At 43.4% G+C, this 221,860-nt stretch overlaps 7 protein-coding genes across 13 annotated transcripts; 1 reads left to right on the forward strand and 6 right to left on the reverse strand.

Annotated features, from left to right (window-relative positions):
• Positions 1-591: 591 nt before the first annotated feature.
• On the reverse strand, positions 592-19,067 carry LOC309396463 (C-type lectin domain family 2 member D-like). The gene is made up of 7 exons (XM_081961617.1): positions 18,922-19,067; positions 14,353-14,419; positions 12,343-12,453; positions 10,444-10,536; positions 8,251-8,441; positions 4,049-4,152; positions 592-959 (listed from the first exon to the last, which is right to left on the reverse strand). Exons 2-7 carry the CDS (start codon positions 14,360-14,362, stop codon positions 839-841), a joined length of 630 nt encoding a protein of 209 aa, XP_081817743.1. The 5' UTR covers positions 14,363-14,419; positions 18,922-19,067; the 3' UTR covers positions 592-838.
• A 5,680-nt stretch (positions 19,068-24,747) lies between these two features.
• On the reverse strand, positions 24,748-38,800 carry LOC309396334 (killer cell lectin-like receptor subfamily B member 1B allele A). The gene is made up of 6 exons (XM_081961392.1): positions 38,704-38,800; positions 32,848-32,946; positions 29,190-29,357; positions 26,525-26,679; positions 26,035-26,141; positions 24,748-25,137 (listed from the first exon to the last, which is right to left on the reverse strand). The coding sequence occupies exons 1-6, from the start codon at positions 38,795-38,797 to the stop codon at positions 25,026-25,028; spliced, it is 735 nt and encodes a 244-aa protein (XP_081817518.1). The 5' UTR covers positions 38,798-38,800; the 3' UTR covers positions 24,748-25,025.
• Positions 38,801-56,187: 17,387 nt separating this feature from the next.
• LOC309396408 (C-type lectin domain family 2 member B-like) lies at positions 56,188-128,143 on the reverse strand. Of its 4 annotated transcripts, XM_081961513.1 has the most exons (6): positions 128,064-128,143; positions 126,919-127,032; positions 125,086-125,184; positions 122,083-122,279; positions 117,786-117,889; positions 115,590-116,234 (listed from the first exon to the last, which is right to left on the reverse strand). In XM_081961513.1, the coding sequence occupies exons 1-6, from the start codon at positions 128,080-128,082 to the stop codon at positions 116,111-116,113; spliced, it is 657 nt and encodes a 218-aa protein (XP_081817639.1). In that variant the 5' UTR covers positions 128,083-128,143; the 3' UTR covers positions 115,590-116,110. The 4 variants fall into 4 exon arrangements, 2 of the variants coding, with proteins under 2 accessions (XP_081817639.1, XP_081817640.1); XR_014176107.1 differs by lacking the exons at positions 115,590-116,234; positions 117,786-117,889; positions 122,083-122,279; ... (1 more) ...; positions 126,919-127,032; positions 128,064-128,143 and adding exons at positions 56,188-56,569; positions 58,077-58,180; positions 66,612-66,796; positions 75,363-75,393; positions 79,831-80,006; XR_014176108.1 differs by lacking the exons at positions 115,590-116,234; positions 117,786-117,889; positions 122,083-122,279; ... (1 more) ...; positions 126,919-127,032; positions 128,064-128,143 and adding exons at positions 56,188-56,569; positions 58,077-58,180; positions 66,612-66,796; positions 75,363-75,393; positions 79,045-79,065.
• On the reverse strand, positions 96,311-107,356 carry LOC309396471 (C-type lectin domain family 2 member D-like). 2 transcript variants are annotated; one of them, XM_081961631.1, is made up of 5 exons: positions 107,171-107,356; positions 105,107-105,199; positions 101,329-101,519; positions 97,467-97,570; positions 96,311-96,688 (listed from the first exon to the last, which is right to left on the reverse strand). In XM_081961631.1, the coding sequence occupies exons 1-5, from the start codon at positions 107,208-107,210 to the stop codon at positions 96,535-96,537; spliced, it is 582 nt and encodes a 193-aa protein (XP_081817757.1). In that variant the 5' UTR covers positions 107,211-107,356; the 3' UTR covers positions 96,311-96,534. The 2 variants fall into 2 exon arrangements, with proteins under 2 accessions (XP_081817757.1, XP_081817756.1); XM_081961630.1 differs by having other exon boundaries at positions 101,329-101,525.
• Positions 128,144-160,471: 32,328 nt separating the features above from the next.
• On the forward strand, positions 160,472-170,248 carry LOC309384084 (uncharacterized protein). Its single transcript, XM_081937270.1, has 5 exons — positions 160,472-160,546; positions 163,400-163,522; positions 166,371-166,673; positions 168,194-168,256; positions 169,959-170,248. The coding sequence occupies exons 1-5, from the start codon at positions 160,528-160,530 to the stop codon at positions 170,021-170,023; spliced, it is 573 nt and encodes a 190-aa protein (XP_081793396.1). The 5' UTR covers positions 160,472-160,527; the 3' UTR covers positions 170,024-170,248.
• A 1,535-nt stretch (positions 170,249-171,783) lies between these two features.
• On the reverse strand, positions 171,784-186,174 carry LOC309385118 (uncharacterized protein). Of its 3 annotated transcripts, none has more exons than XM_081939218.1 (5): positions 186,064-186,174; positions 183,734-184,123; positions 180,651-180,734; positions 176,745-176,857; positions 171,784-172,778 (listed from the first exon to the last, which is right to left on the reverse strand). In XM_081939218.1, exons 1-5 carry the CDS (start codon positions 186,167-186,169, stop codon positions 172,662-172,664), a joined length of 810 nt encoding a protein of 269 aa, XP_081795344.1. In that variant the 5' UTR covers positions 186,170-186,174; the 3' UTR covers positions 171,784-172,661. The 3 variants fall into 3 exon arrangements, with proteins under 3 accessions (XP_081795344.1, XP_081795345.1, XP_081795346.1); XM_081939219.1 differs by having other exon boundaries at positions 186,060-186,144; XM_081939220.1 differs by lacking the exon at positions 180,651-180,734.
• A 23,462-nt stretch (positions 186,175-209,636) lies between these two features.
• LOC309383733 (zinc-binding protein A33-like) lies at positions 209,637-220,249 on the reverse strand. The gene is made up of 6 exons (XM_081936568.1): positions 219,676-220,249; positions 218,360-218,455; positions 216,490-216,723; positions 215,430-215,452; positions 214,657-215,000; positions 209,637-211,256 (listed from the first exon to the last, which is right to left on the reverse strand). The coding sequence occupies exons 1-6, from the start codon at positions 220,099-220,101 to the stop codon at positions 210,733-210,735; spliced, it is 1,647 nt and encodes a 548-aa protein (XP_081792694.1). The 5' UTR covers positions 220,102-220,249; the 3' UTR covers positions 209,637-210,732.
• Between the last annotated feature and the right edge of the window lie 1,611 nt (positions 220,250-221,860).

The raw sequence follows: 221,860 nt of genomic DNA on the forward strand, positions 1-221,860 counted from the left end.
ATAACCCAAAGAGCACAAACAGGAACGAACTAATGAATACATAATCAAGGACCAAAGCTAGAGGAAAACACGCACACGTAAACAGGAAAAGGTTACACTTAGTCACAAAGGAGATAAGATAATAGGATTAGGAAAAGGATAATGGAGTTGGGAAAACCCCGAATCTAGCAATGATTACAAGATAACACGAACATCATGACCATCTGCATAAAACAGATCTCTTTGATAAGCGCCCCGAATAACAGGAAAACATCCTCTTCAGGTTTTATGATAAGATTAACATAAGGGCAAGATACCAGACAAACGAAACCCAAAAGACAAGAGAATCAATATCAGAACGATCATCCAGAATAAAGGAACTTTTATTCTCAGTAAAATTTACACTGTAGCCAGGGGCAAGAAAAACTGTATATAAGGAGAAACCAAATTGTATATGGTGCTGCAGACCCGGGAACGACAGAGCTGCGTCTCATCCTTCCCGTTCCTTTTTTCCCTTCAATAAAGCTCATAACTTTCAGGTGGCTGTCTTCACGAAACTTTCTTCTAGGCGTCGGTGGTGACTCCCGGCTGGGAACGAACCAGGAAACCTTTGATCTTCCAACAATATAATTCTGACAATAACAAAATATAACAAAACCATCTGGTGGCCTTGGGCCAAGGCAAGGGCAAGGCAATTTAATGAATTTAATAGCATTAGTATGATAGAAGACAAATAACCGAATAACAGAGTTGAAAGGGAGCTTGGAGGTCTTCTAGATCACCCGCTTGCTCAGGCAGTGTGTGTGTGTGTGAGAGAGAGAGAGAGAGAAGCCAGGAGCTCTCTTTTCACGTGGTTGTGTCATCCAGCCCTGCAACTTTCTGGCCGGCTGCAGACAAAATGCTTCTCCATGGAGCATATGGTACTATCAGCCCCTCTTCCATTTATATATGCACAGAAGCCTTCTCCTCGCACTGGAAACCTGCAAAAAGAACATGTAATTACTATGGCAGTGGTTACTTAGTGCAGAAATTAACATTGCAGGAATGATCCTTCCAGGAAGATTCCCAGCTTGAGAGCACAAGGAACATCAGCCAACACTGTGCCTCTAGGATGCACTCAATCAACTTGATTGCAAGAGAGTAATAGCATTTATAGGAGTTTTGTCCAACAAACATGTCTGGAAGATACAGTATATCACAGAAGTGAGCACGACCCCTCACATTTTGTAAATATTTAAGTGTATCTTTTCATGTGACAACTACAATGTTAAGTAGTGAGTATACACCTTGTATAACAGTGTAAATGTGCTGTCCCCTCAAAATAACACAGCACACAGCCATTAAGAGAAGGAGCAGGAGAGAGAGGGAGGAAGGGAAAGAGAGAGAGAGAGAAGAAGAAGAAGAAGAAGAAGAAGAAGAAGAAGAAGAAGAAGAAGAAGAAGAAGAAGAAGAAGAAGAAGAAGAAGAAGAAGAAGAAGAAGAAGAAGAAAACATTCATTTGTTCTCATGCTTGGAACAAATGCTCAGCTCTGCAGAGGTGCAAAGGTCTTGCTCGGCAAGCATAAAGACATGGTAGCTGAAACATGACAGCTGTCTCTAATTTCTGTTATTAAAAGAAGTTTCAGCATATTTTGAAACCACTTTACAATTTATAATCTGTGAGCATTTTCTAAACAATAGAAATTTGGATATGTTATTTGGTTTCTATAGATTTGCCTTCAATAGTTATAATTTAATAATCGGTTATTAAATATTAAGGAGGCACATATGGATCTTGTTACTAGACATCTGCCAAACACTTCAGGAAATCTACAGTATTTGGACTTTGAAGTACAGTATAAAGTGTAAACATAACATTTTGGTTCAAAATTTCAGTGATCAACTAGAACAAGGGTGTCAAACTCGTGGCTTGCAGCCCATATGCGTCACATGCTGACCACGCCCACCCCTGGTTTAGCGAAGGGGGGAAAGTCACATTATGTCATGTTATGATGACATGATGTTGCGAGTTTTACACCCCTGAACTAGCTTTTTAAGTACATCCTTAGCACAGTTGAAATACTGCCCTGAATCATTGAAGTTTTGAATTGAAATTTCAGATTCACACTTTTTAATTCAAATTTCAAATGGTGTAGATTTGCATAACGTGTTAGACATATATACCTAATTTCAGATTTATTAGATATTTAAGCATCTGACATTCCTGATAAATAGTCTGAAAACATGACAAATAACTTCAACAGAAATGTTGAAGTTGTGCCACTGGTTCTTTTATAGATTGGAGAATATGAAGTCTAGAAGTGATAATGTTCGCCCATAGTATTTGAATAGACCTGGACATCTAATTGGGGGAGGGGGGGATGTCAAGACTTGCGTGTGAATTGGATTAAAGTAAGGGAGACCTGTGCAGAGTCAGCCTCACTCTCTCTTCCCAGATTCCATCTTGCTCCAATAGCAGGACAAAAGTCAAGACAGTTGAAGATGGGCTGGGCGCAGTGGTTGACCAGAGCGTCTTTTGTGTCTTGCCGTGCTCTTAGTGTACCACATTGCTTACAGAGACCGCCTTCATGACCACTGTCCTATTCTAATAGGTTTCATCCACTCAATCTGCCAGAATCTGTCTTCACATGCTCAGGATAGACATATCTCACCAAAGGACAATGACCCAATGGCTACTCTCAACCTGGTTTGGCCATCCTGTCGAAGCTGTTGCCTGGGAGGTGGCCGCTGCGCATGCTACAACTACTAGGAGCCACAGGTGAGAGCTGAGTGACAGGTGGGGGCCAAGGGTGGATGAGCTGCCCCAAAGGCTGCCCTAAAATGAGCTGCCCTAAAAAGAAGTCTAGAAATGGAATGGTGGATAATGTCCTCAGAGATTGGATTTTAATTACTCTCCTTTTCTATCCTACTGATTTCTCTCTCTTATGTGCATACTCTGGCTATTTAATTAAGATCCTTGATTTGAATTGCCAAATCAGATCCCTTCTCCCAATCCAATTGTCAATTAGCTTAATTTGATGATTTGGTTACTTTTCCAATAAACATCCTTTCCAAAGAAGGTTGAATCAACATTCTGAATTATGGATATGAAACAGATCAGGGATAGTTGATACATCACTAATATGCAGAGTTGATCTTTAACATGTACACATTTGCCATTTCCCTATTATCTTGTTCATAGAACAGTGTTTCTCAAACTTGGCAATTTTATAATTTATAATTTGCCAAATTATAATGTGGACTTCGATTCTCAAAATTCACCAGGCAGCCAGGAATATTCTGGAAGTCCACTCATTTGAAAGATGTCAGGTTTGAGGAATCTTACTTTATAGAAAGTGCCTTTTGGGAGGATGTGGGGGGGAAGCAAACTGCAATTTAATGACAGATTGGGCTGCCCCGCTCCCACTTACAAAAATACTAAAATTGGTGGGCTTCAAAAATTTCAACAACGGGTTCTCTGCCCAATTGCTGGGGCTTGGCCATGGTGAGGGTGGGCATGCACCATGGTGGGAGGGGGGCATTTTCACCTTCTCCAGGCTCCGGAGGCTTTCCTTGAGCCTCTGGTAGGGCAAAAACTGCTTCCCTCAGACTCCGGGGATCAGAAATGGGCTCATTTCCGCCTTTTAGAACTTCCGGGGGACCCATTTTTCCCTGCTCCCCAAGCCTTTACACTTACCTCGCATCAAAAGGGGCCGTGTGGAGACTCCTGGGAGGGGCATGGCAGGGTGGGTGGGGCCAGCCAGGGGTGGGATTTAGAGGTTCTTCGAACCGGCCATGATGTTAGCTATGGGTTCTCCTGAACCCGGGCAAACCGGTAGCAGCCCATCCCTTGGTATATCATCTCAGCCATTTTGAACTTCTCAGTCTATCACAGCTGGCCAGCAGTGCAGGGACCACCAGATGTTGCATACTATTGCCTCAGCAGTTTTTTTCTCCCCTTTCTGTGTCTTATTTTTAGGGAGAGAAGCTTAGTCAAAAATGAGCTCAATTTCTGTGGGTATAAATTTCTCAAATGGGTAAATAGCTCTATAGGTTTTACAAACTAACAAATAAATAAAACCATACTTACTGATTTTTAAACTTTGTGCCATTGGCCCATTTCCAGTCCTGGTTAACTTCTCTTGAGATACCAAACCAGTGATGAAAGGGTTTTAATATACCTACCCAAAATTCCTAGGAAAAAGGAAATAATGTATAGTATAATCCTCATTTAATACGCTAATTTAGGAAGGAAAGTGTTATTTTTTTACTGTTTATTAAATGTCAAAATACATCAATTGTATCAAATCATAATCAAATAAGGTAAAGTTAAGGTATGTGTTAATGCCTTGTCAGCACTATTTCAGACAGAATGGGCTTCTCCATTATTTGAGGGAGATAGTGACATAGAAATCAGGTCTCTGGTATCCAAAATCTATTAAAAGGAGGTTATTAAGTCAAGCCTTTTGCCTGATATAAAGTACACATATCTATTTTTAAATTTAAGATGCATTGAACAGAATGCAACAGGAATATATTTGTTTTTGTTACTCATAATGATAAGCCCCCCTGAAATATTTCTTAATAATTCATCAGGATAACTAAAATATGTATGGCAGCTTTTATGCAAATAATATATTTAATTGGTTATTTGCTATCAAGTTATTTGATGATTACATAGATTTTACTGATTTTACTCTTACTGATTGCATAGATTTTACTCTTACTGATTACATAGATAGAATCAAGATCACGTGAAGTGTTAATACCATTTTATAACGCCTTGGTTAGGCCACACCTAGAATACTGCATTCAGTTTTGGTCGCCACGATGTAGAAAAGATGTGGAGACTCTAGAAAGAGTGCAGAGAAGAGCAACAAAGATGTTTAGGGGACTGGAGGCTAAAACATATGAAGAACAGTTGCAGGAACTGGGTATGTTTAGCTTAAGAGAAAGAAGGACTAGGGGAGACATGATAGCAGTGTTCCAATATCTCAGGGGTTGCCACAAAGAAGAGGGAGTCAAACTATTCTCCAAGGCACCTGAGTGTAGTACAAGAAGCAATAGGTGGAAACTAATCAAGGAGAGAAGCAACTTAGAACTGAGGAGAAATTTCCTGACAGTTAGAACAATTAATCAGTGGAACAGCTTGCCTCCAGCAGTTGTGAATGCCCCAACACTGGAAGTCTTTAAGACGATGTTGGATAACCATTTGTCTGAAGTGGTGTAGGGTTTCCTAGGTGTAATGAAGTGTATGTTTTATGTTATATTTTAAGTGCAATTGCTGTGCTTAGCTCTTTAAGAAGGCTAGGAAACAGTTAACCTTTTTAAAGATGTCATCTAGGGCAGAAGTTGGTTTTAAGATGGCTGCCGCTGAATAAAGACAAGCTCTAGTTCAAGCTCCTTGCTGTCTGCCTTTATTTTATGCCAAAGTCATCACACTTCCATTGGACTGGAAGACCTCAAAGGTCCCTTCCAACTGTTATTCTATTCTATTTTACTCTTAGTGATTACACAGATTTCACCTTCTCTTGGAGGACAGGTCCCCAACCTGGTCTTTCATTTCTTCCAATTGACCACATGCCTTATTGTTGGTCAACTTCTTTTTGTCTTTCCTTTGACCTTTCCCATTGTTATAGACTTAAGAGAGCAGAGTCTTTTAAGATACTCCTTGATATTCAACAGGAACAGAGCCTGCCCACTGTATGTCATAACAGTTATAAAACAATTTTATGACCTTTTTTGCAGTGGTCATTAAGCAAAGCACAGTAGTCATTAAGCAAAGCACTGAAGTCATTAAGCTAATGCCACAGTTGTTAAGCAAATCCATGATTCACTATGAGTGTGGTTTTGCCAAAAGTATCATAAAACATGGTCATGTCACTGCAATACATTGCAAGATTGTGTTGCCAAGCACCCAAAGGTTAGATACATTATTGTGGAGGGTGCACAACAATTGGAACTTTGCATCTGGGTCATAAGTCCCCTTTTTTGGGTCATTGGTAACTTCAAATTCTCGTAAGTGAAGGACTACCTTATCTAAAGTGTTCAAAATATAATCCTGATCACAAGGAAAGCTGAATTGGAAGAAGATGATTCTGGTTTAATAACAGGAGAAGGCTGCAGCAATAACTTCTGCTATGCTGATGAAGGATGGAAGGCTGAGTCAACTTTGAGCCTGTGAGATTTGAACTGCCAAATTGCAGGCAGCCGGCAATACTGCACCCTAACCATTGCGCCACCCCAGCAAGCAGCCTGTTCACAGCAGAAAACCAACAGTTTTTTAACAAAGAAATCTCAAGAAGACAATACGTCATGCCTTCTATGTCTTAAGGACCTTATTTTGACTTTTTATCTTTATTAAGACAGGGGTGTCAGACTCAAGGCCCCGGGGCCAGATCCGGCCCACAGGGTACTTAGATCTGGCCTGCAGGGCTGCCCTGGAAACAGCAAAGGTCCGGCCTGTGGTGCCTTTGCCAGTAAAAACAAAGCTTGGGAAGGCCACATGTGGCCCTCCAGAACTCTGTTTTCGCTGGCAGAGGGTTGTAGGAGGCCGTGGCAGCCGAGAACGGAGGCTGTTTTTGCTGGCAGAGCGCTTGGACCAACACAAGTGATGTCGAGTTTGCCACGCCCACCCTGGCCGCGCCCACCCTAGCCCTGTAGGTCAAACACAATCCTGATGCAGCCCTCAATAAAATCGAGTTTGACACCCCTGGATTAAGAGATCCTTTTTGGTCATAGTATGTTACTCCTTTTTGAAGAGTCCACCATTTCAAAGACATTATTAGTGTTAAATGATCAGAGAGGGAGTGCCAGTGATGAGCTAAAATACAGAAGTCTGGAATATGTTCTTTCTTTAAACTATTTTTTTAAAATACAAATACAATGGCATAAAATTTGGCCTTGTTCTACAAATCAGCCATGTTCGTTTGATAATGCGATAACTCTGAGCTGCTTGTTGTAGGAGAATGAAAGCTTCCAATTGTCTCTAAGATACAACTTCAGACTTGCAAGTGATCTGCTCTTTGACCACAAGAGGAAGTCAAAGATTATAAAACTGTGCTTGACTTTATTGAATTTCAGAATAAACAAGATGAACATCTGTTCACAGCCACAACAAAGGTGGCAGCCACACTAGCTCTACTTTATGAGAAGCATTTTAGAGGAATGCTCAAATAAAATAATTCAAGCAATCCAAGTGACAGAAATAAAGATAGTTACTCTAGTGAGGCAAGCAAATACAGAAACTTATCAAACCATTGAGGAGGTTCTACAAGTTGATTTTCTGAAGTACAGAATGAACATTACAAGTGTTCAGTATGAGGGGGACTCAATTTTTTTTTGCCCTAATAGAGGTAAGAACTGCAGGTAAGCCCTCTAGCCATAAGAGAAAATGTTCTGGATCTCCATTTCAAATTTGAATTAAAGAGCGAAAGTTAGTGCAGTCTGAGGTGATCAAAATAAATGTTAGGCTGATCGCATTTTTTTTCCTTACCCAATGCTAGATGGTCCCATCACAATCTAAGAATAGTACATATCCTAAATAAAAAAATATTGGTAGTGGTAAATGGACTTCAATAATAAGCTAATATTTACTTAGCTACGATTAATCAGAATGACTAAATAATCAGATTAATCAGAATGGCAAAAAGGAAGTGGGAGTGACTTCCAACTTCCTGCTGGCTTCCCCACTGACTCTGTTTATGGGAATCTGAAAGAGAGCATCAGAAATTGTGACCATGTGACCATAGGATCATAGCAAAGGACACAGCTTTGTGAATAAAACTGCTCTGGGGATCATAGAAATTTCAATTCCACTGGAGTAATGGCTGCCAGATTTTTTACCCAGTCTTTTAAATTAGTGGATTTTAGGTACCATGATTCAAAAATGTTTTGTTACCATTAGTTTGTAGAATTGCTGCTTGGAGCAGCTAAGCACAAGTAGAAAGAGGTACTGTTATGCAACAGTAGGACTCATAAGAAGGAGTATTGGAAGAGCAGTAGAAGGAGATCTAGTGGAAGTGGGAAATCGTGTAGTAGTGAGCAGTGTGAGTAGTAGCATTTGAGTGCTTGTGTTTGTTGCATTGGCTGTCTTGGGTTTTGAAGCCCACTGATTTGGGGATACATGAAAGAATAATAGATAATTGGTTCAAAAATTGTTACAGTATAATACACCATTTAGACTAACTTGACAAATAGACAAACACAATGAAAGTTTTAGTAGTATATGGATAACAAATATAATAGGACTGCTTTTTGTATTTGTGAATGCCAGGACAACTTATTCCTTACCAATTCTTTCTGACTATCAATCACAGCCAAGGATGCATTAAGTGAATAACAGGTATTTAAACTGAGAGACCAATTCCTTTCTTCTTTTGATACATAGAAACATTTTCTTTTATATCCAATCCAGAAATCTGGGCAGGCAACACCTTGGCTTGCAGGAGCAGGAAAAAGTGGACATGTTTCTGGATTTTTAACTGGAAGTAAAACAAAAAACACAAATCATACAGCTCACAATTAACTACAGTTCTGACAACAAAGTTTGAATAGTTAATACCCAGAAGTGGTATTCAGTCGGTTCGGACCAGTTCACCCAAATCAGTAGCAGAAATTGCAGGTGAGTGGGCCCATCCGCGGCTCTATGCCACCCTATTTAGGCACATTTTTGAAGCCGGGCACATGCGCAGAAGGTGCACGCACGAACAAAGCACATGCACAGAAAACCAGGTGCATGCGCAGAAGGGGAGCCCATGCAAAGTGAGCGGGCGCACACAGGGCAAACTGGTGGTAACAAAATGTGAAACCCACTGCTGTTAATACCATATTAAAGTATCTTACATAAATTGGAATTTGTGCACACAAAAATGTTTATAACATAATTACATCATAAGATATTTACCAGAGGTGGGTTCCTATGGGTTTTGACTGGTTCGGCTGAGTAGATAGTAACTTGGCTGCCCACGCCTCTGAACCAGTTATATCTGCGCATGCGCAGAAGCATTTTTTTCACTAGTGCGCATGCACATGCACAAAGCCTGCAAACGCACAAAGCACATCCCTGAGTGAACTGGCAGTAAAAAAAAATCCGGAACCCATCCCTGGTATTTACAATGTAGTTATAAGGGCCCTGGTAGGGCAGTGGTTAAAGTGCAATGTTACAGGCTAACTCTGCCCACAGCCTGGAGTTTGATTGTGGTGGGGCTCAAGTCCCAAGGATGCTTTTTCAAAAGGCAACTTTTTCTTTGTCTTACTTTTTTCCTCTTGAAAATATTTTGCTTCTCATCCAAGAAGCCACTTCAGTTTTGACTGAATGGTAGGGAATGGAAAGATTTGCAGTCCTTGGAGTCATTTGCTTGTTAGCCCTTTGAAGATCCGTCATTAGCTCTCAGAGATGCTCATCAGATGTTTACCTTTGGCTGACATATTAGCTTCCTAGCTTTATACAGTTCTCATTGTATGCTTTGGGATCGTTAATGTCAACTCTGAAGCTGGCCTAACGGAGGCCATTTTGAGGCTCCAGTGTTGCCACAATAGAGATGAGGGATAGGGAGGGGGAAATAGGGATAGCTGGGGTTTTGTAGCCAAAACAAAATAGTTTCCCCTGTGAACCAAGGACATTCCCTCAGGTGGCTGAAGAAAGGAGGAGTGATGTTACCAAGCAACCGGATTACACCCTGATTGGACCATGTGACTGATTGTATGGGGAAAGGGGAAAACTTTTTAATTAGGTGAAAACTGGGTTACATTTAGAGTCACTTCCGGTTTGCTCGGAGGATCATTTTGAGCCCTCCGAAAGCTTCAGGGACCATCCGGAGGCTTCCCTGATGCCTTCGGAACACTTAAAACGACCCTCACTTCCGGTTTGCTCGGAGGATCGTTTTGAGTGCTCCGAAGGCTTCAGGGACTGTCTGGAGGCTTCCCTGATGCCTCCGGAGGGTGTCCGGGTGGGCGGGGGAGGCTGTTTTTGCTCTCCCCAGGCTCCTATAAAGCCTCTGGAGCCTGGGGAGGGCGAAAAAAGCATGTAAAAATGGGGGGGAGCGCCTGTAGTGCGTGCACACTGGGGGTCGCACATTGCATTATGGGTGCGGCACGCCCGCACACAATCCCCCTGCGCTCCCCCCACTTATGGCACGCGAGCCAAAAAAGGTTCTCCATTGCTGGTGTATATCATTACCCAAAGCCATTTTTAATCAATTTGGGGGAATTTATCCAGGTTTGGGAAGCACTAAAATTAAATAACCAAATTTACTTATTTATTTGTTTGTTTGATTGATTTCTACAGCCACCCATCTCAGCAAATGACTCTGGGCGGCTCACAATTCAAAACATATATTGCAATTAAAATCTTAACAACATTTTTAAACAATAAAAAGCATTAAAACAGTCTTTTAAAATGTAATCATTCATGTTTGTGGTGATCTTGATTTAAACAACAACAAAACTATGGACAATGTTAAATAGAAAGTTCTCATTACTTACCAGCCAGTAAAATTATGACAACGATCAAAACTGTGACCACAATAATAGCTGCTATAATAATTAGTTTCACTGAAATGCAGTTAGATTTGGTAGCTGAAAAACAGAGGAAAATATTAAGAGATGAATGTGATGCTTTTATTGTGATTGCTCAGAATTTTTGGGTTTTTTGTTGTCTTGCCCAGGTTGTAGTCACACTGCAGCATACTGACAGACAAACAGTTTTAATTCCCTTTATGATAGAAGACTGCACATTTACCCCAAATGACTGGCTGTAAAGTGTGTGAACAGTTTTTGTATCCTCTATCTTAGAACTATTTTCTTCCAGCTTTGTAAGGAAGTAAAATGTCCAAAATATCTGGAAAACCTTTGGTTAGAGAAGGTGTGCGCTTGTATTTGTTGACAGATAAAGTTTGACTTGCAAACTCCTGATCCCACCACAGATAAATCCTGAACATCCCTCAACTCCCTCCCCCACCCCCAACAAGAAAAGACAGAAGAAGGGAATTAAGAGCATCTCTGAGGAGCTCAGAAACCCAGCCTTGGCATCTGTTGTGTGTGGCCTTCAGATTTCTTTCCCCACAGAACAGTTTAAGTGGGTCTGGAATGGCTAAGATCCTCCATCTTTCTCATAGTCGTGGGAGACTCAAAGTCAATCTCATCACTCTTAAATGCCCAACAGCCTACAAAAGGAAAAAGCTGGCAACACTTGTGAAAGTGTCCTGTCCACATTTAATTTAATATCACAATATACAGTTCAAATCAGAGGTGGGTTGCTCCCGGTTCGGCCGAACCGGTAGTGGTGGCTGTGGGAGGCTTCTCCCACCTGCCCGGATGCTTCTGCGCATGTGCAAAAGCGTTGCGCATGCGAGCATGAGAGAACCAGTAGTGAACTGGTTAGCAACCCACCACTGGTTCAAATGCTGCCTGCAGAACAGCACACTGGAAAATAGAGCATGCCACACCAACTTCCTCATTTTCTCCAACAGCATTACAGCAATTAATCAGATCCTAGGGGGAAGAAATGGATATTTGTTCTTTGTCACAAAGAACAAATACTTATTTCTTCCCCCTCAGATGGCCGACCTGGACTTTTCTCTCCAACCCTAATGGCCAAAAATCAGTGGCAGGATTTTGGTCCTGGAAATGGGAAATGCCTATCAAGGTGACGTGGGAAACTCACCCAAGGTACAGTATTGGTCTACAGTTGGCTTTGTGGGAAATTGTCCTTTTCAAAAAGAGGAACACTCCCAAGTGTCAACGTTTTGAGTAATGCACCCACTGAAAGCAGAACTCCGAGGCAGGTAGTTTCCTCAAAGAACATGTTTATTGGACACATCATATCAGCACAACTGGTGAAAGCCAACTCTGAAAGTTCCTGCGGTTTTCACCTAATTAAAAGAGTAAAATCCCCCCTCCCAAGGTGTCACCGGTCACATTGTCCAATTAGGATGGATGGCAGGCTTGCCTCCTCCTTCAACAGCCACCCGTTACGATGACCTTGGTTCCCACGGGAAAAGTTTTTCTTTTGGTGGTTAGACGGGCTATCAACTTTCCCCCCTCCCTTCCCCCTCTCAGGCTTCATGGCGACTATGAGGCAGCACAAGATGTTTGCTTCAGCCATGTTTGCTTCAGATTGACACCAAGTTCCCCTCAAAATAAGGGAATAGAGCAAGGGTGTCCAAACTTGAGAACTTTAAGACTTGTGGACTTCAATTCTCAGAATTCCCCAGCCAGCCTGGCTGGGGAATTCTGAGAATTGAAGTCCACAAGTCTTAAAGTTCTCAAGTTTGGACACCCCTGGAATAGAGTAATCCTGTGTCTTACTTAAATGTGGCCCAGCTCCACCCACTTTTGCTCCATTACATTCTCCCCCTCAGAGATTACAAAGCATGTGTCTACCTTTGTTTTCACCAGCATTTTCTTCAGGCTTTGCATTAGAGTTTCCAAGATAAGGTTCAGTTGTCAACCCAGGAATCAATTGCACAGAACATTCAGGATCTCCTTCTGCCCCTAAAAGAAAGCAGAGGGCCCCAAGTAAGACAATACACAGAGATGTGGTCTACGTTTGCCAATAGGAAGATGCTGCTCCCAATTCCCAATCAGGGCTTCCTCTTTCTTAGTAAAAAAGAAAGAAAGAAAGAAATATTTTGAATAGCTGACTAGGCCCTCAAATCTTGCAAGGCTGATCGTTCCAAAATGACTTCCAAAAATCTTAGGAGAGTTGATCAACTTGCAAAATTTCAGGTGATAATAAGGACTGGGGGGGGAGGGGAGTGCCCATGCCATAGGATAATACAGAAGTCTAGATCTGGGGTATTTCCATTGCTCTTGTGGTGCATATTAGAAAACCTGATTTTTACATAAACAGATAACATATAGAAAAATGCTGTGGGTCCCATCCCTGAGGGAGATACACCTGGTAGGACCTCTCTCTGGAACATCATCCTCTCAGAGATTAAAACGGCCCCCACTCTAATTCTCTTCCAGAAGGCGCTGAAGACCTGGTTCTACCAGCGGGCTTGGGGAACCCAGAGTGGGATGGAGTCCATTAAATGGTTCGTGTGATCTGCTATTGCTGGGGTGGGGTGGGGGCGATTATATTATATTAATTTATTTGATTCTTTTTATTAGTTTTATTGTTTTAAATGAGGTTTTATATTCTGTAAGTCGCCTTGAGTCACCATGGATGAATAGGCAGCAACATAAATTCAATAAATATATAAAAATAAAATAAATATTGCTGAATTCTATCTGAAACCAATACTCCACACAGAATCCCAGGTGATAGTTAATGAGCCTCTCTCCAGCTTAGAAGATCATCTGAAACAGTCCTTTCAGATGCTCTTCCGGGTTCGTCAGCTTTTGAGTATTTCCTCCCAATACAGCTCTTGCCATAAGAACGAAGGATGACTGAAGAAAACAATCCTACTAATAACTTGTTCTCATACCAGTTTCTCCCTAATTCTAGCTTGAGTCCAGTCCAGAGGTGGTTTCCTACCGGTTTGGCTGAGTAGGTAGTAACTTGGCTGGCCACATCCCCGAACTGGTTCTATCGGTGGTGCCATAAGTGCCGCCATCTTGTTTTTTTGTGCAGAAGCAATTTTTAAACGTCTGTGCATGTACATGTAACACGCTTCAAGAGCGTGCATGCCTGAACCGCATCCCTGAGCAAACCGACAGTAAGAGAAGCCGGAACCCACCCCTGGTCCAGTCATCTCCAAATATTGCAAGTCAAAACATTTGCCCATTGCTTTTTCAACTCCTGCCTGACTTACATCTTCTGATTCCTCTGCTTAGAATAGACAGAAATGTTTTTAACCATAGAATCAGTTCTATGGAGATTCTCAAGACATCCAGGTCATGGTTGTTCCAAAGGTGCTTTTTCAGGAGGCAACTGGACTTTCTGGATTTTCCTTGAAGATGTTTCGCTTCTCATCCAAGAAGCTTCCCCACCATCCAGTCAGAGCTGAATAGCAATAGCACGTAGACTTATATACCACTTTATAGTGCTTTACAGCCCTCTCTAAGCGGTTTTACAAAGTCAGCCTATTGCCCCGAACAATCTGGGTCCACATTTTACCAGCCTCAGAAGGATGGAAGGCTGAGTCAACCTTGAGCCTGGTGGGACTTGAACTGCCAAATTGCAGGGAGCCGACAGTCAGCAGAAGTGTCCTGCAGTACAGCACTCTAACCACTGCACCACCGAGGTTTCTTGGAAGAAGCTTCTTGGATTGAGAAGTAAAATGTCTCCAAAGAAATATAACCCAAGAAAGTCCAATTGCCTCCTGAAAAAGCCCCTTTGGGACGTAGCATCAGCCAAGACTTTTCCTTTGACTTCATCAGTACTGCCCCTTGCGCTTTTCTCCTGCTTTCTTTAGCTAGGTAAAAAGAAAGACCTGAATGCCTCACCTTCTGGCATCTTCCAAGCCGTCTGGGTTACCAAAATAAATAAATAAGTACGTAATCAGGATTCAGACTGCATGGAAAGAAGAGGAATTAGTGTTACTCATTCCTGCATACAATATTGTTGACAGATTACTGTAGAGAAGATGCTCCCTTAAATTACCCTTTTTCAAAGTGCTGCCCTCCACGTGAATCTTATTCACTGGAATGGCCAGAGGATGTGAGAGCTGTTATCCAATATATCTCTTAAGTAGCAGATTGAGGAAGGCAGCTTTAGACAAGAAGAAGTCACATCTGGTTGTATGAAACGTATCGATCCATCCTAGCATTCGTTTAGTCCAGCTGCAAACATCTAAAGTCTTTCCCACATCAACTACAGGTAGTCCTCAACTTACAGCAGTTTATTTAGTGACCGTTCAAAGTTACAATAGCACTGTGAAAAGTGACCTATGACCATTTTTCACACCAATAGCCATTCCAGCACCCCCATGGTCACATGAGCAAAATTCAGACATTTGGCAACTGACTCATATTTATGACAGTTCCAGTGTCCCAGGCTCATGTGATAACAATAGCGCTTAGACTTATATACCGCTTTACAGTGCTTTATAGCCCTCTCTAAGTGGTTTTACAGAGTCAGTCTATTGCCCCCCAACAACCTGGGTCCTCATTTTAATGACTTCAGAAAGACGGAAGGCTGAGTCACCCTTGAGCCTGGTGAGATTCGAACTGTCAAATTGCAGGCAGTCAGCAGTCAGTAGAAGTAGCCTGCACTCTAAGTACTGTGCCACCACAGCTCATATAATCCTCCTTTATCACATTCTGGCAAGCAAAGTTAATGGGGAAGCCGGATTCCCTTAACAACCGTGTTACTAACTTAACAACTGCAGTGCTTCACTTAACAACTGTGCCAAGAAAGGTTGTAAAACGTGGCAAAAATCACTTAACAAATGTCACCCTTAGCAACAGAAATTTTGGCTCAATTATGGTTGTAAGTCAAGGACTACCTGTATCTCACATGGTTTAACTAGATTTGCAATGCACTGAACCTGGAATATTATACAGGTAAAAATTATGAACGGATAGACTCTGTGTATTTTAAGCGAGGCAGTCATATAGAAATTAATTACTATGACAGTTATATCATTTATCTGGAACTCTTTTGTAAAATTGAGAGAAAAAAATGGTGCTCAAAATCAAGGGTCATTCATAAATCAAATGTATCAGTGGTGGGTTCCGGATCCCGTTGCAACCGGTACCGTGCAACGGGGCTGGGTGTCCACCACATGAATGCGCGCAGTGTGTGTGCACATGCTCATAGCGCCGCATGCGTACTTACTGCCCACAATGCTCCAGCTGCTCGGCAGAGCGTCGTGCAGGCACCGTACGTGTGCACGGAAGCTCCAAAAACTTCAAGTACCGGTATGGAGCACGGGTGGGTGGGCCCTCTGGAGCACCGTACTGGGATGTACCTGGTGCTCCTGGCAGGCACCGTTACCCCCGTACCGGGGCGTACTGGTTGTAACCCACCACTAAAATGTATATACAACCTAATCCTAAGAGCTGTATATTTATCACATCGGGTGTTTTTTACAAAGTATGAAGATCAATGCTCAATGGAATAATGAAGGGAAAGAGGATATGGATCAGGAAAATGCATACAAGAGAACGATGCAATAAATTGAGAGACTGATATTGCATGTGTATATAAAAATGAACGACAGCTGCAGAAACATGGTATTATAAAGCAAAGGATAGGCAAGACTGTCATGCACGCATGGGCGCACACACACACACACACAGGCACACACAGCATTCCTAGCTTGGGAACTTTTGCCCAGACCTGAACTGATAAGCTACCAATCATGCCCAGATTTTGGCAGAAGGATCTCTCTTTTGGTGTGCTGGGTGCACACCCACACTACCATTGTGGACTTTTATCCACAGATCTGGGAAGTTGCCAGATCTGATAAACATGGAATAATAAAGCAAACGATCGCAAGACTATAAAAAGCAGATGAACACCATAGATTATGATGGAAATAAATTGTTTTAGAAGATAAGAAGAGATTAAAAAAAGAAAACCACCAATATGCCTCATATTGTGCTAGCCGCTGCTGTGTGAATGCTTGGGTCTGTGACTTTAAGAGTATTGCGAACACATCATGCGGGAGCCTTAGAGTGAGTTCTGTGATGGCCCAGAACAATATCCTTTGATCTTTTCAGTATGTATACTGTTGATGCCACTGCTCGCAAGCGAGGAACAGCCCCCTCTCCCTATCCACTGGGTCCAGCTGGACAGAATAATAAGCTATTGGCCGGAGTGTGTGGCCAAGCCCCTGGGCTAAACCTTCAGATGTCAAATTTTCGTTTGATTTTAAAATTTCCTTAGGAAAATTCTATATGTCACCACAACTTATTCTTTTCTGTTTAGTAATAATTTCTCTTCTATAATATTCTTCTTGTAATGACAGACACAAATGCATTTTTGGACACAACATGTATTGATCCGTATTATCAATATGGCACATCTAACAAAATTATTTTTAAAATCTATGTTGACTTTAACTTTAGGTAAAGGTTCCCCTCACACATATGTGCTAGTCATTCCCGACTCTAGGGGGCAGTGCTCAGCACCATTTCAAAGCTGAAGAGCCAGGGCTGTCCAAAGACATCTACGTGGTCATGTACCCAGCATGACTAAACGCCAAAGGTGCATGGAACGCTGTTACCTTCCCACCAAAGGTAGCCCTTATTTTTCTACTTGCATTTTTACATGCTTTCGAACTGCTAGATTGGCAGATACAGTTGACTTTAACTTTATCACACCATAAATAAGCCTGCCACCCAAACTTTAATTCGTGTCCTTCTAACTCCAATAGCCTTCTATTTCTCAGCATTAAAACTCCTGGCCTTTCATAAGGCTTAACAGTGTGATTTCCCCCAGCAATTAGGCAGGAATAAGCTGCAACAATCCTTAATTTTCAAAGAGCATGATGAAAAAAATGAGATTGATATTTAATGTAAAAAAGACTAAACTAAGGACAACAGATATCCTAACCAGCTTAGCATTGACAATGAAGACATCAAAGTGATAGATAGTTTCTGCCCTTTAGGATCAAGATCCAACCATGAACAATAAAGGGACAAGTAGTCAAGAAATGATCCACTGACCAGCCCTTGGTAAAGCAGCCACGAAGACCTTAGAATAGATATTCGGATGCTGGGATGTATCTATAGAGTGGAGATTGAATAATATGCATCATGCTGAATGTGGCTGAAGCATATGTAAGTTCAAGGATGTTATTTGAAGAGATGAATCATTAAGATTGTTAAACTTTTGCATTAAGTCTCTGAGTGAGCCAGTTTAGTATAGTGGTTAAGACACCGGGATAGAAATGGAGAGATTGTGAGATCTGATCCCATCTTAGCCATGAAGTTGGCTGGGTGACCTTGACCAGATCTTCTCCCTGAGTCTGGAGGAGGAGGAGGAGAAGGAGAAGATGAAGTGGTGGTTGTAGTAGCAGCAGCAGCAGCAGCAGCAGCAGCAGCAGCAGCAGCAGCAGTAGTAGTAGTCAAGGGCAAGCAATTTCCTAATATCTTGCAAGAAAACTGCAGGGACTTACATAGACAGTCTCCAGAAATCAATATGGACTTGAAAGCATGCACGCGTGTACACACTATTTTAGGAAGAAGAAAACCCCCATCACCTTGGCCAGCTAGTATTCCAACAAGGACTTTGGAATTTCTTCCCCTAACATTTAATCAGAATATGCCTACTGGTAGCTATAGCCACCATTTTGTGTTCTGTCCTCTATTTGTAGATTTTTGCATTTCTTCCAAAGTCAGCTGCTGAGGCTTGGTGATAATTGTAGACTGTCAGACACACACAAAAATCAGGACTATACGTTATGTTGCAATCCAGAAGATGTTTTCCTCAAGCCTATACAAAAGAATCTAACCAACTAACGTTCAATATAAAATTGGTGCCAGATAAACATCTGCAGAATTCAAAAGATGTTGGACTTAGACCTTAGAATGAGTCCTTTCTGCTCTTCTACACACACAGCCCTATTGTATCTGCCTTCCACCATCTGCTGCTCGCGGGAACGGTGACTTCCCCACTTCCTATTTTCAGACTTTTCACAGAAAGTTTACCCAAATATTCCCAGGTGCTCCTCTCTTTCCGTGGGATGGTTTGGGGGCTTAACTTTTACTATGGAGGATCTCAACAATGCTAGATCATTCCTTCCAATCTTCCTTTGTCTATTGTTTCTTTTATTCTTCACGACACTGTTTTTATGCACCGATTCCTCTGTCAACAATACTGAACAAGTCAGGCTATGAGTATCAGGGCATTAAAGATATTTGCTAGGCTATCCCACCTCTTTTACATTGCAGCCATCTATTATCCACAAACTTTTCCACAATAGTGGTGGGACCTCTTGTGCCATGCATTTCATTTAATTCAAGAATTTTGCAGCCTGTTTTCCTGACTTTTCCATTTTATTTCTGTCTGGTATTTACTATCCCCCCCCCTTCATATTTGTTCACTGCAAATCTAGTAAGAGTTACCTGCAAGTCTTGAAACTCATTAGCACGAAGATCAAAGAGGGCCATTCCTGAAAAGGTTGAAGTCTTCCAAGGGTGTCTGAAATCTGTAGTGACAGAAAGACTATGCCAGGGCAGAACAGGACAGCACAAGGCAGCCAGGTCGGTGGGGATGGGTGGGTGGGGCAAGTAGAAGCAGAGGGAGTGGTGCAAAGGAGTGGGAGTGGCTAGCTTGCTACAAGTACTGTGTTCTCGCATAGACAGACACACACACACCATTCTGAGCTTGGAGACTTCTATAAACTGTTTTCCTTCCCCAATTTGTTTAGCAAGCTGGAGGCTCCCCTTTGGAGCCCAGATTTTCAATTCTGCAAATGCAGACACAAAGGGACGTCATTGTTCCTTTTCCCCTTTAGTATTGCTTTTGTGGTAGCCCCCTTTGCAAACTTCCTCCAGACCAAACTTTAACATCCCCAAACCCCCTTAACTTTAAGCTAATACTCTCTACTGTGAACCTCACCCTATTCCTAAGAGATCAGTAGGGGCGTGCATAAGCGCACCAGCATGCCTAACGTCCCTGTCCCAACAACCCAATTTCTTTGTCCCCATTTCCTGTGTTCTTATTCATGTTTATTCTTATTCCTGTTATCTTGTACATGAGTGACAAACTGAATAAATGAATAAAATAAATAAATAAGTGTCCTGTGATGGCTCTCAGCCTCTCCCTGCTGGTCCATGGTCTGCATCTTATTGCCTCCTTGTGATGCCAGAATGAGGCAAATCTCCAAGCTCAGAATTGTGTGTGTGTGTGTGTGTGTGTGTGTGTATGTCAGTGGTGGGTTTCAATTTTTTTTAGAACCTCTTCTGTAGGTGTGGCGTGCTTTGTGGGAGTGGCTTGCTGGCCATGTGACTGGGGTGGGAGTGGCTTGCCGGCCATGTGACTAGGGGGAGTGGCTTGCCAGCCATATGACCAGATGGGAGTGGCATACCAGCCATGTGGCTGGGTGGGCGTGGCCAACTTGTAAAATGTGGTGAAACTTACTTAACAACGCTCTTGCTTAGCAACCAAAATGTTGGCTCAGGAACTCTGGCATTGAAGTGTGCAAGTCTTAAAGCTTTCAAGTTGCAAGACCCTTGCACCCCTAACCCTTTAGGAAAAAAAAAACCCAGGGGTGTTCAAACTTGACAGCTTTAAGACTTGTGGACTTCAACTCCCAGAATTCCTCCTCTCGCTCTTCATCTTGATGATGTGCGGACGGGCAGGGGGAGGGAGCTGGAACCGGTTCTAAACGGCACTGCAGATTTGTGGAACCTCTTCTATAGAAGAGGTTAGAACTGGCAGGAACCCACCCCTGGTGTACGTATACGTACGCGCGTGCAGCATGCCGAAGGAGCGGTCCTTTTCCCCAAGTCAGGGTGAGATTGGCAGCTTCCCTGCTTGAAAGTGGAAAAAAACTCCCCAAATGTGGAGCAGGGTATGGGTGTCCCTGTGTGTGTGTGTTCATAGCATGCCGAAGGAGAGGTCCTTCTCTCCAAATCTGGGCACAATTGGCAGCTTTCCAGCTCAGATGTGGATAAGCATCTCCATGCCTGGGAACAGTGTTCATGTGTGTGGATGCACACGCTTGGCTGCTGGCAATTTGGGGAGGTGAAGACTTGGTGGAGTGCCGAGTTGGTCCCATGTCCATTTAGCTGGCTTGACTTGTTCCACATTGACCCAGCCACAGCCACACAGTTGCACCCAGTTAGCCCTGCATACCCAGCCATGCCCAGCCAGTCCTGCCCACCTGGCTGCACTGAGTCAACGCCAGGCTGGTCGTGCCCCATTTCTTCACGCCCACCCAGTCACACCTACCTGGCCACTGTGAGACGTCCTAGATCCATGCCAGGGAGATTTGCCACTGTCTCCCCCCCTTTTTTTACCTTTCCCCACAGGTACTCCTCAAGTCTTGTTCAGGGCAATTTCAGGATGGATGCATACGCAGTGCCACTGGCCTAGCTTTGCAAGGCATTCTGAGAGAATGAAAATGGCATTTCATTCTTCATTAAAGAAATGCAAAGAAAAGATTAACTGCCATTTTCCGCCTTGGCTTGGAGACAGAAGCAGTTGAGAGATAAAAGGCATTGGCAGTTGGTTTTATTTGCACAAAACAAACAAAAGCTCTGATAAGAAGCAAATGCATGCCAGGTGTCCAAAGATGAAAAAAGCCATTAATATTGGAAGCCAGTGTTTCCAGGAAAGAAAAAGTGAAAGTGATTTTTTTTTTTTAAAAAAAAAGCTCCACAGGTTTGGAAATGATGTTTAATGGTGTGTGTGTGTGTGTGTGTGTGTGTGTGTGTGTGTGTGTGTGTTTTGATCATTTCCAAGACCTGGGGAGAGGATGAGACCCTCTAATAACAATAACAAAAAGGCCTTTTTCAAACAAAACAAAACAGAAGATTCGGAAAATGGAGCTCATTGGCTTTTGGAAAGCTTCCTGAAATAATACAACCAGGTTTGGCTAATACTCCTTACTCTTCCCATCCCCAAACATGCAAATAATACACACACACACACACACACACACACACACACACACACCAGCAGCAGCAGCAGATCCAATCTGTGCAATTTGGGCGTCCTCCTAGATGCCCGGCTGTCCATGGATGACCATGTAACAGCCGTGGCAAGGGGGGCGTTCCATCAGGTCCGCCTGATGCGCCAATTGCGCCCCTTATTGGACCGGGATGCCCTACGCACAGTCACCCATGCGCTAGTGACGTCTCGCCTGGACTACTGCAATGCTCTCTACATGGGGCTTCCCTTGAGATGCACTCGGAGACTACAGTTGGTCCAGAACGCGGCCGCGCGGGTGATTATGGGGAGGACTAGATACTCCCCTGTAACACCTCTCCTGCGCGAGCTGCACTGGCTTCCTGTGGTCTACCGAGTGCGTTTCAAGGTTTTGATTATGATCTTTAAAGCGCTTCATGGCTCAGGACCTAGTTACATGCAGGATCCCATCCTGCCCCACACATCCCTACGACCAATTCGCTCACACAGAGAGGGACTTCTCCGGGTGCCGTCCACCAAACAGTGTCGGGGGGCGACACCCAGGAGCAGAGCCTTCTCTGTGATGGGCCCAGCCCTGTGGAATGACCTCCCCCGTGACATCAGGATTATTTCCGATCTCCGCTCCTTCCGTGTACAGTTGAAGACCCACCTCTTTTAATTATCTGGCCTGGCTCAACCGTAATTTTTTCGTATTCCCCGACTGTCTTTTAAATTTTAAATTTTTATTGTATATTGGGTTTTATTATTGGGGTATGTTAATGGTTTTAATTGTCTAAATGTTGTAATTTATTACCTCCTCCGTGCATGTATGTCTTTGTATATATGTATGTTTATGTGTTTGTACACACGTGTTATGTTTTATATGTTCTAGTGTACGCCGCCCCGAGTCCTGCCTGGAAAGGGAGCGGCTAATAAATTCAATATTATTATTATTATTATTATTAATCTGGTAGAGCCAACCCTCCAACCAATGCTTACCTAGCAAAAAGGGTGACAAGCATCCCATTCAGTTGATATCTGAGCCCCCCCCCCCGCCCCAACTCTCATACCTGACATCATCCCTGTGAAAATAAGATCATCGCCCACTTTGACGGGCCCTGAAGACATGGTTTTGCCAGCGAGCCTGGGGACCCCAGGGTGATACAGAGCCCATCAAGTGGTTGCTTGGTTTGATTGCTGTCTCCAGGGCGATTTGTTGGGCTTTTATTTCCATAAAGCCTCCCAGTGTCTGAACTGAGTGGTGAAATAAATTTTCCTAATAAATAAAATACTAGATATTCTTATAGGGGCTTTTTTAGGCACAAAACTAAGTTCCTACTGTTCAGAAAATGACAGGCTTTATAGACTTCTCAGGATACAGGAAGAGTTTATTTGGCAGCCAGGTTCAGAAAGCTAGCCCATGGCTAACATTGCAAATTCTGAACAACCTTCATTATCGAAGCACGCATTCTTATACATTCTCAAAAGCAGCGCAACACGGAAATACTTAACTCATTTCTTATTGATTATTTTGGGGGGAAAGCCTTATTAAGGAGATGGGGGTCTTACTTCTCCTTTTGTTACAGGTATGGACTACGTGTCATTAACGAAGTTTATTTGAACCTTGTGGTTTGGACTTTTGACATAGGGACGTTGGCTAGAACATCTTGTGGTTGAAGGCTGATGACATTTTCCTGTCCCTTTAAGCAAGCTTCTAATTGTCCCTTTTATGCCACGTCTTCATTCTTATATTTTAATCCATATTTTATTCTACTTTACTACAATGTCATCCTCTTACATGTGTGACATGCATGACAAACAGTTTGCAAGTGGTATATCCATGCCTCTTCAAATAGACCATGTGCTGACTTATTACAACCATGATTGCAACCAGAATTTCAGTCACTAAGCCATGCAGTTATTAAATAAGTTCACTTGACTTTTAATACCTGCTTTGCTATAGTTGTTAATCAAATCACCATGACTGTTAAGTGATTCTGGCTTCCCCCATTGACTTTGCTTGCTGAAAGCCCCCAGGGAGAGTTGCCAGGGACCCAAATGTTGATAATAGGACTATGGGATACAGTAATGATCGCAAGTATGAGGACCAGTCACTTTTTTCAGTAATGTTGTAACTTCAAACAGTTGTTAAACGGTTGTAAGTCAAGGACTTGCCCTTTTTTTATAATGGAGGAGGACAATAATTAATTGGAAGACAGTAATTAAGAATCCTGGTTTTCATGGCTAGCCAGTGGAGAGGGCTGATGGGGAATTAAGTGTTTCCAACCTGATTTTATAGGCCTGTCCACAAAAAGGCTTTCTCAGTCACTGAAATTAACAGGGGAAGAGTAAGAAAGAGGGAAGTTGGGAGGCATAAAATAGATGCAGTAAAAACTATTGCAACATCTCTAAAGGTAACCACAGCTTTTTCTTTCTTTCTTTTTTGACATGCTATATTTAAAAATGCAAGCATAACTTGTTCTTTTTCATTGAATGCACTAGGTTTTTAAAGTAATGGAGTAGGGACATGCACATCTTATTTATGGGCTCATGTATTTGCTAGGGATCCCACAAAAGAGAAGGACCAGGGGAGACATGATAGCAGGGTTCCAATATTTGAGGGGATCTGGCAGGTCAGGATGGGGGGTGGGGTTCATCAATAGCAGTCTCCCAATATCTGAGGGGCTGCCCCAGAGAGGAAGAGGTCAACCTATTTTTCCAAAACGCCTGAAAGGCCAGACAAGGAACAATGGATGGAAACTGACCAAGGAGAGATTCAACCTAGAAATAAGGAGAAACTTTCTGACAGTGAGAACAGTCAACCAATGGAACAGCTTTGCCTTCAGAAGTGGTGGGAGCTTCATCACTGGAAGCTTTCAAGAAGAGACTGGACTGCCATCTGTCAGAAATGGTGTAGGGCCGTGTTGGTGAACCTATGGAACGTGTGCCAGAAGCGGCATGCAGAGCCATCCCGCATGGGATGCGTGGTCTCACTGGCTCCTCTTCTGTGTTTCTGTGCCCAAACATGTGCCAGTAAGCTGGTCTTCATGCGTGCAGGAGCACCAAAACCTGGAAGAGCAGGGTTCTGTTGCACCTACATGCGCCAGCGCCCAACCTTCTGGGTTTCCGGTGAGTGCATGCATAATGGCCCGCTGTTCATTGGGCACATGCCGGAAACTGGAAGTTTGGCTTCCGGCGCACGCATACACGACAGAATGCTGCTTTTCCAGGTTTTGGTGCTCCCACACATTCCAGGTGGATGGTTTTGTGTGCCATTTCCAGCACACAATGACGTAAAAGGATAGCCTTCACTAGTGTAGGTTCTCCTGTGTTTATTTGGGGGGGGGGGGGTTGGAATAGATGACCTACAAGGTCCCTTCCAACTCTGTTAATCTGTATCTGTAAAATCTTCTTCATTTTGAAGTCGCTTCCTTTTATGCGCCTTTTCTCATCTGCAACAGGCTGGCATAAGGATTTAGCAGTTGTTTGCTCAGATAGCACCCCTTTGCTCTGGGGTGGAAGAGCCATTGCTGAAAAAGGCAGCCAACATTTACAGGACGGGGAGGGGGGCGTTTTAAATTCTGCATGCAAATCCTCAAATTAATACAGATGGTTTCTGACAAATCCAGGCAAGCTCTGTACTGCACAAATCAGAGGCAATTCCCTTCTTTCTTATAATACCGCAGGCAGCTGTTAAGGGTCGGGACCTATGAAGGGAAAGAGAAAATACTTTCAGTTTAGGAAAAAGAGTAAACAAGAGTCACCTGTTTCATCAATAGAGACACCTGCCTTCTACAATCCTGTCCCTCCCTCTCCCTCCAAACCCCCCCCTCTCTCACACACACAGAAACTTATGAGGTGTAGGGTGGTGGGGTATGGTGGGCTGGGAAGCAGGCCCAAGATCTGCATGAACCCCAAGGGGCAGGACGTGGAGTATGGGTTGCCTCAGATGGCAGAGAAGGCTTTGGGGGCTCAGAACAGACCTTCTACTATGTCTCCCATGGCCTCCCCCAAGACCCCCAAGGCACCCCATGCTCCACTTAATGGATTATGCATTTGTTTAATGACAGCATAGGAAAGAACAGGAATGTGGGGTTGTAAGTTTACTAGTTTAATAGAAAGAAGGACTAGGGGAGACATGATAGCAGTGTTCCAATATCTCAGGGGTTGCCACAAAGAAGAGGGAGTCAAGCTATTTTCCAAGGCACCTGAGGGTAGAACAAGAAGCAATGGGTGGAAACTAATCAAGGAGAGAAGCAACCTAGAACTGAGGAGAAATTTCCTGACAGTTAGAACAATTAATCAGTGGAACAGCTTGCCTCCAAAAGTTATGAATGCCCCAACACTGGAAGTCTTTAAGAAGATGTTGGATAGCCATTTGTCTGAAGGTATAGGGTTTCCTGCCTAGGCAGGGGGTTGGACTAGAAGACCTCCAAGGTCCCTTCCAACTCTGCTATTGTATTGTATTGTACTGTAAGTAATACGATCATGTGGATGTTTTAGTCAATACTTGGACATTATCCATACATCTCTCTCTCTTTTACTTTGTTCTGCAAAGAATATTACATCCAAAAGATTCCTTCCATTGATATTTGAATACTCACATTGTTTGGTTCAATGGTGAGCCATTGATCCACATCCACTTCTCCTCTGGCAATTGGAATCTGAGCCCAATCCATGAATCCAAGTTTGTTTTGCTCTGGATGAATTCCTATAAAATATCATTTAATTTTCATTATAAGCATGGCTGTTGGAATCCCTAACCATGCCCTTTTATTGAAGTTGCGTTAAATTCCTCCGAATGAATTGTGCCTCTGATACAGTGAGGTACTTTAATGTGTGGATTCCCCCTTCCCTCTTGTTATCCTTCAGGTAGAAAAGAATGGAATAGATGACAATTAAACATTGAAGATCAATAGACACAATCATGAGAGAAAGTCCCTACTATGTATTAATTCGAGTGATGCCACTTTCTCTGAAGTATCAACTGAAGCCTGCTGGTAAACGTTAGCCCAGCCACTGCAATTTTTCTAATTAAAATTAAAATTAAAAATAGGTAAAGTAAGAAACTTCACCTGCAACAAATTCTTTTACCTGCTGTCCTGTATTAGAAATCACTAACAGCTGAGATCCTTTTGCTGCACAGTCCCTGTAGCTTTGTATCCAGGGCAAGATTGAAGTGGAAATCCAATAGCATTTGTCCTCGTATGGATGCCACATCCTAGGGCACACATTGCAGGATCTATTCTCTAAGAAGGTAAACAAATCTTTTTAAAAATCAGGTTCAGATGGTTGATGCCTGAAGGAATGTTAATATTCTGGGAGGATACAAGAGTTAGAATCAACACAACCGTGGAGGCTCAGGCCTTTATGGAAAAACACAAAGTACTCCTAGATAAATCCGATGATCCTATACCAGACATACAGGACACGGGAGGGGCCGGAGCCCTGCTGGTGGGGGGAGAAGGGGCAATACCAAGAAAACTCAGATCACAAAAATGAGCAAGAAAATCTGCTTGTTATAAATTGATTGAAATTATTATTTGAATTTATATGCTGACAAAATATTATTATTTAGTATTAAACTAATCTATGTATAAATGAAAATTATGAGTACGGGGAAGGACACCTCCTACATATGGTGACTGCCATAATTTGTAACCTATTCCACCACCCCTTTCCTTTTCATTTTTTAAAAAACCAATAAAACTTTGTTTAAAAAAAATCTTTTTAAAAATCCCATTATTGAGTCTGCCTTTGTACCTCAATAACTGTCTGGCTTGTCACAGCAACCAAACAGGACAGGTACAGACTTCAACAGATAGTTAGGACTGCAGAAAAATAAATAAATAACTGCAACCAGCTTGCCTTCCTGTCAAGGCTGATTTGCTCCGCACTTTTTCACTTTTGCTCTGCACTTTTCCTAGCAGCCAGACAGCAGGGAGAGGGGAGGAATAATTGGAAGGTATAAGTGGCTGGGAAGGAATTGAGCAATTCATGTGCACCCCCTGTAGCCTGGGAGAATCTCTACACCTCAAGCCCAAACAATGAGAGTCTTCTGAGTAGAACAGACAATGTCACACACACAAAAGAGATTGCATGGATTGGTGGATAATGAACAGTGGGTGGCTTGGGAGGGGGGAAAGGTATTTTAAAGATGCAGTTTTTTTGCACGAAAAGTCACAACCGCCTTTGCTTTCTACTGTTCCTATATGGGTCTATTAGTAAAGTTATGCTCTTGGTAAAATAATGCGCCAGGAGTTTCTTGTTGTTGCTTATGCCAATGGGACATGGTTGACACTTCCATTGAGAACCTGTATATATTGCACAAACCAGAAAGAGGAAATATCTACAGACACCTCACATCCTGGACATAAACAGTTTCAACTTTTCCCCTCAGGATGCTGCTATAGGGCATTGTGTGCCAAAATGACTAGATACAAAGATAGTTTTTCCCCATGCCATCCCTTTGCCGAACACCTAATTCCCATAGCACTGTCTTAGGCCTAAAAATATTCATCCATGTGGTATCCATTGGCTGTATGACTATAATCCTTTTCATCTTGTCATCTTTCTCATCTTCCCATCCTTCCTACTACCTTCTCCTATTGGTATATTATGATTTATTATGTTGTTTGTATCTGATGATTAATGATTGTAACTATGATTTATGACCTGTCACCTGGTTGTTTATATGTACCCTGAAAGCTTATAGCCCCGAGACAAATTCCTTGTGTGTCCAATCACACTTGGGCAATAAAGAATAAAGAAGAATAAAGAAAGAGTTTGTAATTAAGTGTACTGGTGTTTTTCAAGCCCTTTACAGCAATGTTATTTTGAAAGGTGAGAAAGGATACCATTTAAATTTGTATTGCTTAGGGTCATTTATTCATTCAATTTTAGTATGCCTTTGAATAGGTTTTCATTTTAAATGAGAAATCATTGGACCTATTTATAACTGTGAGGTAAATGGTTCTCCAAGTTGTAATGGAGAACCAGTTTCGCTAGGTCCAAGGAAAGGGTCTCGAATCCATGGCTTAATGTGCCTGTAGGCATGGAGATCCCTCACCACTGGAGATGTTCTGTGGGGCTAGGTAAACAGGTAAAGGTTCCCCTCGCACATATGTGCTAGTCGTTCCTGACTCTAGGGGGTGGTACTCATCTCCATTACAAAGCTGAGGAGCCAGCACTGTCAAAAGACGTCTCCATGGTCATGTGGCCAGAATGACTAAAAGCCAAAGGCGCAACGAACGCTGTTACCTTCCCACCAAAGTGGTCCCAATTTTTCTACCTGCTTTTTTACATGCTTTCGAACTGCTAGGTTGGTAGAAGCTGGGACAAGTAACAGGAGCTCACTCCGTTATGTGGCGCTAGGGATTTGAACCGCTGAACTGCTGACCTTCTGGTCGACAAACTCAGTGTCTTAGCCACTGAGCCCCCACGTCCTCCATTTTATCTTCACCTGAACTCTGAACTACATCAAAAGAGCCATGAGGTTTCTTTCTCTTTCTGAGTTTGGTGACTCCCTCAAGGCTAAACAGTTCATCGCTGCCTAAGGGTCAGTAGACCCTACTCTACTTGAAGTAGATAGTTTTGAGAAAGAGACAGGAGAAGCACAAAGAGCTATTAGACTTCAGAGGAAAAGCAGAAAATATGGTCATGATGGAAAAATAAAGATGACAGACCTACTGTGGGATAATAATTTCTGAGAAAGTGGAGCATGGGTCACAGGAAGGTTTGAACTCAAAATAGACATTACCTTTAAGTGTATCTGTAGCGTTACACAAATGTTGCCTTACACAAGACCTGAAGGCTTGTAATTGGCCATTTGTTTCTGTTTCAAGGTGATTGCACTGATGTGTATTTGGAATTCCAGTCATTTCCTCTGGTTTTTGTGGGCTTCTGTTTCTCGCACTGCAACCCGGGTCTATAAAAGAATTCACCAGAGTGTACAGTACAGTTACATAATTAGAACTATGCAATATCTCTGATGTTCTATTCTGCTCCAATATGAGAATTGGTTGTGCAGTTACTTTTTCATCACTGTCCTAACTGAGGACAATCACCTGATTAGAAAGAGTGCCCCATTCTTCAGGATTGCAAAAGATCAATTTTCCTTCTCATACAAACCTACAATCCTGTTCATTCCTGTTGAGGTATAAAAAGGAACTCAGTTTTATTTCAACACATAGATTTTGGTTTTAATATTTTTCCCTTTCCTCTTTTAAACAGAATAAGGGAGTTGAAAGAGACCTTGGAGGTCTTCTACTCCAACCTCCTGCTCGCTCAAGAGACCCTGTACCAGGGGTGGGTTGCTGCCGGTTTGGCCCAGTTCGGCTAAACTGGTAGTGGTGGCAGGGGGAGGCTCCTCCCACTCGCCTGGACGCTTCTGTGCATGTGCAGAAGCGTTGAGCATGCACGCGGGAGCACAAACAAACCAGTAGTAAACAGGTGAGCAACCCACCACTGCCCCATACCATTTGTGACTATTCTACCTCTTCTTAAAAGCCTCCAGTGATGGGACACCCACAACTTTTGAAGTCAAGCTGTTCCATTTTTTTTTTTCTTAGTTCTAGGTTGAAACTCTCCTTGATCCATTGTTTCCTGTCTTGCTTTCAGGTGCGTTGGAAAATAGATTGATCCCCTCTTCTTTGTGGCAGTCCCTCAAATATTGGAACGCTGCAGAGCATGTCCTTCTATTTTGCCCTATGTATAGCGCGGACAGATCTAGGTTACTGTCTCTTCCTGAAATCGTCCCTTCTGATCCTGATGGCTGTGATTTGTTTGTGCATTGCCTTGGGGATGTCTCCTCGTACATCACCTCTCAGGTTTCCAGGTTTTTCTTGAGAGCTGTGACCACTAGAGGAGAGAGCTGTAACCTCCCTTAGTTGGGCTTTTGGTGACTGGCTGCTGTGTCTCTTTTGTACTGTTCGTGTTTTGGTCTGTGACTGTAAATAAAGTATTATTATATCACCCGTGGTCTTCCTTTTCACTACACTGCCATATCCAATTCCTGCAACTTCATATATTTTAGCCTCCAGCCCCCTAATCAGTTTGTCAACCAGTTACAAATCCATCTGGTAGTGATCCTGTGTATCCCACATTTTTCTAGCTTACCAAGGAGTAGGCTGTGGTCTATTTTGATTTGTGGATAATTGTCCATTGAATTGAAAGGATATGGTTAGGCTTATAAGATCAGAATAACACAGTAACAAAGTTGGAAGGGACCTTTGTGGTTTTCTAGTCCAATCACCTGGTCAAGCAGGAGACCCTATTCCATTTCGAACAAATGGTTGTCCAATCTTAGATTAGGGGACTGGAGACTAAAACATATGAAGAACGGTTGCAGGAACTGGGTATGTTTAGCTTAAGAGAAAGAAGGACTAGGGGAGACATGATAGCAGTGTTCCAATATCTCAGAGGCTGCCACAAAGAAGAGGGAGTCAAACTATTCTCCAAAGCACCTGAGGGTAGAACAAGAAGCAATGAGTGGAAACTAATCAAGGAGAGAAGCAACTTAGAACTGAGGAGAAATTTCCTGATAGTTAGAACAATTAATCAGTGGAACAGCTTGCCTCCAGAAATTGTGAATGCCCCAACACTGGAAGTCTTTAAGAAGATGTTGGATAGCTATTTGTCTGAAACGGGATAGGGTTTCCTGCCTAGGCAGGGGGTTGGACTAGAAGACCTCAAAGGTCCCTTCCAACTCTACTATTGTATTGTATTGTAATCTCTTCTAAATGCCTCCAGTGACAACTTCTGAAGATAAGCTGTTCCACCAATTAATTGTTCTAACTATCAGCAAATTTCTCCTTATTTGTAGGTTGGTTCTATCCACTTCTTGTGCTGACTTCAAATTGAGAATAGGTTGACACACACACACACACCCTTCTTTGTAGCAGGTCCTTAGATATTTGAACATTGTTAACATGTCATCCCTAGTCCTTCTTTAGATTAAAGTAGACATACCCCATTTCTACAACTGTTCTTCGTATGTTTTTTAACCTTCAGTCTCCTAGTCATCTTTGATGCTCTTTTCTGTACTCTGTCTAGGGTCTCAACATCCTTTTCATATCATAGTGAACAAAACTGATGCAGTATTCCAAGTGTGGTCTTACTAAGGCATTATAAAGTGGTACTAAGACTTCATGTGTTCTTGATTCTATCCCTGTGTTCTATCTCTCCTAGGACAGCATTGGTTTTTTGGGGCAGCTGAAGCACACTGCTGGCTCACATTTAAGTGATTGGTCACCAGGTCTCCATGATCCCTCTCACAGTTATTACTATTGAGCAGGTTCCACCTATTCGATACCTGTGCATTTGTATTTTCTTAACATTGAATTTCAATTTGTTACATAGGGTGCCATGTTCCAATCTGTTGTGAATCTTCTGTATTTTGAGCCTATCTTCTGGAGTGTTGGCTATTCCTGCCAACTTGGTGTCATCTACAATTTTGATGAATTCTCCTTCTATCCGCTTGTCTACATTGTTTATGAAGATATTAAAAGCACTGGGCCTTGCACACAGACACTCCCACTTACTTCCCTCTATGTAGATGCAGTTCCATTAAAGACTACACATTGCATGTGATTTGTCAGCTACTTACTAATGCGTCAAGTGGTGATGCTGTCTAATCCACTTTTTATTTTATTTTATCAAGTAATGGGTTATGGTCAGGAGTGGGTTCCTGCCTGTTCTAACCTCTTCTATAGAAGAGGTTCCACAAATCTACAGTACCGTTTAGAACCGGTTCCAGCTCCCTCCCCCCGCCCATCTGCACATCCTCAAGATGAAGAGAGAGAGGAGGAATTTTGGGAGTTGAAGTCCACAAGGCTTAAAGCTGTCAAGTTTGAACACCCCTGGGTTTTTTTTCCCTAAAGGGTTAGGGGTGCAAGGGTCTTGTAACTTGACAGCTTTAAGACTTGCGTGCTTCAAATGCCAGAGTTTCTGAGCCAACATTTTGGTTGCTAAGCAAGAGCGTTGTTAAGTGAGTTTCACCACATTTTACAAGTTGGCCACGCCCACTCAGTCACATGGCTGGCAAGCCACTCCCACCCAGTAACATGGCCGGCAAGCCACTCCCACCCAGTAACATGGCTGGCAAGCCACTCCCAAAGCAGGCCACACCTACAGAAGAGTTTCTAAATTAATTTGAAACCCACCACTGGTTATGGTCTACTTTATCAATTGCCTTACCCATGATCTGGGTAATGAAACTTCTGCAAGAAAACAACCAAACTCAGAGAGCACCAAAGATCCCTCATTTCAACCCTGAGCTACAATGATTCCTTGTGATCAAAGCTGCTTCAGCTACACTTCTATGAGAAGCAATGCTTTTAATTGTTGATTCAAAAGCTCAGTACATTTGATTCTTATTCATGGAGGGTCATCATGCTCTCTGCTCCTACAATACTCACCATAAACTCCTATCAGTATCATGGCCACTATCAAGAGAACATTCCCAGCACAGGAAACCCACAGAACAATCCAATGCCAATGGGGGCTTAATCGATGATCTGCAACATCAAGCAAAAATGGTTTCCTTGGCTTTCCAGTGTTTGACACATGTGATATTCCAAGCCTTCATTAAGTACATTCTCACTTCCTTGTATTTCATTCAAAGGGATCTGAACTACATCCACTCTTACTAGAGAGGAGAAACTCTGGGAGATAAGTGGCTCCCAAATAACCTGGTCTTATCAACATACATAACACACATAGCTGTACAGCACACATCATATAATTATAACAAAAGTAGTAGAGAACTGGCAGAGATTAAAGAAGAACAAAAAGGGGCTCAGAAGAAGATAGAGAGGAAAATCCCTATTTAGTGCCTTTTGATTAAAGATCCTGCAAGAGATAGGAATGGATGAACAACAGACATTTAAAACAATGTGTCACTCCAGCCATATAAACCTTTAATTTAATTTAATTTAATTTAATTTAATTTAATTTATTAAACTTCTAGACCGCCCCCTCTCCCCGAAGGGACTCGGGGCGGTGTACAGGTACAAATTTAAAAACCATACACTCGAGCAGTAGTGGGTTCTGGCCAGCTTTACTGCCGGTTTGCTCGTATGTGTGTGCTGGATGTGTGCTGTGGGTACATGCACAGTTCAATTAAAATTGCTGTGCGCATGCGCAGAATCCAAAAACAAGATGGTGGCGGTGACGGTGGTGACCAGGGAACTGGTTCAGGGGCATGGCAGGCCTGGGTCGCTGCCGGTTCCATCGACCCATGCCGCCATACCACTACCAGTTCGGCCAAACCAGGCCAAACCGGTTGGAACCCATCTCTGCTTTAGAGGGAATAACTGGCAGCTCTTAGGATTTTATCTGTAAAACCGCAGGAGAATAAAATGTGCATATCTCTTACCACAAAGCAGATAAATACAGAACAATTCTATTCAAATAGCCCTTGATAAGAGGGAGGAGCCAACATCACGATGATACGGACGTGCGGTCTCGATGCTCCAAGACCGCAGCCGATACTTTTGCTGCTGGGTGGTCCAATCGGACCTAAACCGTCCCACAGAGACAGTGAACAGGAAGAATACGTCTTGCTGATCTCAGGGACATCACAAAGTCCCTGATGGATCCAAGAGAAGTTCTTCAAGCCGGCGACAAAAAATCCAGTCATTAGGCTGATGAAGTCGGGGCGGCTCCAAAACGGAAGGATACGGAGAGAGAAAGTGTTTCCAGCTGGTGAGGAATTTTTGCTGTTTTAAAAGAGACTGTCTATAAAAAACCTAAAGTTAATTTAAATTTGAGAACAAAAGAAATAAGCGGCGGAATTAAGCTTTGAATGGTTTTGGACAGTGGGTTATCTTACTTTTTAAATGCTATATTCATGGACAGAATTTATGCAAGCCTTTTAAAATGAATGGATTAAGTTTTCTTCTAATTTTTTTCTTTTATTATTATTCTTTGAAACCTGTTGACTAAAATTGTCCTTCTTCTCTACTGCAGGTGTGTTTCTCCCTTTCTTCTTTAACTCATTCAAGAATTTGACTTTTTTTAAACTTGGAATATAAAAAAAGATACAAAAGGAAACAAAGAAAATTGTAACAACAGAGGGAAAGAAAAACACTGCTGCTCGGAGGCTGGAGGTTTGTGTATTGGAAACAAATACTCTTACTTTCCTCACTGATTATTCTGACTTGGCACTTCAAGGTCTCACTGTTTGTTTATAGAGAGTGATAAGAAGAAAAACATACAGATGTTCCTTTGAAGTATATCTTTAACCAGAGAAAAGTGAAAATGAGACCTTATTGTGCATTTATGCTTAATTTTGTAAAAACCTTCCAAGCCAGAGCAGCAGTGTTTGTCAGCTGGAGATAATGGCACAACTTCTATAGCAGATAGAAATTTTAAGCCTGCAAAAGATATTGTTAGAAATTCAGAAATTATCAAATACATTTGAGAGAATGGAGAAGAAGTTGGAAAACCTAGAGCATCTAACAGTAAAATATGATGAAGAAGTTGGAGATGTTTATCAAGTGGAAAAAGTGGAGATTAGAGTCCTAAAAACTGAAGAGGAAAATGATCATAAAGAAATTAAATCCGCTGATATTTATAGTGATTGGTTTGTGTCTGGAAATGGAAAGAGTGGAACATTGAAAGAGGAATTAAATGGAAGGGAACTCTACCCCAGATGGCAAGATACAGAAGAAGAAAAAACAAAAGAATTTATGGATTTAAAGAGAGAAATTTTATTAGCAACATCATTGATAACACTACTGACAATTTAAGATAAGATGATTAAGGAAACAGAAGAAGGGCATCGAAATTACACGAGAGACTTAATAAGCAATGAGTTGCTAAGAGGAGTCCATACAGATTTGATTAAGGAGATTATTAGAGGACTGATACCACAAATGGCAGAAGACATGAGACTAATAATAATAATAATAAATATTTATTTCTTAGCCGCACCCTCTCCCGAAGGACTCGGGGCGGCGTACAACAAAACATAGGAAATAAATATATCGACATACATATAACAAAACATATACCATGACATATATACGACATATACAAGGAGGAGGTGAACTGATAGATAAAAACAAGTAAAAACACAATGTTTAAAAACCCCTAAATAAATTGAATATAATTAAAATACCCCAAATAAAAACCCGTCAGGAGCGATATAGTTGGATCAAAGTTGAGCCAGGCCAGCAACTTGAAAAAGGTGGGTCTTGAGCTTTACACGAAAGGAGCGGAGGTCAGAGGTATTCCTAATATCCGGGGGGAGGTCATTCCACAGGGCTGGGCCCGCCACAGAGAAGGCTCTACTCCTAGGCGCCGCCCCTCGACACTGTCTGGTGGACGGCACCTGGAGGAGGCCCTCTCTGTGCGAGCGGATTGGTCGCAGGGATGTATGGGGCAGAATACGATCCCGCAAGTAACTAGGTCCTAAGCCATGGAGCGCTTTAAAGATTGTTATCAAAACCTTGAAACGCACCCGATAGACCACAGGAAGCCAGTGCAGCTCGCGCAGGAATGGTGTCACATGGGAGTACCTAGTACTCCCCATAATTACCCGCGCGGCTGCGTTCTGGACCAACTGTAGCCTCCGGGTGCATTTCAAGGGAAGCCCCATGTAGAGAGCGTTACAGTAGTCCAAGCGAGACGTCACCAGCGCATGAGTGACTGTGCGTAAGGCATCCCGGTCCAGTAGGGGGCGCAATTGGCGCACCAGGCGAACCTGGTGGAACGCCCCCCTTGCCACGGCTGTCACATGGTCATCCATGGACAGCCGGGCATCCAGGAGGACGCCCAAATTGCGCGCCCGCTCCACGGGGTCAAGTTGAATGCCCCCGATGGCCAATGATGGAATTAATTGGCTGAACCGGGGAGCCGGTACCCACAGCCACTCCATCTTGGAGGGGTTGAGTTTGAGTCGGTTGTCATCCATCCAGATCCGTACGGCTTCCACACACCGGGACATCACTTCGATGGCCTCGTTGGGGTGGTTCGGGGTGGAAAAGTACAGCTGAGTATCATCAGCGTACAGATGGTATCCCACCCCGAAACCACGGATGATCTCACCCAGCGGCTTCATATATGTGTTGAACAGGAGTGGCGAGAGGACCGACCCCTGTGGCACCCCACAAGTAAGGGGGCGTAGGGTCGACCTCTCCTCCCCTGCCAACACACGCTGCGTCCGGCCAGAAAGGTAGGAGCCGAACCACCGCAAAACGGTGCCCCGGACCTCCAACCCCTCCAGCCGGCTCAGCAGGATACCATGGTCGATGGTATCAAAAGCCGCCGAGAGGTCTAATAGGACCAGGATAGAGGAACAACCTCTGTCTCTGGCCCTCCAGAGATCATCCACCAACGCGACCAAGGCCGTCTCCGTGCTGTGACCGGGGCGGAAGCCGGACTGGCGCGGGTCTAGATAATCATTTTCCTCCAGATGCCGTGGAAACTGGTAGGCCACCACACTCTCTACAACCTTCGCCAAAAAGGGAAGGTTGGAGACAGGACGATAATTGGCCAGCTCCAAAGGATCCAGGGAAGGTTTCTTGAGCAAGGGTCTCACCACCGCCTCTTTCAAGGCGGCCGGGAGAGACCCCTCGCTCAGCGAGGCATTCACTAGGTCCAAGAGCCAGTCTCGTGTAACCTCCCAGGATGCCAGTACAAGCCAGGAGGGGCACGGGTCCAATAAACATGTGGTGGCTCGCAGTCGTCCACGCATTCTGTCCAAATCCTCGATGGCAACCAAGTCAAACTCCTCCCAGGTCGATTCCTCAAGACTCGCCACGGACGTCTCCATTGGACCACTAACAGGGACCCAATCCTTCTGAATTTGAGCGATTTTATCCTGCAGACTGTTTTTCTACTGGAAAGATACAGATTGATAGATAGAAGTGTATAATTTAAAACTAGTTAAACTTAGTGAAATTTAGTGACAATAGATATAGTCAAATAAATAATTGACAATGATAATTATATACATATGTATTGTTATGATAAGTAATAATTGGATATGAATATTGAATGGTACCCATGAAAGGAAAATTAGAAATCTTTTTGGTTATATATAAAGGCTAATAAAAAAGAACTAAGTTAAATTTAGTTAAGTTTTGATTATTAGGGGGGGAAATGTTATGATACAGGATACAGTCAAATAAAGGAGGGATAATAATAACACACACGCACACACACACACACACACACACACATATGTATGGGTACAACATAAGGAAACTGGATGTAAATTGTAAACAGTGATTTGGAAAGGAGGATTAGAAATTTTTGTTACTAAATATTATGGATATTTAGCTAGAATACGCCATAAGGATTCAGTGTTATTGGAGGATTTTAGAAATAGCAAATGAAATGCCAGTATGTGGTTATATATTAAATCTTGGCATATTTTATGATGAAGGACGTTTAAACAATTATAGTCAAATGAAAATGGAGCTATGATGATGGTAACATGTATAAATATCTGAGTTAAAATACTTGAGTTAATATGAATTATGGTTGATGACTGTGGAAGAGATGCATGAAAGTCTTTTGTAACCAACTGATACACTTTCTACAGTATGTAAAGAAGGAGGATTCTTTGTGTTGCGTTTGTTTTGAAAATTAAAAATAAATTTAAAAATTATTTAAAAAGATAGCCCTTGATAACTAGCTCCATTGGATTCCTACAAGTTTGTTTTTTTAAAAAATGCACCTTGCCAGTGAACCTTCACATTTCATGCATGGTAGAGAAATGCATCCAGTTTTTTTGAAAACACTAAGGACTGAAGTGCTCTATGTCACCGAGACCATCAAGGACCTCCAAGCTGAGACTAACTTTGGTACGGTTACTTGGGAAGAAAGGCAACTGCAAGACATCCAGTCCAAAGACTTCCTTCTGTTTTCTATATGAGAAGATGCAATAAATCAGATCCAGTCCTATGCGTGATATTTTGGATAGTGTAATTGCTTCTGTTACTGTGATCATTATTACATGATATCTTATAGTTTCTCTACAAGCTAAACGTAGCATATGTAGTGAACCTCCCTCTGTTACCTGCACAGTAATAAATCCCCAGAGAGAAATTAAGCTGGGACATATTGTGACTGGATCAAAGTCACCGAGGAAGCTGTGCAACCAAGTGGCAACTTAAATTTGGATCCTCATCTGCACCCCTACCTCCTATGTGGGCTTCTATTTTCACTTACTGTACATGCCCATTACAACAACTGGAATGGAGTGTTATTCAGAAAATGTGTCGCTTTTCTCAGAAAGGCTGTCCTGAAATAAATGAACTTACCTGCCTGTTGAACAACATCCAATTTTGTGCTTCTTCTTTTGGGTGTGGCATATACAGAAGATATGATGTTTTCATAGACTAGACCGGCTTCCATGGTCAACTGCAACCTCAAATAAATGGGCTTGTATATAACTGAGACGTTTTTAATATGCCTGCATATGACTAACGGAAGTGTTGTTGATCTGTATTACGTAAGTGTACAGTTGTGGTTATATCCTCCTACAATGAAAGGAGAAAAATATCTGGTTCTATAGTTCTTCTGTAGTTTATTTCCAGACAACAGGGCAAATGAAGCTAAGAAGCACTGTTGCAATTTAAAAAGGAAGCTAAGATAAAAAGTTTGCAGTTTCTTTTGCTATATTTGTGCTGTCAAACCATCAAAGACCTTGAAGGTCTTTTAGTTCAATACCCTGCTCAAGCAGGAGACACTATACCTGTGATGGCAACCTATGGCACGCGTGCCACAAGTGGCACGCGGAGCCATTTGTCAGGGCATGCGAGGCGCTGCCCTGTCAGCTGGTCAGCGCACATGCGTGCGCTGGCCAGCTAAGTTCACCTTTTTAAAAGCTATTTTTCGCCTTCCCCAGGCTCCAGAGGCTTTATAGGAGCCTGGGGAGGGCGAAAAAAGCCTCCCCTGCCCCCCGGAGGCTTCAGGGTCCGTCCCTGAAGCCTTCGGAACGCTTAAAACCACCCTCCGAGCAAACGGGAAGTGACTTCCGGTTTGCTCGGAGGGTGGTTTTAAGCGCTCCGAAGGCTTCAGGGACCATCCGAGGCTTCCCTGGTGCCTTCAGAACGCTTAAAACGACCTTCCGAGCAACCCGGAAGTCACTTCCGGTTTGCTCAGAGGGTGGTTTTAAGCGTTCCGAAGGCTTCAGGGAAGCCTCTGGACAGTCCCTGAAGCCTCCGGAGGGCCTCCAGGGCGTCGGGGGAGGCTCTTTTCACCCTCCCCAGGCTCCTATAAAGCCCCTGGAGCATGGGGAGGGCAAAAAAACATGTAAAAATGGGGGGGCACACGTTTTGCGCGCATGCGCACTGGGGGGGGTCACGCGTTGTATTATGGGTGAGGCACGCCCGTACTCGACTCCCCTGCGCTCCCCCCTCTTGTGGCACGCAAGCCAAAAAAGGTTCGCCATCACTGCCCTATACCATTTCAGACAAGTCTGGGAATCGTAAAAACCCTTAAATGCCTTCAATGCCTTCTTTTTCTTTTTACTTGCGAAAAGGTGTACAATGTCTCCTATTCCTCCATTCCTTTATTTTTACCTAAAGTGTTATTTTTTTCTTATGTGGGAAGGAGGCTCATTTCCCAGCCTGCAGGTCAGGACTGGGTGGGCCTGTGTCATTGGGCACTTGTCCTTTCTATATTCCCTGTCTTCTACACAAATGAGTCCATCAACACAACTTAAATGGGAACTATTTTCTGGTTGTGAGAGCGACGTGACACTCTTATCCAAAACAGAAATCCTTAATAGGCCAGGGGAATCAACAGATGGGGCTTCTCCCCATCAAGCCAAAAGAAACTACATTTGCTAAGGACGCTTGCGCAAAACCTCTGTTAGTTGGATATTCTGAGAATTGCAGTCCTCACGTAACTGGAGATCACCAATGAAGAGATGTACGATGGCTGCTTAACCATGTAATTTTACCTCTGACACAATCTATATTGGATTTATCAGACCAGCCCTGCGTTGGTCAGATTATGGCAGCCATTGTATAGAAGCTGTTTTTCAGATCTTTCTGTCAGTAATGAAGTGACACTGTTAGATATTTGCTACAGATATAATGGTTTCCACCAAGGTCCTCTGTTCCGGCGGGAACAGAGGTTTAATCTCATTGGTCGAAGGATCTGACAGCTCCCTATAAAAGGGCTGCTGTCAGACTCAACCTTCACTTGATTGCACATACTTGTTCTGTTACAATAAAGAGCTGTTGTTGCCTTTAGCCTTGTCTGCCTTTCCATTACCCGATCTAACACTGGCAACAAGGATGGGATTGGAAGGCAACTAGGTGAACCAAAAAGAGCGTAGCAATCCAGCAAGTAAATCCAGCCCGGAGCTCAGCGCGGCTTTGAGTAGCCCTTTTTTAGCAGCAAACTCAAAACGCCCTCAGACCACAAGATGGTCATGCACACCCCACCGATTCCATATGACCCAGTCACCGAACACTGGGAATCGTATATGCTGAGGCTTGAAGAACATATTCTTCTTCCCCAGATACCAGATGAAACCAGAACAATGTTGGAAGGTAAATAACAATGATGGAGCTAACAGAAGCACTTAAGAAACAAAATAATGGAAAGGCTCCGGGACCGGATGGATTACCAGTGGAATTCTCCAAAACTTTTGAAGAATCTTCGTCTCTCCCACTCTTAGAAGTTATGAATGAAGTGATGTCTGAAAGTAGAATACCTAAATCATGGTCAAAAGCATATATTACATTGCTACCCAAAGAGGAGACTGATTTAACACAAACCAAGAATTATAGACCAATCTCTTTATTAAATTCAGACTATAAGTTATTTGCATCTATATTAGCAGAGAGACTTAAAAAGTACTTAAATAGTTTTATCCACTCTGATCTAAATGGCTTTTTACCAAAGAGACAAATTAAAGATAATATGAGAATGATTTTGAATACTTTGGAATACTATGAGGCTCCCAAGCCATCTAACCACGTCCGCTGGCACGAATGTAACATTTGCAACCAGAAGGAGGGCGAATCAATCAACGAGTACGTTGTAGTGCTACGAAAGGCCGCAGCATACTGCGAGTTCCGAGACCTGAACGAACTTATTCTTGATTGCATCATATGCGGTGTGCGGGACATAAATTTACAGAGGAGGTTACTTGTCAAATCTAACCTCACTCTACAAATTTCCTTGGATGAAGCCAGGGCATCAGAATCAGTCATCAAGTTGACAGAAACCCTGCAGCACCAAAGCACTCCACAAGACGCGTGAAATAGCACACTCATACATCGTGAGGCTGCAGAGGCCGAGAGCTCAGAAGGTGAAGAAGATGACAGCTGCCACATGTGCAGTAGCTGCACCAAGCCGGCGTGCAAATTCAAACAGCATTTCCTGCCTTGCGCTAGCTGTGGAGGAGACTATGCCAGATCGGTTTGCCGTTTCCACTACGCTACCTGCCAGCGCTGCGAGCGAAAGGGGCATATCACCAAGGTTTGCCTAAGCGAGCTCCCCATGACGACCTGGTAGCCAAGAAGCTGACCTAACTGCCAGCAGAGGCCCAACCAAGGGGCATGGCAGAAGCCACCACAGCGCTCAGAGTGTGACACCAGAGTCACCTACCACATCTCAATCGCCAAGTCCGCATTAAGCGGCCAAAAAAGCTGAAGGTCACAGTCCTCATTGAGAGCTCTCCATGTGAGATGGAGAGTGACACGGGGTCATCACTGACCATCATGCCGTGGTCTACACTCAAGCGGGCTATCCCTAGCCTGCAGAAGAAGCATCTTCGCGCCCCTGACATCTGCCTTCGCGATTATCAGGGGAACCGGGTCCCTTCCGGATGCAATTCAAATACTACAGCGGCCAGTTCCCAGTGATGGTGGTCAGCGGGGACCTGCAGAGCCTCCTGGGGCTTGACTACTTTGAAGCCCTGGGCCTAGAAATGACCGGTATCAACACCTTGAAAGACGAAAGCGCTGAGGCCATTTTTAAGGAGTTCAAGGATATCTTTGGCACCAGTCTGGGTAAGTATGTGGGGACTCCAATCTCTTATAATTTGAACCCCAACATAGCCCCCATAAGGCTAAAGCCCAAGAGAGTACCATTCGCTCTCTTCCCCAAAATTGATCTGGAAATTGACAAGCTTGTAGGGCAGGGAATCCTAGAGCCAGTTGATCACGCATGCTGGGAGACCCCTATAGTGACACCTGTCAAATCTGACATGTCTGTCTGCATCTGCGTGGACTACAAATGCAAAATCAATAAAGTGTTACAACAAAGCGCTTACCCTGTACCCATTGTACAGTGTTTATTACATTCTTTAGTCCCCGGCAAAGTATTCACTAAATTGGACATGGCGCAGGCATACCAACAATTGCTTGTAGATGGCGCTACAATGGAGGCCCAAACCATTGTGTCGCACAGGGGTGCATTCAAATGTAACCGCCTGCAATTTGGAGTTAGTATCGCCCCTGGACTGTTCCAAAGCATCATGGAACGGATTTTGCAGAGGATTACAGGAGTCGTCCCCTATTTTGATGACATTTTGGTATCGGCTGCAAATGAGGTGCAACTTTTCAAACATTTATGAACCGTTTTGACCAGAATTAGAGACAAGGGCCTCTGTCTCAAAAAAGAAAAATGCCAAATTAATGTGCCAAGGGTTGAATTCTTAGGGTACCTAATCGACAGATCTGGGATTCACCCGACCATGAAAAAAATTAAAGCAATCCAGGATGCCCCTACACCTCGCAATCAAACCGAGCTGCAGGTGTTCCTCGGGCTCCTTAATTTCAACAGTGTCTTTCTTAAACAGAAAGCCACCATTGCTGAGCCCTTACACTGTCTCCTGGCAAAGAATGTGAAGTGCCCCTGGGGCAGAGCCGAAGCAGCCGCATTTGCCGTGGTCAAAATACTTCTCTCAGCAGACACGTTCCTGGTGCAGTACAACCAGACTCTACCAAGCTGAGCGGAACTACAGCCAGCTGGACCGTGAGGCTTTGGCTGCAGTGGCCGGAATAAAAAGGCTCCATGAATACCTCTATAGCTGTGATTTTGAACTTATTACGGACCACAAATCTCTACTGGGCTTGCTGATTGAGGACCGACCTACTCCTGAGTCACTATCACCGCAGATGACCAGATGGACTATCTTCCTAGCGGCTTACACCTATCGTCTTGTACACCGACCAGGCTCCACTTTGGGGCATGCCGATGCTTTGAGTCGCTACCCGCTGCCAAAACTTCTTGCAGACCCTACCCCCGAGATGCCAGTCCTTCTTATTGACTGCTTAGAGACTGGTCGTATCTTGTTAGTGACATTGCCCGCCACTCTGCAAAAGACTCCACCATCAAACAAATTTTGAACTGGGGGTGGAAGGGGTGGCCCAAGGGGCCTGTTGGGTCTGAATTCAAAATGTACTATTGTAAGAGAGATGAATTGTCTGTTATTAATGGCTGTTTGCTGTGGGGGGACCGGGTCGTTGTTCCACCCAAATTGCGCATTGCAGTATTAGAGGCTTTACATATAGGGCATCCTGGAATTGTCAGGATGAAGTCTTTGGCCAGGAGTTACGTGTGGTGGCCTAACATGGACAGGGAGATCGAAGAATGGGTGGCTACCTGCACACCGTGCCAGGAGTCCGGACCAGCTCCCCCAGAGGAGCCCGCTAAGGAGTGAGAACGACCTCAAGTACCGTGATCTAGGGTGCACATTGACTTTGCTGGCCCAGTTCATGGCCAGACATTCCTAGTAGTTGTGGACACCTACTCAAAATGGCTAGAGGTAGTCCTGATGACCTTCACTACGGCAGAAGCGGTCGTTAAGGTACTACAGAGACCTTTCTCCACACACGGCCTGCCCGATGTGCTGGACTCTGACAATGGGCCCCAATTCACAACCATGCAATTCGAGACCTTCTTAGTAGCTCAGGAAATCAGGCATGCCCTGGTCATACCATTCCATCCGGCCTCCAATGGTCAGGCTGAGAGAATGATGAGATCTGCAAAAGAGGCCCTATCCAGGATGGGCCCAGGAGATTGGCAAACATGGATTGACCATTATCTCTTAATTCAACATATCAGGCCAAGTGCCACTACAGTGAGAAGCCCCTCCGGCTAATGTCCCACTTTGACCGGCTACACCCAAACTATTCTGCCGCATCACCCCCAGACTCCACAAGCAAAATTTGGAACTTTAGAATGGGGGATTCAGTTTATGCCCACAACTACGCTGGGGGAACTCTGTGGGATTTACTTCTCCTCTCTATCCAGCAGAAGGACACCCAATTATTTTGGCAAATTGCTGCCAGCTCTTTGCCGGGCCATCGGGAACTTCCTCTATGCTGCATCTCTAACAGAGACTGGGAAAACCATTTCTTGGCAATTTACCAGGCGTCAGCAAGTTCAACCGTGCCTGACCCACAGCTGTCTCCTGTAGCCCCTGACTGGCAACCTGTGACCCATGCTGAGATCACCGAGTTTATCTCCGAACTTAAGTCAGGCAAAGCTCCTGGCCCTGATGCTATTCCCCCTGATCTGCTAAAATCCAACCCTGAATGGTGGATTCCTCTTTTGGCAAGACTCTTTACATATATTAATTCCTCTGGCAGAGTACCTTCCTCCTGGAGCTTAGCAATTATTGTGCCAGTTTTTAAACGAGGAAATAGAAACAACCCAGCTGACTATCATCCCATAAGCCTGCTCTCCATTATTGGGAAACTGTATGCCAAATACCTCCATCGCAGACTCCTCACTTGGGTTGAGGAATCCAATATCATTGGTCCTGAACAAATTGGGTTTAAAGCGGGCTGTGCCACACTAGATCACTGCTTTGCCCTAGCGTACCTGGTCGACAAATATACCACTATACCAGGTGGCAAACTCTTCACTGCTTTCATTGACCTAAAGTCAGCATTTGACTCAGTCCCTAGGGGTTTGTTGTGATCAAAACTGCTTAAAAGTTCTATTGACAGACGTTTGTTGTTCTTCTTTTTTTTTTTAAACAAAGTTTTATTGGTTTTTTGGTGTTTTACAAAAGGAAAAGGTATGGGGAAAGTTACAAATTGTGGCAGCCGCAAACTGCAGTAGGTATACCCCCCCTCCAGACTCATGGTGTACATTTGCATAGCATTCAAATATTACATAATAACAAATAGTCAGTGTGATAAGTTCATTAATAATTTCAATCAATTTATGTAATGTGGATTTTCTTGCTTATTTGTGTGATCTGAGCTTTCTTGATGTCACCCCTTCTCCCCCCGCTGGCAGTGCTCCGGCCCCTGCCGTGTCTTGTGTATCTGCTGGAATGTCTGGTTTTTCTAGGAGTAGTTTATTTTTTTCCATAAAGGCCTGCGCCTCTATGGGTGTATTAATTCTGACTCTTGTCTCCTCCCAGAATATTAACATACCTTCAGGCAGAAACCAACGAAACCACACCCCCTTCTGGTATAATTTATTCGCCAATTGCGAATAATATTTTCTTTTCTCCCTCACTTTCTTGGGGATCTGTTTCAGTATGGTTATCTCCTTATCTTTGTATGTCAGGGCTTGTCCCCTTTGTGTATTCAGAATTTCATCTCTTGTGCTTTTCCTAAGAAATTTAATGTGTACCTCCCTAGGGACATTGTGTGTTCTAGCAAAAGCGGAGTTCACTCTATAAACCAGGTCTATTTCCCACCCCATCTGTTGTTTTTCTTTCTGAATATACTCAGCCAAGATAGTTGTCATGATGTCCCTTATATTTTCATCATCTGTCTCCATCACATTTTGAAACCTAAGATAAAAGGACATTCTCTCAAACTCTATTTTCATTTGCTGGGTGTCAAGCTCTTTGTTTCCCTTCTGCACGCCCTCCACCCCCCCTCATCTCAGCCGCCCCCTGCTCCAAGAGATCCAGTCTCTGTGAGTTCTTATTAATTTTTTCCTGGTTCCCTCTAATTTCTTCTTTCATCTCCTTCAGTTGTTGCTTTATTTCCTCTTGTCCCTGTAAAATTTGCTGAAACATTTGATGAAACTCCAAGTCCGTAGTTTTAACTTGTTTAAAGGCTGTCAATGTTGATTGTGTGCTCGGGCTTGAGGTTGCAGATGTCGGGGCAGAGGCAGCAAAGCCAGACTTTCCAGGAGGTGGTCTTTTAGATGTCATTGTTAGTAATAAAGGGTCCAGTCAGTATAGAGAAGAATCAGTCAGAGTGGTAGAGCAGCCAAGGGAGTCCGGGGGGTAGAGAGACCAGGCACAAGGGAACTCTCTAAACACCCTGGCAGGGAACAGACGTTTTTCACTCCAGAAAGTCCAAAAACAAACAATCCACAAGAGAATTGTCCAAATAACACGGAGACAAAGACCGGAAGCCTGAAGCTAAGAGGTGGAGTCAAATTCACTTTTCATGAAGACAACGGAAGTGTGCCATCTTGCCCTGCCAACTTCGGGTACTGAGGCAGCAAATAAAGTTTTCAAGATTCAAAGTTCCCAAGGCTTCCAGATCCCATTGTCTTAAAACCTAACGGTTTAAATCTGAAGATCCATTTAGTTGGAGTGTGACCTCTTTGGTTGGCTCTCCCCCTCCTCCTTCCCTTGGGGCTATGAGCACTTTTGTTTCTAGCCGCTTGTCCGAGGGGGGGGGGAAGTCCCCCTCCCCTCCAGCCGCACCTCTCCAAATTAGCCAAAAATTCCAATTAACACCACTGACAAGTTTTAGGGTTGGTAATAGGTATGAAGGGTGTCTACACCTCACCGCATCGCCGCCGCATCCTTCAGCTTTCTTTTTTTTCTTCCGGACAGTCTCGCAGCGAAGACGCTTCAGCGCGTCTCCCCTTCGCGCTCCTCGGTGCCTGGAGTGAAGCGAGAGCCCCCCGACGGCAGCCGCCGATGCAGGGGTCCTCCCGCCGTGCCGCTCCTCTGGCAGAACGCCTCTTCGGGGCGTCCTGTGCCCCCCAAGGGGTGGGGAGCCCACCGGGGATGCGCGGGGTGAGCAGTCTCTGCCCCTCGCCATCGGCCGCCGGAACCGGAAGTGACGTTTGCTGTTTTTAATTAGGTCCTTATACAATCAGACCTCCAGCCAGGTCAGGTGTGGTGTGCAGGGAGAACTTTCTAATCCTATCCCGATTAAGAATGGAGTAAGGCAGGGATGTGTTCTGGCTCCTCTTCTATTTAATATATTTTTATCTGACCTGGCTGGTTACATCGGACATATTGAGTCCCATGCCCCGAAGCTGACAACTACAAAGATCCCGCTTCTTCTTTACGTTGACGATGCGGTTCTCCTTTCATTGTCAAGGCCAGGACTGAAAAGATTACTTTCTGCATTTGGGTCTTACTGTGCTGAAAACCATTTGGCTATTAACTATGATAAATCAAAAGTACTAGTGTTTACTAGAGCCCGGAAATTGTATAACTGGGATATCAGTGGCAATGCTGTTAAGCAGGTTTTCCATTTTAAGTATCTAGGTATTCAATTTCAGAACACTGGTGCCTGGACTAGACATCGAACCCAGGTGCTGAACTCGGCCTCCTGTAGTCACCAGCAGATTTTAAGATTCTTTTATACCCAGGGTGGCCAGTTCATTCCTTCTGCCCTACGTATTTACAAAGCCAAAATGCTGGCCCAAACTCTTTATGGCATTCCCATATGGATACGGGGCTTCAAGGACTGCATTGAAAGAACCCAGGCTGCTTTCCTTAGAAAACTTCTGGGTCTTCCCCCTTGTGTTGGTTTTGCCCCGATATACCTGGAACTAGGCATTCGATTGGTGGAATGTATGGCCTGGATAAACACCTTTAAATGGTGGTTTTGGGTGCTCTTTCTGGCAGTTCCTGGCAGCTGCCTCTCCCTGGTGTTCATGGACTCCCATATTTCTCGCTGGGAGAAAGAGCTGCTGAAGAAACTTCATCTGCTAGGTTTCACAGAGGATGCCTTGGGAAACTACGACCTCAAGGATGCCCAATTTAGGATAGTCCAATGGCTCGTGGACATTGATTTACAATATCTACGAGCCAGAGCCAATAAAACTTGCTCCCCCCTGACTCTCAACCAAGTTAATAACTATGGATTGAGGATGGCTTCCTATTTTTATACCCTAACCATTCCCAAGTATAGAAGAGCTTTTTCCCTGGCTCGCTTCAATGTCTTGCCCTCAGCACTTCTGGATGGTCGTTACAAGAGGCTCCCGATTAATAAGCAGCTGTGCCCTTGTGACAGAGCCGAGGTTGAGACAGCGGAGCATGTCCTTCTATTTTGCCCTATGTATAGCGCAGACAGATCTAGGTTACTGTCTCTTCCTGAAATCGTCCCTTTTGGTCCTGATGGCTGTGATTTGTTTGTGCATTGCCTTGGGGATGTCTCCTCGTACATCACCTCTCAGGTCTCCAGGTTTTTCTTGAGAGCTGTGACCATTAGAGGAGACAGCTGTAACCTCCCTTAGTTGGGCTCTTGGTGACTGGCTGCTGTGTCACTTTTGTACTGTTCGTGTTTTGGTCTGTGACTGTAAATAAAGTATTATTATTATTCTAACTCTGTGGATTCCTGCCACAGTGATAGGCATCACCGGGCCTCGCTCTTATCTTGTAGAGCTCGAGGACGGTCAGAATTGGAGAAGACACGTTGACCAACTCCATGGCCGCCTCTCCAACTCCACTCTTAGGCAGCCAGAGTTAACTCCTGCATGAGTTAGCCAAAGCTCTACCCAAAAGGAGCACGAAGTCACTTCTTCCACAGCCAACTCAAACCCGAAGACACCGGGATACTTAGCTACTTGTGTTGCAGGCCCGCAACAATCTCCAAGCGAACCGGCTCTAGAAGCTCCAGCCACGGCCTGTGAAAGGTTCCAGGAGCTTCCACCAGCGAAGCTGCAGAGCAAACAGGTCCGTCCGACCTGTCCGAAGAACACCCTCCGACTGAACTGCGCAGGTCAGGCAGAGCTACCAAAAGGCCCGCCTACCTGCGTGACTACGTTACCAGTAGGATGATTCCATCTAAGAGGGGAGGGCTGTTAGATACTTGCTACAGTTATAATGGTTTCCACCAAGGTCCTCTGTTCCGGCGGGAACAGAGGTTTAATCTCATTGGTCGAAGGGTCTGACAGCTCCCTACAAAAGGGCTACTGTCAGACTCAACCTTCGCTGGATTGTACATACTTGTTCTGTTACAATAAAGAGCTGTTGTTGCCTTTAGCCTTGTGTGCCTTTCCATTACCTGATCTAACAGACACTCTTTAGAATCATTTGGGCTCAGTTGCTGAAATACCTCAACTTTAAGGAGTGAGATATTATTTGCTGCATTGGCTCAAACCACACATTTTGCAATGCCCATTCTTATTTCCTGTGTATCATAAAGCAAGATACAGTAGCTACTGACTCTGGTTAGAATAAAGGGCAATCTTAAAAGATGTTTGCAAGCAAGAAATACATCATTCTCATAAGCCTGACCACAGCTTCTTTTTCCACAGCATGCAGTCTCTTATGAAATGAATGCATCGCAAAAATGATCTTTCCAAAATTATTCCCAGCTTTAGAGCACAGAGAGCATCAGCCAACAATGTGCCTCCAGGATGCACTGGCTCAACTTGATTATGACGTCTGGAGTTTATAGGATTTTTGCCCTGGGGGCTGGGGAGGGCAAAAACAGGATGTGTGGGGGTTTGGGAGGCCTGCAGAGTGCTCCTGGGGGCTGCGGATGGAAAAAAACCAGACGTGCAGAGGCCATAAATTATTTTTTTCTTGTTTTTCCTCTTCGAAATCTAAGTTCGTCTTAGACTCCAGTGCAACTTATAGTCCAAAAAAATCGGTATGTGGGTTTGTGTGGGAATTAGGTAGAGCTGGTTTTGCTTTCATCAGTGCCGAAATTTTGTACCCAATAAAGTTTTGTATTCAGACATCTGAAGGTCTAGAATGTGCTTGCTTTGGTTGGGTTCATCAGTTGGACCATTGACACAATGAAGATAACAATAAACAAAGCAACATTGTCCTTCCATACATTGCAGGAATATCGGAAAAGCTCAGGAGGAACTTCAGCCAACACAACAGAGGTGCACACTTCAAACTTCAAACTCAAGAATACACTAAGGCAGAAGTTTGTCCACCCCAAGGATAAAACATCCAGACACAAAGTGAGCAACATGATCTATGTAATACAATGCAGTGCACCATGTGCAGATCTGTATATTGGGGAAACAAAACAACCATTTCATAAATGCATGCCATAACCTAGGAGAACAAACCCATCAGGACTAGATTCAGCAGTCCATCTTCATTTAAAAAACAAAAGCCACTCTCTTGAAGACAGTAAAGTCCACATTTTGGACAGAGAGGACATCTGGTTTGAAAGAGGAGTCAGAGAGGCCATTTTGTCAAAATTAAACATTCCTCTCTCAATAAAGCGATACAACATCATCTATCTCTAGTTTACAACACAATCCTTTCAACAGTTGCAAGAAGGCTCCACATCCATTTTGCACAACTCGGAGGACACATATAAACCTCCAGGTGACCATAATGACTCACTAACAGAAAGCAAATGATCAGCTATCTGCAAGGGGTGCACAGCCAATCCCTGGGTTATGAGCGTTCATTTAGCACCTGTTCGAAGTTACAAGATAAGCATCCCCTAATGTTTATGAGCAAGTATCAACAGTATGAATGTTGCAGCACCACAGCAGTTGCTCGTCCTTACAAATGACTGCAGGACTGCAACATTCACCCTATTCCCCCACCCACCCCTGCTCCCCACAACTGCATCCCCATCCTATCCTGCTGCACTGGACTCACTTACTTTACAAGTTCTGTCTCCTTGCTGCCTCGGTTATTTTGCTTTGGAGGGAAAGGGCAGTTGATGGAAGCTCCAGGGCGCCATAATATCACAGGAGTTCAGGCACCTTTCCTCTTTTGCAGAGACTGGGTACCTGAACTCTCGTGAGATCATGGGCCCCAGAACCATTCATTCTCAGCCCAAAAAATGTTTGCGGTACCTATCTCCGGCTCTCCCTGCCCCCCAACTCTTTTCCACCACCACCAGGACACTTTTTGCTGAGATGTAGACCTGATGGAGACTGGAAGCATCACAGAGGGATTCACTCCATTTTGAAATGCCCCACAGACGCCTATGAGGCCTTTGAAAATGGAGGGTTTCACTCCCTTTTGAAACACCCCATAGATACCCATGAGGTCTTTGATAATGGAGCAAATCTTTCCCCATTCTGGGGATTACTTGTATGATGTTTTTAACCAGTGGAATGGCTTGCTTCCAGAAGTTGTGGATGTTCCATCAATGGAGGTTTTTAAGAAGAGATTGGATAGCCATTTGTCTGAAATGGTATAGCGTCTCCTGCTTGAGTAGGGGGTTGGACTAGAAGACCTCCAAAGTCCCTTCCATCTCTGTTATTCTGTATTTTGGGTTGCAATAGCTTTTGCAGATCATTGAAGTCACAAAGATATCCAGCATAAATATGCTCAATAATTGTTATAATTGTTGAATTTGTTCTATTTTACCAGAACATTAATCCTTGAACACGATCTCTAATGTCTTAGCAGCAATTGGGGCCCTCCACCTGCATCAATTTAATTTAAAAATGAAGTCATTTCTCACTCTCCCCATTATTACAGGTATTAAAGATGGACTGATTCCTGAGAAGGGTGGTGGTACAAAAATACTTTACTACACTGTAATAAGTTAAGGAAGCAAATTATTATTAGATTTTTAAAATCTTGCCTTCATTACTTTACAGGTACTTCACAATGGTGTCCTATATTAACACTCCTTCCAGCTTCTAAGTACCACCCCTGCTCGAAATAGATCAAAATGAAATTTTGATTTGTGGTTTTGATGATGAAATAGATTGTGGTTTTAGAAATGGGAAAAAGTAGTTACTACTTCTATATAAGTAAAAAGTTGAGATTATAGTTTTATTAAGTATTTTTACTGCACTGAAAAAAGTTGGAAATTCCCCCCCCCTTCTCACTCTAGTCCCCTTTTCACCTTATCATCTTTCCCATTGTTTATTTTCGTTTGTTTCTTATATTAAGAAAAAAATAAATTATTTTAAAAAGAGATCAAGATAAAGCAGGGCCCCAAAGTAGCAAATAATGCACAATGATAAAATAATAATTATTGTTTGTTGCACAGTCAGGCAGATGCTCAGACTCTATTTGGCATTTTTATTCACCTATCAAATCTTTCCTAAGGACCTGAGATAGGCAGGTGAGGATGTTTGATAGTGTTTAAAGGTATTGTTGCAGGATGTACAGTAAGCTGCTCCAAGTAAAGCTGCCTTTTGCAATTGATTGATGGTGATTTTGTCAATGCTGATAGTGTTCAAGTGGTGCTCCAGTTGTTTTAGAATTGCACCCAAGGTACCTATTACTACCGGTACTATCTTTGCTTTCTTTTGCCACATTCATTCTATTTGCACTTGCAAGTGTTGTATTTTATTATCTTCTCCAGTTCTTTGTTATTTTATTAATTATGAACTAATAATAAATTAAGTGTTAAAATAATAAAGAAATATTGTTTGGTATTATTAACTAATAATGAAATGACAAGTTACTTTTGTATTCATTTCATCAGGGTACAACAGTGAATTACCACCAGAGGGAGCATAGATGTCAGTTTTCAGTTAATTTTCTTCTCTTTACTTTACTTTATTGTCATTGTATGTATTTACACAGTTTACACATATAACGAAATTCACATAACACCCAGAGACCAGGCCCAACACACATAACAATCCCCAAACCCCCCACACACACCAAAAAAATTCCCCGCCCCTAAACCACCTAAGCATCCACACAACAGTCTGTGGGTATTGATAACACCATGAAATGATCCATGTTCTCTAGTTGACCCAGAAGATCCTAGCCTACTCATTCTCATTCTCTCTCCCCCAGTCCCTCTCTCCCCTTGTCCCACTCCATCTCTCCCTTTCTCTCTCTCCCTGTCTGTCTCCCCTTCCTGTCTCCCTCTCCCTCTCACTCCCCTCTCCCTTTCTCTCTCTCTCCCTCTCTCCCTTCCTCTCTCCCTCTCCCCTCCTCTCTCCCTCTCCCTTCCTCTCTCTCCCGTCCCCTCTCTCCCTCTCCCTTCCTCTCTCTCCCTCTCTCCCTTCCTCTCTCCCTCTCTCTCCCTCTCTCCCTTCCTTTCCCTCCCTTCCTCCCTTCCCTCTCTCTCTCTCACACATGCATCCCTGATGCCTCACATAAGCTACTGCCCATTCTTATTTATTTATTTATTTATTTATTTATTTATTTATTTATTTATTTATTTATTTATTTATTTATTTATTTATTTATTTATTTATTTATTTATTTATTTATTTATTTATTTATTTATTTATTTATTTATTTGCGCTTATAGACCGCCCCCTCTCCCGAAAGGGACTCGGGGTGGTGTACAGTCCATATCAAAATACAACATAAATAACTATAAAATTTAAACAATTAAAATTATTAAGTGGATAGATACATAAATAAGAGGAGGATAAAAAGATATACAGAACTGTACTGCTAAGTAAATAATTTAAAATGTACAGAATTTAAAACCCCAATATCCTATAAAATTAAGTTTAAAAGAACAATCCCCCTAAAAACCAGTAAGAAATATGTATGCCAGGAGGTAGACGTTAAAATTATGCCAGGCCAGCCAGTCGGAACAGGTGTGTCTTCAATTTCTGTTGGAAGGAGCGGAAGTCAGTGGTGGTTCTAATGTCGGGGGGGAGGTCATTCCAGAGGGTTGGGCCCATCACAGAGAAGGCCCTACTCCTTGGTGTCGCCCGTTGGCATTGCCTAGTGGACGGCACCAGGAGAAGCCCCTCCCTGTGAGAGCGAATTCTGCAGCTCTTCGTGTCAAAATTTGTGAAATAAATTGTTAGCACGCAATATAACCAGTGTTGGGATTCAGCCAGTTGGCACCACTTCAGGAGAACTGCTTATTAACTTTTTGAGCAGTTTGGTGAACTGGTTGTTGGAAGAAATCATTAGGGCAGAGAACCGGTTGTTAAATTATATGAACCCCACCACTGAATATAACCCATCTTTTCAGTTTATCTCCCTTTACACATTACAACAGAGGTGATACCTAGAATCCTTCTCAATGTTTGTTTGTGGTTTTGTGGAGCCTCCTTAAAAAGGGAGTCCCTTATAGGCTTAGTGGAGAAGTAACTGCTTGCAGAATAGCAGGAGGTTGCTATGAGGCAGCCACTTTAGGAAAAGTGGCACATCCCACCGCTCTCCAATTCACCCATTAAATGACTGTCTGGCACAGGGTGCTTCAGGGCCCAGTGGCGGGCCCGGAAGGCCTAGCACAGGCCCTGTCCTGGGCCTCCTCAACTCCTGAGGCACTCCATGCTCTGCTTCCCATGACTCAGGGTCCCCACAGGCCTTGGGCCTGCTTCCCGCCCCACTGGGTCCCACTGATCACTGACTCGAGCACTTATCTTTATAAATCTTCTTTTTAAAGCTCTGGAGATCTCATTGGGGAGATCTCCACAGTTATCTGCATCGCCTCAGAGATTCATTGGAGCAGAACAAGCTGCTCCTTCACTAGGCTATGGAAGTGAGTGCCATTTTCAAGTCGGCCACAATGAACTGTGAACTGTTCAAAAGGGCCCTCATTTCCAGAAGCAGACCATGTGTCTTAGTTGTGGGAGCTTCATCACTGGAGGCTTTCAAGAAGAGACTGGACTACCATCTGTCAAAAATGGTGTAGGATCTGCTGGGTGGGGGGGTTGGACTAGATGGCCTACAAGGCCCCTTCCAACTCTGCTAATCTGTATTCTGTAATTAGGGAGCAAGTGCATCCATCCATTCAATTTTAATGGCTGGCCATCTCAGTCAAAGGCTCTGGATAACTTAAAGTTCAGTTCACACTTTTTCTCCAATGTAATCTCCAGAGCTCTCCATGTTAGGAAAGCAGAGGACACAGTTCTGTTCCTGAGCCACCTGGCCTGAAACTGGAACTGGCAGCCATTTGGGGGGAAGCTGCATTGAACTGGGCAGGTAGGATTCTCCCTGCTGTCTACATATGTATCTTAATTCATGGCCATCCAAATCTAACAACATCTTATTCTTTAAGGTCGCTCAGTCACTCATCCAAACCAAACAGTAAGTGTCAAAGTATAGATTTAACCCTGGTAGGTCCAATCCTCTTTCGTAATATAGATAGATAGATAGATAGATAGATAGATAGATAGATAGATAGATAGATAGATAGATAGATAGATAGATAGATAGATTTAAGCCTGGTAGGTCCAATATATATATATTTGCCATTGAATGGAATATGGGCCATAAATGCTGGTAATTTCTGAAATTTGTCAGAAACGGTATAGGGCAGTGATGGTGAAACTTTTCGACACCGAGTACCGAAAAGATTGTGCAGAAACATTGCGTGTGTGCACATGCGCTCATCAGGGCCGCACACAGGAAAAGCCAAACTTCTGGGTTCTGGTCCACATGCACACCTGACAATCAGCTGGTCGGCAAGCATGCGCACCCTGGTTTTCAGCACTGCTGCATGTGCGAAGGACAGCTGATCGTCACGCATGCATACGCGCCACAAACCCAGAAGACAAACATACAAGGCTGCGTGTGCCAGGCGACATGGCTTCGCATGCCACTTTGGGCATGTGTGCCCTAGGTTCACCATTACAAGTACTGGTTTCCTGCTTGAGTAGGGGATTGGACTAGAAGACCTCCAAGGTCCCTTCCAACTCTGTTATGCTGTCATTCTGAAATAAAAACAACACCAGGTAAAACATTCATCTTCATTACAAAAATTATGCCCAACAAAAATAATTGCAATTTTTGGCTCCTCAGTAAGACTTTTTTATGTCATTCCAAACAGTCACATAATTAAAAACAGTTATTCCCTTTTAATAATTTAAACAATACAGATGAAAACGACGAACAGAGGTAGATGCAAACATTTCATATTGGCTCATCGGTTCTTACATTAGAATAACATGGTTAAAATCACCCTCAGATATAAGATCTAGCAAGAACATTAATTAATTAAAGTAAAAAAAAGGATACATTCAGTTCATATTTAGGAGCTTCCCACTTTTGATGAGGTTTCCTTAGCCAGTATTGCTGCAACTCTGTTACAACTGCATAAAAAACCTTTCTCCACTGTGCACTTTGTACTACTGGCCCCATCTTCATTTATATATGCACAGAAGCCTTCTCCATGAATTGGAAACCTGCAAAAAGGACAAGGAGTTACTATCAACATGACAGAAATAACTGAGGACAGAAATTAGCATTACAGGAAGAATCCTTCCAAGAAGATTCCCCGTTTTAGAGCAATGCAAATTTCACCCAATACTGTGCCTCCAGGCTGCACTGGATCGATGTTGGGAAATAGCTAAGCTTGAAGGAGGGGTCAAGCAGGGCCCAAGCTTGGAGTCCTTATGCTGCCATAAACAGCATAAGCATCACCCAGAATTGATGAAACCTTATCTAGTCATTCTCAGCGGAAGGCAAACACTCTGGGAGATTCTTTTAACCTAGGTGATAAACAATAAAGTTCAGCTTGAGGCTATTCACAATTTCTCAACCTTGGCAAATTTAAGAAGTGCGGACTTCAGCTACTTCAGCACCAGGCAGTCATGCTAGCTGAGAATTCTGGGAGTTGAAGGCCTTGTATATTAAAGTTGTCATGTTGAGAAATCCTGTCTTATGGAATGTGGCCCTTGGGGGGGGGGAAGCAAATTGCAATGTTATTGAAGGAGTATATGAATCGATATGAATCAATATTTGCTTTTGCTTATATTATTGTATACTGTCAGAAATTAGCTGTTTTCTAGCCTAGCAAATTGTAACCTTAATACCGGACTGCAAATGTTATCTCACTGTTTCACTTCTATTCTTGTCTTCAAAGCTTGGCACATTTTTGAAAGCTAGTAGAAGAAATTGTTACACGGGAATATCAAACGGTATAGATAAAAGAACCAGACTAGGGAGTTTACCTGGCTCATAAATCCTTAAAACATTCTGCTGAAAAACAACTTGGCAAAGGCGGGCTGCCACCCCCTACCCAAGGCTATAGGAATACTCCATAGATAAGGTAGACAGAGACAGGAGCTTGAACAAAAAAACGCTTTAAAGATCACATTGGTAGTGACTTTTTGTCTCTGATTGGATAAACTTTGTTTCTATCTGCCTAAAATGTATATAATACTCTGAGCCACTCTTCCAGAGAGTGGCTATTCCTTACATGCTTTTGTTTGTATGTTTTGGATATAGTTTTGTCACCCAGCTTTTGCTATGGCCATAAATAAAAGCTGATACTTTTTGCAAGCCTCGTCTCGAGTCTCTCTCTCTTTGGCATCTCAGTGGCTCGGGGAAAACTGCTGGAACCTTACATTATGATAAACTGGGCTGCTCCCCGCCCCTATTTATCAAAGTATCAAAACTGGCACCAGACCCATCTGCTCTTGAATTTGTATGTCATCTCAGCTATCCCAAAACATCTCAGTCGGGACAGTTGGTCCACCAGATGTTACATGCTGTTGCCTGAGCAATTCCTCCCTCCCCCTCAGTTTTCTGTTTCTTATATTTTGAGGATAAAAGCTTTGCTAAAAATTAACTTGAGTCTCATTATCATTTCATCCATTCAAGCGGAAGTGTTATGTATATAAATGCTTCAAATAGGAAAATAGCTCGGTAGGTCTATAAACAAAATTTATAAAAATGTACAGTACTTACTGATTTCTAAACTCTGTGCCATTGGCCCATTTCCAGACCTTATTATTTTCTCTTGAAAGGCCAAACCAGTAATCAAAGGGACCTAAAAAATGTACCCAAAAATCCTAGAAGGAAAATAATGTATAATGAAATCCCCCATTTAGCAGGCTAATTGGAGATAGAAAGGGTTTATTATTTTTGACCATTGAATGCCAATATACATCATTTGTGTCAAATTGTTTCATTTGTAGAAGATCCTAAAGTTAAATTAACATTAATGAATTGATCAAGGCAATGTCTGTGTAACTGCCTTGTCAGAACTATTTTAGAGACAGTGGGCTTGTCCTTTCTTTTGGGGAGATATATACACAGAAATTGGATCTTTTGCATCAGAGGTGGGTTGCTTCTGGTTCGGTCCGGTTCAGCTGAATTGGTCGTGGTGATCTGGCCTGGGTCGCACATCTAGCAGTGACCCAGGCTGGTTCACTGCTAGATGTGGTTCCTTGGTATCTTCTGCTGTTGCCGGCATGTTTCCGCGCATGCGCAGAACAATTTTCAGTCAACTGCACCTGCGCGAGCAATGCACGGTGGGCGCAAAGCGAAGCGAACCAGTACCAACCAGTACAGTAACCCACCCCTGGTTTGCGTCCAAAATCCACTAAAAGGAGATCTGCAATGATATATACTTATCTCTATTTAAATTTAAGGAGCATTCCACAGGATGAAGAAGGAACATATTAGTTTCTCTTACTCATAATGATACCTATACTTAAATATTTCTTAACATTAATATTTCACCAAGATAACAAAAAGCTTTACGCAGATAAAGTCTTTATTTGGTTATCTGCATTAAGCCTGATGTTGACTCTTACTGTTCACATAGATTTCACCTTCTCTCACTGGATCTGTTTCCAGCCTGATATTTCAGGTCTTCCAATGGTGAACCAGTTGCTGTTGTAACTGATTATATGTTTTACTGCTGGTCATCCTTTCTTTCTCTTCCCTTTGACCTTTTCCAGGGTTATAGACTTAAGAGAGCAGAGTCTTTTAAGATAGTCCTCGACGTACAGTCATAATGTAAATCTCCCATAATGGGTGTTTGACTTAAAATTTGTAAAATAGATTAGTTAGGTGATTACCCAATTTTACAATTTTTTTTGCAGCAGTCGGTAAGTGGATGACTGCAGTCATTAATCAAATCGTGGTTATTGAGCAGACAACTGATTTGCTATGGGCACGGTTTTGGCCAAAACTGGAAGCGCCAGCTTTTAGCAAAAACATCATTAAACACTGTCGTGTGACTGAATGGTGTAAATGCAGCCACATTGCTTATCTAGATATAAATGTATACTGCATTCAGTTCTGGTCGCCACGATGTAAAAAAGATGCTGAGACTCTAGAAAGAGTGCAGAGAAGAGCAACAAAGATGATTAGGGGACTGGAGACTAAAACATATGAAGAACGGTTGCAGGAACTGGGTATGTTTAGCTTAATAGAAAGAAGGACTAGGGGAGACATGATAGCAGTGTTCCAATATCTCAGGGGTTGCCACAAAGAAGAGGGAGTCAAACTATTCTCCAAGGCATCTGAGTGTAGGACAAGAAGCAATGGATGGAAACTAATCAAGGAGAGAAGCAACTTAGAACTGAGGAGAAACTTCCTGACAGTTAGAACAATTAATCAGTGGAACAGAAGTTGCCTCCAGAAGTTGTGAATGCTCCAACACTGGAAGTCTTTAAGAAGATGTTGGATAGCCATTTGCCTGAAACGGTATAGGGTTTCCTGCCTAGGCAGGGGGGTTGGACTAGAAGACCTCCAAGGTCCCTTCCAACTCTACTATTGTATTGTATTGTGTTGTATTGTAAAGTTCCCAGAACACAAACCTGGTCCCAAGGGAATCACCCTTTTTTTGAACTATTACCATCTGGCAGATGGTACGGGACAATAAAAACAAGGACAAATAGGCTGAAAAACAGCTTCTATCCCAGAACGGTAATTATATTGAATTCTATTGTATAGTGCAATATTAATGCAATTTCAGGGGTTTTAATTCAATATAGAATGTGAAGGATGTGTGTTTACAGTTTTCTTATGTGTATTGTACACTGAAGATGGAATTTAATTTTGTTGTACGAGGTGCAATGACAATAAAGTAAAGTTAGTAATTAAGTAAGTAGGCAAGTAAGTAAGTAAGGGAAGCTGAATTGGAAGAAGGTAAGTGTGGTTTAATAATTGCAAGAAGCACCGATAACCTGTGCTATGCTGATGACACTACCCTGGTAGCCAAAACTGCAAAGGATTTCTATACTCTGCTAATAAAAGTCAAGGAGTACAGTGAAAAATCTGGACTAAAATCAAGTACTATAGAAAGAATTCCAAACTAATGACAACAGGTAAAAAAAAAACTAGTCATAGAACAGACAAGAATGAGAACTGTGCCAGCAATTTAACATTCTGTGAAAGAGTGGCCTTGGAAGAAGCAGGATGAAACCTTTTCAATGTTGAAGTTGGAGAAACTGCTGAGAATACCATGCATCATTAAGGAATATATCATAGAACAAATCAATTTAGAGTTCTTAGTTGAGGTACAAATGACCAGGCTGAAATGAATGTTTTGGACACCCTGTGTGAGAAAGAGCTATTTCTCTGGAGAACTCTATAATGCCAGGAAAAGAAGAGGACAGCGGCCAGCAGCAAGATGGGTGGAATCACGGGAGTGAGGGATGTACTTCCAGAACACCTGAAATACCAGGTTGGGGACAAATACTATGGTAATAAGAAATAATAAAGCAGCAGAAGACAGAATTGGTGGTTGTAAATGGAAAATATGAGCTTGTCAACATTAGGAGAGGCATCTTCCATCTTACCCTTATTATTTGGCATTGCTATTATCCCACTTTTAATAATTTTAAAGAAAACAAATCTTGGCTACCAAACAACCGAAAATACTGATGAAATCTCACATTTGGATGTAGCTTTATGGAAAATCAGAACTCGAAATCCAGTCATTTACAAATACCGTAAGAATTTTTGGCAATGGAATTTGGTCTAGAGCAGTGATGGCTAAACTTTTTGTCATCGCGTGGCGAAAGCGCATGTGTGAAAGCGCATGCATGTGTGCCTACACCCATAATACAATGTGCATGCAATACCAACGCCACCCCTGTGATGCCCATCCCCCTGCACATGTGCCCTTTTGGGCGTAGCAGTCCTCCCCGAAGCCTCCTGGGATGCCCATGCGTGGTGGAGTTGAGCTGGGGTGACAACATGGGTTTAGAGAAATGTGCTGCAGCAGCAATAAATTGGGATAAAATCCACAAACAGTAATGGAATTGAAATGCTGAATAGTGAAACCATCAGGATGACACCTTCAAGTATCGGGATACTTTGCAGTTGGATAATATCAACCTTTAGAAAAGTAAAAATTAAAACGTGATTGGCAAAGGATATATCCAAAGAGTGGGAAAAGTGCCAAAGGCAAAATTGGATATTGGAAACATCATCAAAGTCAATACCTGGGCCGTACCTTTGAGATGATACACTGCTGCAACAGGACATAAGCTGAATTGGAGAGTTTGGACCAGAAGACAAGAAAGCTAATGAAAATCATTATGCATTACATTGGCTGATTACACAATAGATAGCCAAGAACAAGCAGTGATGCAGGTTAAAAGTTGGAACTTATTAAAGGTGCAGGAAACAAAACAGTTCTATTGAAATGTGTAATAAAATCTCAATCGAATGCTGGCAAGGCAAAGCATCACATGGTCAATTTCTATAAAAGATTGCGAGGAGGAATGTAGATAAAGATAAACCTTTTACAAATGGGACATTAAAAATGAAACTGAAGTCTTGAATTTAGTTGCTCAAAAGGAAGCTAGTCAAACTTATTCAACCAAGGTCAGAATTTTTTAAAAAATCAAATGATTCAAAGCACAGATTGTGCAAAGAAACAGATGAAACAATAGTTTATATATTCAACTTGCGCAAGAAGATTACATGAAAATTTTATAAACAACAACATAACACAGTCACCAAATGATTCAGTGGCACATGTGTAAAATCAACATGTGCCAAAAGTGAAAAATTGATGGGAACGTGTAGTACAAACAGTAGTAAAATATGAGCAGGTTAAGATATTGTGGGATTTCCAAATACAGGTTGATAGCTTGATAAAATTTCAATTCCAGAGGAATAATAGATCCTGAATTTTTATGCATTCTTTAATTTAGGACATTTTAGATATCTATATATCTAAAAGAGGAGCCAGGGACTCCTCTATGGCATTTGGCCGTATCCTGGCTGCTCCCATGCTCCTGGGAACCTGGAGAATGTTCTGATAATTTTGAGAGCTTTACCCCAAACTGCAGAGAACACTGAGGCGCCAGATGGGGGGCCAAGGTGAGGGTGTTGGGGAACCAGAAGTGAGGAGAAGATCTAAAACAACGGCTGGGGGTGGCCTGGAACTTCAGAGGCCACTGGAGGCCCGTTTCAGGGCTATGGATGGGCCTGATTGACTGCCTAGATTAAGAACAGCTGGGCCTAGAATGCCCTCCCACCCACTAAGGAACCCACATCTGCAACTATATCCATCTTCAACCACCTTGGACTGTCTCCCATTTTTATGACATCTCTGCCTTGCTTCACTATTTGGGAATATTTGAACATTTCCCCCCCCCCCTTCTTTCCAAGTACTATCTGGATACTAAAGCCTCCAGCTCCCCATTAAGACCTTAGCCCTCCGGCTATTAACTTTTATCACCAGCACCCTTACCCAATTGGGCTTTAACATTTTATCAATTTATTCAAGGTTAGACCTGCTCCGCCTGCGGGAGGCCCCTCTCTCGCAGGTATGGCCCTTGGCTCTTTCAAGGGCCTGCCTTGATGACGGGTTTGCGAACCCCGAGAGGTGGAAGAAACGGAAGCTGAGGGGATTTTTATCCAAATGTTTTGCATTATTTTTAGGGGGCTCCAGGGAGGGTGGGTGGGTTAACCAGGCCGGGAGGGAAGCCAGCGCCAGACGAGCAGGTGAGTCCAGGAGGGAAGTGAGCGGGGTGGGGGGGAGAGGGAACAAATTATTCCAGTAGAGGGTTGTTTTATTACATCGGTCGCGGGGAGGGGGGATGCGAGGACAAGAGAAGATCACAAGGTCGGTTGGGAGACCGTGGCTGTTGGCTACGCCCGGTCGTTTGTACCAACCCCTGCAGACTAGGTGGTCAGGAACTACAGAGCCAGGGCCTGCGGCTGATGCTTTGCAATGCAAGGTCCGTAACCAACAAGGCCCCCCTCATTAGCGAGTTGATCTCCGAGGGGGAGCTGGACCTTGCAGGGATAACGGAGACCTGGTTGGGCCACGAGGGTGGTTTACCCCTCGTGGAAATGTGCCCACCAGGTTTCCGTGCATTCCATCAGCCTCGGGCCCTGGGTAAGGATGGTGGGGTAGCGGTAGTTATACGGGATGGTCTAGAACCGAGAGAGTTCACTGTCCCTCAGATACCCGGTTGTGAATCCCTAGGTGTGAAATGGGGCCCAGGGAGGCAGTTGGGCCTGCTGATTGTATACTTGGCTCCTCGCTATACATCAGCGGCCCTGCCCGAGCTCCTCGAGCTGATCTCAGAGACGGCGGTTGAGATCCCCAGGCTTTTGGTCATGGGGGACTTCAACCTGCTGTCGACGGGAGCAGCATCTGAGGTGGCTCGGGAGTTCATGGCTTCCATGACAGCCATGGGCCTGACCCAATTAATTCAGGGCCCCACACACGAGGGCGGTCACACACTGGACCTTATTTTTGTATCTGAACAGTGGACGAGTGATCTGGGAATAGGGGATTTAGTTACTACTCCCCTGTCATGGTCAGATCACTCATGTCTCCGGCTCGACTTCCCTGCCGCTACCCCCCACTGCGAGGAGGCGGAGCCAGCCTGTCCAAGCTGGTACCGCCCCAAGCACCTAATGGAACCGGATAGGTTCCAGACGGAGCTTGGGCCACTACCTGTAGCCCTGACCCGCACTCGGTCGGAGGACCTAGTGGCCGCCTGGAATACGGCGGCGGCTGGGGCCTTGGACCGGGTTGCGCCTTTGCGACCTCTCCTGCGGCAGCGATCCACCCGAGCTCCTTGGTACACCGAGGAGCTAAGGGTGATGAAGTGCCATAGGAGACGTCTAGAGAGCAGGTGGAGATCCTCACGCTCCGAGTCTGATCGAACACAGGTAAGAGCCTATTTAGGGACCTACCTTGTGGCATTGAGAGTGGCCAAATGTAGACATTGTGCCGCTCTTATTGTGTCCGCGGATAACCGCCCTGCCGCCCTGTTTAGGGTGACCCGCTCTCTCCTGTCACAGGGGACGCGGGGGGCACCCTTGCAGGGTAGAGCAGAGGAGTTTGGGGAATATCTGCAGGACAAAGTCGCTCAGATCCGGAGTGGATGGGCCGCCTCCAGTGGGCCGGACGAGCCGTCAACAATGAGTCTTGTGAGACCATTCTGGGAGGAGTTTGACTCTGTTGCCCCCGAGGATTTGGACAGGTTGCGTGGACGGCTGCGACCCACCACATGTTCAATGGACCCGTGTCACTCCTGGCTGGTACTGGCATCCTGGGAGATGACACGAGGCTGGCTTCTGGGCCTGGTGAACGCCTCATTGGGTGAGGGATCCTTACCAACTGCCTTGAAAGAGGCGGTGGTGAGGCCCTTACTCAAGAGGCCTTCACTGGACCCAATGGAGCTGGCTAATTATCGTCCAGTCTCCAACCTTCCCTTTTTAGCGAAGGTTGTTGAGAATGTGGTGGCACAGCAATTTCCATGACACCTTGACGAATCCGAATATCTAGACCCACGCCAGTCCGGCTTCCGACCCGGGCACAGCACAGAGACAGCCTTGGTCGCGCTGGTTGATGATCTCTGGAGGGCCAGAGATAGAGGTTGTTCCTCTATCCTGGTCCTATTAGACCTCTCAGCGGCTTTTGATACCATCGACCATGGTATCCTATTGCGCCGGCTGGAGGGGATGGGAGTCGGAGGCACCGTTTTACGGTGGTTCGGCTCCTACCTCTCCGACCGGTCGCAATGTGTGTTGACAGGGGGGCAGAGGTCGACCCTGAGGTCACTCACTTGCGGGGTGCCGCAGGGGTTGGTCCTCCCGCCCCTCCTGTTCAACGCATATGTGAAACCACTGGGGGAGATCATCCGTGGTTTTGGGGTTGAATACCATCTGTACGCTGATGATACTCAGCTGTACGTTTCAACCCCAAATCACCCCAGCGAGGCTGTCGAAGTGATGTCCCGGTGTTTGGAAGCCGTCGGGGTCTGGATGGGGGACAACAGACTCAAACTCAACTCCTCCAAGACTGAGTGGCTGTGGCTACCGGCACCTCGGTTCAGTCAGCTGACTCCAACGCTGGCCATAGGGGACGAACAACTGCCCCCTGTGGAACGGGCGCGCAATTTGGGCGTCCTCCTAGATGCCCGGCTGTCAATGGATGACCATGTGGCAGCCGTGGCAAGGGGGGCGTTCCACCAGGTTCGCCTGGTGCGCCAATTGCGCCCCCTTCTGGACCGGGATGCCCTACGCACGGTCACTCACGCACTGGTGACGTCTCGCCTGGACTACTGTAATGCTCTCTACATGGGGCTTCCCTTGGGACGCGCCCGAAGACTGCAGCTAGTCCAGAACGCAGCCGCGCGGGCAGTCATGGGGAGTACCAGGTACTCCCACGTAACACCGCTCCTGCACGAGCTGCACTGGCTACCTGTGGTCTTTCGGGTGCGTTTCAAGGTTTTGACCACCATCTTTAAAGCGCTCCATGGCATAGGGCCTAGCTACCTGCGGGATCGCATCCTCCCACACACATCCCTGCGGCCAATTCGCTCTCACAGGGAGGGGCTTCTCCTGGTGCCGTCCACTAGGCAATGCCAACGGGCGACACCAAGGAGTAGGGCCTTCTCTGTGATGGGCCCAACCCTCTGGAATGACTTCCCCCCCGACATTAGAACCACCACTGACTTCTGCTCCTTCTGGCAGAAACTGAAGACACACCTGTTCCGACTGGCTGGCCTGGCATAATTTTAACGTCTACCTCCTGGCATATATATTTCTTACTGGTTTTTTTAGGGGGATTGTTCTTTTAAACTTAATTTTATAGGATATTGGGGTTTTAAATTCTGTACATTTTAAATTATTTACTTAGCAGTACAGTTCTGTATATCTTTTTATCCTCCTCTTATTTATGTATCTATCCACTTAATAATTTTAATTGTTTAAATTTTATAGTTATTTATTATGTATTTTGATATGGACTGTACACCGCCCCGAGTCCCTTTCGGGAGAGGGGGCGGTCTATAAGCGCTAAGAAATAATAATAAATAAATAATAATATTCAAAAACTGTGCTGTAATTCAAAAACTGTCATTTGGGCTAATTTGAGGGTACAAACAGATAAACATAATGAGAGTTTTAGTAGCATACAGGTAATAATAATAAATGTAAAAGGACTGCTTTTTATATTTGTGAATACCAGGACAATTACGCAGTTAATCATGGTGTCTCCTTATTTCTTACCAATTCCTTCTGAGTATCAATCACTGCCAAGGATGAATTTAATAAAGAACAGGTCTTTAAACTCATAAACCAATCCTTTTTTTCTCTTGCTATATAGAAATATTTTCCCTTGTATGTAATCCAGGAATCCGTGCAGGATACATTTGGGCTTGCAAGGTAAAGAGAAGACCGGGAGTGTATTCTAACTGGAAGTAAAACAAAATAGACAAAAATAGAAATCACAATTAACTACAATTCTGACAACAAAGTTTGAATAATGAATATTCAGCACTTACATGGAATTGCATAATATTTTAAGGAAACCAAGTGAGTTAACCTATAAATGCAGGTAATCCTCAATTACCAACTGCAATTGAGCCTGACAATTCTATCAATAAGAAACACAGCTGGAAAGTGAAAAACCATTGACCCAATCTGGGTCGGTCACCAAGAACTAGGGGTTTTGTCTCCTGAGTTTTCACACTTTCCCATCCTCAGGGACCTTCTCTCTTGCAGAATAGCATGTGCTATTCTGTGTGTGGGATTACTAGTGCCTGTTGTAAATGGCTTTTTCGATGTTGATTGGGGTGTGTTGATGGTTGGCTTTTAAGTCATTAGCTGTCATTTGCTTGTGCTGCCCAACCCTCGCCTTCTAAGTATTTGATAGGCTGGTGGTAAATCAGCATTCCTACTGACTGACAAGGGGCCTGTTTCTCAGGCTTCAATCACTTCCCTGACTGTTTTTGTGCCTGCTCGTCTAACAATCTTAGTAGCTGCAAAATTGAATGTGTGTCAGAGGAAATAAAAGAGGAGTGAAGGGGAGTGGAATTTGCAGGAGACAAATAGTTCACATAAATAGTTCATGACTCTCTGAGACTCCTTGCCAGGTTTTGCAGATATTGACCTGGCAGCTCTCCAAATCAGATAGGGTTTGTGACTGTAAATCCTCCCTTGAAAGACTTTGCCGGATGTGAAGGAGCAGAATTCACAGTAAATTAATAAAAGGGTTTTTTGTCGGGACAAGGAGCTTGCTTCATGCTCTTGGGAAGCCTAGAACATCAAGTTCCAAAAACCTTCTCTGCCATTTGGGCTCACCCAATTGTTTGGAGCTGTATCCTTTTTATGCTATAAAACAATGGAAAACTGAAGAAAAATCCACACAGTTGCAGTCACAGGACTTTTAGATAACATCTGAGTCTCTAGAATCAATTGCTGTCACTAAATGAGGAGTACCAATATTGTTTATTATTCTATATAAGGGGAGAGTGTTATGTGAGTCTGGGGAAAGTGTCGGGCAGATTTGTGATCAAAATGGTATGAAAAGTGTCAATGCAATCAATCTGAGAAGTGCAGTGTGGTTTTATTCCAGGCAGGAGACAAATAGACAAATGGCAAGTCATATAGATAAGTATAAATATGTAAAAAGCAAGTTCACTGCATATTTGTCAATTTAGAGAAAATACATGATAAAATGAATTATGGAATAGATGGTTGCTGAATGCAGTAAGAATTGTTTATGATGGAAGTGAAACATTTATGAGAATAAATAGACATTTTTGTGAATGGTTCAACGTGGAATAAGATAAAGATGTGTGCCAAATGTATTATGGATAAATGTAAAAGAAGTTTTGTGGTGCCTTGGAGTAAGTGTTATGTATTGTATATAGTGTATAGTTGTCAGTTGAAGTTCTCATTCTGGTCCTCTGTTGGAGCGGGGAAATACTCTCTCCTGATTGGTTGTTTGGCTCAACAGTTTCCTATAAAAGGAGCTGTGTCAGCCAGGGAGTTCAGTTGCCTCACAGGCAGTATTGAATAAAGAGCTATTAGAAGTCACTCTGGCCTCACCTCCATTCCTCACCCAGTAAGCATACCCAGATAAATGCCATGGCATTCAGAGATGGTATTCAGCAGGTTCTGACCAGTTCTGGAGAACCAGTAGCGGAAATTTTGAATAGTTTGGAAAACCAGTAAATACCACCTTCTGACTGGCCCCATCTATTCTCTGCCTCCTGAGTCCCAGCTGATTGGAAGGCAATGGAGATTTTACAGTATCCTTTCCCTGCCATGCCCACAGAACTGGTAGCAAAAATTTTTGAATACCACCACTGATGGCATTGGCTCCGAATCTGTATAATTGGCAGCAAATGTTACATGGATTGTACAATGCAACAAAGAGTATGGGTCTAAAAATTAAAGTACTTGATATATCCCCCCCCCCAGGGAAAATGGAGTGAATGACTGCATGATATCCATTCAGTGCCCCAAAACTAGAGCAGGTAGCTGAAATTGATAGATAACTGACAGCATTTTTTTTTAATTAAAAATGGAAAATGGACAAAGCTTAAGACTGCAAAGCTGGTAAAAAGGAGGGAGGGGATATTTGGTCTGTTGCAAGGAATCAATGTCAAGAAAAGTGAAAATGGCTCACGCATAAGAGTGTAGTTCGGCTTATCTTTGAAACGAAGTCATATGATGGGATTCTGGAGATGTGCCTTTTCTATTATGATGCCTCCCCTGTAGAATTAGGTCCCCCACCTTGTGGCGGGTTCCTACCAGTTCAGACTGGTAGGCCTGGGGTGCTGGAACTGGCAGCGACCCAGGCCTGCCACGCCCCCAAACTGGTTCTCCTGGTGGCGCCATAGGCGGTGCCATCTTGTTTTTATAGTACATTTTTATAGTACTGTGCCTGTGCGTGCTGCGCCACCACGAGGGAACTGGCACCCACCCTGGCACCCCCAATATTGTAATTCTATTTTTATGGCTGTACCCTCCCCCCGGAGTCACACTTTTTGCAAGCTCAATGGCTACTTACATATCCTTTAAATCAGTGCTTCTCAAAGTTTTTCCCTCATTAGGAAAAAACTAGAAAGTCCTTTTTATCCAATGTAGGTAAAACACTTTAAGTCAATGTAAATTTTTCAGCTGGGATTCAGTGATGGGTATGCCTTTACCCACCTTAGTCAATTTGGAATAATTTGCCTATGTTTGAGAAGCACTAAATGAATTAAATAACTAAATATGGAAGTGAGAGTTGAGTTTGTTAGGTGACGCATAAAAGTAGACCAGCTACTACTGCAAGAAAAGACCCTGCTTGGTATAGCGATTAAGGCATCAAGCTAGAAACCAGGAGACTGTGAGCTCTAGTCTTGTCTTAGGCACAAAGCCTAAAATGGTGAGTTCAAATTTTGCCTTAGCCATGAAAGTCGGCTGTCCTTGGGCCGGTCCCTCTCCCTCTGCCCCAGAAAAAAGGCAAGACCAAACGACTTCCAATACCTTGAAATAGGAATGCCTCATTACTTACCAGCCAATGAAATTACAGCAATGAATAAAACTACCACTAGGATCGCCAAAGCTATTATAATTTTCTTGGGTGTAATGCACTTATGTACGAAAGCTGCAAAACAGAAAATAGGAACACATTAAAGAGATGAAGTTCATGATTTTATTATTTAGGATTATAGCCACACAATATCATTGTTTAGGATTATAGTCACACAATATCATACTTCCTCAGGTAGGCAGGCAGGCAGGCAGGTAGAAGAGGAAAAGGATGAACCACTACTAATGCCAATATTTGCCCTTTATGGAAAGAGTCTACATTTACCCCAAATCACTGGGTATAATTTATATGATGTTTTTGTGTTCTGTATCTTAGAACTGCCTCCTTCTGGCTTTGAATGCTCCAGCTGGCATGCAAAACTATCAGGCAGTAGGGAGGGGAGGAGCGATGACACAACGTGCAGTCTCGACACTCTGAGACTGCCGTTGACACTTTTGCCGCTGGACGGTCCAGCTGGACCTAAACCATCCCGAAGAGACGGTGACCAGGAAGACAAAGCCTTGCTGGTCTCTGGATCATCGCAAAGTCCCTGATTGACCCAAGGGAAGCTCTTCAAGCCGGCGGTAAACAGGCAGCCCCAGGCTGATGAAGTCGGGATGGCTCCGGAAGTAAAAAGAGAAAGTGAGTCCATCTGGTGAGATTTTCTTTATTTTGGGAAAGACTGCCCAAAGAAACCTTTTTTTTAAAAAAAATCCAAATTACATCCTCAAGCAAGAATTAAGCTGTGAAATTAATTAATACTGGATCGCATTGGAAAGCTTTTTTTCTTTGTAACCATATTTTGTGGATTGAAGTGCTCGTAACATTTTTCGTTTCTTCTCTTAAAGTGAACGGATCAACTTTTTTTTTCCTTCTGCTCTTTGTTATTTTATTTTTTGATTACTGGACTAAAACCTTCCTTTGTATTTTTAACAATTCTTCCTATTACTTGTTACTAAATTTTGTTAAAGAACTTTCTTTCCTATAAGCCTGAGATAGTTAAAGTGAAAAGTAGCAACACAGCCACTCAGAAGTCGGAAGCTGGAGTTTTTTGAAACAATGTATCTCTTTTTTTCCTCTTTGTTTTCTCTGACTTTGTAGCAGAAGGGTTTGTAATTTGTTTATACAAACTGATAAAGAGCCAAGGGCATGAATTGTTTTTACGGGTGCCTGTGAGAACTATTTTAGCAGAGGAGAGAAAGGGGGGAAAACAAAACAAAACAGAACCCTTCTCTTTTGAAGAGCACAAAAAAAAAAAAAAATAACTTGTGCTTAAATCAACCTAAAATTAAAAAATAAAAGAGGCTTGGAAGGCTAGAGTGGCAGTGGCTATTAGTTTTCCTTTTTTGAAACATGGATCAATATTCAGATGAGGAAACCTTAAAATTTCAAAATATTTTGGCTGGAATTCAAAATTTGTTGGAAGGATATGGGAGAGTTGAGAAGAAGTTGGAAAAACTAGTATTCCTCACAGCAAAAGATGAAGGGGTTGGAGCCCCAAAAACTAAAGGGGAGAATGAAGATATAGAAGATAAAGACAAGACAACAAATGAATTTATTAATGGAGCAAATATGGGTGAAAGTGGAATGAAGGGAACATGGAAGAGGGATTTCGACGAATTGGAGCTCTACCCCAGATTTCAAGATACAGAAGAAGAAAAAAGGGTAATGATGATGGATTTAAGAAGAGAAACTCTTTCAGAAAAATGATTGATAACCAAAAACAAGCTAACTTTAAAAATAATTGGAGGGCAACGGGATTACCTGAGAGATCCTTCAAGCAACAAAGTGCGGAGAGAAATCTACAAAAACTTTATAAAGGCGATAAAAAGAAGACTGACACCACAACTGGCAAGAGAGGTAAGACTGTTTTGTTACTAGAAAGATACAGGTTGACAATGAAAGTTGATAATAAAAAATTAGTTAATTTTGCTTGAGCAATAAATAGGAATTTAGTAATTTTTAGATTGTTATTAAATGTTTATTCGTCAACAATTAAATAACTATAATTAACAATAATGGAATGATAATGGATACAACTTAATGATATGCTATGTACTTTTAAACTAGCAAAAGAAATCTGGATATAGATTGCAAATTGCGACCTGGGAAAAAGGCCTATAAATTTTGCTAACAAATTTCTATTTAGGTTTTGTCATAAAGGTGTAATGTTGTTGGGTGTTTTTTGGATTTGACGAGAGGAGTTGGAATATATATAGTAAATGACTTTTAGCTAATTATAATAACAACAAGGAAATGTTAATGGAAATTGTTTAATAATACATACATGTTCTGGTATTGGTAAAAGCAATTTGGATATGAATTCTAAACAGCAAATTGGGGGGGGGGGAAGCGGAGGGAAGGCTTAGAAACTTTATTAATTGATTTTTACTCAGAATATATTATAAAAGTGTAATGTGATTGGAAGATTTTTGAAATAGCTAACAAATGCCATTATGTGGTTGTGTTTTTAAGTATGAATAAGTTCAGGCAGAAGCACGTTCAAATAATTGTAGTCAAATGAGAATTGTGGTATATTGATAGTAAGATATATAAATATTTTTGATTCAAAGTGTATAATCTAATATGAACTACAAGTAATGACTATGGAAGAAATGCACGAAAGTTATTTGTAGCCAATCAACATACTTTCTACAAGGTGTATTGAAGGATGATTCTTTTTTTGTGTTTTTGTTCAATTAAAATAAAAAATTCTTTTAAAAAAAGCTATTAGGCAGTGGAATTAGGAAGGGAAGCCCAAAACCTCTGGAAAGCTTTTGTTTGGACAAGGCAGATGTGTTTGCGCTTGATGACAGTTCATGTTTGTGGTTTGACTTGCACCTGTTGATTCCACCACAGATAAACCTGAACGTCTCTCATCTCCCTCCCCTTCCCTCCACAAGGAACAACAGAAGAAGGCAGACAAGAGCGCCTCTGAGGAGCACAGAAGCCAAGACCTGGTGTCTTTTTTGTGTGGCCTTCAGGTTTCTTTCCCCACAGAACAAATCAAATGGATTTGGAGTGGTCAATAGTTGTGTAAGTCTCTTGACTTATTCAATGAGCATCTTAAAGCTTAGAAGATCATCTGGAAGAGTCCTCCCAGATGTCCTTCCTGGTTCATCAGATTTAAAATATTAAAATATTTAAAATATTAATAGCCCCAGGTAGGTGTCTGGTTTTACCAGCATTTCTTATACACTTTGCATCAGGGTGTTCAGATCTCATCTCAGAAATGAAAGGAGCACCTTCTGGTTCTTCTCCCCCTAAAGCAGTGCTTCTCAATTATTTTCTGTCATGCCCCCCCTAGGAAGAAGAAAACATTTCGCGCCCCCCCCCTCCGCGCGACTGTAAATAGTATCATTTGTCTATAAAATTGTTATAAGTACACCTCTGCATAACATAGCACACCGGTCTTTCCTCGTCTCCCACCGTAGTCACATGCTTTCTTTCCTCTTTCCCTCTTACTTGTCTATCCTTCCTTCCACCCTCCCTTCCTCCTTCCCTTCCTTCCTGCCTCCCTTCCAGTTCCCTCCTTCCTCTTTCCCCCTGCCTGCCTGCCTTCTTTCCTCTTTCCCTATCCTCCTATCCTTCCTTTCTCCCTCCCTCCTTCCCTGCCTCCCTTCCAGTTCCCTCCTTCCTCTTTCCCCCTGCCTGCCTGCCTTCTTTCCTCTTTCCCTATCCTCCTATCCTTCCTTTCTCCCTCCCTCCTTCCCTGCCTCCCTTCCAGTTCCATTCTTCCCTCCTTCCTTCTGCCTCCTTCCTGCCTGCTTGCCTTCTTTCCTCTTTCCCTCTTGCTTGTCTATCCTTACTCCCTCCTCCCTTTCTTCCCTCCCTCCCTGCCAGCAGCTCCTCCAGCATCCCAGCTGGAAGCAGCAGCACAACAGTCACCGTTACCAGGGGCAAAGGGGTGGCGGTGGCAAGATCGGGCGACCGCCGCCCCTTTGTCCCTTCCCCAACAGCGGCTGTTGCGCTTCCGCTTCCAGACGGAATGCTGGCGGTGGAGCTGCTGGCGGGGAGGCGAGCTACCTGCATAAAGACGCCGCCGAGGGCATGGCAGAATATATCCCGGCTTGAAGTGGCAGCGCTGGGGACTGCTCAGAGACTCATCAGAGCCGCGGGCTGGAGCTGTGCAAAAAGCCTGCTTGGGCTGGGGGGGCGGGGGGGGGGAAGGGAGGGAAGCCTGGGACAGCCATGCTTCCCTCCCTCCCACCCCCGCCCGAGCAAGCTTCTTGCACAGCTCCAGCCCGCGGCTCCAATGAAAATTCACAGTCCGAAGTGCTGCCACTTCCAGGCGGGATATATTATGCCTCGCCCACGCCGCCGCCGCCGCCGCCGTTGCACCCAGATGGAAAGGGAGCCTTCGCGCCCCCCTTTACGGAGCCTCGCGCCCCCCCAGGGGGGCGCGCCCCACTATTTGAGAACCGCTGCCCTAAAGGAAGACAGAAGACAATACAGATCGATATTTATATCCAGTTTTGCTATTAGGAAGACACTGCCGTCAATGATGAAGAAGAGCTCCCTATCGCATGAGAGTCGATAATCTTGCAAGAGTTCAAGTGATTATATTGGGCAATGGTGTCCATGCAGGGGTGAAATCCAGCAGGTTGTGACAGGTTCTGGAGAACCCGTAGTGAAAAATAGTTTGAGTAGTTTGAAGAACCGTTAGCAGAAATTTTGAGTAGTTCAGAGAACCGGCAAATGCCACCTCTGCCTGGCCCACCAGTATTTTACCCCTGCCACGCCCACCAACCCACGCCCACAGAACCAGTAGTAAAAAAATTTGCATTACACCACTGTGCCCATGTCATCTGACAATACATTATTTCCATTGGGGTTTTTTGGTGCATGTTGGATCTCCTTGCTTTTGTGGAAACAGATATATGCAATGTATATTATTTATTTATATCTCACCATTATTATTTTTACAAATAACTCAAGGTGGTGAACATACCCAATGTTCCTTATTCATCCTACAACAACAACCATGTGAGGTGAGCTAGATTGAGATAGAGTGACTAGCCCAAGGTCACCTAGCTGGCTTTCATGGCTGAGGCAGAACTTCAACTCACAGTCTCTTGCATTCCATATAGAATTCCAGGTCTAACAGTCTCTGACTTACTCAATGAGCCTCTCTCCAGATTAGAAGATAATCTGGAAAAATCTTTCAGATGCTCTTCCTGATTCATCAGATTTAGAATACTTGGTTCTGGTTCTCTTATCATAAGAACCAAGGAAGAAAACAATCCTACCTCTCAGCTCTTCCTAATTCTAGCTTGAATCCAAATATTGCAGATCAAAACATTTGCCCATCCAAGTTTGCTTTGTAACTCATTCCTGCCTTACTGTGATTTCTCGTCTTAGAACAGAAACCATAAACCACTGTTTTAGCCATAGAATCAGTAACTTTTCTCTCACTTCATCAGCTGGGTAGAAGAAAGATTTGAATGTCTCACTTGTATTTTCTCCTGACATCTTCCAAACAGTCTGTGTTCCAAAAAGAAAAAAGAAAGAAAGAAATCAAGATTCAGATAATATAGCAAGATAAGAAATTGGTATCACTCATTCCTGTACACAACATTGTTGACCTTACTGTAGAGAAGATACTTCCTCAAACTATTTAACCTTTTCAATATGATGCCCTCCACTTGAATCTCTCTGACTGGAATGGCAGGAGATTAGGCAATGTGATACCCAATGTATCTTTTGAGTACCAGATTGAGGAAGGCGGCTTTGTATAAGAAAAATTCACATCTGGTTGTCTGGAATGTATTTTGACCTGTCCATCCCAGCATTGGTTGGAGGAGACCTCTTGGCTAAGAGAAAAATAGTAAGGTTTTGTGAAAACGAGTAGCCTTACTATCAAGTGCAAAGTCCGGTAAAGTGGCTATCAGAGGGAAGCCTATGCCACAATTAATGTTATTTTTTGGGGGGGGGGGAGCCAAAGTCAAACAAACAGAAAAATGGTTGGAATATAAGTATGCAGAAATGTTTTCTAACTCTCTATAACAGTAATGGTGAACCTTTGTGTACGAAGGTGGGATCTTCTCACTATCTCCACCAACCATTTCCACCTCCATTCAAAGCCCCGAGCCAATCAGCAGAGCCAGGTTTTGTGGCCTTTCCAAAAGGGCAAAAGGGTAGAGGTGGATCTCAACTCCAGAGCCAAGATGTTCCAAAGGTTACGAAGACGAGACTAAGAGAAAGCTGGGAGAAACTGAGGGAGTGGCAGCAATGCGAATCTCAGCTGTTGGAAATTACTGATAAAGTTCTTGTAAACTGAGATGGGGGGGGGGAGAATGGAGACACATTGACACAGGACTCCAGAGAGGAAAAGAGACAAGAGGACTGGGTGGACAAGGAAAATTGGAAAGAAAAATGAAGTTACAGTTGCTTTTGCTTGTATAATTAAACAGTGCTGACGGAACAAGAAAGAGAAGGTGGAGTGAAGGAGAGAAAGAGAAAACATATTGAAGGAAAGGGAGAAAAAAAATGCTGCTTTGAGGATTTGAGGCAAAGAATGGAAATGATTCAGAAAGGGAAGCAGGGAGAAATTGCAACAAATCCTGTTTCCCCACAGAATAGAACCACTTGCTGCAGCCAACTCACCACAGACAACTTGCTGTGAGAAAATTTAACAATCCAACTTAATGATTTACAATAAATAAAACATTATTTTAATTTTTGTCATTCACATTTCATTGCGTCCCTCCTTTTGCATCTTTCTTTGATGATTGTTTCCCATAATTTATTTGATATTAGTATAACTCTTGTCCAGTCCCGTGGCAAGTTGACCATGGCAAGTTGTATCGTGGTAAGTTGGCTGTGGAAAGTTGGCTGTGGAAAGTTGGCCATGGCAAATAGCCATAAACTATGGGTGTCAAACTCAATTTCATTGAGGGCCGCATCAGGGTGGTGTTTGACTTCGGGGGGCTAGGGTAGGCATGGCCAGCTCGACGTCACTCCTGTCAGGGGTGCCTGTGGCAGCCCAAGTGCTCTGCCAGCAAAAACCAGCTCCCAAATTCCATTTCCAGCTGTAACAGCCTCCTGCAACCCTCTGCCAGTGAAAACGGAGCTCGGTAGGGCCATGTGCGGCCCTTGTGAGCTCTGTTTTCAGCTGTGACAGCCTCCTGCAACCCCCTGACAGTGAAAATGGAGGTCATGAGGGCCGCACGCAGCCCTTCTGAGCTCCATTTTTGCTGTCAGAGGCACCATGGGCTGCTGTTTCCAGGACAACCCCGAGGCCAGATCTAACTCAATTCAATAACAGCCGAGAGTTAGATATTTAATGTTAAAGTGTTCAGTCTTTTGCTGTTTTGTGATCGGTTCTGCAGTTATAATACTCCAATAGTTTTTACCTCAAAACTCTTCTATTTTTGAAAAAGAATTTTATTATGACTTCCCCGTTCTTCTTATTTACCTTTCTCTGGGAAGTGCAGAGCTGCTGTTCTGTAGGGGCTCTGTTTCCACAATACAGACCCAGGAAACTACAGACCAATCAGTCTAACATCAATACCTGGGATGATCCCAGAAAAGATAATGAAACAAAAACAGATCTGTGAACAACTAGAAGCAAATAAAGTTATAACCAGTAGCCAGCATGAGTTTATTAAAAACAGATCATGCCAAACCAATCTTATATCATTCTTTAATAAAGTGACTAAATTAGTAGACCAACGAAATGCTGTGGACATAGTATACTTAGATTTTAGTAAGGCATTTGAGAAAGTAGACCAGAACCTACTTCTTGGTAAGCTAGAAAAATGTGGAATAGACAACATCAACACCAGATGAATTTGTTGCTGGCTGACAAACCAAACTGGAACTGGATGGATGGATGGAACTGCCAGCATGGCAGTGGAAGATTGGACTATGTAATGGACTTGTGGGTGTGGGAGCAAGATCTTGAACTTTCAACTGGGTGGGAAAACCAGGAAGCTTTCAGATTTGGGTTTTCCCAGAAGTGCCAACATGGCTCTCTTAATAAATTGGAACTTTGAGCAATACCTTGCCTCAGACTCTGATTTAATTTTGGATGCTATTTGGAACCCTGACACCAAGTACTCTTCAATATCTTCATAAATGACTTCAATGAGGAAATAGGAGGGGAATTCATCAAATTTGCAGATGACACTAAACTGGCAGGAATAGCCAACACCTCAGAAGACAAGCCCAGGATCCAAAAAGATCTTGACAAACTTGAACAATGGGCCCTATCCAACAAAATGAAATTTAATACAATACAATACAATACAATAGTAGAGTTGGAAGGGACCTTGGAGGTCTTCTAGTCCAACCCCCTGCCTAGGCAGGAAACCCTATACCGTTTCAGACAAATAGCTATCCAACATCTTCTTAAAGACTTCCAGTGTTGGGGCATTCACAACTTCTGGGGGCAACTTCTGTTCCACTGATTAATTGTTCTAACTGTGAGGAAATTTCTCTTCAGTTCTAAGTTGCTTCTCTCCTTGATTAGTTTCCACCCATTGCTTCTTGTTCTACCCTCAGGTGCTTTGGAGAATAGTTTGACTCCCTCTTCTTTGTGGCAACCTCTGAGATATTGGAACAATGCTATCATGTCTCCCCTAGTCCTTCTTTCTCTTAAGCTAAACATACCCAGTTCCTGCAACCGTTCTTCATATGTTTTAGTCTCCAGTCCCCTAATCATCTTTGTTGCTCTTCTCTGCACTCTTTCTAGAGTCTCCACATCTTTTCTACATCATGGCGACCAGAACTGAATGCAGTATTCCAAGTGTGGCCTTACCAAGGCATTATAAAGTGGTATTAACACTTCACGTGATCTTGATTCTATCCCTCTGTTGATGCAGCCTAGAACTGTGTTGGCTTTTTTGGCAGCTGCTGCACACTGCTGGCTCATTTAATGTGGAGAAAAGCAAGGTTCTACACCTGTGCAGGAAAATCCAACATTACAAGTACAGATTAGGTGAGACCTGGCTCATAAACAGCAACTGTGATAGGGACCTTGGAGTCCTAGTGGATGATCCCTTGAATATGAGCCAGCAATGTGCAGCAGCAGCCAGAAGAGCAAATACAATCCTGGGTTGTATAAACAGAACCATAGAATTAAGATCACATGAAATATTAGTACTGCTTTCTAAAACCCTACTAAGACCACACCTGGAATGCTGCAACCAATTTTGGTCACCATGCTACAAAAAAGATGTTGGGACTTTGGAAAAAGTTCAGTGAAGAACAACTAAGATGATCAAAGGCCTGGAGACTAAACCATATGAAGAACAGCTGCAGGTTTTGGGTCTGGCTAGTCTAAAGAAAAGAAGAATTAGGGGTGACATGATAACATCATTCCAGTATTTGAGGGGTTGCCACAAAGAAGAGGGAATCAAATTATTCTCCAAAGCACCAGAGGGCAGAACAAGTAATAATGGTCAAAAACTAATCAAAGAGAGAAGCAACCCGGAATTAAGGAGAAACTTCCTGACGGTGAGGACAATTAACCAGTGGAACAAGCTGCCTTCAGGAATCATGGTTCTGTCACTGGAGGTTTTTAAGAAGAGACTAGACAGTCACTTATCTGAAATAGTATAGATTCTCCTACTTGAGCAGAGGGCTGGATTGGAAGACCTCCAAGGTCCCTTCCAGCTCACTTTATTCTAATATCTAATATCACATGGGGAAATAAAATTGGTCAAGAGATGGCCTCTCCACTCCCTTATATCATTTAGCCCTGATAGAGTTCTTCAAGCTTTACTTATTTATTTCTCTACAGGATTTATATGACCCCCACCCCTCCCTGAACTAAAACAGGGTGATTCTGGGTTACATACAACAAAAAAACAAACATTTGCAACCCCCCTTGCCCCCCCCCCCCCGCCATGAAACAATGAATATTTAAACAAAAAGAATCCTAGACTGAGAGGCTGAGAATGACAAATCCTCCCTTACCTTGCTTTCAGGATCCTTTTTACAATCCTTCTGGGTCACCACAGTACCTCCACAAAATCACTTCCGTCAAACACCCCAAAGCATTTGTGCTGCCAAACGTAAATTCTTCACCATAGATACCAACAGAGGGAAGGTGTCCTTTAAATCCCCTGTTCAGAGAACTTGCATTCCTTCCTGTTCAGAGAACTTGCACAAGAAACAGCTGATGTTTCTTGTGAACATTTGCACTCTGTCCTGTTATACCTGCTACTCATCAGATGTGCTGGGGGTGGAGAGGAGAGTCCTGTACTTTCTACTTTCATTTTTGTCATTGGAAGTTTGCCAGAATATTTCTAGCTACTAGGTGTCAGGAGATGTTTTTTGGGTGGGCTAGGTTTTACTTTGGAGTGTCTCAGCTATGCTAGATCATTTTCTCCAACTTTTCTTTGTTGTATTTGTTTTTCTTTTATTCTTCATGACAATGTTTAATCTGATATTATATTTTCTTATTTATTTCTTTGGTCTTTTCTTTGGCTGTAAATCAATCAAGTAGATAAGGCTCAGCATTCCCAGATCTTCCATTCATTAGCATTTAGTTTCTAGACTTCTTTTGACTCTATACCCTCCACCTGTTGCCATAGGCTCAGTGTTCTTATCAATCCAGTTCCTCAAATGGGGAACAGCCTGGGACACATGGACTGATGCCGAATGGAGAGGAATTATTACTATTCCCAAGATGTGGAATGCACTGTTTGCTGAAGCATATAATACCATTTATATGTGGAGATTCTCAGCCATCCAGATCATGGTTGTCTCAAAGATGGTTTTCCAAAAGGCAATTGGACTGGATTTTTTTCCCCTTGAGAAATCAGAAGATGTTTTGCTTCTCATCCTAGAGGTTTCATCGGTTCTGGCATGTTGGTGGGGGCTGTGGAGGGATTAATTCTGACAGGATGAAGGTGGGTGGGGTTGGAAGGATCATATTTCTTTGCAGATCACATTTCTCTCCCTGAGAGTGCTTGAAGCCCCTTGGGAGTTTATTTACGCCTATCCGGATCACCTGTATCAGAGTGCAAATAGGTGTGAAACCTTCTTGGAACTGCTGAAAGGGCTGTGTTGTAGACAGGAGATAGGTGGTGTTTTGTGTCCCCCCCCCCCCTGTCAAAAGAGTCTTCATCAAATTCAGAAAAAGAACCAGCAGGAACTCCTGCATGAGACAAAAAAAGAGAACAACACTTGCAACCAGCCTGCCTTCAATGGAGCACCTGTATATTGCACAGGTCAGAAGGTGGGCTCAGAAGATCTCTTCAGACCCCTCACATCGTGGACATAAACTGTTTCAACTTCTCCCCTCAGGATGCTGCTATAGGGCACTGCAGGTTGCCAGTAGACACAAAGACGTATTTTTTTCCCTCACGCCATGACTCTGCTGAACACCTAATTCTCACAGTGCTGTCTAACATCTATGCATATTAACCAATGTAGTATGGCTGTAACATTATTGTTTATCCTTCTTAGTATCTTTAACTCCCTTTTTATTAGTATTGTTATTGGTATGATTATCATTATTGTGTTGCTTGACATGTATGCTGAGAGCTTCTGCTCCGGAGACAGATTCCTTGTGTGTCTAAATGCATTTGGCCAAATGAAGTATTCAATTCAATTCAGTTCAATTTATTCTTCATGACAGTGTTTTTTATGTTAATAATATTATTTATTTATTTAGTCTTTTCCTTGGCTTTAAGTCAATCAAATAGGTAAGGCTGAGCATACCTAGATCCTCCAATTTCTCTCCCTAGCACTTGCCATATTTTTCAGAGTCTAAGATTCACTTTTTCCCTCAAAAAAGAGGCTGAAAATTTGGGTGCGTCTTATACACTGAATACAGCATTTTTTGCCTCCCGAAACCCCACCCCCTTCACCAAAATAGCCATGCATAGCCTTTAGGAGGCTTTCAGAGTGCTCCTGGGCGCTGGAGAGGGCAGAAATGAGCAAAGAAAGGTCTGTTTTTTGCTCAGTTTTGCCCCTCCCCAGCACCCAGGAGTACTCTATAAACCTCCTAAAGTCTATCCATGCCCTTTTTTTTTGACAAAAATGGGCCTGTTTTCATGAAAAATGGCCTGTTCTTTGCTCATTTTTGCCCTCCCCTCCCCCCCAGGAGCACTCTACAAGCCTCCTAAAGGCTATTCATGCCCTTTTTTTTGAAAAAATGGGCCGTTTTGGGGAGGTTTGCATAGTGCAAAAACTTTTTTTTTAATTTGCCTCTTCAAAACCTTGGTGGGTCTTATACTCCAGTGCATCTTATACTCTGAAAAATATGGTAGATTCTAGTCCTCAGTCGTCTTGTGATTCCATGCACTCCACTTGCTGTCATGGGTTCAGTGCTCCTGTTTCTTTCAATTCCAAAAGTGACACAGCCCTGATGTTGAATGGAGATATATTATTGTTATTCCCATGATGAAGAACTTGCACTGTTTGTTGAAGCCTATAATTGAACAGAGGGCTGGACGAGAAGACCTCCAAGGTTCCTTCCTTTTATTTTGTTATTCATGTTATTTTGTTATTCCTGTTAATCCCTTTAATTTAGAGCCAGTAGATGACTGTATTTGACTAATCTCTGAACAACTGACCAGAAATTGTTTTTTTAATGTTTTATTTATTTTATTTATAATACTTTTCATCTCCATCAAACAGTGTGTGAACTGAGTACAGTTATTTGAAAGTTCATAGTCCACATATTTGCTTTTATATTCATTACAATGACATTGATAATATAACTACAGCACTGCAGGCTAAAACAACCAGACACAAAGACGGATTTTTTTCCCTCACACCATGACTGTATGAAAAAGTCCTGCAGGCTTTCAGTTTTAATTTTTATTTATTTATTTTCTTCGAATTTCTAGACCGCCCCCTCTCCCGAAAAGGACTCGGGGCGGTGTACAGTCCACACTTAAGCTGTATTTACATTTTTAAACAACTTTTCACTCATAGATACCACACAAAATTAGTACTTTGATGAAAATTTCTGTAGTCGGATTGAGATGCATAATTTTTATTAATATAATCAAAGTCTTTTTAAGGTTTTGAGTGAGTTTATGTGCTAAAACAAACAGAACTTGAATTTTCAAGAATGTTAGGATCGAAAGTAGCCAATCAGCAGTGAACTTTGGCTGACCAATCAAAATGCACAGAGGCTAAATCTATGAGGCAATCAATGTTGTCATACTCTCTGACTATAAATAGGCATGAAAAGCATTAAGAAATTTAACGCCTTTGCTTTCACCAATACTGAATAGCGTCATCACATCATTGTGCTTCATGAAGAGGGTTATTACTCCTGTACAGAAATAGCCAAGAGAGTGAAATGTCATCACACCACAGTGAGCAGAGTGGTTGAAAAATACCAACTAACTGGTTCAGTTGATGACAGGCTCTGCTCTGGAACACCAAGAAAGTTGACAAAATGGCAAGATCGGGCTCTGCAACGCATTTCGATGGCTGACAGGAAGCTCTCCTCACCTCAGATTACAAGAATTTGGGGTGAAACATGTGATGTAAAAGTGTGCACAAGCACAGTGTGTCGCAAACTGCTTGGTAGAGGGTTCAAAGGCTGCAGGGCTCGAAGTAAACCTTTGCTCACAGATGCTCACCACTCTCATTGACATGCGTGGGCCAAGAAGTATGCCAAGTGAACCAATGAAAAGTGGGCCAAAGTCATCTTCAGTGATGAGAGCAATTTCTACTTGACTGGGAATCAGTGCAATAAATATGTCAGAAGATTTCCAGCTGAAGAATTTAGGTCGTACTGCCTGAATCTATCTGTGAAGCATCCATTGCACATGATGATCTGGAGCTGTATCGCTGGTTCTGGTATTGATTGGATACAAATTGTGGAGGGAATCATGAATTCCAAGCAGTATGTTGAAGTCCTGGAAAAGACCATGCTTCCTTCAGCTCAGCAACTTCTGAGGAAGGACTTTTACTTCCAGGATGACAATGTTCCTTGTCATCGAGCTAAGTCCGTCCAGCAGTGAATGAAGAAGCATGGTGTTCGACTCCTGGATTGGCCAGCTCACAGCCCGGATTTGAACCCAATTGAGAACTTGTGGTCCAAGATTGGTTACGAAATAAGCAAAAAGCATTCGAAGACTAAGCAGGAGCTGATTGAATCCATTATTTCAGTCTGGCACCACATTGTTGCTAAAGATCACATGCAAAGGCTTATACAGTCTATGCCGAAGCGATGCCGACTAGTGATAAGCAATAAGGGCTGGGCAATTTCATATTAATAACCATGTTTGGTTACCTAAATGGTCCTTTTCAGGGCCACAAACAATAAAAATGTTAACAAAACACTAGTATTGGCCTTAGTAATTGCAACATGTATGCCACTGGGTATGCATCAGTTAATCTGTTTTCATAGTCATTGTAAGTATGCATTGTAAGCATGCAAGAAAATTCACAATCCCCATCCAAACAGCACCAAATTGCAAAAAGCTTATGCTTTTCACTTAAAAATCACCAGTATTTATTAAAATATAACAATATTTGCATAGCAGTTAGCATAAAATATCATAAAATCAATGGCCTGTCCAAAAAACGTCGTAAACCATAAAGCGTGCAGGACTTTTTCACACAGCAGTATATATCAAGATAATCACAATACATAATATCATCATAAACTTCTCTCCAGAATAACATTTTTCTTCTTCTATCTCCTCCTTCCTAACTTCTGTTTCTATTCCCTAGCCATTGATAAAATACATCCCACATCAAAAAATATTCAATTTCTTCTCTGTCCTTGATAATAAGTGTTAATCTGTCCATTTCTGCACATTCCATTATTTTCTGAATCACCCTCTAGATGGTTTAAATAGGCTCCTTCTTATCTACCATGAAAATGGAGCTTCCTTGAAGCATCCTGAGGAAAAAAACAACTGACTAGTTTTTTTTATGTGCTCCATTTATTATTCATCCAGAGCAGTGTTTTCCAATTTTGGCAAATTAGAGATGGGCAGAATTCAACTTCCAGAATTTTCCAGCCAGACATGGAAATTTCTTTTTGTTTCAAGATTGTGCCATTATCATTAATATAACTGCCCATCTCATTTAAGCAATTCTGGCTGTTTTATCAGATTAAAAACAAACAACCCTCCCAAACATAACAATCTACTTGTGCCCAAGGATAAACATTTAATTTAGTAGTACCAAAAGTAGCAGAACTCATCTCCCCCCAGCCCCATCCTGAATGCTTGCGGAAACAGAGAGGATTTCAATACTTAGGCAAAGGCCAACAAGGTTAAGCACATCTTATGTGTTTAAGCTATTCAATTAGAAAGATAACAGTGGGATCCTTGGTGCTCTCTGAACTTGGTTGATTTCTAGCATAATTTCATTATTCAGTCAGCTGTCCATCTTGATGTACTGTAATTCTCACCTTCTTAGAAGATGATGTAGGAGGAGCACAAAGAGAGATGAAATTATTACACATATAAAAACATAACACAGTGATGTAACATGGATGTTACATGGAAATGTGAAATTCCCCAGAAGGACCAGAATAGCTTTGTTAAGATAGGATCTGAAAATGGATCCTCAGGACACAGACACCCATCAACTCTTTGGCCAACCCCACCTGTTGGTGACCCTTCCTCAGGTCACTCTGGGCTCTCCCTCGCTGGGCCCGGATCATTGGGGGCCGGCTGCACGCATCTCAGCTAAGCGCCCGCTGACAATTTGGCCTGTCAAAGGGTACCCATGGGAAACTGACATTTCACCCAGGTGGTTTTCACAGCATCCGTTCGACCATCTCCCATGCTCTGTCTTCCCTGAGTCTTTATGCCACCCGGCTTCAGGTTGGCATTAGGGCTCAGGAACCCAGGCAGCACCCAAGGATTCAGGAGAGCTGGTAATTTATTTTAATGGAGTTTCAGGTTAATGTCAGGATTCCAAATAGCATCCAAAATAAATCAGAGTCCAAGGCAAAGTATTGCTAAAAGTTCCTTTTTATTAAGAGAGCCATGTTGGCACATCTGGAAAAACCTGAATCTGAAAACTTCCAGGTTTTCCCCACCCAGTTGAAAGTTCAAGATTTTGCCCCCCCCCCCCCACACACACACAATTCTATCATATGGTCCAATGTCTCACTGCCATGCTGCCAGTTCCACCCATCCAGTTCGGGTCAGGTGCAAAGGTGCAAAGACAAAGGATGACCTTGGCTTTCTAGAAAGAATTTTGTTTTGGCTACACAGTAAGTAACTCCATACAATCCCCCCACCCATTTTCCCACAATAGAAAAAAGCATAGTAGAATAATATAAAGTGTGGCAGGCCAAAGATCCAAAAGAAAGCTGCAGGTCTGATATGTGCTTCTGCAATGAATATTAGTCAAGCTAAGAGTTCCTTCTTTGGATGAGGTTGTGTTATCCATGTATCCTACAACTTTCTGGCCGGCTGCAGAGAAAAAGTTTCTCCATGGAACACAAGGTGCTATCAGCCCCTTTTCCATTTAGATATGTACAGAAGCCTTCTCCTTGCACTGGAAACCTGCAAAAAGGACAAGGAGTTACTGTTTGCTGGACAGTGGCAACTGAGGGAAGAAATTAGCATTGCAGGAATGAGCTTTCCAAGAAGATTCCCAGATTTAGAGCACAAAGAATATCAGCCAACATTGTGCCTCCAAGTTGCACTGGATCAAATTGATTATGGAATCTGGAGTTAGTTTTGTCTGACAAATATGTCTGAAGGATACATGACTGGAGGGCAAATAAATACACACAGGCACATACACAAAACAGAAAGCATACATTTGGAGGCATATCTCATTCTTGGAAGGAGATGGGTGGACTTCAATTTCTGGAATCCCCCAGCCAGCATGGTTCACTGGAGAATCCTTGAAGAGCTCTTAAAGTTGCCAAGTTTGAGAAACACTGTTTTACAGAAAGTGTCTTTTGGGAAATAAAACTGTGTCTTATGTTTTGGGGAAAGAAGAGTAGCCAAAAATTATATTTATTATAATAATAATTATTATTATTCTTTCAGCCACATGAAAGGTGAAAGGTGATGCACGTAAATGCCTGAATAGGTAAACAGTTTTATAAGTTCCATAAACAAATAAATAAAACACACTTACTGATTTTTAAACTCATTGCCATCGGACCACTTCCAAGTCTGGTTAACCTCTCTTGAGAGACCAAACCAGTAATGAAACGGATGGAAAATGTTTACTCAAAAATCCTAGGAAAAAGGAAATAATATATAATAAAATCCTCATTTAACATTGGGGAAAGAAAGTTTTCATTATTTTTGCCTGACTATTGAGGTTTTTTTATTAAGCTTTTTACTGCAATGATGTACATGTATCTCTATTTAAATTAAAAGTGCATTGCATAGCATTCAGCAGGAATATATGAGTTTGTCTTGCTCATAACAACACCCCTCCTTAAATAGTTATTAATATGAATAACATCAAGGTAACAAAAATGTTCATCGCAGTTTTTATGCAGATTTAAAAATGTATTGGGTTATGAGCCACCAAGTTAATGTAGACTCTTACTGATCATGTAGATTTCACTTTCTCTAGCTCAGTGATGGCGAACCTTTTTTGGCTCACGTGGCAAAAGCAGGGGGAGTGCAGGGGGGTTTGCACGGGTGTGTCACACCAATAATACTATGCGCACGACCACAGCGTGCATGCGACCACGACCAGAGTGAAAAACGACTGTACGAGCAACCCGGAAGTGACTTCCAGGTTGCTCGTAGGGTAGTTTTTTGCCTTCCAGAGTCTTCATGGAAGCCTCTTGAGGGGTCCTGAATGCTCCCGAGGGCTGAAACCGCCCCTACAAGCAAACCCGGAAGTCCATTCTTGAATTTCCAGTTTGCCCGTAGGGCCGGTTTTTCACGCTCCGGAGGCTTTAGGGAAGAAAAATGGTGGAAAATGGCCTCAAAAGGAGGCCGAAGTCAGCTGGCCAGCATGCGCATGGACTCTGGCCAGCTGATAAGGCAAGTGTCGCATGCCCTGACAAATGGCTCCGCATGCCACCTGTGGCACGTGTGCCATAGATTCGCCATCACAGCTCTAGGTCATCTTTCATGTGTTTTAATGAGGTACGAGTTGCTGCTATCGTTGATTATACATCTTGCTGTTAGTCATCCTCTTTTTCTCTTTCCTTTGATCTTTCCCAGAGTTATAGACTTAAGAGAGAGTCTTTAAGAGAGCCCTCAACATATGACTGTAATCAAGCTTGCCCATTACTGGTGTAATGGTAATAAATGGGTAATAAAATAGGTGGGTCATGTGACTGACCCAATTTTATGACCCTTTTTGCAGTGGCCCTTAAGGAAATCACTGCAACCATTAAACAAATAAATAGAATTGTTAAGTTAATGTCTTGGTTGTTATGTCAACTAATGATTTGCTATGAGCTGCAGTGACACAGTGGTTAGAGTGACAGTTCAAATCTCACCAAGGTTGATTAAGTCTTCCATCCTTCTGAGGAAATGAGGACCCAGGTTGTTGGGGGCCATAGGCTGACTCTGTAAACCACTTTGAGAGGGCTGTAAAAGCACTGTGAAGCGGTATATAAGTCTAAGTGCTATTGCTACAGGTGTGGCCTTGCCAAAAACTGGAAATAAGTGCCAGTTTTTTGCAAAATCGTCATAAAACACTTTTATGTGACCACAGGACTTTGCAAAATTGTGTTGCCAAGTGCTCTATAGTACCTCAAATATGAATCCTTGTAATCTTTTTCTGGTTTGGTCACTTCATAAATTGAAGATTATCTGTATATCTTGTATACATTTATTCCCAATCGCACAAGGGAAAATGAATTTAAAAAGATGAGTGTGGTTAATAATCAGAGGAAGATATAGCAATAACTTTTGCTATGCGGATGACACTACATTGATAACCAAAATGTAAAGGATATGCATGCTTTAATAATAAAAGTCAGTAATAAAAGTTAAAGAGTAAAGTGAAATAATTGGACTACAATGAAATTCTGGACAAAGAAGACCAAACTGATGATAACAGACATAACAACCAGCAGTAGAACTGACGATGAAGATATTGAAGTGGTGAATAGCTTTTGCCTTTTAAGGATCTACTTTCAACAAAGGAAGTACTGATTAAGAAATGCACTGAAGACTAGCCATGGGTAGGGCAACCATGAAAGATCTGGGGGGGGGGGGAATCAAGATGCTACACATAGAAAAGTTAGCTACACATACAAAAATCTGAAGTGTGCAGGCAATGGTTTTCCCTGTAATACTCTGTGAAAGTTTGGTTTTGAAGAAGTAGGAAAGGGAGATATTGAAGATTTCAAATGTTGAAGTTGGGGAAGATTCTTGAGAATACCATGTATAGTTAAGAAATATATCATAGAACAAATCCACCCAGAGTTCTTAGTTGAGGTACAAGTGACCAGGCTGTAATTATGTTTTGGGTATCATGTGTGAAGACCTAGCTCTCTTGAGAAGTCTATAATGCCAGGAATAGTAGAAGGAAAGAGAAGAGGACAACCAGCAGCAAAATGGATGGATTCACAGGAATGAGTGATATACTGCTGAAAAGGTGAAGAGCCAGGTTGGGGGACAAATAATAGTAATAAATAATGAAGGAATGAAAAGTAGAATTGGTGGTTGGAAATGAAAAATATGGACTTGTCAACTTTAGGAGAGGCATCTTGCAGGTGACTCATTATCATCATTATTTGTCATCCCTGTGATCCACTTTCAGTGATATTGAAGAAAACAAATCTAGGCTACCAAACAGTAAAAAATATGCTGATATAATCTCACATTTGCTTTATATTGATGATCTGATGGAAAGTCAGAAATCGAAATCCAGTCATTAACAAATACTGTAAGAATATTTAGCACAGGGCAGTGGAAATTTGGCCTAGAGAAATTTGTGACAATGGCAAGACACTGGGGTAAATTCACAAATAGTAATGGGATTGAAAAGTCAAATGGCAAAACCAACAGGCGTCATCAAGGTGAAGCCTACAAATATCTGGATATTTTATACCTATATAACACCAAGCATTGACAAGTTAAAATGTGACTAGTGAAAAATACATCCAAGGAATGAAAAAAAGTGCTAAAGAAGATGGAAACACTATCAAAGTCACCTATACCTGGGCCATACCTGTGAGATGATACACTGCTGGAATTGTTAACTGGACATTAGCTGAACTGGATAGTTTGGACCAAAAACAAGAAAGCTACTGATAATTCATTCTGCATTACATCCTTGTACTGATGTTGATAGTTTATACTTGCCTTACAGAAATCAAGGCAGAGTTTTACTTCAAGTCAAAGTGTCAAATTAATTAAGCATGCTTTGACTGATTACAAAAAAGATCTTTATTTTCATGTTTTTTATATTATAACAAACTCTAATACATTTTATTGCAAACAAAAATAACATCTGTAATAATTATCATATGCCAGTAATGTAAAATTGGTGACAACATCAAGTTAAAAAAGTAGTTGAAAATGAGCAGATTAAAATATTGTGAGATTTCCAAATGCAGGCCTGATAAGGTCTTGGTTCATAACATACTAGATCTAATTGTGGTTGAAAAGAAGAAAGTATGAATAATTGATCTGGCAACAACAAGAGGTAGTAGAATAGAAGGCAAAGAATCGGAGAAGATCAGAAAGTACCAAGATCTGAAAATTGAAATTGAAAGATTATGGCATAAACCAGTCTGATATGACAAAAATGAACATTAAATTTTAGGTTGACCAATTTTTTATTCCCATAATTCTTAGATGGTCCCTTCATCATCTTAGCCAGGGGTGTCAAACTCAATTTGAGGGCCACATCAGGGCTGTGATTGACCTTGGGGGGGGCAGGTGGGTGTGGCTGATTGGGTGGGCATGGCTAGCCACTCCCCAAACTGCTGGCATGTTTCAGATCCGGCCCGCGGGCCTTGAGTTTGACACCCCTGATCTAAGCTGAGTATATATCATAAATAGAAAAATAATTGTAGTGACAAATGAACTTCATAAATAGAAAAATAACTGTAGTAGCAAATGGACTTCGATAATGTCGATACTTATTTAGTTAAAGAGATTTATCAAAATGATTATGGGTTGGGAAAAAAGCTATATTAGTGGGAACAACTGTCTGCTGACTTCCCCTTTGATTTTGCTTGTGGGAAACTGACAAGGAGCATTGGAAATCACAATGTGAGTGGAGAGATGTTACAAAGGCCACATATAATTGCGAAGTAAACTGAACTGGTCATCATAGAAATGTTGGTTCACAGGTGTAATGGGCCCCAGATTGTTTATGCATTCTGTAAATTAGAAGATTTTAAGCACATTGATTCAAAGTTTGCTGCAGTACAATAATTGGTGCTAACTTGAGGATACAAACAGATTAACAGAATGAGAAGTTTAGTAGTATATGCTGTAGATGATAATAGTAAATGTAATAGGGCTGCTTTTTACATTTGTGAATGCCAGGACAACTCTGCAATTACTTACGATGTCTCCTTATTCCTTACCAATTCATTCTGTGTATCAATCACAGCTGAGGAGGCACTAAGTGAAGAACAGATCTCTAAACCGAGAGACCAATTCCCTTCTTCTTTTGATGTATAGAAACATTTTCTGTTGTATCCAACCCAGAAATCTGGGTAGGCAACACCTTACAATTTATATTGATCTTGATTGTTTCCTGATTGCTTAAAGATTATGTTCTATTCAATTCTATTTTAAGTGGGGGGGGGTGGGGAGAATCACATGATTGTGGCCAATTTATGATGGAAATTAATTTGTCAGTTTCAGCTGCAGTTTTTAAGCAAATCATGATCAGTTCTTAAGTACAACTTTACATGACTGCAACTTGCGACTTCTGGCTCACTTCCCAATGATATTGCTAATCAGAAGCTTGCTATCTTCTTCTTCCTACCATATTCTCTGAAGTGTAGTGTCCGCTTTTACGACTCTCATCCCATAATTAATTTGGGGTAGAGTCAGCGTGACTGGATAGAACTGAGCATTTACTGGCCGGATGCCCTTCCATAATAAAATAATAATTATTAAATTTTATTAAAGACACTTAAAGATTTTTGCTTTCCTTAAGTTTGATACGATCCTTTGCTCTATTTTCTCTGATTCTGTTGACGTTGTAACTAGAGGGTTTGCAGCTTGTCTGTAGAGACTGATAACGACTCAAGGACACAGACTGTTCTCTTGCAGGTGTCTTTGTGGAATATTTTGGACAAGGGAAGGGAAAGAAAAGATAGAACCCTCACTTTTTTGAAAAAATTACAAGGATCTTATGTTTAAGCAAATTCAAAACAAAAATATTTTTATACATAAAAGAGACATTGAAGGCGAGAGTGGCAGTGGATTCTAAACTTTTTCTTCTCTTCTGGGAAATATATATTTATATACAGATGAAGAAACCCTAAGTTACCAGGATTTTTTGGATGGAATTCTAAAGATATTGGAATGATTTGAGAGATTTGATAAGAAGTTGGATAGATTATTGTCTGGCTCAATAAAAGATGAAGGGACTGGAGCCTCAAAAATTAAAGAAGAGAGTGAAGATATAGAAGATAAAGACAAGATAACAGATGAACCTAATAATGGAGCACCTATGAGTGAAAGTGGAAAGGAGGGAACATGGAAAGGTGAATCTGATTATTATTATATACTTGATGATCTGGAGCTCTACCCCTCCTGTCAAGATATGGTTTTGATGATAGAATTAAGAAGAGAAACAGCTTTGGAACATCTGATAATCAAAGACATGCTAATTTTAATACTAGTTCAAGGGCAACAAGACTATATGAGGGATCTTTCAAGCAAAAAAGTGCAGAGAGAAGTTTTAAAAAAGAAGTTCATAAGAGAATTGACGCAACAATTAGCTAAAGAGATAAGATTGTTTTGTTACTGGAAAGACACAGGTTGATAATGAAGGTTGATAACTTAAAATTTAGTTAACCTTTGGTGATTAATAAGTAGGATTTTCTAGACACTTTTAGAATGTTTTCTTTAAAATGTTTATTCGTTAATTAATAACTCATTATGATAATAATAATGGAATAATAATCTCAATTAGTAAAAATAATTTGGATATAAACTGTAAATTGGGACCTAGGGAAAAGATTTATCAATTTCACTAATGCACTTTTGTTTAGACTTTGTTATAAAGATGTAATTTCTCTTGGGCATTTGTAAACTTTACTAACAAACCTTTGTCTAGATTTTATTATAAAGATGTAATTTTTCTTGGGTCGGAGGGGAGATGTGATATAAATGGCAAAAAAAATATTTCTTTAGATAACTATAATAATAAGGAAATGTTAATGGATAATGTTTAATGATTTTTACATGTCTTGGCATTGGTAAAAACAATCAGATATAAGCCTTAAATAGTGAGTTGGAAAAAAAAGGGAATATGCTATAAAAGGGTAATTATTGGAGGTTTATAGGAATAGCTAATGAATGCCAGTAGGTGGTAGTGTCTTTAAATACAAATGATTCCAGATAAAAGCATGTTTCAATAATTATAGCTAAATGAGAATGATGGTATATTGATGGCAAAATACATAAAGATTTTCAATTTTAAAATGAAAATTAAAAATATGAAGGATGTATAGTAATGCACAAAATATATTTGGAACCAATCGACATGTTTTCTACAAGATGTAATGAAGAATGTTTTTTTTGTGTGTGTTTTTCTTTTAATTAAAACAATAAAAAATTTTCCAAAAAAAAAAAATACTAATACACTCCCCTCCCCCAAACCATGAGAAACAAAGAATCCTAGATTGAGAGGCTCAGAATGATAAGAGCCCAAATTCCCCCCTTACCTTGCTTTGAGGATCCTATTTACAGTCCTTCTGAATCCCCAAAGTACCTCCACAAGATCACTTCTGCCACACGCCAGGGAACATTCAAGCAACGAAGGGTCAATTCTTTGTCATCAGTGCCGACAAAGGGAAAGTGTCTTTCCTTACACCTCCATTTGGACAGTTTGCCTTTCTTCCAAGTCAGCTGCTATGTCTCTGTGACAATTGTCAGGCTCCCAGATGGAAAGAATCAGGACCAGGCGTTAGGTTGCAGCCTGCCTATACAAAACAATCTAGTCAACTAATGTTCAGTATGAAATTGGCGCCAACAAATTGGCGCCAAGAGGAGTTGGACTTTGGACCCTTAACATAAATATACAAGCTCTAGGCTGATGACACAGCTCCACTCCCAGCCATTCCTGTTCTCCTCCTGCTACCAGCTGCTCCCGGAGAATGGAGAATTTCCTATTTTGTCTTTTCAGATTTTTCACTGAAAGTTTCCAAAATATTCCCAGAAGATCTTCTCCTGCCAGGAGATAGTTGGGGAGGAGGGGGAGCTGTCTTTTATTTTGGAGGATCACAATAATTCTAGATCCATTTTCGGCTTCAACAATCACCACCAACCACTGAGAGGTTGGCAGCTGCCCAACTTCACTAGGGCTTAATTACCAGGATAAAGACACACCAATCACTAGACCGCTTCTCACTGACCGGGATAAATGACCTCAAGGAAACCCCAGCAGATAATATAACCCTGTTCACGATGGAGGAAGGAACCCTGAAACACAGAGGTAGAATCGTGGTCCCTCCCGCATGCAGGGAAGGGGTATCGCAGCTTTGCCATGAATATCAAAAAACAGGGCACATGGGGGACATAGAAGAGATTTTAGGTCGTCTAGGACAGCAGCAGACATCAAAGAATATGTGGCTTCTTTTTGAAGATGCAGGTGAGGCAAACTCCTGCATTAAATAGCCTGCAGGGCTTTTGCAGCCACTACCCCCCCACCTCCCGTCCACCTTTATTAACCAGCCCCTCTGGATTGCTCTGGGAGGAGTTGGAGCAATACAATGGGCCTTCCACATCTGGCCTTCAATGAACAAGGTAGGTGAGGGACATTCTAAATGTTGCTTCTGAGTTTCTGCAACCACCACCTGGTTTGCCAGCATCTTCAGATGAGGGAGAGGTGGATTCCTTTGAAACTGCTTTCCTTCTGCCTTTGCCAAATTCTCACGAGAACTTGGACTTTGAAAACACAAGGCAGGAGAGGGGGAAAGCAGCACAGAATACCCCATGGAAGGGGAGAGGCGTCAAGAAGTGGGTGATGTAGGAGATGTAAGAGATGACCAGGCTGAGCCCGAGGGAGGAGTCAAATGCATCCTTAGTCTTGAGTCACTTCACAAGAGAGCTAGGTCCAGCCCACCTTGAATTCCATTGGTTCTTGTCTACCGTCAATTTGTTTTCGCCATTAATAATTAAAATTCTTGTAGAGAGCTTAAGGTTGTTTTTAGATATGTGAAGGGAGGGATGTAGGTCTGCTTTCCAAGCGGGAAGGTTTAATTTCATTGGCTGAAGCTACTGGCGGGAAAATAGAGCAACCTGAGTGGTTAGGCTGCCGGACAGCTCCCTTTAAGAGAGGGAGCCATCTGACAGCCAGCATGCATAATGTACCAAACCTGCAATAGAGAGCTATAGTCACTATCCTGAGTCCTGCCTCTTCATTCGACGCCCAGGATTAATAAACCTTTACATTCATTTGAAGTGCCTGGATTTTCTGATTTCCTCACGCTTGACGATTGCTATGCTGAAAGACGGTAATCGGACACAAAGCTGGTGCTGCTTCTACCAAAGATTAGTCTCTGCATAAACAGATTCAGAGTGGCTTCTCACCTAAGCAGGTTAAAGCCTTGAAACAACTATAACAACAACTATAACAGAAAGAACTCTAACTATAGCAGTAACTCAACCTTACAACTTTAAAATAGGTGGATTCCCAGAATTCTCCAGCCACACTACTTAAAGCTTTCAGGGTTAAGAAATGCTGATCTAGGGTGCCCATGTTTAGTCTTCCATCTCCTGGACATGCCAAATTTGTGAAGTGACCATTTGGCTTCAGGCAATTGATTCATGCTAGTGAATTATTTAATGAGAAAGGACTCGGTCCTTTGCTGTGTGGTGGCAGGTAATGCCGGTACGGTAATCCAAAGCTTCTTCTCTCAAAGCTACGTCCCCTCTTTTTAAAAAATATTTTTATTATGATTTCCATGTGCTATCTTATTTTTCTGGCTTGAACCGAGTTCTGCTCAGTAACAGCTTTGTTTCTACTCAGAGTATTCTATTTGGTAAAGATATTTCTTTCTATAGTCTCTTCACTCCCTATTTAATATCATTTAGCTAGTAGAATTATTGGTAATGGTTCCCCTCGCACATATGTGCTAGTCGTTCCTGACTCTAGGGGGTGGTGCTCATCTCCATTTCAAAGCCGAAGAGCTGCAATCAGTCTTTCTCCTCAGCCTCCTGTTGCCTGATTTTCCCTCCAAGCACCCCAAATATTGGGGGGGGGGAATTCAGGAAACCAGGAAATCTTGATAGATTTTTAAAAGTCAGTTTCGGCTCTCTGGGAAGTTCCCAAGAGCTGACCTAATTAGTTTACGAGCCTCGAGACAAAGTTAAAAAAAAAACCATTCATTTATTAGGACTAACATCTTGGCATGGACTTTTGTGGAGCTGAAACTAAATCCCACTTAATGGCATCTGAACTTTACCCCTGTGTCCCCTCCCCTCTGGCTGATGTCATAAATCACATTCGCAAACATGACATTGTGGCAGGATTCTGGACGGGATTTACAACTAAATTTGGATGTACCAGAGAGACTACACACATGTGCTACTGCAATGAATATTAGTCAAGCTAAGAGTTCCTTCTTTGGATGAGGTTGTGTTCTCCAGTATTCCTACAACTTTCTGGCCGGCTGCAGAGAAAAAGTTTCTCAATGGAACACAAGGTGCTATCAGTCCCTTTTCCATTTAGATATGCACAGAAGCCTTCTCCTCGCACTGGAAACCTGCAAAAAGAACAAGGAGTTATTATTTGTTGGACAGTGGCAACTGAGGTCAGAAATTAGCATTGCAGGAATGAACTTTCCAAGAAAATTCCCATATTTAGAGCATAGAGAACATCAGCCAACATTGTCCCTCCAAGTTGCACTGGATCAAATTGATTATGGAATCTGGAGTTAGTTTTGTCTGACAAACATGTCTGAAGGATACATGACTGGAGGGCAAATAAATACACACAGGCACATACACAAAACAGAAAGCATACATTGGCGGCGTATCTCATTCTTGGAAGGAGATGGGTGGACTTCAATTCCTGGAATCCCCCGCCAGCATGGTTCACTGGAAAATCCTTGAAGAGCTCTTAAAGTTGCCAAGTTTGAGAAACACTGTCTTATAGAAAGTGTCTTTTGGGAAATAAAACTGCAATTTCGTGACCGTCTTGGCTTCTTACAAAACTATCAAAATTGTCAGGAGAAACATCTGCTCTTGGAAGTGGTGCATTATCTCAGCCATCCTGAACTTCTCAGCATATCACAGCTGGCCAGCAGTGCAGGGATCACCATATGTTACAGTATATACTATTGTCTGATCAATTTTCTTCTCCACCCCCCTTCCCTGTCTGTGTCTTATATTTTGAGGAAAGAAGAGTAGCCAAAAATTATATTGATTCTTATTATTCTTTCAGCCACTCAAGATGAAATGTGATGCATATAAATGCTTGAATAAGGTAAGCAGTTCTATAAGTCCCATAAACAAACAAACAAATAAATAAAACACACTTACTGGTTTTTAAACTCAGTGCCATCGGACCACTTCCAGGTCTGGTTAACCTCTCTTGAGAGACCAAACCAGTAATGAAACGGATGGAAAAGTTTTACCCAATAATCCTAGGAGAAAGGAAATAATATATAATAAAATCCTCATTTAACATTGGGGAAATAAATTTTTATTTTTGCATGACTATTGAATGCCAAAATATATCATTTTTGTCAAATTATTTTTATTTGTACAAGATCATAAAATTAAAGTAAAAGTAAATTGGAGTAAATCCACAAATAGTAATGGAATTGAAAAGTCAAATGGCAAAACCAAGAGGAGCCATCAAGGTGAAGCCTACAAGTATCTGGATATTTTACACCTGAATAACACCAAGCATTGACAAGTTAAAATGTGATTAGTGAAAAATACATCCAAGGAATGAAAAAAGTGCTAAAGACAAAATTGAAGGTGGAAACACTATCAAAGTAACCTATAACTAGGCCATACCTGTGAGATGATACACTGCTAGGATTATTCACTGGAGATTACCATATTTTTCGGAGTATAAGACGCACCAAGATTTTGAAGAGAGAAATTAATTTGAAGAGACACATTTTTCAAAAAAAGGGCATGCATAGCCTTTAGGAGGCTTATAGAGTGCTCCTGGGGGGGGGAGCATTGAGCAAAAAATGGCCCATTGTTCACTCATTTTGGCCCCCCTCAGCCCCCAGGAGGACTCTGGAAGCCTCCTAAAAGCTCTGCATGGCCATTTTGGTGAAGGGGGAGGGGTTTCGGAAAGCAAAAATTTAGTGTATAAGACGCACCCAGATTTTCAGCCTCTTTTTTGAGGGAAAAAGGTGCGTCTTATACTCCGAAAAATACGGCAGCTGAATTGGACAATTGTGGCACAAAAACAAGAAAGCTACTGACAATTCATTCTGCATTTCATCCTTGTACTGATATTGATAGTTTATACTTGCCTTACAGAAATCAAGGCAGAGTTTTACTTCAAGTCAAAGTGTCAAATTAATTAAGCATGCTTTGACTGATTACAAAAAAGATGGCCAAGAACAAGAATTGATACAATTAAAATTTTGAATTTATGGATAGGCAGAAAACAAGACATGAATATCAAAATCATGTAATAAAAAGAACAGCATGCTAGTCAAGAAAAGCATTATATGGCCAATATCTATAAAGATCAGTTAAAGTGGATAAATATTTAATCTGGCAATGACTTACAAATGGAGCATTTAAAAAGGAAGAAATTGAAGGCTTGAGTTTCTCTGCTTAAAAACAACCAATTTGAACTAATGCAATCAAGGCCAGAATTTTTTTAAAAATCACCCAATGATTCAAAGTGCAGGTTGTGCAAAGAGGCAGAAGAAGCAATAGATGATACAATCAGCCATTTTTATTTGATAATGCAATTTATACTTGTGACTCTGAGGTGCTTGTTGTGGGAGAATGAAAGGTTCTGATTTTGATTGAACCTGATTGGCTAAGATACAACTTCAGACCTGCAAGCGTGTTATTTAAAAGATCTGCTCTTTGACCACAGGAGGGAATCAAAGATTACAAAACTGTGGATGAGCCACACTTGACTTTATTAAATTTCAGAATAAACATGATGAACGTCAAACCGCAACAACCTCAAAGGTGGGAGCCAATTAAGCTGAATCTCATAATAAGATTTTTAAAAAGGATATAAAACTGAAATAACTTTTCCCTTTAGCAAGAGCACATAGACTTATATACTGCTTCACGGTGCTTTTACAGCCCTCTCTAAGCAGTTTACACAGTCAGCATATTGCCTCCCCCCCAAACAATCTGGGTCCTCATTTTACCCACTTCGGAAGGACAGAAGGCTGAGTCAACCTTGAGCCTGGTGAGATTCAATTTGCCAAATTGCCCCTTGCAGCCGGCAATCAGCAGACGTAGCTTGCAGTACTGCACTCTAACCACTGCGCCACGGTGGCTTTAGGATTGTTAAACAAGGAACGTATTTGAACGTAAACTACCATTATATATGTTGACAGTATTGAAAATATAATACGCATGAATGGAAATATGTTATTTCCCACAATGGAAAAATGGATGGAAAAACGACTGGACTTGGTAGACATATTTTAAACAAAGACTTTATCCAGGTTTTTTTTTTACTATTTACAAATTGTTTCTGGAGTTCCTGCTTGAAATAGAAGGGAGAAAAAAGAAACTTTGGCTTTACATTTTGAGGATTGGATTAATTTTGTCATTATAGAAGTGGCTTGTAGTTACTAAAAATGCAAAGAAAAAGCTGAGGCTGTAATTCTATTTAATATTTTACTGTATTGAAAGGAATAAGAAGCCACTGCTTTTTTTCTTTTCTTTTTTTAATCTTGCATTCCCTTTTCCATTTTATTCTGATCTTTATTTTCATGTGTATTTTATATTATAACAAACTCTAATACAATTCATTGGAAACAAAAATAACATCTGTAATAATTATCATATGCCTGTAATGTAAAATCGGTGACAACATCAAGTTAAAAAAGTAGTTGATAATGAACAGATTAAAATGTTGTGAGATTTCCAAATGCAGCCTGATAAGGTCTTGGTTCATAACATACTAGATTTTATTGCGGTTGAAAAGAAGAAAGTATGAATAATTGATCTGGCAAAAACAAGAGGTAGTAGAATAGAAGTCAAAGAATCAGAAAATACCAAGATCTGAAAATTGAAATTGAAAGATTATGGCATAAACCAGCTGTGGTGATCCCAGTGGCTATCAGACACTGAATGCCATACCCAAAAATCTTGGATGGCACTTAGAAAATCTGCACATCTGCTCATATATTATACAGATACTTTACAACACCCCTAGGTTCTTGGGAAGAACTCAATGCATATGAAGGTCAACACTAGCAAAAGAACTAGAAGCTGTGATTTCACATTGTTGTGAACAGAGAATAATAATAAAAATATCTAGACAACCCTGTGACATGTTGGATCATCCTTTGAGAGAAAAATAATGGAGTCTGATATGACAAAAATGAACATTAAATTTTATGTTGACCAATTTTTTATTCCCATAATTGTTACATGGTCCCTTCATCATCTTAGCCAGGGTTGTCAAACTCAATTTGAGGGCCACATTAGGGCTGTGGTTGACCTGGGGTGGGGGGAGTGGGCGTGGCTGACTGGGTGGGTGTGGCTGATTGGGTGGGTGTGGCCAGCCACTCCCCAAACTGCTGGCACATGTTTCCTCTTCGCATTGGGTAGACCAGGATGACCCCGTGGGCCCGATCCGACCACATCACAGACCAGATCCGACCCGTAGGCCTTGAGTTAGACACCCCTGAGCTAAGCTGAGTATATATCATAAATAGAAAAATAATTGTAGTGGCAAATGAACTTCATAAATAGAAAAATAATTGTAGTGGCAAATGAACTTCAATAATGTCAACACTTATTTAGTTAAAGAGATTTATCAAAATGATTATGGGTTGCCAAAAAAAAGCAATATTACTAGTTGATTTTGCTTGTGGGAAACTGACAGGGAGCATTGGAAATCACAATCATGTGACTGGAGAGATACTACAAAGGCCACATATATTTGGGAATAAAACTGAACTGGTCATCACAGAAATGTTGGTTCACAGGTGTAATGGGCCCCAGATTGTTTATGCATTCTGTAAATTAGAAGATTTTAAGCACATTGATTCAACGTTTGCTGCAGTACAATAATTGGTGCTAACTTTTGAGGATACAAACAGATTAACAGAATGAGAAGTTTAGTAGTATATGCTGTAGATGATAATAGTAAATGTAATAGGAGTGCTTTTTACATTTGTGAATGCCATGACAACTCTGCAATTACTTTTGCTATCTCCTTAGTTCTTACCAATTCCTTCTGAGTATCAATCACAGCCAAGGAGGCATTAAGTGACGAACAGGTCTTTAAACCGAGAGACCAATTCCCTTCTTCTTTGGATATATAGAAACATTTTCTGTTGTATCCAACCCAGAAATCTGGACAGGCAAAACCTTGCCTTGCAAGGAGAGGACAAGACGGACATGATTCTGTTTTTTTAACTGGAACTAAAAAAAACACAATTAACTACAATTAACTACAATACTGAGAAAAGTCTGAATCCTTAATATTAAGCCACCTCACTTAAACTGAAATGACAGGGTTTTTTTTAAAAAAGGAAACCAAGTGAATTCACTTGTGAATAGAGGTAATCCTCACTTACCAACCACAACTAGAACGGGCAATTGCATTGCTATAATGCAAAGTGCACCAACTCAGGAAGCTCAAACTTCCCAAGGAGCTCCTGATTCTGTTCTACAGAGGAATTATTGAGTCTGTCATCTGCACCTCTATAACTGTCTGGTTCGGTTCTGCAACCTAGCAGGTCAGACACAGATCTCAGAGGATAATCGGAACTGCAGAAAAAACAATTATTGCCAACCTGCCTTCCATTGAGGACCTGTACACTGCATGAATCCAAAAGTGGGCTGAGAAAATATCTACAGACCCCTCACATCCTGCACTTAAATTGCTTCAACTCCTACCCTCAAAATGACGCTATAGGGCAGCGATGGCGAACCTTTTTTGGCTCACGTGCCATAAGTGGGGGGAGTGCAGGGGGGTCATGTGTGGGCGTGCCGCACCCATAATGAAATGCGTGACACCCCAGTGCGCATGTGCGCAGTACAAGCTTCCCCTCCCCCATTTTTTCATGCTTTTTTTGCACTCCCCTTGCTCCAGAGACTTTATTGGAGCAAAAATAGACTCCACCCCCCTGGGACGCCCTCCGGAGGCTCCAGGGACCTTCAGGCTTCCCTGAAGCCTCTGGAGCGGTCAAAACAACCCTCCGAGCAAACTGGAAGTCTGTTCCCGAACTTCCGTTTTGCCTGTAAGGCAGTTTTTCTGCGCCCGGGGGCTTCACGGAAGCTCATGAAACCTCCGGAGGGCCTCCGAAGGGGGAGGCTCTTTTCGCCCTCCCCAGGCTCCTATAAAGCTCTAGAGCCTGGGGAGGGGCAAAAATGGCTTTAAAAAAGGGTGAACCTTGCGTGCCCTGACAAATGGCTCCGCGTGCCATTACTGCTATAGGGGACTGCACACCAGAACAACTAGACACAAGAACAGTTATTCCCTCAACACTGTCAAACTCTTCACTAAGGCTACATTACTATTACTATAAGTCAGTGATGGCGAACCTATGGAACCCGTGCCACAGGTGGCATGCAGAGCCATTTGTCAGGGCAGGCGAGGTGCTGCTGTCAGCTGGCCAGCGAGCATGCGCGCGTTGGCCAGCTGAGTTCACCCTTTTTTAAAGCCATTTTTCGCCCTCCCCAGGCTCCAGAGGCTTTATAGGAGCCTGGGGAGGGCGAAAAGAGCCTCCCCCCCTACCGGAGGCGCTCCAGAGGCTTCATGACCTTCCCTGAAGCCTCCGGAGCGCAAAAAAACAGCCCTACAGGCAAATCGGAATTTAGGGAACGGACTTCCAGTTTGCTTGGAGGGTCATTTTGAGGGTTCCTGGGGCTTCAGGGAACCCTCCTGAAGGTCCCTGAAGCCTCCGGAGGGCTTCCGGGGGGGCGGGGGAGGCTGTTTTCGCCCTCCCCAGGCTCCTATAAAACCTCTGGAACCTGGGGAGGGCGAAAAAAGCATGCAAAAAATGGGGGGAGCACCTGTAGTGCGTGCATGAGCATTGGGGGGTAGCACATTGCATTATGGGTGCGGCACGCCCACACATGCTCCCCCCATGCTCCCCCCACTTATGGCACGCGAGCCAAAAAAGGTTCATCATCGCTGCTATAAGTCTTCTTATCGTTCCTATCACCCATCTCCTCCCACGTATGATTGCAGGATTGTACCTTTGTTACATGTATCCTTACGATTCATCTTGATATTGATTGCTTCCTGATTGCTTATTTGTACCCTATGACTATCATTAAGTGTTGTACCTTTTGATTCTTGACAAATGTATCTGGTCTTTTTATGTACACTGAGAGCATATGGACCAACGACAAATTCCTTGTGTGTCCAATAACTCTTGGCCAATAAAGAATTCTGTTCTATTCTATTCTATTCTGTTCTGTTCTATTCTATTCTATTCTAAGTGGAAAAAATCAGGTGATTGTGGCCAATTTATGACGGCAATTAATTTGTCACTTTCAGCTGCACTTTTTAAGCAAATCATGATCAGTTCTTAAGTGCAACTTTACATGACTGTGACTTGTGACTTCCGGCTCACTTCCCAATGATGTTGCTAATCAGAAGCTCGCTATCTTCTTCTTACTAGCATGTTCTCAGAAGTGTAGGGTTCGCTTTTACGACTCTCATCCCATAATTTGGGGAAGAGTCAGGGTGACTGGATAGAGCTGAGCATTTACTGGCCGGATGCCCTTCCAGATGCCATGTGGAGTTCACAGCAGATTTTTATTTTCTCTGTGCCCAAGGAAAGAAATACCTGCCGCTACCTAGGATTGAACTGTCACCCTTCCGAATGGGAGGCAATTAACTTCACCAGTAGGCCACCACGACACTCAATCGGAAGCTGGCTATGAAGGTCACAAACAGCAACTGTGGAATGCTGTGCCTGTTGTAAATGTATGCTAGTTGCCAAGCAACAAATTGCAATCATATCACTTTGGGGCTGCTGTGATGGCGACAACCTCAAGGACTGGTCATAAGTCTCCTTATTCAGAGCTTCCATAACTGGGAACAGATGCTGAACAAGTGGTCACTAACTGAGCATTACCCATATACGCAAACATCTATATAACTTTATAGATTTGTATCCTGAATATGTAAAAGCAAGTTCATTGCATATTTGTCAACATAGAGAAAATGTATGATAAAGTGTATTATGGAGACCTAGCAAAGTGCAGAATCTACCAGAGAGTTAGCTTGTTAAGTGAGTCTAAGAAAGTATCTGGCAAATTTCTAATTAAAATGGTATGAAAGGTGCTAATGCAATCAATTTGAGAAGTTCATTGTGGTTTTATGTTGTACAGGGCAGGAGAAGACCAGATTTCACTCTTCAATAAGTCATTTACATAAATATGAATATGTAACAGCAAGTTCACTGCACATTTGTCAATATAAAGAAAATGTATGATAAAATACAGAGTATTTTACATGAATATGTAAGATAATTCCTGAACGTAATAAGGGTTGATAATGAAGGAAGTGAAACGTTTAAACCATTGCTTCCCAATTTTTTTCCCTTCATTACGCAAAATTGTTTATCAGAAAGTCTTTTTAACCCAAGGTAGGTAAAACACTTCAAGTCAATGTAAATGTCTTTCTTGGGGTTGCCCACTTTTACTCAAGTTTAGGTAATTTACCCATGTTTGGGAAGCACTAAATGAATTAAATAACTAAATATGGAAATGAGAGTGGAGTATGTTAGGAGAAACATAAAAGTAGAGTAGCTACTACAAGAAGCTAGATATGCTGCTTGGTGTGGTGGTTAAGGGATCAAGCTAGAAACCAGGAGACCGTGAGCTCTAGTCTTGTCTTAGGCACAAGGCCTAAAACGGTGAGTTCAAATTTTGCCTTAGCCATGAAAGTCGGTTGTCCTTGGGCCGGTCCCTCTCCCTCTGCCCCAGAAAAAAGGCAAGACCAAATGACTTCCAATACCTTGAAATAGGAATGCCTCATTACTTACCAGCCAATGAAATTATAGCAATGATCAAAACTACCACTAGGATCACCAAAGCTGTTATGATTTTCTCGTGTGCAGTGCACTTACGTACGAGAGCTGCAAAGCAGAAAATAGGAACACATTAAAGGGATGAAGTTCATGATTTTATTATTTAGGATTATAGTCACACAATATCATTGTTTAGGATTATAGTCACACAATATCATACTTCGTCAGGCAGGCAGGCAGGAAGGCAGAAGAGGAAAAGGATGAACCACTACTAATGCCAGTATTTGCCCTTTATGGAAAGAGTCTGTATATTTACCCCAAATGACTGGCTATAATTTGTATGATGTTTTTGTGTTCTGTATCTTAGAACTGCCTCCTTCTGGCTTTGAATGCTCCAGCTGGCATACAAAACTATCAGGCAGTGGAATTAGGAAGGGAAGCCCAAAACCTCTGTAGAGCTTTTGTTTGGACAAGGCAGATGTGTTTGCACTTGTTGATAGTTCATGATTGTGGTTTGACTTGCACCTGCTGATCCCACCACAGATAACCCTGAACGTCTCTCATCTCCCTCCCCTTCCCTCCACAAGGAACAACAGAAGAAGGCAGCCAAGAGCACCTCTGAGGAGCACAGAGCCCAGCCCTGGTGTCTGATGTGTGTGGCCTTCAGGTTTCTTTCTCCACAGAAGAAATCAAATGGATCTGGAGGGCCAATAGCCTACATCCTTCTCACATTTGTGGGAGACACAAACTCAATCTCAATCCCATTGCTCTTAAATGCCTAACAAGCCTGCCAGTAGAAGCAGCTGGCAACACTTGTGAGAGTGTCATGTCCAAGTCCAAAAATCTAATATCACAACTATAGTTATAATACTGTAAAACAATACTGCCTTGAAAATGGGAGACACCAAGGTGACATGGGAATCACACCAAGGCTTCAGTGTTGGCCTAAATTGGCTTTATGTGAAGGTTATCTTTTCAAAAAGAGAAACTGCCTTGCCTTTGTTTCATCAAACCAGGGGGGAAATAAGAATCCTGTTTTTTAAAGTTAAATTTAGTTAAATTTAGAGTATTATGTTTAAAATGGAGTGATAATACTTATAGTCAAATAAATGAGTAACAATGATAATAATGCATATATATATATATATACACCAGATTGATAATATGAAATTTTATATAAATTGTGAGGACTATGGAAAGGATGTTTGAAAGCCTTGTTATCAAAAGCACGGCGGAGGAGGAGGAGGGGGGGCAGGGGTGACGAGGGACTCAGCTCAGGTGCTCCGAGCGGAGGGGGAGGCGCCGCTGCCACGCGCGGGGATGTCGGCTGAAGCTTTGGCGGTTTCAATTCAGCCGTAGCGCCGGCCGCCAAATGCGGCAGTGCTGTTAGAGGAGGAGGAGGTGGCAGCAGTTATTCCGGTGGCTGCAGGGGCTTTGGGGCTTCACAACTGCCGTCAGTCGCCCGTGCTCATCCAAGCAAGTCCGGGGAGGTCCTTTGCGGGTGGCCAGTTCTAGCTGCCTGCAAAGGATCTCCCCAGCTTCCGGAGCCTGTGGCAATAGAAATCACTGCACGGCAGTTGCAAACTGCTGCGCGGTGTTTTCTTGCCACGTGCACCTTAGAGGGAACATTGCTCGCAAGGAGCAGCAATAGTAGTGGCAGTGGGGAATCCCCCCTGGTTTTTCTTTGCCGCGCTCGCCTGGCGCCATGGCAAGCGTGGTGTGTGTGTGTGTGATTGGGGGGAGGGGAATGGACCGTTCGGCGCTGTAGAAGTAGCGGCGGCGAGGAGGTGTTGCGCCTGGGGTAAAATGAAAGTGCCCCGCCGGCAGAGGCTCCGTGTGGAAGGAAGGGCGCAGTGGAGGGGGAGGCTGGCTGTCCCCCAAGCCGGCTCTTGGAAGAAGGAGGCAGGGATGCCGGCCTGGGGCTCGCTTCCGTTACTGTTCGCCGCTTTACGGGACGGAGCGTTGGAGGCCAGGCTGGTCCCTCCCACTAGGCCGCCCGCCCGCTCGCTGTTTTCCCTGCCGGTCACCGGTTGACCAGACGGGACCCGGATTGCAGCCGGCAGGGCTAATGCTGCTTACCTGTCTGTAGGCAGGAGGAGTCAGTTCTATGGATCGACATGGCGTGCGCAGAAGCACGTACGGTAATCCAGCGCTTCTTCTCCCAAAGCTATGCTCCCTCTTTTTTAAAAAAGATTTTTATTATGATTTTCACGTGCTATCTTAGTTTTCTGGCTTGAACCGAGCTCTGTTCAGTAACAGCTTTGTTTCTACTCAGAATTAAATTTGGTAAAGATCTTTCTTTCTATAGTCTCTTCACTCCCTATTTAATATCATTTAGCTAGTAGAGTTAATGGTAAAGGTTCCCCTCGCACATATGTGCTAGTCGTTCCTGACTCTAGGGGGCGGTGCTCATCTCAATTTCAAAGCCGAAGAGCCAGCACTGTCCAAAGACGTCTCCATGGTCATGTGGCCGGCATGACTAAATGCCGAAGGCGCACAGGACGCTGTTAGCTTCCCTCCAAAGGTGGTTCCTATTTTTCTATTTGCATTTTTTACAAGTAGAACTGCTGGGTTGGCAGAAGCTGGGACAACTAAGGGGAGCTCACTCCATTATGCGGAGCTAGGGATTTTAACCGCAGAGCTGCCACCCTTTCTGATCGAAAAGGTCAGCATCTTAGCCACTGAGCTGCTGCGTCCTAATAGAGTTGTCCAAGTTTTACTTATTTCTTTGTCTAATCCCCCCCCCCCCCAAAAAAAACTGAAACAGTGTGACTGGCTGATATACAGCATTTTTAAAATATCAAATACTAATACCCCCCCTCCCCCCAAACCATGAGAGACAAAGAATCCTAGATTGAGAGGCTCAGAATGATAAGAGCCCCAATTCCCCCCTTACCTTGCTTTGAGGATCCTATTTACAGTCCTTCTGAATCCCCAAAGTACCTCCACAAGATCACTTCTGCCACACACCAGAGAACATTCAAGCAATGAAGGGTCAATTCTTTGTCTTCAGTGCCGACAAAGGGAAAGTGTCTTTCCTTAAGCCTCCATTTGGACAGTTTGCCTTTCTTCCAAGTCAGCTGCTATCTCTGTGACAATTGTCAGGCTCTCAGATGGAAAGAATCAGGACCAGGCGTTAGGTTGCAGCCCGCCTATACAAAACAATCTAGTCAACTAATGAAATTGGTGCCAACAAATTGGTACCAAGAGGAGTTGGACTTTGGACCCTTAACGAAAATATACAAGCTCTAGGCTGATGACACAGCTCCACTCCCAGCCATTCCTGCTCTCCTCCTGCTACCAGCTGCTCCGGGAGAATGGAGAATTTCCTACTTTGTCTTTTCAGATTTTTCACTGAAAGTATCCAAAATATTCCCAGAAGATCTTCTCCTGCCAGGAGATAGTTGGGGGGGGGAGGGGGAGCTGTCTTTTATTTTGGAGGATCACAATAATTCTAGATCCATTTTCGGCTTCAACAATCACCACCAACCACTGAGAGGTTGGCAGCTGCCCAACTTCACTAGGGCTTAATTACCAGGATAAAGACACACCAATCACTAGACCACTTCTTACTGACCAGATAAATGACCTCAAGGAAACCCCAGCAGATAATATAAACCTGTTCACGATGGAGGAAGGAACCCTGAAACACAGAGGTAGAATCGTAGTCTCTCCCGCATGCAGGGAAGAGGTATCGCAGCTTTGCCATGAATATCAAACAACAGGGCACGTGGTGGGCATAGAAGAGACTGGGTCATCTAGGACAGCAGTAGACATCAAAGAATATGTGGCTTCTTTTCGAAGATGCAGGTGAGTCAAACTCCTGCATTAAATAGCCTGCAGGGCTTTTGCAGCCACTACCCCCTCTCCACACCTCCCGTCCACCTAACTCCTACACACCCATAGCATGCAGTCTTTCCGGATTTCATCCGTGGTTTATACCAGTCCACGGCTTCACTGCCATTCTGGTAGGGGTAGATCTTTTCACCAATATGGCTCATTTCATACCCTGCGAGGGATTGCCTAATGCCAAAGGCGCAGCCCAACTTTTTCTAGACCACAGTTTTCACTGCCGTAGCATGGTCTTAACCCTTGTTTCAGACAGGCATACAATTCCAATTTACATTTTGGAATGTACTTTTGCAGCTACTAAATGTCAAGGTCAACCTTTCCTCAGCTCAACACCCTGTCACCAATGGAGCAGCTGAAAAAACTAACCCATTCCTCCAACAGTATTTGAGGTGCTACTCCAATTACAGCCAAGACCACTGGCCATTGTTATTGCCACTTGCAGAATTTTCTTAAAATTTGTTGCATTTGACTTCAATGACACCCTTTCAAACCACGTATGGCACACACTCTAAAGAGCACTTTGCACTGGACTCAACTGTCCCAGGGGCAGTTGATTTCTTACGGGAGCAATCTGCTGCCCAAGAACTAATGAAACACCAACACGAGCGAGCAAAACAGACTTACAAGAAATCAGCAGATGCACATCAGTGGGAGGCCCACTCATAGCAGCAGGAGACGAGATTTGGCTTTCTACCAAGTTCTTAGCTACTTCGAGACCTTCCAAGAAGTTAGATGCTAAATGTTTGGGGCCATTCAAAGTTCTCCATCAAATCAACCCTGTAGCCTTTCAACTCCAATTGCCCCCATCAATGAAGTTGCACCCAGTATTTCACTGAACATTAATCTGCAAAGATGCCCCTCCCAAAGCACAGTACAATCCCACTGCCCCCACTCCACCACCAGGCATAGTGGAGGCGGAAGCTGAATATGAAATGAAAGATTCTAGGAAAAGAGGCAAAGGCATTCCATATCTGATCCATTGAAAAGACTATCCTGTTGCAGATCGCGCCTGGGAAAATGCGTGGTATGTTCGTGCCCCTGGTTTAATTCATTGGTTTCACCAGTGCTTCCCCCACAAGCCACAGCCAACCAAATTCCCAGTCCCCGCCACGTTTTGCCCAAGAAAACTGTCAAGGAAGAGGTTAACCAACCCCTCTGGATTGCTCTGGGAGGAGTTGGAGCAATACAATGGGCCTTCCACATCTAGCATTCAATGAACAAGGTAGGTGAGGGACATTCTAAATGTTGTTTCTGAGTTTCTGCAACCACCACCTGGTTTGCCAGCTCCATCAGATGAGGGAGAGGTGGATTCCTTTGAAACTGCTTTCCTTCTTCCTTTGCCAAATTCTCACGAGAACTTGGACTTTGAAAACACAAGGCAGGACAGGGGGAAAGCAGCACAGAATACCCCATGGAAGGGGAGAGGCGTCAAGAAGTGGGTGATGTAGGAGATGTAAGAGATGACCAGGCTGAGCCCGAGGGAGGAGTCAAATGCATCCTTAGTCTTGAGTCCCTTCATATTCACAAGAGATCTAAGTCCAGCCCACCTTGAATTCCATTGGTTCTTATCTATCGCCAATTTGTTTTGGCCGTTAGTAATTCAAATTCTTGTGGAGAGCTTAAGGTTATTGTTAGATATGTTAATTGGGAGTGAAGCCTGGGATGTAGTCTTCACTCAGGTCCACTTTCCAAGCGGGAAGCGGGAAGGTAAATTCTTCACCATAGATACCAACAGAGGGAAGGTGTCCTTTAAATCCCCTGTTCAGAGAACTTGCATTCCTTCCAAGTCAGCGGCTGTTTCTTCTGAACATTTGCACTCTGTCCTGTTATACCTGCTACTCATCAGCTGTGCTGGGGGTGGAGAGGAGAGTCCTCTACTTTCTACTTTCATTTTTGTCATTGGAAGTTTGCCAGAATATTTCTAGCTACTAGGTGCCAGGAGATGTTTTTTTTGGGGGGGGCTAGGTTTTACTTTGGAGTGTCTCAGCTATGCTAGATCATTTTCTCCAACTTTTCTTTGTTGTATTTGTTTTTCTTTTATTCTTCATGACAATGTTTAATCTGATTATATTATATTTTCTTATTTATTTATTTGGTCTTTTCTTTGGCTTAGCATTCTAAGATCTTCCATTTATTAGCATTTAGTTTCTAGACTTCTTTTGACTCTATACCCTCCACTTGTTGCCATAGGCTCAGCTTTCTTATCAGTCCAGTTGCTCAAATGGGGAACAGCCTGGGACACATGGACTGATGCCGAATGGAGAGGAATTATTACTATTCCCAAGATGTGGAAGGCACTGTTTGCTGAAGCCTATAATATCATTTATCTGTGGAGATTCTCAGCCATCCAGATCATGGTTGTCTCAAAGATGGTTTTCCAAAAGGCAATTGGACTGGATTTTTTTCCCTTGAGAAAGCAGATGTTTTGCTTCTCATCCTAGAAGCTTCATTGGTTCTGGCATGTTGGTGGGGGCTACGGAGGGATTAGTTCTGACAGGATGGTGGTGGGTGGGGTTGGAAGGATCATATTTCTTTGAAGATGACATTTCTCTCCCGCTTGAGGCCACTTGGGAGTTTATTTACACCCTCCGGGTCTCTTGTTTCAGAGTGCAAATAGGTGTGGAACCTTCTTGGAACTGCTGAAAGGGCTGCCTTGTAGGCAGGAGATAGGTGGTGTTTGGTCCCTCCCCCTCTGTCAAAAGAGGGCTGTTCAATTTTAAGGTAGATGGCTCCTTTGACCCTTCTTCCAAACCAATGGTCCTCTCTATCCAGAAGGTAGACTTTGCTATCTTCAAAAGAACATGTGGCTAAACCCAACTGAGCCTTCATCAAATCCAGAAAAAAAAACCCAGCAGGAACTCCTGCATGACAGACAAAAAAAAAAGAGAACAACAATTGCAACCAGCTTGCCTTCCATGGAGAATCTATATATTGCACAGGTCAGAAGGAGGGCTGAGAAGATCTCTTCAGACCCCTCACATCGTGGACATAAACTGTTTCAACTTCTCCCCTCAGGATGCTGCTATAGGGCACTGCAGGTTGCCAGTAGACACAAAGACGTATTTTTTCCCTCATGCCATGACTCTGCTGAACACGTAATTCTCACAGTGCTGTCTAATGTTTGCATATTAACTGATGAAGGGTGGCTGTAACATTATTGTTTACCCTTCTTAGTACCTTTCTTGCTCCCTTTTTATTGTTATTGGTATGATTATCATTATTGTGTTACTTGACATGTATGCTGAAAGCTTCTGCTCCAGAGACAGATTCCTTGTGCGTCTAAACACACTTGGCCAGATAAAATATTCAATTCAATTTATTCTTCATGACAGTGTTTTTTATGTTAATAATATTTATTTATTTATTTAGTCTTTTCCTTGGCTTTAAGTCAGTCAAATAGGTAAGGCAGAGCATACCCAGATCCTCTAATCTCTCCCCCTAGCACTGAGATTCTAGTCCTCAGTCGTCTTGTGATTCTACACCCTCCAGCTGCTGCCAGGGGTTCAGTGCTCCTGCTTGTTTCAATTCCACAAGTGACAGAGCTCTTCAGCTGGACTCAGACCGATGTTGAATGGAGAGAAATTACAGTTATTCCCATGATGTAGAAATTGCACTGTTTGTTGAAACCTATAATTGAGCTGGGGGCTGGACTAGAAGACCTCCAAGGCTCCTTCCTTTATTTTGTTATTCGTGTTATTTTGTTATTCCTGTTAATTAATTTAGAGTCCAATAGATAACTGTATTTGACTAATCTCTAAACAACTGGCCAAAAATTGCATATACATTAATGCCAAGAGAAGATTAAGGCATGAGAAAGAGAAAAAAAATGACAAAGAATGAACTCTTCCATACAGACAGTGCTCAAACATCCAAGCAACAAAAAATAGATGATCTAATGGAATTTTAAAAGATAGCATCTGAAAAGGAAAATGTAACTACCAGTAATGACAATACACACACTGGGATTATCAAAAAACCAAGTCATAGACATATTTCAAATAGATGGGACTTACAAGATGAAAGTGGCAAAGATTCACAAAAAGAAAAACAACAACTCAAACTATCAAAAACAGTACAATAAAAGGTTAGAAATATAAGTCAAAATATGCAAGAAAATGGTAAGAGAACACCTATACACTAGATGAGTTCAAATCACCAGGTTGAGATGGATTATAATCTTCAGCTCCTGAAAGAGCTGGCAGATGTGATCTCAGAACCACTGAACCATATCTTTCCAAGATCCTGGAGCATTTAGGAATTATTCGGGGACTGGGAAAGGGTGGTTTCCATCTTCGAAAATGGGGGAAAATGGATCCAGGAAACTAAGACCAATCAGCCTGAAATCAGTACCTAGGAATATTCTAGAAAAGATAATCAAGCAACCAATCTGGGAACACTTGGAGGCAAACAAAGTTATAGCCAGGAGCCAATTTGGGTTTGTAAAAAACAGATCATGCTAGACAAATTTTATTGCATTTTTTGATGACGTGACTAAATTAGTGGACCAGTGAAGCTTTGTAATTTACTTGAATTTCAGTAAGGAACTTGATAAAGTAGACCACAACCTTCTACTTAATAAGATAGAAAAATGTGGGTTAGACAGCATCACCACCAGATGGATTCGTAACTGGCTGACCAACCGCACTCAACGTGTAGTCCTCAATGGAACTGCATCTACATGGAGGGAAGTATGCAGTGGAGTACCCCAAGGCTCTGTTTTAGGCCCAGTAGTCTTCAACATCTTCATCAATGATTTGGATGAGGGAATAAATGGGGAAGTCATCAAATTTGCAGATGACACCAAGCTGGCAGGAATAGCCAACACTCCAGAAGATAGGCTAAAGATACAGAAGGATCTTGACAAACTTGAACATTGGGCACTATCTAATAAAATGAAATTCAATGGTGAAACTATTTAGGCAAAATATGAAAAGAGTCATGAAAAGGGTTAGGCTTGGGGTTAACCCACTTTTATTTTAAAAAATGTATTAAAAAATGCAAAATAAAGTACAGGAATTTCAAACAAAGAGAACAAGACCAATATTGACTAAAAGTCTGTGGAGATGCTCAGTCATCCAGGTCATAGTTGTCCCAAAGGTGCTTTTTCTGGAGGCAATTGGACTTCCCTGTTTTTTCTTTGAAGATGTTTCGCTTCTCATCCAAGAAGCCTCTTCGGCTCTGACAGGACAGTGGAGATTGGAAGGATTTATATTTCTTGCGGACAGCTAGTCATTCATTTGCATCCTTTTAGAGGGTCTTTGAAGCACTTGGAGATTTATCTGTGTCCTCAGGGTCACCTGAAGAAGTTCTCCTGGTTCCTGTTGTCTGTAATTTTGTCCTTTGGAAATCCATTCCTACTCCCACCCCATTCCAAGGGTGTTCATCCCAAATTGTATAGTTACACAAATTTGATAGATAAATAAATAAATGGTACAATCTTGCAACAAAAATAATTTTCCATCTCTGGCTGGAGAATTTTGGAAGTTGAATTCTGCCCATCTTAAACTTGCCAAAATTGTTCTGGATAGTTTAAATAGCCTTCTTCTTGTCTACCATGAAAATGGAGCTTCCTTGAAGCATCCCGAGGAAAAAACAATGGACTAGTCTTTTTATGTGCTCTATTTATTATCCATCCAGAGAAGTGTTTTCCAATTTTGGCAAATTAAAGATGGGCAGAATTAAAGTTCCAGAATTCTCCAGTCAGACATGGAAAATTATTTTTGTTGCAAGATTGTGTCATTATCATTAATATAACCGCCCATCTTTTTTTAAGCATCTTTTTTTAAAAAAGTTTTTTTATTTTTATTCTCTTATATGTAGTTACAGGTACACATTTACATAATTATTGTTTTTATTTATCTTTATCACTTTTACATATTTGTTTTTACATATAAAAAGTTAAAATATACATTCTGGGTTGCTTTTCTTACCATCCCCTACATCTATTTTGTATTATCACAAAAAAAAAGGGTGGTACCGCATTTAAGCATCTTTGGGTGGCTTATCGGATTAAAAACAAACAACCCTCCCAAACATAACAATCTACTTGTGTCCAAGGATAAACTATTAATTTAGCAGTACCAATAGTTGCAGAGCTCATCTTCCCCCACACCATCCCAAATGCTTAGGGTAACAGCGAGGATTTCAATACTTTGGCAAAGGCCAACAAGGTTAAGCACATCTTATGATGTTTTTATGCTACTTAATTAGAAAGATAACAGAAAGATAACCTGGTACTCTCTGAATTTGGTTGATTTCTTGCATACCATATTTTTCAGAGGATAAGACACACTCCCCCTCCCCTAAAAGAGGGTGAAAATTTGGATGCATCTTATACACTGAATGTAGCACCACCCACACACTCACCCTCCAGCCCCCACCCTTCAATCTCTGCCTCCCAGCAATTTGCCTCCTTGCAGCAAACAGTGAACAGCCTGTTTCAGTTTCAGCTTCAGCATAGCCTGATTAGCACAAGCAGCTGATTATCTGTTGGATCGGCCTCTGTTTCAGGCTTCAGGGATTGCCATTGCCTATTGCTGCCTCCTTGCACCCCATTTTCAGCCTCCTCATCTCATTTTTGGCCTCTGGGTGCCCCATTTTCAGCCTCCATGCGCCCCATTTTCCGCCCATTCTGATTCTAAATCCCTGCAGCCTGAAACAGCTGACTGTGGGGAGGCCCAATAATCAGCTACTTGTGCTAATCAGGCTGTGCTGAAGCTGAAACTGAAACAGGCTGTTCACTGTTTGCTTCAAGGAGGCAAATTGTTGGGCGGCAGAGGCAGATTTTTTTTTCTTGTTTTCCTCCCAAAAGCTAGGTGCCTCTTATACTTCGGAGCATCTTTTACAGTACATGTCATTATTCAGTCAGCTGTCTGTCCTGATGTACTGTAATTCTCACCTTTTTAGAAGATGATGACAAAGAGAGAGGAAATTATTACACATATAAAAACATAACACAACAATGAACATGGATGTTACATGGGAATGTGAAATTCCCCAGAAGGACCAGAATAGCTTTGTTAAGATAGGATCTGAAGATGGATCAGGATTACAACTAAAAACTATATGGCTAGTAGCAAATCTGGATGTGTAAGTAGCGACTACAAACATGTGCTTCGGCGATGATTACTAGTCAAGCCAAGAGTTCCTTCTTTGGATGAGGTTATGTTATCCAGTATTCCTACAACTTTCTGGCCGACTGCAGAGAAAAAGTTTCTCCATGGAACACAAGGTGCTACCAGCCCCTTTTCTATTTAGATATGCACAGAAGCCTTCTCCTCGCACTGGAAACCTACAAAAAGAACAAGGAGTTATTATTTGCTGGACAGTGGCAACTGAGGGCAGAAATTAGCATTGCAGGAATGAGCTTTCCAAGAAAATTCCCAGATTTGGAGCATAGAGAACATCAGCCAACATTGTGCCTCCAAGTTGCACTGGATCAAATTGATTATGGAATCTGGAGTTAGTTTTGTCCAGTGTTGGGTTCCTGCCGGATCGCACCAGGTCGCGTGATCCCGTTGGTCAATGAACCCGGAAGTAAGTTCCTGCCCCGCCCCTGTCACGTGACGGTGCTTGCCTGCGCTCCACCAGCTTGGGCGTGACCGAAGAAGTTTCTCTTCTCAGAAATGTCTTCAGTGGAGCGGTGGCAGCCTGCGTCCCTTTTAGGAGCTCCGTTGAGGAAACTTCTCCGGTTGCGCCCAAGCTGGTGGAGCGCAGGCAAGCGCCGTCCCGTCGCCAGGGAGATAATGAGTGAGGTGAATCGCGTGGTTGCTCAGATCACATGGGCACAGCCCGAGGAGACATTTCTGAGAAGAGAAACTTCTCCGGTCGGGCTACGCCCGTGTGATCTGAGCAACCACGCGATTCACCTCACTCACTGTCTCCCTGGTGACGGGACGGCGCTTGCCGGCACTCCACCAGCTCGGGCGTGACCGGAGAAGTTTCCTCAATGGAGCTCCTGAAAGGGACGCAGGCTCAGCCTGCCAGGCTGCCACCGCTCCACTGAAGACATTTCTGAGAAGAGAAATTTCTCCGGTCGCGCCTGAGCTGGTGAAGTGCTAGAAGGGGGTGGGGTTGTGGAGGGAAGGAGCAGAAAAGGAGACAAAAAGGAAAAAGAAAGGGAGAAAGAGGAGGTGGGGGATAGTGGGATCCTTGCTGCTTTCTGAGCTTGGTGGTTTTCTTACAGACATTTCATTACCAAACTAGGTAACGTCATCAGTGCTAGAAGGGAGTGAGGTTGTGGGGAAAGGAGGAGGAGAAGTCGAAGGACAAAAAGGAAAAAGATAAGGAGGGAGAGAACTGTGGGGTCCTTTGGTGTTCTCTGAACTTGGCCGGCAAGCCACTCCCACCCAGTCACATGGCCGGCAAGCCACTCCCACAAAGGAGGCCACACCCACAGAGTAGGTTCCAAAAAAATTTGAAACCTACCACTGGTTTTGTCTGACAAATATGTCTGAAGGATACATGACTGGAGGGCAAATAAATACACACAGGCACATACACAAAACAGAAAGCATACATTGGCGGCACATCTCATTGTTGGAAGGAAATGGGTGGACTTCAATTCCTGGAATCCCCCAGCCAGCATGGTTCACTGGAAAATCCTTGAAGAGCTCTTAAAGTTGCCAAGTTTGAGAAACACTGTCTTATACAAAGTGTCTTTTGGGAAATAAAACTGACTGTGTCTTATGTTTTGAGGAAAGAAGAGTAGCCAAAAATTATATTTATTATAATTATTATTATTATTCTTTCAGCCGTGAAAGGTGAAATGTGATGCACGTAAATGCTTGAATAGGTAAACAGTTCTATAAGTTCCATAAACAAATAAATAAAACACACTTACTGATTTTTAAACTCAGTGCCATCGGACCACTTCCAGGTCTGGTTAATCTCTCTTGAGAGACCAAACCAGTAATGAAACGGATGGAAAATGTTTACCCAAAAAGTCTAGGAGAAAGGAAATAATATGTAATAAAATCCTCATTTAACATTAGAGAAAGAAAGTTTGCGTTATTTTTGCCTGACTATTGAATGCCAAAATATATCGTTTTTGTCAAATTATTTTTATTTGTACAAGATCATAAAATTAAAGTAAAAGTAAATTGGAGTAAATTCACAAATAGTAATGGAATTGAAAAGTCAAATGGCAAAACCAAGAGGAGCCATCAAGGTGAAGCCTACAAGTATATGGATATTTTACACCTGAATAACACCAAGCATTGACAAGTTAAAATGTGATTAGTGAAAAATACATCCAAGGAATGAAAAAAGTGCTAAAGACAAAATTGAAGGTGGAAACACTACCAAAGTAACTTATAACTAGGCCATACCTGTGAGATGACACACTGCTGGAATTATTCACTATAGATTACCCTATTTTTTGGAGTATAAAACGCACCAAGATTTTGAAGAGACAAATTTTAAAAAAAGTTTTTCCACTCTGCAGACCTCAACAAACCGGCCCGTTTTTCACAAAAATGGGCCCGCTTTTCACGAAAACAGGCCCGGTTTTTTTTTCAAAAAAGGGGCACTCATAGTCTTTAGGAGGCTTATGGAGTGCTCCTGGGGGTTGGGGGTGCAAATTGAACAAAAAATGGCCCATTTTTTGCTTATTTCGGCCCTCCCCAGCCCCCAGGAGCACTCTGGAAGCCTCCTAAAGGCTCTACATGGCATTTTGGTGAAGGGGACGCGGTTTCGGAAGGCAAAAATTTAGTGTATAAGACGCACCCAGATTTTCAGCCTCTTTTTTGAGGGAAAAAGGTGCGTCTTATACTCCGAAAAATACGGCAGCTGAATTGGACAGTTGGGGCCTAAAAACAAGAAAGCTACTGACAATTCATTCTGCCTTACATCCTTGTACTAATATTGATAGTTCATACTTGCTTTATAGAAATCAAGCCAGAGTTTTACTTCAAGTCAAAGTGTCAAATTAATTAAGCATGCTTTGACTGATTACATAAACCATGGCCAAGAACAAGAATTGATACAATTAAAAATTTGAATTTATGGATATGCAGAAAACAAGACATGAATATCAAAATCATGTAATAAAAAGAACAGCATGCTAGTAAAGAAAAGCATTATATGGCCGATATCTATAAAGATCAGTTGGAAAGTGGATAAATATTTAACCTGGCAATGACTTACAAATGGAGCATTTAAAAAAGAAGAAACTGAAGGCTTGAGTTTCTCTGCTTAAAAACAACCGATTTGAACTAATGCAATCAAAGCCAGATTTTTTTTAAAAAATCACCCAATGATTCAAAGTGCAGGTTGTGCAAAGAGGCAGAAGAAGCAGTAGATGATACAATCAGCCATTTTTATTTGATAATGCAATTTATACTTGTGACTCTGAGGTGCTTGTTGTGGGAGAATGAAAGGTTCTGATTTTGATTGAACCTGATTGGCTAAGATACATTTTCAGACCTGCAAGCGTGTTATTTAAAAGATCTGCTCTTTGGCCACAGGATGTAGTCAAAGATTACAAAACTGTGGATGAGCCACATTTGACTTTATTAAATTTCAGAATAAACATGATGAACGTCAAACCGCAAAAACCTCAAATAGGGTTGCCAGGTCTGCTTCCAAAAAATAGCGGACAAGCGGGGAGGGGGGGGTTAAGTAGTTAAAAAATAAAAAAAATTACAATTAATTTATATATTTTCTTACAAACATTTTAACACGTATTAAAATAATCACTTTGAAACTTTACTTAAAATTCAAAACATCAAATATATTATAATAATATGTAAAATATTAAATTACATTTCATCATAAAGCTTTTGAATAAAAAAAATGTCAAAAAGACAAAACGCGATTCTCCTATCCTTATTCGCTTAGACTGTACAGCTTTAGATTGCGTACCATTTCATCATAAAGCTTTTGAATAAAAAAAAATGTCCACTATTTTGTGAAAAAAAATAGTGAACATAATGTGAAAAAAGCGGACTGTCCGCTCAAATAGTGGACACCTGGCAACCCTAACCTCAAAGGTGGGAGCCAATTAAGCTGAATCTCATAATAAGGGTATAAAACTGAAATAACTTTTCCCTTTAGCAAGAGCAAGAGCACATAGACTTATATGCTGCTTCACAGTGCTTTTACAGCCCTCTCTAAGCGGTTTACAGAGTCAACTTATTGCCTGCAACAATCTGGGTCCTCATTTTACTGACCTTGGAAGGACAGAAGGCAGAGTCAACCGTGACCTGCCTGGTTAGATTTGATCTGCCAAATTGCCCCTGGCAGTCGGCAATCAGCAGAAGTAGCCTGCAGTACTGCAATCTAACCACTGTGTCATGGCGCCTTTATGGTTGCTAAGCAAGGAGCTTGAATGCAAACTACCATTATATATGTTGACAATATTGGAAACTTAATACGCATGAATAGAAAGATGTTATTTCTCACAATGGAAGAATGGATGGAAAAACTACTGGACTTCGTGGACATCTTTTGAACAAAGATTTTATCCAGTTTTTTACCATTTACAAATTATTTCTGGACGTCCTGCTTGAAATAGAAGGGAGGAAAAAATAAACTTGGTTTTACATTTTGAGGATTGGATTAATCTTGTCATTATAGAAGTTGCTTGTAGTTACTAAAAATGCAAAGAAAAAGCTGAGGCTGTAATTCTATTTAGTATTTTACTGCATTGAAAGGAATAAGAAGCCACTGCTTTTTTTCTTTTCTTTTTTTAATCTTGCATTCCCTTTTCCGTTTTATTCTGATCTTTATTTCTATATGTATTTTATATTATAACAAACTAATACATTTTATTGGAAACAAAAATAACACGTGTAATAATTATCATATGCCTGTAATGTAAAATCGGTGACAACATCAAGTTAAAAAAGTAGTTGAAAATGAGCAGATTAAAATATTGTGAGATTTCCAAATGCAGGCCTGATAAGGTCTTGGTTCATAACATACTAGATCTAATTGTGGTTGAAAAGAAGAAAGTATGAATAATTGATTTGGCAACAACAAGAGGTAGTAGAATAGAAGGCAAAGAATCGGAGAAGATCAGAAAGTACCAAGATCTGAAAATTGAAATTGAAAAATTATGGCATAAACCAGCTGTGGTGATCCCAGTGGCTATCGGACACTGAATGCCATACCCAAACATCTTGGATGGCACTTAGAAAATCTGCACATCTGCTCATATATTATACAGATACTTTACAACACCCCTGGGTTCTTGGGAAGAACTCAATGCATATGAAGGTCAACACTAGCAAAAGAACTAGAAGCTGTGATTTCACATTGTTGTGAACAGAGAATAATAATAAAAATATCTAGACAACCCTGTGACATGTTGGATCATCCTTTGAGAGAAAAATAATAGAGTCTGAAATGACAAAAATGAACATTCAATTTTAGGTTGACCAATTTTTTATTCCCATAATTGTTAGAGGGTCCCTTCATCATCTTAGCCAGGGGTGTCAAACTCAATTTGAGGGCCACATCAGGGCTGTGGTTGACCTCAGGGGGACGAGTGGGCATGGCTGATTGGGTGGGCGTGGCCAGCCACTCCCCAAACTGCTGGTATGTTTCCTCTTCGCATTGGGTAGACCAGGATGACCCCGTGGGCCCGATACGACCACATCACAGACCAGATCCGGCCCGCGGGCCTTGAGTTAGACACCCCTGAGCATATATTAGACACCCCTGAGTATATATCATAAATAGAAAAATAATTGTAGTGGCAAATGCACTTCAATAATGTCAATACTTATTTAGTTAAAGAGATTTATCAAAATGATTATGGGTTGCCAAAAAAAAAAAAAGCAATATTAGTGGGAACAACTTCCTGCTGGCTTCCCCTTTGATTTTGCTTGAGGGAAACCGACAGGGAGCATTGGAAATCACAATCATGTGACTGGAGAGATGTTACAAGCGCCACATATATTTGCAAATAAAATGGATCTGGTCATCATAGAAATGTTTGTTCACAGGTGTAATGGGCCCCAGATTGTTTATGCATTCTGTAAATGAGCCGATTTTAAGTACATTGATCCAAAGTTTGCTGCAGTACAATACTCTGTGATAACTTGAATAGGATGTAAATGTAATAGGGCTGCTTTTTACATTTGTGAATGCCAGGACAACTCTGCAATTACTTACGATGTCTCCTTATTCCTTACCAATTCATTCTGTGTATCAATCACAGCCAAGGATGCATTAAGTGAAGAACAGGTCTTTAAACCGAGAGACCAATTCCCTTCTTCTTTTGATGTATAGAAACATTTTCCTTTGTATCCAACCCAGAAATCTGGGCAGGCAACAGCTTGGCTTGCAAGGAGAGGACAAGACGGATATGTTTCAGTTTTTTTATCTGCAACTAAAACAAAAACAATTGTAACTACAATTAACTGCAATACTGAGAAAAGTCTGAATCCTTAATATTAAGACACCTCACCTAAACTGAAATTACAGGTTTTTGTTTTTTTTAAAAAAAGGAAACCAAGGGAATTCACCTGTGAATAGAGGTAATCCACACTTACCAACCACAACTAGGACTGGCAATTGCACTGCTGCAACTTTATTGCAAAGTGCACCAACTCAAGAAGCTCAAACTTCCCAAGGAGCTGCTGATACAGTTCTACAGAGGAATTATTGAGTCTTCTATCTGTATCTCTATAACTGTCTGGTTCGGTTCTGCAACCCAACAAGACAGACACAGACCTCAGAGGATAATCAGAACTGCAGAAAAAACAATTACTGCCAACAGGGCCGGATTTAGATGAAAAGAGGCCCTAGGCTATTCCACTTATGGGGTCCTTTCACCTCCCATTTTTAAGTTTGTTTATTAGTCATATGCGTAGAATTTCTCCTTATTTTGGTTCAGTGTTTTAGTGTTCACTGTTTTTAGAATAGTGTAATTTTAATTTTGCTAACAATTTGAATGTAGGCCCCTCTTGATCTTGAGGCCCTAGGCTGAAGCCTAGTTAGCCTATAGGAAAATCCGGCCCTGACTGCCAACCTGCCTTCCATTGAGGATCTGTACACTGCACGAGTCAAAAAGAGGGCGGTGAAAATATCTACAGACCCCTCACATCCTGCACTTAAATTGTTTCAACTCCTACCCTCAAAACGACGCTATAGGGGACTGCACACCAGAACAACTAGACACAAGGACAGTTATTCCCTCAACACTATCTAACTATTAACTAAGGCTACATTACTATTACTATAAGTCTTCTCATCGTTCCTATCACCCATCTCCTCCCACGTATGATTTCAAGACTGTATCTTTGTTGCTTGTATCCTTACGATTTATATTGATATTGATTGTTTCCTGATTGCTTATTTGTACCCTATGACTATCATTAAGTGCTGTACCTTATGATTCTTGATGAATGTATCTTGTCTTTTTATGTACATTGAGAGCATATGCACCAAAGACAAATTCCTTGTGTGTCCAATCACACTTGGCCAATAAAGAATTCTATTCTATTCTATTCTATTCTATTCTATTCTATTCTATTCTATTCTATTCTATTCTATTCTATTCTATTCTATTCTATTCTATTGTACTCTATTCTATTCTAAGTAGAAACAAATCACGTGATTGTGGCCAATTTATGATGGCAATTAATTTGTCACTTTCAGCTGCACTTTTTAAGCAAATCATGATCAGTTCTTAAGTGCAACTTTACATGATTGCGACTTGTGACTTCCGGCTCACTTCCCAATGATGTTGCTAATCAGAAGCCCGCTATCTTCTTCTTCCTAGCATATTCTCTGAAGTGTAGACACACCGCTTTTACAACTTTCATCCCATAATTAATTTGGGGTAGAGTTGGGTTGACTGGATAGAGCTGAGCATTTACTGGCCAGATGCCCTTCCAGATGCCATGTAGAGTTCACAGCAGATTTTTATTTTCTCTGTGCCCAAGAAAAGAAATACCTGCCGCTACCAAGGATTGAACTCTCAACCTTCCCAATGGGAGACAATTAGCTTCACCACTAGGCCACCACGATGCTCAATCGGAAGCTGGCTATGAAGGTCACAAACAGCAACTGTGGAATGCTGTGCCTGTTGTAAATGTATGCTAGTTGCCAAGCAACAAATTGCAATCACATCACATTGGGGCTGTTGTGATGGCGACAACCTCAAGGACTGGTCATAAGTCTCCTTATTCAGAGCTGCCATAACTGGGAACAGTTGCTGAACAAGTGGTCACTAACTGAGCATTACCCATATGCGCAAACATGCATATAACTTTATAGATTTGTATTCTGAATATGTAATAGCAAGTTCATTGCACATTTGTCAATATAGAGAAAATGTATGATAAAGTGTATTATGGAGACCTAGCAAATGTTGAGTGCAGAATCTACCAGAGAGTTAGCTTGTTAAGAGAGTCTAAGAAAGTATCTGGCAGATTTCTAATTAAAATGGTATGAAAGGTGCTAATGCAATCAATTTGAGAAGTTCATTGTGATTTTATGTTGTACAGGGCAGGCAAAGACCAGATTTCACTCTTCAATAAGTCATTTACATAAATATAAATATGAATATGTAACAGCAAGTTCACTGCACATTTGTCAATATAAAGAAAATGTATGATAAAATACAGAGTATTTTGCATGAATATGTAAGATGATTCCTGAACGTAATAAGAGTTGATAATGTAGGAAGTGAAACGTTTAAACCACTGCTTCCCAATTTTTTTCCTTCATTACGCAAAATTGTTTATCAGAAAGTCTTTTTTACCCAAGATAGGTAAAACACTTCAAGTCAATGTAAATGTCTTTGTTGGGATTCGGTAATGGATTTATCTCTCTTTACCCACTTTTACTCAAGTTTAGGTAATTTACCCATGTTTGGGAAGCACTAAATGAATTAAAAACTAAATATGGACGTGAGAGTTGAGTTTGTTAGGAGAAACATAAAAGTAGAGTAGCTACTACAAGAAGCTAGCTAATGCTGCTTGGTGTGGTGGTTAAGGGATCAAGCTAGAAACCAGGAGACCGTGAGCTCTAGTCTTGTCTTAGGCACAAAGCCTAAAATGGTGAGTTCAAATTTTGCCTTAGCCATGAAAGTCGGCTGTCCTTGGGCCGGTCCCTCTCCCTCTGCCCCAGAAAAAAGGCAAGACCAAACGACTTCCAATACCTTGAAATAGGAATGTCTCATTACTTACCAGCCAATGAAATTTTAGTAATGATCAAAGCTGTAATTAGGATTAGAACAAAAGCTGCTATCATGAGTATTATGACTGTGTTGCACTTATGTGTGGGAGCTGCAAACAGAAAACAGGAAAATATTACGTTCATGGTTTTATTGTGATTGTTTAGGATTGTAGTCACACAATACAAAATCAGACAGGCAGGCAGGCAGAAGAGGAAAAGAATCATCCACTACTAATGCCAGTACTTGCCCTTTACGGAAAGAGTCTGTACATTTACCCCAAATGACTGGCTATAATTTGCATGATGTTTTTGTGTTCTGTCTCTTAGAACTGCCTCCTTCTGGCTTTTGTATGCAATGCAATAGTTGGAAGGGACCTTGGAGGTCTTCTAGTCCAACCCCCTGCCTAGGCAGGAAACCCTATACTGTTTCAGACAAATGGCTATCCAACATCTTCTTAAAGACTTCCAGTGTTGGGGCATTCAAACTACTGGAGGCAAGCTGTTCCACTAATTAATTGTTCTAACTGTCAGGAAGTTTCTCCTCAGTTCTAAGTTGCTTCTCTCCTTGATTAGTTTCCACCCATTGCTTCTTGTTCTACCCTCAGGTGCCTTGGGAAATAGTTTGACTCCCTCTTCTTTGTGGCAACCCCTGAGATATTGGAACACTGCTATCATTTCTCCCCTAGTCCTTCTTTTCATTAGACTAGACATACCCAGTTCCTGCAACCGTTCTTCATATGTTTTAGTCTCCAGTCCCCTGGAGACTGTTGCTCTTCTCTGCACTCTTTCCAGAGTCTCCACATCTTTTCTACATCGTGGTGACCAAAACTGAATGCTCCAGGCATACAAAACTAGCAGGCATCGGAATTAGGAAAGGAAGCCCAAAACATCTGGAGAGCTTTTGTTTAGATAAGGCAGATATTTGCGCTTGATGACAGTTCATGTTTGTGGTTTGACTTGCACCTGCTGATCCCACCACAGATAAACCTGAACGACTCTCAATGTCCTCCCCTTCTCTCTACAAGAAACAACAGAAGAAGGCAGACAAGAGTGTCTCCGAGAAGAACAGAAGTCACCCCCTGGTGTCTTTTTTGTGTAGCCTTCGGGTTTCTTTCCCCATCAAATGGATCTGGAGTGGCCAATAGCCTACATCCTTCTCACATTTGTGGGTGACACAGAGTCAATCTCAATGCCATTGCTCTTAAATGCCCAACAGCCCCGCCAGAAGAAACAGCTGGTAACACTTGTGAGAGTGCCAGGTCCAAGTCTGAAAATTTAATATCACAACATTGACTTAGAATGCTGTCAAATAACTCAACTTCCTCATCTTCTGTTGCAGCACTACAGCAATTGATAGGATCTTGTTCTTTGTGACAAAGGTATTACCATCAATTCCTTTCCTCTCAGATGAACAATCAGAACTTCTCTCTGTGCCTGCAACTCCCAAAGTAGGAGGGGCAGTGTTTTTGCCCTGAAAATGGAGATATACCAAGGTGACATGGGAATCACACCAAAGCTTCAATGTTGGTGTAAAGTTGGCTTTATGTGAGCGTTTTCTTTTCAAAAAGAAAAAAAAAAACAGCCTCAACTTCCTCTCATCAAAACCAGGGGTGGGTGGGAGAATCTTGTTTTTTACATACAGTGGGTTTAGCAGAGCTTTACCCACTTTGTCTTATTACATTCCCATCCCTCTCCAGGGATTACAAAGAGCCTCAGGTAGGTGTCTGATTTTACCAGCAAGTGTCCTCAAGAGTCAAACAATCATGACATCCAACATCTTTTTCTGCTCCTTCTGCCCCTTCACTCACTTTGTCTTAATACACACACAGAGAGACCAAGCTTACGATGCATTCCAGGTAGATTTCTATATTTATCAACATTTCTTTCATGCTTTGTATCAGAGCTTCCAGAAGGAAATGTAAGTATCTCCTTAGGAGGCAACAGAGAATCTCCTGACACTAAAGGAGTGCGGAAAACAATACAAACAGATGTGGTCCGGTTTTCTTATTAGGAAGAAATTGCCCCCAATAACCCAGCTAGGGCTCCCTGATCTGGATTTCCCTCTCTAACTCCAACTGCCAAAAGTCAGTGGAAGGGTTTCTGTCCTGAATGTGACATGGAAAATTCACCAAAGGTGCAATGTTGGTTTTTTGTGAGGTTTTCCTAAGAAAGAAAGAAAGAAAGAAAGAAAGAAAGAAAGAAAGAAAGAAAGAAAGAAAGAAAGAAAGAAGAAAGAAAGGAGGGAGGCAGAAAGAAAGAAAGAAAGAAAGAAAGAAAGAAAGAAAGAAAGAAAGAAAGAAAGAAAGAAAGAAAGAAAGAAAGAAAGAAAGAAAGAAAGATCTCCAACTTTTCTCCTCAAAACAGGGGAAGTGGGGGAGAATCCTGTTTTTAGGTGAGGTCCAGTTCCAGCCATTTTGTTTCGTTATTTCCCTCTCCAAGATTACAAAGGATCCCAACCTTTATTTTTATTAGCATTTCTTTCCACCTTTGCATCACAGTTTCCAGAAGGAGATGCAGTTGTCACCTCAGGCGTCCAACAATCACAACGTCCAGAATCATCATCTACCAACATTGGAAAGCCGAAAACAATACATAGCAGTCTGTCTCTTGACTTACTCAATGAGCCTCTTAAAGCTTAGAAGATCATCTAGAAGAGTCCTCTCAAATGCTCTTCCTGTTTCGACAGATTTAAAATATTTGGTTCCAGTTCAACTCTTACCTTGAGAACCAAGGATGACTGAAGAAAACAATCCCACCTCTCAGTTCTCCCTAATTCTAGCTTGAGTCCAGTCATCTCCAAATTTTGCAGATCAAAACTTTTACCCACCCAAGCTTGTTATTTCTGTTTATCCCTGCCTTACGTATTGTGATGCCTCTGCTTAGGAGAGAAACCAATGGTTTTAGCCAAAGGATTGGTTAAGTCTTTCTCTAATCTTGTCCTGATTTCTATACTTCTCAGCTAGGTGGAAGAAAAACCTGAATGCCTCACCTTTAATGTCTCCTTGCATCTTCCAAGATATAATTGTCTTTGTTACAAAAAGAAAAATAAATCAAGATTCAGGCTGCATGGAAAGAAAAGAAATTGGTATTACTCATTGCTACACAGACTATCACTGACATATAATTGTAGAGAATATACTTCATTAAACTATGCTTCTTCAATGTGCTGTCCTCCGTTTAAATTATTGAGTGGAAGTGCCAGAGTTATGAGACCCAATATCCAATGTGTCAAATAGCCCAGGAAATCCCCAGCTTTCATCCCATCTCTTTAAGCTCTCTCTCCAGCTGGCACAGCAAAGCTGACTATAAAAGCTGTGCTGTGAAATAGCTGAGCATATGTGTGCGGCGGGGAGGGGATTGTTTGTGTGTGGAAGATGTGAGAAGATTTCTTTCCAAATATATTTTATTATTGAAACTGTGTCCATCTTCCCTTAAAATATTAACAGAATCCACTATGGTCTGAGAATCAGTGCTATTTCTCTGTGACAATTGTCAGGCTCTCAGATGGAAAGAATAAGGACTAGGTGTTAGATTGCAGCCTGCCTATACAAAATAATCTAGTCAACTAATGTTCAGTATCAAATTGGTGCCAACAAATTGGCGCCAACAAATCACACCAAGAGCTGTTGGACTTTGGACCCTTAACGTAAATATACAAACTCTAGGCTGATGACACAGCTCCAGCCCCAGCCATTCCTGCTCTCCTCCTGCTACCAGCTGCTCCAGGAGAATGGAGAATTCCCTATTTTGTCTTTTCAGATTTTTCACTGAAAGTTTCCAAAATATTCCCAGAAGATCTTCTCTTGCCAGGAGATAAGGTTTTTTTTTGGGGGGGGGGGTCTTTTATTTTGGAGGATCACAATAATTCTAGCTCCATTTTCAGCTTCAATAATCACCACCAGCCACTGAGAGGTTGGGAGCTGCCCAACTGCACTAGGACTTAATCACAGGGGTATTGCAGCTTTGCCATGATAATCAAACAACAATCAAACTCTGCATTGAAGCGACTTTTGGTGGCCTAGGACAGCAGCCAACCAAATTCCCAGTCCCTGTCCAGTTTCATCCGAGGAACCTGTCAAGGAAGAGGCTAACCAGCCCCTCTGGATTGCTCTGGGAGGAGGTGGAGCAGTCACAATGGGCCTTCCACATCTGGACTTCAATGAAGAGGGTAGGAGAGAGACATTCTAAATATTCTTTCTGAGTTTCCGCAACCACCACCTGGTTTGCCAGCTCCTTCAGATGAGGGAGACTCCTTTGAAACTCCTTCCCTTCTGCCCTGAGAACTCGGTCTTTGAAAACCCAGTGCAAGAGGAGGGGACAGCAGCACAGAATACCCCATGGAAGGGGAGAGGGGCCATGAAGTGGGGGATGCAGGAGATGTAAGAGATGACCAGGCTGAAACTGGAGGGAAGAGTGAAATGCATCATCGGTCCCTTCATGCTCTTAAGGGATCTAAGTTCAGGCCACCTTGAATTCCATTGGTTCTTATCTACCGCCATTTTGCTTTGGCCATTACTAATTCAAATTCCTGTGGAGAGCTTAAGGTTGTAACAAACCTTTACATTCATTTGAATTGCCTGGATTTCCTGATTTCCTCACGCTTGACAATTGCTATGCTGAAAGACGGTAATCGGACACAAAGCTGGTGCTGCTTCTACCAAAGATTAGTCTCTGCATAAACAGACTCTGAGTGGCTTCTCACCTAAGCAGGTTAAAGCCTTGAAACAACTATAACAACAACTATAACAGAAAGAACCCTTACCTATAGCAGCTCTCAACCTTACAACTTTAAAATGTGTGGATTCAACTCCCAGAATTCTCCAGCCAGACTACTTAAAGTTTTCAGGGTTAAGAAATACTAATCTAGGATGCCCATGTTTAGTCTTCCATCTCCTGGACATGCCAAATTTGTGAAGTGACCCTTTGGCTTCAGGCAATCAATTCAAGCTAGTGAATTATTTAATGAGAAAGGACTCGGCCTATTGCTATGTGGTGCCAGGTAATGCCCGTCCGGTAATCCAACGCTTCTTATCTCAAAGCTATGCTCCCTCTTTTTTAAAAAAAGATTTTTATTATGATTTCCAATTGCTATCTTATTTTTCTGGCTTGAACCGAGCTCTGTTCAATAACAGCTTTCTTTCTACTCAGATAATTACATTTAGTAAAGATCTTTATTTCTATGGTCTCTTCATCACTGCCTATTTAATATCATTTAGCTAGTAGAGTTAATGGTAAAGGTTCCCCTCGCACATATGTGCTAGTCGTTCCTGACTCTAGGGGGTGGTGCTCATCTCAAGTTCAAAGCCAAAGAGCCAGCACTGTCCAAAGACGTCTCCATGGTCATGTGGCCAGTATGACTAAATGCCAAAGGCGCACAGGACGCTGTTAGCTTCCCTCCAAAGGTGGTTCCTATTTTTCTACTTGCATTTTTACATGCTTTCGAACTGCTAGGTTGGCAGAAGCTGAGACAAGTAACAGAAGCTGTTATGCAGCCCTAGGGATTCGAACTGTCGAGCTGTTGATCGACAAGGTCAGCATCTTAGCCACTGAGCTACCGCATAGAGTCCTAATAGAGTTCTCCAAGTTTTACTTATTTCTTTGTCTAATTTCAACCCCCCCCCCCCCAACTGAAACAGTGTGACTCTGGTTGCAATACTGCATTTTAAAAAAATCAAATACTACGTAATACATCCCCACCCCCAAACCATGAGAAGCAAAGAATCCTCGAGTGAGAGGCTCAGAATGATAAGAGCCCCAATTCCCCCCTTACCTTGCTTTGAGGATCCTTTTTACAGTCCTTCTGAATCCCCACACTACCTCCACAAGATCACTTCTGCCACACGCCAGAGAACATTCACGCTGGGACGGGTCAGTTCTTTGTCATCAGTGCCAACAAAGGGAAAGTGTCTTTCCTTAAGCCTCCATTTGGACAGCTTCTTCCAAGTCAGCTGCTATTTCTCTGTGACAATTGTCAGGCTCTTAGATGCAGAGAATCAGGACCAGGTGTTAGATTGCAGCCTGCCTATACAAAACAATCTAGACCACTAATGTTCAACATCAAATTGGTGCCAACAAATTCGCGCCAACAAATTCGTGCCAAGAGGAGTTGGACTTTAGACCCTTTATGGAAATGTACCAACTCTATGCTGATGACACTGCTCCACCCGCACCCCCACCCCACCCCACCCCAACTGCTCTGAGAGAGTGGAGAATTTCATATTTTGACTTTTCAGATTTTTCACTGAAAGTTTCCAAAATGTTCCCAGAAGATCTTCTCTTGCCAGGAGATAGTTTGGGGGGGGGGGGGGGAGAGCACTTATATTTTATTTTGGAGGATCACAACAATTCTAGATCCATTCTTCCAATCTTACATTGTGATTGCTTCTTTTAGTCTTCATGCATCTGTTTTTATGCAACTGATTTCTCTGATTTATACGATACAATACAATACAATAGCAGAGTTCGAAGGGACCTTGGAGGTCTTGTAGTCCAACCACCTGACAGTTGAAACAATTAATCCGTGGAACAGAAAATGCCTCCAGAAGTTGTGAATGCCCCAACACTGGAAATCTTTAAGAAGATGTTGGATAGCCATTTGTCTGAAGTGGTATAGGGTTTCCTGCCTAAGCAGGGGGTTGGACTAGAAGACCTCAGAGGTCCCTTCCAACTCTGTTATTCTATTCTATTCTGTTCTGTTCTATTCTATTCTATTCTATTCTATTCTATTCTATAAGCTTGACTGGCTGCCAGCAAACTCAAGGACATTGTTGGATATAATGATCTGAAGGCAGACCTTCGACACACACACACACACACAGCCAAGTATCATAAAATAAAACGGGCAGGAGATACTACAGCCATACAATCCTCAGACGGAGCCTTTCGTTTTTTAATAAGCAAGTGAAGAATCAAAGAGATGCCGAGCCATCAATCATGGAAACAAGAGATCTGTCTGATAACAGCTTCCCTGTTGCAGTAAGGAGGGGTGGAAGAGGATGCGATATTTAGAAGGAAATTAGTATCCCCTCCAAACCTGGTAGGACAAGCCACTGTATATAAACATGAAACAACTCCACGTTGTTGTCACACTGATAACGTTACCAAAGAATCGGGACCAAACATTGAGTTGCAGTTCAAAGAATTTATTGTTCAAGCCTATTCAGAAGGAAATCCAGCTAAAGTTCAATAGTAAATTGGCACTAGATGAAAGTCAATGGAATTCAAGCGGGGTTGGGCTTAATGTAATAATGTTATGAAGTGCTTAACTCCACCTTCTAGCTCTTCTGCGTGCTCTTCTAATACGCCTAGCTAGGTAATGAAATGTCTGGAAGCAAACAACTAAGCCCAGAGAGCACCAAGGACTCCACACCTATTTCTTTCTTCTTCTTTTAACGGTTTTCTGAAATGGATGTTCCTTTGCTTCAATTATCTTCAGCTCTTGAAAATTTCAGAAATCAAACAAAGGCTACTGAGATGGAGTGCCCCACTTTTCCAGTCTTCGTCCAAGGACTTCTGTTGCTGCTTTCTCCCCTTTGTTTTAAAAGGACTTGATCATTTCTATCTCTACCGTGTTTCCCCCAAAATAAGACAGGGTCTTATTTTCTTTTGACCCCCGAAATAAGCACTTGGCCTTATTTTCAGGGAGGTCTTATTATTTATGAAGGTGCAGGAGGCAGCGAGCGTGGTCACCTCATGGCTGCTGCTGTGTTGCAATATTTTCGGGGGAGGGCTTATTTTAGCGCATGCTCTCAAAAGCCCAATTGGGCTTATTATCCGGGGAGGTCTTATTTTCAGAGAAACAGGGTAGTAGTAGAGGGAGAGGCTGGAGTACAAGTAGCTCTTGACTTACGACCACAATTGAGCCCAACATTTCTGTTGTTAAGCAAGAGAGTTGCCCCATTCTACAACTTTTCTTGCCCCTGTTGTTAAGTGACTCAGCACAGTTGTTACGTTCATAATGTGATTGCTAAGTGAATCTGGCTTCCCCATTATCTTTGCTTCTCAGGTGGTCATAAAAGGGGATCACGTGATCCTGGGACACTAAAACCGTCATAAATAGGAGCCAGTTGCCAAGCATCCGAGTTTTGACCACACAACCATGGAGATGCTGCAATGGTCGTAGGTGTGAAAAATGGTCATAAGTCACTTTTTTCCTTACCGTTGTAACTTTGAACAATCACTAAACAAATGGTTGTAAGTTGAGGACTACCTGTAATCCAATTTTGTACATAAATGACAGTCATGCCTTCCTTGTGGTGATTTGTACTGGAAGTGTGAGGCCTCATAATGGTGTCTGAAGCCGGCTTATCTGCCTTGCAAGAGCCCATTTGTTATATTTTGTGGTCTGATTGAGAATTTTGTGAGCTGGGAAAACCCTATTTTATTCTTGTCTTTTTAGGGAGTTGGCTTTCCCTTTCAGGGAAAGTGGTGTGATTCAAATAATTTTAACAACCGGTTCTCTGCCCTAATGACCAGCTGGGTAGGCGGGGCTCGATGGTCATGTGACAGGGTGGGCGTGGCCAACTCAACATCTCTCAGGTCGATGGGTGCTTCGCCTTAGCTGCTAGAATGTAATAAGGATAAACCGGAGAGGCAGTTTCTGTAAGGAGGGCAATAAAGATTAGGCTAGAAACAACACTAGAATGTTTTCTTCCTGCCTTCCTTACAGGATTAGCCCTGTAAAGTGGAAAAAAACAAAATGAGATTTCTTCTAACAACCAGAACCAGGTATCATTTCCCAAAATCTGATCCTCCGAAAGATATGAATAAAATGATTATGAATCATTCATATTTTTTTTCATTCAAAGTGAACCTTTTCCCGCTTTCCCTCGCAAAAGCTAGCCTGCCACTGCCGCCCACCCGCTTTCGGCCACGTAGCATACACCAGCTCGCGGCTTTCGCGAGAGAAGGCCTGAAGGCCTTCCCTCGTGAAAGCTAGCCTGCCACTGTCGCCGCTGCCCACCAGCTTTCAGCCGTGTGGCATACGCCAGCTCACGGCTTTCGCCTTCAGGCCTTCCCTCACAAAAGCTAGCCTGCCGCCGCCCCCGCCGCCATCCCCGCCCACCCACTTTCTGTTGAAGTTCGAAGGAACAGATGAGGCATGAGGCGGCTGAGGTAACCAAACAGCTATTTATTGAGCAACAGCCACAGTCAACTATATACAGTGAGAATTCAGCACCTCGCCCTGCTTGACAGCTATTTATACGGAGCTGTCAAGCAGGATGACCAATAGGAATGCCTCAGGCAGCCCACACTCAGCCAGCCGCATCTTAGCCAATCAGGAGCGGCTGGGCTGTTGCTGGCTGTCAATCGTAAGTCGAAAACCTGTGGCCGGTTGTAAGTCGAGGACTTTAGGACCGGTCGCAAGTCAAGGACTTAGCACTCCTTCCCCCCGGCGAGAGCGCATGTGCAAAGGTAGCGCATGCATAATCGCTTAAGTAGGCGGGCCGGCGTCGGACCCACCCAGAACACCTCAGTTGTGGAGGCGTCATTGAAGAGGTAAGAGGTCCCTGTTTAATTTTAAGCCCATGCCCCTGAAACGCTCGAGGACCTTCCGTAATACTTCAATGAGACCTGAGCAGCTGTGTGCAGCTATCAGGATGTCATTGAAGTATGGAACCACTCCTGGAAGCCGATGGAGCAGTCGGTCCATGAGGCTCTGGAAGATCCCCAGGGCAACGGAAACGTCGAATTGAAGGTGGTGGCAAGGAAAAGCCCCACGGTGGGTGACGATGATCTGGGCCACCGTGGCCTCATCATCCACTGGGAGCTGCTGGTAGGCCTGTGCCATATCCAGTTTGGCAAAAATGCAGCCCTGCCCCAAAGAGTGGAGTAGGTGCTGCACTACAGGAACTGGATAGGGTTTGCCTGGAGGCCGAGGTTGTTGGTCGACTTATAGTCGGCGCAGATCCTGGTAGACCTGTCAGCCTTGACCGGGACCACTATGGGGGTCTCCCATTTGGAGTGGTCGACGTGTTCCAGGATGCCCTGCGCCAACAATTTGTCAAGCTCGGCATCCACCTTCGGCCTCAAGGCAAAGGGCACCCTGTGATCCTTCAGCCTGATAGGGGCAACCTGGAGCTCCAAATTCAGGGAAATGGGGGTCCCCTTGTATTTCCCCAGCTTACCATCGAAGATGTCAGCGAATTCTGCAATGATGTCTTCAATGCTAGGGGAGGTGGCCACGGTTTGATGCACCCCCAAGAGGGACAGGCCCAGCAAGGGAAACCAATCAAGCCCTAACAGGGCAGGTAGCGGCTTTTCCACAACCAGGATGGGAAGCCTGCCGTGGAAAGCCCCATAGTCCACCCACACTGAATGACAGCCTAGGGTGGGAATTTGAGTTCCCTGGTAGTCTTTGAAGGTAGCGTCGGGTGGAGACAGCTGGTCACGGGTGACATTCGGGCACAGTTGAGAGAAGGTGGCCCATGAGAGGAGGGAGTGGGAGGAACCAGAGTTGACCTCCATCAAGCATGGCGATCCCTCCAGCAACAGGGACGCAGTGATCTTTTTGGAGTCGGCTGATGCCTTGCTGACTGACTCTGCAGGGGTGTCCAGAGGATTCCTAGTGACGGCAAAACAGTCGTCCTGCCGTCACTGCTGGCGGCAGTGCTGCTGGAGGCGCAGCAGCGCCGGTTGGCTGTAGAGCTGTGGTTGGGCTTCCGGTTGCGGGACCAGTGGTAATGTAGCGCAGCAGACTTGAGCCAGATGCCCCTTCTTGCTGCACCTGCGGCAAATGGCAGCTTTAAAAGGGCATGTGGAATGAGCGTGGTTGTCCCCGCAACCCAAACAGGTGGAGAGGGCAGAGCGGCTGGCTGGCTGGGATGGTAGACGTCTGGGCACAGCTCTCAAATGGTCTACTTGGTCCTCCTCTAACTCGTCGAGGGGCACCAGTTCATCAATGAGGCAGGTCCTCTGGTGTGGTGGAGGTGGTAGCTGGATGCGGTGCATCTCAGCCGTGGATTGCTCTGACAGTTCCGCGGCTCTCGCTTCCTCCACCGCTTGCTGCAACATGATCTCTGCTCTAGCCAGCAGCCTCCGCTTCAAGCGGAGATCTCGAACTCCACAGGCAAATTGTTCGACGAGAGAATCATCGAGGTCGACAAACTCGCATTGGATCGCCGCCGTCCGGAGAGACAGTAAGAACTGGCTTACAGTCTTGGAGTCCTTCTGAACGCACTGCCGGAACGCATAGCGGCGGGCGATCCTCAATGGCGTCAGAGCATAGTGGTTTTTTAGTTTAGTTATTAGAGTGTCCCAGCTAAGTTCGTATATGGCCAAAGTTGAAGCGAGAGCCCTAGCCGTATTAAACATCTCGGGACCACACGAGCTTAAAAAGAAGCTGCACTTGCGGTCCGAGGGCAGGTTGTGGTTATTGTTAGCAATTAGGAAGCATTCAAAGCGCTCCAGGAACCCGGCCCATGACTCGCCGTACGCCAGCTCGCGGCTTTCGCGAGGCAAGGCCTGTTTTAAATTCTGCATGCAAATCCTCAGATGAATACAGACAGTTTCTGACAAACCCAGTAATTTTCTGTACTGCAGATATCAGAGGCAACTCCCTTTTTTTCTACAGTACCACAGTCAGCCGTTAAGCCTTGGGATCTATGAAGGGGAAGAGAAAAGTACTTTCAGTTTAGAAAAAAGGGTAGACAAATGCCAATTCTTCATCAACGGAGACACCTGTCTTCTACAACCCTATCCCTCCCTGCTCCCCCACCCTCTCTCACACACACACTCAGGAGGAGGGAGGGGCTCCAGTGGGGTGGGAAGCAGAACCAAGGCTGCAGGGGCCCCAAAGGGCAGAAAGTGGAGCATTGGGTGCCTCAGGTGATGGGGTACATTTTGGGAGGCCACAGGGATCCCTGAGTTTCAGTTAACAACCCATGGATTCATTTAATGACTGCATCAGGAAAAACAGGAATGTGGGGTTGTAAGTGAGGTGATCACATGGGTGCTTAATGGCCTTCACAACTTCTGCCTGTAATTGACACTCTCCATTACGATTAAATGTGCTAATATTTTCCCCTAGTTTCTTTTCATTCCAGTCCATTTTTGTCCTCTTTGCCATCTTTAATTCTTTTAGGCTTGTTTACTCAGTACTCACAGTGTGTGGTTTAGTGGTGAGCCATTGACCCACATCCATTTCTTCTCTGGCAATTTGAATTTGAGCCCAATCCATGTACCGCTCTTTGTTACGTCTTGGATGAATTCCTACAAAATATCATTTAATTTTATTACAAGGGTGCCTGTTGGAATCCTTAACTATGCCCTTTTACTGAGGCTGTCTTAAATTCCTTGAATGAATTAGCTGCCCAAACAGGTCTCCAATGTCTTGCTAATTGTACCTCTGATGCTGTAGGGAAACTTAGCAAGTAGATTTTGCCGCATCGGCTTAGCTTTCAAGGAGAAAAGGACTGAGTAGAAGACAATAAAACATCAATAGAAACAACCATGAATGAAGGTCCCTACTATGCATTTATTTGGCTAATGCCACTTCATCTGAAGTATAACCTGAAGCTTACTGGCAAAACACTAGCCCAACCACTGAAATCTTTCTAATTAAAATTAAAAATAGAAAAGGTAAGAAAGTTATGGATTCTTAACATGCAACAATTTTTTTACCTGCTCTCCTGTACTAGAAATCACTATTAGCTGAGATCTTTTTGCCTCACAGTCCTTGTTGCTTTGGTCCCAGGACTTGATTGAAGTAGAAAACCAGTAGCATTTGTCCTCATACGGAAGCCAAGTTACAGGGCACACACTGCAGGATCCATTCTCTAGGAAGGAAAACAAGTACGTTTTCAATACATATTTTAATCAAGTGTGCTGGTATTTTTCATTAATGTTATTTTGAAAGGTAATAAAGGACCCATTTAAAAACATATTTTTATTGGTTTAGGATCATTTATTCTAAAGCCTGTGGCTTTTCGGGTGCGTTTCAAGGTGTTGATTATCATCTTCAAAGCGCTCCATGGCACGGGACCTAGCTATTTGCGGGATCGTATCCTGCCCCATACATCCCTTTGGCCGATTCGCTCACACAGAGAGGGACTCCTCCGGGTGCCGTCCACTAGGCTGTGCCAGCGGGCGATGCCCAGGGGAAGGGCCTTCTCTGTGATGGGCCCGACCCTCTGGAATGACCTTTCCCCTGACATTAGAACGACTACGGACCTCCGCTCCTTCCGCCGGAAACTCAAAACTCACCTGTTTCACCTAGCCGGCCTGGCCTAATTCCAGCTTTCCCACCTCAGTTTGCATTTTAAATTTTATGGTTTGGTTTTAAGGTTTAAGTTTTTAATTTTTATAAATTTGTACAGGGGATATTTACTTCAATTTTAGTTATGTATATTGTCGAGTTTATGGTTTTTAAATTTGTACCTGTACACCGCCCCGAGTCCCTTCGGGGAGAGGGGGCGGTCTAGAAGTTTAATTAATTAATTAATTAATTAATTAATTAATTAATTTAATTAATTCAGTTTTTAAGGTGATTTTGCATGGGGGTGTATTTATTACGTGTAAAATCACTGGGCTTATTTACAACGGTTCACATAGACCACTGAGTCACAATGGGGAACCAGCTTCACTAGGTCCCAGGCAGGGATCTGAAATCTGTGGCTTAGTGTGCCTGCAGGCATGGGAGTCCCTCACCACTGGAGATGCTCCGTGGGGCTACAAAGACAGATTAAGCCCCATAGATTTCCTCCATTTCATCTTCAGAATCCTGGACTCTGAACTGCATCAATAGAGCCACGAGATTTCTCTCCAAACATTCTTCTGAGTGTTTGGTGACTCCCTTAAGGCTTACTGCCTAAATGTTAGTGGATCGTACACCACTTGAAGTGCAGTAGAAAGAATATAGTCCTGAGATACAGGCAGAACATGCAGAAAGAGCTGTTAGAGTTGAGAGGGGAGGGAGGGGGGAGAGAAGTAATGTGATGAATATCTCTTTGAGAGAGATGGGCAGTCCAGAAATGTGAAAATAAATGAATGAACAAACAAACAAACAAACAAAAAGACAGAGCTTTAAGGGGATAGTAGTTTCTGAGTAATTATAAAATGGGTCACAGGAAACTTTGAGCCAACAATTTGAGTGTACCTGTAAATGCATTTGTAGCTTCACACAAATGCTGTCTTAGACAGGACCTGAATGCTTGTAATTGGCCATTTGTTTTATTTTCATCGATGTTTATTTGAATTCCAGTCATTTCCTCAAAGTTTTGTGGGCATCCGTTTACCGCTTTTGAAGAAATGCATCCCAGGTCTATAAAGGAATTAACCAGAATTAAAGTAGAGTTACATAATTAGAATGTACAACATCCCTGATATTGTGTTCTGGACCATTGTGAGAATTGATCATAAAGTTACTTTTTCATCACTGTCATAACTGTGGATGGTCACTAAACAAGCAGTCTTAAACAGAGATTACCTAAGTAGATATGTGGCCCATACTTCAGGATTGCAATAGACCAACCTTCCTTCTCATAGAAACCTCGAAATTCTGTTCAGGTATAAAATGAACTCAGGTTTATTTCAATAAAAAGGTTTGATTCTTACTTTTTTTTCTTTCTTCTTTTGTTTTCTTTTTTTCCTGTCTGTTAATTTTTCATTTTTTTTCCTTAGCAGCTGTGTTAGCAGTTAGTCTAGATCAGCAATGGCGAACCTTTTTTGGCTCACGTGCCATAAGTGGGGGGAGCGCAGGTGGGTCGTGTGCGGGCGTGCTGCACCCATAATGCAATGTGCGACCCCCTCAGTGCGCATGCGTGCACTACAGGCGCTTCCCCCCCATTTTTACATGCTTTTTTCGCCCTCCCCAGGCTTCAGAGGCTTTATAGGAGCCTGGGGAGGGTGAAAACAGCCTCCCCCGGACGCCCTCCAGAGGCTTCAGGGACCGTCAGGAGGCTTCCCTGACCCCTTCAGAGCACTCAAAACGACCCTCTGAGCAAACTGGAAGTGACTTCCGGTTTGCTCGGAAGGTCATTTTGAGCGCTCCGAAGGCTTCAGGGACCATCAGGAGGCTTCCCTGACACCTTCAGAGAGCTCAAAACGACCCTCCGAGCAAACCGGAAGTCCATTCCTGAACTTCTGGTTTGCCCGTAGGGCTGGATTTTTGTGCTACGGAGGCTTTACAGAAGCTCATGAAGCCTCCGGAGGACCTCAGTGGTGGGTGGGGGAGGCTCTTTTCACCCTCCCCAGGCTCCTATAAAGCGTCTGGAGCCTGGGGAGGGCGAAAAATGGCTTTTAAAAAGGGTGAACTCAGCTGGCCAGCGCGCACATGCACGCTGGCCAGCTGACAGGGCAGCACCTCGCGTGCCCTGACAAATGGCTCCGCGTGCCACCTGTGGCACGCGTGCCATAGGTTCGCCATCCCTGGTCTAGATTATTTAGACTTTTTCCTTTAGGATATTTCAGACTTAGTTCTGTTTTTGTTCCGCTTTATCTGTACTTTCAAGCTCAATGTAATTATTATTTAAAACAAATAACAAAAACCTGGGCCTCAGAAATTGTCCTAAGGGGTCCTTGGTGCTCTCTGAGCTTGATTGTTTTCTTGCAGAAGTTTCATTCCCCAAGCTAGGTTAACTTTGCCAATGCTCATAGAGAGCTAGGTTTCCACACAATTTATATACTAATGGCTTGTCCTGTCACTGTTGATGGTTCCTTGATTGGGCTGCTTAATTTGTTTGGCAGTTCCTTGATTAGGGATATTATTTACTTCTTGATGTTGGTCTCATTTTAATCTTAGTGTTAATCTCTGCTCATTGGGTATTATTGATTGCTGGTGGGGAGGTGCTTTGGTCCTTTTGTTCCCCTTTTGGCTTGTTGATTGTCTCTCTTGAACATTATGTAGATATTGTTGCTGCAACCACTTCATTGTTTGAGTAATAATTAATTTATTTATTTATTAAACTTCTAGACCACCCCCTCTCCCCGAAGGGACTCGGGGTGGTGTACAGGTACAAATTTAAAAACCATACACTCAATAATATACATAACTAAAATTGAATTAAATATCCCCTGTACAAATTTATAAGAATTAAAAACTTAAACCTTAAAACCACACCATAAAATTTAAAAATACAAGCTGAGGAGGGAAAGCTGGAATTAGGCCAGGCCGGCATAGCCATTTGGAATTTGTTTTTCAAATGTGCAATAAGTTGTGCCTTTTCTTTCTTAATCAATTTATGAGACTATTAATCTTACTAGATAACACTCCTGTTTTGAAGCTCTGTGTCATTTTTAAGACTTTTTTTATTGTTAAAGGACAAGGAAAAGTGTTGCTGGAGGCAAGCTAAAATAAGGAAGTGTGGAGTACCTTTTCTTCTTAATTTTGGTGGAGAAACATAAGGATAGAAAGTTGTGGTTCTGTTTCACCAGTTTTAAAATAACCTGTAGCCTTGAATTGCTTTGTTGTGGGTGATTGAAATTTCCCCAATTTTCATGAATTCTGATTGGCCACAAACAGAATAAATAAATAAGTAAGTAAGTAAGTAAGTAAGTAAGTAAATAAATAAATAAATAAATAAATAATATATTGACCACTAGAGGGCACTACTAAAATGTTTAAACCTGAGCTCAAGTTTGTTTATTAAGGAAGCTCTTGAAAAATCTTTACACAGAATCACTCATTTTGTAAACCCTTGTCGTGAAACATCACGTGACAGCAACATGACACAGCGAGTTTGACACCCATGGATTAGGTACTAAAATATAAATTATACATTGTTGTTAGTTGCGAAGTCGTGTCCGACCCATCGTGACCCCATGGACAACGTTCCTCCAGGCTTTCCTGTCCTCTACCATCCTGTGGAGTCCATTTAAGCTCATGCCGACTGCTTCGGTGACTCCATCCAGCCACCTCATTCTATGTCATCCCTTTCTTCTTTTGCCCTCAATCTTTCCCAGCATTAGGCTCTTCTCCAGTGAGTCCTTCCTTCTCATGGGAGGAGTTCCTTCTTCCAACTCAAATACTCAGGTGGCCAAAGTATTTGAGTTTCATCTTCAGGATCTGGCCTTCTAAAGAGCAGTCAGGGTTGATCTCCTCTAGGACTGACCGGTTTGATTGCCATGCAGTCCAAGGGACAGCACCATTATATAGATCAGTGATGGCGAACCTATGGCACGCGTGCCACAAGTGGCACGCGGAGCCATTTGTCAGGGCACGCGAGGCACTTCCCTGTCAGCTGGCCAGTGTGTATGCGCGCACTGGCCAGCTGAGTTCACCTTTTTAAAAGCTATTTTTCGCCTTCCCCAGGCTCCAGAGGCTTTATAGGAGCCTGGGGAGGGCGAAAAGAGCCTCCCCCGCCCCCCAGAGGCTTCAGGGACTGTCCGGAGGCTTCCCTGAAGCCTTCGGAGCGCTTAAAATGACCCTCCGAGCAACCCGGAAGTCACTTCCAGTTTGCTCGGAGGGTCATTTTAAGCGCTCCAAAGGCTTCAGGGAAGCCTCCGGACGGTCCCTGAAGCCTCCGGAGGGCCTCCGGGGGGCGGGGGAGGCTCTTTTCGCCCTCCCCAGGCTCCTATAAAGCCTCTGAGCCTGGGGAGGGTGAAAAAAGCATGTTAAAATGGGGGGGTTGCGCGTTGTGCGCGCATGCACACGGGGGGTTGCGCGTTGCATTATGGGTGCGGCACGCCCGCACATGACCCCCCTGCGCTCCCCCCACTTGTGGCACGCGAGCCAAAAAAGGTTCGCCATCGCTGATATAGATGATATTAAAAAAGAGCAAGAGGTGCAGTTGGGTGTAGAAAATTATCAACCCACTGAGACAACTCCACAAATATCTGACAATGCAAATAACTTAACTGCAACTTTGGAATACAAATCTGACACCAACTCTTATTACAAAGATGGTTTGAACACAACCTTCTCAGCACAATTGAAACAAGAGTAAAGTGAATTTTATTCCTGTAAATTTACAACTCTTAGGAGGACAAGATTGGGACTTTTTTTTCATGGATCAGATAAGATATTCCAGAGAAAAAGCTGATTTTATTCTATGAGGAAAAGCTCCAAGTTAATCTACAACTTTTAATAGAACAACTTTGGGACTTTATTGAGAATTTTTTGAGGAAAAGGGAGGATAGATATTCCTGAGAGAGAAAAAAGATTTTTTTCCATGAGGATAAATTGGAGGGGATGACTTAAATTTAATGAGCTAATTGGAGTTAGTTGGATTTTTATTGGTGTGATATAAATAATTGAAAGACAGTTTTAATACAGTTTGGGGTTTAGAAAGCAGGTTTGAATTTTTTCCCCTTTATATATAATGCTTGCATAATTTTGTAAAATATTATTAAAACAAAAAGTATTAGAACTTATTGAGTTTACAATTTTTTTTAAAGAAAAGTTTGCTGTTTTAAAATTGTTTTTAAAATGTTTTTTCCCTTTAGGATTAAACAATCTAAAAAATATATAGTGAATTTTGTTAATTTAAATTTTGACAGTCTATAAAGATTAATGAGCAAATAGAAATATATACTATTTCCCACAGCAAGAAAAGCACAGGTGGTTAAATTGATTTTTTTTATCCAAAGAAGAGAACATATATGTAATTTTGTTTCCATTTGGAAATCGCTTCTGGATTTTGTGCTTTTGATGGGAAAAAAATTGAAACTTTAATTTTGTTTTTGCTGATTAGATATTCTTATTATAGAAATGACTAGTATACATTATTGTGTAAAAGTAAAAAGTTGAGGTTGTAATTTTATTATCCTTTACTATGCTAAAGAGAGTTGGAATTCAATGTTTTTTTTCTTTTTCCCTTTCTACCCCACATCTTCTCTTCTTGCCTTTTTTCTTCCCCTAGTTTTATTTTGCTTTGTGTTTTATTTTGCTTTGTGTTTTATTTTCCTTTGTGTTTTATTTTCCTTTGTGTTTTATTTTCCTTTGTGTTTTATATTTCGATAAACTAACAAAATTTGTGAAGAGATGTTGCATTACTGCTACAAGTCCTGAAAATAGTGACCCTAGAAGTGTACTTTTGATTTCTTGATAAGTTTCTCCATCGAATTGTAAGCATGTAGTTAGGCAGATGTTGATAAGATTGATGGTCCTGGGTAATGAAACATCTACTATAAAACAACCAAGTTCAAAGAGCACCAAGGGCTCCTGATTTCAACCCTGAGCCACAAATACTCTCCTTTATCAAAGCTGTCTTAGCTACTCTTCTTTGAGAAAGGATGCTTTTAATCTTTGCTTCTTCAGACCTCTTGCTCGGTGCCTTTTTACTTACAGAAACTCATCGTGCTCTCTCTTCCTACAGTACTCACCATAAACCCTCGTTACTATCACCGCCAAAAGAACATTCCCAGAGCAGGAAAGCCACAGCACAATCCAAAACCAACGAGGATATATTCGATGATCTGCAGAATTCAAGCGAAATCATTTGGAATGCTATTCTAACACGGGTGGATAGGAGGTTTTATCTTATGTATTTTGCAGATTGCCTGAGACTTCTACTAAACTACATAATGAAAGTTGCGTTAGAAAGCCAGACTATTTATTCTTTTAGTTCAGCATGTTCTCCTTGACCTTCCAAAGTTTGACACATGTGATATTCCAAGATTTTATCAAGTAAGGCATTTACTTCTTTATATTAAATTCAGTGGGGCCAAACAGATCTCAAGGAACTACCAGATGACTTGATAAGGGCTCATGTGCTTCCCGTTTTCAAAGAAGGAAACATAATGAATCCAGGATACTACAGACCAGAGGTGGTATTCTACTCGTTCGCACCGGATCGCCTGAACCAGTAGCGAAAATTGCTCCGCCCACCCGTGCCTGGCATCCCATTTAGATTCTTTTTTAGCCAAAAGCACATCCATGCGCACTCACATTTGCAAACCGGTAGGGAAGGTAAGTTATATGACCTGTCAACTCATAAAGTTGCCATGGTGAGGAAAGGGGGCAGCGCATTCCACACATACTCTTGTCTAAAGTCGGATCACAGATTACTGCAGCAGGCTTGGGAGGGGTGCACCTCATTAGGGAATGTGATTTATGACACAGACTGAAAGGGGAGGAAGGAACAGGGGTAAAGTTCAGCTATAATTCAAATGAGGCTCAGATCTGACTGCAATAAGGTCTTGCCAAATGGTGCTCCTAATAAATGACTAGATTTCTTTTGAAACTTGACTCGAGACTCATGAATCAATTAGGGCATTTTTCAGAAACCTGCATCACCCCTGCTACAGACCTACCAGCCTGACATTAGTACCTGGGCAGATTCTGGAAAAAATAATCAGGCAATGAATATGTGAACATCTAGAGGCAAGCAAAGTTATAACCAGAACCAAACACGGGTTTGTCAAAACAGATGATGCCAGTCACATCTTACTGCAATATTTGATAAGGTGACAAAATTAGTGGGCCAGCAAAATGCTGTGGACATAATTAACTTGACTTCAGTAAGGCATTTAATAAAGTAGACCATAATCTACTACTTGATAAGATAGAAAAATGTACATTAAACAGCATCACCACCAAATGGATTCATTATTAACTGACCAACTGCATTTAAGGCATAGTCCTTAATGGAACTGCATCTACATCAAAGGGAAGAATGCAGTGGGGTATCTCAAAGTTGTGACTTTGGCCCAGTACTCTTCAATATCTTCATGAAAGGTTTAGTTAAGGGGAACTCATCAAATTTGGAGATGACACCAAGCTGGCAAGAATAGCAACACTGCAGAAGATAGGCTCAAAATCCAGAAGGATCTTGACTGATTTGAACACGGGGCACAAAATTCAATGGTAAGAAACATAATGTTCTACATTTAGGCAAGAAAAAAAACCAAATGCATAGGTATAGAATAGGTAGTAGCTGGCTCAATGGTAACAACTGTGAGAACAATCTTAGACCTTTAGTGGACAATCACTTAAATATGAGCTAGCGCTGTGTTGTCTTTGCCAAAAAAGCCAATGCAATCCTAGGCTGCATTAACAGAGGGATAGAATCAAGATCACTTGAAGTAGTAGTATCCCTTTATAATGCCTTGGTAAGGCCACGCCTGGAGTACTGCATCCAGTTTTGGTTGCTACAATATAAAAAAGATGCTGAGACTCTAGAAAGAATGCAGAGAAGAGCAACTAAGATGATTAGGGGACTGGAGGCTAAAACATATAACAAATGGTTACAGAAATTGGGTATGTCTAGCATAATGAAAAAATAGGACTAGAAGTGAGATGATAGGAGTGGTCCAAATTCTCATAAACTGCCATAAAGAAGAGGGGGTCAACCTCTTCTCCAAAGCACCTGAGGGCAGGACAAGAAGCAATGGATGGAAACTAATCAAGGAGAGAAGCACACTAGAATTAAGGAGAAATGTTCTGTCAATGAGAACAATTAATCAGTGGAACAGCTAACCGTTATGTAGGCTTCCATTTTCACTTACATATCAATTGCTATTAAAAAAAACTGAAAAGGAATGGAGTTTTTTTTTTAAAGTTGCCTTCCTCAGTCTGAGAGACTTTCCTGAAATTAATAAACTTACCTGCCTGTGGAACAACCTCTAATTTTGCACTTCTTCTTCTGGATGAGGAACCTTTAAAAGACTTGACGTTTTCATAGACGTGGTCAGCATCCATGGTCAATTGCAATCCAAAATAGAAAGGCTACGTGCAAGTGAGACGGTCTCAATATAACTAGCGGAAATGGTGTCGGTCTCCACTGCTTAATGTTCTCTCTACCCGTGTACAGTTGTGGTTATCTGTTCCCAATCTGAAAGGAAAACAACCTCTAGTAATACAGTTCAACTGTTGGATGTTTCCACACAACAGTGTAAGTGAGCTAAGAATCGTTGTTGTTATTTATAAAAGAAACTAAGGTTTTAAAATTGCATTTCCCTTTTTCTACGTATGTTTGTTCTCTCCTTAACAGGCCAGGAGATTCAATCAGTGAGATTTCTCCCCCTAAGAAACTACCTTTGCTGAGGACACTTGGACAAAAATTCTGTTAATTGAATGTTTTGAGAATTGCAGTCCTGGTGTAACTGGAGAACTAGATAAGGGATGTGTTATAACTGTTTAACCGTGATGTACAGGAAATCCTCAACTTACGGCCACAATTGAGCCCAAAATTTCTGTTGCTAAGTGTGGCATTTGTTAAGTGAATTTTGCCCCATTTTATGACCTTTCTTGCTGCATCACATGACCCCGGGACATTGCAACCGTCATAAATATGAACCAGTTGCCAAGCATCCACATTTTGATCACGTGACCATGGGGATGCTGCAATCATCGTAAATGTGAAAAATGGTCATAAGTCACTTTTTCAGTGCTGTTGTAACTTTGAATGATCACTAAATGAACTGTTGTAAGTTGAGGACATCCTGTGTTACATCTGTCACAGTCTGTATTGGATTTAGAAGTCCAGCCCTACACTGGCCAGGTTATAGTAGCTATCCTAAAGCAGCTGCTTTCTTCTTGCAACCATGGAGAGATTCTGGAGAGTTCTTCTGTCTCAGTTGCTGAAATGCCTCACCTCTGAGGACATTATTTGTTGCATCGGTTCAATCCCCATTTCCTCCCGATCAGCTGGGACTCGGGAGGCAGAGAATAGATGGGGGCGGGGCCAGTCAGAGGTGATATTTACCAGTTCTCCCAACGACTCAAAAATTCCGCTACCAGTTCTCCAGAACTGGTCAGAACCGGCTGAATACCACCTCTGATCTGGCAGTGTGTGTTGGATTTAACAAACCAGCCCTGCATTGGTCAGATTATAGCAGCCATCCTAAAGCAGCCATTTTTCAGATTTTTCTTTTCTTCTTACAATCATGGAGAGATACTAGAGCAGTGGTGTCAAACTCAATTTCATTGAGGGCCACATCAGGGTTGTGTTTGACCTCGTGGGGATGAGGGGGGACAGGGGCGTGGCCAGCTCGATGTCACTTGTGTCAGGGCCACCTGTGGTGGACCGAGCGCCCTGCCAGTGAAAACAAGCTCTGTTTTCAGTTGCAACAGCCTCCTGCAACCCTCTGTCAGCGAAAACAGAGCTCTTCCGTTTGACACCCTTATAATAGAGAGTCCTTGGGTCTCTGTTGCTGAAATACCTCAGCTTGGAAGAATGAGTTATTATTTGCTGCATTCGTTCAAATAACACAGCTTGGAATGACTGTTCTTATTCCCTGTGTATCAGTCTAGTCAGAAAAAAAAGGGAGATTCAAAAGCTCTTTTGCAAACAGAAAATACATTACTCTCAGAGTCTTTCCCCATAGCATGCGGTGTTTTATAAACGGAATAGCCGCTCACCTAGCATGGTTTTTCATACCGCAATTTCTTCAGAGCAGGCTGATAGCAGCTTCCCTCCTGCTGTAAGGAGGGGTGGAAGAGGATGCCTGAAACTATATTTAGAAGGAAATTAGTAAACCACATCCCTTCCAAAACTGGCAAGCCACTGTATGTAGACACGAAACAAACCCCACACTCTCTGTTCCCGCATTGTGTGGCAACGCTGAACAGGGAAAATGGCTTCTTCAGGTCCAGTTCAACATTGACAACTTAGACAAATACTGCCCCATATGTTTTACAGCACTCTCTGGGCAGTTTACAAAGTCAGCATATTGCCCCCTGTTAGATCGGGTAAAGGAAGGCACAAGAGGCTAGCGATAACAGCTCTTTATTGAAGTACATGCAGACATCCACTGAGGAGATGGTCGGACAGCTCCCCTTTTAAATGGGAGCTGTCCATCCTCTCAGCCAATCAGGTGCTCCGCCGGCAACAGAGGACCTGAGTGGAGACTTCCATTGTTTAGCAGCAATAGAGGGGGAAGTATCTAACACCCCCAACAATCTGGATCCTCATTTTACCAACCTCAAAAGATTGGAAGTCTACCTTGAGCCCTTTCAGGATCGAACTCGTGGCTATGGGCAGAGTTGGACTGCAATACTGCATTCTAACCAGTGGGCCACCGGGGCTCTTCTTGGCTTTGCTTGTCAGAAAGTCACAAAAGATGATCACGTGACCTTGGGTCTCTGCAGCCATCATAAAGTGATGAAATTGGCAGAGATGGCAAAATTAACCACAGGAAATCCTTGACTTACAACAGTTCATTTTGTGACCATTCAAAAATGACCATTTTTCAGACTTATGACCGTTGCAGCATGCCCGGGAGTCCTGCGATTTACATTTGGATGCTTGACAACTGGTTCATATTTATGATGGTTGCAGAGTCATGTGATCCATTTCTGCAACCTTCTAATGAGCAAAATCAATGGGCAAGCCAGATTCACTTAACAACCGTGTTACTAATTTTAAAACTGCAGTGATTCACTTAACAAACATGGCAAAAAAAGTCATAAAATGGGGCAAAACTCACTTAAGAAATTTCTCATTTAACAACGGAAATTTTGGGGATCCATTTTGGTTGTAAGTCGAGGACTGCCTGCATTTTAATTAGAGAAAAGAATGTACCTAGCTTTGTTTCCAGTTGGAAATCGTTTCTGGACTTTCTGCTCAAAAGAAATAAAAATGAAATTTTGATTTTAGATTTTGATGATTAAATAGGTTGTTTTTCTAAAAATGGCTAGAAAATAAGATAAAATAGCTACCGGGATATTTATTTCACTAGCAGTATTACAGTGAATAAGCACCAGAGAGAGTTTCAGTCCCTTTTAAACTGAATTTCTGGTGTTTCTTTAAACAAAAGACATACCTCAAATCTCTGGAATACCTTTTGTCTTTTTTTCTTTCTTTATTTCTTTTTCGTGTGTGTGTGAGAGAGAGAGAGGAAGAAGAAGAAGAAGAAGAAGAAGAAGAAGAAGAAGAAGAAGAAGAAGAAGAAGAAGAAGAAGAAGAAGAAGAAGAAGAAGAAGAAGAAGAAGAAGAAGAAGAAGAAGAAGAAGAAGAAGAAGAAAGATGTTCCCCAAAGAATTTGGAAGAATACAATAAATTTTGTACATAAAAAATGGTGACTGTTCACAAAGATTACTAGGTGTAAATAGAAAAGCATACTATTTCCATAGCAAGGAAGATAAAGCAGGAATTATTCAACTGAATCCTTTATTTAAAGAGGAAAATATGTTTTTATGTGGAAATCATTTCTGGAATTTGTGCCTGTGAAGAAAAAATAAATGAAATGAAACTTTGATTTTGGTTAATGTTAGATCGGGTAGTGAGAAGGCAGACACTGGCTTAACGCAACAACAGCTCTTTATTGTAATGCAACAAGTCTGTACAATCCAGCAACTTCTTGGTCTGACAGCAGCCCTTTTATAGGGAACTGTCAGACCTCTTAACCAATAGGATTCAATCTCTGTTCCCGCCTGAACAGAGGACCTGTTTGGAAACTATAGCAGACAGAGTTAATATCTAACACCCCTCCCCTCTTAGTTAGGATGTTTCTATTGGTCACGTAATCCCATAGGTAGGCAGGTTTTTGTTTTGTCCTACTAGACCTGCGCAGTTCATTTGGAACTGGTTCTTTGGGCAGGTCGGACAGGCCTGTCTGCTCTCCAGCTCTGCTCGGTGGAACCTCCTGGAACTTTTCCCAGGCCGCGGCTGGAGCTTCTAGGACTTGCTTGTTTGTTAACACCAGTGGCAGGGTCTGGCTGTATTGGACTAGCAGAGAGTCAGCTGTCAGTAGTCACTTGACCACGGCGAATGCGGCGGCCTTGGCTGGGCCCCAGGACCACTTGGCGTTCTTGGCCAGAAGATGGTGGAGCGGTTCAGCGATGGTAGCTTTCTGTTTAAGAAAGATGCTGTAGAAATTAAGGAGCCCGAGGAATGCCTGCAGCTTGGTTTGCGTGCGGGGTGGGTGGGCTTCCTGAATTGCTTTTACTTTTTGTGATGTTGGGTGAACCCCAGAGCCATCGATCATGTACCCCAGGAACTCGACCCTCGGTACATTAATTTTGCATTTTTCTTTTTTAAGCTGGAGGCCCTTTTCTCTAATTCTAGCCAAAACCATTCGAACTCTTTTTAAAAGTTGCGCCTCATTTGCAGCCGATACCAAGATGTCATCAAAATAGGGGACGACTCCTGGTATCCCCTGCAAAAGTCGTCCCATGACGCTTTGGAACAGTCCAGGGGCGATAACTCCAAATTGCAGGCGGTGGCATTTGAATGCACCCCTGTACATCACAATGGTTTGAGCCTCCGCTGTGGCGCCCTCTACAGGCAACTGTTGGTATGCCTGCGCCATGTCCAATTTAGGAAAAAAAATTCCTGGGCCTAGCGAATGTAGTAAATGCTGTACAATGGGTACAGTGTATGCGCTTTTTTTGTAGCGCATTGTTAATTGTGCTATGTTGGGGTCCAAATTAAAAGAAATTGGCATCCCCACATACTTACCAAGACTAGGGATGAAGACATCCTCGAACTCCTTAAAGATGGCCTCTGCGCCGTCTTCTTTCACGGAGTTGATTCTGGTCACCTCCAACCCTAGGGCTTGGAACCAGTCGATCCCCAGGAGGCTCTGCAGGTCGTTTCTGGCCACAGTCACCGGCAGGGTCGCATGGAATTCTTTAAATCTTACTTGGAAGGTGCCCTGGCTGATGGTGGGGACCTGGTTCCCCTGATGTCTGGGGTGCAAAGTGCTGTTTCTTTAGACCTGGAATGGCTTGCTTCAGGGTCGACCAAGACATGATCGTTAAGGATGATCCAGTATCTATTTCAAGCTCGCAGGGAGCGTCCTCTATGAGGACAGTGATCTTCAGTTTTTTTGCCGTCTAGTGCGGACTTGTGCTATCGCAGTGTGATAGATAACCTTTGATTCTCTCTGGGCGCCCTTGTAGTTTCCGCCAAGCCCCTGGGGTGGGCCTCTGTTGGCAGTTAGGATTGTCCTTAGGCTGCCATGTGGTGGCAGGGAATTCGCTCTGGCACACTTTGGCAATGTGCCCCTTTCGCTCGCAATGCCAGCTGGTTGCGTCTTGGAATTTGCAAGTAGACCAGGCATGGTCCCCTCCACAGCTTGCACCAGTTTCGTGCAGCTACTGTGCATGCGGTAGCTGTCATCTTCTTCGCTGTCAGAGGGTTCTTGCTCAGCGATCTCGTGATGGACGCGTGTTTGCTTCTGTGCAGTTTGTGGCTGCAAGGCTTCTGCGGACTTGTCTGCAGATTCGGAAGCTCGGGCCTCATCGAGTGCGATCTGCAGAGACATGTTTGATTTGGCAAGCAAACATCTCTGCAGATTAATGTCCCATACACCGCAGATTATGCGGTCTAGTATTACATCGTCCAGGTCCCAGAACTCGCAATACGTTGCTGCCTTTCGCAGTGCCACCACATATTGGTTGATAGATTTGCCTTCTTTCTGGTTCCTTGTGTTGAATTCGTGGCAGCGAACGTGCCTCGGTTGCTTGGGGACATAGTGGGTCTTCAGGGTTTGCTGCAGTGCCACCCAAGGAACCGCTTGGAGTGGAGTTGGCAACGATAAGTCTTTCACGGTTTCGAAGACCTCTCTGCCACAGTACTCCAGAAAGAGGTTCTTTTTCCACCTCTGCCTCAGACCTTGTCACAGAGAGTGCCATGAGCTGATCAGTGCTCTTCTATCCATCCTAGAACAGCCTTCCACCCACTCTCCACAAAAATATTTGATGCTCCATCCAAGCTAATGCTAATTTTGTGGCTCCTTATCTCATAAAATAAAATTGTTAGCCCTCTATTTAACCCACATTTTCAGAGTATGTCCCTTTAGGCATACCCAGATTCCCAGATTCCTTCTAGGACATCTTTAGTGTTTAAAATGGGTAAATATAGCTTCTTCTGGTAAAATATATAAATTGATTTTTTTTAAACTTATAGATCCAGAACCTCCTTAAGGATTGTAGCATCTCTTCATTTTCACTTATTTAGAAGTCAGAAGGTTAGCAGTATCGATTGATAATTGCTATTAGAAAGAACAGGAAGCTCCTGATTGTATTGCATTGTGTAAATGTGTTGTACGTCTAAGTTTTGTGTGTGTGTGTATTTTACATGTTTGTTAATAAAATTGAAAAATTGAAAAAAAAAAGAAGTCAGAAGGTTATACTGAATGCAGAAGAACTCATTGACTTTATAAGAAAGGAAGTTACATATTCTGGCCAGAAACAAAAAGCACTAATTTTCAGGAAAAAGAAACACAATGAAGGAATAACTCATTTTCATTTTGCCACATGAAATGTTGTTTACTAAGTTTTGTTTTCTGAATCTGAAATGTTATCAGTTTTTAACTTCTAAGATTTTATTTCAATCACTGTCAAGTTTATGAATCTCAGAAATCCAAGGTTGGCCTGTGTAGAAACAAGCTTCCTCTTTATCTTTTCAGGCCGAACCAGCTGTTTATTTTGTATCCCAATTTTTCAAAATATTATTTTAAAAAAAGAAAAGCTCAGAAGATTTTTTCCTAATTCATGTTGTTGGATAGGGTGAACGGATGAGACAGGACTCAGGCTTCAGTGACAACAACAGCTCTTTATTCAACAACTATGTACAGACCCAGTGCTGGCCTGTCTGACAGCTTGTCCTTTTATAGGGAGCTGTCAGACGGCTCAGCCAATTGGCTTTGAGTATTTTCCCGCCAGAATTAAGGACCGTGGTGGAGCCTATTGCTCAAGTCTCAATATGTAACACCCCTCCCTCTTAGTTGGGCTTACCCAATTAGTGACATAGTCACGCAGATAGGCGGGGTGTTGGGGAACCCTTTCAGACCTGCGCTGAAAGGGTTCCCCAACGCCCCACCCTCAGTTGGAGCTGAGACAGCGGTCTGTTCGGACGGACCTGTTGCTTCCCCCGGCTCGACCAATGGAAGTACCTGGAAGCTTTCCTGAAGCATGGTTGGAGTTCTCAGAGCTGGTTCACCGGGAGCTCACCGCTGGACTCCTGCTTTCCAAGTTACCCGGCTCTTTCGGGCTTGAGTAGTCTGTGGAAGGAGTGTGTGGTTGCTCCTTTTAGGTAGGGCCTTGGCTAACTCATGGCAGAGTTATCTCTGGTTGCCTAAGAGTGGAGTGGCTGAGTCGGCCTCGAAATTGGTCAATGTACCTTCTCCAGTTTCCACCATCCTTGAGCTCTAAGTGGTACAATTGGGGCCCGTTGTCTGAAACCAGGACATCAGGCAGGCCGTGCATGGAGAAAAGTCTTCGTAGCACCTTGATGACTGCCTCCACCATGGTGGTGGTCATGAGGACTACCTCTAACCATTTTGAATAGACATCTACAACTATGAAGAAAGTTTGTCCATGCATGGGGCCTGCAAAATCAATGTGCACCCTGGACCAGGGTGCCTTGGGCATTTCCCATTCACATGCGGGCATCTCTGAGGGAGCTGGTCAGGATTCCTGGCATGGTGTGCAGTTTGCTACCCATTCTGTGATCTCCCCGTCCATGTTAGACCATCACACATAACTCCTTGCCAATGCTTTCATCCGGACAATACCTGGATGCACTACATGTAAAGCCTCTAATACTGCAACTTGCAGTTTGGGTGGAACAATCACCCGGTACCCCCCACAGCAGACATCCCCACAATGCAAACAGTTCATTTTGCTTTGCAATAAATGGTTTAAACTCAGTCCCAACTTGGGCCACCCCCTCCACACCCAGTTCAGAACCTGAGCGATGGTTCTGTCTTTAGCTGAGTGATGAGCGACCTCATTCGACGTCACCGGGCCCACTTCCAGGCAGTCAATAAGCAAGACCAGCATGTTGGGGGTTGGATTGTCCAAAGGTTCTGGCAGTGGGCACCTGCTGAGGGCATCAGCATGACCCAGAGTCCTACTAGAGCAGTGAGTGAGTCTATAGCTGTAGGCCACGAGAAAGACAGTCAAACGAGTCATTCGTGGTGAGCGGGATGCAGGAGTAGGGCAGTCCCCAGCCAAGAACTCCAGCAGCGGTTTGTGATCAGTGCTGAGTTCGAATTCCCAACCTTACAAGTACTTGTGAAAGTGTTTGACCCCTGCCACCACAGCCAGTGCTTCCCTTTCCAAAATGATAAATGATATAGGAGTCCCCACATACTTGCCCAAGTCTCCGCTGAAAACATCCTCGAACTCGCAGATCAATTCCTTAGCACTGTCATTGTTGATGGCGTTGATGCTGGTTACCCCCATGCCCAGGAATTCGAACCAATCCAATCCAAGCAGGTTTGGGAGGGAGCTGCTGACCACTGTCAGTGTAAGTGGACAATCAAAGTTTTTAAATTGGATACCGAATGTGCCACAGCCTAGGACAGGGATGTGATTCCTCTGAAAATTGCTGAGCCGTAGTTGTTGGTGCTTCAGCTGTCATCTCTGGAGGCTAGGAATAGCCGCCTTCAGGGTTGTCTAGGATATGATGGTCAGGGATGACCCAGTGTCAATTTCCATGCTGCACAGTGACCCCTCAATTCAAATGGTGACTCGTAGTTTTTTTAAATTTCTTGACGTGCTAGCTTGCCAAATCTTAGTCTGGAACACTTCCGTTGATTCTGCCCTTTCTTGCTTCCATCAGGGCTTCCAGGTCTCCAGTCTGGATGGCCTCAGTTGTCCCAACTGGCTTGGCACCAGTTTGGATTGTTGAGCGAACGGGAGGTTTGCGTGGCAGACTCGGGCCAGGTTGTTAGGGATGTAACCCTAGGCTTGGCTTGGCAATGTATGTAAGCTATGATTGTAACAAATGTATCTGTTACTTTAAATGCTAAAGAGATGTAATTGGTTTGTTACCTCAAGCAGCCATAAGAGGGAGCCAGAAAGACTGTTAGCTCTCTGTTTGTTAGACGCTGATCAGTGTATTGTGAGGTACTGTGGTTTTCTACTGTTAGCTGTTTTGTGTGCTAGACTGAGTATTTGATAACTGCATGACTGAACCATGTATGACTTGGACTGTTAACTGGACTCTGAATACCTCTCTATTTCCAAATAGTAAACTACTATATTTTATACTATTCAGTGTCCCTGTATGCTGGTTTGTGCGTGTTCTTGCATACCACTCTCATTACGCTTCTCTGCATACTCGCTCTCCTAACACGGAGCTTAATTACTTAACACTGGTGTCCCTTCCAGTTGCACCTCTGGCAGATGGCGTCCCTAAAATGGCAGTTTGTTCTCTGGTGGTTTCCACCACAGCTGGCACAAGGCGGGAAATGTCCTTCAGGCTCGTGTGCTGTCTTTTTCTTTTCAAACTGAAGGTGGAAAACTTCATCCTCACTGTCAGACGAGAGGTCTCACTCGGCGTTCTCACAATGAACCATGACAGCTCTGCCCGTGCTTTTGAGGCTGCCATGTTTCTTCAGTGTCTCTGTTGACTTTGTTGACGATTCAGTTGCTCTGGCTTTGTCTAGTGTGATTTGCAGTGTGAGATTTGTTTTTGCCAGCACTCTCTGCTGCAGGTTAATGTCTCACACTCCGCAGATTATTTGATCGAGCAGCCACTCGTCCAGGTCTCTGAACTCGCAGTACACTGCGGCCCTGCGAAGCATGGCAATATACTGGTTGATAGCTTCCCCTTCTTTCTGGTTGCGCAAATTGAATTCGTGCCACCGCATGAACTTGGAAGGCTTTGGTGCATAGTGTCTTCAGCGTGTTCTGTAGTGCAGATCAGGTGACCGTCTGGACCGGTGTCAGTTCGGGTAGTGTCTTGGCGATGTCAAAGACTTCAAGCCTACAGTAGCTCAGGAAAAGAGCCCTTTTCATGTTGTGTGATAGACCGAGAAGGTCGTTGGCTTCCATAAAGCACTTGAACCTCATCATGTAGGAATCCCATTGTTCCATGGCTGGATCGTAGGGAGGTGATGGGGCGTGCGTAGTCTGACGGTGATCGCTCCAAATGGGCTTATGCTGGATCACATTGTCAGCTCTTTCTGCCTAGCTGTCTTCCAATCCCACCTTCGTCACCAGTGTTAAATAGGGTGAATGGATGAGACAGGACTCAGGCTCAGCAACAGCTCTTTATTCAATAACTATGTACAGAACCAGCACTCCCCTGTCTGATAGCTAGCCCTTTTATAGGGATGTCTCAGCCAATCGGCTTTGAGTATTTTCCCATCAGAATGGAAGACCTTGGTGGAGCCTATTGCTCCAGTCTCAATATGTAACACATGTTTTTCCCATTTATCAGAAAACCAAAAGCAAAAAACACAAAAAATACTGGAAAAATGTGGAAAAACCAAGGGTTCCTGCCACCTCTCCCTCCCCAAATATTTCTTGCTCCCCCCCCCCCACAGGCTTTTAGCTTTGTAGGCCAGTGTGTCTCAATCTCAGCAGCTTTACAATGTGTGGACTTCAGTTCCCAGAATTCCCCAGTCATCATAGATAAAAGTAAAGGTTGCCCCGGACATGCATGCATTCCAGTTCTTGCTCATCTCCGTTTCTAAGCCGAAGAGCCAGCGCTGTCCGAAGACGTATCCATGGTCATGTGACTGGCATGACTAAATGCTGAAGGCACACTAGCACAGCTACCTTCCCACCAAAGTGGTCCCTATTTTTCTACTTGCATTTTTTACGTGCTTTCGAACTGCTAGGTTGGCAGAAGCTGGGACAAATTAGCAGGAGCTCACTCCGTTACACGGTGCTAGGGATTCAAACCGCTGAATTGCCGACCTTCTGATGGACAAGCTCAGCATCTTAGCCACTGAGCCACCACTACACCTTGAGCCACCAATGTCCCCAGTCATCATACTGGCTGTTGAATTCTGGAAGCTGAAGTCCACACATCTTAAAGTAGCTAAGGTGGGGAAAGACTGTAACCAGGAATGGTGGGCTGTCAATATAAGTAGTACCAGATGGACAATTCTCACAAACTATATTTAAAAAAAAAAGATTTGCACTGAATTTTTCAATTCCTGCTAGAAACTAACCATCTTTTAAACAAATACAAACCAAGTGGGGAAGCAACAGTCTTAAGTGATTTAGCAAGCTGATATATCAATCCTGAAAAAAATACACTCATGACCCATAAATAATTTTTCTACTTCTTAGAAAAGTGCAATTAAATTCAAAGTGAAACAAACTCCTTTCTTAGAAATTGAAGTAGTTAAGAAGCTACTTAGAACATGAAGGGTGGAGGGAAACCACTTTTTTTTCATTTTTCATTTCTCTGTCACAAGACTTTCCAACTCACTGCGGTTGGGTGAGCATAATTTGACATTTTGAACGATAAGACGCTAACATGCCTCTAGAGTTGTCTGTTGCTTCTTCTTGAGCAATGCTCTCTTCTTCTTCCTTTAATTGAGTATCTTCTGCTTTTGTTGCTGCATACAAGAGACATCTGCTTTGAATCTTCTGTAGACCTACAATAAAAAAAAGTCTTGAAGTCTTTCAAAAGCTTAATGGCACTAGAGAAGATGGTTATCAAGAGACTTTGTCCAAATTCTCAGCTCTGATCTTACAATACAATACAATAATACAATAGCAGAGTTGGAAGGGACCTTGGAGGTCTTCTAGTCTAACCTCCTGCCTTGGCAGGAAACCCTATACCGTTTCAGACAAATGGCTATCCAACATCTTCTTAAAGACTTCCAGTGTTGGGGCATTCACAACTACTGGAGGCAAGCTGTTCCACTGATTAATTGTTCTAACTGTCAGGAAGTTTCTCCTCAGTTCTAAGTTGCTTCTCTCCTTGATTAGTTTCCACCCATTGCTTCTTGTTCTACCCTCCGGTGCCTTGGAGAATAGTTTGACTCCCTCTTCTTTGTGGCAACCTCTAAGATATTGGAACACTGCTATCATATCTCCCCTAGTCCTTGAACCATATCTCTGTGATGAAGATAATCAAATCATTGCAAATGGAAGATAATATTACAGCATTCACATTTTTCAAAATGCAAGCTTCAGCTAATCATATGATAACACAGAGCCCGGGTCTAGACTAGTGATGGAATTCAAAAAAATTTACTACTGGTTCTGTGGGCATGGCTTGGTGGGCATGGCAGGGGAAGGATACTGTATTTATTTATTTTATTTATTAATCCATTTTATATGCCGCACCCTCTCCACCAAGGGACTCGGGGCGGCGTACAGTTTACTACACAACAAATAAATAAGAAGGAGGAGATATACAAAAAACATTATACAACACATAATAAATAAATAATCAATTAATTAAAAACAGCAAAAAGCAATTAAAAACAATTAAAACACCCAAAGTCAAACCTAATTTAAAATTTTATCCAGAGGGATTAGAATAGCTATAATTCAGGCCAGGCCGGCTAGTTGGAACAGGTGGGTCTTGAGTTTCGTGTGGAAGGAGCGGAGATCGGTTGTTGTCCTAATGTCGGGGGGGAGGTCATTCCAGAGGGCTGGGCCCATCACAGAGAAGGCCCTGCCCCTCGGCGCCGCCCTCTGGCATTGCTTGGTGGACGGCACCCGGAGAAGTCCCTCCCTGTGAGAGCGATCTCCTGTAAAATCTCCATTCCCTCCCCACTCCAGAGGAAGGATAATGCAAAATCTCCATTCCCTCCCAATCAGCTGGGACTTGGGAGGCAGAGAATAGATAGATGGGGGCAGGACCAGTCAGAGGTGGTGTTTAACAGTTCTCCGAACTACTGTATTTTTAAGACAGTATAAGAGTATAAGACGCATCTTTTTCCCTCAAAAAAGAGGGTGAAAATCTGGGGGCATTTTATGCACTGAATACAGCATTTTTGACCTCCTGAAATGCCACCTCCTTTGCAAAAATGGCTGTGCATAGCCTTTAGGAGGCTTCCAGCATCTTCCTAGGGCTGGGGAGGGAACAAATGAGAGAAAATGGGCCTTTTTGCTTGTTTTTGCTCCCCCAGGACCACTCTACAAGCCTCCTAAAGGCTATGCATGCCCTTTTTTTGACAAAAAACGGGCCGTTTTTGGGAGGTTTGCAAAGTGCAAAAACTTTTTTTTTTAATTGCCTCTTCAAAATCTTGGTGCGTCTTATACTCCGGTGCATCTTATACTTCAAAAAGTACAGTATTCAAAATTTCCGCTACTGGTTCTCCAGAGCTGGTCAGAATCTGGTGAATACCACCTCTGGCCTCCAATCTTGGCAAGTTTATGACTTGTAGACTTCAACTTCCAGAGTTCCTGTGAACAATTTTTTAAAAAAGTTTCAAAGGTAATATTTCAGAAGCAGAAAAAAAAATGAAGGGGCATAAAAGTGCTTTTATCACTTTTTTCTTATAACAATTAGCTGAACTCTGCCTTGTCTATCATTATTTTAGGCAGTCTGGATGCCCCGTTGGTCTTCATCCAAATATCACATCAGGCCCCCTTTTAGTTTCCAAGCCTCAATAGATTTAACTGTGGGGCATGACTGGTTAGGGGACTTCCTATGACAAACAAAGCACAGATTGCAACACAGTTGTGAGAAAGATGTGAAGAGAGGAATCAAACATTGAAAACTGTCTCACACCATCTCCTGAAATGGTTTGTAGGTTCCCTTTATTTCTTGAACACAGGTTTTTTTTTCCCCGGTGATGTCATGTGCTATTTTTGTGCTGTTAATAAAGGATCATTCTCTCCATTCTGAGGACAGTTTGAATTCGTAGAACTGTAGAAGCATCTGCGCTCAGTTGGAACTTGGTGCAGGAAATCACAGAGACCCATGGAATCATTTCAAAGAGGTGAGGAACGGAAAAAGTGTTGATAGATATTTTGGTTTTCTGATTCAGAAGAGGAAACTGAAAGGTTTGCTTAGCGTATCGTACCAAACGAAGCTTCAAGAGTAGTGGTGGGATGTAAAAAAGATGTGGAGGCTCTAGAAAGAGTGCAGAGAAGAGCAACAAAGATGATTAGGGGACTGGAGACTAAAACATATGAAGAACGGTTGCAGGAACTGGGTATGTTTAGCTTAAGAGAAAGAAGGACAAGGGGAGACATGATAGCAGTGTTCCAATATCTCAGGGGTTGCCACAAAGAAGAGGGAATCAAACTATTCTCCAAGGCACCTGAGGGTAGAACAAGAAGCAATGGGTAGAAACTAATCAAGGAAAGAAGCAACTTAGAACTGAGGAGAAATTTCCTGACAGTTAGAACAATTAATCAGTGGAACAGCTTGCCTCCAGGAGTTGTGAATGCCCCAACACTGGAAGTCTTTAAGAAGATGTTGGATAGCCATTTGTCTGAAACGGTATAGGATTTCCTGCCAAGGCAGGAGGTTAGACTAGAAGACCTCCAAGGTCCCTTTCAACTCTACTACTGTATTGTATTGTATTGTTCCTAAGCGGTTTCCTACCAGTTTGCTGAGAGGGCATTTTGTCTTCTCAATCCTAATTCTTGAACCGCTGTTCAAGTGGGAGGATTTTCTGCAAAATTTCTAGATGAGGAGTAAAAAATGTAGGTAGGTAGACAATCCATGAATTCTTCCATTTATCCAGTTCGTCCTTGTAGCTTTTGAGTGAATGCCCCGTTTAATATCACTAATGAAACCAAAATATTTTTGCTTTCTAGAAAAAACTAATTGTTGGATTCTTATTTCAGTTTTGAAATCACTGTTGTTTTGTCTGCTTAGTGATTTCTAACACTCCAGACTTGGCTATTTCTTAAATTTCTAAATATTTCTTAGATCTCTATCAATATGAAGATTGTTCTGTACTCATTCTGTATGTTTTGTAAGACTTTGGTTAGCAAAATCTGTGAAACCAGCTAGCATGGGTAGAAAACTATCGGTTATGACTCACCCAATTTTATTTCATTCAACAAAACTTGAATTCAACAAATCATGGAACAGCTCACAAATAAATATGAACCTCGCTTTTTGAAGAAATCTAGCATTTCAAACACGCTCCCAAAACCTTTTTCTGACATATATTTTAGAATCACTTCTGAGTGGTGTGATGGTCTAGCGGTGAAGAATCTTGTCTCCCATTTGGAAGGTTGAGAGTTATTTATTTATTATTCACACTTATAGACCGCCCCCTCTCCCGGAGAGGACTCGGGGCGGTGTACAGTCACTAAAATACATTGTAAAATACATACATAGAGTTCAATTCTAGGTAGCAGTAGATATTTCTCTCCTAGGTCCCATACAAAAATGCTGTGAGCTACCTCTGCTACCCCAAATTAAGGGATTACAGGATTGTAAAAAGGGAGCTTTAGTTTAGAATCAGTATCAATTCCCTAATAGTTGCATCTAGAGAAGAGACCAGGGGCTTTCTTTCATTGATATCAATAGGAAAGATCTAAATTCATCCCTAGAATTTTATTTTCCTTGTGTCCACAAAAGTTTTCAAATTACAGCAAGTGTTGTACCTTATGATTCTTGATGAATGTATCTTGTCTTTTTATGTACACTGAGAGCATATGCACCAAAGACAAATTCCTTGTGTGTCCAGTCACACTTGGGCAATAAAGAATTCTATTCTATTCTATTCTAAAAGTTCCATTCATTAATATGAAAATAATAGAGAAGATTGTGGTTGTTCTTTTCTCTGTGATTATGAAAGATTTCTTTAATTACTTTTTATTAAATGGAAATCACATTAAATAGGCAGCCCAAAGGGCTCTATTTCTCAGAGAAACCAATTTAATTTAGTAGTGAAGGCCCCAAACTAGAAGCCAGGAGGCTGTGAATTCTAATCTCACTTTAGGCATTTAAGCCTGCTGGGTGAATTTGGCCCAGTCCCTCTGTCTCAGCCCAACCTAACTCACAGGGTGATTGTTGTGGGGAAAACAGGAGGGGTAAAGAGTATTAGGTGAGTTCACTGCCTCAAGTTATTTATAAAAATAACAAAGGCACGTTTTGAAAAAAAAATCTAAATAAACTAAACCTAATCTAAATAGACCAGGATGGGCAGAAAGCAATTGAATTTATTGGTAAATTAAACAACCTATGATCCATGGGGGTCTTCTTTTACTAATATTAGTTAAACTTGAGAACAATTTCTGGTTTTCTGTCAGATCCCCCTTTGACTTTCCTTATGGGAAACTGGCAGGGCTTATTGGAAATGATGGTCATTGTTTATAGCTGACCACGTCAGGGTGATTGTGTAACACCCTGGAAGCAGCTATGACTTTGTCAAATTTCAAAAGAAATATTGGACACACTCTTTAAGCTAGCCCATTTGAAGTACCTTGATTCAAAATTTGTTGCTGTATGTTACAGGGTACTATTACAGATAATTGAAGTTACAACCTGACAGGAGAGTTTTAGTATTATCTAGCTCTGAGTTTTTGCAGTAGATTGGTTAAATTCCTTAGTTTCTAATTTTTAAAAAAATATTTAACAAATAACCCATCTCCAGCTTAAAGGGACTGTATGCTTTAAGCATCATGAGTTTTGTTTCATTGCAACAGTTGGATTTAATATTTATTCATTCTGCACATCTGTCTCTCCCTACTCTGCTGTAGATTAACTAGTTTTAAGGCAAGGATCAGCCAGGTTGGACTAAGAACAACATCATATCCACCAGGATGGCTTAAATAATAGTTATCATTTGTCTTTTGAAAAACTGATTTTGTGAATCAACTTGTTTCAGGTACTCCCAGGAATTTTGCACTACCTGCAATGCTACTCAGGAAAGGAAATGGATGGGTTTTTTATTTCTTCTGCATCTTTGCTATTGCTGTTTCAGTTTCTGTTGCCTGTGACAATGGACCAAGTAAGTATTCGTTTCCAATTTCCATCACTAATGTACAAATTATCTTGATCTTGTTATTTCCCCCCAAAGTGGCTTTTTCTAAGGTTCTTTCTAGCTGAGATACCATGAATCTAGCTATGACTCTTTAAAAAGTGTAATGCAACGTAGTGGTTAAGTGGATTCCTAGAAGGGAGGTGTGTGTATTTATTTTATTTATTCATTTGTTTTGTAAGGTTCCAGCCATTTCCCCGAGCCACTGAGATGCCAAAGAGAGAGAGACTCGAGACAAGGCTTGCAAAAAGTATCAGCTTTTATTTATGGCCATAGCAAAAGCTGGATGACAAAACTATATCCAAAACAATACAAACAAATGCATGTAAGGAATAGCCACCCCCTGGAAGAGTGGCTCAGAGTATTATATACATTTTGGACAGATAGAAAGAAAGTTTATCCAATCAGAGTCAAAGATTCATTACCAACACGATCTTTAAAGCATTCTTTTGTTCAAGCTCCTGTCTCCCTCTACCTTATCTATGGAGTATTCCTATAGCCTTGTGTAGGGGGTGGCAGCCCTCCTTTGCCAAGTTGTTTTTCAGCAGAATGTTTTAAGGATTTATGAGCCAGGTAAACTCCCTAGTTTGGTTCCTTTATCTATACCGTTTGATATTCCCGTGTAATAATTTCTTCTACTAGCTTTCAAAAATGTGCCTAGCTTTGAAGCCAAGAATAGAAGCAAGACGCAGCAGTGAGATAACATTTGCAGTCCAGTATTAAGGTTCCAATTTGCTAGGCTAGAAAAATCAGTAACAATTATATAGTAACATAAGCAATTCATAATAAAAGCAAATAGCCAATATTAATTCATATTGATTCATATACTCCTTCAGTTTAGTTTGTCACTCATGTACAAGATAACAGGAATAAGAATAAGCATGAATAAGAACACAGGAAATGGGGACAAATAAATGGGGACAGTAGGACAGGGATGTTAGGCACGCTGGTGCGCTTATGCACACCCCTACTTTCCAGATTTACTTATTCCAGAGGACTAAGACACAACTCAGCCCAAATCTCATGCGTAAGGGAAAAAAAGGGTGAAGAAAGCCCCTCCTGTTACATGTAGAGTACGCAAGCGCACTACAAGCCATTACTGTGCAAAAACCATTTTACTGGACAGTGAGTAGTACAACAGGAACAGGAAATGCATCACAGGAACAATAGAGATGAATCCTAGAGCGGCAATGTGATACAGGAAACAACTACAATAGAGAGGAATGAAAGAGCTGCATATAAAGAAGACATAACACCAGTAACACCTTCTTAACAGTTCCCAGAGTATATGGTAGATGCAGATGATTAGTTTCTCTGCATCGTATAATACATGTGGGTATATCAGAGGTGGGTTGCTACCGGTTCACACTGGTTTCGGTGAACCGGTAGTGCTATTAGGCCTGGGTCACAGAACTGGCAGTGACCCAGGCTGGCCACCCCCTCGAACCGGTTCCTTCAGTCACCACTGCTGTTGCTGTTTTTTAGGACTACCCGCATGTTTTTTAGCTGCACACGGGTGTGCAGTTCACAGTAAATTGTTCTGCGTATGTGCGAAGAACAAGTTACAGTGAAGTGCGCACGCACGCAAAGCAAACTGGCAGCAACGCTGGTAGGAACCCACCCCTGGGGTATATGCATAATTTTGCATTTGTTTGTTTATTTTGTCATGTTTATGTAGTATATATTGGAGGTGGTGACCTTTTGAAAGCTGTATGCAACAAAAATTTCATTTTAATGTATGCCGATTAGTGTATATTCAAAGTGACAATGAAGTTATTCTAAGTCTCTAGTCCTCAGGCTGGCAAGATTCTGTCTACAGGTGTGAAAAGAACTCGGCTTGGAACAATTGCCACATGTCATTCTTGGTTTTGGGCCTGACAAAATGGCCTGCATTTTACTAAAGAGTTAGTTCAGGAAATTAACAGGCAGGGCAAAAGGCATTGTTGCTTTGTTTTAAATCCTGGAATTGGAAGAATCGTAGTACAGGCGTTATTCTGTTTACTTTGAAGTCCTGCTTATAGCATTTTGATTCAAGATTTTTAGACATTTCCTGAACATAGACAAGCTTAAAGTCAATGGGACAATGCAGACAAAGGAAATTGCAGAAATAACAACATAGGGGACACCCTAATGAGACACTCTAATGGTCAGGAGGCTGTACACTAGTGAAGATCAGTGCTAGTCACAATGTTTAATAGTACCAGTGGTGGGTTTCAAAAATTTTTAGAACCTCTTCTGTAGGTGTGGCCTGCTTTGTGGGAGTGGCCATATGACCGGGTGGGAGTGGCTTGCCAGCCATGTGACTGAGTGGGAGTGGCTTGCCAGCCATGTGACTGGGTGAGCATGGCCAACTTGTAAAATGGGGTGAAACTCAATTAACAACGCTCTTGCTTAGCAACCAAAATGTTGGCTCAGAAACTCTGGCATTTGAAGCACGCAAGTCTTAAAGCTGTCAAGTTACAATACCCTTGCACCCCTAACCCTTTAGGGAAAAAAACCTCAGGGGTGTTCAAACTTGACAGCATTAAGACTTGTGGGCTTCAGGATTCCTCCTCTCGCTCGTCATCTTGATGATGTGCGGATGGGCAGGGGGAGGGAGCTGGGACTAAATGGCACTGTAGATTTGTGGAACCTCTTCTATAGAAGAGGTTAGAACTGGCAGGAACCCACCCCTGGATAATACTTACTGAGGTACAGGTACTTAACAAATTAAATATAGGCATTGTAGTTTCCAGGTCAAAGGAGGTATAATTTTGGTTCAAACAGACTTGTGTGCCTGAAATGATAAAAAATTATGAATTTCTTCTTCTCTTAACAGATGGTCCTGACTGTCGTCCCAAGCCCATATCTGTGGAGGAAGGTGAATCGGTGAAAGTACCCCTCCCTGCTTCTGGAATAATTGCAGACATCTGCATTTGGAACAACATTACATCAGTGTGGGAAACGGCGTGCCATTTTTTTCAGGAAGTTTGCCAACCACTTCTTCCTTATTTCAGAGAGGACATTTCCACAAAAGGAAACACATTTGAACTAAAAAATGCCAGCCACAAAGCCAGTGGGCTTTACAGGCTTCTGGATAATTCTGAAAACTGTATAGTGTCAGTGCAGATCTCTGTACTAAGTAAGTTTGCACAGGTGTTATTTAAAGTGCAGGTGCTGAGGTTGGGTCTGCTGGGGGAGAGGGGAACTCCATTGACCCAACTCCCATTTTTTTACAACTCCTGATTACCCAAAAATCATGGCACATAGTTGAGAAGTGGCAGTCTGATTGCTAATTCTTTTCCTGTTAAATGATTTTTTTATTTATATACTACTAAACCCCCTGTGTCTGTTTCATTATTTGTAATTGTCAATTGGGCAAAACAGTGCGTTATAAGGAAACAATTTTTGAATCAAGGCACCTATCATAGAACTAACTTAAAGAATATGTCCAAAATCCAGAAATGATAACTCCCCTGGGATTGAAATTGGGCAAAGCTGTGACTACTTCAAAGCGGTCATACCATCACTGCCCTAGTCATCTGCTGTATTGTGTTCATTATTTCTAATACTTCCTGCCAGCTTCCCACTAGGCAAATCAATGGGGAAGATGGCAGGAAGTCAAAAGTCGCTCTCACTGATTTTTTGATTGCCCATAGTCATTCCGTTTTTTTTGTTTATTTGTTTGTTTTTTTTGATAATGCAATATATTTGAAACAGTCACCCAACAGGTCACAGGTTATCTACCGGTAGTAACAGTTAAAGATTTCCCTCAAAATATACAAGCAGTCCTCAACACAAGAATCATAATGGAGCCTGTCCATTATAAGTCATGGCGGCGGTAAAGGGGTCACCCATGTGACTGGCCTGATTTTATGACCTTTTTAGTGCCAGTCATTAAGCAAACGAATTGTTGGCGATGGACCAGTTTTGTGAAAATGAGAATATTGCTTGACAGCCCTCTCTTAAGCAGTTTACAGAGCCAGCCTATTGCCCTCAACAATCTGGGTCCTCATTTTACCCACCTCAGAAAGATGGAAAGATGAGACAACCTTCCTGAATCAACCCAAAGTTATAAAACATGCCCATGTGATTGTAGGATACTGCAAATGGTTATGAATGCAGGCTGGTTGCTAAGCTCCCAAAGTGTAGCCATGTGACTGGGGATGGGGGTGTATGTGGTCCTGGGGAGATTCATCATAACTAAGTTGATGGCTATTAAGTAGATATAATGGATTCATCCAGGAACATCTGCAGATTATGGTTTAAAAGATGATGTCCACAACTGTGCAGTCTAATCTCTGATGGATTGTTATGTGAACTGATGCACATTAAAAAATGGGCATAGCTTCATATCAGTGACGTGCAGTGAGGTTTATGGCTGGTGAGGCTGGTGATGTCATCAGGAAGGCGGGGAATCGGACCACGTGTGCCTTTTCCCTTTTCCCTTTTTTTTCTTTTCATGATGAGAGCAGTGAGGCTCTGCCTCCCCTGCCTCCCCTGACCACACGTCCCTGCTTCATATATTTTTGTGACTGCCATCTTGAATTCCTTGCTCATACCCTGAAGGCAGCCACGGATTCAGAAGACCAGAAGGTGCGAGATTGTGATACACTATTTTCTCTCTTTTTTCCTCTCATTCTCCTCCCTTGTTTCTTCCAGGTGCAAGACCTACCATTTCCTCTTCTCATTCCGGAACCTTCAATATCCAATTGGCAAAATGGAGTAAGTAGAGGTGGAGGAAGCGAGAAAAGATACTCGCATTTTCTCTGAGTTCTGCCATCGAGTCTTAAATAGGAATGAAAAAAATAGTTCTGTTTGCATTTTAATGCAGATTTAAGGGATTAGCACTTCCCAAATCTAAACATTGGGTGCCCAATTCCCATCATCTCAGGATAAAATGGACCAATGTTGAGTTGGAAACAGGGCTTTGAGTTAGACCAGTGTTGGCGACTCTGGAGGCTTTAAGATGGGTGGACTTCAATTCCCAGAATTGAAGCCAGCCATCATGGCTAGCTAGGAAATTCTGGGAGTTGAAGTCCACCCATCTTAAAGCCACTAAGGTCGAGAAACATTCCCTTTAGCAAATTGTATGGGTAATTTCAACTGAATCAGAACATTTTCTGCAACTTTCTTTCATGACATTGCTTCCTTTATGGTGTATTATTTACATTATACATTTTTTACTTTATTTATTTATCTCACCATTTATTTCTTTACATATTGGTCATTGGTGGGAAGGGATTCACCTTTTGTGGTATGTATTAAGATGTTCCCACACTAAAATTCACTCCAGTTTTAAATAGGCAGAGGGTTTCAAATGAAAAAGCTGAGTCATCATGGGGGGTTTTCAGAATCTTACATCAGGATATCCTGCATAATGTGACAGTGAATCACTCTGTCTGGCTTCCGCTTGATGAACCGGCAAATGTTTTTTCTGGTAGGAGAAATTAAAAGCCGTGTTCATAGTTGGCTGAGTGAAGAACTCATGAAGAAGGATCACTTAGATTGTGCAGAGATGAATAGGTTGACAATGAAGATAAAGAGGAATCAGAGTACTTCAAGACGTGGGGAAGATTTTATGATTAGCTAGAGAAAGCAAGCTAGAAAAGAAAGTAGGGAGAAGATAAAGTACCCAGATGACGCACTATTAAATGGAAAAGGGGGGGGGGAGAAGGGGAAAAGAAAATATTAAATATATAAGTATATATTCAAGAACGAGATGTAAAGGGAGGGGGAACATAACTAGGGTACACTAGGGAAGATAAGGGAATAAGAAATGATACTAAATTATATTTGGGTTGGCGGAAATTCCATCCCAAGGAAACATAAACTGAGTTTTAAAATATTTACCAACAATAATAGAAAAAGAAAGGGAGAGAGGAGGATAGAATGAAAGGAAGACGTGGGAAAGAGGAAAGAGGTAAAGAGAGGAGGATGGAAGGGAGAGAAAGAGAAGGAGAGAGGGTAGGAAGGGAAAGGGGAAGAGCAGGAGTAGGAGAAAGGGAAGGGAAGAAGGAAAGGGAAGGAGAGGAGAGGAGGAAGGAAGGAAGTAGAGAGGGCAGGGAGGGAGAAAAGAAAGGGAAAACAATGAGTTACAAAAGGAGGAAGGGATTGTAAATAAAGCAACCCAAACTGTACTTTATAACTTATTAAATGAAATAATAAATGTATAAAAATGATAAATGTAAAGAATAACAACAATTATGTGAATGTATACTTAAAATGGTATATAAGAGAATAAAAACAAAAAATTCTTTGAGAAAAAAGGAGGATGGCTTATATGATCCATCCTCAAACATCCAGCTGTTGGATGATTAACTAAGAAAAGCTCCACAGTCTTTTTTGAGTGATGTGGCATCTTAGTGCATCAAATAAATGAATGTTTGGTGGATTAATCTATCTACCTTCTTCTTTCCACTTACAGGCGGTGTGGTGTGGCTCTGCTCTCTAGCAACAATTCCAATATTAGCAATTTTCAATTATCTATGAATGCACTGAAGACACCGCTCACTGGCCTTGATGGACTTTTCTGTGCATCCTATTATATTTTTAAGTTATTTTCTTACTGTGCAATATAGACTGTTCATAGAGCTGAAGTGGTGCAATGCAGGGGTGGGTTGCAGGCGGTACACCCCGGTAAGCTACAATGTGATGTCTTTGATAGGTACTGTTGCTTGCTCAATAAATTATGGTTGAAATAAATCAACAGTACTGAATCTTTCATCTGATGTGGAGAACGACAGGATGCAAGTCCAATCGATGATAATGGGTTTAAACAATGGAAAATAATAAGCAGGTTGACCTAGCTCAATAAACCACAGGTTGCTTCACCATGTTTCACTAAATAAACCACAACTGGCTAGATTCATAAGGAAGTACCAAGCTGAACCCTGACAGTGAATTAAAGCAGGAAAATTTTCTGGCTTAGACCAGAATGCATAACGTTGGATCCCAGAGCTGCCTTTGCACCCATCACAAAATCCTGAGGGTCACCTCCAGTGACCACCAAACATTTTCAGAGTGTGGCCCCCATACCTCACTTAAAAGGCCAGTTGCAAGATTCAGACTCCCAAAACCTGAACACTGGCTTGGCTCACTCATCATTCAGACACGTTCTGGCATGCTAATCTTGCTTCGTGCATTGTGTAAAATCCAGCTAATTGAGGTTTATGCCTTCAACCATATTTAAGCAAGCCACAGCTTAGCCCTTTGTGTTAAATACGACAAAATCCTGTAGCACCTTATAACCAAACTCTTTATTAGAAGTCAAGCATTTATGGGCTAGAGCAAGGGTCATCAACCTGCAGCTCTGGAGCCGCATGTGGCTTTTTCATCCCTCTGCTGCAGCTCCCTGTCACTGGTCGGCTCCACAATTGATAGGGTTTTCAGTTAGGATAGGTAGAGGAAAAAGGACGCCGTGCTAGGAGGAGACTCTGGTGGGGGAACCGGACTTCCGGTTGGCTCCATAATTGAACAGGGGGCTTCCGGTTAGGACCTTTGTGGCTCTTTGAGTGTTTAAGGTTGCTGACCCCTGGGCTAGAGTTACCTTAGCTTGCTCTAGGCGGACAATGAAGATGTGAGCATGGCTGGATATGTTTGGTTTACAGTCTCTGATAGAAGACCAGCAATGATTCTCAGGAGACATGAAGTGTCAGGCCTACAGAGATACTCACTAGGGACATCGACTGCTAGAAAAGCTGTCAGGTCTTCAATAAAGGAGAATATTTGTATACATATTTATAGCTCAGGTTGGTGCTCCCTGAATTTGGTACTTTCTTACAACATTTCATGACCCAACTAAGTAACATCATCAGTGCCAGTAGGGAATAGGATTTCACTAGCACTGATGTCACCTAGTTTGGGTCCTGAAATATCTGCAAGAAAACAAGCTCAGAGAGCACCAAGGAACCCTCCTCAGGGTAGATGTTCAAGGAAAAAGAACATCAAACCACTGTAGATGCTTTCAGGACTGCCTCTTGTAGAACTTGGATTGGATTAAGCTTGTTCTCCAGGGATACCTCCAACTTCCTGGTCGAACCATCTCCAGCCAATGGCTCTCCAAAATACATTGCACTTCAATCCCATCATCCCAGCAAACATGGAATGCTTTGAATTGCTAAAAGTCTGTGTATATTCTCAGTCATCCAGATCGTGGTTGTCCCAAAGGTGCTTTTTCAGGTGGCAACTGGACTTTCTGTTTTTTTTTTTTTCTTTTGAAGACGTTTCATTTCTCATCCAAGAAGCTTCTTCAGCTCTGACAGGATAATGGGGAATGGAAGGATTTACATTCCTTGCAGACAACTGGTCATTTGCATCCTTTTAGAGGGTCTTTGAAGCACTTGGAGGTTTATCTGTGTCCTCAAAGTCACCTGAATGGGGCTCCTGCAATTTTGTCCTCTGGAAATCCATTCCTACTCCCACCCCATTCCAAGCAGAGGCGGTATGCTTCCGGTTCACACCAGTTCTGGCGAGCCAGTAGTGGCAGCGGCATGAGGCTCCACCCACCCACCCAGGCATCATCAAGGACCATCTGCGCATGCACAAACCCACGGGGAAGGTTCTGCGCATACCCAGACATGCACGTTCCCGCTATCAAACCAGTAGTGAAGAAAATAGGATACCATTCCTGATTCCAAGGTTGTTCATCCCAAATTGTTTAGCTAGTTGCCACCTGAAAAAGCACCTTAGGGACTTTGACTTGCTAGTTGAGATTTACAAGAGTAGAAGTCCAACTATTTGGACAGCAAAATAAAAAAGCACTTGAGGAAATGGCTTTGTTCGGACCTGCAGCCGGTTCCTGCACCCATTTCTGAGAGCGCAATCTTCTAAGCACGTAAGCCTCGTGTCACATGCCAATGCTGTTAATGCCAAAAATGATTCATCCGTGCATTTGAGCCAGCAGTGGGGCTTACAACCCCTTTCCAGAAGGTGCAGAGCAAGGGCAAAGTGGTGCAATGGTAAGACTATACAGCGTTGAGTCCAAGGAACTTTCATCCTAGAAAGGAGAGTCCATCCACCCCACAACAAATACTTTAGTGGCTGAGAGGTTGAGGACATAGCCTGTTGCAAAGAAGGACTGCAGAAGATCAGCAACAAATTTTACAAGGCTGTTTTTGTCCACATCCACCTAACTTGGATGATTTTCACAAGTCAGGAAACATTGCTCAACCGGGGAGGAGGAGAAGGGAATTTCCATCTGATGCACCCTTGTCTCTCGCAGTCTGGAGTAAGACGAGGCAACATTCTGTAAAAAGAAGAACAATCTCTGACTTTCTTCAACACCTAGCGAGCAGAAGAACCAGGCAGTTGAAGCACAATCTTGTCTATTTTCAGACTTGCAACTTGATAAATTATGCAATACAATACAATACAATATCAGAGTTGGCAGGGACCTTGGAGGTCTTCTAGTCCAACCCCCTGCCTTGGCAGGAAACCCTATACCGTTTCAGACAAATGGCTATCCAACATCTTCTTAAAGACTTCCAGTGTTGGGGCATTCACAACTTCTGGAGGCAACTTCTGTTCCACTGATTAATTGTTCTAACTGTCAGGAAATTTCTCCTTAGTTCTAAGTTGTTTCTCTCCTTGGTTAGTTTCCACCCATTGCTTCTTGTTCTGCCCTCAGGTGCCTTAGAGAATAGTTTGACTCCCTCTTCTTTGTGGCAACCCCTGAGATATTGGAACACTTCTATCATGTCTCCCCTAGTCCTTCTTTTCATTAAACTAGATGTTCTCTCCCTGAAACCTTATTTACTTCCTTAAAGCAAAAGCAGTAACATTTCTAGGTTAAAAAAGAGAGAGAACTGGACCTTTGATTCATGTATTTTTTAAAATGCCATTTTTTATTTACTGAGATTTCAACCACCAGCTTAATCAAATGCCATACCTCCCTGCCCAGCTCAAACTAGACATACACCGTTCTGCATATGTTTTAGTCTCCAGTCCCCTAATCATCTTTGTTGCTCTTCTCTGCACTCTTTCTAGAGTCTCCACATCTTTTTTACATCGTGGTGACCAATTAGATTATATGTATCAGATTAATACTGAGTCTGTAGATCAATGAAAGCTTACCCATCTCCCACAGAACTTTAGCTTGGCTCTTGATTCAGTCTTTTTATTTTCTCCAGCCTAGTTGGATTATAAAAAGAGCTGTGGGGGCACAGTGGTTAGAATGCAGTACTGCAGGCTAATTCTGCTAGCTGCCAGCAGTTCGATCCTGACCAGCTCAAGGTTGATTCAGCCTTCCATCCTTCCGAGGTCAGTAAAACAAGGACCCAGATTGTTGGGGATCATAGGCGGACTCTATAAACCACTTAGTGAGGACTGTAAAGCACTGTGAAGTGGTATATAAGTCTAAGTGCTATTGCTATACCAGATCATACTCCCACTTAGATCCTGCAATAAAAGGTTGCCTGCCTAACAATGCTGGGAGGGGGCGGGAAACCCCCAAAACATTATAGTTGTGGTCCACGAGTACCACATCGACATCTGCCTGCCTTGAGGCTGCACAAGGATGTCACAGGTGCTGCCTCTGCATTGTATCCAGGAAGCATCAGTTTCTTGGGCCAAAGGCCACATGCTGGCTTTTCGCTAAGATGTTGGGAGATTTCCCCTCCCCAAAATGCATAGAACAGGATAGATAAATATCTAGATGGGAATCTATTTCCTTGGTGATTCCGTTCATTAAAAGAGAGAACAAACAAATCATCATCTCTTTCAGACAAGTCCTTTTCTTAGGAATCTCTGTGAGAGTAGGGTGAGAAAGTCAAGATAGCAATCCCAATAGCATGATTGCAATCGCCATCTCATTTCTTTTAACCCTTTCTGGAGAGATCCCTCTAAAGCAGGCATCTCCAGCCTTGGCAACTTAAAGACTGGTGGACTTCAACTCCCAGAATTCCCCAGCCGGCTGGGGAAATCTGGGAGATGAAGTCCTCCAGGTGTAAGGCCTGTAGTTATGTCCCTTTTAGGATCTTTGGCCTGCCACACTTTCTATTATTTCACTGTGCTGTTTCATTAGTGTAGTAGGGAGGAATAGAAAGGAGTAGAATTGTGGAATGTGTTGTTGTCATTCTTTTCTAGAAGCCAAGGTCATCTTTTGTCTCTGCACCTCTGCACCTGACCGGAACCAGCTATGTGGAGATGCCAGCGTGTAAGAAGAAGATTGGAACATGTGACGGATTTATGGGTGTGGGGATAAGATCATGAACTTTCAACTGGGTGGAATCCCAGGAAGCTTTAGATTTGGGATTCCCCAGATGTGCCAACATGTCTGACTTATTAAATTGGAACTTTAAGGATAGTTTTGCCTTGGACTCTGATTTAATTCTGCATGATATTTGGAATGCTGACACCAGGCTTAAAGTTGCCAAGGTTGGAGACCCCCTGCTCCTAAGACAGGTGCAATCATTTCAAAGAGATTTCCTATCAATGGAGCAGGGAAGTTTATCTAACGTTTTTCCAGGAATCTGTGCTTACTCTGTCTTGTCGAAATCCAAGTCCTTCATTTTCTTGATCTTGCAATGACAAGGGATTTGATAAGGTAGAAAGGCATCTCTGTCGTTGAGCCGTGGACTTCAGTAGCTCTCCCATCTCCAGAGAGAGAGGCAATCATCGAGATGGGGATGAGATCTAGAACCTCCCCCTCTCTACAAACCCCCCACAGATCTAGACTGAAAGATGGTGTGGTTGAATTTCAAGAGTCAGGCTGTACTAGGGTGTATATAAGGCAGGAGCCTTGAAGGACTGAGAGTTGATGGCAGAGTGAAGTTAGCATTGCTTGGGTATCACCCAGGAAGGAAATCTAAGACCTGCTCAAGCAAATATAGATAATCCTCAATTTACAACTGGTTCTTTAATGACCATTCAAAGTTATGGCGTAACTTGAAAAAGTTACTTATGAATTGTCCTCCGAGTTATGACTGCCTTACCGCCCCCCACAATAACAGGAATGTATTTTGGGTGCTTGGCAACCAGCTCACATCCACAACTGGTTTCAGCATCCAATGGCCGCATGATCACATTTTGCAACATTCATTTGCCATTTCCCAGTCCAAAAACATGCAACGGATAAGCTGGATTCAAACTTACAATCACATGATCCACTTAATCACCACGTGATTTGCTTAATGACCACGGTGACTCATTTAACATCTGTCATTAAAAAACACCCATAAAATCGAGCTTGGTTACATGAGTACAACAACTTACGGCCAAACTTTCAGGCCCAATAGTGGCCATAGTGAAGGATCACCCATCTTTTAGTAGATCCTGCAAATGTTGAAAATCCTGACGCTGAACGATAGGTGGTCCTCAACTTAGGACCACAATTGAATCCAAACTTTCTGTTGCTAAGCAAGACAGTTGTTAAGTGAGTTTGCCCCATTTTACAACTTTCCGTGTCCCAGTTGTTAAGCGAATCACTGCAGTTGTTGAGTTAGTAACAGGGTTGTTAAGTACATCTGGCTTCCCCAGTGACTTTGCTTGAAGGTTGCCAAAAGTGATCACATGACCCCAGGATGCTGTGACTGTCATCAATATGAACTAGAATTGCCAAGCATCCAAATTCCAATCACGTGACCATGGGGAGGCTGCAATGGTCAAGAGTGTGAAAAATGGTCATTGGTCACATTTTCAGTGCTTCAAATGGTCATTAAATGAACTGTTGTAAGTTGAGGACTACCTGTATTGTCTTTCCCACCAAGGAAAGAGCATATCAAGTAGAGGTGGTATTCAGCCAGTTCTGACCGGTTCTAGCAAACCAGTAGCAGAATTTTTGAGTAGTTCGGAGAACCGGCAAATACCACCTCTGGCTGGCCCCGCCCCCATCTATTCTCTGCCTCCCGAGTCCCCGCTGGTCAGAGTCCCAGCTGATTGGCTGGGTTTTCTTCTGTTGCCCTGCACAGGAGATCAGAGCTGGAAAGCAGGTTAGTGGGGTGGGGAGGGTATGGAGATTTTACAGTATTCTTCCCCTGGAGTAGGGTGGAAATGGAATTTTTACAGTATCCTTGCCCTGGAGAGAGGAGAGAATAGGGATTTTGCAGTATTCTTCTGCTGCCATACCCACCAAGCCAAGCCCACAGAACCGGTAGCAAAAAAGAAAATTGAATCCCACCACTTATATCAAGGTTATCTTTAACTCTCCATTCAGCAAACTGGACAAGCAATATGACGGAGGGCTAGAGGAGAAACTCAATACATAGCCATTTACCTCTGCTATGATGAATCCGAGGAGACAGAGAATCAGGCCAGCTAAGCTCAGTCGGATGATATTGGTCACCGTATAGTCTCTGCCAAATTCCGCCTTTACCAAAGAGACCGGAGCTGCCACAAGAGACATTGGACAGGATCACCACCATGATTTCCTCAGGAAGAAGCAAGAGGAAAGAATTCACAAAAAACCTTCCTGTCAACTCCCAACGTTGTCATAGTAACAGAAGGAGGGGAAGTGCATTCCACTCATACTGTCGACTGAAGTCAGATCTCAGACTACCGCAGCAGGCTTGGGAGGGGTGCATCTCATAGGGCAGCAATGGCGAACCTTTTTTGGCTCACGTGCCATGTGGGGGGAGCGCAGTGGGGTTGTGTGCAGGCATGCCGCACCCATAATGCAATGTGCAACACCCCCCCAGTGCGCATGAGCACACTACAGGCGCAAACACCCCCCCCATTTTTGCATGCTTTTTTCGCCTTCCCCAGGCTCCAGAGGCTTTATAGGAGAATGGGGAGGGCGAAAACAGCCTCCCCTGCCCCCCCCCGGAAACCCTCCGGGCTTCAGAGGCCTTCAGGAGGCTTCCCTGAAGCCTCCGGAGCAGTCAAAATGATCCTCCAACTTCCGGTTTGCTCGGAGGGTCATTTTGAGTGCTCCAAAGGCTTCAGGGACCTTCAGGACGGTTCCCTGAAGCCTCCAGAGCAGTCAAAACGAACCTCTGAGCAAACCGGAAGTCCGTTCCCAAACTTCCGGTTTGCCCTTAAGGCTGGTTTTTTGCACTCCAGAGGCTTCAGGGAAGCTCATGAAGCCTCCGGAGGGCCTCTGGGGGGGTGAGGGAGGCTCTTTTCACCCTCCCCAGGCTCCTATAAAACCTCTGGAGCCTGGGGAGGGTGAAAAATGGCTTTTAAAAAAGGGTGAACTCAGCTGGCCAGTGCGCGCATGCACGCTGGCCAGCTGACAGGGGTTCGCCATCACTGTCATAGGGGAATGTGATTTATGACACAGACTGAGGGGTAAAGTGCAGCTATAAATCAAACAAAGCTTAGACCTGACTGTGAAAAGATCTTGCCTATGATGCTCCTAATAAATGACTAGTTTTGTATTGAAACTTGACTCGATACTCATGAATCAATTAGGGCATTATTAGGAAACCTTACACTTCCATTCCCGAGTGTCTCAAGCTGCAGAGCTGGCCAACAACCAGCAGCTGGGAATAGCAAGGAAGCCAAGCTCAGTGAAACATGAGTATGAACTTCCTGCCGTGAGAAGAATAGCTGGACAAAGGAACTGCCTCAGGGGTGGGTTGCTCCCGGCATTACTGCCGGTTCGGTATGCGCAAAAATTTTGCTAGGTGCGCATTTGCACAAAAATAGGTCTGTGCATATGCAAAACTTTAAAAATAGAAAAATAAATGTGTGCAATTACAATTGTTCTGTGCTGCACAGAACCGAAAATCAAGATGGTGGCCCCCGGGGAGAACTGGTTTTGGGGCATGGCAGGCCTGGGTCGCTGAAGGTTCCAGCGACCCAGGCCACCAAACCACTACTGGTTTGGCTGAACCACTCCAAACTGGTCCAAACCAGTAGGAACCCACCTCTGAACTGCCTGCTTCAAGAGGTGGCTGGCTCTGCTTAGTAAGAAACATGTAATCATCAAATTATAGAAGGGGAAGGGACCTTGGAAGTTTCTAGTCTGAATTCTGCCCAAGTCAAGAGTCCTTATATCATTATGAAGTCTTAATACCACTTTATAATGCCTTGGTAAGACCACACTTCGAATATCGCATCCAGTTTTGGTTGCCACACTATAAAAAAAGATGCTGAGACTCTGGAAAGAGTTCAGAGAAGAGCAAGAAAGATGATTAGGGGACTGGAGACTAAAACATATGGTAAGGTGTTGCCTCTCCACTCTTCCCAAGAAAGCAGGACTCTGAAACTGAAACTGCAGTGGTTCCAAACGGAGCTTTATAATTGGAAGGTTTGTGATAACAAGAAATCTAGGCAAGAACTGAAGCTTCTCACTTAAAAACCAGCTATGTAAAGCAATGCTAACCAAACCCCTCCCACCCTACATCATTGCAGGGTAACAGAAACAGAGATTAACACAGTAGTGCAAAAAACAGAAACTTCATATCGAAATTAGCACAGTAATGCAGGAAACAGAAACAGAAACTGGAAACAGGAACTTCATATACAGACCACTTCATTCCTTCCCCTTTTCCTCCCACCAAAATCCCAATGTTGCTGTAGAAATATCTGGGACCTGATACATATGAAGAACGGTTGCTGGAAATGGACATGTCTCACTCTAGTGAAAAATGTCTAAGGGCAACATGATAGCAGTATTCCAATATTTTAAGGGCTGCCACAAAGAAGAGGGGGTCAACCTATTCTCCAATGCACCTGAAGGCAGGACAAGAAGGAATGGATGGAAGTTAATCAAGGAGAGGACCAACTTAGAACTAAGGAGAAATTTCCTGACAGAACAATTAATCAGTGGAACAGCTTGCCTCCAGAAGTTGTGAATGCCCCAACACTGGAAGTTTTCTAAGAAGAGATTGGACAACCATTTGTCTGAAATGATATAGGGTTTCCTTCTTGAGCACGGGTTGAACTAGAAAACTTCCAAGGTCCCTTCCAATTCCATTATTCTGTTCTATTATCATGGATAAATGAATATCGAATCTTTTCTTGGTTATTCAATCAAGGTCAACAATTCAATTGATTGACATGAAACAGGCAGAGTTATCTGATACTGAAACAGCATCGTATGCTTCAAGATTTGGAAGGAGAAAGTCCATGCCAATATGTCTTCTTCTAAAGCCAGACAGATATTGTGAGCTGGTTGTCCAGCACCCATAATATGATGACATCACTGTGGGGTGGTAAGGGAAAAAGAGAAGATTAAGTTATTGCACATTTAATAGTTATGCAATGAGGGAATTTCCTCCAATGTGGCTGGTGCGGTAACCTATTCCTGTTGAATTAGCGCATGCGCTCAAAAGCCCAATTGGGCTTATTATCTGGGGAGGTCTTATTTTCAGGGAAACAGGGTAAAATGTCACAGGTTTCAACACAGAAATGTGGGAACATTACTAAACATACTTTCTAATTCAGTTTGCATCTTCCAAACTTTGCATTTGGAAATTTTCCAGTTCAGATTGTATCTTGCATACTTCCAAAACTCCATATCTATACACAGTGCTTGATTATAAGATGTGGTGGCGCAATGGTTAGAATGCAGTACTGTAGGCTAATTCTGCTCACTGCCGGCTGACTGCAATTTGGCAGTTCGTATCTCACCAGGCTCAAGGTTGACTCAGCCTCCTGTCCTTCCGAGGTGGGTAAAATGAGGTCTCAGATTGTTGGGATATGCTGACTCTGTAAACCACTTAGAAAGGGCTGTGAAGTGGTATACAAGTTATATTGCTATTGATGATTTTATTATTATTATTATTATTATTATTATTATTATTATTATTATTATTATTATTATTATTATTATTATTATTATTATTATTATTATCATCATTATTATTATTTACTAGCAAAGATCAAAACAATTAACTGCTAAAATCACCAAAACAGAGAGGGAGAAAACCATAAACACCAGGCAACAATATATATCAGTGTCTCTCAACTTCAGCAAATTTAACAGGTGCTGACTTCGACTCTCAGAATACCCCAGGAAGTATGATTGGACTAGATGACCGACAAGGTCCCTTCCAACTCTGTTAAATCCGTATACTGGAAAGCAGGTGATCCCTCTTTAACATGTGATGGATGGAGATAATGTCTAAAAGCATGATTAAGTTTCATGTTCCAGTACCTGATAGTCATTTCCCCCTTCCATATTCCATTTAATTCCTGGTTTTCTTTTCTAATTATTTCCATCTCCCATACAAACCTGCTACATTTGTCCTTTTGCTAGAAGAGATCCCTCTTCTCTGATCATCAAAGGCAGCACCATTCAAAGGGGGATTGCTGGTTCCTGTTAAGATTTTTTTTAAGACATTATTTTTTTAATGCTAAGCACACCTCAGCCCTTTGAGGGTTTCTTCTGTTCACTTTCCCAAACAAGAAACACAATCGGAGGAACTAATTCTACTTTATTGTAAAGCTACATTAACAAAATCTTGGAAGTCTAAAAATGCAAATCTCCCAGCTAGGGGAGGGGATGACCAGGCTGAGCCCGAGGGAGGGGTCAAATCAGTGGTGGGTTCCTACCCATTCGGACCAGTTCGGCCAAACCAGTAGTAGTTTGGCGGCCTGGGTCACTGGAACCGGCAGCGACCCAGGCCTGCCACACGCCCGAACCAGTTCTCCCAGAGCCGTCGTAAAGGCCACCATCTTGTTTTTTTGCTTCTGCGCATGCGCAGAGCAATTTTCATTGCATTTATGGTCAAATGTGCATGTGCGCGGAGTACATGTCTGGCACTCGTGCAAAATTGCGCATGCACCGAACCGGCAGTAATGCCAACAGCAACCCGCTCTTGGGTCAAATGCGTCATCATTCCCTAGTCCCTTTGTGCCCACAAGAGATCTATGTCCAGCCCACCTTGAATTCCATTGGCTCTTATCTACCGCCAATTTGCTTTGATTTCCCAATTAAGAAAAATCCTCTCCCAAATCAGCTGCTTACTCCCTCATGAATAAAGCAGGGATTGGAGAGCTGTTAGGGATGTAACTCTAGTCTTGGCTTGGCAATGTATATAAGCCATGATTGCAACAAATGTATCTGTTACTTTAAATGCTAGAGAGATGTAATTGAATGCTAATTGCTTTAAGAAGCCATATAAGGAGGAAGGAACTATTACAGTCACAAACCACCACCACCACCACCACTGGTTACTGATTCTCCTGATTGTTACTGACTGTTACTGTATGAGCTTTGTTTTGGAGAGAAGACCATGTATTGGATGGTGGCTAGTCTGTAACTAAGTTACCTGTCTACATGGTGAATTGTGAGTTGAGCAACTGTAATTTCAACGAGTTGTAAATAGACTGTATATACTTCAAGACTGCTGATAGTCTGTTTGGAGACTATTTATCCTATTTCTGTTACGCAAGTAAAGCTATTCCTTGTATTACCTTCGGTGGCTGTGAGTGACTATTCACCGGCGTATTCATTACTAACTTCCGCTGCACAACTCTAGTCTCCTAACGGGGATAGACTTAACAAGAGCCATGATCCAGCAGCAACCAGGAGTGAATGTTCAAGAAAGTCAAACTGACACCATAACCATCAAACCCTGATCCATTTTTTTACGTGTGTATCACACACAATACACCTAAAAAGAAATGGGGCTTCAAATTGTGCAGCACAGCTGCGCTCGTAACCTGTCCCAAGGTGGGAGGAGAATTTCTCCCAAGCATATGTGGAATAACAGAGCAAGTATAAGTATTTCATGCAGAGAATTCCGGTATTCAGATGTATAGACCAGTGTTTCTCAACATTGGCAATGTTCAGGTGTGAGGACTTCAACTCCCAGAATCCCCCAACCAGTCCTGCTGGCTGAGGAATTCTGGGAGTTGAAGTCCACACATCTGAAAGTTGTCACATTGAGAAACACTCGTATAGACTTCAGATCCCAGAATTCCACAGCCAGCAAAACCACTGATGAGAAATCTGGGAGTTGAAGTCTACACAGCTGAGCATGCCCAAGATTGGGAAACACTACTCTAGTCAAAGAGCAACTTGGAAATATGGGCATTGCTGTCCAATCGGCAGCAGATTTGGCCATCATGACTTAGCTGTGAGGTGCTACTGTATATAGAAAACTGTTGTGGCCCAGCAGGATCCGTTGGAGCTGCAACCAGACTCCGGCAGTGAGGGGCCTTATGAGTCGGCTCTGGAAGATGTGGAGGACCCTGGACAAGGTTCCGACTTCGAGCAGGGATCAGAGAGGCTGGCTGGCCACCAGGAGGCGCCTGAGGCATGGAGCAGCGGTGAAAGCCAAAGGGAGTGTGCTCCTGACATCATGCCTTGGAGCAGTGGGGAGGAGACAAGGGAGTTGGTCCTGGACGCCTGGAAACGGAGGGCTGATAGACGTAGAGAACAACTACACAGATACAGAAGATAATTGGGCCCAGGTGGTTGTAATTAGGCTCCTCTCAAGATTGTATAAAAGGAATGACTTTCCTGGAGGCTGGTTGCAGGATTCAACTTAATTACCAACGCTGGAGAAGCTCTCGTGTCTGTGTCTTATCTTGGAAGTCTGGATTGCTGCCAAGGTCTAGTCAGTGTGTTAATTTACTGTGAATAAATCGTCTAGCAGTATTCTTGTCTTGGAGTGCTTTGGTGTATGAAGAGGGGGGTCAGAACAGAAAACAGTTGCTTTGAGTGGACCTGAGAACTTCAATCCAGACAATGTGGGCTGGGAAATAAAATTAAGGCCATTCCTTCATCTGCTTTTAATATTTTAATAGCCTCAGGAGATGTAAAGATTATTGAAAATGTTATTGAAAATGTATTCATCTTAAAGGTCTAGTGTAAGCCATATAAACCAGATAAAGCAATAAAGTCAAAACAAAGAAATAACATTTAATGTCAATAAATAAAACTTAGGGTCCTCCCATCAACTGTGTCCAGGGGGGAAGTCAAGGGGGCCACAATTACACAGCACAGAACAAGAAGCAACAAATGGAAACTAATCAAGGAGAGAAGCAACCTAGGACTAAGGAGAAATTTTGTGACAGTGAGAACAATTAATCAGTGGAACAACTTGCCTCCAGAGGTTGTGGCTGTTCCAACACTGGAGGTCTTTAAGAAGATGTTGGATAGTCATTTGCCTGAAATGGGATAGGGTTTCCTGCCTGAGCAGGGGGTTGGACTAGAAGATCTCCAAGGTCCCTCCCAACTCTGTTATTCTGTTATTCCTGCACAACTCTGATGCCATGCACAATTGTATTGCAGTTGACATCTCAACTTTCTTGACTTCTCAAGAGATGTCCTTCCCCGCAAGTACAGACCTATTTTCATTCTCTTACCATTGATCACAGTTAGGTTGATGTTGGCTGACACTCGGACCCCCAAAGCCAGCACCTTGATGTCATAAATTCCCGAATCTTCTACTCTGGCATCCCGTAGTATCAGCGAAGTGTCTTCGGAAGACCACTCTGCTCGGTGCCTGTATCTCTCTGCTTTCGCCACTGTGATCTCGCAAGCATCCCACCACTGACGGGTACCATTGTCTGCCTTGCAGTTATCAGCTTTCACAATCAACACCAGCCATGGGCCGGAGATGAAACGCCATCGGATCTGGAAGTAGGTGGGCACCGAAGAAGAGAAATTCAACAAGACTGGAAGCAAGGCGGTCTTACCATGAGAGACAGAAACTGGGAATGAAGGCGTAGACAGCACAAGGCCTGCAGCAGGGCCTGGGGAAGAAGAGAACAGGAGAAGGTATTAGCAGCGAGGTCTACAGAATACAGAATAAGAGAGGGAAGGGACTTTGAAGGTCTTCTAGTAAAACTCCATGCCCGAGCAGGAAACTCTATACCCGTGATGGCGAACCTATGGCATGTGTGCCATAGGTGGCATGCGGAGCCATTTCTGAGGGTATGTGAGGCCAGCTGATTTTGGGGCTTGATTTTCGGCCGTTTTTTGCCCTCTGGAAGCCTCCGGAAGCCTCCGGAAGGCAAAAAAACGCCCAACACGCAAACCGGAAGTTCGGGAACAGACTTCCGGTTTGCGCATTGGGCTATTTTTTGCCCTCCTGAGACTTCAGGAAAGCCTCCTGAAGTCTCCAGAAGGAGAAAAATGGCCCAATGGGCAACCCGGAAGTCCGTTCCTGAACCTTTGCATGTTGGGCCATTTTTCGCCCTTCCCAAGCTCCTAGAAAGCCTCAGGAGCCTGGGCGGTGCGAAAAACGGACCTACTGGCCTCACTGGAAGTCAGAAAACAGGCGATAGTGCGTGTGTGTGCTTTTGGCACCCATGGCAAAAAAGGTTCACCATCACTGCTCTATACCATTTCTGACAGATGGCTCTCTAATCCAGTGATTCCCAACCTTGGCAAGTTGAAGATGTCTGGACTTCAACTCCCAGAATTCCCCAGCCAGCATGCTGGCTGGGGAATTCTGGGAGTTGAAGTCCAGACATCTTCAACTTGCCAAGGTTGGGAAACACTGCTCTAATCTCTTTCTTAAAAACCTCCATTGATGGAGCACCCATAGTTTACAGAAGCAACTCATTAACTAATTGTCAACGATTAATTGTCAGGAAATTTCTCCTTACTTCTAATTTGGATGCCACTTTAATGATCTTCCATCCATGGCTTCTTGTCCTGCCCTCGGGGGCTTTGGAGAACAGGTTGAGCCACCCTCTCCTTTGTGACAACCTCTTAGCTATTGGAAGACTGCTATTATTTCTCTTCCAGTAATCTAACAATATTATAATAATCTACTAATAATAATCTAATCCAGCTCCTGCAAAGAGAAGAACTAGATCTGATTCTCTGTTGAGCTCCATCATCTTCTTTCTTTTCCTAAGCCATTCCTTATCACTGGAGAAAGATCTAACCTCCCTTTTGCTAATGGTATACAAGCATTCCCCCCCACTTCTTGAGGGTACCACAAAGTCAGAAAACAGACTCCATTGGTGTTGCGGAGACCATACTAAGCCCTCATTGCAGCCTACATCAACCCAAGGGTGTCCTTCAATGGCCCTTTATTTCTAGGTGGGTTGATGTGAGGTAGAGCTCCATGTTTTTTTTAACAAAGTTTTTTGAATTTTTTTGTTACATAATTCAAAGTTCTTTTATGAACAAAGTGTTGTCCGGATTTCCCCTTTAACATTTTCACATATACATAATACATTTTACATCGTATTTCCATTTTCAATTTTTGCCGTATTCCTTTCATATCTTCCAATTTTTAATGTTTATTATATACCTAAAAATGTGTTTTTTTTTCCCTTTAAAATAAACCAAATTCATCACCTCCGTTCCCATCTATTTTTCTACAAGTAACATGTGTCTTCAAATTGAGTTTTGTATATAGTAAACATTTAACATAATTACTTTGCACAGTTAAAGGTATTAATATAACTCACACCCAACCTAATTAGATATATACTATTACCATGCTTAGAATATTGCATTTCATTCTACTAAATGGAGCTCCATGTTGAAAAGCTTTGAAGTTTATTTAAACCAAATCCCACCCCACCCCTTCTCTTTTGACGCTGCCAAAGAATTCCACCATCACCATCGCTGCCATGCTTTGCTCTGTAGAACATGGGCTGCCTGAAGCTCCCATCTCAAGAAAAGGTTTTCTGTCTCTTTCCTGCTCAGCAAAGCAACCTCTTTACTCACCCACCAGCATCAGGAGCAGCCACAGACTTTGCATCGCAGCCAAGACGGTCTTCTCCTCTGCCTTTGGAGCACTTTCTCCCCTGCCCATCACTTTCCCTTTGTCGGTTCATTTCACTTCCACCTTCCTCTGCTCCATTTTGAGGAAGTGTCCCCCATGGAGCCAGGCCTTTACCCTACGTCCGCCTGGCTCCAGCAAAATTCTGCCAGCTCGGCTCAAATATAAAAACAACGGTTTAAGGCCTTTTCCACAATGTGCTGTAGCCAAGGAGGGGGATATTGGTCAACAACGCACCCATCCTCCTTCCTGGAGGTCCCCCCACCCACCCAGTTTACATCTCACTATCTGACTTCCAGAGTATGTGGACCAAAGACTTTCCACAACAACTTCAGTCTCCTTCAGTCCTGGATGCAGGAATGGTCAACTCCTCCTCCTCCAGAGTGTCACAACATTCCCTGCTTTACAGATGGACCTAAAGGATTCAATCTACCCAGGGGTGGGTTCCAGCCGCCGTTACTGCCGATTCGCTGGTGCACGCACGCTGGATGTGTGCTGCCTGCGCATACGCAGTTCAATAGAACTCCAAAACAAGATGGCAACAGCGACTTCGGCAGCCGGGGAACTGTTCGGAAGCATGGCCAGGCTCGGTCGCTTCCAGTTCTGTGACCCAAGCCGGCATACCAGTACCGGTTTGGCCGAACCGGGCCGAACCGTCAGCAACCCACCTCTGGTGTAGATATGAACTATTCCAGTTCATGAAGTAATTTGTTCATTGTAAATCAGGGATATCCAGAGGCTACAAGAAGTCAAAAGGAAGACACATCCATGCAACGGAAGCCCCACCCTTTTTGCGTACGTCGTGATGCACATAAAAGGGGCAGGGCTTGTGGAGTTGGGACTTCTTTGAGCCCCCTTGTGAATCCCCCCCCCAGTGTAATTACCTTCTACTGAGAAACTGGGATTTGGGATTTGATGAAATCCTGAATGACTTCTTTTAAACGTTAAACCAAAGTTACAAATTACAAATACAAGTTACAAATACACTTTCTGCCATCCATAAATCATACAGTGAATTCTGGATGGCTATTTCAGATCTTGGCCTCAGAAAGGAGAAACTCCAGGTTCATTTCTCCTCTGTTAAGCATGAAGCTCTTCCTTGAAAGGAAGAGGAAAATTGGTTTAGGTGTGTTTAAATTGTGACATCTCTACTCACTTCCACCCTGCAGGATGACCAAGCTGGCACTTTGCACAGAATATCAGGGCTTTGGGTACATCCATCATTCTCTCCTCTCCCCTTTTAAAAGCTGATGCCAGAGGCCTTGGGGGGTTCTGGGAAGGAGAAATGGGTGAGTAATGAAATCCTGGCTTTATACCAGGGGTGGGCTGCTGGGGGTTTGCTCAGGTTTGGGTGATCCTCTAACTAGGATTCTGCCCAGTTCGGCAAACCCACGAATGTCACCTCTGGCTGGCCACGCCCACCCTACCACGCCCTTCCCAGGAGTCTCCACGCGGCCCGTTCATCATGCTAGGTAAGTGCAGGGCTGCGTGGAACCTGGGGAGGGGGGAAAATGGGCCTACCGGAAGTTCCGGAAGTCTGGAAACGGGCCTTTTCTGGCCTCCAGAGCCCGGGGGAAACAGTTTGCGCCCTCCCAGAGGCTCGAGGAAAGCCTCTGGAGCCTGGGGAGGGCACCCCCCCCCCGTGGTGCTGCAGGCTGACTAGGCCACGCCCACCATGGCCACTCCCACCCAGCAACAGGGCAGCGAATCCGTTGCTGCAATTTTTGAAGCCCAACCCTGTTTCATATCACTCTGATCTGCAGTGAATCTTCAAAATATATGTTTTAAAACCTTGTGTTCTGACCCAGCTCTCCAAACATAAAAAACCCTTTGAAGTTAACTCAAAGATTCCTTTAATTAGGAGTGCCAGCAGTCCCGGCAAAAAGTTTCTCTCACACCACAGGCTAACAAGTCCATCCTGCAGGGAGGTGAATAGTTGTCTGCCACATCTACTCATCTACGCCCCCTGCCTTTTATCGCCAGAGCTAGGGTGGGGATTCGCTAGTAGCGTTGGCTCTTCCTTCCCAAGGATCGGCCCATGGATTTCCACTGCTCTCCTCTCCTCTGCCTTCTGTGCATCTGTGCGTCAGGCACTGGACCCATCTGTTCCTCCTCTTCCTCATCAGCCACCTCCAGAGCTGGGGCTGTTGACTCTCCATCTGAGGGTTGACAGACCGCTCAGGATCCACCTCTGTCTCTCTCTGTCTCTCTGTCTCTGTCTCTCTTTGTCTCTCTCTTTCTGTGTCTCTCTGTCTCTGTCTCTCTGTCTCTGTCTCTGTGTGTGTGTGTGTGTGTGTCTCTCTCCCTCCCCCTCCCCTCACTCTCTCCTTCTCCCGCCCTCTCTCCCTCTCCCTATCTCCCTCTCTCTCCCTCTCCCTCCCCATCTCCCTCTCCTTCTCCCACCCTCTCTCCATCTCCCTCCCTCTCCCTCCCTCCCTCCTCCTCCCCCTCCCCCCTCTCCTCCTCCCCTCCCCCTCCCCATCCCCGTCCCCCTCTAACTCTCTCCCTCTCTCCCTCTCTCCCTCTCTCCCTCTCTCCCTCTCTCCCCCTCCCCTCCCTCCCTCCCTCCCTCCCTCCCTCTCTGTCTCTCCCTCTCTCTCTCTCTCTCTCTGACCCTGACTCTCATGCCTCATTCAATTCAGCTGCTGGAAGGGCCAGTGGCCAACAGACCACAATTCCTTGCCTGAATTGTTAAGCATTCAGCATACCCAAATTAGCTTGGCCTGAAAAGCGAACAAGAAAACCTAAACAGTGATGAATCACAGAATAGCCCAGAATCTCTTTGCAAAGTGACTCCCCACAAAACCAGCTGTAGATCTGCAGGCCTGCAAATGGTAACAAGAAAAACGAAACAATGATGACTAAAGGAATACCCTGGGATCTTTGCAAAGTGACTTTACTCACGAAAACAACTTGTAGATCGGTGCCCTTGATAACAAGGGACTGAAGTCACAGGACTGTTTTGGGATAAATTCTTCTTCTCCTTTTCTGAAGGGCTTCCTCATTTTTGTTTTGTAGGTTCCTAAGCTGACTCAAAACCAAAGTTATTTATGCTAAATATATATAGCTGGAGGTTTCTTGTCAGGAAAGTCAAAAGAGGTTTTTTTTCCCCCTATGTTAACAAGAGACAGGAAAGAAAAAAAGGGGGGGAGGGAAAACTGAAGAAGTGTGGGGAAAGACGAGGCTTGACACGAAAGGAACGTCCAACTCTATTTTATTCGCAATTAACCAACAGTAAGCAATACAGGAGAGAAGCGCGCGTTCTGTAGCCTGACAGCTATTTAAGGGAAAGCTGTCAGGCCGAAGGACCAATCAGCAGGCCAGATCAGCCCGCCTCAGCCATGCCGCGCCTGATTGGCTAAGGCGCAGCATGGCTGTTGCTGGCTGACAACAGGGGGAATTCCCCGGTCGTAGGTCGGGGAGGAAAGGATACAATACTCCTTCCCCCCCAGCGAGTACGCATGCGTAGCCGTGGAGCATGCGTAGTCGCGAAGATAGGCTGGGCGGCGACGGACACGCCCAGAACGCCTCAGAACTGGGCAGACCGTCGGAGAAGGAGGTGGTGTCCGTGGGAGCTCCTCCCTGGAGGGAGTGGAGCTCCGGGCGCCATCTTGAAGGCCTACCCCAGCCGGAGGAGGAGGAGGCGGAGACTCTGGAACAGGTAGGCAGGGCCGGGGTGGCGCGGCCGCTGACGGGCTTGAGTCAGGGAACTTTGAATTGTTGCGAGGGACAGGCTGGCCTGATTGAGGGAAGGCCAAAGTCGGTTGCAACGGCGGAGCTGGTAGCCCAACGGGGGCTGAAACGATGGAGGGCTGTGGAAGGCGGAAGGCGCCTGGAACAGTCTCTGGCGAAACTTCTTGCGGCCTGGGCAACAGCCACGGCTGGGGAAACGGGTGCGGCGCCAACCCCAGGGCCTCGGGTGGAATTGGCGAGGCCGACTCTGCGGGGTTGTCGTGTGGATCCAAAGTTCGCGGCGCCTTAATTGATCCACGTGGCGGCGCCAGTCTGCACCGTCGGCAGTCCGGACCCTGTAAGAGCAGGGGCCGGTTACAAAAGTGACGGTGGCAGGCACCCACTTAAAATCCCCGGAGAAAGCCCTAGCCCATACTGGGTCGCCCTCACGGAAGGAACGGGGAGGGGGCCCCAGGTTGCTCGGCTGTGCCTCAGAATAGGTTGGGTGCAACCTATCTAAGGTGGTCCGCAGGCGCCGGCCCATCAGCAGCTCAGCTGGGGTTTTGCCGGACAAGGGACACGGGGTGGAATGCTGAACCAGGAGGTAAGCAGCCACCCTCGTGGGCCAGTCGCCCTTGTCCATTCGGCCAAGGGCGTCTTTGGCCGAGCGGACAGCGCGTTCCGCCCGGCCATTGCTGGCCGGATGATAGGGAGCGACGAGGGCATGCCTGATGCCTTGGGAGGCCAGGAAACCCTGGAACACGGTGGACGCAAACTGAGGACCATTGTCCGACACAACGACGTCTGGCAAGCCGTGGGTGGCAAACAGGCGCGTCAGTGCTCGGACAGTGGCCTCGGCTGTGGTGGAGGTCATGATGATGAGCTCCACCCAGCGCGAGTAAGCGTCCACCACAACCAGGAAAACCTGACCTCGGAAAGGCCCGGCGAAGTCTAAGTGGAGGCGTGACCATGGGCCGCGGGGAATCTCCCACTCCCGCGGCGGGGCCGCCGGAGGCGCTGGACGGGAGACCTGGCAGGTCGAGCACCTGGCAACCCAGGTAGCTATCTCGTCGTCCAGGCGGGGCCACCAGACATAGCTGCGCGCCAATGCCTTCATGCGCGCTATGCCAGGGTGGCCCTCATGGAGGCGAGACAGCACCTGGTCACGCAGAGTGGGTGGAATGATCACCCTGTCCCCCCACAGGAGGCACCCACTGTGAAGAGACAGCTCTAATTGCCTGGCCTTGTAGGGGCGGTGGCCGTCGGGCACCGGTCCCCCAGGCCACCCCCGCAGAACCCAGGTCATCACCTGGGAGAGGGTGGGGTCGGCCAGAGACGCTGCTGCCACATCGCCCGCAGAGAGCGGCAAGGCGAGGTCTGCAATGGCCAAAACAGACATGCAAGGCACTGTCTGAGGGTTGGAGACGGGCAAGGGGCAGCGGCTGAGGGCATCAGCATGCCCTAGCTGCTTGCCAGGGCGGTAGACCAGGGCATACGAGTATGCCGCTAGGAACTCCACCCAACGTGTCATCCGGGGTGACAGAATGGGAGGGGTCGGACGGTCACCGGCCAGAAGCCCAAGGAGCGGCTTGTGGTCAGTGAAGAGCGTGAAATGCCGTCCGTAGAGGTATTCGTGGAACTTTTTAACCCCGGACACGGCAGCCAGAGCCTCCTTGTCGATCTGGCTGTAGTTCCTCTCCGCTGGAGAGAGTGTCCGGGAATAAAAAGCTATGGGGGCTTCTGAGCCGTTGGGAAGGACGTGGCTCAGGACAGCCCCCACACCCACGGGGGAGGCGTCACACGCTAGAGTCAGGGGCATCCTGTCACTATATTGGACTAGGACTGCCTCTGACGTCAGCATGTCTTTGACAGCCGCGAACGCATGCGCTTCGCGGCTGCCCCAGCGCCAGGCTGCCGATCGGTCGAGCAACCGATGCAGCGGCTCGGCTAGTGACGCCTTGTGTGGCAAAAATGGCGCGTAGAAATTTAAAAGCCCCAAGAACGACTGCAGCTCCGCCTTAGTGGCGGGGGTGGGGGCGTTCTTGATGGCTGCGACTTTAGCAGGGGTGGGGTGGATTCCGTGGGCATCTATGGAGAAGCCGAGGAAATCCACTTTAGGCACAGCAAATGAACATTTGCTGCGCTTTAATTTGAGACCCGCGCCCCTAAAACGGTCGAGGACCTTCCCCAGTACTTCGAGGAGTCCTGAGCGGCTGGATGCAGCGATCAGGACGTCGTCGAAATAGGGTACAACGCCAGGGAGCCCATGGAGCAAACGCTCCATGAGGCTCTGGAAGATCCCCGGGGCCACGGAAACGCCGAATTGGAGGCGGCGGCAACGGAAAGCCCCTCGGTGGGTGACGATAGTCTGCGCGGCCGCCGCTTCGTCATCCACCGGGAGCTGCTGGTAGGCCTGCGCCATATCCAGTTTCGCGAAAATACAGCCCTGCCCCAGGGAGTGGAGCAGGTGCTGTACTACAGGGACTGGATAGGGGTTTGCCTGAAGGGCCAAATTGATGGTGGATTTAAAATCGGCGCAGAGGCGTATTGAGCCGTCGGCCTTCACTGGGACCACTATAGGGGTCTCCCAACGTGAGTAGTCCACAGGCTCCAATACGCCCTGCGCCAGCAAGCGGTCAATCTCCTCATCAACTTTGGCCCTTAAGGCAAAAGGCACCCTGCGGGCCTTCAGCCTAATGGGAGCAACCTGGGGATCTAAGTTAAGAGAGATGGGGGTGCCCTTGTATAGTCCCAGCTGGCCGTCAAAGACGTCCGCGTAGGCGGAGATGACAGCCGCTACGTCAGGGGGCGTGTCTGAGATGGAGTGCACCCCCTGCACGGAGAGACCCAGGGCGGGGAACCAATCTAGACCCAATAGAGCGGGGAGGGGCTTTTCCACCACTAGGATTGACAGGCACCCCGAAAACCCCCCGTATTCCACCCTGACTGTATGGCAGCCCAGGGTTGGGATAAGTGACCCCTGATAGTCCCTTAAGGCCACGGGGCTAGCAGACAGCTGGCGTTTAAGGACGCCGGGGCATAGTTTTTGAAAGTCTGCCCAGGCAATCAAGGAGCGGGACGAGCCGGAGTCCACCTCCATCACGCAAGGCGCGCCCTCAATGAGGACTGACGCCTTGATTCTGTCCGCACCTGCGGAGGCCTGGTAGATCGCCTCAGCAGGGGCAGCTGCTGGGCCTGGCTCCACTGTGTAACAGTTGGCCTTCGAGCGCGGCTGGCGGCGGGGCTGCTGCTGCGGTCCGGCTGTCATCTGCTGGCCTGTGGCTCCCTGGGATGGTGATGGTGGTAACACAGCACGGCAAACTTGGGCCAGGTGCCCTTTTTTCGAACACCGGCGGCAGATGGATGCCCGGAACGGGCAGGCTGACCGGTCGTGGCTGCCACCGCAGCCAAGACAGGCTGTCACAGTCTGGCGCGGAGGTCGCGGATTGCGGCGTCTTTGCAGTTCTGCCAGGCGAGCCACGAGTTCCTCCTCTTCCTCAGCCGGGCTCGGAATGGGCACCAGCTGATCTATGAGGCAGGTCTGCGCTGTGGACGATTGAAACGGGTGGCGGTCCATCTCAGCAACAGACTGCTCCGACAACTCCGCCGCCCGTGCCTCAGCGACCGCCTCTGACAGGGTGATTTCTGGCCGAGCCAGGAGACGCCTCCTCAGCCGGCGGTCCCTGATGCCGCTGACGAATTGTTCCACCAGATTGTCCTCCAAGTCAGGAAACTCGCAGGGAATGGCTGTGGTCCGCAAGGACTGGAGGAACTGGCTGACGTCTTCGTGCGGCTTCTGGACGCACTGACGGAAAGCGTATCGCCTGGTGATCTTCGATGGGGTCGGGGCGTAATGTCCCTTCAACTTGGCCATCAGCGTGTCCCAGTCGAGGTCGTGTACTGGCACTGGGGCTGCCAACGCCCGGGCGGCGTTGAACATCGGGGTTCCGCAGCTACTGAGGAAGAAGCTGCACTTCTCCTCCATCGGGATACCCCGTTTCCCGTTGGCTCGTAGGAAGCATTCGAATCGTTCCAAAAACCCCGTCCATCCTTCTCCGTCGGTGCCGAAGGGAGCGAACGGGGGAAGTGAAGACATAGCGGCTTGGAGTTGTGCGGCTCGGGGAGCTAAACTCAAGCGGCTGTGTAATAGAGGTCGGATTCCGTTAGGGTCGTCGCCTCAGCAGGATCCCACCTTCGTCGCCAGTGAAGAAGTGTGGGGAAAGACGAGGCTTGACACGAAAGGAACGTCCAACTCTATTTTATTCGCAATTAACCAACAGTAAGCAATACAGGAGAGAAGCGCGCGTTCTGTAGCCTGACAGCTATTTAAGGGAAAGCTGTCAGGCCGAAGGACCAATCAGCAGGCCAGATCAGCCCGCCTCAGCCATGCCGCGCCTGATTGGCTAAGGCGCAGCATGGCTGTTGCTGGCTGACAACAGGGGGAATTCCCCGGTCGTAGGTCGGGGAGGAAAGGATACAATAAAAACCTGGAGAGAATTTTAGCAGATGAGCAGCAGCTGGATTAACATCTGTCAGATATATGTTAGTTTGCATTTCTGAACCAAGCAGGGATTTGGACTTGAGGGTCTCATTCAGTTCCATGATTCAGTGATCAGAGGTCCTAAAAGGCCAACTCTAAAGAGATGGGTGTATTTAACACTATTCATGTAAGGCAGGGGTGTCAAACTCAAGGCCCCGGGGGCCGAATCCGGCCCACAGGTTGCTTAGATCTGGCCTGCGGTGCCACCCTGGAAACAATGAAGGCCCACGATGCTTCTGCCAGTGAAAACAGAGCTCGGTATGCTGACTCTGTAAACCACTTAAAGGGGGCTGTAAAGCACTGTGAAGCGGTATATAAGTCTAAGTGCTATTGCTAAAGTTCCTGATTACTACGTTTTTGCTGCTTAAACAATAGCTATAGCTTAAGAACCAATTTACAGCTCTGTAACCCAACACGAGAAGCAGGAAGTGGAAAAATAAATGGCTCAGGGCAGTGAAAGGTTTTATTTATTTATTTATTACATATAATTTTATTAAAACTTAAAAACAAGGGTTCAAAACTAATAATATGTTTCCTCGAAAATAAGACAGGGTCTTATTTTCTTTTGATCCCCCTGAGATAAACACTTGATCTTATTTTCAGGGAGGTCTTATTATTTTTGAGGTGCAGGAGGCAGCGAGTGAGGTCACCTCAAGGTTGCTGCTGTGTGGCAATATTTTCGGGGAGGGCTTATTTTCAGGGGGAGGGCTTATTTTAGTGCATGCGCTCAAAAGCCCGATTGGGCTTATTATCCGGGGAGGTCTTATTTTGGGGGAAACCGGGTAAAATCGAATAGAGAGTAAGGAAGAAAAGAGAAAAAGAGAGACATACAAGAAAGAGCTAAAAATCCCATTTTTTAAAAAAACAGTATTGTAAAAGAAAAAAAGAAAGTGGGTTTTGATAATCTTTTCAGCCATTATAAGTCCGATTATACATTTACCATTCTTTTTTTCTATAATCTACCCTATCTAACCATCAAAACCAAAAGATGGTAAGTTTACTTTTTTTCCTGCTTTATGCAAAAAAGTCCTTAAGAATGTTCTAAGAAGTTATAGCTCCCTGGAGCAATAACTGCTTATTTAAGCAATAGAGCAATCATTACTTTTAAAGCTGTACCTCAGTTTAGCAGCCCTGTTCCTAAAATCTCTGGGACTCAAACCCCCCATAACTTTAACCTTAAACTATCTCAAACCCCCATAATGTTAACCTTAAACTGTCTACTGTTGACTTCACTCCATTTCTAAGAGGTCCATAAAAGGGGGCGTGCATAAGTGCACCAGCATACCTAACATCCCTGTCCTACTGTCCCTGTTTATTTGTACCCATTTCCTGTGTTCTTATTCATCTTTATTCTTTCCTGTTATCTTGCACACGAGTGACAAACTAACTAAATAAAATAAATGAATAAACAATTGGCTTGTTGTTCAGCAGGGAGAAAAATGAGGCTCTGCCTTGTTCTATGAGTTCTAGAGGTTAACTGCTCCTGATTGCAAAAGACTCTTTTAAGGGTTGAATTCAACTGATTTTAATTCCCATTGCTGCCACCTGAACCCCTATTTCTAAGCTTGAGGATAATCTCCCTTCCTCCGCTTCTTCCGTCCTAATCCCCTCATTTCTCCTTGGAACCAGATCGGGTCTGATCGGGACTGACCTGTCTTATTTCGCACCAGGGGTGGGAGGTGCTCAGAGCTGTGGGAACGGCCTGAATTCCCTCCAGCCACTGGCTCTTACGGTGGGTTCCATTATGACATCAAGGTGGAACCTTTTCAAAACCCGAGGAACTGCCAAGATGGTGGTTGGGATGTGGACCTTCAGCAGCCCACCCCAAGAAGGGAAGAGACTGGGCACCTCCGCCTGGATCCTTATCCTGGGTGGCCTTTGGGGGAGATGGATCATGGAGGTTGGAGCTGGGCCAATGAGTGAAAAATCTGGTATTTACTCCTTTGTTTATTTATCCCTCCGTCCCCATTTCTACCCTGTTCATCTCACCTAGGTAAGATAGGTGAAGAAGGCTGAGGAATGAGCTCTAGGCCCTTAGATAAGTTCCCCAAATTTATGATCCCTTTCCTGCCCCTAAGGAACATCCAGGAATGGGGAGATAAAGCCAAGTTGATGGCTACCATGGCATAATCAAAGCCTTGTCTCGTTGTATGTATGCGCAATACACATAAAATAGGGGAGACTTTCACTTCTATGGTTCCATATAATTGTTTTTATACACATTTATGGAGATTATCAGTTATCCAGGTCATGGTTGTCCCAAAGGTGCTTTTTTCAAGAGGCAGCTGGACTTTGTGGTTTTTTCTTTTGAAGACATTTCACTTCTCATCCAAGAAACTTCTTCAGCTCTGACTGGATGGTGGGGAATGGAAGGATTTATACTCCTTGCAGACAGCTGGACATTTGTGCTTTTATACACACACACACACACACACACACACACAAGCAAACAAATTACGGGTGTTCCTATTGCCTCCCATTAACCTGTAAACACACAATTTCTCATAGCAGGAACAAATAATAGTCCCAAACCAGGAGAGGCTTGGGTGGGGTTCATGTCCTGCCTACCTCTTCCTTCTCACAACCAGCAACAAAACAACAAAGTTCCTCTTCATCATTGCTTGACTCTTCGCAACTGGTTTTTCTAAGATAAAACAAGGAAATTATAAGAATTTAGCTCCTATATGGAAACTTCTCTTGGAAACTTCACACTATAAATAACTGGTCTTTGATTGAACTACGTCCCCTTACTGATCTAGGGTAGTGCTTTTTTTTAAGCCCTGGTAATACTAGAAATGTTGTAGGTCTGAATTCGTTTTCTGTAACATAGGATAAAAGAAGACACATGCATTGGCATGTATGTGGTATGTATGTATATGTGTGCATCTGTGTGAATATGCACATTTATGTAAATAAGTTGTGTATGCATGTGTCTATACATACACATACCTTAAATACATATCAATATATTGTAAATACACATGTACATATACATACGTACACATACATTGTAATTATTCTTCCAAATGTTGGAGAGGTCATCCAAAAATGTCTCTTTCTTTCATTTGTGATGGCCATGTGATAAAGTTATACCTTTGAGATACACAGTTATTGCTTAATTTATGATCAACCACTTAGGCCCGTTCAAAGTTATAATGGACCTCCCAGGATGATAACGACTCAGTTCTGAAGTTCCAAGTTCCCCAGAGTCACATGACTGCATTTTGGACCCTTGGCAACCAGCCCACAGGTACAGCCAGTTGCAAGGTACAGCTGTATCTAGTGATGTGACCACATTTTATGATGTTTTTGCCAAAAGCAGCATTTATTTCTGTTTTTGGAAACACCAGAACATAGCAAACAATTGGTTTTCTTCTCCTAGAGGAGATCAACCCTGACTGCTCTTTAGAAGGCCAGATCCTGAAGGTGAAACTCAAATACTTTGGCCACCTGATGAGAAGGAAGGACTCACTGGAGAAGAGCCTAATGCTGGGAAAGATTGAGGGCAAAAGAAGAAGGGGATAACCGAGAATGAGGTGACTGGCTGAAGCAGTCGGCATGAGCTGAAATGGACTCCAGAGGATGGTAGAGAACAGGAAGGCCTGGAAGAACATTGTCTATGGGGTTGCGATGGGCCAGACACAACTTCGCAACTAACAACATGAACAAATATTTTAATGCTGGGCTTATAGGCAGACACATGGCACACTCTCCCAGCTGGATAGCAACATCTAACTAACTACTCTGATCACTAACCAGACTGGAGCTGATTAGTATTTGGATGGGAGACTTCCCCACCTCCACCCTAGCCCCCCCCCCCCCCAAATCCCAGCATTGTGGGTTAGACTGAAAAGTTGATTTTTTATTATTATTATTATTATTATTTATTTATTTATTTATTTATTATTATTTATTAGACTTATAAGCCGCTCCCTCTCCTCGAAGGGACTCGGGGCGGTGTACAATAAAAGACACATCACATGTTGCACGGAGGAGGTATAAAAAACTCACAACATCAATTATTACAATTCATAAAATAACACAGTAACAATAGAGTTTAAAACAATAGAGTTTAAAAAAACAAAAACACTAAAAAAAGATTGCAGCAAGAATATTCAGATCAAAATGATTGGCATGTCAATGTATTGACAAATGTTTGAAAAAAATCAGAAAATAGAAAACAAGAAGTGTTTTAACGGGTCATCCCCAATGCAATAGACAAGTGTTTGAAAAAATTAGAATGTAGAAAAGAGGAAGACTTAAAACAGAAGTGTTTTAAGAAGTAATTGTCAGGGGCAAACAACCAGACCCACAATTGAAAAGTTCCAATTAGTTGCTTTACTGCTCAAGCAGCAGTACACAGGAATCTTCTCAAAAGAACAGCTTGCAGCTAATTGAGACTAGATAAGTTTCAAAGGCATTCAACCAGGGATCAGGCCTTGTCCTCTTGTGCCATGTAGGGATTCTAGCCTAAGTCCCCATTTGATGCCTCCCTCTGGCTCAGCCAGTATTCCTTCTACAGCAGGGTTTCCCAAACTTGGAGACTTTAAGATCTGTGGACTAAAACTCCCAGAATTTCCCAGCCAGCACATGGCTGGCTGAGGAATTATGGGAGTTGAAGTCCATAAGTCTTAAAGTTGTTAACTTTGGAGATCCCTGTTCTACAGAGATGCCCCCAATGTATAAACAAGCGTTTGCAAAAATAGGAAGTAGAAAAGGCAGGAAGTGTTTAAGTAGTCATTGAGTGGTTTATATGCAAAGCAGGGCAGCTGCAAGTTGTTTCGTGCATTTTCCTTTCAACTTGGTGAACAGCGGATGCATTGGTTGTGCATTACATGAGCAATTTTGGGTGCTCTGCAGTTCACCTGAGTAACACCCCTGCTTTTCTGACCTAGGCTTCCTGATACAGTAAAAAGCACACTCTTAGTCCCAAAACCCCTCTTTTTATTTCAAGGGCTGTGAATTATGTTCATTCACAGCCCTTAATAAGTCACCAATAGTTTGTAAAAAGTCCGACAGAAGTCTGCCAAAGTCTTTCAGGATAAGGCTGATAAGTACCCACCTTTATCTCCCTTGAAACACTGCCAAAGACCTAATTGGCAATTAGCTTGCAAGACACACGGAACAAAGAGTCAAAAAGGAGCTTCAGAATTTAATGAACAAAGTTGCTTCCTGCAAAGGCTCATGTAACTTTGCTCCTCCTTTATGTCCTATGGGAGGGGACAATCTCCTCCAAGCCTTACTCCCAAGTTGTCCCTTTTATCTTAACTGTTCTTGCCTTCTGGCAGCTTTGCGCATGCACCCATTGGGAACAGGCTCCCCCTGTTCCTCTGCCTCACTGATGTCTGACGTTGGAAGCTCCGGAGGCAGCACATAACTCCCAGATGGCCCTGGCCCCCTCTCTGCCTCTGATGCAGAGCCTTCCCCAGACTCCAGGACTAGCCCATGTTCTTCCCCAACCTCCTCACTGTCTGGCTGCTTCCAGCTCTGCAGACTGCCAGCGCACCACAACAACTGCTGTGTGAGCTGCACTGACTCCCTATTGCTTTCCAGCTGACATTCAAGGTGCTGGTTATCATTTTTAAAGCCCTTCATGACACAAGTCCAGGTTACCTGTGAGACCACTTCATCCTGAAAGTATCTTCCAACACTTCTAGGTTACTTAGGGTGGGTGTGCTGCAAATCCCCCTACCTTAAATGTTGCTACCTGGTGGGATCTTGGAGACGAGCCTTCTTGGAGACTGACATAACCCTTTGGAATGGTCTCCCACTTGTGATCCAAATGATCCCTACTCTTTTAGTCTTCAATAGGCTTGTGAAGACATGAGTCTTCCTCCAAGCATTGAACAAGGATGGGGATTGAGCTGCAAAGATGATTGATCTGTCCCTCGGGGTAAAAGGTGTTTTTTTTGTTTTGTTTTTTTTTGCATTTAGCAATGCTTTACGGATTGTTCTGAGCTGCCTAGAATCATCATAGGAGATAGGTGACCATAGAAATCCTGCAAATAAATCAATAAATATAAATAAATTGACTGAATGAGAATCCAATTCTCCTCTCTCCCCATGGCAGAATAGCTTGGAGCCAAATGCTTGGCTTCGTAAAGCTCTTATTTTGGAAAATAACTTTTGGCAGATGCCAGTAATACTATGCAAAAAAAAATGGCTTGGTAAAAGGAGCATCACATTTCTGGGAAAAGCTCAATGGGAATGAAGTCCAAGACCAACTAAAGAAAGGACAGCTGTATTTTCACAGGGTCGTGTATAATAGTACAAAGCTGTGTTGATAGTCATTATAACATGGATAAGGTAAAGATAAAGCTTCCCCTCGAACATGTATGCTAGTTGTTCCCGACTCTAGGGGGCGGTGCTCATCTCCGTTTCAAAGCCGAAGAGCCAATGCTGTCCAAAGATGTCTCAGTGGTCATGACTAAATGCCAAAGGTGCATGGAATGCTGTTACCTTCCCACCAAAGGTGGTCCCTATTTTTCTACCTGCATTTTTACATGGTTTCGAACTGCTAGGTTGGCAGAAGCTGGGACACGTAACGGGAGCTCACTCCGTTACACAGCACTTGGGATTCAAACCGCCGAACTGCCGACCTTTCTGATCAACAAGCTCAACGTCTTAGCCACTGAGCTGCCGCGTCCTATATATACCTATTCTATTAGTAGTATTAATATTAGAATTAATTAATATTATAATTAATATAATATAATTAATTAATTAATTATAATAGATGTAATATTAATTATTCTATAACTAATAAGTATTTTCACTTTCAATGTTCAGAGAAACTTTCCCAACTAGTTTTGCAGACCCTCCCTCCCTCCCTCCACCACACAGCAATAGTTACTTGCTTGCCTGCCTCCATAAAGTATAGAATGCCTATTCTATAAGTAAGCCCATTTGAGATACTTTGGTTCAAAAATTGTTGCCCTAAGAATGCACCATTTCACCCACTTAAAGGCCATGGCGATGAGAGTACTATCTTATTTACCTGCCCCTAAGTATTTAGGATGAAAGTGAGCATATGTCTTGATCCATAACTGTGATGCACATCTCATTTTTTTCTCACCAGCATCAAGCATCTGCCCCATCATCCACCAGTACATTCCTCGGGACTCCAAAGCCTTCATCCCTATTCCCCGCTCTAACAGTTACGCAGTCTTGTGCCGAGTGAACCTCACCTCATCCCAATGTGAGTGGGTCTTGCTTGCCAACAGAGGGCGCTGTTACTACTTCAACTTGGGCCTGAAGGAGCACCTCGTTCTCCACCAGATGGGCCTTATCGTCATGCACATGAAGAAGGAGCTGGAAGGAGAGTATCAGGTCCTCTCTGGGGTAAACCGGACCTGCCAGGGAAGGGTCTTGATGACGTATGTGGGTAAGAGTCTCCTGGGGAAAGGAAGATGGCAATGGATAGAAAAAGTGTTGATGGGGGTTTTTTTATAGATAACTATCCGATAACCCGGCGTTGCCTGGGTATTTATTTATAGGGAGAAAATGTCATAATTTCTAATGTTGGATTTTCCCCCTTACCAGAGGGAGCCCCCTTGTGGAGTACTGTGAAGCCATTACCATGGCAACTCCACTGCACTGCACAGTAGAAGCCATTTTATGGCAGTACAGTAGAAGCCATTTTAAGGCACAACAGGCTGTATCTTAACAGAACACACCCCCTGAGGGGTGTTAGGGGTGTCTTACCCCCACAGTATTTTTTCCAGACAGTAAGTCATCTGTGTACCAAGTTTGGTTGAAATTGCTTCAGGCGTTCCAGACAGGGGAGGGTTGCTCTTGGTATTACTGCCGGTTCAGTGCACGCAAAACGTTTTTTGGCAGAAAATCCAACATTAGAAATTACGTTTAGTCTGGACATTTTCAACAAGGCTTTGATTATTCTAAATGCCTGCAAATACAATTAATTTGATTTTGATTTGACACTTTTCCTGTCTAATACAGGATTGGGATAAAATAAATACCCAGGCAATGCCAGGTTATCAGCTAGTTCAAGTATAAAAAAGCAACTCTTGCAAACAAATTCCTCAGCCCCCGTAGGACACATAAAGCATAGGACTCCATTCAGTCAAGCTACAGCACACTGCAACACAGTTTGAAAAACAGAAACTATTTGCAACACAAATGGCCGTGCAACTTCAAGAAAAAAGCTGCCCAACTGAATACAACACAAACAACGTCCCAAAAGAAGGGTGTCCTTTACATCAAAGGTATGTCAGAGTCCACCAACAGGTTATTCCAGGCAAAACTTTCTGTCCAAACCCACAGCAGTACCAATAGAAGACAACATTGAAGCTCTATACCAGGGGTCGGCAACCTTAAACACTCAGAGTCACAAAGGTCCTAACTGTAAGGGGACCTCCCTTCAATTCTGGAGCCGACCAGAAGTCAAGTTTCCCCACCATAGAGTCTCCTCCTAGCACAGCATCCTTTTTCCTCTACTGACTGGAAGTCCTGTTCCCCCACCATAGAGTCTCCTCCTAGCACAGCATCCTTTTTCCTCTACCTGTCCTAACCGAAAGCCCTATCAATTGTGGAGCTGACCGGAAAACCTAACCCTTGCCATAGAGCCATGATGGCGAACCTATGGCACGCGTGCCAGAGGTGGCAAACAGAGCCCTCTCTGTGGACACGCACACTGTCACCAGTTGCTCTTCTGGTTTCCGGCACACATATGCACACCTGCCCAGCTGGTCTTCATAGAGTCTGAAAAACAGCCAAAAAACAGGCCGTTTTCCGACCATTTTGGGGGGCGTTTTCGGGCTGGTTTTTTGGTCCTTTTTCAACCTCAAAAATGACCCAAAAACGGCCTGAAAACAGCCAAAAAACAGGCATGCATGCGCTGGCCAGCTGGTCTTCAGTTTCTGGTCCTCCGGCATGCACACATGTATGCACGTTCCAGTTTGGGCACTTGGTGCCGAAAAGGTTCGCCATCACTGCCATAGAGTCTCCTCCTGGCGTGCCCTGCTACACCCCCCCCTCCCCCAAACTGGAAGCTCCTCTCAAAATTGTGGTGCCAACTGGCAACAGGGAGCCTCAGCAGAGGAATGAAAGAGCCACTCTGCAGCTCCAGAGCTGTTGGTTGCTGAGCTCTGCTCTATACAAAAACACAATACAAAGCCTGTGGACACCACTGCATAGGACATATAGGGGGGAACTAGGAGCCCAATGAATAGCCAAGAGACCTAATACCAGCTCAGCCATTTCATTTCCCACCAACAATCTTGGGGCAGAGCATATTCCAACAGGGTTGGGTTGGGAAACGATTGAAATTTTAGATTTAAGTTTAACTTAATGCTTTAAATCTCAATTTAGCCAGATTGAAAAAAAATAGAAGAGAATGTTTAGAAACCTGGGATTCTAACCAAAGCGCATTTTTTAAAAAAACCTACATACAGATTTAAACCTAGAGACTGGACCGCCATCTGTTAGAAATGAAGTAGGGCAGGGATGTCAAACTGAAGGTCCGCAGGCTGGATCCGGCCCACGGAGTGCTTAGATCTGGCCCACGGGGCCGCCCTGGAAACAGCAAAGGATTGGCCCATGGTGCCTCTGCCAGCGAAAGCATGTGGTCCTTGCGAGCTCTGTTTTTGGCTGGGACGGCCTCCTGCAACCCTCTGCCAGTGAAAACGGAACCCTGTTTTCACTGGCAGAGGGTTGCAGGAGGCTGCCCCAGCCATAAATGGACCTTGGTAGTGCTGGCAGAGTGTTTGGGCCACCACAGGTTCTCGCCTGAAATGACTGACCTCAAGCTTGTCCACCATGATCATACACCCCCCAAGGTCAAACACAACCCTGATGTGGGCCTAAATGAAATCGAGTTTGACACCCCTGATTTAGGGTCCATTTGGATGGTGGGGGGTTGGATTAGATGACCTACAAGGTCCCTTCCAACTTTGTTAATCTGTATCTATCTAGAGATGCACCAAAAGATATTACCAAAGACTTCCTAAAGGTGGTTTTTCAAAAAGACAACTGTACTTTCTTTGTCCTCGAAGATGTTTTGCTTCTCATTCAAAAAGCTTCTTCAGTTCTGACTCTTGAAGCTTCTCAGTCTTCAAGCACAAAACTAAAGTCCAGCTGCCTTTTGAAAAAGCACCTTTGGGACAACCATGACTTGGATGACTGAGAATCTCCATAGACCTTTAGCAAAGACTTCATTCACGTGTAAAGTAGCTGCTGCCAAAGGATCCCCTCCACCCAAACATGACCACAAATGACACAGAAGAAAGACAGATACCATCGTTGTCAACCAAACAATCTCATTTCCTCATCTTTTGTACTCTTGATCTTGCCCCCAAGGGAGTAACTTACAATCTCAACACCTACAGTACCTCAAACCACACCAGAATATACATATATATATAGCGTGTTTCCCCAGAAATATGACAGGTTCTTATTTTTCTTTTGCCCCACAAAATATGGCCTTGGGCTTATTATCAGGGAGGGCTTATTGTTTTGGGATTGCTGGGCAGCTGCTCCCTTGCGAGCGGACTCCCGAAGAGCCGGGCACAGCCTCAGGGGCGAAGCAGCCATGAGGTAAACACGCTCATGAGCAGCCGCCCAGCAAATCCCTTCTCCAGCCAGGCAGAGCGCCATTCACTGACCTAGGGGGTATCACTAAGGTGCCAAGCCACATGGCACTCTGCCCACCCCCCAGCTCCTCCGGCTTGGCACAGTCTTCCAGCATCGGCCGCTCAAGGAGTGCTCTCTATGGTGGGCCGGCTGCCAGACAGAGAGTCTTCCGGACAGAGAGTCTTCCAGCAGCCGGCCCACCATAGAGAGCACTCCTAGAGTGGCCGGTGCTGGAAGACTCGGCAGCCGAGTTTTGAAGTTTTGAAGTTATGCTCGGAGCGTGGCGGCGGCAGCTGGCGGCGGCCAGCAGCAGTGTCCTGGTAGAGTTGTGCAAGGGCTTGGTGAGGCTGGGGGCGGAACAGGTGCTTGTGCAACCCCCCTCTCCAGCCGGGCAGAGCTCCATGCACTGACCTCGGGGGTATCCCGAATGTGCCAAGCCGCAGGAGCTGGGGGGGCGGGCAGAGCGCCACGTGGCTTGGCACCTTAGTGATACCCCCTAGGCCAGTGAATGGCGCTCTGCCCGCTCTTCTCCCGTCTGGAGAAGGGATTTGCCGGGCTGCTGCTCGTGAGCGTGGTTACCTCATGGCTGCTTTGCCCCTGAGGCTGTGCCCAGCTCTTCGGGAGTCCGCTCGCAAGGAAGCAGCCACCCAGCAACCCCAAAACAATAAGCCCTCCCTGATAATAAGCCCAAGGCCATATTTTGTGGGGCAAAAGAAAAATAAGAACCTGTCGTATTTCCAGGGAAACACGCTATATATATATATATATTTCTGGTGTGGTTTGAGGTACCGTAGGTGTTGAGATTGTAAGTTACTCCCTTGGGGGCAAGATCAAGAGTACAAAAGATGAGGAAATGAGATTGTTTGATTGACAACGATGTTATCTGTCTTTCTTCTGTGTCATTTGTGGTCATGCTTGGGTGGAGGGGATCCTTTGGCAGCAGCTACTTTACACGTGAATGAAGTCTTTGCTAAATGTCTATGGAGATTCTCAGTCGTCCAAGTCATGGTTGTCCCAAAGGTGCTTTTTCAAAAGGCAGCTGGGCTTTAGTTTTGTGCTTGAAGACTGAGAGGCTTATCCTATTACAATGTCACTTGTTGTAATACCATCACAAGGAAACACTGCTATTCTTTTATTCTGACCACTTACCGTGATGTTTCAGCAACACTGCTACTCTTTGAGTTACTACTGTAATTGAGGCTAGTAATTACAGACATAAGTCACGATGGTCATAAAGCAGGCCATCTCATGACTGGTCCCAATTTTACAACTTTTGTTGTGGCAGCCAATTACGCAAACACGTTGTTCCCTATAGGATGTTTTTTTGGTTGGAAGTAAATGCTTCTTTCCATCAATTTTTTTTATAAATCACGGTCACATGACCATGGGGCACTGCAAATAGCCCGCAATGGTATAGGGCAGGGGTGTCACACTCAAGGCCTGGGGGCTGGATCCGGCCCACGGAGTGCTGAGATCTGGCCCGCGGGGCTGCCCTGGAAACAGTGAAGGACTGGCCTGCAGTGCCTCTGCCAGCAAAAACTGGAGCTGGGAAGCCTGTTTTCATTGGCAGAGCACTTGGGCCACCACAGGCGCCCCCGACATGAATGTCATAGATCTGGCCACGCCATGCCACACACACACACCCAAAGTCAAACACAACCCTGATGCAGCCCACAATTATATCAAGTTTGACACCCCTGGTGTAGGGTCTCCCGCTTCAGAAAGGGATTGGACTACAAGACCTCCAAGGTGCCTTCCTACTCTGTTACTCTGTACTTCTCTAAATCTTAGATCCCACGCCTTGCTTCCTGGTGTGCAGGATTCCTTTTCAAGGAACACATAACCGATACATCTGTTGTGCAGGGAGATATGGCACCTACAGCATGGCCCCTAAGCACCTTTATCCCTAAATGTGCCCAGTAAAAGACACTTAACTCCCCCTCAGAGAGATTATTCCATAGGGGGAGAGGGAGATCATTCAGTTTTATAGAACAACTAAAACATATGAAGAACGGTTGCAGGAACTGGGTATGTCTAGTTTAATGGAAAGAAGGACTAGGGGAGACATGATAGCAGTGTTCCAGTATCTCAGGGGTTTTCACAAAGAAGAGGGAGTCAAACTATTTTCCAAGGCACCTGAGGGTAGAAGAAGAAGCAATGGGTGGAAACTAATCAAGGAGAGAAGCAACTTAAAACTGAGGAGAAATTTCCTGACAGTTAGAACAATTAATCAGTGGAACAGTTTGCCTCCAGTAGTTGTGAATGCCCCAACACTGGAAGTCTTTAAGAAGATGTTGGATAGCCATTTGTCTGAAACGGTATAGGGTTTCCTGCCTAGGCAGCGGGTTGGACTAGAAGACCTCCAAAGTCCCTTCCAACTCTGCTATTGTATTGTATAACTAACTGATAACCTGTAACTGGTATTTATTTATCCCCACCCTCCTTCCATGGACATTGCTGCAATTTGTAATGTTGGATTTTGCCCCTTACCAGGGGGAGCCCTCTTGTGGAACACTATGAAGCTGTTACCATGGCAACTCCACAACACTGTACAGTAGAAGCCATTTTAAGGCAGTATGATGGAAGCCGTTTTAAGGCACAACAGGCTCTTAATAGGACATACACCTCGAGGGGTGTTAGGGGTGGCTTACCCTCCCAGTATTTGTTTCCAGAGGGTAAGTCATCTGTGTACCAAGTTTGGTTGAACCTGCTCAAGGCGTTCCAGAGTTATGCTGGAACACACACACACACACACACACACACACACACACACACACACACAGTCATTTATATATATAGAGAGAGAGATTTTGCATCTTGCTATGTACTCAGAGACCTGGCTTGTCACAAATTATGTTCTGAGGAGATTTCTCCTCCTTTTCCCAATACTAGGGCCGTTATTCCTTTATCGGATCTTCTTGCTGATCCCTGGCATCATGTTCCTGGTGGGGCTGGGAATGCTGTGGGACTGGCTGATCAAAGCCCGCAGTCGCATGGGGACCTCTGAAGAAGAGCAGGCCGCTAACCAACTGATCCAGCATGTCATCCCTCCCTTGGATACAACTGCCCGCCTGTGACCGTAACTCCGCCTCTCTTTCCCGTTCACCAAAGAGGGGGCGCCAATGTGACCCGGCGCTCATTTGCTCTTGATCTATGGCTTGTAAATATCTCTTGTCCTGCTCAAATTCTGGTTTTTGATTTGTTTGTTTCAGAGGTTGTTAATTAATAAAGAGTTCTAAACCAAACTGGTTTCGAGGCTGGATAGTGACTGCTTGTTTGATGTTTGTTGCTTTGGGGGGGGGGGGGTTTGATGCAGGGCTATCGGTGCCACTCCAGATTAGGTCTATGTGGTAACTGAGGCAGGGGTGAGTTGCTGCCAGTTTTACTACCGGCTCACAACGTGCGCTGCGCATGCATACGCACACATATGCTGTTCAATGTAAATTGTTCTGCACACATGTGCAGAACAATTTACAGCATACTGTGCATGTGCAGTCACTAAAATCCAAAATGGTGCAGCCCAGCGGCGGCGAGGGAACCAGTTTGAGGGCGTGGCAGGCCTGGGTCGCTGCCAGTTCTGCGGCAGGCCGAACTGGGCCAAACTGGCAGTAACGCACCTCTGAAGTGAGGGCCAAACCATCTTAGAATCCATGAGGAGGAGGTAGCCAGGATCTTTTGGTTAGGTAAGAATCCAGATGAAAGTATCTTTGACCGATGGCAGTTGAGGGTTTGTTGAACACAATTAGAGGATAGGGCACAAGATTCAGGGGAAACACAGAGAGAGAGAGAGAGAGAGCTTTTTGTCAAGGAAGAATGATGTTCCTTTCAAATTATGTGGCTTTGTTTCCTTTTCATTCCTCTTCAGGGTTGTTGTTGTTGTTGTTGTGTAGTACTGCACTCTAACCACTGCGCCACCACAGCTCATTAAGAATAGAATAGAATAGAATAGAATAGAATAGAATAGAATAGAATAGAATAGAATAGAATTTCTTTATTGGCCAAGTGTGGGCACTTTATTGGGCACACAAGGGATTTGTCTCCGCTGCATAAGCTCTCATTATATATACAAGCAACAAGTGATAAATCATGACCAGAATTCTAAAATACAATCATCATAAATCATAAGATACAACACTCAGTGATAGCCATAGCATACAAAATAAGCAACCCACATAAATCATAACAGGATACCTAAATAAAGGCAATCAACATAAATCATGAGATACGATCAACAAGGTTATAGTCATAAGATGCTAAAGAAATAGATAATAAAAAAGAAGAGAAGGCTAGTAGTAACACAGGCCTACTGGTTTAACATCCCAGGGCATAAGACATTGTTGTGGGAATTCGTTGTCTTGCAAATTGATGGCATAGGGGGAAAACAAATGTCCTTGTATCTAGCTGTTTTGATGTGCAATGCCCTATAGCCGTGATGGCAAACCTATGGCATGTGGTGCCGCAAGTGACATGCAGAGCCATCTCTCTGGGCACGCCAGCTGTCGCCCATTGCTCTTCTAGGTTCTGTCGCACACATGCGCACCAGCTAGCTGGTCTTTGTATGCGCAGGTGTGCTGGAAACAGGAAGCTCAACTTCCCGGCACGCGCATGCATGCTGGGGAACTGCTCTTCCAGTTTTCAGTGCTCCCATGCATGCGCACCGGAGAGCTGCTTTTTCGGTTTCTGGCGCTTCCCCCCCCCCCGCGCACTCCCCTCCCGCACACGCTTTCATTTCAGCACTCGACGCCGAAAAGGTTCATCAGCACTGCCCTGTAGCATTATAGGGCAATGAGGAAAACCATCACTTGTTGCAGATACAAACACAACCCAGTATTTGAATATTTGAGCATCTCTACTAAGGCCTGCCCAACGAAAGGGCAGGAAGTATGGCTTGCCTTCATTGTTTTTGCTTGCAGTGGGATACATTGAAAGCAGGTAAAAATCTTGCACCACAGGTGGACAGAGGCAACCTCTACCGTCACTACAGTCAATGGGTTGAGGAAATTAAACACATGGGAAATAGAAGGTGAAGTTGAAAGCTACACTTACAGAACTCTCTGCGCCTAGAGCAAGGGTGTCAAACTCGATTTCATTGAGGGCCACATCAGGGTGGTGTTTGACCTCAGGGGGCTGGATGGACGTGCCCATCATAGGTATGGCCAACTCAACATCACTTGTGTCAGGGGCACCTGTGGTGGCCCGGGCGGGGCTGGAGGAATCCACTTTTGCTAGTAGTTTGTTTTGCTAGATAATCTGTCAGTGAAAACGGAGCTCGGGGGCCCTGCACGGGCCTCCTGCAGCCCTCTTATCAGCGAAAAGGGCCACTGCGCGCAGCCCTCTTGAGCTCCATTTTCACTGGCAGAAACACTGCAGTCCTTTGCTGTTTCCAGGGCGGCTTCAGGGACCAAATCTAAGCACCCTGCAAGCTGGATCTGGCTCCTGGGCCTTGAGTTTGACACCACTGGCCTAGAACAGCCTTCATGCTCCACAATAATCAGGTCCGACCAGAGGGGGGGGGGTTCTGCTGGTTCGCCCCGGATCAGGCAAACTGGTAGAAGCTGTGGCGGGAGGCTCTCCCCATTCGCCTGGACACTTCTGTGCATGCGCAGAAGCATTGCATAAGAGCGCACGCACAAGCAAACTGGTTGTAAATTTAATTGAAACCCACCACTGGGTCAAACCAGTTTCAAATCTTCAAGTGATTGCTTGCAAAGAGGGAATAGAATGGGCTTTCTCTTAAAACAGCCACCCTAACGCACCTCAATGTTTTCAACTTTCACCAGGCTGTTCTTTGCAATGCTACACCCTGAGCTAAGCTCTCAAAGCTCCAGGTCCCACACCGAGAGCGGGTAGCCGCTTTGAGTGCTGAGAAAGGGGAGCAGCTCTTCGTGGAAGCACACTTGGAAGGTGTAGAGGTGGGACATGCTGCTGCTGTTGTAAAAAGAGAGCTGCCCTCCTTCAAAGTCAAGGTAGACCCCAACTTTTTCCATCCTCCCGCAGACCGAGAGGGGCGTACGGGGCTCATTCAGAGCTTGGTACTCTCCTGCCTTCAGCTCAATAGCCCACACCCCTTCCTTGGGCAGAAAGTTCAGCTGCTTCTTACGCTTCACAGACTTTTTGGCCGTCCCCACTATCCAACCGGGGCTGTCTCCAACTTGGATCTCCCAGTAGAAGCGCCCAGTGGTAATGCCCTTCCGTCCCACCACACATGGGGTGGAGGTGAAGCGCTCTAGCTTTCGCCGCCAAAACCGTCGGCCAGGACTGAACTTGACTCCGGTGGCTTCTTCCACGAGGACCAAGCTGGGATGAGCTGAGTTGCAGTCCAAAGTGACACTTGCAGGGACTGGAGAGGGAAGATGGAAAGAATTCAGAATGAACAAGAGCGGATTTGTGCAGCAAAGTTATTGCAGGAGTATAAACTGGTCCAGAAAAAATTTAGACACGTATGAAGATAATATTAGCCAGTTGTTAATAAACCTACTGCCATCCTCAACATGTCTGAAGCTTCCTTTCTCTCTTTTAGCCCAAACTACATGACGGTGTAATTATATATAATAGGGTAATTAGAGCAGTTAAGCAATTACATTTGGAAGAGTTAGTGGTAAATGGAAACCAGGCCATCAAAGATCACGGTGGGTCAACACCGTCAAAGCTGACACCAGTCAGAGCATAGAAGAACTCAGAGAAGCAGTGCAAGATTGGAAGATGTATATCGTCATTACAGATTGCAGATTAACAGAGTTGGAAGGGACCTTATAGGTCAACTAGTCCAACCCCCTCAAGAAGATCCTAATGTTAGGGTTCTAAATACCATGCAGAAATAAATCATTGTCCAAGGCAAAACATCCTTAAAGGTCCAATTTATTCTACAGGCATGTTAGCACCTCTATGGAAAAATTCCAACTCTGATGTACATCCTGGAAATCCACCCAGTTGAAAGTTCATGATCTATCCCCACACCCACAAATCCATCACATGTTCCAATCATCATCTTCCACACTGGCATCTACACCCCTCTGGTTCCGGTCAGGTGTCGAGGTGCGGAGACAAAAGATGACCTTGGCTTCTACAAAAGAATGTCAACAATCCATTCTACAATCCTACTCCTTTCTATTCCCCCCTCCCAACTACCACACTATTGAAACAGCATAGAAAATTATAAGAAAGTGTGGCAGGCCAAAGATCCTAAAAAGAATATAACTACAGGCCTGACACCTACACTATTTCTGTCAAGTGACTGTCTAGTCTCTTTTGGCAGTCCAATATCTTCTTGAAAGCTTCCAACTGCTGAAGGCAAAGCTGTTCCATTGATTGATTGCTCTCGCTGTCCGAAAATTCCTCCTTATTTCTATATACAGAATCTCTCCTTGTTCAGTTTCCATTCATTATTTTTTGTCTGGCCTTCAGCTGCTTTGGTAAATAGATTGACCCCCTCCTCTTTGTGGCCGCCATTTAAATATTGGAAGACTGCTATCATGTCATCCCTGGGCCTTCCCTTCACTAGACTAGCCATGCCCAGTTCCTGTAACCGTTCTTCCTATGTTTTAGCCTTCAATCCCCTAATCATCTTGGTTGCTCTTCTCTGCACTCTTTCTAGAGTCTCAACATCTTTTTTATAGTGTGGTGACCAAAACTGGACGCGCTATTTTAGGTGTGGTCTTACTAAGGCTTTATAGAATGGTATCAGTAGCTCATGTGATCTTGATTGTATCCCTTATTAATGCAATTTAGGATTGCATTGGCTTTTTTGGCTGCCGCTGCACACTGGTAGCATACCATGGATAACCATGTAACAGCCGTGGCAAGGGGGGCGTTCCATCAGGTTCGCCTGATGCGCCAATTGCGCCCCTTATTGGACCGGGATGCCCTACGCACAGTCACCCATGCGCTAGTGACGTCTCGCCTGGATTACTGCAATGCTCTCTACATGGGGCTTCCCTTGAGATGCACTCGGAGACTACAGTTGGTCCAGAACGCGGCCGCGCGGGTGATTATGGGGAGGACTAGATACTCCCCTGTAACACCTCTCCTGCGCGAGCTGCACTGGCTTCCTGTGGTCTACCGAGTGCGTTTCAAGGTTTTGATTATGATCTTTAAAGCGCTCCATGGCACAGGGCCTAGTTATATGCAGGATCGCATCCTGCCCCACACATCCCTACGACCAATTCGCTCACACAGAGAGGGACTTCTCCGGGTGCCGTCCGCCAAACAGTGCCGGGGGGCGACACCCAGGAGCAGAGCCTTCTCTGTGGTGGGCCCAGCCCTGTGGAATGACCTCCCCCGTGACATCAGGATTACTTCCGATCTCCGCTCCTTCCGTGTACAGCTGAAGACCCACCTCTTTCAATTATCTGGCCTGGCTCAATCGTAATTATTCTTATTCCTCCTAACTGGTTTTAAATTGTATTTTAAACGTTAAATTTTAATTCTATATGGGGTTTTTATAATTGGGGTATCTTAATGCGGGTTTTTTAACTGTCTATATGATGTAAATTGTCTACCTCCTCCGAGTTCGAGTCCGTGTTTGTGTATCTGTATGTATGTTCTGTATGTATGCCTATGTGTTTTTATATATTTTCTGTGTTTTATATGCCCCATTGTACGCCGCCCCGAGTCCTACTTGGAAAGGGAGCGGCTAATAAATTCAAACTTATTATTATTATTATTATTATTGTCCACTAAGACTCCAGGATCCCTCTCACAGTCATTGCTATTAGGCCTGGTTGCTCCCAGTCTATATGTATATGTTCTGACCCCCCTCCATCCGGTAATGAACGCCGACACAGGCTTGGTTGTTTGCCACTCTTTAATCACAAAGATTACAACTCCGTTGGCTGAAGGCCCAAACAAGACTCACATGCAAGAATAGTTGGCAGCAACCCAAATCAAACAGAACGGATTACAAGACAGACCAGACAAGAGTTTCTCAATACTGTTACGAACGGTTATGTCCTGCAAACAGCTCCCTCCCAAAATCCCCTCTTATATACGCTCTTGGGAAGGGCTATGCCCCAACCACCTGAGCTTCATTATCTCTCAGGAGCTTGTCTCCGGAGCAGCTGTTGCCTTCATTTCTCCGCCCTTCTTAATCTTGCGTCAGGGACAAACCCCCTTTGATCTTCCCCACTGCTCCATGCCTCAGGCGCCTCCTGGTGCCAACCAGCCTCTTTGGTCCCTGCTCTGCGTCTGAACCCTGCCCAGGGTCCTCAACCTCCTCCATAGCCGACTCCCAGGGTTCGTCGCTATCTGAGTCGCTCAGCAGCTGCAAAGGATCCTGCTGGGTCACAACATGTATACATCATCATCATCATCATCATCATCATCCTTATTGCTGTGGGGTACACAGCCTTGAACTTCCAGAGAAAAAATAGGGTATAAAAGTCATAAATCAATAACCAGTACAGCTAGTCCTCAACTTACAACAGTTCATTTAGTGACCATTCAAAGTTTTCAAATCACTAAAAAAATGACTTATGATCATTTTTCACACTTACAACCATTGTCGCACCCCCTTGGTTACATGATCTACCTTCAGATGCCTCAACGGGGAAACCAGATTCACTTAACAACTGTGTTCCTAATTTAACAACTGCAGTGATCCAGTTAACAAATGTGGCAAGAGAAGTAGCAAAATGGGGCAAAACCCACTTAACATTTTTTTCATTTAGCAACATACATTTTGGGCTCAACTGTGGTCGTACATTGAGGATAACCTGTACATTGATTTAAAAACCTCAACTCACTTGGATGTACCGCGCCCAGGAGCTCCTTCCAGGCGTAGAATTGCAGAGGTCCTTTAAACTCGCCGAGGTTCAAGTCTACAGCCACCACTCCGTCTTCATCCTCTTCCTTCTCCTCTTCTTCTTCCTCCGCTGTCTCTTGTTCTTCCTCTTCTTCCTCTTCCTCTTCTTCTTCTTCTTCTTCCTCCTCCTCCTCTTCTTCTTCCTCCTCTTCCTCCTCATCAACCTCTTCATCAATCTCATTCTCACACTCACCTGTGTCTTCACTGCTGGCCCCCAGCCCATCTTCTCCTACCAGTTCAGCATCTAATTCGGGTTCGTCCGGAGCTCCTTGTTCCTTACGGAGCCTGTAGGCAAATAGCATCCCAAGGATCAGCCATTTTGGAATAAGCAATAGCACATAGTCTTATATACCGCTTCGCAGTGCTTTACAGCCCTCTATGCATTAAAACCAACAACAACAAGGGCATGCAGAGAGTTTGGGAGGCCTGTAGAGTGCTCCTGGGGGCTGGGGCGGGCAAAAACACCCCCATTTTTGTGAATAGTTGCTGTGTTGGGGGTCACGTGGGAGCCATTTGCAACCTTCCAAGCTGGCTTGGAGCAAGCAAAGTCAATGGGGACGCTGGATTCACTTAACAACTGCAGTGATTCCCTTAACAACGGTGGCAAGAAAAAGATTGGGGGCGACATTTAACAACCACCTTGCTTATCAAAGGAAATGTTGGTCCTAACTGTGGCTGCAATTTGATGTATAAGAAAAGAGAAACACTACTTACCTCTCTAGCAATTCTTTTGCCTCCTGTGGGAGGGAGGGAGGGAAAGAAGGAAGGAAGGAAGGAAGGAAGGAAGGAAGGAAGGAAGGAAGGGAAAGAAAGGTGAGATAACAGTCAAAATAATACTTTCGGTGGGTTATCACCCATTTTCCTGTCAAATCATTCTGCATATTAATGGTGCACAACAGATTCTGCTCCCAGTAGATCATGTCCTAGTTTATTATCAGAAAAAAAAATCCTGGTGAAATACTATCACAACAAATATAGAAGAAACAAAAATTGAGGACTGTAGAGTCAGAGTGCTTGAGATGCACTGAACACCCTTGGCAATGAAAGCACATCTACTGATCAATCTCTCTTTTATATGAACAAACACTATGGAGCCTAGCATTTGTTACAGGAAATCAGTCCTCCTTATTTTATTTGTTTAAGAAAATTGATTTGGCCACCCAACTGACTCTCAGTGATTCCGGGCGGCTTACAAAGTTTTAAAAAAACACAGAGATTTTGTCAGTCATTGAACAAATCATGTTGTGATAAGTTTTATATCAAATATATATTTTATTCTTTATACGGTTTCCATCGTCACTTAAAATATTAACAGAATCCACAACTGGTTTGAGAATCAGTGTCTCCAAGTTAGAAAATTTCCTCAAACCCTGAAATAAGTTACCCAGGCCTAATCCACATATCAAAGGATAAGGTCTGCAAACACAAATACAGTTAATTAAAATAAGTTCCCCCAGCAGAACTGTATGTTCACAAACATACTCACACACACACACCCCACGTAAATACTTCTACATCCCAGACAAGCTCCCACTATAAAAGTTGGCCACTGTACCCCGTTTCTCTGCATCCTGCCCTCAAAAGCAAACTGTTTTGCTTTTAGGAATAAATATTTCTTCTTCCCTCACAACTGTCCGTATCTCGTTTTTATTTATTCTTATCCGGCTCAAGTTGGAACCCCAAATTCTTCTTCTGAAAATGTTTAAGTGCAATCTATGCACCCAGCAATTTTCTCCTTCCCAATAAAACCCCCACAGCCTCCGGTTCTCCTTACCCTGAGGAAACTTATGTGGTCTTTGCATTCAAGGCCGGCTTGCACACGGCACAGAGTTTCTGACCGTGAGGCCATCTTCCAGTCCAGTTCCTTTAACTTGGTTTCCATCTGCGCCAAGTTTTTTTCTCTCTGGTTTTCTAAGGCCTGTTTTATACCCGTCTCTCTGTCGTTCAGCAGCTGGTGCATCTTCACAAACTCTCCAGAGACATGATCAGACAAGGATTCGGAGCAGGTCTGGAAAAACATAGATGGGGCACAGCAAAAGATTGTGGTTTGGTCAAGCAGAAACAGTCACCTGTCACAATGGGGTTGGTTTTGGGTGTCACTGCGTTAAATGTTTGCTAGTCGAACTGAACTGAATAGTTACTGAAAGAGTTACTGCGCAGGTCATAAGCCTTATCTGACAATGATTTATTGCGCATGCTTAACATGTTTATTACATCACACATTCCAGAGACTTCTTTCCCTTTTGATCTTTGTCTGTCTGCCAGGAAGCTGGTAGACAAACTGTTTCTGCCAAAATGTAACAATTAGATAGATTTGTTTATTTCTTTATTTTATTATTTTTGTATTAAAGTTTGTTTTTAATTAGAACTTGTTATTGGACTTCATTTTCGCTTCTTAAAGAAAACGCTGTTTGGAAAAGTCGCGATCAAAGCCTCACTAGTTCAGGGTAAATTTTTTCCCCTGACATTGGGGAACACTCCTGAGAATCCCTTGGATAGCCATGGGAAAAAAACAACAATGGACCATGAAACAAATCAACTAACGATTCAAAACATCCTACTTCTTCAGGCATGTGATGGAAAGACCAAGCCTTCTGAAGGAGACTCTAATACTAGGAAAGATGGAAAGAAAGAAAGAGAAGATGAGGAAGAACAAAAGCAAAGATGATGGATAGAGTGTCAGTGGCAATGGGGGCCCCATTGGAAGATCTGAAAAACCAGTTTAGGGATAAATCGCCATGGAGGAACTGTTTTGCTAGGAGTTGAAAACTACTTGATAGCATATGATTTATTTTATTTATGTGTTAAACATATGCCACCCATTTCAGTGTCAGGTAACGCATAATCAATCAATCAATGCCAGTATAGGGATTATCTAAGCAACACCAGCAAATTATTTTTTTTGCCTTTTTTATTATAATGTAGTGACGGCACACATATACACACAGATGTACATACATCCACACAAAATTCCATTTATTTAAATACACACACACACACACACACACAAAGTTCTATGGAGTCCTTGCTGATCTCTGAGATTGCTTGGTCTTTTTTAGGCATTTCATTACCAAACTAGATAATATCATCAGTGCTAGAATGGAGTGGAAACCCCACTCCCTTCTAGAACAGATAATGTTGAGTAGTGAAACATCTGCGAGAAAACAACCAAGTTCCGAAAGCACCAATCCCACCATACAACCCTAAGCTACAAATATTCCCTTCTATCGGTACACAAAGTTCTAATTGTGAGAGTGTCTTTTGTGGTAGCTTAGAGCGCCACAGTGCTTCTAAATGTTTAAAACTAAATTGTGAATCCCAGGGGAAAAGGGAACAGAATGGAATTTCCTGAAAAATGCATGGTTGACCATTTTGGCGACTTGAATGCCACATTACAGCATATTGATTGATTGATTGATTGATTGATTGATCTGATGCGAATGCAACAAGCAGGTAGCTTTTCTTTTCCTTAGACTGAATTGCAGGAGCCTGGATTAAATGCTGACTATGAAACACCTGATATTAAACTAATGAGCCACAAATACTAGCATCAACAGCAATAGTTGCTGGGATGAAGAGAGAGAAGATACACTCGGTTTAGCATTAAACAGAAAGTCCCAACCATCCCCAATTCCCAGCTGTACCTTTAATTCGATAATGTTCTCCCGCTGGTGGCATTGGCTCCTTTTCAACCGCTTGAGACCTTCCTCAAGAGGCTCCAGAGATGCCTTCAGCTGGTCCTACAAGGAAGAGAAAGTTCAGATCTCACTTAAGATGAACACCAGCATTTGACTGATCACAGGACAATTTTATACAGAATTGTGCTATGACATTTGTGTTGCCAGGTTCTGTTCAAGAGCACTTCAAATCCATCAGACCCCAAACCAGCCTTAATTAGCATTTAATTTATTAGGATAGTTAAGAGTGTTTTGTACTGTGATGGATTTAGTTACCAATATATTAATTTTTGATGTTCCCCAGTATTTCTTTTTACTGATAGACCTGGTTTAGTCTTTTGCTTTTTGTGTATAGCTTTCAGCTTTTTTAAGTGTACGGTTTTGTGCAGGTTTTCTTTTTATACTTTTTACCACTCCCAAACCAATTTCCACCAAAACTATTTCCTCAACTCCCTTCATCAACAGCAGCTACACAAATCCAGGTGAATGGAGACTGGAAGGGATATAACAATGGATTAAAAAAACACCTTTTACCCTTTGCTACCATCTAGTGGTCAATAGAGCAAATAGTGCAGAAAGTGGGGAAATGAATTCCTAATATATGTGAGATACTGATTCAGTATTCATGTTTCTTCATGCCTTTCAGAGTAGAAGTCTACTTATGTTCCCTGGTAAATATTTGGGAGGCTTCAAAATCTACATTTCAGTGTTTCTATTGTGAATTCTACTTCTACTTTATCTTGGCTTGCAAAATAAGCCACCTAGAATATCCCGACGGTGAGATAAGCTGCAAATAAATTTCAAAGATCGATCGATAGATAGATGACAGATAGATAGATAGATAGATAGATAGATAGATAGATAGATAGATAGATAGATGATAGATAGACAGACAGACAGACAGACAGACAGACAGATGATAGATAGATAGATGATAAATAGATAGGGATGGATGGAGAGGGAGGGGGAGAGAAGAAAGGAAGGAAGGAAGATATGGATGGATGGATGGATGGATGGATGGATGGACAGATGGAGAGGGAGAGAGAGAGAGACATACAAGACAAACAGACAATATAGATAGACAGACAGACAGACAGACATGCATTCATGCATGCAGGCTGGCAGACTGGCAAGCAGGCAGGCAGGCAGGCAGGTGGGTAGATGATAGATGATAGAATGAGACAGACAGACAGACAGACAGACAGACAGACAGACAGACAGACAGATTAGTGTCTTGTTCAACCAAAGCCCACCTTCTTTCTCCCCCCAGCTCCAGTTCTCACCTGATAGGTCTGAACCGCATTTTTAATGGGCAGGAAGTCGTGTCCCCGGTGCTGAGGCAAGTCCCGGCAGATGACACAAACAGGCTCCTCATCTTGGCTGCAGAAGAGCTTGAGGGGCTCCTCGTGTTCCTCACAGAAGTACCAGCCTCCAGTGCTGCTCAGCTGTGTCCCTTCATCCAGCTTCAGAAGCCGGGCCTTCTCAGCCAAGCTGCAGAGGGCTCGGTTGATTGTCATGCGGCGCAAAGCAAAGGGGCGTCGGCACTCAGGGCAGAGCCCACGTCTTTGCCCTTTGGGGATGCAGGGCTCCAGGCAGGGAGCGCAGAAGCTGTGGCCGCACTCCAGCATGTGGGGCTCCCGAAAGAGGGAGAGGCAAATGGGGCACAGCAGGTCTTCAGTGAAACTGGACACTTCTCGTACTGAAGCCATGTTGGTCGATTCAAAGAGAGCCTGAAGAGTTTTCCCAAGTTAGAACTGCTTCTATTTCTGCCTTTTGAATGAACATAGAAAATAGAGTAATAAGATTGGAAGGGACTGTGGAGGTCTTCCAGTCCAACCCTCTGCCCAAGCAGAAGACCCTACACCATTCCAGACATTGGCTGTCCAATTTCTTCTTTAAAACCTCTAGTGATGGAGCACCCATAACTTCAATATTATGCAAGCACAAGCAGTAGAACAAAGTCAAACTAGGGGGAAACAACTCAAGAAGCTTGGGAAATTTTGAAAAGTGAGATTATAAAAGCCTAGTCTAGCACAATATCAATGAAGAAGAAAAATAACAGGTCTCAAAAGAAACCAGCATGATTGCATAAAGAACTCTCTGACAAATTGAAAGACAAAAAGGATAAGTATAAAAAGTGAAAAGAGGGGCACACAACTAAGGCAGAATATCAGCAAATAGCCCGAGCCTGCAAAGATGAAGTGAGTAAAGCTAAAGCTCACAATGAACAAAGGCTTGCGATAAAAGTAAAAAAATAATCAAAAAAAGCTTCAGATGGATTACACCCCAGGGTGCTGAAGGAACTGGCAGACGAAATCTCAGAACCACTGAACTATATCTTTCAAAGATCCTGGAGCACCGGGGAACTGCCAGAGGACTGGAAAAGAGCTGATTTGGTTCCCATCTTCAAAAAAGGAAAAAAAATACATCCAGGAAACCACAGACCTATCAGACTGACCTCAATATCAGGGTAGATTCTGAAAAAGACAATCAAGCAATGAATCAGCGAACACCTAGAAGCAAACAAAGTAATAACCAAAAGCCAACATGAGTTTGTCAAAAACAGATCATGCCAGACTAAACTTATTGCATTATTTGACAAAGTGACAAAATTAGTGGACCAGAGGTATGCTGACAATATAATTTACTTGAACTTCAGTAAGGCATTTGATTGAGTAAACCATAACCTACTACTTGATAAGATAGAAAAATGTGCGTTAAACAGCATCACCACCAGATGGATTCATAACTGGCTGATCAACATATAGTCCTCAATGTAACTGCATCTACATGGAGGAAAGTATGTAGTGGAGTACCCAAGGGCTCTGTTTTAAGGCCAGTACTCTTCAACATCTTCATCAATCATTTGGACAAGGGGATAGATGGGGAACTCATCAAATTTGCAGATGACACCAAGCTAGCAGGAATAGCCAACACTCCAGAAGATAGGCTCAAGATACAGAAGAATCTTGACAGATTTGAACATTGGGTGCAATCTAACAAAATGAAATTCAATAATGAAAAAGTAGGGTTCCACATTTAGGCAAGAAAAACAAAATGCACAGGTACAGTATATGTCATACCTTGCTCAATAGTAGTAACTGTAAGAGGAATCTTGGAGTCCTAGAGGACAATCATTTAAATATGAGCCAGCAGTGTGCAGCAGCTGCCAAAAAAGCCAACACATTTCTAGGCCGCATAAACAGAAGGATAGAATCAAGATCACGTGAAGTGTTAATACCACTTTATAGTGCCTTGCTAAGGCCACACTTGGGATACTGCATCCAGTTTTGGTCACTACAATATAAAAAAAGATGTGGAGACTCTAGAAAGAGTGCAGAGAAGAGCAACAAATATGATTAGGGGACTGGAGACTAAAACATATGAAGAACAGAGGCATGATAGCAGTCTTCCAATATCTCAGGGGTTGCCACAAAGAAGAGGGAGTCAAACTATTCTCCAAGGCAC

Source organism: Natrix helvetica, assembly GCF_964273705.1.
Source record: "Natrix helvetica genome assembly, chromosome: 1".
NCBI lineage: Eukaryota > Metazoa > Chordata > Lepidosauria > Squamata > Natricidae > Natrix > Natrix helvetica.

What these genes read in the sequence shown, in the direction of transcription:
- LOC309396471 (XM_081961630.1), bottom strand. Translation starts at nt 107,210, where the DNA reads ATGTCGATCCATAGAACTGACTCCTCCTGCCTACAGACAG. An exon ending in TGCTATAATTTCATTGGCTG is followed by an intron (nt 101,526 to 105,106) that starts GTAAGTAATGAG and finishes TGTTTTTTTTAG; the next exon opens with TTCCAGTTAAAAAAACAGAA. An exon ending in TTGATACTCAGAAGGAATTG is followed by an intron (nt 97,571 to 101,328) that starts GTAAGAACTAAG and finishes CCTTTCTCCTAG; the next exon opens with GATTATTGGGTAAAACTTTT.
- LOC309396463 (XM_081961617.1), bottom strand. An exon ending in AAATGCTGGTGAAAACAAAG is followed by an intron (nt 10,537 to 12,342) that starts GTAGACACATGC and finishes TCTGTTTTTCAG; the next exon opens with CTACCAAATCTAACTGCATT. An exon ending in TGTCATAATTTTACTGGCTG is followed by an intron (nt 8,442 to 10,443) that starts GTAAGTAATGAG and finishes TTTTACTTCCAG; the next exon opens with TTAAAAATCCAGAAACATGT.
- LOC309385118 (XM_081939218.1), bottom strand. Translation starts at nt 186,169, where the DNA reads ATGAACCGACAAAGGGAAAGTGATGGGCAGGGGAGAAAGTGCTCCAAA. An exon ending in TGTGGCTGCTCCTGATGCTG is followed by an intron (nt 184,124 to 186,063) that starts GTGGGTGAGTAA and finishes CTTCTTCCCCAG; the next exon opens with GCCCTGCTGCAGGCCTTGTG. An exon ending in TCGGATTCATCATAGCAGAG is followed by an intron (nt 172,779 to 176,744) that starts GTAAATGGCTAT and finishes TTCTTTTTACAG; the next exon opens with AATGTTGCCTCGTCTTACTC.
- LOC309396334 (XM_081961392.1), bottom strand. Translation starts at nt 38,797, where the DNA reads ATGGAAGCCGGTCTAGTCTATGAAAACATCATATCTTCTGTATATGCC. An exon ending in GGATGTTGTTCAACAGGCAG is followed by an intron (nt 32,947 to 38,703) that starts GTAAGTTCATTT and finishes TTGATGTTGCAG; the next exon opens with ATCATCGATTAAGCCCCCAT. An exon ending in TCACCATTGAACCAAACAAT is followed by an intron (nt 25,138 to 26,034) that starts GTGAGTATTCAA and finishes TTCCCTTCATAG; the next exon opens with GTCCCGACCCTTAACAGCTG.
- LOC309384084 (XM_081937270.1), top strand. An exon ending in AGTGCAGATCTCTGTACTAA is followed by an intron (nt 166,674 to 168,193) that starts GTAAGTTTGCAC and finishes TGTTTCTTCCAG; the next exon opens with GTGCAAGACCTACCATTTCC. An exon ending in TATCCAATTGGCAAAATGGA is followed by an intron (nt 168,257 to 169,958) that starts GTAAGTAGAGGT and finishes TTCCACTTACAG; the next exon opens with GCGGTGTGGTGTGGCTCTGC.
- LOC309383733 (XM_081936568.1), bottom strand. Translation starts at nt 220,101, where the DNA reads ATGGCTTCAGTACGAGAAGTGTCCAGTTTCACTGAAGACCTGCTGTGC. An exon ending in ATGCGGTTCAGACCTATCAG is followed by an intron (nt 218,456 to 219,675) that starts GTGAGAACTGGA and finishes TCTTCCTTGTAG; the next exon opens with GACCAGCTGAAGGCATCTCT. An exon ending in GCAAAAGAATTGCTAGAGAG is followed by an intron (nt 215,001 to 215,429) that starts GTAAGTAGTGTT and finishes ATTTGCCTACAG; the next exon opens with GCTCCGTAAGGAACAAGGAG.
- LOC309396408 (XM_081961513.1), bottom strand. An exon ending in TACTAAAATTTCATTGGCTG is followed by an intron (nt 122,280 to 125,085) that starts GTAAGTAATGAG and finishes TTTTTGTTTTAG; the next exon opens with TTGCAGATAAAAAAACTGAA. An exon ending in GGCACTGAGTTTAAAAATCA is followed by an intron (nt 116,235 to 117,785) that starts GTAAGTGTGTTT and finishes TTCTTTTTGTAG; the next exon opens with GTTTCCAGTGCGAGGAGAAG.